Genomic DNA, 288,358 nt, shown 5'->3' with positions numbered 1-288,358 from the left:
CTCTGATGATTTCAGAATGATGCCTAGGTATAGGTTAGCTTGGCAGACTAATCACTTAGTTTTATGTTGTAGTAGTCACTTTACTGAAATCCTAATTGGAGATGCCCTGAGCCGGCGCAACTCCGCATCTTTATTGTCTCTAGTCAGTCTCTGTCTACCCCTCTGTGGGGGGGGGGGGGGGGAGAGGGGAAGAGATATAGGTCGGGGGTAAGTCTGAGTGGTAATGGATCCCTTGTCAGGTCTTGTCAACGTCGTTTAGGTGCCTGGTGGAGTGGGAAGGCATCCCTGTCCATATAACTCAAGTGAAGGCGGGTGGTTTCGTCGTCTGTATACAGTATGTTACATCCGTAACCTTAGCTTGGTCAGATGGCCATATAGTGGGGGGACTGTTGTTTGGGCATGGTAGAAAGAGGGCAGTTGGGGGGGAGAGAGTGTCGGCAACAGCAGGGAGGAAACCAGGGGGAGGGTCCGCCCGCGACACCCCGGCCCACAGCCCAACAACCCGAGTCTACCCACACTCCCGTCTATTCAGCCCCACGTCTCCGGGAACCCGCCGGTACACGGGCCATGTAATCGATCCAGGGAGCCCACAGCCGGGCGCACTTTTCCGCCGTCCCCTGTAGGTCAGCTGTGAGGCTCTCCATACTGTATATTTCTTCTACTGCTTCCATCCAGTTAGCAATGGTGGGGGTTGTTGTGGATTTCCAACGGGCTGGGATGAGGCTCTTGGCAGCGTTTAGGAAGTGTCGCGTAAGAGATCTCTTGTAGGCTCCTAGGGGCATCGTGGAGTGGTGGAGTAGCATCGGTAGGGGTTGTAGTGGTATGTCGGAGTCAAGGATCTCGCGTAGTTTCTCGTGGACTTGTCGCCAGAATGCCGCGATGGGCGGGCATGACCACCAGATGTGTAGGTCCGTGCCATCGTCCGCTCCGCATCTCCAGCACCTAGCTGATGGTAGCAACCCCATCTGGAAAAGCTTATTGGGGGTCCGATACCAGTTCGTCATGAGCTTGTAATTGGTTTCTTGAAGTTTCGCACTGGTCGTACTCTGATGGGCGAGGACGTGTATTTTTTCCCATTCCATTTCGGAGAGGGTAGTTCCCGTGACTTGTTCCCATTTAGATTGGTATCTCGCAGGGGGGAGCCTGGTAGCTTGCAATATCATGGAATACAGCGTGGAAATGCCTCGCGGCAGATGTCGATTCTCCGTACAGAGGGTCTCAAAGCTCGACTTTTTCCTGAGTAGTAGTTGTTTTCCCTGGAGGGAGCTGTGGTAGTGTTGGATCTGATGGTATCGGAAACGGGCTAGCCCCGTTGGAGGTGTTGAGGAGGTTATTGTCTCTAAGGGTTTCAGATGTGTGTCTGCACACCAGTCGCCAAGCCATGGGGCGTTTGGGTTACCCAGGCCGACGATATCCCCGGGGGCCAAGCCTCCGGCAATCTCAGGATTATAGATCACTGGGGTCAGCGGATTGGGGTTGGTGGTGAGGTCGAGCTTGTACCGTAGTGTCGCCCAGATCTGTAGGGTAGCTCCAATGAGTGGGTGAGACCTGATTTCTTTAGTCTGTGCGGGTTTTGGCAACCAGGTAATCCAGGGCAGGCGTTCCTTGGAAGCAGCCCGCTCTAGACCAACCCATTGTGTATCTGTGTCCAGCACGTGCCATTCTATCACCCTGAGGAGGTGAGCTGCCTGGTAGTATGTTTGTATCGAGGGAAGTGCCACCCCACCCTGGCGTTTTGTTCTAATCAGGTGCGTGTGTCGGAGTCTGGCTACTCCCGAGGCCCAGACGAAGCGATTAATGGCCATGGACATCTCGTTGAAGAAGGTTTTGGGGATTTTGATGGGGATCGTCTGAAACAAGTACAGGAGGCGCGGTAGGAGGTTCATCTTCACCGCGTTTATCCTCCCGAACCATGAAATACAGGATCCCCCCCATCTTTTCATGTCCGCGGCCAGTGTCCGTAGGAGGGGAAGGAAGTTTTCCGTGAACATCTTTGCTAGGTCTCTCATCAGCCAGATGCCGAGGTATTTAATGCGTTGCGTGCACCAACGAAATGGGAAGTTTGCCTTCAGATGGGTTGTTAGGCCGGGGGGGAGCTCCAAGGGCAGAGCCTCGGATTTCTCCGTATTCAGGCGTAAGTTGGAGAGCGCTCCATACGTTTGAAAGGACCGTAGCAGATTGGGGAGCGAGACTATCGGATTGCCGATAAAGAAGAGCAAGTCATCCGCATAAGCGGCCACTTTGTGTTCCGATTTGGCTACCTTTATTCCCGTGATACCCCCATCCTGTCTGACCGCCGCCAGAAAGGGCTCTAGCGTGAGGGCAAACAGAAGGGGGGACAGGGGGCACCCCTGTCGCGTGCCGTTGCTGATTGGAAAAGCGGGGGATAGTGCTCCGTTAATCCTCAGACGGGCCTTCGGTGATGTATATAGGGCTGCTATCCATGTTCGGATGTTGGGGCCGAAACCCATAGCCTGGAGGGTTTCTTCCATGAATTGCCAGTCGACTCTGTCAAAAGCCTTCTCGGCGTCGGTGGAGAGCAGGAGGCCCCCTCGGGAGGTGGTTTTAGCGGAATGGATAATATTGAGGGCTCTGGTCGTATTATCTTTCGCCTCACGTCCTGGGATGAAACCTGTTTGGTCCGGGTGCACCAGATCTGGTGCTACCTCCCCCACACGGCGGGCCAGGATCTTCGTGAAAAGCTTAAGGTCCGCATTAAGGAGGGAGATAGGTCGATAGCTGGCGCAGGATGTGGGGTCCTTACCCTCTTTGGGGACCACCGCTACTGTGGCCATCAATGTATCCTCCGGGAACCTCCCGCCGTCCAGCAACGAATTAAGGCTTGTCAATAGTTCGGGCATGAGCAGCTCTTCAAATGTCCGCAGATACCTCACCGGGAAGCCGTCGGGACCCGGAGCCTTGTTTGCTTTTGCCGCCTTAAGGGCTCCTTTTAGCTCCTCCAGGGTGATGGGGGCGTCCAGGTCCTCTGCTTGGGTCTGCGTGAGTTTCTGGGTGAGATGTTGTTCCAGGTATTCTCGAATGTCGGCACGTCTCCGAAGTTTTGCCTCTGCTCCTACCTCCTTCGGTAGGTTGTACAGTTTCGCATAGAACTCTCCAAATTCTTCCATGATGGCTTGTGGCCTCCGTTCGGGAGGCGAATTAGCCTTTTGCAGGAGAGTAATGCGGGACTGTCTCCTTTTCTTGCGGAGCATGTGGGCCAACAGGCGACCGCATTTGTTCGAGTTCTCATAGAAGAATCTCCGGGATTTGCGGAGTGTGTGCGTCAGGTTCCGGGACAAGAGGGAGCGTAGTTCCCTCCTCGCCTCTAGCAGGGGTCGGAGATTGTCTTCGGTCGGATCAGCTCTGTGTACTATTTCCAGCTGCGCTGTATGTTTGTGTAAGTCCTTCAGTGCGTGATTTTGGTTCCGTTTGCGTCTTGTGCAGGTCTTAATAAAGTGGCCGCGGAGGACACATTTGTGGGCTTCCCATCTAACTTGTGGAGAGGTGTCCGTAGCCAGGTTCTCCAGGAAGTAGCGTCGGATGACTTCTCTCGCGTCTGTGCACACAACTGAGTCCCCAAGCACCTGTTCATTTAGTCTCCATTGTCTGTCACTCGGTTTAAACAAAGGTGAACGCAACGTGGCTAGTACCGGGGCATGGTCTGACCAGATGGTCGTCTGGATGTCGCAGGTCAGAAGGAGGTGCAGGTATTCCTGAGCGATCAGGATATAGTCTAGGCGGCTGTGACCGTGGTGGACCTGTGAGTAAAACGAGTAGTCCCTGTCTTCCGGGTGGAGCACTCTCCAAGCGTCAGCCAAGCCCGAATCTCGCAGGGCCTTCCCGACTGTCCGAACACAGAGACCGGAGTGCGAGCTGCACCCTCTAGAGGTGTCGAGACGAGGGTCTAGTGGGACATTAGTGTCCCCAGCTACAATGAGTAGTCCATCCCGGAACCGGTCCAGGAATTGGAGGGTCCTTGATAGAAATCGGTGTTGTCCCGAGTTCGGGGCGTAAATCGCGGCCAGCGTATACTTCTTATCGGCAATTGTACCCTTTAGGAATAAGTAGCGCCCGTTCGGATCTATTTTCGTATATATCATCTCATTTTAAATAAATGCATGCATATTGTATTTTTCACTAAATATTATTTTTAATATTCTGTCCCACAATTCCCCCTACCATTTATGCACATGTATATACACGTGTAATTTTGAGATGGACTATTGGCTGTTGGTTGGTGGAGTTTAGAACTAGAGTAGCTGGAAGACGGCTTCTCTACCACAGAGAATAGCGTTTGGCATTAATAATAATAATGTAGATTTATTAGTGCCGAAATATTTTGAAATTACAGGCGTAGTTTCAGCCTCACCTTGCCTGTTGGGCCTGTGTCTTTTTTGCGATCGCCTATGGCAGCAATGACTGCAAAGTACTGGATGACACGTTTAGTGTTCACAGTCTTCCCAGCACCAGATTCTCCACTGCAGACAGACAGATACAAAGAATGAGAGAGGGATATAAATGTAGGAAAGTAAATAAATACAGATTGGTTTGTGTTACATACGTGATAAGGATAGACTGATTCTCCCGATCTGAAGAAAAATAAGAAAGGAATTAATTGTAGCATCAGTCTACACAACATATGAAATAACACACAGCGCATAAGTCATAGTTACCATGTGTCAGAATATTCTATGTGTGTTACAAATGGTTACTACGTTAATTATGTTTATAACATGTATACTAGACATATGCATTCAGTTTTAGAAGGAATCGCAAAAATGACAGAATTGACCAAATGTCGTTCAGACAACACTCATTTCATTAATTAAACGAAGGTGTGAAATTCATCCAGAGTGCATCAAACCTTAGTTCAGGTGAGCACATTTTCTGTCAAATCCTGTGACCACATATACGAATCAATCATCACGCAGTGAGCTTGATTGAGTATTTTATTAGCCAATCAAACTCCTGCAAAATTAGACCAATGTTCAACTTGCACCGAGGACTGCCTGACCGGCACTTGTTTCCTGTTACTACTGGAGCACAGAGTGTGACAGTGTGAGCTGCGCAGCAGTTGAGAGCTGAGTTAGTTTGGTGGATTACAGTCTGTTAAACACAGGTCTGCACACACCAGTTAAGTCATAAGACTTGCTTTTCCCACATAAATCTCACATTTGCTGTGCTGTTACTACTGCATGGGATATTTGCAGCGCTGTATCTAGCGTGAGGCGGCACTATCAGGTGGGTGGCAAAAAAAGCTCCCCCCCCCCCCCCCCCAAACGTCCTGGAAAATACCTTGCCAGCCTCTTGTCCTGGGGGGCCCAAGAGCTGGCTGGCTGGCCAAGCACAAAACCAGAATAGACGACTGGATATATGCAAATTAGTTCAACAAAGAATCACCTTTTTTGCCTCATTATTCCATTTTAAACATGGATTCCTTGGAGTTTGCGTTTGCTCTAAACAACAGCTCTGAAACACAACTCAGGAAGAGGAGCAAAGTCAGTGAACCACTCATGGACAACTGTTTTATTGTTAATGCAACTCATCAGCATGAGGTTGCTTACTGGCTTGCTATTGAGGCTTGGCGTTACTTGCCGAGCACAAACCACAAAAGTTATGGTGGGGGAAAAATGATTGAAAACCCACCTGAAGTCAGTGGATAGTCAATACATTGTTAAACACAGATCTCGTTAGATAGTTTCTGGAGCTGGTGACAGTACAGAGTAGTCAGACAGAGAAACCACTTAACCACTGAAGATTTTGTCTTGATTCTTAACAAATTTTTTGTAGTTTCCTCTGCCGGTCTTTTATAGAATGCTACTATTTGAATAATATAGAGCACTGCGACTTTAGCAGCACATGCAGCCAACAACTCCCAGCCTGCAGAGACAGCCTACAGATCAGGTAAGTGAGGGATAGGGGGGGGACAGCCTACAGATCAGGTAAGTGAGAGATGGGGGGCAGCCTACAGATCAGGTAAGTGAGGGATGGGGGGCAGCCTACAGATCAGGTAAGTGAGGGATGGGGGGCAGCCTACAGATCAGGTAAGTGATGGATGGGGGGCAGCCTACAGATCAGTGAGGCATGGGGGGCAGCCTCTAAATCAGGTAAGTGAGATATGGGGGTGCAGCCTACAGATCAGGTAAGTGAGGGATGGGGGGCAGCCTACAGATCAGGTAAGTGAGGGATGGGGGGCGGGAGGGAAAGCCTGCAGATCAGGTAAGTGACGGATGGGGGGGCAGCTTACAGATTAGGTAAGTGAGGCATGGGGGGCAGCCTACAGATCAGGTAAATTAGAGATGGGGGGGATCCACCTAAAGATCAAGTAAGTGAGGGATGGGGGATCCACCTACAGATCATGTAAGTGAGGGATGGGGTGGCAGCCTACAGATCGGGTAAGTGAGGGATTGGGGAGACAGCCTACAGGAAGGGACAGCAAGGAGCAGGAAGGTAAAGTAAGAGAAGGAGCAGAAATGAGCAGGAAGGGATATCAAGGAACAGAAATGAGCGGGAAGGGGCAGCAAGGAGTAGGAAGGATCAGCAATGAGCTGGAAGGTAAAGCAGCACAATTGTAAAGTAGAAGGAGCAAAAAGGGTTCAGCAAGGAGCTGAAAGGGCAGCAAGGAGCAGGAAGGGACAGAAGGAGCACAAAGGTAAAGTAGAAGAAGGAGCAGAAAGGAGAAAGAAACAAAAATGAGGAGGAAGGGACATCAAGGAGCAGAAAAGAGAAGGAACAGAAATGAGCAGGAAGGGATATCAAGGAGCTGAAAGGGTCAGCAATGAGCTGGAAAGAGCACAAACGTAAAGTAGAAGAAGTAACAGAAAGGAGCAGCAAGGAGCAGGAAGGGTCTGCAAGGAGAGGGAAGGGTCTGCAAGGAGCAGAAAGGGACTAAAGGAGCACAAAGGTAAAGTAGGAGAAGGGGCAGCAAGGAGCGCAAAGGTAAAGTAGGAGAAGGAAAATAAAGGAATAGAAATGAGCAGGAAGCGTTAGCAAGAAGTAGAAATAGTCTTCAAGGAGCAGAAAGGGGCAGCAGGAAAAGACAGAAGGAACAGAAAGGATTATAAATGAGCAGGAAGGGTTAGCAAGAAGCAGAAAGGGTCTGCAGGGAGCAGAAAGGGGCAGCAGGAGCAGGAAAAGACAGAAGGAGCACAAAGGTGAAGGAATAGAAAGAATCAGAAGGAGCACAAAGGTAAAGTAGGAGAAGGAGCACAAGGGAACAGAAATGAGCAGCAAGGAGCAGGAAGAAGCAGCAAGAAAAAGGAAGGGGCATCAAGGAGTAGAAAGGAGCAAGAAGGGTCTGCAAGGAGCAGGAAGGAGCAGCAAGAAGCAGGAAGGGTCAGCAAGGAGCTGGAAGGTAAAGTAGAAGGAGCAGAAAGGGTCAGCAAGGAGGAGGAAGGGACAGAAAGAGTACAAACGTAAAGTAGGAGAAGGAGCAGAAAGGAGAAGGAACAGAAATGAGCATGAAGGGACATCAAGGAGCAGAAAGGAGAAGGAACAAAAATGAGCAGGAAGGGACATCAATGAGCAGAAAGGGTCAGTAATGAGCTGGAAGGGGCAGAAGGAACACAAACGTAAAGTAAGAGAAGGAGCAGAAATGAGCAAGAAGGGTCACGTACAGTAGGAAGGGGCAGCTAGGAGCAGGAAGGCAAGGAGAAGGAAGCGCCTGCAAGGAGCAGAAAGGGACAGAAGGAGCACAAAGGTAAAGTAGGAGAAAGAGCAGAAAGGGGCAGCAAGGAGCTAGAAGGGGCAGCAAGTAGCACAAAGGTAAAGTAGGAGAAGGAGCAGAAAGGAGTAGAAATGAGCAGGAAGGGTCAGCAGAGGGGGCAGCAGGAGCAGGAAAAGACAGAAGGAGCACAAAGGTGAAGGAGCAGAAAGAATCAGAAGGAGCACAAAGGTAAAGTAGGAGAAGGAGCAGAAAGAAACAGGAAGGGACAGCAAGGAGCTGGAAGGGGCAGAAGAGCACAATGATAAAGGAGGAGAAGGTGCAGAACAGGGCAGCAAGGAGCTGGAAAGGGAAGCAATGAGCAGGAAGGAACAGAAGGAGCACAAAGGTAAAGTAGGAGAAGGAGCAGAAAGGAAAAGGAACAGAAATGAGCAGGAAAGTACGTCACGGAGTAGAAAGGAGAAGGAACAGAAATGAGCAGGAAGGGACATCAAGTAGCAGAAAAGGTCAGCCATGAGCTGGAAAGGGCAGAAGGAGCACAAAGGTAAAGTAGGATAAGGAGTAGAAATGAGCAGGAAGGGTCAACAAGGAGCAGGAAGGGTCTGCAAGAAGCAGGAACGGGCAGCAAGAAGTAGGAAGAGGCTATATGGAACAGGAAGGGTCTGCAATGAGAAGGAAGGGTCTGCAAGGGGCAGAAGGAGTACAAAGGTAAAGGAGCAGAAAGAATCAGCAGGAGTACAAAGGTAAAGTAGACGAAGGAGCAGAAAAGGGTATCAAGGAGCTGGAAGGGGCAAAACGAGCGCAAAGGTAAAGTAGGCGAAGGAACAGGAAGGTACAGAAAGGGGCAGCAAGGAGCACAAAGCTAAAGTAGGAGAAGGAGCAGAAAGGTAAAGGAGCAGACGGAACCAAGGATGAGAGAAGACAGTGTCAAAAGAAAAAGAAGACTGTGTCAAATGAAGGAGAAGATAAGGAGATTGGAGCAGGAAGGACAAGTGAAGTGGTCCCTCCACTTCATTCTGGACACCACATCATAATGCTTTGGTACCTGGGCCTGGCAGGGAAACTTTGGACCTTCTCATCTCCCCAGGTAAAAATATCAGTGTTAATGTGTTCACTTTTATTTACCGAGTGTGAGGAAGCACAGAGTGCTGCTGGGTAGGGGTGCTGCTGATTGGCTAGAGCGGTCAGCTGGCACTCTAAGCCAATCAGTAGCTCCCCATTCATAAAAAAGTTAAACATTTTTATGAACTGGGAACTAACGATTGGTTTAGAGCATCAGCTGACCACTCTAGCCAATCTGCGGCACCCATGCCTGACGTCAATCTGTACTTCCTGACACTCCGTTTCAGAAGCCGAATACCACTGAGGGACCTGGAGATCTGGAGGTGGAGGCAGCTTTTGGGGTTAAACCATTTCTGAGCAGTCTAATCCCTTAAAGGAAAGAGCACCCAGGGGCCTCCTGGCATTATAGCATTTTTATTAAGATGAAGTTATAGTGTCAGGAATACAAATACTACAAAGTATTCCTGACACCATAGTTGTGAAAATGCTATTCACGCTGGATTTATGTGATAAAATTGAAAATTGGTTACTAATCTTACATGCCTCTTTTTAAAAATTTGTCTGTGATGGAAATAAAACAAGAGTAAAAATGTAGCCAGGATAAGACAAGATGGAGGTTTGAGTTGCCCAGAAATCCATCAATTTTATCAGGCCAGTAGACTGTTTCATATAATTATAATTTCATATAGTTATCACAGAAAACATTCCTAGAAAAGGAAAAATGGTATTCAATAGAGAAAGACAGCACAGGGGTAGAGAATGTATCCTCTCTATTCTGGATTTTAGATCTCAATAAAAATGTTATAGCTGAGGCAAGATCCAAATCACATATAATTGGAGATCTAGCAGATTGGTGGGATAGATTTGGAAAAAAAAGTCGGACTAATGAATAGAATAATAGATGCACTACCAATCTTAGTGATTAATGATATGCTAGATAATATTAAGATCAACTCTTGGAAGAGCAAGGGAACAAATAAAATCATAGATATAATTAAATTTAGGATTATAGCGAACAAAAAAGAGAAAGCCTGGAAAAAGCACTCAAAAAAAGGGGGTAACCCTAGGGGAACTACCAAGGTAGTGAAAAATAGGAAAGAAGGAGTGAGTGCCCTAAATAGTTAATACATCACCTTTAATAGTATACTTAAAATGAATGTGGAGATGGCCACAAGAAAATGGTATAAAAACTGACACTGATATTGATCTTGTAGGAAACATATATCTGAGAAGGTAGATAGTCATTGGCATGTAAAGGTTAATGAGCTTCCCATCTAGTGTCTGTGAAGTATTCCGACGTTTAAAGGTAAAGCCAGTATCTGTGGACCACTAAAACGTCAAAGAATAGAAAGCTTCCCTAATAGGATGAATAGAGAGGACCTGTTCAAACGTTTTCAGTGTCCTCAATACAGAAATTCTGTGCAAAAAAATAATAATTTTGCACATTGAAGAGACATATGTGTTGGTGTATGCTAAAGCCTCCTGGATAAAGGCAGCAATACTGTATCCACAGATACTGGATACTTTAAACGTCGGAATACTTCACAGACACTAGATGGGAAGCTCATTAACCTTTACATGCCAATGACTATCTACCTTCTCAGATATATGTTTCCTACAAGATCAATATCAGTGTCAGTTTTTATACCATTTTCTTGTGGCCATCTCCACATTCATTTTAAGTATACTATTAAAGGTTATGTATTTAGGATTATAAAATCAAGCCCTTTCAACAAATGAGTGAGAAATTCTACATGCCACCCAATGATATCTTTAACTACCTTAGAATTAAAGGGTTTGTCTCAGCGCATATGATTAAGAATAGAGAGTGTAAAATAGATGGGATTATTCAATTTGTCGAACTAAAAATCTGTAAAAATATGCTGTCTAAATCTGTTAAAATCTTATATACGTTAAGACATAATAAACTTTCTGGAGCAATTGAAAAGTGGGGAAAAAAATCTTTATTTAAACACATCCACTGCTTTAATTTGACAGATTTACAGTTTAAACTTTTTAATAGATGGTACTTGACACTGAATCTTCTAAATAAAACATACCCAAATACATCGAATAGATATTGGCGGTGCAACATTGATAAGGGCACCTTATTACACACATGGTGGTACTGCCAACCGATATATATTTATTGGAAAGATATAATTACATTAATTGATTATATGACAGGAAATAAATTAACAATGGATCCGGGAATAATTTTATTAAATTTAATTGAGTCAAAAATGAAGATAAATTATTCAATGTTAATTTTACACAAATTACTGATAGCACGGAATTGGAAAAATGTAAAAATCCCATCTACCCGAGAAGTGATAGCACAAGTAATATGGCAAGCAAAAATGGAAAGAGGCATCATAGTGAGCTTAGAAAATCGCTACACGCAAATAGCATATTGGGATACTTGGATAGATAAATTAGAATTTTTAGAAAAAAATTTATCATGGAGGGTCTCTCATCCAGGTAAATGGAATGTAACAAGGAGGGGGGCAGAGAGATGAATAGTATGTTATGTAATGAGGTGGCAAGGGTTTTTTCCATACACCCGCCTTCCATGTCCAACAAAAAAAAAGCAATTAAATAAAGAGGAAATGGATGGGTCAAACGTGCGTAAATAAAAAAAAAATAAAAAATGATGATGACGATAGTAGTTCAATCAAAGAGACGAAAGGGTTCTCTCTCTCTCTCCAAATAAAGATAGGGAAAACTCAGATAAGAAAGTGAGATTTAAAGGGTTATTATAGTGATAATTAGGATAGGGATAGGGTATGGGGCGGGAGGGAAGAAACAGGGGAACATACGATGAATTAAAGGTTAAACCCATGAAGTTTTAATATAGTTAAGAAAAGAAGTATTGTATTAATGATGATAGAGAGATCTCAAAGTTGCTTATTTTATGTAACCATTTTAATAACTATACATTGGTAAGGTATCTAGCTGAAATACAAATAATAATAATAAGAAGAAGAATTGTGTAGAGAGGATGTGCCTGCATGGGGGGTAAACCATCAACCATTATCCCTGACTTTTTTACTGTGACACAATGTAATCTTGCAGAGTCTGCTTTACCTTTAGAATTATGCCTTGTATATAAACAATAGGAAAACATGGTTAGGGTCCCTGGCATCTTTGGCAAAACAAGGGACAACATAGACCTGGCAAGAAATGGAGGGTCCAGTAGTCGAAGATAAAACGGCTGAGAGTTAAAAAATGTCTTACTAAATGTAGCATATAAAAATTTCACATAAAAAAATCAAAACTTGCTAAAAAAAAAAACCATATCCTGACATGGTTAAAAAGCCTTATGGGTTTCCTGGTACTCCCAAACTTGCTCATGAATATGCTGCCTATTTTTTACTTTGAATATTTTGGTCTAAGATTTGAAATTCACTTTGAATACTCAGCAGTTTTCTCGTTAGTGAATAACTGCAGTGTTATTAAACCTCAATGTATGATGGAAATTCTTCTTACAAATTATATATTTAGATGTCAATATATGTCAATATAACAATTACAGTTTTAAGTTCTTGTTACCTTTGAGACGGAGACGGTAATGTTACCTTTGAGACGGTGTGTAGCCCAGGAATGAGAATTACCCCCATAATGGCATACCATTTGAAAAAGTAGACAAGCCAAGGTATTGAAAGTGGGGTATGTCCAGTCTTTCTTAGTAGCCACTTAGTCACAAACACTGGCCAAATATTCGTTTTTTTGCTTTTTTCACACAAAAACAAATATGAACGCTAACTTTGGCCAGTGTTTGTGACTAAGTGGCTACTAAAAAAGACTAAACATACCCCACTTTCAATACCTTGGCTTGTCTACTTTTTCAAATGGTATGCCATTATGGGGGTAATTCTCATTCCTGGGCTACCACACCGTCTCAAAGGTAACATTACTAATCTGGCAAATTTCAATTTGAAAATGGAACGTTCTATATTTGACCCTGTAACTTTCCAAAACACCATAAAACCTGTTAATGGGGGGTACTGTTGTACTCGTGAGACATCGCTGATTACAAATATGTGCATTTTTTTGCAGTAAAACCTAACAGTATTAAAAATTTCAGTTTTTGTTTACGTTTTGTTTTCATCAGAATGTGTACTATTGACTCCGTCCTGAAGGGGTTAAATGGGCTTCTTGCAGAAGAGGGATGTAAAACTGGCCCTTTATGACAGGTAGTGCACATTTAGAATATGTAGCGCACATAGCATATGACTGTCAGTGCACATAAATAGTCTGTAATCTACATGCATACATGTAATATCATCCATGTCGGTTGCATAATATAGGGGGATATGTAATGATAACCATGCTTTGTGTGTTATGGGTTAGAAAGTGCTGAGTGAATTCAAGCTATGTAACATGGAGTACAAATAGCCTGTACCCACAGGACTAATGGACATACCTGTCAGCATGTTCTGATATGCACTGTCAGAGATGGAGAAGATATGAGGTGGAGCTTCACTCCTCTTCTTCCCACGATAAGCAGCCACAACCTCTGCATTATACACAGGGAGCCACTTGTAAGGGTTCACGGTGACACAGAACAGGCCTGAGTATGTCTAGGGGAATAAGAATAGCGTAGAGGTCAAATAGACCATAATATGTATCGGTGAACAGAGAGCATTCAAATAAGTACTGGCTACAGCCCTAGGCTGCTCAGGGGAGGGACTTAATTAATTTCTTGTTGAAACTGGCCCTGATATAAAGGACATAAAATGTCAGCTTATGGGTTGTCTGTAACACATCTACATCATGACTAGATATCATACATTGAATATAGATTATAGCACATGAGAACTAAATTGTACATGATTATTTTTATTGAATGATGTTATGGGCAAATGCAACTATTACAAATTTTAGAATGCAAAGTTGTATTTTTTTAAACTGTGTACTTTGTCTTTATGATATTACAAACTGACAAGGAGTTTTTAAGATTAAAGTAAATTCTTGCAATATTATCAAAATAGAATAACATACCCTCTTGAACATTTCTCAGTCATTATAATATGGAGCAGTGTCCCTGTAACCAAATCTCTCCTCTGTGTGCTAACATTTAAAATGTACACATATTTATATCTTAGATGTTCAGTTGAGGACCTCCCTTAACTTGGCAAAGATACAAGGCCATAACTAAAACGTAAGGGTGCACACGTCATGGGAAGAGTTAATTAGGGGAGATTGGTTGTAAAGGCTGGAAGATATTTAAAGGGTTAAAACCACGCTTCTGATACAGACTGCATTAAATCCAATGATGCAACCTTAGGAATCATGGATAATGCATAATGAGTTCAGTGATAGGGAGCTTGCAGTTCAGCTTTACAATTTTCCCCAAAAATGGAATATACCCCAACACTTCTTTAATCATTTAAAAATATTTCCTTTAACACAAAGGGCTGTGTTCATATACCTGCAATTAAAAAAAAAATTTAATACATGGATGACCCACTTTATTGTTTAGCTGAAACCTCTATCTGAGCGGTTATATTTTAACATTACTTTATCTTGGGGTCTGTACTGGGTATATGTTGACTATACATATTTATAGTTGTGAGCACGCAGTTAATCTATTTGGCATAGGGGAATCTTTATGTATTTACAGTAATATCTGTTCCCTTTTCTTAAACATTTTCCAAATACCAAACAATTGTAAAATACGTGTAATTAGTAGACAGAATAATGTTTAAAATTAGATATTATATTTGTAGAATATATCAGGAAGAATTCCTCAATAACAAAGTAGATGTATAGCTTGACAAATACTCCATAATAGGCTTACAGGAGAAATGCCAAGAAATTGGTATTCACTGTAGTATTTGTACAAACATACACAGACTATAAATAGTTGGTTTTGTAGGACATTGACCTATCAGTCCTTTAGAATTGATTTCTTAATTAATCATGTAATTACCTTCGTCTGACTAGTAAAAGTATTATTTTTTTCTTTATCTAGTTACCTTTAAATAATTATTTTATAATTTGTATAATACTATTTGGCACAGGAAATCTTTATTTATTTACAGTAATATATGTTCCCTTTTCTTACACATTTTCTACATACCAAACAATTGTAAAATGTGTGTTATTAGTAGGCTGAATAATGTTTAAAATTAGATACTGTGTTCAGGAAGGATCCCTCGATAATAAAGTAGATATATAGTTTGTCAAAGACTCCATAATTGGCTTACAGATGAAATGCCAAGTAATTGGTATCCATTGCAGGATTTGTACGGGTGGCTGAGAGAAGGGACACATTTATAGAGCAGTATTGTCAAATCCCCAGTAGTATTAAAAGATGATGTGTAGGGGATCGGTAGGGTTGCGTGGACAATTAAAGTTGTAGAATGTGCTTTTTATGTTCAGGGGAATGAATGTAATTGAGATGGTGTCTCAAGAAGCAACTCACATAGATCATCCAGGCTGCATAGCGCTCTTTGAGGTTATACAGTACAGCTGGCTCGTTCAGGAAAGTCAACATCGCCATGTCTTCAATTTTATCAAACTTGGGCGGGTTCTGCTGCATCACCGAACTGTCTTTCACTGTGACTGTCTAGGAATGCAAACACATGTAGGAAAGGAATGGAACATTGTGTTTAGGACAAATGTCTCATAAATACCATAAATATGGTGGGAATGAGCTCACCTTGCCATTCTCAGTCTCCGCTGTAATCTTTTCCCCTTCCTTAGATACCACTTTGGCTTTCACATACTCATCCTTTTCATCTGGAACAAATATGTCTTTCTTCAAATCAAAGTGTCGTGTCTGAGCTTCTAGACGCTCTTTATCTGACTTTCTCAGAAACGGAGCAGCCGCACCAAACTCTGCCATCACTGCATCACCCATCTTGGCCTGTAAGAGGAAAGGATGCACTGAACCTACTGCTCACATACAGTTTGCTTAAGTGTTTTGTACAGTGTTATTATTACCATTTATTTCTTGTTACAAGACATCATTTGATGCAGATAAGCCTGTACAGCAGATTGTGAGACCTTGTCATCAAGGCATGATTTAATGGCTATAGAAATTCTGGTGAGCTGATATTATGAATTAGATTAGAGGTTGGAGGTGATCCCCTACAGCTATTCTACGTCTATACATTTTTCTCCTTTCAAGCCTATTTATCTATCTGTCTATATTCAGATATATTGTGGACAATATTGGAGATCAGATGTGTGTGTCAGCTTTGAGAGTAAATTACATTGTTCTTATCCACTAATGAGATACATTATTCTTATTAATTTTTTTAACTTTTGCACTTTTTTCTTGCAATTACCATTTATATATCCGCCAAGTTTTTAGTACAGGCAGGGCGGTTATACAGGAACACGCTCATTTTACAGCTTCAAGATTTATTATGTACTGTCCGTGGCTAATACATTTTTAACATACATTTATAAGTAAGATTCTTTATTTTTCAAAGGGACACTATAGTCTTAGTCCCCAAAAACAATTGTAGTCTAAGTATGTTTTGGAGTATAGAGTTTGCCACTGCAGTCTCACTGCTCAATTTTCTGCCATTTAGGAGTTAAATCATTTTGTTAATGCAGCCTTAGTCACATCTCTTTGCATGTGACTTGCACAGCCTTCCTAAACACTTCCTGTAAAGAGTCATCTAAAGTTTATACTTCCTTTATTGCAAATTCTGTTTAATTTAGAATTTTTTATCTCTTGCTCTGTTAATAGTCTTCTAGACCCTGCAGGAGCCTCCTGTATGTGATAAAAGGGATTCTCTAGTGCCAGGAAAACAAAGCCGTTTTCCTGGCGCTAAAGAATCCTACAGTGCCCACCTCCCTCTCGCCACCCATCCCATGGTGCTGAATGGGTTAAAACCCCTTCAATCACTTACCTGAATCCAAGACTGATGTCCCTCGGTGCTGGGTCAGGCTCCGCCCACACTCCTCGCCCACGGATAGCAGCTGGTGCAAGAGACCTAATGCGCATGCGTGGCAATGGCCTCGCTCACATTAGGATTTCCCCATAGAAAAGCATTATTTAATGCTTTCCTATGGGGATTCTGGTGACGCTGAATTCCTCATGCATAGCGTGAGGACGTCCAGCGTCATTTAGACGACTAAAAGTCATCTAAGCACCCGGAAGTCCCTCTAGTGGCAGCCACTAGAGGAAGAGTTAAGCCTAGCAGGTGATTAGTGCAGTTTCTCAGAAACTGCAATAATTACCACTGTAGGGTTAAGTGACTTGGGACATTGCACCCAGACCACTTCAATGAGCTGATGTGGTCTGCGTGCCTACAATATCCCTTTAAAGTTCAGAGTGCAGATCAGGAGATAAAAACTGAAAATGAAACACTTTTTTTCATGCAGGCTGGGTCAGTCACAGCCAGGGGAGGTGTGGCTAGGTGGTTTTAACACTATAGGGTCAGGAATACATATTTGTGTTCCTTACCCTATAGCAGGCATAGGCAGCCTTCGGCACTCCAGATGTTTTGGACTAAACCTTCCATGATGCTTTGCCAGCATTATGGGTTTAAGAGTATTATTGGGGGATGTAGTTCACAACATCTGGAGTGCTGAAAGTTGCCTATCCCTGCCCTATGTTCATTTAAACGCATAAGAACTATTTAAGAGATTTTTTTTTCTTTCCTTATGTAATATACTCACAAATACTGTAGTATGGTTTCACTTTAGGAGCCAAGGTATCATTTTAAAGGAAAACTTTAGGTTAACATATGCATATAATTTTATTTAATTCTTTATTTAACAAGTACAATAAAATACATTGCATAGATACAGGAAAGGACCGTAGGCACTTGCAGACATTCTGAATTTAGTGAAAATGAGAAGATAAAGAGAACAGAAAAAAACACACACCTATTATGTACAGCACAACACCTAATGGAGTAAAAGGTGACCAGGACTTTTGATATGTCAGCCAATGCATGAGACAGGTTTTCCATAATCTTAACTTTATCCTAGGGATGAAGGTGACCCTGGATTGTAACCAACATGACAAGAAAGCCCTTGCCACTAACATTATTTTGTTAAAGTAGTTTTGGAGGTGGCGAGGGAAACCAACAATGGGCCTGGAGAACAAGAAGGACCGTGTGTTCAGGTAAACGGATCTGTGAAGACACATACTGGATACTGTACTCACAAACTAACCCATGTGCTTTGAAGCCAGGCCTGCCCTTCCAAGATATGCAGAATAAATAACGGTTCAGGCACTCCGGGATAACAGAAATAACAGCTTTATTGGAGCAAAAGCAGCAAGGTTTTGACCGCTTGATGAAGACCTGATATGGTCAAAACTTTTGCCACAATAAAGCTGCCTGAACCGTTATTTATTCTGCATATAAATCATCTGTGAAAACACATGAGACAATAAATGCTGAACACTGCGCCAAAATTAGATTACCGCATATGTGAAAATATTCCCTTGGAGCTTCAGGATGCCAATAGTGTTACGGTGTAGCACCTCATTAATATCTTGAACAATTGCTCCTTTAAATAAACATAGATGGAAATTCCTCTGGCAGCTTCTCAAATACCTTCCTAAACAAACTACCTGAGGCTCATTTAGGTGTTGCTCCCAATGTCTATAATAGGTCACCCCATTTTACAGAGTTGGAGCAGTGTGCTGTATAGCAAAGTAATAAGATCATTCTGAACAGTGCCCTCATCACATGACATAAGGACTCATAAAATGTCATTTCAGTCCCAGCTGCAACAGCTACCTTTTCTTGACCTGCAAAGATCCTGAAAATAAGCTAAAATAAAAATTAATGTCTAAAATGAGCTTTGGAGGAGAGATGGGTCAACTAATTAAGCTCCAAAAAGGGAACTAAAGAATCACCCTGGTATAAATGATAAAACCTCTGATAACCAGTATTCTCTAGTCTACCTAAATCTATAGAAACTATAACCGGGGGGAAATATGTGTTGTGGGGGAAAGGAGTCACAGGAGATTGAATTAGAAGCCTTATATGACCATGTGTCAGTACACCACCCTAGCATTTCTGTCCCTCCAATTACCACAAATAAAGGCATCAATAGCACACTGCAATTTATCCAAGTCCCTTCTCAGAATAAAAGTTTGGAGGGCCTGGAAGAGGAAAAGAATATAAGGTAGTATGTTCATTTTAACAGAGTGTATCCAAACAATCCATGAGATCGGTCTGGAATTCCATTAATCCAAATCCCCCTTGATAACCCAAGATAGGGTGTAAAAATGTACAGGCCCCAATTGGGATAATTTTGTCGCCAATCAATCGGGTAAGGGAATCAGTCTCAATACAAATCAACTGCACACCTTTGCACAAAAGCCATTGGTGCCTAAAAGTTGGGTGGTGATGCCCTTCAGTCACAGCAATTAAGTAAAATTTATACAGCAATTACTTTATTTTTACATTGTGTGCATTTTGTCTTTTCTTTCCTTTTTTCATGAAATAGTTTGTACTCAGTCTTTATGACAATGCTTGTATTGCTAATGAATAGATGAACTATATGTATATGACTTTCTATTATGAATTGTTCATTTTAGTGTATATAGAGTAAATCAGAATTGTATTTTGTGTAATTAAATAAAGATATTTTTTTTAATAAATTTGACAATAAGATGTGTATTTGATTTGTATTAAGATATCTGTATTGTACCGCATATGGAAGTTGGTCTGCAACCTTTAGCACCCTATTTCTTTATATACATGCAAATGGATGCCTCTGCATATATTAACTAAAGGAATCAGTCTCAATCTAAAAGCCAAACTAGAAGTTAATCTACATTATGTTCACAGTTGAGAGTTTAACCCCTTAAGGACACATGACATCTGTGACATGTCATGATTCCCTTTTATTCCAGAAGTTTGGTCCTTAAGGGGTTAAAGGGCAAATTACTCAATTTATTCCATATACATTTTATAGTTTGAACCGGACCCAAAGTAGCATAGTAGATTGCATAGAGGACGGAGGCTAAGGTGTCCACCAACAACACAAATACATCATCAGCTTAGGCCCGAAGCTTCATAACTAGAGTGCTGAATAGACAGACCCTAAAAAGAGGGGTGGTTCCGAAGTCTCTGCACTAGTATGCATAAAGATAATGCATTTTTAAATAGTTTCGGAATCCAAACCGCCTTCCATATATTAGCCACAAATCTGACTTTTGCAGCAAATGCTGATTTTTCCATTCTCAGCCCAGCAGGAAACTCCTGTTCATGATTTGCAGTATCCAATCAAATGATTATCATAGAGCAGTGCAATTAGGTATGGTACTTAGAGCAAACATGTCATAAAATAAAGATAGCTGGGCACACAGTTTGTATTACTGTATTGAAGCGCCAGTCATTTAGAACACGTAAATAAATGTCTTGTGGTTCTATCTCTCAGTGGTATTCATTAAGGGAATTAACCTAACCAAAACATAGCTCATAAGTGAGAATAGCCGGGAATTCAAAGTGAATTAATAGTGAATTTCAAAATGTAAGCCAAAATAGTCAAATTAGAAAATTTTGCTTTCAATTTGGCTATTGCAGCCTTAAAATTTGAAATTCTCTCTCTTTGAACTCTCAGCAATAACCCTGTTTGAAAATGTTCCCAGTTGCATTCATTTTACCTTAAATCATAAATTCTGAACAATTTCACTTTTAACGAGTAACCTGCTAATCTTATACTGCACCTTTAACTGAAACAGAGATAATTACAGAGAAACAAATTAAACATGTAATATTGTCCACATGCTATAGGGAAGTACATTAATAATGCTTCCCCATAATGTATGTAGAATTCAGATGCTGCTAATAGGAAATTAATCCATTAAGTAGTGGTTAATAGCCCTGGAGTATGGTTAACTAATTTCAATGTCACAGCATGTGAATTCTATATACTGCCAAGCAGCACCATTCATGTACCTCCCAACAGCATGTGGAACTCACACACTGTCCAGAAAAACATGTTTAGTACAGTTTGGTGCACACGCTGTACAGTGTATGAGCAATGCGATTCCAGCATACAAAACCCAAATATTGTCTGAATTAGTAGCCTATAGACATAAATTGCAGCACATTACTCACCTCTGGGAGCTGTCAGTCACTGTGCAGCAGATTCTGGAGATGGCAGGGTGTGTGACTTGTTATTTTTTGTGCGTACACAAATACACACATATATATATACATATATATATACACGCACCTGTCTTCTCCCCCATCCAGATTTGGAGCCATTGTTTGAAAGCTACACCCACCAGAAACAAAACCACTGAAAACAATTGAGGGTCTCACGTCATTGTGTTGGAATCATGTTGGAGGGCTGTGGGTGACATGTGAGATGGAGACCCATAACAAGTGTGACATACCACCAAGGACATTTGTGATCCCTCTGTGACGGGGAGATTTAATTAACCCTTTCATTGCAAAATACACAATGAAAAGTGATTGGCATTTCCCTGTCCACTGCAATCGTTAACCCTCTCTGGTTTTTGTAAAATTATTTTGTTGTCGTAAAGTTACCAAGGAGATATGAGTCTTTTTCCAGTTGAACACTTCCAATATGCAGGTGAATCTGTTTCAAGCAGTCATCACCTATTACTGCTCCCCTTTCACCCTTATCTATGTGAGTTATCCATTATTAGTGCAATATTTTAATTTGGTTTAATTTAGTGAGCAAGTACATTATATAAACTTAACAGGTTTGTGGACTTCTATTCCTAACTGATGCATAGGAATTAACATTTTTTTATTTATGTATCTTTATTTTGTGTCATATGAAGAAAGTCACATATGAAGACATGTATTATAGGTATAAGTTATTTGACATCCAGGTTACTACCATGATATAAATATAAAAACAAAGTAATGTCGTACAACATATACAGATCCCACGTGCATCAGTGAGTTTGGGCGCCCATGACCCTGACACAGGCTTGACGATTGTCCTTCCTTGCACCACATTTGGTAGGTACGCTCCACTGCAAACCTAGAACACCCCACAAGACTTGCCGTTTTGTAGATACTCTGAACACATCATCTTTCCATCAATACTGTATATGGCTCATGTCAAAATCACTTGGATAATTTTGCTTGCCATTGTTACTGCTTCTAACACATGAAATGCAAGAACTGACTGTTCACATGCTACCTAATACATCTCACCTTTTGACAGGTGCCATTGTAATGATATAGTCAATGTTATTAATTTCACCTGTCAGTGGTTTAAATGTTGTGTCTAATATCATTATCAACATGTTAACGACTGCAGATGAACAGTTAATGATGTACAAGTGATTACAACTCCACCGTGAAAAATGGACTGTATCTGTCACAATCCTGCCCAAGCAGAGTTTGTAACACTTCAAGTACTGGAAAAGTATCTGAAAATGTTTCTAACACACAATAATACTACATTGCTAGCATTTGAGCCGCATGAACACAACAGACACCTCTCCTGACTAGATTACTTGTACAAGCAAATGTAACTTATGTTTCCTTGTTAATTTATTAAACTAATTAACAGACAAACAAGCATTGTAAGTAACATATAGGTTTCAAAATGAGTAATATAACAAATACATATTTGTGCACGATACCTGAAATACATGCACATTTATTTATTTATAAAATATTTTACCAGGATGCATACATTGAGATTTCTCTGGTTTCCAAGTATGTCCCACGTCCACAAAACATTGCATTGTTACTATATATAGGGTAATAGGGTACAATAAAATACAAAAACAATATTAATACACAACATATATACAGAAGTTAACATAGAACAGGTAAGAAATATATAACCAACCATAACTGGTACATTAAAGAAATTGACACAGTGGCCGCCATTCGAAAATTAAACACGTGGCGGCGGCCATTTTAATTTAGTCGAACGCGGTCAGCGGTGCGTGCCCTTGAATCTATGGAACTAAATCGGTTACACCTTTGCATGAACACCGCTGACCGTTACCTTCAGGAACTTCGACGCTTCGACTGTAATCGAAGTGCGTTCGACAATTCGAACGCACTGTTAGACTGGGCTATTTTCACAAACGGTCCTGTTCGTGCATTCGAATGGGACTTAGACATTTTTCTGTGTGGAATTGACCGACCGCACAGCCCAAATTTATGGAACTCTTTTGGGCATGAAAATGTGCTTGCGGTTGGTCAAATAAGACTTTCCTTTAACTTTTTTTTTCTTTAAATTCTTTATTTTTGTAGTGCATAAGCAGATAACATGTTGTTGCAAGGTACCCCAAAGGCATTCCTCCAACGCTTGAAAGACATCTGAAACATATAGGTACATGCAAAGTCAAGCACAATTTTTATATTTAGAGATAGTTTAGGTAATACGATTAACTAGATGGAAATAAAATAGATTAAATAGATTAAGCAATGTTTAACGTTGTGTCCATTGGCCGTCGTGTTATACATATTGACGAACACAGACAGTATAAACTCCGCCAGTGGAAACGCTCTATCGCTGTCTTACAAAGGATAACATCAGGGGGTGGTCAGAGAAGGCTTATTTCGAGCTGTTAACGGCTTTGGATAGCCCGCTGAGATACTTAAGTGTACCTCTGGCCATGGGGGCAGGGGAACAGAAACATGCTAACTGCAACGTGTCTGAAATGGCCACAGGTCTGATTACATACAGTAAAATCTCATTGGTGCTAGTAGAGTAAGTGGTAAAAGGTTATAGCCTGCTATCCGTCTGTTAGAGCCCTCAAGTGCTATGTATCGATAAAGTTCTAAACAGATAAACATGTCTAAGTTCTAGGCTGCTTTCCTTACTAAGCACATTTTATATATATCATGAAAATCACAAACTATGCGGCATCGGAAGCTTTCAATAAACTTGCTAGACTAAACATTCAAGTGGCATTGTTAGGTACACGTAAGCTTATGGTATGGCATGTCTAAATGCAAGCGTGAGACAATGCGGCATGGGAGAGATAGTACAGGTGAATAACATACAGCAGATGTATTATAAAGACATGCTTCCTTATATGCTGTAGAATAAATTGCTCTGCAGGTAAAAGCTTGCTTAGTAAGCCAGACTATATGCTTTAAATTATATCAGACGAGCTGTAGCGTTAACTGCAGGTGAGAGTCCCAGTGTACATGCATGTGAGGCTGATGTATCAATCTTCTGGCCTTCCTGCACCTCGTGGCAGCGGACTAGTGCCCGGGTGATATGGTATGTTCAACCTATGCCCTGCTTGTGTAGGAGCGTTGCGGATGGATAGGATCGCTTGCCTGCTTGGTAGGAGCGGACATATGTGGGTCTTCCCTCCTTTAACTTTTTAACCCCTGAACCGATTGCCCTGATTTTTGAGTATGCGTTTATTTCCAGCATCCTGATTATGGAAATGTATGTTTTATGTGAATGGCAGGTATATTTTAGAAGTTATTAATATTTTGTAAAAACTGTATTCCTCTGCCTGTGATAATTATATTACCCATTGTGTTCATATCCCAGGCAGATGGGAGGATTTTGTGTGGGAGTGTCTGTGTGTATTGTACGGATTGATTGGTTGTTCTGTAAAATCCTGTGGGCTGTACTATGTTTGTGGATTGGGAATAAAAGAGGCTGTATGTGCCAGTACAGTCAGATTCTGCTTGACCCTCAAAACGAAGTGTCGTCTCGTTCTTGGGAGGAATTGGATTGTATGCTGACTGCCAGGAGTGTAAACCTTTTGTATGGTTTTTCCTGTTCGGCTATTTCCAATGTTCATGTGTTTTCTGTTCGGCAGTTGGAGACAGTGGCGTACACTTGACCCATGGGGCCCCGGTGCGAAAATTAATCCGTGGGCCCCCCTAACCTCCCCGCGCTTACTCTGGCGAGCCAGGGCCGCAACACATTGCGGCGGGTACCTGGTCGCAGGGGTTGCAGGGCTGCGAACCCTGCGACCGCGGTATGGACGCCAGTGCATGCTGATGCACACACACTTAAAGGACCACTACAGACACCCAGATCACATCAGCTCAATGAAGTGGTCTGGGTGTCAGGTCCCTCTAGTTTTAAACCTGCAGATGAAAACATAGCAGTTTTCACTGAGGGTTAATCCAGCCTCTAGTGGCTGTCTCACTGACAGCCACTAGAGGCGCTTCCGCGATTCTAAGACACTGAACGTCCATAGAAAAGCATTTAGTAATGCTTTCCTATGGGCGGTTTGAATGCGTGCGCGGCTCTTGCCTCGCATGCGCATTCGGAGCTGAGAGGCGGAGGGATCCCCTGCGCCAAGGGAGTCCGGCGCTGGAGAAAGGTAAGTGCTGAAGACACACACACACTCTCACGAACAGACGCATACACACTAGCTAACAGACACACACATTTACTGACTGAGACACACTCAGCGACAGACATACATACACACTCACTTACAAAACATACACTCTCACTGACAAACACACACTCACTAACAGACATCAAACAGACTCACTAACACACACACACAAACACACTCAGTAACAGACACACACAGTAACACACTCACTGACACTCACTAGCAGACACACACTCACTCACTGACACTAGCAGACACACACACACTAACACACACACACAAACACACTCAGTAACAGACACACACAGTAACACACTCACTGACACTCACTAGCAGACACAAACACTAACACACACACTCACACTAACACTAATACACACACACTAACACTAACACACACGTTTTTGTTTTTTTTATTTAATCCCCCCAGCCTCCTTACCTTTTGGAGTGCTGAGGGGATTCCCTGGGGTCCAGTGGTGCTGCTGGGCTCCTGGGGGGGCCGGTCACCCGGCGGGCAGTCAGGCTGGCGTGCGCGCGAGGGAGCACTCTCCCCTGAGTGCTTCCTCTTCAGCTCCCTTGCGCGCCGCGTACTGATACCGGCGCCGGAAGATGATGTCATCTTCCGGCTCTGGTATCAGTGCGGTGCGCGAGGGAGCTGAAAAGGAAGCACTTAGGGGAGAGTGCGCCGTCGCGCGCCCGCAGGGCCAGCCTCGGGGGGCCCGGAGGTGGCCGGCTCTAGGGCCCCCCAGGAGAAGAGGCTGGCCCAGTGGCTACATACCGGGTTGCAGGGGCGGCCGGGCCCCCTGGTGGGCCGGGCCCGGTCGCAGCCGCGACCCCTGCGACCCTGGTATGTACGCTACTGGTTGGAGAGTTTGTGTAGTTTGCAGTTCGGGAGATTGGTGCTTACAGTAGCTTCCTGGGCATCTGAAAGGGGAATATCACCTAAATGGTTTTTAACCTCTGGTGAGCAAAACGGTCCGTTACAATGACCAATGTATATCTTCAAAACATCTCCATACTGTAAAAACCAAAGAAAAAAGTTACCTCCGCTCTTTCCACATCCCTATGTATTTTTAAACAAATGGATGTTTTTAGTTACCTCCAATGGCCATGAGAGGTATGCCCACCTGCCACGTCAAGGCAGACCTCTTAGGTGGGTCCATAATTAATGTAAATAAAGTTGTTATGGTGCCAGGAAGCCCCCAGACACACTCTTACCTGACAGAGTTAAGCCATTCTCACAAAGTTTAACCTCAAAGTTGCCTCCAGTACTGATCTCACGTCAGTTTCAAGAAGTACAGAGTGCCGCCAGGCAGGGGTGCTGCTGATTGGCTGAGAACAGGCAGCTGACACTCTCAGCCAATCAGTGACTCCCAACTCACAAATCTTGCTGGAAAAAGGTACGTTTCTTTTCAGTGTAAATACTGGCATTGGGTAAAAGTGAAGACAAATCTAGTTGCAAAATTCACGATATGTTGCAGAGGGTTGGATGCTCATTGATGGATGTAAGCTATTTTTAAGATAGAAGTAATGTATGCTATGTAAGATAGAAGTAATGAGATACAAAGAATAACTAAAAGTGAGGTAGGAAGAAGGTGGCATACACCAAAATGACACCATAGCGGTGGGCTTACAGGAGAAGGGTTAAGGGATGCCAAATTATGTTAAGGAAGACTGAAAGGAAACAATAATAAAACAAACATGAGGGTGGGGTACCTCTTGTCTCACAATTGTATGCAAGGTTTTCAGAATGTAGCAAACATGCATTGCCATTTTTCCTTTTATGTTTCTAATTCGTTGGTTTAAAAAAAAATCACAATTGTTTGTGTGTTTAGAGGGTACTGAAATAATGACTTCATATACATTTTAGAAACCCAAGACAATCATAAAAAGAATAAAACCTAGCATAGTATGTGTAGAAATTGTGCAGGAGTTTGAATCATAAAATAAATCAAACTTATATCCCAAACAGTGATCAAATTATGCTTTTGGTAGATGTCTCAAGAGCAATGTTGGATACCACCAGATGTCTGTTGCAACCTTTCAAATGGACAAAGAGGGACACATCCATTTTAGGAGTATGACTGGGGGTGTGGCTGTTATGAGAGATTTTAGGCGACTTACTAATAACAATGTATTAAATTAAAATTTAAATGTAAATTAGAAGAACAACGCATGTTATTAACGCAGAGTAGTTTCTAAATTCACATTACTGTGAGTATTATTGTGTTTGTAGAGTTCTGTTATACTCTCAGACACACCAACAATACGAAGCAAAGGATAGAAAGATGGACAGAAGTAGGGACTGTCCCTCTAAAAAAAAAGGGGCAGTTAGGGGGTATTGCAGGGTTGCAAAGAGCAATAGCTGATCCTTAAATAGTAGCTGAATAAAACTGTCTTTGAACAGCTGATTACCTATAACAGGTATCACAATTAAGCATCTTTGAAAGAGAACGTCAAAAGCAATTACATCCTCTTCAGCATATACTAATGTTATTTTTCAACACCAATCAGGCAAGAAATTCAAGGTATATATCTGTGCACTAGAAATAAGATGAGACGAGTGGCAACTGTCACCATATATCAAGCAACTAGTGACACATCAGAGGGAGTGGGTGAAGAGGTTAATAGATAGGGTAAGGGTCTCTATAAATACCAATGTATCATTACCCTTTATCTTCATATCACAGCTTTATAAGGCAGTGCAGGTCTGCAGAGGTCACCTCTGCTTTATAATCCAGCAATTGTTGTCAGCTGCCCCCCTTCTGCTGGCTGAGATGGAGAAGAAAAAGTAGAGGGGGGTCTGGATAGAAGCCAATCCTGGGAGAGAAGTGCCACTTACTGTTCTACATCAGCTGTACATGAGTTTGAAACCTCATTACTCTGGCTAATAGAATTCACTGATTTGAAACTGATTTTAAATGTATTGTAGTTCAATGACAATGAAAATGACAAATTACAGAATTCACAGGATTCACCAGCCTAGGCTTATTATGATGTCAAAAGCCTAAATTACACCAGTGCTGTCGCAAAGGTTTAGTGTTCAAAGTCCAGTGGTAATGCTACTGATTTGCACAACGCTGGATAAATATAAATAAGTGGCATATTCTCTAAAACCAAACTAGTAGTAAAGCCTCTTGCTGCATTCAACTCACACAGTTTAGCTTTCTAGCAAGCTCAGACAGCTAGCCTTCTTGTAAAACTGAGCCGGGTCAGGTGCTTAATTTGGGATTTCAGATCAGAGACTCCGGTTGTCACTAATAGCTCACCAGAATAAAGATTGATGGACAATATTGTAAATAAATAAGCTATACACCCCATGTTATAAAGTAATCTTACACTCACTTAATTGTGCTCTCTCCAAATATACTCAATAGCGGAGAATTTAAGTTGAAACAAGTTGTTTTTTTAAATAATATTATTAGGATTTATAAAGTAACAATATTTTCGGCATGGTCATACAGTGTGCTCATGATAAGGCAACACAAGAAATTATCCAGGCACTCATGGTGTTCAAGCCGCTGCCAGTTGTAATAGAACAAAAAAGGAGGTCTTTATCAAGCTTTATCAAGACCTGTAGGCAGGTTGAAACGTTACTGCTCCTTTTTTGTGCTATTAACACTGCCTGCGGCTTGAACACCTTGAGTGCCTGGAGAATTTCTTGTGTTACCTTATCGTTGTGGGATTGCTGGTCCTGCTCCCAGGGCCGTCTTTAATATTGATTGGACCCTGGGCAAAGCATTTGCCTGGGCCCCCTGGTACCCTCTCCCCAGGTGTGCAATCCCGTCCTCCACCCCAACGCAGTGGCAGTCCTAATGTAGAGAGGTGCAAGAATTTTTTTGAGCCTCCCTATCGCACGGGTGATTAAAAGGTAGTTCCCCATCTGTCGTGCAACTCCAGCAATGCATTGACAGCTGGGCTCTACCATTTACCCATGTTTGAAGGTTTGTATTTAGCACTAAGCTGTTTTTATGTGTTTGAATGTAAACAGGTTTTTGTATGGAATGTATGTGGTGTTGGCGTACTTGCATGCATGTATTTATGTGTAGTGTTGGTTTTTGAATGCAGGGGTGTGTTTACATATAATTTTGGTGTGTGTTTGTACGTACTGTTGGAGTTTGAATGCAGGGGTGTATTTGTATGTAGTGTTTGTATATGTGCATACATCTCCGCATTCACACACATAGATATTTATACACACACACACACACACACACACTGAAAAACATGCAGACACACCGATATACACACTGGCACACATGTAAATATACAGACACATATACACACATGCAGATACAGACACACACACAGATACACCGAAACACACAAAGACAGCATACAGATACACACTGATACACATACAGACACACAGATATACAGACACATATAGACAGACAAACTGACACATACATACTGACATATGGATACCGACACATACACTGACAGACATGCTGACACACACACAGACACATACTGAGACATACTGACATACATTCACAGACACACACACAGACCTACTGACAGACACACAGACATACACACAGACAGACATAGTGGCACACACACACAGACATACTAATACCCAGGCAGACATACTGGCACACTGACACACACACAGACCTACTGACAGACACACACACACAGACCTATTGACAGGCACACAGACAAACTGACACACATACACATACCTACTGACACACACAGACCTATTGACAGACACACACACAGACCTATTGACAGACACACACACAGACCTATTGACAGACACACACACAGACCTAGTGACAGACAGAAACACAGACCTAGTGACAACAGAAACACAGACCTAGTGACAGACAGAAACACAGACCTAGTGACAGACAAAAACACACACCTAGTGACAGACAAGACACACACACACAGACTGACACACACACACCTATTGACAGACACAAACACAGACCTAGTGACAGACAGACTGACACACACACACACACACTGACACACACAGTCCTACTGACAGACATAAACACACACATACTGATGGGCAAACTGTAAATACACATGGGCAAACTGTAAAGCCCCCCTCCAGTTTCCTACCTTCCCTGGGGTTCAGTGTGCTGCCTTGGGTGGTTGGGAGTTGGGGACTGGCTCTCTTTGCTCAGTCCCCCTCCTCGCTGCCTCCTGGCTCAGCATCCCTCCCGCGCGGGTCATCATCTCTGAGGGAGGAAGTGACTCCCGGACGTCACTTCCTCCCAGGCTGCCGTAAAGCAGGAGGCCCGGTCGTGCTGTTAAACGGCCACAGCATCCGACCGGGCCCGTGCTGAAAAGTGCTCACCGGGTGGCCCTAAGTGTATTGGCCACCCGGTGAGCACCCTTAGAGTATGGGCCCCGGTGCAGCCGCAATACAAGCACCGCGGGCCCATGGGTAGGGAGGGAATTTTTCTTATGCAGGCTATGGGCGGCGGGGCCACGGGGCAGCTGCTTTGGGCCCCCCAGGAGTAACTGGGCCCGGGGCAGCTGCCCCGTTTGCCCCGCGTTAAAGACGGCCCTGCCTGCTCCGGAGCACCCGGTGGCTGCTGAGTTTAAGTGTGGCTCCTTTTGTTATTTTTGCAATACAGTGTACTCATGAGACATAGAAATAAAAAACAGTTACAAGTTTGAGAAGAACAAGAAGTAGTAAGGCCTCTCCTCAAACAAAATTTTCACAATATCTGACACTGTTTAATGTGCTTTCAGTTGCTGTTTAGTATTTGTGTTCTTATATTTTATTGCATGATAAATTATTTATTTCTGTTTGGTATGTTTGTTTGTAGAGGCAGTGATGTGAGTATAAACAGGCGGCAGATGAAGATGTTTAGCAGAGCATAGGGGTCTGGATGGGACATACTTATTTTTTTTTAGTGAGGTTAGGTAGATAAGTGCAGTATTAGGAAAAGATTAAGAAGTGTCTGGAACGTTGGCCAACTGGCATCATGTTTTCGATGTGGCAGACATTCTGACACCGGACACTTTTTTGACTCTGAACCTGCTCCATTTGTGCGTCATTCTGCACCTGGTAATGATGCAGATAGATACATGGGTCTTTTATAGGCATCAAGGGTGGCAGGGGAAGGGAGTTAAAAAAAAACAGCCACCCCTCACCTCGTTACACATTTGTGGTTCAGAACTCCTAGGAGTGTTCTCAGTACTATGGTTTGCATTCATTTTGTGTTTCCTTTGTTTGACCCGGCTTTTGATTTGACCATTCTCTGTCTATTGTCTAACTTGTGGCCTATTATTCCACCAACTTCTGGAATCCATAGTTTTGTTTCACCTAAAATAGGTGTTTCACGTTAAGTCCAGCCATTCTAAGGTATGCTTGCATATCTTGCTATCACTTTGTCTTAATCTGAAGTTAAGGCTATAATTTTGCGTATCAGATTTATCCTGTAAGAACTAGAATTTTAAATATGCTAATTGTTATAGGAAGCAGGAATGGCGTAACCATTAGGTAAAAAAGGCATTCTAACTAACTGTGCGGGGTGCAGCGGGGCCAGAGCACTTAGCCACCCACTAATACAGACATCTCTCCTGCTGGGTGCTCTGTTCCTTAGTGTTGACAATCAGCTGATCAGTGCGTGGAGTTCCTATAACCCAAGCACGCGAGCATAACTCAATGTTGGGACGTTACTTGGTATATCGACTGCTTCTTACCTGTGGACCCTGGAAAGCCTTCAAAGGAAGCAGGAAGAAGAATAGAGAGACAAAAGAGCTTGTCTGAAATGGAAAGCTAGACTAGAATGAAAATATGGGATATTAAGAAGAACATAGAGGACTGACAGGCCAATGGGTTGGTGGCCACAAATTGATAACCGCCTCCATGATGCCAGTTCATGGTTTTAAGGGCATCTACAGTCATATATTGCTTGTTGGCCCATAACTCAATTCTCATTGCAGTCAGGGGCTGGCAGAACGTTACATGGTAGCCCGGCTGTCCCTGCCTGTGACCACTGCAAGCCTCCAAAGGGAGTAGAAAGCAGCTGGTGCTCAGACAGCATTTGTACTTGTTGCCCAGGCTGGGACACAGCCTGAGGACATCCTCTATGTAGAGGTGGACTGTCCTCATGGTCCTCCCTCTCTCCTCAGCGGTTTCGTTGCTGGCCGTTGTAACTCTGCCCTTTTTTTTTTTGTAAATATGATTTTTATTTCTGTATTTTGGGAAGAAAGGTAAGTATCTTGTAGACTCGCAGGTCTGTGGTTTTATATTCAACATATATAGTTCAAACATAAGGCGGGCGCACAGGCCCAACAGGAGTGTCGGACTCGTAGGTCCCAGATATCAACAGTAATGTAAAACCTATGTGGGTGTACCCCCCGACTCCCCTCCCAGGTCGTTCCCAGTAATCTCGTGTTCCCTTGCCATATGAAGTTGAGTAACCTCCCTTAGCTAGACTGTTATCCCTTCAGGCAGGGCATGATCTCTCCAATTGGCCATCTCTAAAGTGTCTAATGCGCATCCCACTAACGCCCCCCAGGTGTTCAGGTTGGGGTGATTGTGTTGTCAGTGTGCGCGGGAGGGATAGGCACTGTTCGGTCGATATGCGCTCGTGTAGGATCATGTCCGTTGAGGACCTCGGTTATCAACAGACCATAGCAATGGAGTCCTGCTTTGGAGAGAAATATGAGCATTGGGGAGTGTGTTCCCAATGCCTGTAAACCTGCGTGACAGCTAGGCGGTGTCACTCGCATTAATCTACGAGAGGAGGGGGGAGGGGAGGTAAGGAAAGTATAAGGAAGGAGGAGGAGGGTCTGTCCGTCGTCCCTGTGGCCATCCAGCCGCTGTATTTCCCTGTCATTAGTTATGTAGCAACGTCAGGAAGTCCTGTTTCGTCGTGGTCAATATCCAGTGGGTCCAGATATCTAAGTACGTCTGATGCTGCTTTTCAGTTGCTAACATGGCGAGCTCTTCCACTACTCTTAGTTCCTCCATGTGGGTGAACCATTTGAGTATTTAGGGGGTCTCGTTTTTTTCCAGTATTGTGGTATAGTTTGCTTAGCCATGTTTAGAATTCGAATTGTAAGTGACTTTTTGTATCTAGAAGTCGGTGTGGTCGTGTGGTGGAGCAGCATTGCTGCAGGTTCTAGTGGTGGTGGGTTGTCAGAGAAGCGGGAGGCTATTTTATGGATCGTCCTCCAGAATGGTTGGACGAGTTCGCATTCCCACCAAATGTGTAAAGGCGTGCCCGTTGCATTGGCGCACCTCCAGCATCGGCTGGACCCATGTGCATGTGTGTATTGAGTCGTGTCTGGGGTGCAATACCATTGTGTAAGTATCTTATATGCTGTCTCCTGACTCTTGTTAAATATGGAGCAGTGGTGGGTGACATCACATATCTTTTCCCATTCAACCGTACTAAATGTGTGATTAAGGGCCTCCTCCCATTTCCCCATAAAACGTGGCGTGGCCATGGGTGTGAGCGTTTGTAGGAAGGAGTAAACGTGCGAGATGCCGTGTGGTAGCGGGTCAGGGTCTGCACATAGTTGCTCAAAAGCCGTGAGTCCCCTAGTGAGGGCTCCTGTGCGTGGTAGGGTCTTTGTATAGCTCGCTAGCTGTGCGTAGCGGAAGTGGGTTGCGAATGGTTGGGCAGGGCCCCCACATAAGTCAGCCAAGGACCTCAGCCCCTGACCGGAGCACACATGTCTCAGCCTTGGCAGTGGGCATTGCACCAGGGCCCGCAGTGCCCTAGGGTCCTTGCCTGGTGGGAAGCCTGGATTGTGTGTGAGGGGAAGCAGTGGGGACGGGTATGTGGAGAGTGCGTGTCTACCGGCATTACCTCGCCATACCTTCAGCGTCGCTTTCGTGTATGTGGAGTAATGCGTTTCCCTTCCGTCTGTCCCTCCAGGGAGCCATGGGATGAGGGCAGCAGGGAGCCCAGCCACCCCCTCCTCCGCCTGTTTCCACAATTTGCTGACCCCAGTCTTGGATCACTCCGCTACACGTTGCAGGTGGCATGCCTTGTAGTATAGTCGGAAGTCGGGTAGGGCTAGGCCCCCTTTGTTCTTGGGTTGGGTGAGTAGTGCGTATTTCAGTCTGGGTCTCCTCCCATCCCAAACAAAAGCCCCCAAAGCCTGTCTAAGTGTAGTGAAGAATGAGGGTGGGATCGTGATGGGTAGGGCCTGGAAGAGGTAAAGTAGTCTCGGTAGAAAGTTCATTTTTATTACTTGGATTCTACCCAACCAGGAGATGTGCGGGAGGGCCCACTCCCTCATGTCTGTTCGGAACTTAGTTAGTATCGGGCGAAATTCGCTGTAAAAAGCTCAGATTCCTTAACTGTCAGCCAAGTGCCGAGGTATCGGATTTTGTCCGTGGCCCATTGGAACACAAAACTCCGACGGAGCTGTGCCGTTCTCCTTGTGGGTACGCTGACGTTTAGGACATAGGACTTTGAGAAGTTAATCTTGTATCCCGATATCCCACCAAAGGCCTGGAACTCCTGCACTAGATTGGGGGTGGGTTATAAAGAATAGTAGGTCATCCGCATACGCGGCAAGTTTATGTTGTGTGTCTCCTATGTGTACCCCCTTGATGTCCGGGTGGTGTCGGATTGTGGTGAGTAGGGGTTCCAGGGCCAGGACGAACAGCAATGGAGACAGGGGACACCCCTGTCTCGTACCGTTGTAAATTGGGAAAGCCTCTGTGGGCGCCCCGTTAACCAGGACATGTGCCGTCGGTTGAGTGTATAGGGCCTTAATCCATCCCTGCAGGTATGGTCCCACACCCATATGTGTCAGCGTCTGGAACATATATGCCCAGCAGACCCTGTCAAAGGCCTTCTCCGCGTCCGTGGACAGCAGGAGAAGGCCCGTGTCGTCCCCTGACTTTCTGTGCATAATCGTGAGTGCCCTGATGGTGTCGTCCCTGGCTTCCCGGCCCATCACAAACCACACCTGGTCCGCATGGACCAGAGAGGGCATGTGTACCTGGAGCCGGGTCGCCAGGACCTTCGCCAGCAGTTTGATATTGTTATTTATGAGAGAGATGGGCCGGTAGCTCCCGCAGTGTTCCCGATCCTTGCCCTCTTTCGGAATTATGGTGATGTGGGTCATAAGTGCCTGTGTAGGCAATTCGTGTCCCTCCCTGATGGCGTTGAACATGTCTAGGAGTGGGGGGTACAGGATCTCGGCATAGCTTTTATAGTATTTGATGGGTAGGCCATCTGGACCTGGGCTCCTACCTGGTTTCGCGGATTTAATTGCGAGCGCGAGTTCCCCCATGGATATGGGTTGGTCTAGTTGGATGGCCGTGTCGGCTGCCAGGGAGGGGAGCCTATGGGTCTTTAAATAGTTATCTATTGCGGTCTGGAGTGATCGTGACTGCGCGTCGGTGTGTGGGCGTGGGAGGGAATACAGTTCCGCGTAGTATGTGCGAATGATTTCCTGAATCTTGGCCGGGTGTCTGTGTAGGACCACTGCCTTGTCTCGGATCCTGTCTATGTACGTGTCGTCTTTTGGCTAGCATGCGCGCTAGAAGCTTCCCGCTTTTGTTCCCATGTATGGCAAAGAAGGCTCTGTTTCGTAATGCGTCCCTCTGATGAGTGGAGTGAAGGATAGTGGTCAATTCCCTTCGCAGGCTGAGGAGTGTGGCCTGGTGCGTGGGGAGTTGGTGTTGTTTGTTAAGTGTGTCTGCTTGTGCTATGTCCAACAGCAATGTGGCCATACGGGCCTCTCTCTGTTTCTTCAGGAGCGCACTTTTTTGGATGAAATGCCCCCTTATGACACTCTTGTGTGCCTCCCAGCGTATGGTGGGGGAAGTATGTTCGCAGGTGTTGTTCGTAAAGTACTCCTGCAGTGTCTTCCCTATGTCTGAGGTGACCGTTAGTAAGCAGTGATTCATTTAACCTCCACTTGGAGATCTTGGGTCTATGGAGGGGGGAGTGTAATTTGATGGTCACTGGGGCATGGTCCGACCACGTCACGGTGCCCTGTTCGGCCTGTAAGACTAGCAATATGTGGTGGCTGGGGACTAATAGGTAATCTATGCGGGTGTAGGAGTTATGGGGGTGGGAGTAGAAGGTGAAATCCTTTTCATCGGGGTGAAAAGCTCTCCAACAGTCCACTAATTTTGTTCTGGTCAGGAGAGCTTTAATGGCCTTAAGATATTGTGGGGGAATGTGTGAGTGGCCCGAGGAGGAGTCCCATTTGGGGTCTAACGCTACATTTAGGTCTCCACCTACTATCAATATGCCTTCCTGGAAGCCCGCAAGCGCGCGGAGCGTCTTGGCTAGGAACTTATATTGCCCGCGGTTTGGGGCGTAAAGATTGGCTAGGGTGTATGTCGTGCCCGCGATCGTCCCTTTGAGGAACAGGAAGCGGCCCTCCAGATCTGTTAAGACCCCTGTTTCCGTGAATGGGAGGTGTCTATGTAGGAGTATTGCCGTGCCCCCTGACTTACTCCCCTGAAAGTCGCTATAGTATCCCCTCGGGTAGTGTTCATTTGTCAGTGTGGGTCGCGAGCCTGCTCAAAAGTGGGTCTCTTGTAGAAACACTATGGATCCCTTTTTTCTGGCGTGTTGAGTCCCCTAGCGTTCAGTGTGAATATTGTGAGTGGGGCCGGTATTAGAGACATACTGGATATGAGTCTTTTACTCAAAGGCGATGCAGTCACTTCCGTCCGGTAGTCAGGTATAGAGAGTATGGGATGGGGAAACTTGGGGAAAACCAGGAAGGTCTGAGGGGAAGAAGGGAAAGGACGTACCCTCTGGGTCTAGAGACCGGGTACGAATGAGTAACGCCTTATACGGCGGATTATGGATATGAGCGTTGGAGGGCAGTGAGTTCCCCCCTCTCCCGTGGGTAGGGGGGGAGCACCGCGCACCTAGGTCTAAACGCTCTAGCCAATAGGGTAGCAAAGGAGTCCAAGAAGCCCCAAGTAGGCAGAACCCAGCGGGCCCAGGAAGCTCCCAGAAAGATCGTCACGTTCCTCTACGAGCCCCCGGAGTTCCGCCCAGTCAGGACATCCCATCTCCCCATCTCGTGGCTCACTAAAAAGGGGGAATGTAGCCTATGGTGAACCTCTATGAGCTAATGATTGCAGGGTCTTTGTCATGACCGCGGCCAGTGGGCCGTCTGGCCCACCGGTGTGATGTGGCGTCCCTCGCCTAAGTGTGTTTCGCCCGCCACCCCCCTGGTGTCTGGGTTTTCCCTAATTACCTAGGGTCGGGAGAAATACCTAACTTTGTGTAGTGAGAGCCTCGTCATGGTCCCCTCGGAGGCCGTGGATGTCCCCCCCTCCCCCCCCCTGGCTCCATGGTATGCACTACCCCAGCCTGGCCCTATCCCCTACCTGCTAGTCGGCACCTGCCCTATACATGTAGACGTATGTCTGGATGGTCCCACAATGACCTATCTCAGGGCCCTCATGTAGCTCTCTGTATCTAGGTATGGGTGGAGTCAGGAAAGCTGGGAGAGCTGCGCCAGACTGTGAAAACCGGCAACCCTGCGAGTACTCTGCACCCGCATGGGGGGCCCATGGTATAGCTGCGTGGGCCGCACCTCCCCTCACATTGTTCTAATGTGGTGGGCTCCCTTGACCCCTTTAAATGGTATGGTGGTAGTAGCCTTATGTCGTCCCAGCGTATCCCTACACAATATGCCTGAGGGTTGAAGATTTCGGAGTGTCTACAGGGGTGAGCTGGGTGTACCCCCCTGGCCCCTCGTATAAGGAAGGAACAAGTCCAGAGCCTGAAAGTGTCCATCCCCTTCCCTCCGTGCCTTGCTCAAGCAGGGAGCGCCCCCCCCTAGCTCGGCCCTCTGTCCATGGGTAGTGGGGAAGCATGGCAGTCCCGTGCCCCCCCCATTCCCCGGAGCTATACGTGCGGTATGGATGTGGAGAGAGGAAGGTCGCCACCAGGCTCGGGAGTGAAAGTCCACGGCCCCTCCGGTTCCACACGAACCCAGGGTTTGGAGGTGGAAGTTCGGTTGCAGGTCCCAAGGTTGGAGTAGAAAGGTTCCGAGTGGGGTCTAGTGGTCGAGGCGTTGTGGTTGAAGAGAAAAAATGAAGGGTGGATAAAAACAGACAAATCCTCCCGTTCACGGCATGGCGTACGTCATCAGAGTCCCAGGGAGCGGCAGGGCAGGCGGCTTAATTAATTTGGTGTCCCCGCTGGTCGTATCGTCTGCGTGCGGGGAGCCCGCAGTCGTTGGGGTTTGGGGCCTGTGCCTTGAGGCCTAGGACCTTCTGTATAAAATCTTAGCGGGTTCGGACAGATAAGCTTCTCCGGCAACAGATGCAGCTCCCGTTGGATTGTCTCTAAGTCTTCTGCTCCCGTGACCATGAAAGGGCCTGAGGGTGTCGCTATTTGAAGGCCTGTGGGGAAACACCAGCGGTACCTTATGTTGGCGGTCTGCAGCTGCCTGGTGAGAGGCTTCAGGGCCCGTCGGTACGCCAGAGTGGCAGGGGACAGATCTGGGTATAGCTGGATTTCTGACCCTTCTAACAGCACCTTTTCCGTGGCACGTGCTTTGCGTAGGATCTCCTCCTTAAGCTGGAAACTCTCCATGCAGCAGATGATGTCTCTGGGAGGTCCCCCCGGGGGTCCTTGGGGTCTCAGGACCCTGTGGGCTCTGACTTAAAAGTCTCTCAGGACTTATGCCATTGCCCTGTTGTGGTTCAAGTTTTGTTCCCTATAGCTCATTATTGTATTTATCTATTTCTGGTTCTGACTTTGACTGTTGTATTTTTGCTTTTCTTGATTTCTGGCTTCCTTGACCTCGGCTTATCTCTGACTATTCTCTGTACTTGCAACGTTAGCCCGGCCACTCTACGGTCCGGTATACATGACCATTTTTATTCTATTTTGTTCTGCGTGTTGTGTCTCTTTGTATTCCTGACAATTAGAAACAAAGGACATCTCCTCCTCTAGGCACAGCACTCAGGTATGGCCAGTCTGGAATATAAGGGGTCTGAGTGTGTATATGTCAATGAAACTGTGTGTGTATGGATGTACAACTAGACTGTGTGTGTGTTTTGGGAAGGGTGTCTCTTTCTTCCCTCAAGAGTCTTTTCTTCTAAAATGTATCCCAGTCTGTCTCTGTGTCTTACATATTTTAACATTCTATCTCTACTTTCCCTAAATGTCTCCCAGGTCCAACTCCTTTTCCTAAATGCTCCCCATTGTCCATCTCTGTTCCTTAAATGTCTCATCAGTCTATATCTTTTCCCTAAATGTCTTCCTGTGTTCCAGGTCCATATATGGAGCAGTGATTTGAAAACTCTATTAAAACGCATGTCAAAATAGCTGTGTTGAGATGGAGGCTTTGTCCAACTCTTCTGTTCTGGTCTAAATGTTGCAAGTAATGTTCAGTTCACTGTTTAATGAATAGACAAGGAAGAGTGAGAAAATAAAAGAGACACTGACAGGGTTATTCACTAAAGTGAAAATTGTTGTGAATTCAAAATTAATTTCAAATTTAAGTTCAAAGCAGCCAAACTTTGCATTGCTGAGTTTGCATTTGTTTCCAGTTCTGCTATTTTGACTTTAAATGAAAAATTCACTTTGAATTCCCAACAATTCTCACTTTATTGAATAATCTGCCCCGCCACTTGTGACAATATGAACATAGAGACAACATGAACACAGAGACATCAAGCTTGGAGAGAAAAACAGAGGAAGAAGACAAACGCTGATGAGAGAGAGAATACAAAGATTGCTAAGAGAGAGGAATGAACACTATAGAGGATAGGGACAGCTGACCAAACCAAATTACATATTGAAAACTAAACTGTAAAATTGAGGCCACAATAGCTGGTTTAGGATAATGCCGCCAAGAAGTGGGAGGTGTGGGAGGTTCGAGATGAAAAGAAGATGACTCTTGCTATAGTATTCTTTATGGATTTAATGGGTCAATATGAGAATATGTAAGATCAGACTGCCCCATGTTGAAGTAGATGGAAGGTTATAGTGGCATGGATGAACATCATATCTGCATCCAGTAATAGGTAGTGATGGATGTCAGAGATGCAAAGACAGCAAGCCAGTGGGGTAGAATTGTTAGTAGCACCATTGACCCCGCAGAAAGACTGACATTAAGGTGTTTGAAAGATCAAATATGAAAATATCTGTTTTAAAGAGATTGAGTTCATGAAACTAAGATGTCATCCTGTCAGAAATGCCAAAGAAGCAGTTGGAGATAATTCAAGAGGGACAGAGAAAGATCAAGAGAAGACATGTAGATATGATCTGACGGGATAAAGGCAACACTGGCAAACAAAGGCACTGATTAGTTTACAAAGAGAGTCATTATGAATTGAGAACTGAAGAGGACCAAGAACAGAACCCTGGAGAGCACTGAGAGGAATAGGTTGAAGAGGAGTTGATACACTAAAAAAGGAGTCACTAAAAAAGCACTTGGAGGTTGAGGTTTTGAAGGATGATTAGAAATGATTGATGGTTGAATGTGCTGATAGCTGAAGGATTAAGGAGAATTAGCACAGAGAAATTACCCTTGGATTTTGGAGCAATTAGGTCATTGGTTACTTTAGTCAGAGCTGTCTAAACATAATGAGCTCAAAAGCAGACTGAGTTGGGTAAAGCAGGGAGTTAGATACAAGGAAGTTAGTCAGTCTGGTATGCACAACACTCTCAAAAAGTCTTAGAGGTACATGGTAGTAGAGGGATAGTGCCATAGTTGAATGGGGAGTTAGAATTGACAAAGATTCCAACAATCTTCTCAGTGAAGTAAGATGCGAAGTTTGAAGAAGTTAATGATTTCGCAGCAAGCTCATTGGGAAATAAGTACATCTACAAGAAGATGTACCAGGTTTGGTAGAACATTTCTATATGCTTTTAACCATTTCAGGTTCCAAAGTTCTCATTATGAGTATCCATATGGCATTATATATAAAATTATTGATTATGTCAACCATTTCAACTATAATTATTCCAATTATACAACTGGAGATTTATTTACTCATCTTAAAGTTTAGTGTACCAATGTCAGGTGAAAGTGCTCAATAAACTTGCTTTCATTTAGTATCTTTGATTTTCTGACATGGGGCACACTTGAGTTCATATTGTATTTAATAGGAGTTGAATTTAGCATTTCAGTTCAGTAGCAAAAATATTTTATACAAATGCAGTATATCTGCCATTACTGTTGTTTGCTAATATCTTTGGCTTATGATACATTGATCAGCCACAACATTAAAAACACTGACAGGCGAAGTGAATAACATTGATTATATTGTTACAATGGCACCTGTCAAGGGGTGGAATATATTAGGCAGCAAGTGAACATCAGTTCTTAAATTTCATCTGTTGGAAGCAGTAAAAATTGGCACGCAAAAATATTTGAGTGATTTTGACAAGGGCCAAAAAGTTATGGCTAGATAACTGGGGCAGAGCATCTGCAAAACAGTCTTGCGGGTGTTCCTGGTACACAGTGGTTAGTACCTACCAAAAGTGGTGCAAGGAAGGACAACCGGTGAACCAGTGTCAGGGTGCCTAAGGTTTATCAACTACTTAAGGACTGCAGACGTACTAGGTACGTCCAACAAAAACAGTCCTTAAGGACCATGGATGTACCTGGTACGTCCACGGTATTCCTTAGTACATTTCCCCGCCTGCGATCGGTGTTGCTCCCGGTCTGGGGGGACTGCCTGACAGCCCAGACAGTCCCCTCTCAGCAAATTAGGCCTCCACGGGCCATGTGATCGCTCTGAAAGAAGGGTCACATGGTCGCAATAGGTGTCCATAGTGCTGCCTGCAGGGGGACTGCCTGAACTGATAGGCAGTCTCCCTGCATCTGTAAAATAAAAATATTTATTTTTTATTAAATCAAAAAATAATAATAATATATATATGTATGAAATATATATACATATATTATATCTATATATAATATGTATATATATATATATATATATATATATCTTATATATAATGTCATACTAAGTGTATTTTCTTATTAATATATACATATATTAATATAGAAATACACTTAGAGTAAAATTACACACGTATATATATAATAACGATATTTATTGTATACATATATTATTATGAAAAATAAATAATAATTAAAAATACATTTTAAAAAGTTAAAATAATAATGGGGGCGTGGCCTGGAACCCGAGAGTAACGGCTGCATGTCAGAGTAGCTCCGTGCTACCACGGCCATGTCAACAGCGGAACGAGCACCCCGAGAGAAAAAATAGTAACCGGAGCCATGTCCCAACCGAAGGGCAGAAGACAGACTGAAAGGAGCGACAAACATACCTTCTTTGCGGCCCGGAATACCCACGCGAAATCCGCGGCAATGCCAGAGGACCCCCAAGATGGCGCCCGCGAGGATGAAATGCAAGGTGTAAACACCATAGATACCCCAGCAACACCGGGCATAATACAAAAAATGCTAGATGAAATGCACCACAAACTGCAACTCACTCTCCAAACATCCCTGAATGAAATCAAAGCAGAAATAAGGGATCTGGGATCACGCACTTCCACACTGGAAGACAAAATGGCGGACCATGCTGAGGCATACAATGTCATGAGAGCTGAGGTAGACGACATGCATGACAAAATGGCGACCTTTGAAAATAAGCTAGCTGATATGGAAGACCGCTCCAGACGCAACAATCTAAGATTGAGAGGGGTGGCGGAATCAGTGAGTACAGCGGATCTGCATGCATACCTACAAGGTCTGTTCAAACACCTCGCCCCAGACCTCCACCAGGACATGTTGCTGCTAGACCGATACCATAGAGTCCCTAAACCAAGATTCCTCACGTCGGACGCACCACGCGACACCCTGGTGAGACTCCATTATTATCACGTCAAGGAAGAGTTAATGAGAGCAAGCAGACAACGCCTGAACCTCCCGGCGCCATATCAGGGAGTAACAATATATGCAGACATATCAGCGGCGACACTGAAGAAAAGGAAAACCTTTGCCCCCATCACAGAACAATTGAGACAACACAAGAAGCCATACAGGTGGGGTTTTCCGGTCAAACTGCTGGTCACGCACGAAGGCAGGATCACAGCCATCACGACGCCGGAGGCCGGCATACAAGCCCTGAGAGACTGGGGCCTGCCAACACCTCAGACGCATCCTAAAGTGGCAAAAACCGCAGAACTCAACCCACAGTGGAAGAAAGCTGCAAGGAACAGATAAGTAGCGCAACAAAAGCCACAAGACTGTGGCAAGCTCCACGCAGAGACACTGGGACTAACAGTACAATGGGGGGGGCGCCCTCAATGGGGGACCAGGTCAGCCAAGCCATAGAAATGACCCTTAGTTCAATCAGCACCGACCCAAATTGACTCAAGACCCCAGGGGCGCTCACCCGAAAAACCCTAGACACACGGTCAAACACAGTATATATATTGTGAAAAGAGGGGTGAATAACGAACGAACATTAAATATCCAGGCCAATTGACCGCTACAGACAGGCATGGAAGCATGAAGCTTCCTACCCCGAAGCGCCTATGAAGGGCGCAAGGCCAAAAACATGGCACACTGTTTAGTTTCTAATGTTTTAGTTCAAATGTTTACCTTCCATGTTCCAAACCGTTTATACCACACGCAAGGCATTCTCCACCACTTCACTTGGTATACCCACACACTTAGGGGGCTACAGCCCAAACAGGACACAAAAAAGTGAACAACCACCCGGTTCGAACAAGCTGGGAAGGGTGGCTCTCCCACTGGTAGACGCAGCGACACTACAACCGCTTGTAATCCAAAGATTAACCCCCCATGAGAATATACTCCCACAACACTAAGGGCCTGAACCACCCAGCAAAGCGGAGCCTGCTTCGCAAAGACATAAAACAGCTACACCCTGAAGTAGTGTGTCTTCAAGAAACACATTTTAAAACTAAGGCATATTCACCCATATTTCTGCAGGACTACCCCCATCAATACCACGCCACACACTCCAGCAAATCGAAGGGCACCTCCATACTTATCAGTAAAGATGTGGCATTTACACCCACGCACGTAGAGGTAGACACCGAGGGACGGTATGTCATAGTAGTGGGGACCTTCAATGACGTTATGTACACCATCACAAATATCTATGCCCCCAACAGGGAACAAAGAAACTTTCTCCACAAGGTACTTAAGAAAATATCCACCATACAACAAGGTATAGGGGTAATATGTGGAGACCTAAATCATGTCCTAGATCCAATGGTAGACACCACGATACCGCACACGGTCACCAGAATGAGACCGCTCAAAAGACAAGGAAGGGCAATGCAAAAGCTACTCCACGACCATCACTACTATGATGTGTGGAGAGCTTTGCACGTAGGCGAGAGGGGTTACACCTTCCTATCCACAGTCCACAATACCTACTCACGAATAGACGGAATACTCATAACGGGCCAACATCTGGCGCAGGTTAAAGAATGTTTAATAGAACAGATCACTTGGTCAGACCATGCCCCAGTAGTAGCAACATTGACAGACAAATATGACTCCACTCACAGAAGCCCCTGGAGAATGAATACCTCCCTACTCACAAACACAGCCTTCACGAAAGACATAGAAACAGAGTGAAACCACTACTTCACGGAGAACAAAACAGGAGACACCTCACACAACACGATCTGGCAAGCACACAAATCGGTAATCAGGGGGCTACTGATAAAACAGGCGTCGTTCTTAAAACGGCAGACACAAAAGCAAATGCGTGAATGGCAGAAGGAGCTACAAAACCTAAACTCACAAAACCAACAATCCCCATCCCAAGATCTAAAGAGACGTATTATGGCCATTACACAAAACATACACAAACAAGCCCTGGAACAAACGGGCCAATACCTCCATAGACTGAAAGCAACACATTACTCACAGGGAAACAGAGCAGGTAAACTGTTAGCGCAACACCTACAAACAAAACAAGCACAACAAAAAATTACCTACCTAACCTCGACTGAGGGGCACAAAGTCACAGCGCCCAAAGACATAAGCAACGTCTTTGCTCAATACTATACCACGCTTTACAACCTGGCGACAGACACAAAAACGCCACAACCGAACCCACGAGACATACAGACATATCTAGACGCAATTCCCCTACCCATGTTCACAACACAAAAACAACAGGAACTCACAGCCACCATCACAGACAAAGAAGTGGCAGCGGCTATAAAACTCCTACCGACGGGTAAAGCACCGGGCCCAGATGGCTTTGCCAACTGCTACTACAAATAATTCGCTAATATTCTAACACCACATTTGACTAACGCATTCAATGAAGCCACCAGACTGCAGCGATTGCCCAAAGAGGCCCTAGTGGCCCATATCATAACACTCCCAAAACCAGGCAAAGCTCCCACCTGCCCGCAAAACTTCCGCCCCATATCCCTGTTAAACACAGACGCCAAACTCTACGCAAAAATGTACGCACTACGCCTTGGGAATATGCTCCCCCACGCAGTGGCGTACACACACTCCATGGGGCCCCGGTGCGAAACTGATCTGTGGGCCCCCCCTACCCTGACCCACTCCCCCCTGACTGTGCCCCCCCCCGACACATACATACAGACACAAACACATACACACACCCCCGACAGACACATACATACATACACACATGCAGACACATACATACAGAGACACACACGCAGACACATACATACAGAGACACACACAGACACATACAGAGACACACACAGATACACACATACAGAGACACATACACACAATCATACACACACACAGAGACACAAACATACATACACAGACATACGTACAGATACACACACACACACACAAAGACACAGACATACATACACACAGAGACACAGACAGACACACACATACAAAGACATACATACAGATACACACACACAGACATACATACGGATACACACACACAGAGACAGACACACATACATACAGAGACACAGACACATACACACATACAGAGACACAGACACACACATACATACACACATACAGAGACACAGACAGACATACACACATACAGAGACACAGACAGACATACACACATACAGAGACACAGACACACACATACATACACACATACAGAGACACAGACACAGACATACACACATACAGAGACACAGACACACACACACACATACAGAGACACAGACACACACACATACAGAGACACAGACACACACACATACAGAGACACAGACACACAGACACAAAGACATACAGAGACACAAATACACAAAATGTTTCCTACCATGTGTGACTTTCCCTGGGGTCCAGTGGTGGCTCAGCCTGATGGGAGTCAGAGTTCCCACTCTGACTCCCTCCTCCTTTCGGTTTCCTCCCGCACGGGCTCTCAGTATGCTAGGAGGAGTGACGTGCGGTCACTTCCTCCCAGCCGTGATGATGTAATCACAGGGGGCCCGGTCGTGCTCTTGAAGTGCCCATTGCAGACCGAGCCCCCTTACAATCCATGTCCATCGGGTGGCCCTGACATCATGGGCCACCCGATGAACCCCTTAACATGCGGCCCCGGCGGTTTGCCGCACGGGCCGGGGCCGCAAAGAGTGGCAGCTGCTACCCGGTCGCGGGGGTCCGCAGGGCGGCCGGGCCCCCTGGAGTGCCGGGCCCGGTCGCAGCTGCGACCCCTGCGACCGCGGTACGTACGCCACTGCCCCCACGTCATACACACAGACCAAGTGGGGTTCATAAAGAACAGGCAGGGGGGGAGACAACTCCAGGAAGGTGTTAAACATCATCCACAGTGTCCACCGCATGAAGGTGGGAGGAGTAATGGTGTCATTGGACGCCGAAAAGGCCTTCGACCGGCTGGGATGGGAATTCCTTGAGAAGGTCCTCCTAAAATTTGGGACACCGGGGGGTTTCCTCTCAGCGGTCAGGGCCTTATACAACGCACCAACAGCGCGGGTCGTCAATGCGGGATTTGTCTCAGACCCCTTTACCATCTCAAATGGCTCCCGCCAGGGATGCCCACTATCGCCGTTGCTCTATGTCATGGCTTTGGAACCACTGGCGGCAGCCATTAGACAAAACTCCTCAATACATGGGGTGAAAATAGGGGATAGGGAATACAAGGCAAGCCTATTTGCAGATGACATCCTTCTAACCCTGACACAACCGCACATATCACTTCCTAACCTGATGGCCACAATTGCAGAAAAGGACGACACTCCTACTATAAACTAAACATCACAAAAACACAAGCTATGGGATTGGGGACACCGAGGGAAACAATCAGCAGACTTAAAGACGCCTTCCCCTTCGACTGGCGGACAGACCACTTGACATACCTAGGAATACGCATCCCACCTCACACAGAACAGCTCCTAGACCTGAACTACAACAGACTGAAAAAAGAAACTGCAACCACGCTAGAGTCTTGGGAGGGGAAATACCTATCCTGGGTGGGCAGGGTGGCAGCAATCAAGATGATGCTGCTCCCCAAATTCCAGTATCTCCTGTGCACCCTTCCTATCATACTCCCGAACGTATACCTATCCTCCTTCCAAAAATTACTAGTCCGCTATGTATGGGCCAATCAACGGCGAAGGGTAGCCACCAGGCTCTTGCAAAGACCAATCACAAAAGGGGGACTAGGATTGCCAAGCATACACACATACTACAAAGCAGCCCAATTAGCAACAATCAAAGGGGCGACGACAGGGGGAGAGTTACCACAATGGACCCAGATAGAGGCCCACTGGATAGGTGGCCCAACACTTGGGGAACTATTTTGGATTCCACAGCAGCTCCGACCCCGGACCATGAAGCCCCTACAGACCACACAACAGACACTCAGAGCCTGGGATGACCTCCGAACGAAGAGCGGGGAAGGGGAAGCCATAGACGGGGATGCCCAAATATCTTGCCTAGCAATAGTGATCCCGACATTTGACTCCAAAAAATGGGCAAAGGCGGGGTGCACCAAGATCAAACATCTATACCAGGCAAATAAGCTGATACCTTTCATGGACTTACAATCTAGATATGACATCCCCACCAAAGCTATGTTCCAACACATGCAAATAAGATCACTGCTTACAGGGGTAAACCTACAAAATAGGTCAGCACTACAAGAGCAAACAATAGAACAACTATGCCTATCAAATAAGCCCCCCCAAAAAACACTCTCAACCATATACAACGCACTCATAGACGATAAGACAGAAGCAGACATGGCATTCCAAGCAGCATGGCACAAAGACCTGGGGTACGTCCTAGACAAAGACCAATGGCGCAGGGCTCTCAAAATACATAAAGGTAACACACGATGCATGACACACCTCGAAACGATTAGGAAGCTGCAATATAGGTGGTACATGGTGCCAGAGAAAATGGCCAGGCTATACCCGAACCACCCCAACGTGTGCTGGAGATGTGGGGTGATCGGGGGGTCCATGAAACATATGTGGTGGTCCTGCACACAGCTCAAGACCTACTGGACAATGGTGGGAGACATAGCAACAGACCTACTAGATAGACCATGGCCACTGACCATAGAACAGAGCATATTATTCATGATACCACAGACACTAACCAAAACAGACGAATGCCTGTTATTCCACCTGCTGATTTCAGCGATCACACTCCTAGCCAGAGCGTGGAGATCGACTCTGGTACCAACAAGAGAAGCCCTAACAACACAAATTTCCACAAATTGGAAGTACGAGATAATGGCAAATAAACACATAAGACCATTGAAACACACAGGTCAAGCGGGTGAGAGATGGAGTGCATAAACAGACAAGGGCACATAAGTGCAACAACCCCAAGAAGGTGAATAGGGGTGGAGGAAGGGGGCCAAATGAAGGAAGCCCAACAAACATCGTACTATGAACACCAAAGCACAATAGGAAGCAAGCCACAAAGGAACAATGGGAAACCCAGGGATAGCAAGACACAGTAGGCTGATACAACACAGGCATGAGGCCAATGAGACACATTGGTAACCCGTTGACAAAGGGTTAAAATCATCTACACAACCCAAACTAATCTCTATAATGTCCCCTTGCACAGCACACGCCGAGTGGCGAATCACATGCGTGGTAAACTACCAACAAACTGTATATCATGGAATGGATGACTGTTTTTTTTTCCCCTCCCCCCTTTTTCTTTCTGTATCCCAAAGTTCATACATCTTAAAAAGACAAAATAATAAAAATTGTCAAATTGAAAAAAAAAAGTAAAAATAATAAAAACATTTAAAAAAAAATTATATATATGTATATATGTAATTTTATTCTAAATGTATTTTGATCTGAGTATATATATATATATATATATATATATATATATATTTATATCAAAATACACTTAGAATGAAATTATATATATATCTATGTATATGTAAATAAATAAAAATAATACGAAATATATATATATTCCATATACATAATTATATAAATAATGTAACAAATATACACGTAGACTTCAAATATATAAATATGTGTATATATTTAAATTCTATGTGCATATTTATCTGTTATTTTTATATAATTAGGTAATTTTATTGATTGCAATTTGAGGGACCTGCCTGACAACCCAGGCCGAAAGTCCAGGGAATTTAATTTGCTAGCACTATATTTTACCCTTTAACTTTCCAAGACACCATAAGACCTGTACATGGTGGGTACTGTTTTACTCGGGAGACTTCACTGAACACAAATATTAGTGTTTCAAAACAGTAAAACATGGGGGCGGGGCCGGGCCGCCGAGCCGACTGGAAGCCATCTGCACTGGCTCCAGTTCCAAACCCATGGAAATCACATAAAACGGTGGTACCGACCGACCCAAAGCCTGATATGCTAACACCATTAAACAGAGCATATCCCCAGCTTTAATCCGATACCTGGAAGGCACCCACTGCACACCAGATGAGCTAAAACATCTACCCTCGGCCTACTAGCAAAACAGTAAAACATGGGGGCGGGGCCGGGCCGGGCCGCCGAGCCGACTGGAAGCCATCTGCACTGGCTCCAGTTCCAAACCCATGGAAATCACATAAAACGGTGGTACCGACCGACCCAAAGCCTGATATGCTAACACCATTCAACAGAGCATATCCCCAGCTTTAATCCGATACCTGGAAGGCACCCACTGCACACCAGATGAGCTAAAACATCTACCCTCGGCCTACTAGCCGCCATAAGCCTGAACACACGCGGCCGCCGAGATTACTCTTAATGCCAAGACGGGAAACAGTCTCACGGAGGAAACCTGGACACGAGGAGCCCTACCGCGGCTCGGGGCACGGCTCCGCTCCCTCCCCTCGGCCGGTGGGGGTTATCCCGGCCACATGGCGGCAGAACAGCCTGTCGGAAGAGTGGACTATATTGCTATGGGGACAGTCACAGCGGATACCTTACAAAAGGCTGCTTAGAACCCCGTTAACTGCGCTCCAGACCGCGAAAACTACTCACTTATTGTGAGGACCCGGCATGGGCAGTACACGTGGCCTTCGGTGCTGCCGGCCTCCGGATGGATTCCCCGGCAACCAGCCCGCAAGAGGGGTAGGCGCCCTGGCCTCCGGGTCTTGGGGGTCCCCAGAGACACTTGTCCTTGATGCCGTGAGCCCTGTGGACCAGGTGGTGGCGGACGGTCCGGCGGCCGTGACTGACGTACACCATCCCCAAGAGTGTGGCCGGCGCCGGGAGAGACAGGGGGGGCAAACACTCCACAGAGGCTTGAGAGGCGATGGGGAGGTGCAGGAGGCAGACGGTCCATAGACTCTAGGCGTGGGGGTCATGTGGACGGGTCCTGCCTCTGAGTGCCCACAGAGCCATGGAGAGTCCTGCTGACGGGCTGAGGCCTGCCTGGGGGAGACGGATGGAGACCCGGCGGGCTGAGGGACATATAGCTGCTGTGCCAGAGACCAACGTTTTCCCAGCGAGCCACAGAATGGACTATCTGCTTCAGCACACCAGGGACGCAGGGTGAAGGTTGCAGTAGCCTCTATCCCTGCTGCCACCCGGTCAGCAGAGCTGAACTAAAGGGGTATTTACCTTATAGTTGCCCTATGCTCAGCGGCTTAAATATTTAGCTTAAAATGTTTTATATGCTTAATAAACCACACAATACTACACATACCTATGTCACACAGGACTGACAAGTCTAACATTGTCTCCGCACTCAAACGCAGGTGATAAAATACTCGCATACCTGTTATAATCATACTTCTAGAAAAAAGCCATCACCAGCTACTTGTCTGTTTAACATGCTTGTACCAGCCTAACTCTACCACCATGACACACAGGCCCAGCATAAATATGCAATGTATGTTCTACTTTGTCATTTACCTTTCCTAAACTAGATACTAGCATTGCCTGTTAGGTCCTTTTTGCATTAACGTTGCCAACTTAAGCTATATTTTTTGATGTTAGGCTATAATTTTTGATGTTAAGCTATAGTTTTAAGTTATAATTTCTGATGTTACTATGTCTAAAACCCAGTTACCTCACCATAACGGGAACAACCAAGCGTTAACTCTAAGGCACTAATCTTACGCTCCCACATATCCTAAGCCATTGCTGTAGTCTAACTATATCCTTCATTATCAACAATGTGCCTATAACCCACTGCTCTATCGCACCAGTATAGCACTGTTCCTCATGGCACGTAATTATTAAAATCCTACTCGATATTACGCGTATGTCTAATCAGCTTTAATGTTATCCTGTTAAACTTGTATGAAACTCCAAATTACCAAAAAAATTTATTTATGTACCACATTTATGTTAATCACTCTATGAAAACCGCGCTTGTGAGGGCTGATGTGGCTGTACAAGCAATGTTGTAACCTCCTATGCACAACAAAAATACAAAAAAAAAAACAGTAAAACATATCACAGCGATGATATTTTCAGCAAAAGAGACATTTTTTTGCATTTTTCACACACAAACGACACTTTCACTGATGGCACAAAGTGGCACACAGGTACACACACCTTGACACACTGGTACACACACATTGACACACAGTGTGTATCTGTGTGTGTGTGTTTGTATGTATCTGTGTGTCAAAGTGTGTGTCTGTGTTTGTATGTGCCGGTATGTCTGTGTATCAAGGTGTGTGTATCTGTGTTTGTACGTGCCAGTGTGTGTGTATCTGTGTGTCAGTGTGTATGAATCTGACACACAGATGCACACACTGGCACACACACACACACACACTGGCACTGGCACATAGTGGTACACAGATACACACACTGGCACACACACACTGACACACAGATACACACACTCAGATACACACAGATACACACACACACAGATACACTGAAAGATACGCACACAGGCACATACACACACACACACACACACTGCTACATATACACACACACTGGCACATACACACACACACTGAAAGATACACACAGTGACACTCAGATACACACACTGGCGCATACACTCAGATACATACTAACACAGGTAAACACAGTGACACATACACACAGATACACAATGGCACATACACACACTTAGATACACACAGTGACAGAAACACTGACACACAGATACAAACACTCAGATTTACACACTCAGATACACACAGTGACACATATACAGAGTGACACAAAGATTTCACACAGATATACACACACACACACTATCAAATACACACACGCCATTTTTTATATTTGCAGTCACCCTCCTGTTAGCATACCTGTTGTCTGCAGGAGGGTGACTTGCTGGCTGAGGCTGGTGTGTATGGGGGAGCTGCTCACTGCCGGCTGCTGCCTCTCTCCCTCCAGCGCAGCGTTTTCTATATGAAGCTTGGAGGAAACGACCTTCTGTCCGTTACTTCCTCCCAGCATCCCATACTACGGGGATCCTTTCGCGCAATGAATCGGCCGCGACGCTGACTGGTTCCCTTTGCAGCAATGCCCATCGGGTGGCCCTTAGGGCCACCCAAAGGGCAAATCAGTGTGGAAACCCAATTTTGTTCTCTAAGGTTCCGCGGAACACCAATTGGGAAACGCTGGGTTAGAGAAATGTCATAGAATGTTTGTGTTTGGAGGCATCAAAACTACTTTAGCTTAATGAAGAAACATAGCGTATAACTGTGTGGGGACTGGTATTAATGTGTAATCACAATTGGACACTCACAAATTATTGGAGTTAAAACAGCCTTGAAAGGTATCTCTTTCTTCAGTATCCAATGTGTTGTCCCTCCTCACATATTCATCGACGAATGGATGTATATATCTCAGAAGAAAAAATATATACAGAAATTGTAGTGCACTTCCAGAGTTTAAGTAAAAAAAAGTTTTAATAACTTACATTTAGGTAAAAAATAAACAGCATGTCACCATAAGACGTCCTACGCGTTTCGTCCTTGGACTGGACTTCCTCAGGGACTTGGTGAGATAAGGTGCAATCACAAATATTAACAGCAATAAAAATATCCCTCCCGCAGTCCTTTTATACATCCCCATTTAGTGTACACTAAATGGGGATGTATAAAAGGACTGCGGGAGGGATATTTTTATTGCTGTTAATATTTGTGATTGCACCTTATCTCACCAAGTCCCTGAGGAAGTCCAGTCCAAGGACGAAACGCGTAGGACGTCTTATGGTGACATGCTGTTTATTTTTTACCTAAATGTAAGTTATTAAAACTTTTTTTACTTAAACTCTGGAAGTGCACTACAATTTCTGTATATATTTTTTCTTCTGAGATATATACATCCATTCGTCGATGAATATGTGAGGAGGGACAACACATTGGATACTGAAGAAAGAGATACCTTTCAAGGCTGTTTTAACTCCAATAATTTGTGAGTGTCCAATTGTGATTACACATTAATACCAGTCCTCACACAGTTATACGCTATGTTTCTTTATTTTGCTTGTGTTTAGCAGATTTTCCCCTATCCTATTTGCATATATCTATTGAAGACAAGAGGAAGTCTTCGGGGATTCATCCAGGACACTTCACCCAAAATTCAGGGGAAGTCCCGGTTTGCTCCAAATTTATACATTTCTCACTGGGGTTGTGTTTCACATATATTGTTGTTTTTGTTTAGCTTAATGAAGCAATTTTGGTGTATAGAATTAAATTGAAATGTAATTACACACAGGAGTCTCCTGTAGGGTTTAGCAGGCTATTAACAGAGCAGGAAATTAGAAATTCTAAATTAAGCAAAATGTGCAATAAAGGAAGTTTAAACATTAGATCTCTCTTCAGGAAGTGTTTAGGAAGGTTGTGTAAGTGACATGCAGAGGAGATGTAACTAGGGCTGTATAAAAAAAAAAAACTGATTTAACTTCTAAACAGCAGAGAAATGACCAGTGAGACTGCAGGGGTATGATCTATACACCAAAACGGATACATTAAGTTAAAGGTGTACTTGTGACTATTGTGTCCCTTTAAAGAGACACTGCTCCTATTCCGTATGTTTAAGAAGCTATTTAAGCTAAATTACAAATAAACAAGTTTGAGACACTTTTTTTTTTATTTTTATTTTTTGCAGTGCAAAGAAATAACACAACATACACGAGGTACCCCAACGGCATTCCTCACACTGGTTTTCAACATTTATAACAGTGGGGTTTCGAGGTTACGTGCACTTGTTTTTTTTTATAGTTAATGATAGAGATGATGAATATAGATCAACATATGAGACTTAGACATGCAATCAATAAACAGGCTTTACAATGCTGTGGCTAACATGTTATCAGGTTAGAGATGCGTTAATGATTATCATAGAGTGTTGTAGATTGAGAGCGTGACAAGTTGCTTAAGTTACAGGATTTACAGGAGCCTTCCCCCCTATGTGCAGCCCAGGCCCCAAGAGTATTCCCACACAGTCCAGGCTTACCCAGACCCCTATTTGCATGGCCTTTAGCATGGTAGTGGTGAGTTCAGCATGGTTGTTAATAGGGGGTATGAATGCTCTCCCTGTGTATGATCTCTCTTCTGCTCGATCTTCCTCTGAAGGCTGCAGGAGTGCATGGGTGTCACGCTGGTCGGCAGGGTACATGGCTTTGCTTGGTGAGGGACCGGATAGCTGTGTCCGTCTGCTCATTGCCGCTGGGACCGGGGGTCCCCCTTGCTGGAAGGTTGGGCAGTGGTTTGGTTGCTGTGGGGGGTTTGCTGCATCGGGGGTTCTGTTCCACTGTGCGTTGGTGGTCCCTGGCTGTGCCGCCACTTCAGGTTCACCTCCCTCGCCCGCCATATTAGTAGCTGGGGCCCCACCAGACCCGGGCGCTGTAGGTCACGGGGACGGTCTCCTGGGACCGGGATGACCCCCGCCGGTCCAAAGGGAGGGTAACGGGGCCCTTACCACGTGGCGTTGGAGCTCCGGAGGGAAACCACAGGGCAGGATAGCAAGGCGGCGGCCGTCCACCTTACTCACCGCCCGGGTAGGCCTCATGTGCTGCTTAGCCCTTTCAGGGTTTGTTACTCTTGTTTTCATAGAGGCTTCAGCACTGGCACCACTTCGCCCGCAGGACAGTTGCTTCCAGACTGCGGATGGGTGAGTTTGAGGCTTTTCATAGCCATTAACATCGGTGGTCCGCAGGAGCTCGTCTTGGATGTGATCTCTCGGCATTGCGATCCGGCCCCGCCCCCCCACTTTTTTTTACAGTAACTTTTTTGTTAATGTGAGGAGTTATTTAATTCATTTACAAAATAAAGCACCATAATCACTAAATTCCACTATAGAGGTTATGGTGCCAGGTGCATCTTCCAGAGTAATTTATCAAATTGTTTTAGAATTGATTGACAACTTACCCAAATCCCAGGATGACAAAAAAGCTGGATGTTTTCAATGAGATAAGCCTGGGAGATCCTTACTGATTGTATGTGACTGCTCAGGTGACACCTTTAGCAAAGGAGCATGGCCCTGCATGGCCCTGCTTAGCTAAGTGGAGATAACCGGATTCACCTGGACTGGGTGGGTTAAGCGAGACCCAAGTAAGTTACTCTGGGCAGGCTCCAGAGCACTGCCTGCACCATAACCACTGTAGTGGACTGTAGTAATTTGGTGCGTTGAGAGTTTCTTTAATATATATATACTTTGAGCAGATTAGGTTCCAATTTGATTTTGAATAGGTTAATAATATCCTGCCAGCTACCTTTTAATAAAAGAAGAGTGGTATACCTTCCTCACCCAAGCCTCTGATGGCATCATATCCTCCATAGATACGGGTAAAATGCCAAGCCAGTTATTAATGCATCACTGATTAAATCCTTCAAAAAGCAGCATGAAAGCTACTGTGATAATATTCACACCTCTTTTCTGCATCTCACCCTCGGGTAGGTGACATTGCTTGGAACAAAATATATCTCAAACTGTTTTATTATCATTGTGACTATTTCCGGGGATCAATTTAAAACACTCATGTTCATACTTCAGTCAGTTCACTTGGTATACGTTCATACAACTCTGACTGTTAATGAATAGACATTTTCTGTGTACATGTGATGTGATGCTTGGTGTTGGCACATTACTGGCCTGGAATGCAGAACTGACTTTGGGCCTAAGTTAGTGCTTTAGTCTAATCGCTGTGATTACATTGTATCCAGTCCCTCTAATAAAGCATTGCTGCTCTCTGGAGAGAGATAATGGAGACCAGTTATCCCATGGAATTCAGATAGAAATGTTTCACTTACTGGAAACACAACCATATACATCTCCCCATCAGCCTGTGAAGTGGAAAGACGGGAGTTTAATATACACTATATTTTGGTGGGGGGAAATGTGACATGAGGTATGCGTGATCACATTGTTCAGATATGGTTCCAGGTATTGGCCTATAGTGTACCCGCATATCACTCGATTTTGCAAGGATGATGTGAGCCGATTTATCCTATTTTTTCCTTTGTTTTCAGTGCATCCTGATGGAAGCTGGATTGGTAATGTAAATATAAATATTATATTGACAACATTGTGGCTCAAACCTAATGTGATTGTTATTTTGGTAAGTAAGAAATTATTTTATTTACACAAAAACCTATGGAAGACACATATGTAAATGGGAAATAACCTGATAATAAGGTGCATGTTACATAATGTTAGACAGAACAAGAATATTTGTTTGTGTGTGGCATAAGGGAACAAGGAGTCCCACCGTTTCCAGAACAGTGGATCAGTATGGTGTGGTAGCAGTCTGTGCAATAATGTTGCATTGTAGGCAGCATGTTTAGTGTATGATACATTTAGTGTATGATACATTGAGAGGAACATTGACAGTGAGCTAGGCATGAAAGTGCATACACTGTAAACTACAGGGTGTACAGGGTGCATCTATTTGGGATGGTGGTACTGGGATGGTGGTACTGGATGGAACCATTCTTGGGTAGATGGTGGTACTGGAGGGAGCCATTCTTGGGTAAATGGTGGTACTGGAGGGAGCCATTCTTGGGTAAATGGTGGTACTGGAGGGAGCCATTCTTGGGTAAATGGTGGTACTGGAGGGAGCCATTTTTGTGAGATGGTGGTACTGGATGCAGCAATTCTTGGGGATGTGGTGGTACTGGAGGGAGCCATTCTTAAGTAGATGGTGGTACTGGATGGAGCCATTATTGGGTAGATGGTGGTACTAAATGCAGCTTATTTTGGGAAGGTGGTGGTACTGGATGTGGTGGCACTAGATGCAGCCATTCTTTGGGGAAGTGGTGCTACAGACTGAAGCCATAAATGGTGGGTTTGTGGTACAAAGAGCAAGATGTAGCCATGCATGGTGAGTTGGTGACACGACACAGCCATGCTTGGTGAGTTTTGGTAGAAAATGTAGCATGCAGATTGATTTTGTATTACAGGATAGAGCCTGTATGGAGAATTTGTGTAAAGGAAGCAATATGTATGGTAAAATTGTGATATACAAACAGTTTGTACAGTCATTGTGACAAAGAGAAAAGACTTAAGGGAGTGTGTAATATAGAAACAAATAATATCAGGGTGTGCTAATGCTGCCCATATTTAATAGAAGGACTATATAGGCATCATGTATCCACCCTGTCTATACTGTTTTTCCTTACTAATGTTACTCAGATATAATATATGATGGAGCCAACACTTTGGGGATTATTCACTAAAGTCTAAATTGTAGCAAATTTTAAAATGAATTGCGAAATTTACACAAGCTGTGACTATGGAGATTTGGAGATTTGTTTTTCCAAGTCCGTATTATTATTATTATTATTATTATTATTATAATAATTTTTTTATAATTCTTTATTTTTGCAATGCATATGTATTGTTAAACATTATGAATTTTTTGTCGTTATAAGGCATTATAAACAGAAAGAAAAATGAAGGTATTATATGACAGAGTACAAGCATTAATTTTTTTGTAATTAGCAATCTATGCCCTTTGCAAACTCGGAGGGGAGTGTGAGAGTTTTAAATCGTTGCCATTCTGAGTGGCCTAGTGTTGGGAGCGTTATATGCGAGAGTTATCAAGTTATTAGAATAGCATAGTATCGCATAATATAGCATAATCCTACCAGTGCAGTCATGTGGGCAAATCTACATGCACAACTGGCTACACTATGAGATGTTTTGCATCCTATTGTCGGGTGCATGCTGAATGTAAACTGTGTGTTTCTGGTGAAGGAGTCAAGTAACCAGCTATGTCTGTGTCGGCATTACCCCTAACCTACGGGGTCTTGGGGGAGGGGGGAGAGATTACTTCTCACAAATGGAATAATCTTTTGCGGTTATTGTATCTCCTATCTAGGCCCTTCTGTGGTAAAGCGGAACCTAGCTCTGTGACATATCAACCATCGAAAACAACATTCAAATGGTTAAACTCAGGGCAAAACATGTAAGCTTTGTAATAAGCAGGAACCGGTGCTTGGTTCTCGGGTTCCTTGAGGTGGCAGGAGTAGTAGGGTATGTCCGAGATAGTAAGGTATTTGTCATTGTGGAGCCTCCAGTTCCCGGGACAAAGGGTGCAACTGTGGCTAGGTCCCAGGTCCCAGTTGATGTCTGTGCCTTTAGGCTCAGGTTTGGCATCGGCAGTCCCAGGGCCTCATAGAAGCCTCGTGCTTTGGCGAGTGAGCGGAGTGTATGGATAATTCCATTTTGAGATAAAACGAGGGAGCCGGGGGTCCCCCACCGGTAAGGCACACCAGCAGAGCATAGGTGGGTGGTGACGGGGCCAATGGATCTGCGCCACTGTAAGGTTGCTCTGGTTAGGTCCTGGAAGAAGCACAGATGAGAATCCTCAAAGGGTAATAGTGTTTTGTCTTGTAGTGCTGAAATGAGGGTGATCTTGTCTGCCATTGAGGTGCAGCGTACGATCACATCCCATGCTGAAGAGGGTCTGGCTGTGTTAGTGAGTCTGTAAATACCCTCTAGGGTAATCTTCCTTGCCACCTATGGTGGTAGAATGGAGGCTAGTAACCTCCGAATATAGTGAGGTAGCTCGTCAGCCACAATTTTGGCCGGGTTTCCACGGATCTTTAGGTTGTTGCGGCATTGCTGGTCTTCAATGGATGTCAGTCTCAGGGTGTGTTGGTGAACGTGGACTTGTTGGACTGAGCCACTGAGGTTGTTCACTGTACGTTTATTATGTCCTCTTCTGAGGCCTTGATTTGGTCTGTGTTGGCCTGAATCTCTGTCCTGAGGAGTGCCAGATCTGCCGCCATCATTTTGTGTAGGTCAGAGAGGGAGATTTTGAGGTCTCCCTTCGTTGTAAGAGCTGAGCTATCTGTGTGCTGCAGGCTCAGGTTTGCTCAGGTTGAGGGGCTGTCAGGGCCTCCTCGTCAGTGCTCTCCCCTGTGGGGTAGTCCCTGTTGCAGGATGTTGAACCTCCACTGGTTTTGTTTTGGATGTGGTAGGTTTCTGGAGTATTGCTCCGATATCTCTGTCGCCCCATTGCCGGGGTAGGAGGCTGTGATGCTGGCTGGTATTGGTTTGTTTCTGTTGGACTACTTTCTCCAAGGAAGTCGTAAAGGAGTGCCTCAAAACCTTGTGGCGTTTGGGTGTAACAGGCCCCAGTTCTGCGTTTAGACTTGGTTTCCTACGGTGTGTGCAGGAAAGGCATCGGTCGATGCAGCTTGGTGTCCAGGTAACAATACCCGGATTTTTGAGGCTGGATGGTGAGTCAGAAAGGAGATATTTGGCAGATTTGGAGAGTTTGGTGAGGAGTTGTTTTAAATGGCGTCCGTTCAGGATTGTGCGTTGACCCCCCCAAGTCCGTATTACTGCCTTCATTTTACCATGTGTCTCATATTTGGTTCAATTCAGAGTTTAGTGAATAGACCCTGATGCGTAATGAAAGATGAATGGCAAGATATGGCAGCAAAAGTGCTACATTCCCATCTTACTGTTTAAGGGCATGATGAAGATAAAAGGAATGAGTTTCTAAATGTGGATACATCCTCTCTGTTCTCATATCACTGACACGTTATGCCTTTAGTGGGCAGACAAAGCTACAAATAAACATCTCTGGACAGTGATACTAGGAAGCTCTGCTGTCTGTGTTATAATGTAAGCAAGATGAGGTGAATAGAAGCAAGAGAGGGCAAAATGGGAATGTGGGAGAACATAGGGAGAGCGGAGCATTGAGTGGGAGAATTGTGTGTAGGAGAGAGCAGTACAACTCAGTGGGAGTGGAGCCCAGGAAATATATCAGTGAGTTGAAGAGCACCATGCTAGTAGGGGAGAAGTGAGTGGCACAACAAGTAAATAGAGAAAGAGCACCAGGAATGTGCAATGGGAGTAAAAAAGAGAACTGGAACATATATCAGTAGTCAGTGAAAAAACATAGAATGCAAAGTTTGTGAGCAAGAGGAAAAGCCAAGGGGTGTGAGCGTGCAATGTTAGTAGAGCTGTGGGGAGTGAGAATGTGAAGGAAGGAGACAGTTATATTTAATAGCAGGCAGATAAGTGCTGAAATAAAGAGAATTAAACATTATCATCATATAAGTGAGACAAAGACTGGGAGGAGTGTCAGTAACAGCAGCTGTGTTCCAGAACAGTGCGTAATCCCTGGCTCAGTTTTGGGTGATCTGGGGTTTAATGAAAGCATCCCTGTTATTCCATGGTTGGAACTTGAGGGGGAAGGGGGAAGTTCTGTTTGTGGAGCTTGGGGAATCTACATTTTTAAATTGGTCTTTTAAATAAGCACTTTAACTCTTCAGCTGTGAGCATTTAGAATTTTTAAAACCGATCATATCATATACAAGTTACACTCTGCTTAAAATACAAATTCCTTGTAACTGCCTCCACGTACTATATATGTATAAATATAGTATTGCATTGTGCAAATGTTTTCGGCAGGTATTGAAAAATCCTGTAAAGAAAGAATACTTAAAAAAACAAACAAACAAAAAAAAAAAAGAAATCTTAACTTCTTATCAATTAAAAAAATGCACGCAAAAGTGAAAAGTGAGTGAACAAAAGAAAAATCAATATGTGGTGTGACTACTCATCTACAAAAAGTAATTATTCTAGGTTCACTTGCATACAGTTTTGTAAGGAACTCAGCAGATTGGTTGTTCCAAACATGTTGGAGAACTAACCACAATTCTGTGGATTTAGGCTACCTCTGTTTCTGTATGTTCATTTAATCCCAGGCAGATTCAATGATATTGTGATAAAGGCTCTGTGAGGGCCACACCAACACTTCAATGACACTTTGTTCTTCTTTAAACTCTGACAGTATGTTTGGGGTTATTGTCATACTGCAGAATAATTTTGGGGCCTATAAGATGCCTCTTTGCTGGTATTGCATGATGGGTAATATTCTGCCTGTACTTCTCAGCATTAAGGAGACCATTAATTCTAATCAAATCCCAACTCAATTTGCAGAAATGGTCAGTATGTTGACACATATAGACCTCAATTTTAAATTGGGGGAGCGGGACATTCACACGCACATAGAGGCACACTCAGCCTCCCCCTATAAAACGTAAGACATTTTGTGTATTTGGGGAGGTTTGGGGTGAAAGATATAAGGATTTCAGGTTTTTGTAATGCACACTGCACTGTAGTGAGATATAGACTGACTTCTTGCTACTCTCTGTTTGGGGGCTGGCTTTCCTTTTCCAGCCCTCGTTTTTACAAATATTCCAGTCCCTTTACCTAACTTTATATGTAAGCCATATTGCTGCCACCTATATGCTATTTGTTTTCCCGGGCCAGTGCCAATCACACGATTTTTGGTACCTTCTCCCTTTGCTTTTTTTTCTTCCCTTTACTGGCCATAGACTTCATTTTTTGGATTTTAAATTACAGATGAGAATTGTGAACCCTTTCTCTTTTTGCTTTCTACTTTTATGAATAAATATGATTAGTATTTATATTAATTACTTGATGGTCACGTAACGATGACATAAAAATTTTCAAATTTGTATTCTGCGATATAAACAGTGAAGGGCCTTTTGCAGTAAAGCCTATAAAATAGAGTAAACATGTTAGTTTGTTACTTTGTTTTATTTTTCTGTTTTATAAGCAGTTTTCAATCAAAAACAGTATATTTATATTACCCTTGGATCTTCATGCTTTTATCCCTTTTATCCTAATGTTTGGACATCATTTTCCTTAGTTGGGAACATACCAACAATTGGTATTATTCCACTCCACGCTATTCATTAAGAGCAATCAATAGGCTCTAATAAATGTGAGTGTGCACTTATATATAATCACTCCATCCAGCATATCTGAATTACTAGACTATCTTGATGTTACTTTTTGTTTCTTTTTTATAGGTCTGGACTAGCCCCCATTGGACTCAGATAGTAAGTATATAGCCACAGACGAGGTAATTAAATTCATCTTCCTCCTTAACATGGGTGGATGGCCTGTACCCAACTAGTTAGCAGGTTACTATAATGTTAGGAATACATGCTTGTATGTCTAACGCTATAGTGTTAGTTTGATTAGGTGTGTGAAAGAGAGATGTGTGTGCCTTTGTGCGTTTTGGTAATGGAAGTTATGCCTGACTTCTAACTTTGGGCCCTAGCTTCTGAATTATTAGAGGGTCAAGTCCTGAATTTATGTGTTAATTGGAGCAGAATTAAAACAATGCCCACATATCCCATACATAGATAAACTGCATCTGCATAGAGGAATAGTGGTCAGAAACTGAAGTATGCACAAGAGGATTTATCACAAACTTACAACCTCAAATATAAACACAATATTCAATCAGTACCCCTGTGACCCAGTCTAACACTGTGCATTTTATATGATGTTCCCACATCCTTGGATGACAATAAACTAAAAAAAAGAATGGTTGCAATAATTGGTATGTCTGCTACATATATCACCTGTTCATGCTGATAGGGAGAACACAAAAATAATATTTTATATGTCGCCCATCTGCATGTAAAAGTTATTTGTCCAGGAAAACATGTTGGGTTTGTTTGAAGCTATCTTCCTCTTTGTAAATGTATATACCCTGAAATACAAGTCAACCATTCCTGCTTTTCTACCAAGTCTCCCTATGAGTTCCTAGCTAATGGGTCGCTGGCCTTATTTTTTTTATCACTAGTAGCCGCTGGATGATCGCTGTTTAGCAGACATTCCTCCACTCTCACCATAGCGTGTGGGGACACGTAGCGGTTGCAAACCTCCCTATTACTAGTGTGAGAGTGATTTTCACTCCCATAGGTTTTTTTTTTTTTTAATTTATTTTCCTTTTTAATGACTAACAGGTTTATTTATTAAAAAAAAGGCTGAGAAATGTGCTTCCAATGCACATTTGACAGAGCATATTGCTGTTGCAGCCGATCTGTTCATTTGGGTTCGGCTTCTAGAATTTAAACTGTTAAAATGAAATTCTAGTGAAATTAGATAAAAAATATCGTCCAAACCCAGTTGATCACTTTTGATTTGGTTTTACTGATAATATAGAATCGAGGCCTTGGAAAAAAAGAAAGATATAATACGGCAAACAAAATATTACTGTTCTGTAAAAACTCATCTTAGTAACAGAAAGGATAACAGAAAAGTCACACAGCAGCTATGGCATCTAGGTCAAACGCATACCAGCTTACCATTTCACACAAAGCTTCATGTCAGCTCACAAATACTAAAAGAAAAAATATGCTGTACGGAGAAAGTATAAAAACAGAATAGTTAATTTTTCACAGGTTACTGGATAATCCTGACAGAGAGCTTATCAGACAGTGGAAAATGAATATTTATTTTGTACTGAAAGGTTAAAAACCATTCCTGATTACCTATGTGTAGTGATGTTATAAAGACACCTGGCGCTATACCTTGCCGAGTCCAGCAGAGGGCGCTGGTGTGACATTATGGCGTGTTTGTTCCATGAAACATTCAGAAAGCACAAGCAGGCATTTTCCTGGGCTGTGAATGAACATGGCTAAATTACAGTTTTTCTGTAACATGCGATATGCGCGAATATGACGAGTTCCGTCACCATCGTTATGAATCCCTCATGAAAAAATATTTCGCCCTAATTAAACATGGATACCGATTCTTCAAGCATACTACGCTCTGATTGGATAGTATCCGTCAGAGCCCTTGTTATTGGCAGAGCGAGAGCAGCTGCTTTCTGATTGGTGGGTTGCGGGGAACTGTTCCTGGAAGTTCCGTTTGCCGGCTGGAGGAGTTTATTGATTGGCTGCCACGTGGGACACGCCCACTGCATGCTTCCCAGCCGGAGAGCAACATGGCGGCTCCCGAGGTGAGAGCGGGGCTGGGAGCCATGTGCTGCTAGCAGACCGTGTTTACATTAATATACAATGTGATGGTGGGAATGTCCGCATATATCAATATAACATGGCGTCTGTTGTTCTAGGTTACGGTGTCCGAGGACCTCCCAGCCGCACAGAGTCTGCTGTCCAACCTCCAGGAGCAGGTAGTGAGCCCAGCAGGACATGCTCCATTACAGTGAATGGTCATACAGCCAGCCTCCTCCATTCAACACCGCAAATACTGTCGGCATAATATGCAATGATCCTAGCTGTGTGAACACCCTATAGACCAGGGGTGCCCAAAAGGTAGATCCCCCAAATGTTGTAAAACTACAGCTTCCATGGTGCTCTCCATGCAAATAGAATGACAAAGCATCATGTAAAGTTTAAAGACATCTGGGGATCTACCGTTTGGGCACCCCTGCTATAGCTCAATGAGAGAACGTGGTTTGGGTGCTGATGTTTATTATTATTTATCAATAATTTATCGCTAATATCATAGTGATGCTGATTGTAGTGTCCCTTTAAGTAGCCTTGTAAGTGTAAATCTATATGTTTGTGCTGTTCCTTATTCTCTATTTTGTAGTCTACATCTTATTTACACACTTTGTAATGTGTGCTACCCTGTATATATGCTATTTACCCAACCACTTTACGAGTCCCTTGCTATATATTTCCTCACCAGACTGTATACTGTGTTTTCTCAAAAATAAGACTTACCCTGAAAATAAGCCCTAGCTTATTTTCGGGGGATGTCCCTGATATTAAGACCTAGTCGTTCGCTTATCTATGTTCGGGGATAGCTTTGCAGGATTCCATTCACGAGTAAGCTTATCTATGTTTGGGAAAGTTTCCCCGATTTAGGATACGCAAGATTACATTCGCGAGTAAACTAATCTATGTTTGGGGAAGTTTCACCGAACATGGATTTGCGGTATTCTACTAGCGAGTAAGCTAATCTATGTTCGAGAAAGTTTTCCCGGACATAGATTTGCAGGATCCCATGCACTAGTGAACTGATCTATGTTTGGGTGAATTCCCCCGAACATAGATCTGCTTTCTATCACACGTTTCCCCCCGAAATAAGCCCTAGTGTCCTTTTTTTTTTTTTTCAGGGGAAAAATTAATATAAGATCCGATCTTATTTTCGGAGAAAGACGGTTCCCTGTTACACTGTACATTTTGTTCCTAACCTACAGCTGTTTGAACCTACAACATCCTGTTTTTCCCCTAAGTCTGAGCTCCCAGCATTGCAGAGACTAAGCATTCAGCTGCTGCTACTGTTCTAAGTTTGTCGCAGCTCCACAAATGTTAATTTACCTAATGCTTAGTCATTTGAAAGTGTTTTTGTCTTTGCAGGTTACAGCAGTTACAGCCCACGTACAGAACCTAACGCAGAAAATCCGAAATGGCATTTATCCCACAGAAAAAGTAAGACTTGCTTAATGTTGTATGCAGTGTTTTGTAACTGGGCTATTTTGAGCACAGGGATGCTACTCCACTATATGTATTGTTTTTCCCTAGGGTTTAAGCTTCTTGGAGTTGAAGGATCAGCTCCTGCTGATGTATATGCAGGATTTAACCCAGCTCATTCTGGAGAAGACATGTGGAAGACACATAAATGGAAATCCAGGGATCATGAGGCTGGTGGAGATGCGCACAGTAAGAAAAAATTCAATTTGGCTTTGGGAAAAGCATGTTTCTATGAGGAAATAGTTTGAACATGTGTCAACAAAAAAGTACATCTTAAGGATGAAATTAGTGGGGGTTTTAACTACTGGCATGCATTACAGGAGAATATAGTATTGAGATCCAGTTTGAATTAAATCTGCAGCAAAGCCTCGACGATAAAATGCCAAATATTTATTGCAAGCCATATGATAATTTTGTATTTTAAATGTTAAAGGGAAACTATAGTCACCAGAACAACTACATCTTATTGCATTTGCTCTGGCGAGTAATTGGCAATCTTAGCCATGGAAAAGGATTGTGATTGGCTCAGTTTATAACTTCTAATGATGTCAGCCAAGCAAGCAGATCAGGGGCATCTGCAATAAACGTAAGATTTACTATATTTGGGGTGGGGCAGGGGGCTATATGGTGTTTGTAACACTACAAGGTTAGGAATACATATTTTTGTTCCTGACCCTGTAGTGTTCCTTTAATAGAATTATAAGAATTTTTTAGGTTAGTGTTTGAGCATTAAACCTAAATCTTATTGAATGTTCATGTAAATAAATCCAATTCTGTATTTGTGAGGGTCACTTACAATGTGACGAATAATATCGGAGTGGGTCATTTATAAGAGAATGCTAAAGATTCTGTTTATGCCCGGGTTGGTTGAGGTGTAAAGTAAGATTATTCTGCTTAAAGGGTTACTCTAACCTATTATTTTTTTACTGGCTTATAGCGCATGCATGTGCTATGAATCAGGGAGGGGGATGATAAAAAAAAAACAACTAATTGTAGTAATTGTCACAGAATGGAATCCTGGTGATTCCCCTTTCAAGCGTGCTGCCTGCAAGGGAGAAGCAATTTGTGCACAGAATTCATATTTGGCAGGCTCAATGAGAGTTATGGGCTGCATAAATCATGTGTGCCAGGAGTGCAACAAGCACCCGATACAACATATGCAGATTGCTCTGAATCTGCAGGGCTCCAATCTTACATGCTGCACATACAGATTCCTACCACCATGACAATTTCTAAACATGAAGTGGTCATGGTAGTTGGAGTAACCATTTAAAGAACAGGCCACTTCATCTTAATAAAGTGGCCTGCGTGAAATGATCCTGCCATTTTTTTAAATCATTCAAGGTAATGAACTGCTTTTTTTTCCCCAGAAAAATGGCAATACTTTGAAGGGTTAAACACTCCTCCAGTGGCTGTTTAGCTGATAGTCAATGCAGGCACTTCCTCTGCAACGACTGAGTAATACTCCTTCACGTGATGTTGCAGCCCCCATAGGAGGCATTGATTCAATGATTTTCTTTTTTTGGAAGGAAAAAAACCTAATAAATGTGCTTCCAATGCACACTTGATGGAGGATTAAAAAAAATATTTGAGCAGCTGGCCCTTTTTTATTTATTTTTTTTACCTTTCTTCTTCTTAATTATTTTTTTGGGAGGTGGGGGGACCTCTATAACTTGGGACAGAGATACAAGTGTTAGGAATACAGTTTTGTATTTCTGAATTTTTAATTATTTTAATTTTCATTATTTTCATGTTGTGCCTCTTGATTGTCAGCAGTCTTGTGAATCTGATGATGGCTGAAACACCACTTATATTATAAGGCTGCTAGTCAAATCACTCACAGACACATTAGAATCAGGGTGCATGTGTAGCCAAGAACAGGCTGGGATAGTATTGTGAAATAACAGGATAATTGGGAAGACCAAAGAGCTTCTTCTGATGCAGTTTTAGCGCATCAACTGATGCTCTTAGCCAGCAACCAGTCAAAAGCTTCTGCATTGAAGCCGATGACTTGGATGAAAGAAGAGGGCTAAACCATATGTAAACAGTTTAACCCCTTAAGGACACAGCTTCAAAATCTTGTCTTGCACTTAAGGACCGTAATTTTCACATCACATTCAACTGCAATTTGCATTTTACTATTTTATTGCACAAACACATTATATACCGTTTTTTTTAAAGGACAAAAAGACTTTAAATTGATGTACCATACATATATAAATCTTTATTATAAAACAAAAATGCCAAAAAATAACTATTGTTTTTGTGTTTATTTTTACAGTTTTTGCAATAATAATGTGTGCATATTTGGTGCAGGTTAAGGAAAGTAATTACAAATAATTAATTTAGTTATGATTTACAGAATATATAATGTGTCTAGGATTTTACGTTTTTTATTTTTTTTGGTAGTTACAGGTCACAAAACACAAGGAGTAAAATAAAGTTAACGTGGAGCAATTTTAGATTTTGGTACACAAAAGTATATATTTATATAAAGTAGACATCACAGGCTATTTAAGGTTATTTTGACACTTTTTACATAGCCATTTCACTGCCAATCTCTGCTAAATATTGGAGTAAAATTTTTTTTTTTGACACACAAACTTATAACAGAACTTTTTCATGTGTATTTCATAAAGTTGGTGTGTGTTATTCCTGTACAAAACCTTATTTTGCGCAAGCCCCGGGGACTGCCCGCTACATCAAAGAAAATCTGAACGTCCATTTTATACAATGTCTAGGGCCTCAACATAAGGGAACAACGCTCCCGACTCCTACGAGATCTGAAACGATACCACGCATCCGTAGCGTTCATCCAAGAGACGCACTTTCAGGAGAACCGTACACCATCCCTAAGAGACCGCAACTACCCACAAGGATTCTTCAGCAACAACCCACTGCGCCGCACACTGGGCGTAGGTATCCTGTTCTCCAGGGGGATCCCATTCGTCGAATCAGATACACTTCGCTGCCCTCATGGCAGATACATCTTTGCGAAGGGGACCATACACGACCAGACATACACCTTCGCGAATATCTATGCACCAAATGCTAACCAATACAGATTCCTCCGGGCGACACTAACCACCTTGATGGGCTTCATGGAAGGCACAATGATTATAGGCGGAGATTTCAACTTACCGCTCCATCACCAAGACACTTCGGCAAACCCCGCTCAACAGACACCCAACAGACACGCGCGGAGGGTACAGCTCCTACACCACCACCACCAACTTACGGATTGCTGGAGAGTGCTGAACCCCACCGCAAGGGACTACACATTCTATTCCATGACTCACGCCACTTACACCAGGCTAGATTACTTCCTCCTGCCATACCACCATCTACCCCTCCTCATGGAATCAGAAATTCTGCCCATATCATGGTCAGACCACAACCCCATTCGTATAAGACTCAAGTCACCCCTGTTTCGACCCTGCCAGGTATCTTGGCGCCTCAATGAATCGATCCTTGCAGACCCAACCCTGGTCACAACAACAAAACAAACTATCCAGGACTACTTTCTCACCAACGAAACCGAAGACCCGACACCCCTGATGTGCTGGCAGGCACACAAAGCAGTGCTCCGTAGACATTTTATTGCGCACTGCTCGACGCGGAAAAAGGCACACAACAAATAAGTACAAGACCTCAACAAGGAAATAGCGGAACTGGAATACTGTCACAAACGGACGATGGACTCTTCCACGTACCGCAACCTACTTCTCAAGCGCACCCAGCTCACCGAACACCTGAACCGAGCAATCCAACGCTCCTTCCAACAATTCCAACATCTGGTATATGAACACGGAAACAAATGCAGCAGACTCCTAGCAAACCTACTGAAACAGCGCAGGAATCACCTATATATTCCCAAGATTAAAAACACTGACCAGCAAATGTGCCATCTCCCGAACCAGATCGCAGCGGCGTTCACCCAATACTATGAAGACCTCTACAATTTACAAGGTGACGCACAGGCCAACGGGGCACCCCGCAGGACCGAGGCCATCCGTGCATATCTCGATGCAGCCGGACTGAAACAATTAACCACCCCAAACCGGGACGAATTGGAGGCCCCCATAACAGTAGAAGAACTGGCATACGCAATCAGAAAAGCAAAGACGGGGAAAGCACCAGGGCCAGATGGACTACCGCTACAATACTATAAAACCTTCCTACCAGACCTTCTGCCGAAACTACACTCAGCTCTGAACTCAATTCTAGATGGCGCTACCCCCTCAACCCCATTCACGGCAGCAAACATTACCCTCCTCCGGAAAGAGGGTAAAGACCCAACATCCTGCGCAAGCTACCGCCCGATATCGGTCCTGGATGTGGACGTCAAACTCTTGGCGAGCGTGCTGGCCAACCGTTTGGCACCACTACTCCCAGACCTGGTCCACCCAGATCAGACTGGGTTCATCCCTGGAAGAGAGGTCCGAGACAACACCATACGGGCACTGAACCTGATCTCCATAGCGGCGCTATCCGACCAACAGACCCTGATCCTCTCCACGGACGCCGAAAAGGCTTTTGACAGGGTGGACTGGGAATTCCCCTTCGAAACCCTCCGGGGACTGGGCATCGGCACCAAATACATACAATAGGTAGAGGCGCTCTACAGTGCACTGACGGCTAGACTCCGCATCAACGGAGCCCTCACAGACCCGTTCCACATCCACAACGGAACACGCCAAGGGTGCCCCTTATCCCACCTTGCTCTTTGCACTAACCCTGGAGCCATTCCTTAACACCATCAGAGGCAACGAGGCGATCCGTGGACTCAGTATAGGCCGATCACACCACAAAGTCCTGGCATATGCAGATGACCTGATTTTCATTGTACAACAACCGTCCACGACGCTACACACAATCATGACTGAATTCGAAACATACGGCAACGTCTCCAACTTACGCATCAACTACAGCAAATCAGAAATCTTAAACCTTAATGTTAGACACACCCAGACGCCGCTTTCCCTTCTGCTGGTGCGCCACCAAGATGAGATACCTAGGGGTATGGCTCACACCGAACCCAGCGGATCTCTACCACCACAACTACCTACCACTTCTCAAAACTGCGCAGGCCGAAATTCAGGCCTGGAACACCTACTACATATCGTGGCTAGGCCGCGTCAACGCGGTGAAGATGACCCTACTCCCTAAATTCCTCTTCGTCTTCCAGACGATACCAGTCGCAGTGCCGAAGAGATTTTTCACATCCATCCAAGCGGCAGTCCGTCACTTCATCTGGAAGGGCAAGTCCCCCGAATAGCCCACTCCCAGTTGACACTCCCTAAACTCAAAGGGGGACTGGCTCTTCCCGGCTTCAGGAAGTATTACATTGCGACCCACCTCACCCGAATCATCGGCTGGTCGACAGCACCAAGAGACAAGCTATGGGTTCAACTTGAAGCGGATAGCTCCGGTTGTGACCTTCGAGCCCTACCGTGGATCACCCCAGAAGCGAGCCAACGCACCCCGCACGCGAACCCATTTGTGAAAGTCACCCTCCGCATCTGGCACCAAAACGGCCCCAAATACTACCTCACTACAAAACCCGAGCCCTCTACTTCCACTCAGGAGAAACCCAGATTTCCCGGCGGGAGACATGGGACCCACCCTGAGATTGAGGACCGACACCACAATACCCTGAATGATAGACGTACTCACACACCCTTGCTCTATAAAGCCAATTGCAGACCTGTTTCCGGACCAAAGGCACACCTTCCTCCACACCATAGCAAGGGAACAACTACAGATATATGCACGCTCGATTCCCTAACAACCGAGCCTTACGCAGGATTGTACAGAGTTTGAGTCCCTGTGCCAGTCGGAGGCACCCCCCCTGAGAGCGATCTCCCAGATCTACACCACACTGACGACTGGACGATACCTTCTGGCACCACCATGCATTAGGCGCTGGGAAGACGACTTAGACGTAACACTCACGGACGCAGACTGGGATAAGATCATTACACTCACCCAGAAGACCCCAGGGTCGGCGAGGCTCCAAGAAAATTCGTATAAAGTCTTTACGAGATGGTACATCACCCCAGCAAACCTACATGCTAGAGACAGCACGAAACCAAACACGTGCTGGCGATGCGGAAAGGAGCCAGGATCATTCCTCCACCTATGGTGGGACTGCTCCATCATCCGCCCGTTCTGGGAAGCGGTGGGCCGAGTGCTTAACGAAACCACAGACGAAAACATCCCAGTGGCGCCGGCACCTTTTCTACTACACCATACAACCACACCCACACCAGCATACAAACGATCAGTGATACCAAGGCTCCTCAATGCAGCGAAAGCAACAGTCCCAATCTTCTGGAGGCAACCATGCACCCCCTCACTCAAGCGCTGGGTGGAGGAGGTGGAAGACACCCGGAGATTTGAGGACCTGAAGGCAACGACTGCAAACGCCAAAGAGAAACCTCTTAAGAGATGGTTCTACTGGCTAAGACACATCGCCTCGGATGACTTTGTGACGCTCTTGAATGCATCTGAACGCTGAGAGGAACACATGGGCAGCGTGCGGGGGAAGACCACCTGGGGCACCGGCGGAGTAGAGCTCCCCGGAACAGGGATGGGACACAAAGAGTGACCGGATGACTATGATACCCACCTGCCGCCTCTCCTCTCTTCTCTCCCCCCCCCCCCTTTTTTTTCCCTCTTCTTCATCTTCTACCCCTCTTCCGCCCCACACAAGTACCAGACTCACACCTTACACGACCACAACCCCTAGAGGGCGACACACATGCACGCAGACATACGAACATAAACCATACCCGACCAAAGCACAACTCCATACACTACTTACTAGCACACCAAGACTCAGAACAGTAATTGTGAACAAGTGACACCGCCAACACCAAAACAAATATCGTCTATTTCAGTATTTACAGTAGAATTTTGAGAGATGGATTTGATGGGCCTATGTTTCAATTTGGGGGCATTATAGCGGTTTGACTGTTCAAAGAAATCCTATAAAGGCCTACCATTTGTAAAAGTAGACACCCCAGGGTATTTCAAATGGCATATTTTAAACCTTGGCGCAGGATAATTTTTTTGCTAGTTTGAACCACGTCTAGTAGCAATTAGCATATTTTCTGTCTTTTTGACACACACTTGGAGATGTTACTGTATATTTTGAAATCCTTGTGTATGCTACAGCAGTATAACGCCTAATATTTTGCTCAGCTATGTCGTCTTAGTACAACAATACCCCCATGTGTACCTTTTTCATGGATATGTGGATGTTGAAGGGGTACCTTGGCGACCAAGCCATATCAGTTGTTTTTTTATTTATTTTTTATTTTATTTTTACTTTGAATTTTGACGCTGGGTCCATGTGCAATTTTAGAGCATCTTAGTAGGTTGATAATTCAAACAACCCCACAAAGGCCTATTAATCACTGTATTAACCTGCATCAAACTCTGAGGCACTGTCTGTCAACTCTATCTGCTGATAGAATTCAGAATCCTCCTCGGCACTGAACTTCCTAAGCATTTTTAACTTTTTATACAAGAACTTTAAATGTTATAAATGAATTTTAATTTTTTTTTCTATTTTAAATTTTATTTTATTTTTTAAATCTTTTCACCTCTAACGTAACACTAAACTCCCCAATTTCCCATGAATTTCCATGCACTCTAACTAAATAAAATTAGAAAAATAAAAAAATAATCAGTCAGAGGTCAGAATTGCAGCAGCCTTCTTGGCCCTAAACGTTGTGAGCAACTTTAAAACGGAAGAACTAAATAATAAATATATAAGATATACAATTTGCAACTTATTCGCCTTGGGTGTGAAAAACTTTAAAACAGCTACCAATACAAATGCCGGGATTAGAGGGGCAATCAGGGCAGTAAAAGCTGGTTTCCGTCCTTATGCCCCTCTGGTAGCACCACCTGCACCTTTTCTGGGGTATCTTCTTTTTGGGGGTTGGTGGTATGCAGAAACAAGTTACCTGTCTCAACCTTTATGCCGCTAGGCCCGACCGATGGTTCCCCACTGTGGGGCACTCCGTGAGCAGCCCAGAAATCAGCTGAAACTGAAAATCCAGAAATGTGAATTTAATTTCAGCATTTGCCTTTTTGTATAGAATAAAGGCATTTTGTGTTGCCATTTGCATTAGGTAAATGCCAAGCTTTTTGTACCATGCCCTGGTCTTCCTCAGTATTAAATATGGCTGCAGCAGTTGGTCGGACAGGTAAACTCCCCCCATATGCTTGTTGTACTGCCTAATGCAGACTGGCACCCGCCTAGTTTCTTGTCTGCCGCAAACTGCGACTCTTCGAGTGTGCTCAGTATGCATGGATGTTGGCATGAACACCTTTTGGGAAACCGACACATGTTTTTCGGATCGTGCCGCAGGCCTCAGTTTCAAAGCAATAAAGCATCCTAAGAAGAGGGATGCTGTTTTAGTAGTTCTCAATATATAAATACCCCTTGTTTCGCAATGGGATAATTAGATCCCATACAATTTTCCCACTAGTCCCAATGATATCCGGGCAACATGGGGGATCCAAGTGGCTGTCATTACCTTCGTAAACACGGAAGGTGTAAACATAGCCACTGGCACTTTCACAAGTTTATATAACTTTATCCCATACCGGGATATATTGCTTAAACCCCAGTCTGCCCTTGTATTTCATCAAAGACTCCTCTACACAAATATTTTCTGTGGAATGTAAACTGAGCCAAATTGTCTGTTGAAGTGGGAAATTAGGGGGCGAATCTTATAGAGGTTATCGTACTGAGGATTATCTCTTGGGGGGGCCACTTTGAATTGTTGCTGAAGTGTAAAAAGCAAAGTATCGCTTCGTATCTGGACCTATTCATGGTCTGGGAGTAAATAGGGGTGCTGTATACAGGATTTTTGGACCAGTACATCCTGATGCTGGGCTTTTTAATAATTGCCATTAGCATAGTTGGTGCCCAATTTTTTTTTTTTCAATTCTGGCACACTGATGGGGTACCAACTCCCTTTCCTAGCGATGAGACTCTGATCATTAAGTATCAGGTACTGCGCAGCATATATGTTGGTCTCGGTGACGATATCCCCTAAAATATCACCCCCAAAGTATAGCTGCATGAAATCCAGTGCACTGTAGTTAGCCAAGTCCAACTGAATTCCAGGATTACCATTAAACTCTGGGATGTCAGGCGTAAAATCATTAGGGGGTTCCCAGTCACCAGCGCCATGAGCCATGTCAGTTGTGGACTCTGCCAGATACTGCGGGGCCCTCTGTTGTAAGCGTCATCACCACTCTCAGAGGCAGTGTCTGTGGCGTCAGTCAGCTGCTAAAATATAGGCCTCCTCAGCACCTTCTAGACATTGTGAAGCTGTAAATTGAACTTAGTTTTTCTGACTTTTTTAAAAACTTATTTTTTTCCCCGTGTTTTTTTTTTTTAATATACTTTTCCAAACTTTTAGTCCCTAACTAGCCTAACACTCCATTTCCCACTAAGGTCCACCCACTCCAGCTAACTAAAGAATCAACATCAAATTAATAAAATAACAAATTAAATATAATTAACCCCTTAGGGTAAAAAAAAAAATCAAAATTAACTCTTGAGGGTAAAAATAAATTAGATCAGTTAATACTGTGATCAGTATACTGATCACTGCAGGCAGTGAAGGGTTAAAACTATTTTAAAAGTAATAAAATGCAGTTTAAACTAAAATGGCACGCAATGTTGCACCGATTTTTGTCTTTCTCCACTTCTCTACACACACACACACACACACACACACACACACACACACACACGTGGAGGGAGGAGGATCAGAAATCCCAGCAGCACTGTGATCGCTGTGACTGGCTGTCACAGCGATCACATGTGCTGGGACAGTGCTATTGGCGGTTGCTGGCCTGCCTGTAACACCGAGGCACCCAGCAACAGCATTAACCCTGCGATTGGTGAGATCTAGAGTTAACGTTGGTAAATGATGGAAGTTTTCCCTCAAGGGTCCTTAACGCAAGGACAATTTCCGTCTTTGGTCGCGAAGGGGTTAAAGAGACACTATAAGCATCAACATATCTTTTGTTTAATGTTATAGTTTTGGTGTATGGACAATGCCCCTGCAGCCTTACTGCTCAATTCTCTATCATTCAGGTGTTAAATCACTTTTTTTTTTTCTCCCTGCCCTAGCCACACCTCCCCTGCCTGTGACTCACACAGTCTACATGAGAAAATGATTTAATTTTCAATCGTATATAATGGTAATCAGAAAATTGAAGTTAAACAGGCTGCACATTAAAGGGATGTTATTGATTAATACTAATCTATACTGGGCATGAATTTTCATTATCATAGCAGAATAAACACTGTTATTGCCCTTTTCTTTTGTATGTTTGTGGTAGGAAGGGTTATAACCTTATCTCATTCTTATTTTTCAGGGGAATGTTTCAGATCTTTAGGATTTTCTGGGCAGATAACCTATGTGTAACTTTTGTCCCTGTTCATGCTAAGCATTGTGCTGACAGGGACATGCTGACGTTGAGTTGATTGACATAGAATAAAGTCAATAATAATTACATGATTCATACTCTGCATCTTCTCATTACACAAGCGGGTATCTTCTTGAGTGACATTTGTTTTAATCAATATTACAAATGGACATATCAATAGTCAAAATATACAGTACTCAAAGGAATACAAAGCTGTTACTAGATACTACATTGTTTACATTGCAGGGTTAAATAAACCTCTAATGGTGGTCATCCTGACAGGCACTCGAGGTGCTTCCTCCTTCAGAACGGAGTGAAACTCTGTCTTGGAATCATAGTTTCAATCTGTTGCTTCTTCAAGAAGCTATGAACTGAAGGAGATTGCAGGTTATGCCAGCTTGGATGCTGAAAGAACCAAATGGGAAAGCTGGAGGCTGCAGTGGAGGAGTCCCGACTCTAGAAATGAGGAGAGTAAACTTTTTATTTTAATTTTATTTTTTTTATTTTTTTAGTCAAGTTCAGCACAAAATACATTAACAAGTGAGCAAGAGAAGTCAAGGTATAACAAAGCATAAGTCAATAAAGAATTATGACCTCGTTTGAGATAGGTAATTAAACAATATCATGGCATGTAATAATGACTCAATTGGTAAGTATAATAAACATGCTTAGACAAAATACTTTAATAGAGAGAGATTTGTGAGTAACTATGAAAGTAGGCTGAGCTAATTGACAGTATATTCAAGTAATAGGCGAAAACATGTCAGATTTGCAAGAGGAGAAAGGTAAAACCACAGAAACCTCCCTCATTCTCATAATATGGCACTACACATAGTAAAAATAAAATAAGAAGCAATGCATTGGTAACAAAGGGCATATAATTAGCATAAGGTGAGCAGGTTAAACACTCAAGCTGGTAAGTTCAGTGTCACCCTATGCCCATGGTTGGAAGTGCCAGATGGTCACTGTAAAATGTGGCAAGTCAGGAGTGAGAGAGGGCCAAACTCCAGTCCCAGAGCGGAGTAGTGGCCGGCATCTCCGAGCCACAGGCTCGCGCACTCAAAGAGTTGGAGACCTTTTCTGACTGGAGAGGGCCGAAGTACCTAATGGTCTATCGCCGCTAGTGGCTGATGCAATGACAGGTACTCAAGAGGAGCAGACACATCTGAGAAGCGTCAGACCATCACTGGTCCACAGTATCAGCTGTTTTACAGAGTATATAGTAGGTTAGTTTAGGAGCTTGTTATTCATGCTCCTAATCTATTGTCCTGAAATAACGATTATTTCCAGTTTGGAAAAGGGAGCACCCGGGCAAAGAGGAGAAATAAAAACTTTTTGTGTAATTTTTCCTCTTTTCTGTTTGCGCTCTCTATGCTGACTATAAGGTGCAAAAGGCAGAGCTTTATGACAGGAAGCTAATATGGAGGTGTCCAAAATGTGCCTTGCAATAAGTTACTTAGAATGCCGATATGGGAAAAGTGGATAATAAAAACACTTGTATGTTGTATGAGACATTTGCTTCCACATTGGACAGATGACTTATAGTCCTGATGATATCTTTTTAGGTTTTGGAGAAGATGCGCCCTATTGACCAGAAACTAAAATACCAAATAGATAAATTGGTAAGAGCGGCTGTGACCGGGAGCCTTGGGGAGAATGATCCTCTACGTTTCAAACCCAATCCCCAGAATCTCATGAGTAAGGTAAGTGTGAGAAATACTCTAATTGGATGCTAGAGTGAGGTGTTCCGTGAATACATGTATCTACTGAAATATAACACATCATGTTAGTTATGTTATATCATGTTAGTTATCATGTTATAAGTTACTCATCAATGCAAGCCATAACATTCCCAGCATAGGTCAATTGCCAATGGCTAGTGGAAAATTGAGCCTTGATATATAGAGTTTGGCATTGTTCAAGTACGGATGACTTATGCAACACCTATAAAGTGCTAATGTTTTTTTTAAGGAAACTGTACTATAGGCATACACATATTAACCCCTTAAGACCGCAGGACGTACTATGCCGTCCTTATTTTGGTGGCTCTAAAAGCCGCAGGACGGCATAGTACGTCCTGCGATCTTATGTACTTACCCGGTCGCCGGCGATCCCACACCGGCGATCGCGGTATGGGGGACTTACCCGGGAGCCCAGGGAGTCCCCCTGCGTCCTCTTCAGCCGCCCAGGGCCATGTGATCGCGAGGTCCTTGCGAGGACCCCGCGATCACATGGACGGCATAGCCGTCCAAGGCATTGCCAGCAGGGGGAGTGCCTGTAATGACAGGTACTCCCCCTGCTGTCTGAAATACAAATAAAAAATGTTAAAACAGTGTAAAAATACATTATATATACTTAGATCATATATATATTTATTATATATATGATCTAAGTATATATATATACACACATATACACACATACACATAAATATGCATACACTGTCTACGTGTATTTTAATATTAATATATACATAATTATATATATATATATATTAATATCAAAATACACGTACAATGATATTGATTAAATATATATATAATTTTCATTATATATATATTTATATATAATAAAAAATAAATAAATATATAAATACGTTAAAAAATAAATAAAAAAATAATAAAAAAATAATGAAAAAAATAGCTAAAAAATATATAAACATGCGTAATTTCGTTCTAACTGTATTTTAAAATTAATATATATATATATTGATATCAAAATACATGTAGAACGAAATAATATATATATCTATATACATAAGTATATACGTATATATCACTATGTATATACCTATATATAAATAAAAATAATTAAAAAAAATTATATACATATATATACACACATATATATATATATATATATATATATATATATATACACACATATATATATATATATATATATATATATATATATATATATATATATATAATAATTCTACGCATATATTTATGTAATAATTTTACATAATTAGGTCATTTTATTAATTACAATTTGCAGGACCTGCCTGCCAACCCAGGCCAAAAGTTCAGGGAATTACATTGTCTAGCACTATATTTAACTCTGTAACTTTCCAAGACACCATGAAACCTGTACATGGGGGGTACTGTTTTACTCGGAAGACTTCGCTGAACACAAATATTAGTGTTTCAAAACAGTATAATATATTACAACGACGATATCGTCAGTGACAGTGACATTTTTTGCATTTTTCACACACAAATGGCACTTACACCGACGATATAATTGTTGTGATACGTTTTACTGTTTTGAAACACTAATATTTGTGTTCAGCGAAGTCTCCTGAGTATAACAGTACCCCTCATGTACAGGTTTTATGGTGTTTTCAAAAGTTACAGAGTCAAATATAAGGTTTGCGTTTCAGTTTTTTCACATTAAAATTCGCCAGGTTGCCTTTGAGACCGTATGGTAGCCCAGGAATGAAAATTATCCCCATGATGGCATACCATTTGCAATAGTAGACAACCCAGGGTATTGCAAATAGGGTATGTTCAGTTTTTTTAGTAGCCACTTAGTCACAAACACTGGCCAAAATTTGCGTTCAAATTAGTTTTTTGCATTTTCAAATATTAACACTAACTTTGGCCAGTGTTTGTGACCAAGTGGCTACTAAAAAAGACTGGACATACTCAATTTGCAATACCTTAGGTTGTCTACTTTTGCAAATGGTATGCCATCATGGGGGTAATTCTTATTTCTGGGCTACCATATGGCCTCAAAGGCAACGTAACCAATCTGGCGAATTTCAATGTAAAAAAACTGAAATATGTAACACGCTATATTTGACCCTGTAACTTCCCAAAACACCATAAAACCTGTACATAGGGGGTACTGTTTTACACGCGAGACATCGCTGAATACAAATATGTGTATTGTATTGCAGTAAAAGCAAACAGTATTATGACATTCACAGTTAGAATGTCACGTAGAACTAAAAAAATGTAAAAAATTCTTATTTTCTCCCATTTTTTAAATATTTTTTTCATATTAAATTATGTTCCATACCTAAATATTTGATGTTAAACGAAAGCCCCGTTTCCCCTGAATAAAATGATATATAATAATGGGGGGTGCATTTAATATGAAAGAGGTGAATTATGGTTGGACAGACATATAGCGCAAATGCCAGGTTTTGTTTACGTTTTTTTGGATCACAACTTGTACATTTGGCTGCGGTCTTAAGGGGTTAAAGTATCATATTATGCAGTGTGTTTACAGTTTCAATAACTGCTCCCTGTTCTCTGCAGCTTGAAGAGTTTGATGGAGAGTCAGATGGAGAAGGAGAAGCAAGTGGTGGAACTGCTAAGAAATCTCAGAGTAAAGGCAGAAAATACATCCCCCCTCGGCTGGCACCTGTGCACTATGGTATGTACTAAAACCACTGGGCGATGCTAAAGGGACACCCCCCCCCCAAAAAAAATATAAATATATATATATATATATATTTTTTTTTTTATATTAAAACCATGCATGTATTTTTTTTTTTTTTATTGGGAGTATATAAAAAGGCTTCTAAGCCTACCCAGATTTTCTTTGGCTGTCCATTCACAGACTCTCCAATGCAGCTCAATGAGACATCTTTGCAAAGCAGGTGCTCTGAGCAATTGGTGCCTCTTGAGTTTAGCTCAACTGAGCTAAGCAACCAAAATGTCAAGGGGGTGTAACTAGGTTAAATTATAAAATCCTCACTTTTGTAAAATGTAAAAAGAGTGCACACTCTTTACACATAACATATTTCAGTAAGCTAAAGTGCTTTAGGGGTCCAGATTGTTAATTTTTTAAGGGACACTATAGTCACCAGAAAAACAACCGTTTAATGTAACTGTAAAAGAATTGTGGTTTTAGACAGAACTTTACTTAAAGGGACACTATAGTCACCTGAACAACTACAGCTTAAAGGACCACTCTAGGCACCCAGACCACTTCAGCTTAATGAAGTGGTCTGGGTGCCAGGTCCAGCTAGGGTTAACTAATTGTTTTATAAACATAGCAGTTTCAGAGAAACTGCTATGTTTATCAATTAGTTAAGCCTTCCCCCTAATTCTCTAGTGGCTGTCTCACTGACAGCCGCTAGAGGCGCTTGCGTGATTCTCACTGTGAAAATCACAGTGAGAGCACGCAAGCGTCCATAGGAAAGCATTATGAATGCTTTCCTATGTGACCGGCTGAATGCGCGCGCAGCTCTTGCCGCGCGTGCGCATTCAGCCGACGGGGAGGAACGGAGGCGGAGAGGAGGAGGAGAGCTCCCCGCCCAGCGCTGGAAAAAGGTAAGTTTTTACCCCTTTCCCCTTTCCAGAGCCGGGCGGGAGGGGGTCCCTGAGGGTGGGGGCACCCTCAGGGCACTCTAGTGCCAGGAAAACAAGTATGCTTTCCTGGCACTAGAGTGGTCCTTTAATGTAGTTGTTCAGGTGAGATCTATAGCTCCCTGCAGGAAATCTAATGTAAACACTGTATTTTCAGAGAAAATACAGTGTTTACATTGATAGGAATACCTCCAGTGGCTGTCACTCAGACGGCCACCAGAGGGACTTCCAATCATGTAGGCCCTAAAAAGGCCATGTACACGTCAGACGTATTAAAATACGTCTGACGTGTTCAGGAGAGAAGGGACTGTGTGCGCGCCTTCATTCTCCTGCCTGTCAGCAGAGGAGAGGGGGCGGGCAAAGAACGCGAGCTGAGCGGTCAGTCAGCTTGCGCGCATGCGCGGTAGTGTGCTCAGGACTTCATAGGGCGGCATGAATGCCGCCCTATGAAGTATGTGCGCATGCGCACAAGGGAGCAATGACGCTTCCAAATGGAAGAGTCTGGCTGCTCCCTGCTCGCGCCCGCCTATTGTCATTTTGAGGAAATAGGGTGCGCGGCTTCACGAGGCTCCCGGCGCTGGAACCAGGTAAATTAAAACTGCTGACTGGAGAGTCCCTTTAATCTGTCTAACAATACTTTTTATACATCCAAGGGGAGTTCATAATAGATGGATACAAACAGCAAGGCAATTAAGGCATGGTTTCTAGTACTCCAATTCATTGTAGCCACTTTATCCAGATAGGAAATTACAATAACAGTTGAATCATGGAAACTAAAGAACTGTAAACTTGCCGTAACACCATCAACCTTTATCAGCTGCAGGACAGCATGTATATAGCTCTACCAGTCTCCCAGTTCAGCTCAATAAAAACAGAGGCCTTTTAAGATCATTTCATACTGGTTTATGTGTAATATTTCAGTAAATCTATTTCCAAGTTTCAGACTGTTACCAACGCCAGTCTAATTGATTGAGGAAGAGGCTTTGTGCACATGCTCGTTTGAGAGCTGCAAAAAGGCTGATTCTTTATAAAGACCGTTAGAAGCTACCTCTTTGTGAGACACAAACACTTGTTTCACTGTGTTTACAGTAACTAGAAGGTGAATGTGCAATTGCAGGTTGTGATTCACTCCCATTGCCAGAACGAGCACAGTTATGTGCGGGTGATTTTATTTCTGATTTGGTTCAAAATGCGAATATGTAGTGGTAATGGTGTCACAAAACACATTCTTTGATGAATCCCCACATGAAAAAGTTACAGGGTGTAAAAGTGTGGCTCCACTTCTTGGAGTCCTGTGCGACCTATCCAACACTGAAGCAGTGTGTCATTTAAAAACAGTCGTACTTGCAGGTGCCAATGTGGCGCTGCTCCATCTTGCTGGAAAATGACTTACCTCTTACATGAAATGTTGCTTCATCACTAAAAATCAAACTCGGTAAGAAGCCCCATGGTCTGTAACATTGCATCACTAAATTATTTCCATAGTCACCTGCATGAAGAGCCTGTACCAGTTGCAACCGGTATGGCATCATGATTAAACATCGCCTCAACACACGCCAGACAGCCTTATGAGAGATCACAAATTGTCGGCTGGCACAACTATTTGGGCTACGCTGAAAACTCTTGAATTCTTCTCATAATTTCCTCTTAAGTGCGTGGTCGCCTTTTGCTCGTTCCCTTACATAAACAGCACGTTTCTCACATTATCGGTTTTAATGATAAATATTGGCGGATTAATGCTAAAACGCACGCTGCACCGCAATTAAGGATTCAGTCAGGATTGATTCTTGCATAAAGGCATTGAATTCATTGCTTTCCTGTGATTTTCAATGTCCTCATGGATAGTTTCACTGGGTTTCAGTGCATTAATGACTTCTGGAATGTTTTCTGTTTTACATTATAGGGTTAAAGTTACAGGGCCACTGTACACAGACCACTTTATTGTAGTAATTCTGGTGATTTGCGTACCTTTAACCTTTTCAGTGTCACCTGTCCTGTGAGAGGATCAGGCAACTATCCATGTGTTATTAGTGCAACTTGTACTATAAAAATGTTTTAATTTATGGTAAGGGAAATTTGGTATTTTTGAACAGCTGAATGGACCCAAAATGTAGTCTTTATTTACATAACTGTGCAAGTCACAATAGTATTTTTTAGATTGTTTACATATGCACTGCTAAATATAGTTAAAGGAACACTATACCAACATTTCTTCTCAGATGATACAGAGGCAGAGAAGGAACGTAGACTTCTAGAGCGTGCAAAGAAACGAGCTTTAAGCAGCTCTGTTATTCGGGAATTGAAGGAACAGTATACTGATGCTCCAGAAGAGATACGAGAAGGGAAAGCATATCATATGATGCGGCATGAGAGAGAGGAGCAACACAGGTAAAAAAAATAGTAATAATAATAATTTAATAAATAAAAGGGCAACTTCTACAGAATCCTGATGCAACTCCTGTGTTTTTCTCCACACAGAACCCGATATGAGGAGTCCATGATGGTGCGTTTGAATATGACGCGCCAAGAAAAGGCACGAAAAAAGAAAGTGCTCTCGATGACATCACAGCTTGGTTCTCTTACTCACTTCACGGACATTAGTGCCCTAACTGGGGGGGAAGGGAGAAATGAGGTAAGTAGGAGTGTTGAAAAAGATTGGTTGTACTAGGAAAGATGATGGATCGCAGAGGCTTAATTTGCAAAGTGCAACATTGGATGTAATGGTAGAGTGTCAATAGTGGAATGAATTGTGTGATTTATCAAACATTTACAAGCATTAAACTTTGATTTCCTTTTTAGGACATGTTACCTTCTGCTAAGAAATCGAAGAGAAGCTCCAAAAAAGGAAAAAAGAAGAGAGGTATGTTTTTTTTATTTGTTTAATAGTTTTACTAGATTGTCTTTTTATTCTCATTGCTCTGCTGTAGTCTCATTACACAGGTTTAGGTAATCTCACTATTCTCTATTTCTCACCAGGTTTCAGGAAGCGATAACCTTTATCTACATCACAGCGCAGTGTCCAGTGATGGCAGTGTCGTGTCACAGATCCCTCCAGGCCTTAATATTTTTCTGAAACATCAGTTTTTATATTTAGCCAGTTTGTGTGTTGCCTGGAACAAACCTTTTATTCTTGTTGAGGGCACATGGAGGTAAATGGAACACATCTTCATGGGATTTAATTTGAACTTTAAGTGGTTTCCTCAACATTAACTATGCACCTAGTTTGCAATAAAATATTTTTCAATTGTATATAAAATAGACCTGTTTCCAGTCTTTGTGTGTGTTGTGGGGAGTACACAATCTCAATGGGAATAATCAAGTAGGTGGAGAGAAAAAAAGTGAGATCCACATAACATCAAGCCTTTAGAGAATTTATTTGATAATGTTCTGTCATGGAATTAAAGAACTGCCTGTCATATACAGAGAAAATTAAGACTAATGTAAAGGCAGTAAATATTAGGTTTATTCAGGTGTTTAGAAAGCTATTAGCAAGACATAGACCACTTAAAATTGGATTTTACTCTGTTGTAGCTTGGCCCTGGGAGCATGCATGAGGAGAATGGGAACAAGATAAGAAAGCTAAATTAGTACATATAGACAATTAAGGAGACTATCATTTTTATTAGTTTTGTTTGGAGACCTCGGTTTTGTCCACTGTAATAATAGCAAGCCTAGTGGATAGCTGTTCTCTTTAAAAATAAATAAAATACAAGTTTAAACTTATCCCAAATCCCAGACTTTCAGGTCAGATATTGGTGCTTGCATCCCTTCTGAGCGGCTGCTAGCACTGGCTGTGCCTCCTAGGGTACAACAATCTTGTTGGGCTATTAGGAGGAGCTGATGAGATCGAAGGTATTGAGCGTGGAGAAGGCAGCGGATTTCAGACAACTTAAACACTGATCAGCGCTAAGTGAAAGTCAATATGCACAAGCGGGAAATCAATGCAGGGCAGAGAGAAACTGAGGGAGGCCGTGAAAGGCAGAGTCGGAGGGGGAGGGAGATAAAATGAGTGAGAAACCTGCAGTGACAATGAAAGTGGATAGGAGTGTAAATAAGTATGTAGAGCAATTCTGTCTGTTTAACAGCACTTTGCTAATTTGTCTATTCATCGACTGGCTTCTGTCTCACATGGTTTTGCAGTATGTTATGCAAAGTACTGGTCATATAATAACCTGGTACGACTAGAGGACATTTTCAATAACACCCTGTATTTTGAAAAGGAACAGAACAGTCAACAAGGTTAATATGTAATATGCACACACTTTATTTATATTAAAAGATCAGTGGTTTTTATTCATGGCATATAGTAGCTTGAAGATGGAACTTAACAATTGGTAAACTATCAGGGTTACTTACCCCCACCTAATCTAATAGACAGCCACTAGAGGAGGACTTAACCCTGTAAGATAACTATTGCAGTTTATAAAAACTGCAATGGTTACACTTGCAGGGTTAAGGGTGGTGGGAGTTGGCACCCAGACCAGCAGAAGTGGTCTGGGTTCCTGGAGTGTCCCTTTAAGGCCACAGTAGATAAACTGAATGCAGCACTCACTTAAATTTTTTAATTCCGCTATTTTGACCTTAAATTTGAAATTCACTAAGAATTCTTACTTTTGTTAATAACCTTGTTCATGTAAAGGTCTCTGCAGGACAGTGTGGCTCATAGAACATGGACCTCAAGCAGTTTCCTGTAATGTTCTTCTCGATTCCTTTTCAGGAAGGTTGACATTTTTCCTGGCACTGGAGAAATGCTGAATACACCTGTAACAGAAGAATATAACAGTCATTTAACACTACTTAATAAAAATATAATAAACCATAAATGTTTAGCTAATAGAAATACAGTTAAAAAAGCAGAAGCCATTCACATGTAAGGGTTTATTCGTTAAACATTGAAATAATAGTGAACTGAAAAAGAATTGCAAAATTTTAAGGAACACTCCACGAACAAATAAATTAAAGGAATACTACAGACACCAACATTTTTTTAGTTTAATGACGCATTTATGGTGTATAAATCATGTCCCTGCAGTCTCACTGCTCAATTCTTTGTCATTTAGGAGTTAAAGGGTCACTACAGTGCCAGGAAAACAAACTGTTTTCCTGGCACTGCAGGTACCCTCTCCCTCCCACCACCCATCCCATGTTGCTGAAGGGGTGAAAACCCCTTCAGTGACTTACCTGAGACCCTCGGTGGTGATTTCGGGTCCGCCCATGCTCCTCCTCCGCCGACTTCATCTGGCAGGGGAGACCGATCGTGCATGTGCGGCCGCCGGCAGAGACCAAAACCATTGAAAATGCTTTCCTATGGGGAATTGAGCGACGCTGGAGGTCCTCACACAGCGTGAGGATGTCCACTAATGTTCTAGCACAGGCCTGTGCCAGGAAGTGCCCTCTAGTGGAGGAGTTAACCCTGAAATGTAATTATTGCAGTTTATAAAAACTGCAATATTTTCAGTTGCAGGGTTAAGGGTTGTGGGAGTTGGCACCCAGACCACTGCAATGGGCAGAAGTGGTCTGGGTGCCTGGAGTGTCCCTTTAAATCACTTTGTTTATGCGGCCTTAGTCACACCTCCCTGTATATGTAACTTACACAGCAGTCCTAAACACTTGCTGTAAATAGACCTCTAATGTTTACATTTACTTTTATTGTATAGTCTTTTTGTTTAACCCCTTAAGGACCAAACTTCTGGAATAAAAGGGAATCATGACATGTCACACGTCATGTGTCCTTAAGGGGTTAATCTTCTGCTATGTTAATAGCCTTGTAGACACTTCATGAGCCCCTTGCGTGTGAATAAAGTTAAATTTACAGAGCAGGAGATGCAAGTTAGTCAGACTGAAAATAAGCCATTTTTATTATTTCATGCAGGTTGTGTGAGTCCACGCCAGGGTAAGTGTGGCAAAGACTAAATAAAAAAAAAAAGTGATTTAACAGCTAAATAGGAAGGGGGCCATGATCTATACGCCAAAACAGCTTTATTAAGCTAGTTATTTTGATGCCTGTAGCATCCCTTTGAAGGGAAACTATAGTGCCAGCTGGTAGGGGGAGACCAAATGCGTGTGTGCTGCTATGGGTGCAATCACATTAGTACTTCCCCTATAGGAAAGCATTCTAATTATTTTCCTATGGGGTTTTCGGGTGCATAGCGTGAGGACATCCAGCTTCAGTTAGGTGATGAAAAGTTGCCTAAGGAACCAGAAGTCCCTTTAGTGGCTCACTGGTAGACAACCACAATAGGTGGAGTTAACCACAAAAGGTAATTATTGCGGTTTCTTAAACTTCAATAATTACCTTTTACGGGGTAAGGGGCCTGGAACACTGCATCCAGACCACTTTAGTGTGCTGAAGTGGTCTGAATGCCTAGAGCAGGGATAGGCAACCTCCGGCACTCCAGATGTGGACTACATCCCCCATAATGCTGACAAAGCATAATGGGATGTGTAGTCCACAACATCTGGAGTGCTGAAGATTGCCTATGTCTGGCCTAGAGTGTCTCTTTAATATTTAGTTAAAATATACCTTTACTTTCAGCAAGCTGCAGGGATGTAGTGTTTCTCTAAAGGAATACTACAAATAATAAAAGTATTTAACCAGGAAAGGTACATTCAAATTACTCTGGTTTTCAAGTACATCCTGGGGTTGTTACTATTGCCCAATTTAATGGTACTCAAACATTTTAGCTTGCTGCATTGCTTTGTGTCTGGGGTCTGTCATATTTGTGACGGTTTATAAAAGCGTGTTAATTTTAATACTGATAAGACTTTGCAACAGGATGTGATCTATTTGGACTTTGCCAAGGCATTTGATACAGTTCCACACAGAAGATTAGTGTTCAAACTCAAGGAAATCGGTCTAGATGAAAATGCTTGTTCTTGGGTAGAACATTGGCTTAAAAACAAAGTACAAAGAGTTGTCCTTAATGGTAAATTTTCAAGCTGGACAGAGGTGGCAAGTGGTGTCCCTCAGGGGTCTGTTCTGGGACCCCTTCTATTTAACATGTTTATAAATGATCTTGAAGACCGCATTGAAAGTCATGTTTCAGTGTTTGCAGATGACACAAAACTTTGTCAAATAATACAATGTGAGCAAGATATTACTTTGCTGCAGAGGGATTTAGATAGACTGGAGGACTGGGCACTCAAATGGCAGATGAAATTTAATGTTGAAAAATGCAAAGTTATGCACTTCGGCGTAAAGAATACACAAGCAACGTATACCCTTAATGGAAGCGAATTAGGGATAACACACGAAAAGATCTTGGGAATTGTTATAGACAACAAACTATGCAACAATGTGCAATGTCCAAGGCCAGTAGGGTATTGTCATGCATGAAAAAGGGCATTCATTCTCGGGACGAAAATATCATTTTGCCTCTTTATAAATCACTGGTAAGACCACACATTGAATATGCTGTGCAATTTTGGGCACCTGTTCTAAAGAAGGATATTATGGCACTAGAAAAAGTGCAGAGGCGGGCTACAAAATGAATAAAAGGAATGGAACATATCAGCTATGAAGAAAGGTTAACAAATTTAAACCTATTTAGTTTAGAAAAACGTCGCCTGAGAGGGGATATGATAACATTATACAAATATATTCGAGGCCAATACAAACCATTGTGTGGAAATCTATTCACAAACCGGACTTTACATAGGACACGAGGTCATGCGTTTAGACTAGAAGAAAGAAGATTTCGTCTAAGGCAAAGGAAAGGTTTTTTTTACTGTAAGAACAATCAGGATGTGGAATTATCTGCCTGAAGAAGTGGTTTTATCAGAGTCCATACATATGTTCAAACAGCTACTAGATGCATACTTGCAAAAACAGAATATTCAAGGATATAATCTTTCAATGTAGGGTAATAACTGCTTGATCCAAGGATAAATCTGACTGCCATTCTGGGGTCAAGAAGGAATTTTTTCCTAGCTTGTTGCAAAATTGGAAGTGCTTCAAACTTTTTTTTTTTTTGCCTTCTTTTGGATCAACAGCAAAAAACATATGTGAGGAAGGCTGAACTTGATGGACGCAAGTCTCTTTTCAGCTATGTAACTATGTAACTTTACCAAAATGTCTCAATGGCTGTCGCAGCCAGGGAGGTTTTCTACCACTATCGCTGGCTCCACAGAGCTAAAGAAAGTGGCAGGTATGCTGGGTAAGAGCGTGCCTGCCTCTCACCCACCCTCCTTGTCAACCAGCTATACTACAGCATATTGAGAAGCATAGGAAAGCAGTGATTGTGTTAATGCAAGGCTCCAGCACAGAGGCATCTCGGTTTGTCCCGGGAAAGAGGTTACGGCTTGCAGATAACAGGCCTGCAAAATAGTGTGTTTTATATCGGACAAAGTATGGTCACTAAGCCCTATCATACTTGCCTAGTTTCTTGCAGATGTCATCCACTTTCACCAATGCACTTTGCACCTCTTCTTTTGTCTGTACCAGAACCTCCACTTCTCCAACTGCAAAGCCAAAATCTGTCATGTCCAGATCCACTACCACGTTGTGGTTACTGTTATCATCTAGAGGTAACAGGAATTTACGCCTTGTCGTCACAAATCTTGCAAACTCTTCAAGTTGCAGAGATTCCAAGTTGTGGGGACATGGGACTCCTAACTCTTCGCTTACCCGGCAGATAATTTCAGCTTCATTATTTAATTCCTGATATTGGGTAGAGGTGCCATTCAATCCACGGGCACCCCGAACTAAAGGGTGCTTCAGCTCCCACGAGTCTGCTCTCTTGCGCAGCCACATGTCTGCTAGAGTCAAACGTAGATCAGGACTGTCATAGTATGAGTCTTGGAACTTCATTTCATCTTGCAGCACAGCTCCCAGAGTAAGCAATTGGTCCTCCACCTCTGGGCCTGGGACAAATTTACGTTCCACCTCAATTGGGCCGCTTGGATGAGACATCGTTCACGGTTTTGCTAACCAAAAAAATTAAAAATTGAAATTAGTATGATTAATACAGCAAGATACAATAAGAAAGCAGGTCTGGGGGTTTTATGCAAAATGTACTATATTTTGGAAATTGAAAGTATATTTAATCTTCAAAGGAGTGTGATCATAAGACAATCTGATACTAATATAACCGTATTCTTGGCAGAGAAGTAAACATAATGCACCATTGCAGTGATTAACCCTTCTGACAGTGAGAGATAGAGCTCTAAAAAAATAAATATTCAGAAATGTTAACAGACAAAGATTAAAAAATAAAATAAAAAAGCTTATATATCCGCATGTAAAACTATATATAGTGCCTCACTTGTGCTCGGTGAGCTGGCTTACCCTCCAATGGCTGCTGTGTAGTGAGACTTGCAGGGCTATAAGTTACCCGGTGGCTGCACGCAGTGACTCCCTAGGCCAGGCACCTGCAGTGGCAGCACGTCTTCCTTACCGGGGGAAACAAGGGCGGGAACCAAGCGTTCCTGTGTCCGGCCATAGTTACTATTATTATTACAGCAGGTGTCGGTGCGAACACAGCGGTGAGTACGCAGCACTCTCCATTAAAGCTGCATATATTTATCTGTATACTATGTCTCCGAGAGACTAGTGGGCTACACAGCCCCACCGGTCACAGCAGGCAATGGATGGAGGACGAGAGGATTCTGGGATTTGTAGTGCACGCAGCCTGGTTCTGACTACAGCTAAAGTATGAAGGGAAAAACCTTGGCTGAGGGTTTAAACATTAGGCCGGGATAGCATTAAAATAGAATGTTTACTTCGTCTTAGAATCTCCAAGTATGTCATTAGGAATCCCTTGTTAGAATAGTTTATACTATAATGGAATAATGCTGTGGTGGTAAATCTGTAAAAAAAAAAAAATATTTTCAGGAACACTTTCAACATTCAGATAAGCTGGTTATGGGGTAGATGACCATGGCCTCGATTTAATTCGCTTGAAACAGCATCAGAAATTATAGCATTTTATCAGGAAAAAAACAAACTTTTAAAACATTTTTATCTTCAGAAGTTATCTGTTAAAGTCTATGAGACTTTTCCTACATAAAGCAGTTGAAAAGTTTTTTTTCTTTATGTAACTGAATGGAATAATTTCTGATACCGATTCAAATTAATTAAAAAAGGTTTTTTTTACTGTAAGAACAATCAGGATGTGGAATTATCTGCCTGAAGAAGTGGTTTTATCAGAGTCCATACATATGTTCAAACAGCTACTAGATGCATACTTGCAAAAACAGAATATTCAAGGATATAATCTTTCAATGTAGGGTAATAACTGCTTGATCCAAGGATAAATCTGACTGCCATTCTGGGGTCAAGAAGGAATTTTTTCCTAGCTTGTTGCAAAATTGGAAGTGCTTCAAACTTTTTTTTTTTTTGCCTTCTTTTGGATCAACAGCAAAAAACATATGTGAGGAAGGCTGAACTTGATGGACGCAAGTCTCTTTTCAGCTATGTAACTATGTAACTTTACCAAAATGTCTCAATGGCTGTCGCAGCCAGGGAGGTTTTCTACCACTATCGCTGGCTCCACAGAGCTAAAGAAAGTGGCAGGTATGCTGGGTAAGAGCGTGCCTGCCTCTCACCCACCCTCCTTGTCAACCAGCTATACTACAGCATATTGAGAAGCATAGGAAAGCAGTGATTGTGTTAATGCAAGGCTCCAGCACAGAGGCATCTCGGTTTGTCCCGGGAAAGAGGTTACGGCTTGCAGATAACAGGCCTGCAAAATAGTGTGTTTTATATCGGACAAAGTATGGTCACTAAGCCCTATCATACTTGCCTAGTTTCTTGCAGATGTCATCCACTTTCACCAATGCACTTTGCACCTCTTCTTTTGTCTGTACCAGAACCTCCACTTCTCCAACTGCAAAGCCAAAATCTGTCATGTCCAGATCCACTACCACGTTGTGGTTACTGTTATCATCTAGAGGTAACAGGAATTTACGCCTTGTCGTCACAAATCTTGCAAACTCTTCAAGTTGCAGAGATTCCAAGTTGTGGGGACATGGGACTCCTAACTCTTCGCTTACCCGGCAGATAATTTCAGCTTCATTATTTAATTCCTGATATTGGGTAGAGGTGCCATTCAATCCACGGGCACCCCGAACTAAAGGGTGCTTCAGCTCCCACGAGTCTGCTCTCTTGCGCAGCCACATGTCTGCTAGAGTCAAACGTAGATCAGGACTGTCATAGTATGAGTCTTGGAACTTCATTTCATCTTGCAGCACAGCTCCCAGAGTAAGCAATTGGTCCTCCACCTCTGGGCCTGGGACAAATTTACGTTCCACCTCAATTGGGCCGCTTGGATGAGACATCGTTCACGGTTTTGCTAACCAAAAAAATTAAAAATTGAAATTAGTATGATTAATACAGCAAGATACAATAAGAAAGCAGGTCTGGGGGTTTTATGCAAAATGTACTATATTTTGGAAATTGAAAGTATATTTAATCTTCAAAGGAGTGTGATCATAAGACAATCTGATACTAATATAACCGTATTCTTGGCAGAGAAGTAAACATAATGCACCATTGCAGTGATTAACCCTTCTGACAGTGAGAGATAGAGCTCTAAAAAAATAAATATTCAGAAATGTTAACAGACAAAGATTAAAAAATAAAATAAAAAAGCTTATATATCCGCATGTAAAACTATATATAGTGCCTCACTTGTGCTCGGTGAGCTGGCTTACCCTCCAATGGCTGCTGTGTAGTGAGACTTGCAGGGCTATAAGTTACCCGGTGGCTGCACGCAGTGACTCCCTAGGCCAGGCACCTGCAGTGGCAGCACGTCTTCCTTACCGGGGGAAACAAGGGCGGGAACCAAGCGTTCCTGTGTCCGGCCATAGTTACTATTATTATTACAGCAGGTGTCGGTGCGAACACAGCGGTGAGTACGCAGCACTCTCCATTAAAGCTGCATATATTTATCTGTATACTATGTCTCCGAGAGACTAGTGGGCTACACAGCCCCACCGGTCACAGCAGGCAATGGATGGAGGACGAGAGGATTCTGGGATTTGTAGTGCACGCAGCCTGGTTCTGACTACAGCTAAAGTATGAAGGGAAAAACCTTGGCTGAGGGTTTAAACATTAGGCCGGGATAGCATTAAAATAGAATGTTTACTTCGTCTTAGAATCTCCAAGTATGTCATTAGGAATCCCTTGTTAGAATAGTTTATACTATAATGGAATAATGCTGTGGTGGTAAATCTGTAAAAAAAAAAAAATATTTTCAGGAACACTTTCAACATTCAGATAAGCTGGTTATGGGGTAGATGACCATGGCCTCGATTTAATTCGCTTGAAACAGCATCAGAAATTATAGCATTTTATCAGGAAAAAAACAAACTTTTAAAACATTTTTATCTTCAGAAGTTATCTGTTAAAGTCTATGAGACTTTTCCTACATAAAGCAGTTGAAAAGTTTTTTTTCTTTATGTAACTGAATGGAATAATTTCTGATACCGATTCAAATTAATTAAATTGAGTGACTCTATCGAAAACCGTATCCACTTTCCATCAATGCTAATATTTTTCTTTACCCTCTATCTTTTTCTTTGCCTCTCAATATTTTTTTGTTCGCTCCATTACTCTCTTCCTCACAACATCCCTCTGTCTCTCTCCTGTGTCAGTGTTCCTCTGTTGCACTGTCTTGGTAATACTCCAGCCCTCTCTCTTGCTGCCTCCATGTCATATTCCTCTCTGTCTCAATTGTTTTATTGCCCCCTCTGCCATTCTCTCCTTGTGCTGTGCCAATCAACATCTCCTCATAGAGCTGCATTAAAGCATAAGGAACGTTCAGCGCCTGGTTGCAGCAGTGATCCAGGAAGCACCTCTGGTGGCCGTTTGAGTGACTGTAACTAGAGATGTTTCTTGGCAGCAATGTAAACACTTCCTTTAGTCTGAAAAGGCAGTGTTTACATTAAAATGGCTGCAGGGACATTTTACAGACACCAGAACAACTAACCTAATAGGTAAATGGTAGCAAAAGGGGATTTGATCACCCCGTCTAAGAAGATAGGTCCACCCATTAGCCACTCAGGTAAAGTCACAGCAAACTCCGTTTTCAGCATTAGTGGTGAGATACCAGTGTGAGCAGATTGATGTGGAAACAGCATGTCTATCTGTAGCCACAAAGTATTACTCTTCTATTACACAGAGTTCCGCCATCTGGATGAACCATAATTGCATGGGGGACCAATTGGTTGCTTCCATAAGTGGGAGATAATCTGCTTAGCAGCATTTCATATTCTTAGGAATTTTACTATAACATGGTGTGGGCACTGTGGTGTGATGCAATAGCAGAGGGGCTGGCTTGAATGGTGGTGGGAGAGTCTGAGAACTTCTTTAAAATATTGTATTGACACTATAATCACCAGAACCACTACAGATTAACATAGTTGTTCTGGTGTCTATAGCCTGTCCCTGCAGCCTTTTTAATGTAAACACAACCTTTTCTGAGAAAAGGCAGTGTTTACATTGCCACTAGAGAGTCCTGTGTCAGTGCTGCACAGTGTGCAACACCTATGTTCAACGTCTCCACGCTCTCAGTGGAGGCGCTGGATGTTAACTATAGAAAACATGGGCAATATCCTCCCAATGCTTTCCTATGAGAAAGCATTGACTTGGCTGAGATCATAAAGATTGATGATCTCAGCCATGGAGGCTGTACCAGCCGCAGTGAAACCAGCACGACGTGGGAAAAAAGGTGAGTAAAATCACCTCTCTCATTTGATCGAAGGGGGGCAGATACATAAACACACACACAGAAACTTACTTTGACAGACACACAATGGCAGACACACTTACAAACTGACATATTTATTTTAACTTATGTCCACCCAGACTCCCTACCTTTGAGAGAGCTGAGTAGATCTTTCCCTGGGGTCCAGTGTGGCTGCTCTCTAATCTTCTCAGCTCCCCCGTGTGCTCTCTGTAGTGATTCTAGGGCCGCAGTGATGTCATTTTCCGTCTCCCAGCATTATTAAACCGCGCAAGGGGGCAGAGAGGTGCTGCAGGAAGATCACTGCTCCTTCGCATGCTGCCTTAGCTGTCCGCCTCCATGCTCCCCACGGGTGGTCGTCTGCAGTACTGCGCCTGCATTTCCCTTTAACTAAAGGGCTGACAAATCATTGACCCCAGGGCAAAATTTCTAGTTGCCATGACAACCTGGTGCCTGGAACTTGTCAAGCTCTAGTCTCACCATATTTGAATTAAGGTTACATGCTGCATGTGAGCAGCACCAGCAGAGTCCATTCTGGAAGGGGTCTTACCTGTGGAGGTATTGAGAAGTTCAGTACTAGTGGTGGGTCAAGTCACAGTTTTGTGTCTTTAAGTCTCAATAAATGTCTCCCAATGACCCATAAAGCATTGTGTTGTGGTGGGGGCTGAGATTGGATCAAGTAGTAAAGGTAGGATATCCCATTTTCTATGGGGTTTAGGTCCATACATGAAAATTCACAAAAAAAAACAGGCACTCACTTGAATATAGACGTCCAGAAGCTGTGTTTCAATGTTTAGTAATCCACCGGGCTAAAAGATTTGGAGCCAGGACTATGGTCAGTAGTAGTAGCAAAATAGAATTCCTCAAAAAGACTCCTCTGATCCAGCACAAGTAACCAAATAACATGGTCCAAATTCCTATAAAACCCACTTCATTTTAGATCCAAATCAGTTTATTGTAGAGCCAGCAAAATACAAAAACAATGGAAACTGCGCCTCAGTGTGACCAAAAAAACCCTAGCCACCTCACAAAAAGACTCTACGGTAACGCATACGCTGAGGGTATGGGACAAAATTAGGGGAGCACCCCAAGTGTCTCCAACGCCAAGCCCACTGACCCAAATACAACACAACCCCAAAATAGGAGGGGGAATACCACCACAGACCTGGGACTTCATAGACAGAGGAGACCACATTCCTATACATAAGGCGCTACACAACGCGGAAATGAAACCACTGCGAGAAATGACAGAGGGCCACCCACCGACGAGCCTACAAACGTTTCATTACGCACAACTTAAACACTTCTACCAGACACTCCCGAATAGAGAAGCAATTCACAGAGACCTAACATGGTTCGAAGGCCTCTGCGACAACACAACGTCCCTAGATAAAGCCATTTCCCTTCTCTACCAGCACCTACTAGTCGGACATCTCGATACCAAAAACACATATAGACGTTAATGGGAACACATGCTCGACAACACCTTCACTGACTCCCAATGGGAAAAAATACTGATCCTACACCACAAATGCTCGTCAAGCTCCAAATATCAGGAGACCAATTACAAACTACTAGCAATGTGGTACAAAACACCGTATAGCCTGCACAGAATCTTCCCGGCAACACCCAACACATGGAGGTGCGGCTTCGATCGAGGAACACTGACGCACATATGGTGGGACTGCCCCCAGATCACACCATTCTGGGATGCGATTCGACAAATAACCAAAGAGATACTGGGAGACACGGGGGAATTCAATAAAGATCTGGCCTTGCTACACTCCACATCACTCCCTATCGGTGCATACCGAAGATCCATTCTTAGACACTTCCTAAATGCCGCCAAAGCCCTAATCCCACAACATTGGAAATCGACCGCGACCCCCACAACGGCACAGTGGATGGACAAGGTGGACAAAATATATACTGCAGAACTGGTACAGGCGTCCCTATTGGGAACTGAGGAGAAACACATGGACAGGTGGAGGCCATGGCTGGCTTACGTGGCAGGGCGAACGGCGGGGGCGGGGAGCGCTGCGCGGACGTGAGGGAGAGGCTGGAGCGTCTACCTGACGGGCGGGCTTCTATCCGCCCACGTTGGACACACACCCGCAAGAGGGGTGTAACCGAGCAATTGCCCGTGGGAGGGCCCGAGGCCAAAACATTATTATTGTATATATATATTTTTTTCTTTTTCTTTTCTCTCTCCTCTTCTCTCGCCACCCACCTCCCTTCCGCCACCCGCTCCAACCCGTCCTCTCACCATACTGGCCACATACTACAAATCTCTTATAGTCTACCACATTAGATACGAATCCCATAATACATCCAACGCTACACGAACCACCAACTAATGCTTGCTCTAACAGCCCAACTCTGGACGGGCACAAAACGACTACTACCCAGATGAACCCTACCAACAGATAAGAGACCAACAACGCTTCTTTTCCGCACTAGAAAGCTGCAAACATATAACGCATGTTTTATTTTAAGATGTAAACAGTTTCATGGGACCTGCGTGTCCCCTTTTCTCAACAATATGACTCGTTCCGTCATACTTTCTATTATGCTTAATATTAAAAGCTTTGTTAATAAAATCATTCATAAAATGCATCGTACTATCTGTTCTGTAAGTATGTCTTGTCGAGATCTGGTTATGCTGGTAAAGGTTATTTGCTTGTCACAATAGGCTACATCGTAGTATACAAGTCGCTGCCGTACGGAGCATTTAGTAGGGTGTTAGGGGAACATGCTGGACCCTATGTGTGCGAAACAGAGTAATACAGTGTGCTTGCAAAACAGTATAGTAATAGTATATTTAAAGCAAAATAAGCAATCCTGTAACTAGCTACAGTATAGCTGTTCAAGATTATGAGTGACCTAGTTGGCTAATATAGCAAGAATCAAGTAAGGGGCAGTGGCTGATTATTATTAGCAGGATTGCTGTAGTTTTAGCTCGGGTAGCTTGTAGATTAATCCACTGGGGCCCCTACACTAATCTGGGCTTAAACAATATTAACTTGGCATGGTTCGAGATGAGGTTGGTGCTTCTAGGTTGCCGGGGTCTGTAACCAGTCATCTGTGTCAAGGTTGCAGAGCTGAGTGAGGGCACAATGTCCACTTTGCTGGCCATCACCCGCGGGGAAAGGAGGGACAGTCACCCAATACCTGCATGGGACAAGTTTTGCAGTTGGTGGCCGTGTCTGATGGAGGAATCTCTGGCAGCGGCACCCCACCATTCCCAGCTCCCGGAGTACTCCTGCACACCTGTTGTGTCCGTCCCGCTGTAGAGCGCTTCCAGTGCCCAGGGTCCCCCACGCTGTAATTGTCTCCAAGGTGGGATAGTTTGCTGCTTAGGAGTAGGGTGGTGTACTGCTGGTCTGGGTCTATGGTGCTTACGTTTCCACCGGGTCGCCCTCCTTCTCCTCCCTGCTATCTTTGTTGCGCCCCAGCCCCCTCCCGGGGTTGCGAGTTGTCGCACGGTTACGCTTGGTTGCTTTGCCGGTGTGGCCTCTTCGAGAGCGTCCCTATGATGAGAGATCTTGGCCCAGAAGTCGGTCAACAGGCGATCAAGCCGTTCGGCGAGAGAGGGCAGCGGCGTGTTGGCTGCAAAGTTGCACGTGGCGTCCGCCATGGCATGAATTGCGATGCAAGTATGGCAATGTTGGTGCCTTGTCGCTGGGGTACGGGCAGCATTTGCCGGGATGTCTCTCACTGGTTGGGGGGGTGGGGGGAGGTATACTGGGGAGACCTCCCGTTGGTTAGGCTGCAGTTGGCCAGAGGATCGGCCGCCTCCTCTGTGCCGTCTGAGTAGGCCTCTTGTAGGCCTCAAGTCTATCCCCGTGTTGGAGCCGTTGATTTTGGTCAGTGTTTTTGGTGCTTCTTGCCCCTGTGGTAGCCCTCGGTCTCGGGGGTTAGTGATCAGGTGGTTTTTGGGGCTATTTGCTGCTATTTTGGCTGGATAAGGGCAAATTGTCACAGAGCTCTTGTGGTGTGCTACCGCCCAGCGTGGCTGCCAGGCTCCGCCCCCCACCTCACTCGTTTTGTGTAGAATAGCCAGATAAGAGTAGTCTGTTTGAGGATTTTTATATTGGATCCATACAGGTCTTTTCAAAGGGTCTCTCATATTAAAGGTATGAACCAATGTTTTTAATCTTTCCAGTTTAATTTCTTTCAGGAATTGTACGGTAGGATTGGAGAAAAGCAGATGTGTTTCCTATATTCAAAAAGGGTTAAAAATATTTGCCTGGAAATTATAGACCTGAGAGCATTATTTTTGTGGCTGGGAAAGTATTTGAAGGGTTATTAAGGGATACTATTCAAGAATTCATTGTTATTAGCAATAATTATGTCAAACTATCTTAAATGCGTTCTACGAAGTAAGTAGAATCATAGATCAGCGTGTTGCAGTGAATGGGCTCTACTAACATTTTTCAAAGGTGTTCGATATGGTTCCACACAATAGGAAAACAAGAAATTTATGCAGTTATTCGAGGACAACTCATTAAGCTATGCACACACAGAGAGAAGGAGCAACGTAGACGTATTTCTGAACTGACCCAGCAGATCTTGGAGCTGGAAGGAAGTCACAAGTCCACCCTGTCTGATAACTCCTATAAAGCCCTACTGGAGGCTCATAGAGTTTTGAGAGAAATTTTGTACCAGTAGCTGAAAAATACTGTCCACAAGTCACATGGCTTTTTCTACGAGTATTCCAACAAATGTGGCCGCCTATTAGCTAAGACACTCCAAAAAAAGCGGCGCATGTGCCATATTTAAAAAAAATAAAAATACTAAGGACGATGCTGCCACACAATTACTACAGCAGACTATACAGCCTGCCCTCGAGGGATACTCCAGACGCTGCACACTACAGGGCCACTCAAATCTCTGAATATCTGCAACTGCACGTCATCAAAACTTTGAGTCAAGAATTGGCTGAAGATTTGGAGGAACTTCAAGCAGCGCTGAAACTATCCAAACTTAATAAAGCACTGGGATCAGATGGCCTGCTAGTGCGATATCCCAAGGAGTTCGGGGTTGTGCTTCTCCCCAGACTCCTAAACGGTATTAATTCCCTATTGGACGGAGGTGTAATTCTAAGTGACTTCTTATTAAAGACTATTACAGTTACTGTTACAGACGGTAAGGATCCCTCCAGCTGTGCCTGTATTAGCTACAGGCCAATATCGCTACTGAATATGGATCAGAAGCTCTTTATGAAGATCCTAGCAACGCGCTAGTGGATCCAGACCAGGTTGGATTCATCCCCGGAAGGGAAGCGAGGGATAACCCCATCCGTGCACTGAACATTATCCATGTAGCCCTACACTCGAGTCAAAAGATCCTTCTCCTCTCCACTGACACGGAGAAAGCCTTCAACCGTGTAAATTGGCAATATATGCCGGCAACACTGGCTGCCATGGGTTTTGGTCCACACATGCTGTTGTGGATATATTCGCTGTATAAACAAATGGGGCTCTTTCATCACCTTTTTAAATTCGAAATGGGACAAGACAGGGACGCCTGCTTTCCCCCCTTCTAATTGCACTCTCCCTAGAACCATTTCTGGGGGCGGTCAGGTGGGACGGGAAAATAGATGGGTTTACCCTGAAAGGGTCTACACATAAGGTAGCCACCTACACGGATGATATGCTATTTTTTATCAGCAACCCCCTGGTCTCCCTCCCGAATTTTTTGAGGGCTTTCACAGAATATGGTCTGATTTCCAACCTGAAACTGAACACAGAGAAATCGGAGTCATCAGCCATCTCTATTGGGGAAGCAGCTATCACTCACCTACGTACTCATTTTGCGTTCACATGGTGCACTACCAAACTCAAATATCTGGGTATTTGGCTCACTGCGGACTTGACCCAGCTGTACACCCATAAATTTGCCCCACTATTGCACACGCTGAAGACTGATATGGCCCGTTGGTCCAGCCTTTGTGTCTTGTAGTTTAGCAGAATGAATGCCATTAAGAGGAATCTCCTCCCCCGCCTGCTATACTTATTTCAAACGATCTTGATAACTTTGCCGACAACCTTCTTCTGATTCATGGATACGACCATCTCTATGGCAGTCTTGGGCGCCTAGGATCAGGAGAGCACTACTGCACCTGCCGATGGCATATTTTACTGGTAGTGGAATTGTACGTACCTAAGACTTCCAAGATTTGGATTCACCTGCAGGGCCGGTGCAAGGATTTTTGCCGCCCTAGGCAAAAGTAAAGTTTGCCGCCCTCCCCCCCCATGTGACATCACAATGCCCCACCCATATGATCTGCCATGTTAACTAACGCCAGTGCTGCAGTGCCGCCGTGTTTACATTAAAAGGCCTGCAGGGACAGGCTATAGACACCAGAACCACTACATTAAGCTGCAGTGGTTCTGGGGACTATAGTGTTTCTTTAATGTGAGGTAAATTAGAGATTAGTGCCACGAATAATATGCTAGATTGCCTACTTACAACCAGATGAGGATGATGATGGGCTCTAGCTGCAGTCTGGCACCACTGGTCTGGTGTGGAACAGGATCTCTGGAGGCTGTTTGTAACTGTGGTCACAAAAATCAATGTTCTGGGAGAACGGGAAGCAGCTCCCTTTTTTGGGGGCCCTTTACACAGCTCAGGGTCCACCTTCATGTTCCACCAATGATTTTGTTCACAGGGGGTGGAGTGTGTAGGGGATGTCCTGATGTGTGTAAGGAATGCATTGTGTGAATCTGTGTTTGTATGTGTAAGGGCTACAAGGTGTGTTTCTGTGTATGTATGGGATGCAGTGTGTGCGTCTGTAAGGGGTGCATTGAGTGTGTGTAAGGAATGCATTGTGTGTTTCTGTGTGTGTAAGGGTTGCATGATTGTGTGTGTGTGTGTGATGGATGTCAATCTCTTTCTCCCCCTCCCTCCCTTGTCACTCTCTTTCTCCCCCTCCCTCCCTTGTCACTCTCTTCCCCCCCCTCCCTCATTTGTCACTCTCTTCCCCCCCTCCCTTGTCACTCTCTTCCCCCCCCTCCCTCCCTTGTCACTCTTTCTCCCCCTCCCTCCCTTGTCACTCTCTTTCTCCCCCCTCCCTCCCTTGTCACTCTTTCCCCCCCTCCCTCCCTTGTCACTCTCTTTCCCCCATCCCTCCCTTGTCACTCTCTTTCCCCCATCCCTCCCTTGTCACTCTCTTCCCTTCCCCCCCTCTTGTCACTCTCTTCCCCCATCCCTCCCTTGTCACTCTCTTCCCCCCTCCCTTGTCACTCTCTTCCCCCCCCTTGTCACTCTCTTCCCCCCTCCATCCCTTGTCACTCTCTTTCCCCCCATCCCCCCCTTGTCACTCTCTTCCCCCCTCCATCCCTTGTCACTCTCTTTCCCCCCATCCCTCCCTTGTCACTCTCTTTCCCCCCCATCCCTCCCTTGTCACTCTCTTTCCCCCCCATCCCTCCCTTGTCACTCTTTCCCCCCCATCCCTCCCTTGTCACTCTTTCCCCCATCCCTCCCTTGTCACTCTTTCCCCCATCCCTCCCTTGTCACTCTCTTTCCCCCATCCCTCCCTTGTCACTCTTTCCCCCATCCCTCCCTTGTCACTCTCTTTCCCCCATCCCTCCCTTGTCACTCTCTTTCCCCCATCCCTCCCTTGTCACTCTCTTTCCCCCATCCCTCCCTTGTCACTCTCTCTCCCTTGTCACTCTCTTTCTCCCCCATCCCTCCCTTGTCACTCTCTTTCTCCCCCATCCCTCCCTTGTCACTCTCTTTCTCTCCCATGTCACTCTCTTTCTCCCCCCTCCCTCCCATGTCACTCTCTTTCTCCCCCTCCCTCCCCACTCTTTCTCCCCCCTCCCTCCCTCCCCACTCCCCACTCTCTTTCTCCCCCTCCCTCCCTCCCCACTCCCCACTCTCTTTCTCCCCCTCCCTCCCTCCCCACTCTTTCTCCCCCTCCCTTTCTCCCCACTCTTTCTCCCCCTCCCTCCCCACTCTTTCTCCCCCTCCCTCCCCACTCTTTCTCCCCCTCCCTTTCTCCCCCTCCCTCCCTCCCCACTCTTTCTCCCCCTCCCTCCCTCCCCACTCTCTTTCTCCCCCTCCCTCCCTCCCCACTCTCTTTCTCCCCCTCCCTCCCTCCCCACTCTCTTTCTCCCCCTCCCTCCCTCCCCACTCTTTCTCCCCCTCCCTCCCTCCCCACTCTCTTTCTCCCCCTCCCTCCCTCCCCACTCTCTTTCTCCCCCTCCCTCCCTCCCCACTCTCTTACTCCCCCTCCCTCCCTCCCCACTCTCTTTCTCCCCCTCCCTCCCTCCCCACTCTCTTTCTCCCCCTCCCTCCCTCCCCACTCTCTTTCTCCCCCTCCCTCCCCACTCTCTTTCTCCCCCTCCCTCCCCACTCTCTTTCTCCCCCTCCCTCCCTCCCCACTCTCTTTCTCCCCCTCCCCACTCTCTCCCCCCTCCCCACTCTCTCCCCCCTCCCCACTCTCTCCCCCCTCCCCACTCTCTTTCTCCCCCTCCCCACTCTCTTTCTCCCCCTCCCCACTCTCTTTCTCCCCCTCCCCACTCTCTTTCTCCCCCTCCCCACTCTCTTTCTCCCCCTCCCCACTCTCTCCCCCCTCCCCACTCTCTTTCTCCCCCTCCCCACTCTCTCCCCCCTCCCCACTCTCTCCCCCCACCTCTATTGTAGCGTGGCCGAGCTCTGTATGGTCCGCGGGTATAGGGAGCTTTTGTTTCCTGTACCCGGCCGGACTAACAGGAAGTGCACACTCAGTGTGCACTTCCTGTTAGTCCGGCCGGGTACAGGAGACAGATGCTCCCTGTACCCGCGGACCATTCAGGGCTCGGCCACGCTACAGTGATGGAGTGACAGGAGGGAGCGCTGAGCGCTTCCCTCCTGTCAGCCCCTCTCCTCATGCTGCGCCCGGGCGGTGCGCCCTCATGGACGCACCAGCCCGGGCAAAGCTGCAGCTGCCTGAGGCTCTCTGCAGAGCGCTCGGGCGGCTGCAGCATGAGGGGGGCCGGCGCTCCTGCCGGTGCCCCTTCCCAAGGGGCGCCCTAGACGGCTGCCTAGTCCGCCTAACAGGTAGCGCCGGCCCTGTTCACCTGGAGAGGTCTCAGGTAGAGGGGACGCTTCCAGCTGCAGTGTGGTTGCATGGCCCACTGAGAGGTACACAGACCCAGAGCCACCCATTCATAGGGGCGACCCTGAAGGTGTGGAACTTGGTTAGGACGAAGCTTATGCTATCCACATCACCAGGTCCATTAACCCCGGTTGTATATAACCCTGAGATCGCTGGTGGCCTTACACCTAGAGACATTAGCGTCTTTGGTGAATCAGACTGGACATACATGTGCCAGTGGTGCACCTCGTATGCAATAATGATGCTCCCGGATTTACTGTCAAACAAGGTTCCAACGGGTCTGGACAGATTTCGCTACTTCCAAGTTAAATCTTACTACACTTCCCAATTTGGACGACACCTATTTCACAGGAATCTAACGGAATTTGAGGAATTGTGCAGGCCGTGGGTAAACCTATATAGGGAAATCTTGGTTCTGTACACGCTTCAGTCATCTGACCTGCCCGAACCTGCAAAACATAAGCGCGATGGGAAAGAGCAACTGGTGTCAGATTCTCAATGGACGAAAATCCACATACTGACACACCAGATGTCCATGTGCTCCAAACAACAAGAACTCAACTACAAATTATTGACAGAGTGGTACAGACCACCATGGAGATGGATTCCGTGGATATACTTCCTGTCATGAAAATCTAACCCATAGCGGCACTCTGGCGACAGTCATAGTATGCCCCTCGGCAAGATGTATGGGCAGGTAACATCACACCTCATCGACCCGGGTGAGTGTGTGGGGTGCACTCCCTCCATCCATGGTGGGGCGGGGGGTCTCCACCCCCCCCCCCCCCAACTTTTTTTTTTCTCCCTCCTCTTCTTTCTCCTCCCTCCTTCACTCTTTCATATCCACCCATCCCCAATCTTTTTTATTCCTGCTAGAATTATGAATCCATTTGCATGTGTTGGAAACATGGTAGCTCATCCAGCACCAGTCTCAATTGAATAACGATTGATCAATGAGTACGAGAGGCATAACTGGTCCGGGTGACTTACATACAACGGTAGAAACAGGCATGTTTCCCCCAACCTCACCTGGGCTCGCTGTCAACTTAGTACAGTTGCTAGATATCTCCTAATATGTTGTGGATCTCGACCTAGCTACCTAATGTTGAATGTATGTATTAGCTAACAGAACACTTGTATCTTGTTCTCATCTACTCTGGTACTATACTGTATGTCTCTTATTTCTGTATAAAATACAAAACCTTAAATAAAGATTGTCAAAAGAAAATAAATTGATGCAGATGAAAATTCTTGTCCTTGGGTAGAACATTGACTTAAACATAAAGTACAGAGAGTTGTAACTGATCCATTTTCAAGCTGGACAAAAGTGGTAAGTGGTGTCCCTCAGGTCTGTGCTGAGACCACTTCTATCCAACATATGTGTAAATGATCTTGAAATAGACATTGAAAGCCATGTTTCAGTGTTTGCAGATGGCACAGGGCTAGGTAAAGGTAAAACAATGTGAGCAGGATATTATTTTGCTGCAGATGGATTTAGATAGATTAGGGGACTGGGCAGCCAAATGGCATTTGAAATTTAATGCAGATAAATGCAAAGTTATACATTTTGGCAACACAAATGACAAGGATTTGGGATTTTTTAAAGACAACAAACAAAGGACAATGTGCAGTGTCAGTCAACAGTTGCTAGGACCAGTAAGGTATTGTCATGTATAAAAGGGAGCATTTATTCTCGAGATGAAAATATAATTGTTTCTCTTTATAAATCAATGGTAAGAACACACCTTAAATATGCCATCCAATTTTGGGCATCTGTTCTATATTATACAAGTAGAATAAGTGCTGAGGCGGGTTACAAAATGAATATGAAGAATGGAAGGTTTTAGTTGTGAAGAAAGGTTAACAAATTGAAAACTGTTTAGTTTAGAAAAATGGGGCTTCAGAGGGGATATGTTAACATTATATAAACCATTGTCTTGAAATCTATTCATAAATTGGACTATACACAGGGCATAAGGCTACCTAGTTAGACCAAATGAAAATGTCCTGTACAGTAAGAACAATAAGGATGTAGAATTTTCAGCTTGACGAGGTGGTTTTATCAGTCTATACAGATGTTTAAACAGCAACTGGATAAAGTCTTGCAAAAACATAATATGCTAGTATAATTTTCTTCTTGATCCAAGGAGAAATCAGACTGTTATTTTGGGACTGAGAAGGATTTTTTTCTTAGTTTGCTGCAAAATTGGAAAGTGCTTTAAACTGGGGTGTTTTGCCTTCTTTTAGATAAATAGCAGACACCGATGTGAGAAAAGCTGATTTTAATGGACACAAGTCTTTTTGATCAGTCTCTGGAACTGTGTCACACTCCCCATTGTCACCAACCCCCTCTGTCACCCTCTCTCTATTTGACATACTTGTCCTTATTACCCTTACTATCTCCCTCTGTTTGTCATACTCTCTTTTGTATCTGTGTCATATTCCACCCCTCTGCATATTACACTCTTCCTGTAGCCATGTCGCATTCTGCCCATACCAGTAAACGTGTTATTGTCTCCTTCTTCTTGTCATACTACCCCCTTACCATATCCCTATCACTCTATATGACACAAAGTCTTGGTTGTTATTTTTCGCCCCTTTGTCAGTCTTTCACTCTACATGTCTCTACATGTCACTCTTTCACGTGTGTCACACTATCCCTGTCTCCATGTTATACTATTCTTTCTCTCTCTCATAATCTCAGGAGAAGGCAAGCTTCGGCACTCCAGATGTCATGGACTACATTTCCCCTGATGCTTTGCCAGCATTATGGTTGTAAAAGCTTTATGGGAGATGTAGTCCACAACATCTGGAGTGCCAAAGGTTGCCTACACCTGGCATAGCATACGTTCCTGTTCAGAGTGCAAAAATTCCTGCAGTTATAAGACCGTCACATGGATCCTTGACTGTGCAATTTTACTTCTTATTTTGCCATCTAAAACTTATTCTGCTTGGGTCTGCAGAATTTGCATGCTTGATGAGTGCACTTTAAGCACATCTTTCCCCTTCTCCCAGCCCTGAAGGGAACCCATTCAATGTATTTCTCAAAATCTGAGCAGGCTAATTGCAAAGCACAGTAGCATATTTTAGTATATATGATGTTATTTATGATATATATATATATATGTATATATATATATATATATACCATAAATTTAGGAAATTGGAGTAGACTAATCCATATTCTCTCTCTCTTTTATTTTTTTATTTTTTTTTTGCAGTGACCTGCCTGTATACAGACTTCCCCAAATGCTGTCAAGGTATATCCATCACATGGGCGAGTAATGCATGCTGACCAAACATTACCAAATACCCTAGAACTAGTCCGTAATGGTAAGTTGCTTATGTCAGACTATCTATTCCTGAGTCGGCAAATTTATAATTACTCTTGGCTACACGTATGATAATGGAACTTTCTCGGGAGTGATCCTGCCTGAATTTAAAATACTGTAGCCTGGAGCAAAAAAAAAATGAACATATATTTGTATAAAATGTGGTATGTGATTTGAGTCATATTTCAGTGCTGTTCTTTACAAGACCACTGTAGCTATAGTTGGTCCCGCATGAAAAATTTAAGAAATGTATTAAAATTAAATAAATATTAACCTAATGTCTTTATTAAACTTGCAACATTTTGAGACTCAATTTAATTGTAGAACCTCACACTGAATAAAAATATGTAGAAAGGAGTATACCTTACATTAGTAATCTTGTACAGCTTCATCTAGAGCCAGATCGTCTGTTAGCAGGCCAATCTACATTAGATGGAAAGTTGACATATGTCTAAACCTGTGCCTAATAATCTAGAATTTGGTACCAAAGTTTGCTAGCTTTGATGTTAACTCAGGACTTGTAACAAGTCCCGATCATCCGCATTCAACAGGTCACTTTACAGCATTGTCTAGCACAGTGTTTCTAGATAATTTCTTTATTATTAAGAAAAGCTCCTACCTTAGTCCATTTCTGTATATTGTAAAGTAACATGACAGAATGCTCTCAGGGCAAAATCAGTGAAGACAGAGAATTAATCTAATGAACTTTGGCCATTTTAATGCAGATTATTAAGAAGAGGCTCTGATAGTGCTAGGTTTATGTCTAATGTGGCGTGACCTGACTGCAAGACTATCAAGACCGGCTGGAACAAAAAGCTGAGTCCTACCTAATGTAGTGTGACCCCCTACTGCAGATTATCAGGACAGGCTCAGATATTGCTGAATTTATAGTTGATGTGATAGAATGTAATAGAATTTTCTAACTGAAGAATTTTTAGGACAGGCACAGATATAATGGTCATAGTGGCAGGAGTCTGCATGTGCTGTGTTTTTGCTTGAGACTCTGCACATCCAGAGATATGTTAACTATTGTGCCAGGGACTTGCACCCCTAGCACACGTGACTTTGGCAGTCAAGAACTCAGTTCCAGACTGCCTAATGTTAACTCTGGATAGAAAATACATCCATCGTCGGTGCGAACTGCACACGGATATTTGTCTCCTCTCTCTCCTTCAGTTAAGCCCTTCCACCTTCCTATACCCTTTGTTATTTTTTTAAATTTTATTTTACTTTTTACCTCCCTCCCCTTGATGGCTCATAGCACATACGTTCGCTCTGAACTAGTAAAATGGTCCAATCCAAGACTTCCTTATGAGAAGCCTTTGATAGGACCTCATGATGACTGCCATGCTTTCAAACAGGGGAGTCCCCAGTGCAGAATTTCAGCTACATCTTATTAATTATTTTATGGTTTAGGGGACAGGGGCTACAAAATAATGTCCCATATGGTATTATATAAGGAAAATCATACAGCTAATCATGTCAGACTTAGAGCTGGGTTTGTATCTAATGTAATATCATTTTTGGATAATAAATTATCAGGACAGGTTCAAACAGTGGTGGGTTTATGTCAAATTTAAAGGGACATGCTAGGCACCAAAACCTTCATCTAACTGTAGTGTTTTTGGTGCATAAATGCTCTCCCTTGTATCTGATAATGTAAAATATGTTCCAGAGAAATTACATTTTTTACATTTGCCAGAGAACACGTCTCCATCAGACTGACAGTACTAGAGGTACTTCCTCATAAAGGCCTTTGAAAACTGAAGGTCTTTACGTTCTGTGTACCTACTCCTAGCATGATTATACTGAATACTGTAAATGCTCATAGAGAACCATTTAATTTAATGCTTCTCTGTAAGAACCAGTGGATTGACGAAAAGTCAGCATGGATAATGACTTCACCCGAAACGAAAGTGAGTGATCCTCCTCTGGATTAAGGTTGTATGACTTTTTGTTTAATTTATAAAGTATGGAAAAGGGCTGAATCTAAATAAATCAAGGCACAATACAACATTAAAGATAAATATATACATATTTTTACCATTAGAGTGTTAATTTAAAGATACATTCCAATTACCATTACCATTTTAGAACAGTTTGATATCTTACCTGGTGTCTGCCAGGAACTGCTTTCTTTTCTCCATCTGTTAGAGACGATGGCTCCTGCTAGGATCTTCTGTTAGCTCTCCTGAGCTAAGCCCAGCAGTGCAGGCAGGGCTAGCCTAATGTCTGATTGCTCTCAGCAACTGAACTAAGCTTTGCACAAGCGGGCTTAGCTCAAGTACAGAGCTTCTGAGGTGGGGAGAAGCACCCAGTAGACTCAAGATGAAGCAGTCTGACAACTTACACTGGGGGGAAGGAGCATACAAGCTCTACTGACATCATATCTACTACAGCCAGTGCCTGGAGTATACCTTTAATGTGAACTGGTTGCTGATTTTCAAGGCTAAAACAGTACTTGCTTTATATCTAATGTATTTGATTTACTGACAGACATTCTTTACAAACCTATACTGTGGTGGGTTTATATGTAATGTAATGTAATCTGTTTTAGTGCAAATTGCCAGGACAGGCTTATACTCCATAGGGTTTACATCTAATGTGACTACTTTAGTTCATCTTATAAGAACAGGCTCAGAGAATTCTACATTGTTGCCCAACATGTATTGATTGTCTGACTGCAGATTATCTGGAAGTGTTGAATTTATATATGTAATGCACCTGATCTGTATTACACAGAAAGCTATTATTATCTAAGAACTGCCCCGAAAGCCTAGATTTGGGGCGGGTGTGGGTGGGGGTCACATTACATCAGATTACAATAAATTTGACATATGTGACAATGTATTAGTCTGTTTTTGTAATATAGATTATTGGTGATGTGAACTCAGACTAAAAATGCTACGTAATCAGTAATTACATTCACTTTCTGAAGCAGGGCTGTCCAGCCAGTCTTACAAGTGATCCAGGTCCTCAGAGAGTCTTAGGATTTATTTAACCTGTAATTAATCAATTAAGGCTTACTGCTGCACAAGGCAAAGTTAGTTGATTAACTACACATTAGTTAAAGGGAATCCTAAAATTATGTCAGTACCAGTAGGTCTTAGAAGGCTGATTGTGCTTTCCAATCATAAATGTGCAAACCCCCTCCCCCCACACACTTTTTTTATTGTCCTTTTTAGCATCTCTCCTGAAAGGTATATGCTGTATGTCTATGTTCAATCTGGTTTATGTTTTTCTGTGTTTCTTTCCACATATCCATTTGAGAGGTGAAGGATCTGTTTCTGTCTTGACACCTCAGCTGTCCTTTAAATTGTCCCTCTGTCACCTCCCCCTCTATGCACCCCTTCATGTCCAAAGCTGAGGAGCTGTCTCTTCACACAGCGTCTCTCCCTGGCAGCTTCTCTTTGCACCTGCTCAGTCTCCCAGCACTGTGCTGTGTGTGAGTGTGTGAGTGTGTGTGTGTGTGTCTGTGCGTATTGATTATTCCATTGTGCTGGGGAGAGAGAGGGGAACTGTCTGTGAATGGATCTGGGAGAGCGAGAGGGGGAGAGGGAGAGGTGTCTCGGAGACTGTAAATCAATAGGAAAAGCCCTGTCCACACAGAGAAAGTACCTCACACCACAAAGACATTGATTTATTTTTTCCTAGTCTTCATCTTCCTTCTGTAAAGGGGGGAGCAAGAAAGCCCGAGAGAGGGAGAGAGAGAGAGAGAGGGAGAGACCGCCTCCTCAGCATCCCTCAGACACAGCTTTATCCTCTCGCACCAGCTAAGCTGTAAGTAGCATTGATTTTACAATCTATTCCTGTTTTTTTTCCTCTCTCTCTCTCTTTTCGTCTCTCTCCGTCTCTCTCCCTCTTTCTCTCATTCTGTGGCTTGTAGGTCAGAAGGCGATTGATTGAGAGGAGTAGATAGATCTATATAAATTGATACTTACAGTATTGAAGAATTCCACCCGTATACAATTATATATACCACTATATATATTTGTTTAAAATATGTGTGCATATAATGCATTCAATTCATATATACATACATGAATGCATGTTAATTTAAATTCACCTGTACATTGTGTGTATAACTAACAATGTATGTGTATATTTAAGTATTTATAAAATTGTAAATGCATAGAAATATTTTTTGGCAAACAAATCAAATTAAATGTGAATGATCATATGTAGAATGTAGGAAAATCCTGTTGTATACATATTAATAGATCATTTACATAGAAATGTTATTTTTCACACGTACAAAAATGTATTTGTATTAAATCTCTTCTGAATATTTATAACCGTACCTTTGTGCCAATACGTACATACACGCATATACGTGCACAAACACAACCATATATACTGTCTTATATGTGAGAATATCTTTGTACACAAGGTATCATATTTAAAAATAACACAAAGCAATACTGCATATAAAAGGGGTGTGAGCAATGGGGTTTGTATATATGTCCATCTATTAATTCATATACAGATTTAGATAGATTTAGCAATGTGTGACAGATATATGTTCATGCAGAGAGTACACACTGGTCACATTTTAATCCCTTTTCTCAGCTACATGTAGGTAAACCTGGGACAGAGTAAGGACGGACATGCATATGAGTAAAAGATGCTTATTAGAGAAAGAGCGACTGTGGCCTGATAGTCCTTGACACCTGTCTTGTATGTGTTATGACATCACTATGTATGGTCTGTGATTGACACATGCCCCTCTTGGAGGCTGAGTCCAACGAGATTGACAGATTCAAAGAGAGTAGTGCAGTCATAGACAGAGGCACAAGAATACGGGAAAGGTGGAAGGGGAAAAAAAAAAAATACGTAGACCCAGAGGGGAGCTGTATGCAAGATTAACACAGAAAAAGGGTACTGAGCAAATATGCCGACTGATTAACTATGTAGATAGAATTGATGAGACTTACAAATTGAGTAGTACTGACACTACTGACACTGAGCTTACATGTACGGCAATTGACGGAGGGTGTTAGGGGAGGAGCAAATATACAAAAAGACAGAGTAATGCTGAGAGAGAGAGCAAGCAGATACCTAGAAAGAGGAGGAGCATATATACATAGAGTAAGAAGTATGCCAATAGAGTTAGAGGTAGAGACCGAGAAGAAAATCTAAGCGACATATTGCAATGTATACATGTAAAGCAGGGCAGTATACACTTGAGGTTCATGTTAGAGAGGAATGCATATTCTAACAAAAAAGGTACAAGCAGATAAAGAGGAAATTAAGTTAAAAAATATATATACAGCGATCCATCAGGAGAACTATATATATATATATATATATATATATATATATATATATAATACATACAGGTGCCACTACGGACACCAGGTTTAATAAACCTTTATATAGCCTCTTGATTGGGCGATGTGCATGAGGTTATAAGGAAAGGAGCATGTAGTGTGATTTACAGACAAGCGCTGTTCATATACTGCTACTTAGATAAATGAACGTGGCTCACACTGCACGGAGGTAAGCGGGCTCTTTATTATATGAAATCTCACTCAGGAAAGATAAATGTGAACAATGTGAAATATGGAGAGCTGTTTTAATGATGAATACATTTGCACCTTGATATATTGAGAGATGGTTATTAGAAAGGAAGCACATTTAGGATGAAATATACAGATACACAGACAAGCTGGCAACCTGCTGTGCTGTATCGGTTTCTAAAAATTATATTGCATAAACTCATCAAACACAATGGTAGTTTTTATCTAGAATAAGCGTGACACAATTATTTTGTACTATTTTGACGTAAAGAGTAAGTTAATACTTAAAAGAAGAGACTATACTTTTATTATAGAATCCCGCTTGCAATATTCAATGTTAACATAGAATTAGTTGTACATGTACAGTGGATATTCTCCTTTGTGCATTTGTGTATAGAAAGGCATATTTTTCTCCATAGTTATGGCAGAGAGACTGACATTTAGAGAATGGGCAGATGTATATAGAAACTAATATTGAAAATGAGTAATTGACACTACTAAAGCTAAAATGAAGTTAGATATTTAGGGGTTACACAGAGAAAATCAAACACACATACAAGGAATGATTGTGTTTACATTTATTTAGGGAGACAATTGGATCTATTGAGATATGTGTTGTTTTTTTTTAATAAGTATAGATCCAATTTATCTGAGGCCTAGTGTACAATTCACAAATGTACAGAACAATTATTCAGACATAGGTGAGGTTTTCAGGAAGTGAAAGCAGGGGTGCCATTTAAAGTGAGATATTTAGTGAGGCCCAGTGGCTCTGACAGTAAGATGAGATCCACACTCGGAATCAGCAGGTCACATACAATTGATCTCTACAGGTACTGAAAGACAGAACAACTTAATTTGAAGCCCTTACTTGGCAGGCATATGGACATAGAATGAAATAAGCTCTGTATAGCAGCAGGACTATACTATACAAACTATACTTATTGGGAGATGGACACCGGAATCGGATCCATGCTGAGAAGCTGAAGGAGTCAAATTAATATAGCGAAAGATGAGATAACATGGAAACTAAGGAACGTTAAGAGAGATGAGGCCTATACAGAGAGAGACTGATACATGTAATCCATAGTGTGTGGCAGTGGTAATGCAGGTATTTGTGATCGACAGAGAAGATAAGACCTTCACAGACTTACAAAAGGAAAAGGACATTTTAGATCTACACTGATAGGTAGAAGGACAACCATAAAAATCTATGTTATGTGCTACAATTACACAGAGATGAGAAGGTCATAAATGGAACCCTTAGCAGAAAACATTCTATCCACATTTCGACACAGATAGAGTAGGGCTACAGTGATAGTGGGACCAAAACGCAAAAAGATTAAATCTCCCTAGAAAGACCCACAGGGACATAATGAGATCTCTGCAGCGATATAGGGGAATGTGATGAGAAGAGAGTTATACACAGGTAATCAGGAACAGTGGGAGATGAAATCTGTACAGAAAGACAGACCGCATAGAGATAGAGGGCCGTTCAGGAATGTAGAGGGTGTCTGAGATATTAGATGAAAGAGAGAAAGCAACATTAGATGTACAATATATGCTCAGTGAGAGAGATTAGATCTGTGCAGAGATGCTGATTGACAGTGTAATGAGATCTTTACAGAGTGGCAGAGACAAGAAATCTGTATATAATGGCTGGGACAGCAGTATGAAACATACACAGAGAAACAGTGGGACGCAGAGCGATAGGATCTTCAGCAAGAGGCAAATGAACACGTAGAGTAAGAAGAGATTTATACAGCGTGATTAGCTCTATACACAGCAGCAAAGAGATATAAAGCAAGATCTAGATCCACAGAGATGAAGTTGGACAGAACAGGATAAGATCTATAGGGAGATATTGAGATACAAGATCGATATAGAGGCAGAGTGACACAGAGAGCTACTTAGACATATCTGTAGCAAAAAGACTCAAAGAGGTGAGTTCTATGGAGAAAGACAGAGATACACTGAAGGATGGTCTATGGATAGAGCGACAAAGGGACACAAAAAGATGAGGTTGAATCAGAGAGACAGATGGACCAAGAGAGAATTGACATCTATTTAGAGAGGCAATAGGACTGAGAAAGAGGTTTATCAAAGAGTCAGTGGGAAACAAAAGCATTATCAGATATTACTTACAAAAGGTTTAACAGAACATAAAATGTGTTCTGCACATTTATCAATTAATCTCTTTGGAAGTAATTATGTTTCTGTCTTTGATAAATTTGACACTGTAATTCTGCAATAGTTATGTTACAAAGTGATTTTATGAATAACCCCAATTTACTATTCCTACAGGATCATGGGTGTACTGTTTACAATGTAACATAAGCAATAGACACAGATCCTAACATTGGTTAGTTTTAAAGACTAACCTAAGGATTAAATACTAGGGATGGGACTCTAAATGTGTTATGTGCTTAAGTTTTACAACTTGCCCTACAATGGATACATCCAAATACACATCAATGCAAACTAGATATGTATTCATATATATTCAATGAGGGCTTATGTGTTTTTCTAGCTACAGTAACTATCCTTATACAGTACAATAAGTTTATGGGTGCATTTATAAGACATGCACTGATAGACAAATCCTCTGGCTTATTACTTACACAATCCCTGTTCTATATTGATCTATTATTGGGTTTCTATTTGAAAGCTTCCGCTTTAACCAGAATCTAGCAAAATATATATATTAGGACACAGCAACAGAATATCAAAGAATCCACAATGTTTGTTATAATTAAATCAGTTTACATAAAACAATCTGGAATTCAAACAATACACATTACAATACAATAATCCCCAACAATGCAACATAAACTTAAAAGACCTCTATACTTCTATTTACAAATATAACTCATGCATGATCATATGTAGCTACCTTTCTTTGAGATCTCCAGTGGTCTGATGTTTTCTTCTATCTGTCCCTTCAGAACTGTCTATCCCACATGACTCCCTAGATATAATACTGACAGCCACTAGCTGTAACATGGGACCATCATGATCGGCTGGTTCTTGTGATTGCGGTTTCCTTCCTGTCCTCTGGCTACACAAGACACACCTAACATGCCTCTGGGGTCTTTCTTATGTGTACCTGAATACAGTTAGAGATTGTTATCCTTAAATAATACACCCTGGGGTCTCAGCAAGATTACTATCATCAAGCCTGTCCTTAGGTTGTGTGGTCAACACTACAGGTAAAACCTGCTATCTTGACATACCGTTGTTCATGGCTGCCCATCCAATACACACAAATCTGTATCTCAAATAGTGCACATTCCACCCTACAGCAATCATGCACAGTGGTGTACCTACCACGTTCGCAGGGGTTGCAGCCGCGGCCGAGCCCCTCACTGCAGGGGGCCCGTCCGCAGCCACGACCCCTGCGACCATGGGCCGCCTAGATACCGCCCCCATGCTCCTCCTGTCATAGGGGGGCCCAAGAGGTGGCCCACTGGCCACCTAATGGACCCTCCTCGGCGGGCCGCAGAGTTCCTGTCAGACGCGGCGAGGGAGCTCTGATCTCCCTGATCTGCTCCCTTGCGCTCTGTTTACTGATGCAGGCATCAGTAGACAGCCCGCGAAGGAGCAAAGCAGAGAGAACACAGCTCCCTCGCCGCGTCTGAAAGGAACTCTGCTGCCCACCGCACTGAAGCCCCACTGGACAGATCCACGCCAGCTCTCCAGGTAGGGAGCCTGGGTGGACATTTTATATGAATAATCTGTGTGTGTCTGTGAGTGTATGTGTGTGGCTGAATGTGCTGAATGTGTGTGTGTGTGTGTGTGGCTGAGTGTAAGTGTGTGTGTGTGTGTGTCTCTACATGTCTTTGTTTGTGTATCTATGTGTGTCTGTATATATGTCTGTATGTATGAGTGTGTGTGTGTGTCTGTATGTATGTCTGCATGTATATCTGATTGTCTGCATGTGTGGGGGGAGGGATGTGTGGGGTGGGAGATAGATGTATGGGGGGCCCTAGGGCAATTTTCGCACCGGGGCCCTGTGGTTTCTAGTTATGCCTCTGATCATGTGTACTCCTATTCTCATACATTTTGATATGATCTTAATTCCCATTTATAAAACATAAAGCCAAGTGTTTATAAAAAATGTACCTATCGACAGTTACATCAGGAACAGAAGATACACAGAAAGAGAATATTACTTTGTAATTTTACAGATATTTGGAGGGGGTGGGGCATACACAGAGAAAAACCTCAGACACATGAAAACAGAGCGTCCGAGTCACACACTTTATACGCGTATAGATCTCATTTATATGTATCCCCCTGAGTGATTAGCAATGCATGTAGAGGTTATACCTAGAAAGTGTCAAGGGGATACAATGAGAATTTAGATTGAAATAGGGAGGCAAAGGGACACAAAAAAGATGCAGTTTATACAAGGAGAGAGAGATTAAACCTTTAAAAAGAGAAATATGCATTCTAGAGAGAGATATGGGATATATACAGAGAAGAAAATTACGGAGAGAGATCAAAGACAGACAACATAGACATTTCAGATAGGACGAGGGGCACAAAGCGATGGGATTTATACCAAAATACACAGCATAAAAAAAGATACACATAAAGAGATGGACAGTGAAGAAAATGCCTCTGTATTTTGAAACACACACAGAAATCAAATATAAAGCCTTGGCACCAAGGAAATGTATTCAAAACGTGTTTGCAGTGTTCATAGGGTGACCTCTGCTTAGGTATAGTGAACTAAAACCTTTACCTTTTTAAATGGTCCTCAAACAGGAAAGACAGGGATGTTTAGTAAAGATTCATTGTAAGTGAAAACCTCCTAATGATGAGATCAATACAAATTACAGAAACAGACTACTATGCTATTCAGGTTAAATCACACAGTTTCAAGTCGCTGAGGTCCAATATAATCTTCTTTTGTTGGACCAGATTATTTTTATTATTATTGCCATTTATATAGCGCCAACAGATTCCGTAGCGCTTTACAATATTATGAGAGGGGGATTTAACTATAAATAGGACAATTACAAATAAACTTACAGGAACAATAGGTTGAAGAGGACCCTGCTCAATCGAGCTTACATTCTATAGGAGGTGGGGTGTAAAACACATTAGGACAGGAATTTACAATCAAATAAGGTGGGCTGCCCTTTAGGAGAGGGCAAGAGACAGGTATGTGAGGTAGGGGCTAGTCTTGGAGGCCATAAGCTTTCCTAAAGAGATGGGTTTTAAGGCACTTCTTAAAAGATGCAAGACTAGGGGAGAGTCTGATGGCGGTAGGCAGGCTATTCCATAGGAAGGGAGCCGCCCGCGAGAAGTCCTGCAAGCGCGAGTTGGCCGTACGGGTGCGGACAACGGACAGGAGGTGGTCACGGGCAGAGCGGAGAGACCGAGAAGGGACATACCTATGGATCTGTGAGGAGATATAAGAGGGGCTAGAGTTGTTCAGTGCTTTATAGGTGTGAGTTAGTACCTTGAATCGACTCCTATAGCATACAGGAAGCCAATGTAAGGACTGGCAGAGGGGTGAGGTGTGAGAGAAACGACTAGAGAGGAAAATCAGTCTAGCAGCAGCGTTCATTACGGACTGTAGGGGTGCAGTACGGCTTTTGGGAAGACCAATCAGGAGAGGGTTACAGTAATCCATGCGGGAAATTACTAGAGCATGGACAAGCTCCTTGGTAGTATCTGGTGCAAGAAAGGGGCGGATGCGGGCTATGTTTTTAAAATGGAATCTACAGGATTTGGCAACATGCTGGATGTGATTGGCAACAGATTGACATACTCTTGCATTTTCATTGCATGGCTGGTCTTTGTTCCATAAACTCTTTTGTAAATAATCTGCTGGATCAAAGAGACATGGGTTTATCTGTTCAAGATGAATATGGATAACGATTTAGAAGATCTATACAGATAGGCACAGTGATGTTGTTTACACAGAGAGCTAAAGGGACATAGATCTTTAATGTATTGGAAGTAATATGTGGAAAAGTAGAGAATATAGAGAGACCGGTAGTAAGATCGTGAATGCCAGCTTTTTGACATTAATATACGTACCTGTGTATGGCACAAAACCATTCATTATCCTGAAGATGCCATCCCTATGATGAAATGTGAGTAGCATTTCAGTGGATGCAGCTTCAAGATTAAAGGCAAGATGTGTGGAGACAAATTCAGGGGAATTGCAGAGGAAACGTTTCAATCTGCAAGGAACCTAAGAATAGGGCAGATCCTCTCTTAATTGGGCAGTGGGCAAAGTTACACAGGAGTGCTTAAAAACAAGGACAAGAATGTCTAGTCGAGCCAAGGATTATTGATGTAGTTACTACATCTGAAGACACATGAATAAGGGTGAAGATTTCATGGTCCCCACCTTCGGATCAGTTCCAATATAACAAAAAATTATTAAGAAGAATCCACAACAAATTATGAGCTGTGACTTTGGTTTGGTCGAAATGTAGCTGTATCCACATTTAGTGAAAAAGGTTTCCAAATCACAGAACATACTGCGTTCTCTTCTTTATTCAGTTGAAAATATTTGGCAAGACATGAACCTGGTAGATCAGAATGGGCTTAAACTACATTATTTAGATGTCCACCTCTTTGACACCAAATAGCTCTCAGCGGAAATTGCTATCTAAGGGCTTCTAACAAGAGGAATACAAATTTATGCAAGCAACAAATTAAAATGTTTCCACTTTCAAAGTGTTAAGTATGTTTAATAGGGTGAATAAAACAGAAAGTCCCAATTAAATCATTTCTGATACCACATTGTAACTCATCAAAATGTGAAAAAGTCAAAAGGTTATGAATACTAATAAAAAAAAAAAAACACTGTACAGTAGATTTTATGTCTATAAAGAAAATATGACCTCTGTAGTGACAAGCAGGTGTTACATGTGGAGCCACCATGAGAGACATGGATATTGCCAAGATATAAAAATTGGTTAAAGAGACTAAGTAGAAAATAAGAGATATACTACAGAAGTGGAGAGAGCCATGTATAGTGCAGACAAAGATGTTGAGTGAGTATTGTACATTTGAAGGCACAGAAATAATTGATAGTTAAAGGAACTAATACATTCAGTATCTCACAAAAGTGAGTACACCCATCACATTTTTGTAAATATTTTATTATATGTTTTTATGTGACAGCACTGAAGAAATTACACTATGCTACAATGTAAAGTAGTAAGTGTACAGTCTGTATAACAGTGTAAATTTGCTGTCCCCTCAAAATAACTCAACATACAGCCATTAATCTCTAAACAGTTGGCAACAAAAGTGAGTACACCCCTAAGTAGAAATGTCCAAATTGGGCCCAAAATGTAAATATTTTGTGTGGCCACCATGATATTCCAGCACTTCCTTAAACCTCACCAAAGCTTCACAGGTTGCCACTGGAGTCCTCTTCCACTCACTCCTAAATGACGACATCACGGAGCTGGTCGATGTTGGAGACCTTGCGCTCCCCCATCTTCCATTTGAGGATGCCCCACAGATGCTCAATAGGGTTTAGGTCTGGAGACATGCTTGGCCAGTCCATCACCTTTACCTTTAGCTTCTTTAGCAAGGCAGTGGTTGTCTTGGAGGTGTGTTTGTGGTCGTTATCATGTTGGAATACTGCCCTGCAGCCCAGTCTCCGAAGGGAGGGAATCATGCTCTGCTTCAGTATGTCATAGTACATGTTGGCATTCATGGTTCCCTCAATGAACTGTAGCTCCCCAGGGCCAGCAGCACTCATGCAGGCCCAGACCATGACACTCCCACCACCATGCTTGACTGTAGCAAGACACGCTTGTCTTTGTACTCCTTACCTGGTTGCCGCCACACACGCTTGACACCATCTGCTTATCTTGGTCTCATCGGACCACAAGACATGGTTCCAGTAATCCATGTCCTTAGTCTGCTTTTCTTCAGCAAACTGTTTGCGGGCTTTCTTGTGCATCATCTTTAGAAGAGACTTCCTTCTGGGACGACAGCGATACAGACCAATTTGATGCAGTGTGCGGCGTGTGGTCTGAGCACTGACAGACTGACCCCCCACCCATTTCAACCTCTGCAGCAATGCTGGCAGCATTCAAACGTCTATTTCCCAAAGACAACCTCTGGATATGACGTCGAGCACGTGCACTCTACTTCTTTGGTCGACCATGGCGAGGCCTGTTCTGAGTGGAACCTGTCCTGTGAAACCGCTGTATGGTCTTGCCCATTGTGCTGCAGCTTAGTTTTAGGGTCTTGGCAATCTTCTTATAACCTAGGCCATCTTTATGTAGAGCAACAATTCTTTTTTTCAGATCCTCAGAGTTCTTTGCCATGAGGTGCCATGTTGAACTTCCAGTGACCAGTATGAGAGCGTGTGAGAGCGATAACACCAAATTTAACACACCTGCTCCCCATTCACACCTGAGACCTTGTAACACTAGCGAGTCACATGACACCGGGGAGGGAAAATGGCTAATTGGGCCCAATTTGGACATTTCCACTTAGGGGTGTACTCACTTTTTGTTGCCAACGGCTTAGACATTAATGACTGTGTGTTGAGTTATTCTGTTATACAGGCTCTACACTTACTACTTTACATTGTAGCAGAGTGTAATTTCTTCAGTGTTGTCACATGAAAAGATATAATAAAATATTTACAAAAATGTAAGGGGTGTACTCACTTTTGTGAGATACTGTACATTGAAATGTGCAGATAAATGTAATAGGGGAGCGGCCAGTTATCACATAGTGCCAGCAGGGCTGATATAATAGTGAGAGTAGCAATTATTACATTAAGGAGAAGGGCTGATATATCATGTAGTAGATCAGAGATAACAGAAAGCGAAAAGAACACATGACCAAATAAAGAGAAGAAATGGTATTAGAGACATTAGAGTCTAATCTCATGAGCTGGTAATTGATGGAAGACTATCAGCTTTTTCCTGAGTAACCTGCAGTGGTATTGACTAAATGTGATGGCAACCAAGTTCAACTTTAAATTAATGTTGCATTGAAAGAAATGGTTTTGAATCTGTCAATGTTTATTTTTGTGATGTCTGTTTGTGACTGGTGCAAGATGTGTAGCCGATCTGCAGTTTGAGAAGCAGACCATTCATATCTAATCATATACCTGTTCTTTATCTTAGCAATAAATTACCATTATCAGCCGTAGCATTAACAAAATATTTGCAAGACAGACACATCTACACAAGTGCCCACACACAAAAATATAGGTGCAGCAGAGAGCTGGTTTTAAGAATAGATTCAGGGATTAAAAAGATAGATATTTCTGTTTTGAAGAGAAGCATATATTGATATGAGAAAGTACAGTTTATGTAATAGGGAGATGCATACATTAAAAAGAGAGTAGATCCATATGCTAAGAAAGATGAGAAGGGCCTATGTTGTACATATTGAGTTAAAGTAGAAATCATAGTGAATTAAAATATTTAAATTATTGCTTGCTGAGAAAGCGTAGAGAGCAGATATTACTAAATAATTAGAATTACCAATGATTGGAAGGAGCAAGAGTAAACCGTGTGTGGTAAAATCACAGTGAATGAGAAGATAAGACTAGACAGTGAATATTACATACACATATAGTGTATGTATAAAATAACCCTCACACATACAATACGTCCAAATACACATATATATATATATATATACACACACGCACTACAGCACCCCTCACACTGCACCACTACACACATTACGCTCCAGATACACGCTAGATCCCTTACCCTATATGCACTCTTAATCCTCTACACACACAATCTTCTATACACACTCTGGGTCCTTTACACACTAGATCTCCTACACACACACTGCACCACCTACACACACACACACACACACACAACATTCCTTGTAAGCAAACACCTACAACATTCTCTAAACACACCCTCTCTACAACATCTACACACACTACAGCCCCTATACACACACTCTCTACAGCCCCTAGCCACACATATTACACCACAAACACAATTGAAATTGACCTATACACAATACCACACCACACTCTACACACACGCAATCCCACAAGCAGGCTCCAAACACATGCACCATACACTTTCCTGGAGACACACTTATGGAGACACCAGAGACAATTTAAAAGCAAACAGCGCAAGCATGTTATTAAATTTGCGCTGCGCAGAACAAATACAGGGCTTTTTTCTAATGCTAGAGCTCTTCAGCGGGGCTCTGCGCATTAAACCAACATGCTCACTTTGAGAGGGGGCGTGCTTGTCATTAGTGATGACAAAACACACCCTCTCTGGCCCCTCCCCCTTCTTAGGGGGCCGCTCTGATTGAAAAATGCCCGGCCTAGTTTTTTTCGGAGTACGGGCCTGACGAGTAGCAGGTATACTCTGAAAAGCATGTATTACTAGGAGATAGGGGTAGATATTAAATAACAGTATAAGAGTTCTCAACTTATCAGAAAGCCAAGACAATCAATAGGGAGAAAGAGTAACCAATATTTTTAAAAGGTACAGAAACAGGCATTACCCAGAAAGCACAAGACAGACATTTCCAACAGAATAGGAAGATCAGGACTTAGATGTTGTCTGAGGAGAGCAAAGTACAGTTGTCCAGAGAGAGAGAAAGACACATGTATTCCTGTCAATGAGAGCAGTGGATATTTAAGTTCATAATGTAAGAAAGTGGATAAATGATGTGAGGCAGGTAAAAACTGAGAACTAGAACGGCCTATTTATCTTCTATGTAGAGCCTCCAAGAGGTTTCCATTGCTTTGCATTAGCTACAGTTTGAGACCTTTATAACAAAGTGTCCCTTTTTCTAGTTATTGTCCCTTCTGAACCATTAAGATTCCCATTCTGGGAGCATCACTGGTCGAATGCACATCTCCTAAAATTGTTTTCCACAAATACATCTCATGAAGTAAATCATGAGACTTTGATTAATGCCAACCACTAGCATATTAATGTAAAATAGTTACACACAACACAGTAATGTAGGACAGTACTGAATAATACCAAGAAATAGAGAGATACCAATTAAAATGCAGTGAGTGAAGCAGATCTTTTCATCGCCCTATGATGTATCTGCAGAGAATTGCTATTCAAGTGCATGTACGCTCAGGCATTCCTTCCGTAGCACTATATGCATGCTTGCACCCATGTTTATGGCAACATATGGATTAAATCAATTCACATTGTATATTCTTGCTGTGCCACAATAGTAAAATAGTCATGCAGTGTAGATAAAAAAAAAAAAATGAAAATAGTGTAACTAGTTTGCTATAGGTGTGAGCAAACATCTCCCATGTGAGAGATCCATTTTAATATTAATATATATTTGTTGTAAGGTAAGTTTTATAAATGCTTATACATTGTTCTGCTTGTTAAATTCATTACTTGTGAGTGGTTGTTGGAGTGGGTACAAACACTCAGCACCTCGATAGATTCAAAATGTAAAGGTGATTCTCTATCATTGTGACAGTGTAATGCCAATGCCATCACATCTATTTATCTAATCTTAATTATGCTATTAATTATGAAACAAGGTTTGGTTTTGTATCCACCTTTTCATTGTGTTTTGTGATATTTAATATTTATAGGAAAATTACGTTTGACCTGCATGCTATCTGCTGTTCCTAACACTGCAAGCTTTAAACATACGCTTTACATACTCTGCTTTCATTTAATCTCTCCTCTTTCATCTTATACATTCCTCCCTTCTTTTCATCTCTCGCTTCCATCATGTACAACCCTTCGTTCTCACCATTCTAAATTTAGTCCCTCCTTTTATATAATTGCTCCCATTTTATCCCTGTTTGCATATAGCATTTTTCTGTTATAGATGTTATATATTTATCTCTTAAAGATGTATGCTTACCATTTTATTTATATAAAAACACATATATAGTTATTGGCTAGTAAGGACTGTACTTGAAAACAGTGAGGACAGTGGCAAGTACCCATGCACAAGAGCACTCTACGACAGAAATACCCCCTATGTAATATATTCAAAATGTCTAAACTTTATTAGTGCAAAAGACACACATTAAACTGACCGTTCCAATTGTTCCTTCTGTACCTAAAAGAGATCCATATGCATTTTGTGCTTGTGCACTTTGTATTGGTAAGGCTAGTGCGAAGCACTTGGAGGTATCTTCTTTCATGATAATCCATCACTACTAATTATTATTTCTGACTTCTTATATGTATTGGGTAGACAGAGCCATAGTAACATCAAAGAAAACCCACAATATTTGTGACTGACAGAGTCAGAGCTTCATGTAGGTATCCACATAATCAATGGATTTTGTTGGCAAAATCATAAGCAACTACATACTTGAAGATACTTTTGTATGATTCTAATACACATCACACATGGAAATCATGTGAAAAAATATAATTATCAGAATTCATCAGGAAAAGTAACTGATGTCACATGAGTTGAATATTTGAAGAATTAAGAATGTATTTTTGTTTGCCTTTATTTATAGGCAGAGTAGCAGCATTATAAGTAGCCTCCATAATGCTCATGAAAGAACACAAATGGATAATAATGAAACATAATCATTATGCAAGAAGCAAAACAGTATGATTATTATAAAGGAGGCATTTAACAGCAAATACCTCCAGTAGTATAATTTTGACACAAACGATAGGTTGAGGACCCTGCTCAAACTGACTTACAATTTAGAACAGGTGGGGTATAAAAATACAATAGGAAGGGCAGCATGGAGTATAGTAACCAGGTGACTTGGTGGGAAATTAGCAGATTTTTAACGTGAGAGTGAAGTTTAGAAATAACCCAGCGCTATGGAATTTGCTTGCGCTATATAAATAATAATATATATTTATTTATTTTTTATTCTTTATTTTTTAAACAGCTGTAGTACAATACAGAAGGCATTCACAGTTTTTTGGTATGTGTGGTATACATGACAGTGTGACAAGTCTTTGTACTATTGTGTTTGTTGTAAGATGTCTACTTTCCGTTACCTGGGCTGTTGGTTTTAAAAATTATGAGAGGTGGATAAAGGTTTGAGGAATGACCGTAGTCATCCAACTTTTAGTCTTATAGTAAATTTATTAAAAATATATAATCTATAAATCTCAGGTTTGGTTCCTTTCTTTGAAATCTGTAAAAATGGAGATACAATACAAAGTATATACAATTGACCCCAAACCTAGTGTTATTGACCCATGTTGTGATTTAAGTAGAAGCTCTGCTACTTTTTCAGCGGTTTGTTGCACTGACACTATTTAGATCCTATGTACACTTTCATTAGGCTAAGCATTATTACACTCACTGCTTAAACACACTAAGACTTTGAGTCTATGTATAAATGTCTGGGGCCAAGCAGAAGATTAGTAGAGGAACCAGGCATACAAAGAAAGACACTAAGATGTGTATACTAGGAGTACTTACCTGCTGCCCAATGGCATGCCAATGATCTTCTCTGCTTCTTCTGCTTTGGCAGTATGACATGCATTTAGACACCCAGGCATAATAAACTGCATGTCTTTGCTGCTTTTTAGGCATTAATGACAAATGTCCGGTGGTGTTCAATTACATTACGGCGACTCTGCTCCTTGCATCATCATTACTATAGCAACATCCTTTGTACTGTGTAGTGAATTGAATCATGCATGGGGTGGACCCAACCACCATTCTTCACTGCCTATCCTGTGACCAAATTTCTTTAATGCACACCATTGACCTATAGAATGGACTAGGTCATGATTCTTCTCTGCCCACCTTTCACTCAAGCACGGGTCTGGCTTATGCACCCTGCGTTCTCCATTGGCATCTCCTTAATATTTGTCCCAGTGCTTCCATGCACTATGTAGGTGTTCATCTCACTTCAGTCCTCTCAATAAGAGATGTTCTGCTAAGGTGAAAGACAAACCTCAACTAAGTCTTGGGGAGCAGCTTACATAGAAATGGAGGAAGTGGGCATGTTATGACTTGCCGATAAAATGACAACAAACACTACTTCCCTGTTAAAATTGTGTTTTATGTTTGTCTGTTTTGCAGTGGATGTTTCAGCCATTTGTTTGGCAAAGTCTGATGAGTTTAAGCTTCTTTATACACTCTTTTATTCTCCGCACCATCTTGTTTTACTTTCGAAGCACATTCAAATATTGGCATGCACATCCTCTCTGAAAAATATGACGGGTATAGGAATGATGGAAGCTTTGCCTTTATTTTATTTCCCCAACTTAGTTACTCTTATTTGCAGCTGCTACTAAAAGCATGTTCAGTTTGATTTATGACTAACTAAATCTCCATAGTCATATTCACAGTGACTGTACTGAGTAGGACTCAGGGATAGGCAACCTTCGGCACTCCAGATGTTTTGGACTACATCCCCCATAATGTGCTTACACCCGTAATGCTGGCAAAGCATCATGGGAAGTGTAGTCCAAAACATCTGGAGTAGGTTCCAAGATAATTATTACCTTTCTTCCTTCCTTTAGCTGCTTATACACCAACACAAATACATTGGGACCCTCAAAATTGTTACACACACTACACGAAGTATGTAAGATGAAGTTATCTTCATGAATCACACGGTTAAGAGCAATATAAACATGCAAAGCCAGAATTACCAGCCCAGAGTAGCACCACAGTAAATGTATGAAACTACACTCAAAGCAAGCACAAACCCTACGGAAATGTGACTTTGCCGATGAGCTTCAGACATCTGTAATCTCATGTATTACTCCACTACATTAACCACAGGGACCATGGCGGCTAATTCTAGTCACCATAACAGCCTGCTGGAGTGGTAGCAAAAGTCATTGCTAAGCAATTGTGCTTGTCATTTCATGCAGCACAGTTGAATTTTGTTTTACAGTTATATAAATCTTCATGCCATCTGGAAATCAAATTGGTGTGGCTAACATCATCAGTGTGCTCATTTCTGTATTTGGTCTTTACCTTTTTTAGCCCAAGCTGGTAAAACAAACTATTTTCTAAGGTCTGGTCAGACAAACCTATATAAAAAAAATAAAAAATAAAAAAATAAAAATAAAATTATATATATATATATATATATATATATATATATATATATATGACCTGTGTTCTATATCATTTTTCCCCTTACCAAACACCAGTATTCCTTCACAATTACCTATGTTTCCTTTTCTGACAGGCCATATTACTCAAATCTGAGTCCATCTGGTTTTATAGCTTTTATGCTGTTAATTGTTTACAGATTTTTCTTTAAAAAAAAAAATAGAAATTATACACAAAGGTTCCCACAATATGGAAGCTATATATCCGCATAAAGTGTATTTTTAAAATATTGTCTCTCGTACTAACAGTTAAAATTGCATTTGTAGCCAACTTTAGAGGCATTTGAACCAAACCAAGTCAACACAAATGACACTGTCAACATTGATTTCCAAACAACCTCTGTACTTGCAGAAAAATGCAAAAGATATGTTTTCCTTTGTCATATTATTCTTTATATGTGAAATGTTTTAGTCTTTCATATTATTATGATTATCCCCCAGTTTATTAGTTTACCATTATTTTCCGTATAAGTTTGAATTTATTTAGAAATAAAAAGACAATAGTTTTGCGATAAATTGCTTTAAAATGATTTTTATCTGATCCTTGGGTCTTTTTCCAAATGTTCATTCACATACTTATAAAGTATATGTTCTTCTCTAGAGGATAATACATCATCTGTAACTAGTGTCTGATCTGCAATATTAGCAGTGCAAATTACAATGATTATGACCTCTTGAGGGAAACTTCTGTAGCGCCAAACCTAAAATATCCACACAACAAATTTTGTACCTTATTTCTATATGCATCCTTATATCACCCTTCAGAATCATGGTAGGAATTGATTGCAGTGGGAAGGAGCCACCTGCAACATCCATGTCCTGCAATTTCTTAAACCTTTCTTGACAAAAATAGCAAATCCATTTGTATTGTGACAGTCCTGGCAAGTCATCTGTCATAAAGGAAATAAAAACACACCTTCATTGCACTTCACTTTTTTTTTTTATAAAGGATTTTTGTTGCATTAGCTACACAATTGTTCCAATTCCTTATTCTCCATCTCTTGACTCAAGGCTCATCTATCTCATTTTTGTCCTAAACATTTGACTGAGACATCCCTCATAAATGTCATTAATGACTTGCTGACAGCAAAGCTTAAGCGCCTCATCTACCTACTTCCCTCTGCTCTTGTCTTCATTCAGAGCATTTGATAATCTTCTCTTACCTACTTCTGAGTCTTTATTTATATAGTTTTAATCTAGTTCCATTAACTACACTATCTCTTCCTCATTTTCTTCTCTCCTTCCACTACCCCTTCATGTTTGATACTACACAACTCCGTTTTGGGTCATCTCTTCTCATCCATGTATTGCATTTTCTCATGGTTACATTTTCTATTCTGCGGGCTTCAGTACATTTTTGTGATAATGACCCTCAAATCTCTCTCTCTCTACTGTGCCATATTGCCACTTTGAAAAATCCCACCCTGGAAGTCTTAATACCATCTTAAACATAGCATCTTTAACATTGATCTGCTGTCCTCTTCTACGCATTAGGCTGGCTAGGCGTGTGTATAGTGTGGAGATTAAAGAGAGGCAGAAGGATAGTGAGCAACATTTGTAATTAATGGACTTTTTATCATTGGCTCCAACTAATACCCTCCATGGAATATTTATTTTATTATTTCCCAAGCAGTTGTATACTGTAGGCCTAAACTGCAAAACTATGTGCTTCCCTATCCTCACATTTATATGAAAAGATGATAGAAGTGTTTTGTTCCCTGGTTGGCACAATTGGCTTGACCTGTGAAACAGTGCCAATGCTTTGGATAGTCTCAACATGGTAAAATCAAGGAATTTCATTTCCTGGCAATGCTCTCTTCTGATCCAGATTTTCAAGAATGAATCATAGTGTCTATGAACAGTCTGTGGCTTGTGAGCCCAAATGCTCTGAATATCATATTTTTTCAAGAAGTCATCCGGTTGCTGTTTAAATATCTGGGCAGACTCTAATAAAACCACCTCTTCAGGACGATATTTCCACATCCTTGTTTCCCTTGCCTTAGACTTAAAATTCTTTCTTCCAACCTAGTTTCCTTTCTATAGTCCTGTTTATGAATCAATGTCCAGACAATTATTTGTATTTGGCCCGAATATATTTGTATAATGCTATCATATCCCCTCAGTGCAGTTTTTCTAAACTAAATACATTTAAATGTTTGCCAATCTTCATAACTAAAATCTTTCATTCCCCTTATTAAAGGAACACTATAGGGTCAGGAACACAAACATGCATTCCTGACCCTATAGTGTTAAAAACACAATCTAGCCATCCTGACCCCCCATTGCCTACCTAAATATAGTACAATCTTACTTGTATTCAAGTCTGCAACTGCTGCCTCTGTGCATGCATGACCTGTCTGCATGCCTGACATCATCAGAAGTGATTATGTTAGCTAATCACAATGTTTTCCCATAAGATTGGCTGAGACTGCCAAGGAGGCAGATCAGGGACAGAGGCAGCTCAAGTCAAACACAGCCCTGGCCAATCAGCATCTCTTCATAGAGATACATTGAATCATTGCATCTCTATAAGGAAAATTCAGTGTCTGCTTGCAGAGGGTGGAGATACTGAATGGCAGTGACACTGGTCCAGAAAGCACCTCTAGTAGCCATCTGAGGAGTGGCCAGTGGAATTATCCCTAGCCTAGGCTGTAATATAAACACTGCATTTTCTCTGAGAAGACAGTGTTTACTGCAAAAAGCAGTAGAAGGGAATGATTCTACTCACCAGAACAAATACAATAAGCTGTAGTTGTTCTGGTGGCTATAGTATCCCTCTAATTTTGTAGCCCACCTCTGCACTTTTTCCAGTGCCATAATGTCTTTTTTTTAGAACAGGCACTGAAGATTGTACTGCATAATCAAGTTGTGGTCTCACCACTGATTTAAAAAGAGGCAATATTTTCATCCTAAGAATATATGCCCCTTTTTATGCATGACAATACCTTACTGGTCCAAATGTGATTGGCTTTGCAACATTGTTGCCTTGCTTATTGTCTATAACTATACCCAAATCCTTCTAATGTGTTATTGTCCCTAACTGTCATTGACTACCATTTAGGGTGTAAGTTGTCCATCTGCAACAAATTAATATCCTGCTCACATTGTATTACTTTACCTAGTCATGTGTCATCTGTCTGTTATATAGTATGTTGTTAATATAAATATACTGTTATCGATAAAGGACTTCACCCAGTATATTGAGTAATCACTTAAAATAACGAACATCTTTTAAACGAAAATGGGCTTTTACATTTTTTATTTTTTTATTAATAATAAAATGTTATAATGTAGCTTCTATCTGTATTATATTGTAATGTATAATTTTATGTCTTGCTCTTTGAGCGAAACCATCTTTAATTCCTGTTTGGTATGAAACCATACTTGAAAACGAGAGATATCTCAACGTATCCTTTCTGGTAAAAAATGTATACATTTTTCCTATCCAGGCAAACACTATGCAGGTAATCAAGATCTAGTGTATGGGACCTTAAAGTTTGGCTTGGTCTTAGCAGATAAGCAGTGCTTCTGACCATAAGTCAGAGCAAGTTCCACAGAGCAAGAGTTATTAAATATATGTGCTACAAAGAGATATTAACTATTTGGTATTTATTTCAAAATAATACACAATAAAACTAACATGACACGTAATATTTTTTTTCAAGTAATAATAAAAATTGGTGACAGCAGTAAATGATGTAGGCTCCTCACTTAGTGTTTTCTAAAGCTGGGACAGAAATGCAAACATAATTATATTTATGTTTTCTTGATGCTGCCAAAACGTTATGTGAAATGTATAGTACACAAACAGCAGTGAGGTAGTCCAGAGTCATAGTGAAGATATTAATTGACTAATACTAAACACAGTTTGGTATTAGTGTTGACCACAAACAGCTGGTGGTGGTCAATCCCAGATTATAGGTGGAAAGGGATAGCATTGAGCACTTCGACCTTACAATGTTACACTTGTAACATGGTCAAGCAGGTAGAGGATCTAGATGTCAATCTGCCTGGTCTGTCAGGGCTGCTCCAGGCTTTGACCAACAATGTGAGTGAGGGGTAGGCCTGGGGATAGAATTGAATGTCATATCAAACCCTCTCTCCACTCAACTTGCATGCTGCTTGCTAAGAAACCTGGAGCATCCTTAACAGATCAGACAGAGGAGCAGTTGGATAACATAAATATGAGGGAGTGAAGGGATAAGGGGGAGACACAAGAGGGTTAAAAAAGAGACATAAACATAGATGGATGGGTATGGAGAGACATATAAAGGGGAGAGGCTGTTAAGAGAGAATAGGTAATTGGGGTATGAAGAGACATGCAGAGGAGTAAGGATAGGCCCAAAATTGAGTGAGGGCGTAATGAGGGGCACAAAGTGGGTGATGGGTAACAAGAGATGCACAAGAGAATAACAGGGGTCAGGAAAGACTTAAAAGGGGTAAGAGACATGGGTTGGAATGACAATTTAATAAAAACATTTCTGGTAAGAGACAGACTCTTTTGCCTTAAGAGCCAAATTGCCTAGTTATGACTAACTGAACAGCCAGAGTTAAAATTTAGTATTATTTCCTTTAATTAAAAAGCAAGTGTTTACAAACAGTCAAATGTGGCTTTTTGATGGCTATTCATGAATTATTTATAGACGGGCAAAGATCTACAGAGGGAATATAGAAAGTTTAATGCATAAATGTATTGATCGTATAGAAAGTATAGAAATGTTATAGTAAGAAGACCAAATCTAAAGAAAGAGCCTATAGATAGAAAGGAGAAAATACAAAGGGAAATGTGTGGAAACACATAGAGAGGGAGATTTAATATAAATAGTGTAATATAAGGCGCTATAAAGAGTGCATCTAACACTATTATGAATAAGTATTTGGACTTTTGCATGATGTGGGACGTGCAGCTTATTTCCTATTGTGACAGGTCTATGACCCAAGATATCCAGAATGTATTCTCCTCCTCTGTTTTGAATTGAGGGAATGGAGAACAATGTTTGTTCAATTATGGGTTCTCTTCCAGATGCATCCAGTGCATCAATTTGACTAAAGCTCTAGTAATAACAAGCATTTTCCTGTCTAGATGATGAAGGTTCAAAGATATGGCTAACAATTTTTTGGGTTATCAAAAGGATATAACTAGTTAAAATTGTTTTGTGCTTGCTTGGTCTGATATTGTTCAAGTGTGTGTTTAAAAATATACAACCCATAAAATAAAAAAAATAGCAACATATTAAAAATTAGAGTGGGGTTACATTTTTTTAAATTCTTTATAAACATTTACGCTGTTCAGTGCTTTACACATCAGGCATTGCAATATCATTTTAATCTTTGTACCCTCCTATGTATGTGCAGAAGGCTTTCCTCCATGCAAAGTGGCCTGTACAACCTCTGGTATTTGTAAATTAACAATTTGACTCATTATACTTACAGACTGCTTGAACATGTTTTTTTGTGTGAAAAGTTAAGCGTGCACCTAGATCTGTCCAAACTAGTGCAAGTTGAGTGCTTGCTGATAGAATTTCCGTGGCTCTTTGCAATTAGAGAGAAAGTTTAAATTTGTATGTTGGTAAAAAGAATTGCATGTTTTGTATGTGTTTGCAAGACACATAATATTTTCCAATTTTTGTCCAGTATTCCTTTCTGTATAGATACCCCTCAGACTCTGTCTGCAATGAATATTTAGTCCTATTTAAAGTGTATCTCCCACCTGGAACAAATGTTAAATTAATCACCATGGCACTAAGCTAGCATTTTTAAATGGTTCAGCAGTTTTTCAGATATTTTTGTCATCCTCTTTTAAATTGGCTTATCATAGTCTCCTTTATAAATGTTTGTAGCATTTTTGTAACTGATGCAAAGAAAAGGAAATATGATGTTTAGTAAGGTACCCAAAATATCTATAATGAGTTTCACAGCAAGTAGGCTGAAATTTATTATTAAAATATATTAAAAAAAACTGGTAATATATTTTCAAAAAAACATAAAAAATTAAAAAAAAAAAAAAAAATATATATATATATATATATATATATATATATATATATATATTCTGCTGATTTATGTATTTATTACCCATGGAGGGATTACATAAATGTAACTACTTACTTGCTTATAGGACCAGAATTATTAATGATAAATAAGCTATAAAATTCCTCACACTTCTTGGTCCCCTCAGTCAATCCCACAGCCTTACAAAGCAAACAAAATAAAGAAGGGCAAATCTAATGCTGCCATTGGTAAGAAGAAAGTACAAATGCAATTTCCCTTTTTACATGGCTAATCAAAAATCGGTAACATGCATACAAATCATATTAAGATGGAAAGATCAAATAATAATACAGAGTAAATGTAAGTGACAAACTAGTAAACTTTAACCATCACTTCAAGGTCATTGCATCTGAACTTGTTAAGAGCACCCAAGGCATCTCCTGCCAGTACTTCCCAATTGGCTCTAATCTATGCAAAGAAAGCCCTATGTATGAGCAGAGAAGCTTTGTCATAAGGAGGCTCTGGTTACGGGAGAGGTATCTCACACTTAGTAGTGGGTGTCTGCTGATTCGCTTTATCCTGATCTCTGAGGTCTATCGCAGTTGTTGGAAGAAAATAATTTTTGGCTTAACTTGGTCTCCAGACAGTTCACCTGATGTAAATTATTCCACTAGGCCCCCTTATATATAAAATGATCTGGCCGGAATGACCTTTATATGAATGTAAAAGAACTCTGGAAAATGTCTCAAAGGTCCAAAGTTCATGGAATATCATACATGGCTTCTCATTGGAAAGTCTACATTTCTTACAACAATGTATTTTAGGACAGGAATCCTTCTTCAAACATAGTATTAGAAGTATATCTCAGTACAGGAGGCAGGTCTCAAGGAAAAAATATAGATTTAAATATAAGGTCTACATTTTTGTAAGAAAGGATAGAAGGTCCATTTTATGTTGCTCACTATGGATAAAGACTGTTTTTGTAGCTTCAGGTTGATAAATAAGGTTTCCCAGTCCAGGCCCTATGCAGCAATCCCAGTATTTTGGAAAAGAATGATGTAGCGTTTGAGTCCCAGGTTTCATGAGCCCAGGGGATGAATGCTGTCCATATTTTATATGGTGAGAATATGGAAATCTTCCTGGCTTTGAATAATGTGTTAACCACTCATCCTCATAACTCTTCGTCTTCCAAGGTTTTTTTAATCTCCAAGACAACCGACATAGTTTTGCATTAATAAGTGCATTACTGGTCCATGGAAGAGGAGAATAATGGCACAAAATATATCTCGAGGGGCTTCCTGTAGCATCCACAGGAAAAGAGGAACTAATTCTTCTACCTCTGCCATTACTGCTATTACTGTTACTTCTGGAACCTGTACTTCCATATTTTCTTCAGCACAAAGACAAGCAGTGGAAGATACTATAATGTTTGTTTGTTAATAAGCCACACTGAATATGCAAGACAAAGGCTTTTCTTGCATTTCTTCGTATCTCTTGTTTGATGAGTCATTGTCAAATTATGCAATATCCTACAGAGATATACCTTCTTTATTGTGAAGGCCCTTACTATAAAAGCATTTGAACTTGACCTTCTGCTGATACTTGAACATGTTCGCACATTATTTGATATACCTGGCTAGTTGCCCCCTCCTTATTCTTTGCACCATTTATTCTGAAATATATATGTGTTTCTCCATTGCTTGTGTTTTTAAACATTGGCTCTTGTAGAGTATTCTGAACACTTCAAATCTACTTATGTTTTTTATTTTTTGGTACTTTTTCGAAAAGGCTTCTGGTATGTGGTATAGTCATATGCACTACTTAAAACGCTTGGATATTACATATTCACAAGCTTTAGACGCTTTAGCACTATTGTGAATTGCAAAACAATATTTCGGCTTTTGTTTTGCAGTATGTGCTTTATTCCTCAGTATATCATATAAATATAAAATAAATAGCTAAATCATAGAACATGTTCAGCAAATAATAAATGTTATAGACTCCTCTAAATTCATGTGGCATCAGCCAAAATTATGCTTTTATGCAAATATAACTTTGGTTGATTATCTATTAAAATTGAGTATTTATCGAGTGTCATAACATTAAGCATCATTTAAATGAATATCATATGCTTATTTACAGTGTGTGTAAAAAAAATAAAATAAAATACGGTACTTGACCAACATTTTTATTTTCAGCACTATAGCACCTTTTAGAAGCTACAAATAAATTTAATAAAATTAGGCAATGAACCAAGTCATTTTAGAACAAAAAAAGCACACAAGCAGGGGAGCATATTATAGTAATGCTTTAGGAACAACAAATGTAACTGTATGGGTTCTTGCAATTAGCTATAAATCCAAGCAATATGCATCCATTGTGTTGTGCACCACCATTATACCCTCCCACATAGCGTTATATTGAGTACTAATTACTAACTCCCACTTAACTTCATGTATCTGGACTGTGTATTGAATATTTATTGTAAAATGGCATCTGAGCTTAATATGCCTACTCTGAGATGTTCAATTCATGATGGCCACTTCTACCAAAAAAAAAATACCAAAACATAAATTCTTGCATGGGTTAGATGAGAGAAACGGAACAAGAGCATGGTCAGCAGTCATAATCTCCTCCTTAAAATCCCAGTTCTAAATGCCTGTCTTACATACAACCTAGCATTTTCATTCATTGAAATAAACTCCATGAATAACATTTGCACAAGTGAATAGAAGATGCTGCTAGCTTTCATTTACTAGGCGTGTGTTATTTATGGACTTACTTCAATAGATGAAGATGCTGGATCACGACTGCAACCAGCATAATACTTTTCAATGCTTATCATATGCACACACGGCCACTAAATCTTCATAGGAATACATTACAGACAAATGTACTGGGGGGGTGGTATATATTTAAAACATCACAGAAATTTTAAAAAAAAATTGGAAATTTCATTGTAAATGGTGTGCATCTCATAAGCAGCAGAGAAATTTCACAACTTCACCATAGCTTCGTTAATTGAACCTTTCTCATTTAGCAGAGCCAAATAGATTAATGTGGTCCAGTACAGCCTAATTTTGAAAACCCATAGAAATATTTTGGCCAAAAATGGGGAAAGGAATTCCCTCAATTATATTGTTTCAGACAGGGAGGTTAAACTTAAGATTGGGAAGGAGCTTCAGTTTGTAGTGTACATAAAGACTGTTTTGATATTTCACTGAACATCCAACCTAGCTAAACATTATTATAAGATAACGTATGAACTACTTTGGCTTGTGTCATTTCTCTGACGCTTGACAAAAAAGACAGAGCTAAGGAAAAGGTTCTGTCTATGGAGGATCTTGTGGGATCCTCCATGGACCTCTATGTTGTACTCCTGTGTATGCATGAAAGCACAGCACTGACATCGGGTCCTGGCAGATGAAACGCCAGGAGCTTAAGACGGCCATCAGGAAAACGGCAGCGGCCGCAAGGGACAGGTTCACTTTAACTCACCTTTCACTGCACCACACAGCCACCTCAATTCAAGCAGCAAAGTCACCATCTGGGGACATTACATAATATACAAGTAAACAAAAAGTTGTAGCGCTACATATAAGTGTAAGCCAATAAATAAAGATACTTGACCTAATATGGTACAGTGGTGCTAGTAGATATCGACAGCATTGCCTAAAAAAGAAATAAAACTCCAATAGTATAAAACCAATATAAAAAATGAGAAATAGAAACACTGTGCAGAACCACTCACATTTTCCTGAGCTATAAACCTAGCTCAGGAATGAAACGCCAATAGGTCTGTTTAGCACATTACATAATATGCTAACATCCCAAAAGGTAACAGAGCCGCTTTAACCCCCTTGCAATAAAATTCTGCACCCAGAGCAGTACCCATACCTGGTACTCTGTAATTATCTCAAAATATAGTGCATTAAAGTACACTGTCACAATTTATATAATTGGAGGTACTATTTCTCTCTCAGTATTAGAAGGGACTTGGGGCTAACAATAACATTGTGCTAAAATAGAAATCTGCTGTCTCTAATGAATTTATTAGGAAGAAGGTGGCATTTCCACTTAAAGGGGCACTATAGTTTCAAGAACACAAATGTATATTCCTGACACTATAGCTCTAAAACCACTGTTGAGTAGTCGGCCCTCCTTACCTCTTGTTAGAAAGGTAATTGACTCGCCTATTTCCAGTGTCCTGTGGGGCTCATTGTGACTGAATAGGCAGTGTTACATTAAAAAACGTGCAAGGACAAGCTATACTCACCAGAACAACTACATTAGGCTGTAGTTCTGGTGACTATAGTTTCCCTTTAAGTTTGTAGGGTTCGCACTGTAATGTAGACCAGGTGACTTTGAGACCTTCTTATCCGCTATTGCTGTTAGGGCTCCATTGCTTACATTATACTGCCTTGTTATGTCTCTTTCTATGCTCCAAGAAGCGCCCTGGTCTCTGAAAGGTGTCGGCTAAGCGGTTCTCAGCATGTGTGCTGCTCTTCAAAGCACCGGGAGCGATCACAGATGATACAGCTCGCAGACCGGCCTAGTCAGAGGTGGCCGCCAATTCTTCTTGGTGGTCCACTTTACCAGACACGCGCACTCCGGTTGACATTACTTTTAGGGAAAAGGGGGTGTGACCTATTGGGATAGTGCCTGACATGAGGGAGTCTGCCTTCCTCCCTCATACATATTTGCCAATTGCCCAATCCGAGCTCAATTAATTGTGTTTCCCTAGTTCTACACCAGTGTTCTTTGCTTGTTATGTGACTTTTCTGCCTGACTCTCCGCTTATGAACCTGTACTGACCTTTTGCTATTCTGACTACGTCTCTGCTGTGCCAATACTAATACTTCACGTTGGTCTTGTATTTGCTTCCTAATACTGCATTCTGAGTTTCTACTACAATTTCTTAACTATTGCTGTGTAACCCATCCATCTCATTGCACAAGGGAAGCGTTTCCCAATAGGTGTTCCGCGGAACCCTAGGGTTCCGCAAGAACACAAATGGGGTTCTGCCAAAATGTCGGGAAACAAAATGGCTGCCGCGATAATTTAGGCAGGCGGCGAGGGAGCTGAGCAGTGGGGATGTCCATGATGTTGATATACTATGTCAAAGGGTTCCACAGGAAAAAATAATTGGGAACCCCTGCACTAGGGAATAAAGGCTAAAGTAAAAATGTATGTAATGTGAGTCTCTGCTAAACTGTTAGTTTAATTTTATGGTAGGGGGATTTGTTCACCATACCTAATTTTTTGATTCTTTTCTTTGGTGTTAGCCTGCACTGATAGATAGATAGATAGATAGATAGATAGATCACTGTGTCTGGGTAGAAAATACAATATAATGAGCTATTTTTTGCCGTGCATTAGTAGTAGCACCTACAGGCAGAGTCATTAAATCTGGCAAGTGGAAAAAGAAAAACATTCTTATTGGAGGTCTTGTATTTATCATATCATTTTTGTAGTTTGCAAGGCCTTATGCCATCATAACCTTTTAAACTTATTGTTTATATACACACACACACACACACACATACATATATTTCATCTTCCCCTTTAAAAAAAAAGTAGGTGGGCACAATATAATAGATCTGTGCATTAAATATATTCTGCATTACTATGTTATATGAAAGAAGTATAGAAAATGACTAATGCTTGAAAGCTAATGATGTGAGAGTAAAACAATCCAGAAAGGAGGATGTTGGAATCAGTAATGAGACTGGACCAGTGATAGAGCATGATATAACTAGGCATAAATAAAAGACAGCGATATGCACTTACAATGCTTTGCTGGGTCACGTTTCTGTATAGTTACACAGAACCAGAATTTCTCTACATGCAATGAATCAATATTGTGATAATACTCATATGGGAGCTTAAATATTTCCTAGAATTTATTATGGAAAAGGTCAAACCTAATATTTTAAAACCTTGTGATGGCAGATAAAAATTGTCCTATCTGAATTTTATCATTTTACTTTAATATTATTAGAAACATACATGCAATTTCTACAGTGATTTCGAATTTCTCTTCTGTATTATCCTTTACTATTTCCGGTATCTTGGGATACTAATGAAGGGTTAACTTGTGCAAGCAGTGAATTATATTATCCACATAAGCCCAATTCAATGTAAATGCACAGCAGCTGTCTTCTTAGCCTTTCATACATTGTCTTATCTGGCTATCATATATGTACACACAAACACCTCTAAAACACCATTTAAACAAGGCACAATTCATGTATATGCACAGTAAGGCAATTTCTATTTTTTTTTTTTTTTTTTTACACTGAACAAAAATATACTTTAACATTCTTATCTACATACTAAGAAATCTGTGAGTGCTTTGTTTATATTAACAATTTTTCATGGATCTACAAAATATTCAGCAGCAGTGTGCAATGATTATATGTGATACTCAGTTTAGAAAATCATTAGTTCAGCTGAACCAATGGCAGAAGGTTTCACCAGGTGATGATACACCACTCTGATGAAAAACTGATTGCAACATAAAATTAGGTTCTGGCCAGCAATGTGCTGCTAAGATATTCAGCCAGTAATCACAATTCACACAATGGTAGAGGAAGGGTTACTGCTCACCCCTCACTCTTTATGTCCTGTAACGCAAAAATCTGTATTTGCCTAACATAATCCTACATTGAAACCTAAGAGATGAATCAGCCCACATATTTTTCAATCTCATACTCATGGCAAAATTATTTCTGTATCACAAAGCAGTTACTGATATCTTTTCTTTTTATCCCTCTCTCATCTTCTCTCTGTTCTCTTTGTCTCTCTGCGATCTTCTGCATTCTCTCCGCCCCCAACCATCTCTCGATTCTCTCTCACTCTGCTTTTGTCTTCCTTGGCCTCCTTCCTTTTGCCTCAAGTCTCTCTCTTTTTCATATGGCTTTCTATCTCCCCATCCATCCCACCCAGTCTCTCTGATTTTTCCTGTCTGATTTCCTTCTCGTACACTTCCAATTTTTCTATTGCGCCTGTCATCTTGCGTTTGTGACTAGCGATCCTATCTCCTGTACCTTTATTACAGCAGTCATTCTGATTTTAATTATTTTGCTCTCACACATATTTTGCTGCAAGAAAAAACACGAATACGCTACAAGATTTCCAATTTCCACAAGGTTTCCATCAGGATTATGTCATTTTAATTATGTTAACCAGTTGTTCCATTTTACATTGTTTTTATGATGGCAGTCAACAAGTTCATCTATGGATGCTACTCAGAGTTCAACCACTCTCTTGATTGGAAGTGGTTAATTATTTCTCTGTAGCACAGGATAGTCAGTGCTGTTCAGACTTCTGCATCAATGAATGGGTTAACTAGTAAAAAGCTGTTACACATCTGTTGGTGACTATAAATGGGGTTAATTTGTGCTCTGCTGTTCCATCTGGCAAGGTAGTCTGCCTCTCTCGGTACGGGGTTAATTAACTCTCTGCAGGTCTTAGGTACAGAATTATTCTTTTTTTTGTTGTTGTTTTTTTTTGTGTGCAAATTTTGAAGGCTTTTATAGGACGCAGTATGCTTGTGCAAGAACATACAAATAGTCGTAGATATAAATATACTGCATACACAATGAAATAAGAATTGTAACATTTCATGAAATACAATGTGTGCACAGTGTGATAATAAACCATGGATAGCACCTTGTTCTAAATTGACACGTGTAATAAAAGGCATTTATACACTGGTTGGGAACAATGCACAGAGACGATGATACTCTCCCTGCTTGTAGCTGCCATACTATGCCTGTATATATCAGGAGATCATATTTTTGTCTAGAGACAGTGTGTCGACACCTCACTCTCTTAACACACCGTTAGAAAGTAATTGCATTGATTTTTCCATCCTTCTTCACCTCCCCCTCTCTGCTGTCTTTCTGGACATCCTTGTGCTTCTCCCCAGATATAATCCAACAATCGCCTTTCCCTTCTCTCTTCTGTCTCTCTTTCTATCCTGATGCTTTGAAATTGTATTTTTTGTATTTTACCTACACTCTTCTGTTTCTGTTTCAACTGTCTCAGCACATTCATTGCTGTCTCATTTTATTGCCTTCGGATATTGTGTGTTGTCTCTGCAATCCCTTTGCTATCACCTACAGACCTTCTGATGTCCCTCTTGATATCATTACTTTTTGGTGTTTTGTCTTTGTTCTCCCCCTGGGTGTTCTACAGATCTCTTCTGTCTTTCCTTTTGTCTTCATTTTTGTTCCTCCTGGCTAGCCTCTTTCATGTCTATACTGTGTTTCTTGCATCTATACTGCACATCAACACATCCTCATGGGGCTTATACACGCTAGACGTGCCATGATTAGTCTGTGATGCATTCTGAGATGTATGTTCTGCTTTACAGAACAGATTATACGTTGGCTAAACAATAATTAGACCATATTAACAGAAGAATAGAATCTTTCATCTTTAGCCCTAGTGGTCAGTAGCTCTGCATTCATATACGGTCTTCATTTTAGATGTCCATGAAAGATAGAAGGAAGAAATGTCATCTTCTGCTCCATATATATAATGGGGGATGGTTCTGAACATAATTACCAATGACAAGGCAGTCCTAGTATACTGCAACAATGCATAACTGATATACTTCCCACTTCTCATCTATAGTGTACGCCACAAATATGTCCAGCCAGTAGTATATACCAGTATACTGCCATTTAATAAATGAAAAGCTGCTGTGTAAATGTTTCATTTCATCTGGATCACGTGAACAATGTCTTATCAGTCCTGTGAGAGTGGGTACTATTATTATATAGTAACCAGTCTAGTAAAATGGAAGATATAAACATACAATTGGCTGCTTTGAATGTTTTAAGTTTTGTTGACATGCCTGTTTTGAGGGTTTCTGTTTCTATTTTTGGATCCAAACTGTGTGGGCCACAAATAGTTTGCACTTGGATTTTACTTTACAAGCTGAATATCACCGTGCCAGATAGTAATGCTCTTTGATGGGCTGGTTAGGAAATGAATAGCTTCATTTGGGCTGATCTTCATTGCGTTAGTTGGTAGTAATGTTAATTAGCATGGTGCTGGAGGAGCGTTAACTGTTAACTATTATTGTTTTGGGTTTTACTGTGAAGGCTGGACTATTTCTTGTTTGTTGTGTTGTCACATTTTTCACATCTATGCTGGTTGGTTGTGGGCTTGTTGGTAAGTACGTTTTTTTTCTAGTATTGATTAGTGACTGCTGTGCTTATTGGATGGTTTTATTGGCTTGTTATCAGAGCATTGTCTTGTTTTAGCTGTATTGGCAGGCTATCCCCATGATAGCAGATTATTGATGTATTATGTAGTTTCTGCCTTGTTAGGTAATTATAGCTTTAATGGATGGTTTACATTGTCCTAACTGATTATGGTTGTTTTTGTTGGCTCTGTCTGTATCGGCATGCTTTTCCAGTGATAAATGTTTATTGTGGTGATTTCTGTGTTGGCTGATTATCACCAAGCTGCCTGTTTTGCTTGCTGAATCATGTGAAAAACAAAACAGTAATGACCTGTTAGAGCCACATTAACAAATTGATAACATAAATGAATTGTCTGATTGCATTGGTTATTCACGGCCCACTTTTTGTAATATGAGTTGTTTCTGGATATCCCACTGGTGGTTATGGGCTACCATTGTTTTTCCATATTGTCAGACTATCACTGACTTCTGTATAGGCACATAGGTCTATAAAAGTTGTTATTTGATTTATAGGTTTAATTAAACAGGAGAAGTCCTAAGACTTGGAGAACTATTAAGAGCAAATGAGAAGGTATCTATCAGATTGTGGAACAAACATGGAATCCTGGGGGATGCAGGTTAGTATTGATGTAGAAATATCATTTTGAAGAGTCATGTCTCCTATTTTATCTAAAACGAAGGGCAATTCTAGAGCATCTTGAGGCCTTATGTAGTGTTTTTGGCCTTCATGTCAGTAGTAAGTGCCATTCATTGTTTAGTGTTTGGTTTTACCTTAATGAGTATTGCATTTGAGGACCAAGTTGCCTATAGGGAACATTAAGTATATGCATTGGTTGTTGATAATATAATTCACCACTATGTAGTATGATTAAGAATTAGAATTTACACAGCACTTTATGGGCAGTTGTAAATTTATATATTTCTACCTGTGATTATGTGAACTGCTATGCTCTATAGGGGGAGGGGGAGAGGTTTGAGCAATTCTGTATAATAATCATTTGAGATAGATATGACATAGCAGCATAGCACTTTTACCAAGTGTGTTATCCTGTGTCATCAGTGCTAATGTCATGGTTGCTTGAAATTTCAGTGTGGGATTGTGGTAGTTGCAGTCATTCCTTAACATGGTGTTGGTTAATTATAAATATATTGGTTTGAATTTTTTTGTAGTGACAGAGCATGGATGAATAAATGTATGTATCTTTTTTGTAGGCCATTAATGATTGCATTGTAAAATATTATGTTAATGGAGTCCAGCTTACAGTTTGCTTATTGCTGTACCTATTTATCATTGACGCATTATCTAGTTGTCAGAGAATGGCTTTCCTATCACTGTGTGGGCTGCTTTTGTCTGTATACAGTACTTATAATGTGTATGTTGGTTTAGTGTGTTAACACTGTATTGCCTGGAAAACAGCATGCTGTCTTTTTCTTATCATATAGGTCTTGCGTCAGTGCTTGGTTCTCACCAAGATGTCTGACACTGCTTATATTGTTTTGTTTACATTATATTACCCTGTCAGTACTGTGCATGCTGTATGGTATGATAACATAAATATATCTCTTTGGTTTTGTCTGTGTAATCTGAGTACCGTCCAGCCAGAATTATTATCACTGTGCAGGTAAGCTGCTTTTGCAAGGCTTGCTCTTGGGTTATAGGCCAAGTGCACTTTCTAAGCAATTAGGGAGGCTTTCAATAGTGACAAGAGTTGTAAATTGCAATACTCCTGAATGTGATTGGCTACAGTCACACTTCTCTGAGGATGGCAGCTTAGCCTGGCACTGTGATTGTGCAGGGATGAATTGTGATTTAAGCTGCAATAAGTGGAGCCCTACTCTCTTTTCCATCCTTCGAGTATAGCACCCCCTTTCTTGCACCATTACTTCACCCACACCCTCCTCCACCCCCTCGCTCCCAAGCTTTAGAATGAAATGCTTTAGTTAATAATTTCCATACTCATTAACATGCTAATGTGCTCAGGCTCACAGCTCTTTAATCACCTCAACATCAGACTCTGTGGGGAGCAGAGTTATAAGGACTCCAGGGAGGGGGGAGGAGAGAGACCAGCAGAGCACAAGTTAACCCATTATTTACATCAGATCAAAACGGAGCACTAACAAATCATTTTAATGGGATAGAGACCAGGCTGGAAACCGTTAACAAATTCCGGATATTAAAGACTAGCAGGACACTAACATAACATTTCACTGATCGAACAGCAGAGCACCAGTTAATCTCATAATTACCAGGAACACGTAGCCTAGCTATTAACCCTAAATCTATTCAGTGACAGAGAGAGAGAGAATTAGTTAGACCAGCATAGTAATGATTAATAATTCTAAATCGTGCAGTACTTAACACCTTACTTACCATAGAAGTATATTGAAAAATAAAAATAAGTACTTTATGCCAAGACTTCCTGGGTCCTGTTTTGCCACTTTCCTGTATGACAGACACACAGAATGTTAATTATTGCATTCCTCTTGCTAAAATATTATTTGATTGTTTTTTTCTCTTACAATATGTTTTTTTTTTCTTTTTTTGTTAGGGCCACGTCTGAGATGACTCTTGCATATTCAATGTACAGCCATGGATGCTGGTGAATGCTTCCTCGCCTCTTCCGGGCAGGATGAGAGGAGCCCCTGGCCTCTGGACCTCAATTTATCCCTTTGCCCGTCAGCCACCAAAGATACCCGACTCCTGCCCCCCTCTCCCTCTCCTGATTCCTCTTCCTCTGCTTCCACCACTGGAGGGGGCTACAGTGCTGTTAGCCCATCATCCTCTGTCCTGCAACCATCCCTACTGGCATCTCTCAGCCCTCTTAACCCCACCTATCTGCCAAAGCTCCTACCTCCTACAGAGTCAAACTGTAAAGAGGAAAAGGAAGATGAGGGCGAGGCATTTCTGGGGCATGTCCTTTTCTCCAGCGACGGATCTGTCTACCTCCTGAAAGGAGAGGGGGAAGAGGAGGGAGCTCTTCCTTCCTCAGACTCACCACGGGACTCCCCTAATAGCACAGTGTTGCCCCATCCTCCACTCACCTCGTTCCGTCTCACCGCCACCTACCAAGGCTTTCGCTCTAACCAAATATCCCGACATACCTCAGCCAAGGCAGCCGACCTTACCCACACGGTGCCTGGCACCTCGCCCAGTAACCAAGACCAACCCAAAGAAAAAGAGGCGGGGGGGAGAAGAGGGGAAGAAGGTAAAAAACACATATCAATTGGGGAGTCCCATAGGACACAGAGAGTGGATGGCGTGTGGATTTGTCTCCCATGCCAGCTAACCTTTCAAAATGGAGGCAGCCTAGGTAGGCATGCCTTACATTTTCATGAGCTGGACCATCCTTATCAAGATAAGCTGGCAGGGGGAGAGACTTCGGGTATTGTACACAGCTCTAGCGGGCAACTCTTCCTTAGCCTATTAGAACCAAAAAAAAGCCACAACGTGTTAGAACCTGGCCAGGAGCCAGAGAATGTGGTACAGAATATTACGCTTTTAGATGTGATTCAAACTCTGCCAGAACAACCAGGAACATCAAATGATGTAACTTCCAAAAAGAATTGCAAGGACACCAAAAGTCAAGACACTTGTAATCCAGAAAGTAAATCTCAACTCTCCCAGGGCCTGGTGCCCAATACACCCTTAAAATCTAACAGTTGTGAGTCCACTGGAACACACCACTCAACTGAAGCCAAAGATTCAATACCCCACATAAATGAAAAAATTGATGGAACCACATGGTGCCCAAGAGTAAAAGAGGCACAGGGTGAAGGTGGTGAAGAAGAGGAAGAGGATGAAGGAGAGTGTCCTCTCCCAACCTCTCAGCCTTCCGACATCACTGAACAGCTACTCACAAACCAAAGCTTTTACGCTCAAATGATGACCAGTAGCTTTCCACAGATTGGATCGCTACATGGCATTGACAAGCGAGGAGACCAAACCGAGGCAGACCGAGGGCCACAAGCCCATGATGACTGTGCCCCAACCTCAGGCCCTCAACCATTCCAAAGTCTTTCTCTACAGGGCCAATTATCACTTCTCCATTCCCGCAACTCCTGCAAAACACTGAAATGCCCTAAATGCAACTGGCATTACAAATACCAACAGACATTGGATGTGCATATGAAGGAAAAGCACCCAGAGAGCCACAGTCACTGTTCCTATTGCCATAGCGGCCAGCAGCATCCACGCTTAGCCAGGGGTGAGAGCTACAACTGTGGCTATAAACCATATCGCTGTGAAGCCTGCAATTATTCTACCACAACTAAGGGGAACCTCACCATACACATGCAGTCTGACAAACACCTGGCAAACTTGCAGGGCTACCAAGGGTCAGGGACCAGTTCCAACTCATCTGCTCCTCCTATGACAGCACCATCAGTCAATATTGGACAGGTAGAGGGTGATCAGACTTCACCGCCTGATCGGCACATCAAGCAGAAGGCATCATGGCACTGCAAGGTTTGCAACTATGAAACCAACATCTCCAGAAACCTCCGCATTCACATGACCAGTGAGAAGCACATGCAGAATGTCCTGTTGCTCCACCAGGGGTTGGGAATGGGGCAGGACACCTTTTCCTTTTATGGAGGTCCAATTGCGCCTGAACAAAACCTAGAGCACCCATTGCTTTTTAACCCCATGACCTTCAACCCATCTGGAAGCCAAGGTGAGGATAGATACTGCTAAAGGAGTGGGCTGAAAAACTTCCAAGTTACATTATGTATGGAATAGATCTAGGTTAATAGATCTAGGTTATGGGCAGAGGAAATTAACTTCCATTACATGAGTTTCTTGAATAGCTTTAATATGAAAATGGAAATAGATTTTTGTTTTATAGTGCATAGCAATATTTTTTGGGATGTAGGAATCACCTAGTTGTCTGGACAAAAACTTGATATTCTGCGTAGAACAACAAAATTGAAATGTTAGTAATATTATGGTGATATCTACAGGATTCTAACTTATTTGCCTTTTACCATAACTAATTCTAATTTTTCTTTTTAAACTCTTGCTTTTTGTTACAGCATGCAACCTTCTCACTCAAGATACCTCTTCAGGTTCCCAGGTAACAAATCTGGGATCCTCCAGCACTTCATTGTCCACGCCTACACCACTCCAGGACTCCGCATTGTCTGTGCTGGAAGAGGAGCCATCCTCTGGTGTTTTCCGTTGCCTGGTGTGCCGCTGTTTTACCACAGATAGTCTGGAGGGACTGATCTCTCATGCCAGTAGAGGCCGTTCTCTTCCTGAGAGGGAATGGAGGGAGGTGAGAGGAGACTTGCATTGCTGCCGACTCTGCTCCTACAGCACCCAACTAAAAGCCAACTTCCAACTACACCTCAAGACTGACAAACATGCTCAGAAGTACCAGCTGGCTGCCCACATGCGAGAAGGGGGAGCAGCACTGGCCGCTGCCCAAGCTTCGGCAGCAGAGCTACCAATCAGTGGCTACAGCCAAGCATCATCATTTCCCCCACTGCATATTCGATGTAACCTGTGTGGATTTGAGAGCAACAGTAGAGAAAAGATGCAACTGCATGTGCAGGGAGGGAGCCATGAAGAGACTTTGCGAGTTTATAAGGTAATAAAAGAGACCTTAGTTGGGAGAGACAATGGGTAATAGCAATGACCAACATTACATTGTGATGTTGTTTATATATGTTCAGATTTCCTTATTTCAAGAAAGGGTACATATACTTCAAATATGGAACTGTAGTAATCTTTTTTATGTGAAGTTGATAATTTATTTTATCGTTTAATACTGATTGCTACAATTCAGGCAGGTAGTGGTTCTGAATGATGCACACTCTTGCTTGTTGACCCTCTGATTGTCTTTTGAATGAGTTAGAGGTCCAATACCCGGCTGTACGGTTGAAGCCATGTTTTGAAGATACATTTTTATAGTACATTAGAGGCCAGCTACCGACATTCTGGTCACATAGTGGTCGCCTTTCAGTCTGCTGTAGTTGCTGCAGTACACACTGTATATGTTTCGTTCTGGGTGAAGCTCTGCATAAGACGCTGGTAATGTTAAGAAATTCCCTACTTCAGCACATGCGTATCTTCATGGAAATACTATTAAACTAACCAGGATCAGATATAATTTATTAAATAAAGGTGTTTTTTTTTTATTTTTTTTTATTTTTTTTTATATATAGAATTTTACACCCCTATTTGGCATCTACTTTGTGTCATTACCACTAAGTTATCTTTTTCATGTTATCTTCTGTACATGTCTTTTTGTAGTTCTTGCAGTCCATTGAAGGTGGTGCTGGAAGTGATACATGCTTCCGCTGTGCCCCATGTGAAAGCAGTGTTGGTTCTCGCCTCGCCATGATGTCACATCTGCGCTCAGCAAATCACCATCAGAACCTTGCACAGTGGAGGCTGACTCATGGAGAAGTCATGCTAGAGGGAATTATCAGTATCTGCAGAAACCCCCCAAAGGAGCCTGGTAATTTCCTCCAAATAATTTACATTTAGTTATCCCTGAATTATTTTAACTAGTTTAAACCTGTAATCTCTCAAATCTCACCATACTATTGTATCATTAATGTCTCCACACTGTCTATATTCAATAACATGTAGTAACAGGAACTGCACTCATGTTTTATCCAGAATCTTTTTGTTAATAAAGGTTGCTCTGGATGGAAGGGGTTGCACAAATTACCCAAATTCCCCAAAGGAGTCTTAGTAAAATGTTAGAAAAGTCTAGGCACTTAGAGTTCAGTGTTAAGGCAGGCTTTTAATGGAACATAGAAGCACATGACAATGTTTCAGTCACACGATGTGACCGTTGTCAAGTTAAAGGTCACATTATGTTATCAAAACGTTGTCATGTGATTCCATTAAAGCCTGCCTTGTTACTGACCTTCAAGTGCCTGGACTTTTATAACGTTCCACACGATCTGTAGTTAGGAAAAATTATTTATTTATAAAATATTTTACCGGGGAGGATACATCAAGATTTCTCTCATTTTCAAGAATGTCCAGGACGAATGCTAACACGTCAAACAGCATTTTATTATATAGCATTATAACATGGTGTGATTCCAAACCACTCTATAGTAGGTGAAGACCCTAAGGTAGGAGCTCTACACAAGAGTCCTCATTATATCCTACAATGACCATAAACAAAAACACTACACATAATAACCAGGGCATCCTTACTGCAAGTAGTCGTAATAAACACTGAACCACTGATATCTATATATATATCCCATTTTAAAGCCTCCTTCCTTTTTTTTGCATTAGGATTTTTTCCCATTATATCTCTCTTGCACTCTATCTCACTTGCTACCCCTCCTTCCTCTCTGGCTTCCTGCCCATCTCCTGATCAATATTTTATGATTTTGGCGGCTGTTGAATGGTGTTAAAGAACTTTAACACTTTAATTAGCTGAAACGGGAATAAATTCCCCACAACTGTCAATTTTCAGTATAATCGTTTATCTGGTGACACTGTGCCTGTCCCCTCACGCAGTACTCCGTCTCCCTGACTGCCTTCGTCATTCATGCTGCTTGTTCTTACTGTTTCTCTGAATATCTGTCCTTTGTCAGGCCCTGTGAGTGTGATTCTAAATGGTTATCCTAGTGTCTAGCTGACCTTGAAATTGCTTCTAGTACCTGCAAATGCCTGGCTGTCTGCATGTGCAGTTTGTGTTAAACTGTGTAGTTCATGCATATAATAAAGACGTGTGATCTGGCAATAGCAGGTCCTTGATGCATGCATGCATGCTTGCATGCCATCTTGCATACCTTTTATTTCTTTGTGCTTGTAGGAATGCAAGTGTTGATATGTTGGCGTAGCCATTTTCTGAAAATATGTTTTTCTGACAGTATCTTAGTCCAATTCATCAAGCTAGTCCAACAGTAAACAAGGGGATAATATATTTGTTGTATCACAACTTGTTGCTTAGTATCAAAAATCAATATAAAACAGTTCTGTCCCAAAAAAAATGTTTTTACTGGCTTTTATTTGACTAGTATATAATTGATTAGTGCTGTTAAATGTCAATGTATTGTTGAGTATAACAGCCCTATATAATATGGTTGTGATATATGTGTTTACATGTTGACAATTCTTGCTAATCCGTAAGGACAAACCATCTTGGTCCCATTTTTCTGATGGTGACCATTGTCTGTCCACGGTCTCTTCCTCGCCCTGTTAGACTATTCTACTACCTCTAAATTTGAAGAAATCCCTAAATTACACTAACATATTACGGTAACTAATTAATACATTTATCTCCCTATTGCAGTTCATTACTATTTTACCTTTTATGTAATTACACCACCAAACCTTTACACCAAGAACTTGTGTGAACTGAGCCTTCATCAACTCATATTCCTTAATGCCACCTTGTTTTGACTACCCAATTTGCAGCATTGCTGAATATGCTAATCCTTTGAAACAAAATAAATAATATTAATAATAATAATTAGTTGTATCTAGTCATAAGATATTGGTATTTACACTTCAGAGCATTTTGTCAAGTAACAGGAGCCTAGTGTATTGGAGCACAAAAGCCCTTGGACGCTGTTATATTTCCATGCAAGTCACACATTATTAAAAAGAAAAGTGTGTTTATGCATGTTTTAAATGTATGGTATGTTACAGTTACATCTTTTTAATCTTAGTATAATCATTTAGTTATAAAGCTCTGAAAAATTCCACAGGGACAGCTGTACTAAAGGAACACTAAAGGGTCAGAAACACAAACATGTATTCCTGACCCTATAGTGTTTAACCCACCATTTAGGTGGCTTGCCGCCCCCTTTGCCCTCCTATAAAAGTTTAAAACTCACCTTGTTTCCAGCACCACTGGGAAAAGCATTGGATTGGCTAAAAATCGGCACAGGGCGGGGCCAAATGCCATTTTAGCCAATCAGGACCTCCTCATAGAGATGCATTGAATCAATGCATCTCTATGAGGAAAATTCAGCATCTCCATGCAGAGCGTGGGGATGCTGAACGTCAGGGCTGCTTTTTCGGCAGCACTGACCCAGGAAGCACCTCTAGTGGCCATCTAAGGAGTGGCCACTTGGAGGTGTCCCTAGAGGCAATGTAAACACTGCCTTTTCTCTGAAAAGGAAAGGTTTACATTAAAAAAGCCTGAAGGGAACTATTATACTCACCAAAACAACTACATTAAGCTGTTGTTGTTCTGGTGACTATAGTGTTCCTTTTAAGTAAAGGGTATTGCAAAAATAAATATACATGTTTTTTGATTTCAGCTAAAGTACAAACGTCCCCAGAATCCGTTTCAAACCAAGAAGCTGATGAGGAGAGCACTGATGTAGCTCAAGGTGAGACTGAATAATTTGGTTCTACAGTTACATATAATGCTTTGTCCATTGTCCATAGACCTTGTTACTAGTTTCTATAGTGTTATATGACTCATTCCGTATTCTATAAGAACTGTTTTCTCTTGGTGACTCCATTCATGGTCAAATTATTTATTTCACATTCACTATTGATGTATAGCGAGTTTGTGGTATGTAAGAACAATCCCTTTGGAATATACTAGTGTATATGTATATATACAAAAATAATGCCCCTTTACCTAGATTCCTGTCGCTAATATCCACAGTTTTTCCATTTAACATCATGGTCATTTTTTGTGTCTTCTGTTAACTGTGCTCCTGCCTTTCTAACATGTGTCCAGTATGTAGAACCAATATGTCTTTGCTGTGTCTGTGCTAGTTGTATGTTATACCTCTCCTGACCCCCAATTTCCTGATTTAGCTTCTACACAGGAAGAGACCTCCAGATCTGAGTGTGACAACACTACTGAAGGGACTACGGTACGTGCAAACCTATTCCACATTGGCGCTATCAAGACTTAACTATCATATTGACTGGATCACAAGTTGTGGGAATTTAGATATCTTAAACACGGGCAGATTGTATAACTTTTACAATCTTTAACAAAACAGTTTAAATTGCATTTGTTAACTAGCCACTAAATAGTTATTTAAAATCAATACTTATCAGCAATATTTTCTTAAAAATATTAAAAACAATTCTTAAAACATTGTTCCTATATGTATTTTCTTGGTGGTTTCTGGCTGTACCTTATTCAATTGAATTTTGTAGCAGTTATAGATAGTTTAGGGTGGGCTCAGCAAGAATATGCCTAATAAAAAAAACTATTTTAGTTTGATTGTCCATATTAATAGATACATTATTTGATATAAAATATACCAAAAAAAGGCATTAAATGTGTCCAGTACTGGAAACTTAATATCCATGATGTGTGCCCAGGTGTTTAAAAAGAAGTGAACAATATCACAACCATCTTTAGGCTTGCTTTGAAATGTTGTAGTTAAGAAACCATACCTGTAGCAACATTATAACACGTGGTATAATCTTATCGAGAATTGCTGTAGATAGATAAAGCATGATTGGTAAAAATGTCTCATGGATAATTTATAAACAAAGGCCATCAAAGTGCTGTGAAGAAACTGCCAGTACTCATTAACTAAAGCACCTTAGCAAGTGATATGTTCATATTGGTATAAAAGTACTATATGTTGGTCGGTGTCTCTGTAATAGCTGTCTTCAGCTGTTAACATTAACTAACTTAGAATAAAAACTGAGTTCCAGCAGTTACAATTTCTTCTAGAAAATGTCAAATTTCCATTTTAATTTAAGTTACAACCACTCACTAGTCCCAGCATGTCCTGTTTCCAGCTCCTGTCACATGTTTCGCATTAAACAGGAGCTGCAGGAAGTGAGACATATTTCCCAGGGAGGGGGGTGGACAGCTGAGGGTTAAACATGGGCCCAAGTCTGTAACACCCAGCAGGGGAGGAGATAGGAGGGGATTTGTTTACCAGCTAGGCCGAAAGAAGGAAAGAACTAGAAAAAGGGGGAAAGAATTTAAAAACTAAAAAAAAAAAAAGAACTAGGGAAAAAAGGGGAAACCAGATGAAAGGATTTTACAGGACTGTGAAGCAGGAGAAAGTGCTGAATAAGAGACACAGGAGAGAGAAGGGAGGGGGGGGGATTGATCAAAAGAAACAGAAAAGGTGGTGAATGAGGATCTGGACAGTGGAAGAGGTGTGTGAGGGCATTAAAGTAAAGCTTAGGTGAGGACTAGGCACAAGAAAACGATTACAGGTTAAAAACAGAGAGACAAGGGATCAATAGATTGAGAGAGGGGAAGAGATTTAAAGGTGGCAGAGCAATTGTAGAACTGATTAAGAAAAGAGGGGAGGGCCTGGGGAGAGGCTAAAGTGAGGTTCACATAGATGGTGGATAGTGAGAGGTTCGACAGCCTGGACATGGAAGATGAGTATTGTGTGTACAGAACGGTAAGTGCCCTGAACTAAGTACAGGCTGGGTAACAGAGAAAGGGCATGGGGCAGATACACAGAAACTTTTCAACAATCGCAGACATGCACAAACATAACTCATGTGACATAGCATGAACAGACATAATAATCTCACTCACATACATAGCAAACACATATATGCAAATTAGCAAAATTCCCCTGCTATTCAGAATTGTATAGTACCCACAGTAAAATCCCTTATTTAGCCTTTATCCAAAACAGTCACAAGTACCGAATTAGCTGTAGCTAGACTCACAAACTCTGCGCAGTCTTGTATATTTATAACCCCTTTTAAATAAACACTTACACAGGCCCCACCCCAATGACAGATACAGAAGCTGCACTCCAAAGAAACACACTGAATAACTTCACTCAGTGTAACAGCGTTGGGCTGTTGTACTGCAACTTTTGACCTTACAGAACAGTTGTTAGTATTTCATGCAGTAGATTCCCTAGACAACATCATTAGAATAGTCACGTTTATATTTAACACAGTGCATTATTCCAGTTACAGGAAAACAGTTTAGTGACTGTGGATTGCCTTAAATTTAACGGGTAACACATATGCATATGTATATATATATGCAGATTGTCATCACAACATAGTGCTTTTAGATAGCAAGAAATAGAACCACACACAGATCCACATTCACACATTAGCAGTATGCCCTCCTGCCTGTATGCTTGATGCTTTCCTCTCCAGTTACATACATGCATGCAGTAAGATGCACATTTAATGTTGATCGTCCCTATAAACTCACAGAAAAATTATTTATCTTTCTATACATGCAGATTACCATCCTCCACAATCTACAGGATGCCTACCTCCAAAATGCCGTATTCACCAATAAAAAAAAAACATTTACAATCCACCCCTCACATTTACAATACACTAGTAGACTGTCCACTTCTACAATCACACTCACATCTATGTAATGCCTTCCTCTTAATGAGCACACACAACACGTCTTCCTATCCAATCACACACATTATGTCACAGACATATAAAATGTTTCACAGCCACACATATAGCTACACTTACATTCATGCACATATGTACATAACACTATGCTACCAACTTATGTGCACAAACAATGCCCTCCTATTTAGCAGCAGTCACACACACTATCCTTGTCTACATTTGCACACAATTATTACACAGTGACCATCTCTCTAATTTAACACACAATGTGCCAATACCCAGTTACATCATGTCTTTCTTCTCAATCACATACAGAACATTAACCTCTTTAACCACAGACTTAGATTAGACTCTTGTATAGTCATAAATAACCCCTTACACGCAAATCATATATGTTTATGCAAAGCATAAACACATACATGATACTATGTTTCCCAAACACACATATATAGAATGTTTTATTTAACAGCCCCACTCACTCAGTGTCCTTTTTCCAAATCATGAATGCAATGACCTTTTCCCAATTATACACACCTACAATTTCCTTCTCTCCAGTTACAGTCACATACATGGTGCCCTTAACTTCAATCATACAAGTTATACCACCTGCCTAAGAAAATACCAACAATATGCCAACAATCATACCACCTGCCTAAGCAAATACCAACAATATGCATACTTCCTAAATCTCACACACATAGAATGTACTCCTATAATTAAACAGAACATTTTCTCACAAATGTACATACAGAATTCGTATCTCCTCAATAACACATAGGGGCAATACAGAAAATCCAATTAATATGTATTTTCCTACTGTAATTTGAAACAATATTCATTCATATTATAAACACTTCTAAAAGCTGCATACATTCAGGCCAGTTCCAGCAATTGCATGTGAATATAAACAAATCTTAAAAACATAGAGAGAAACACGTTATGCAGACACAGACCCCAAAAGGTACTGAAACAGTCACAAACACATTAGATAAATTTACAGTTTTAAGAAGTATACCCTGGGACTACTGATCTTTACTGAAATTACACCAACAAGAAACGCATACCTCAAATCCTCACAGATTGTAAGCTCATTTGAGCAGGGCCTTCTTTCATTTTCTATAATTGTAAATCTCTGCAGCATATGTTGGTGCTATATAATAACAATATGTATATATAATTCCTTGTGTCCAGCACACGCAGTTTTTCCTTGCCTTGGCACTAAGAAACTCTAGCCTCAACATACAAATCGTGATAGAGCACATTGAACATGCATTGAAAAGGAGATGGATAATTATCAAGCAACTCCACCCTGACATGTTTCTGTAAAAGAACTTGTCCAAAGATTATGGTCACAGAAACAACCAGGTGTTACCTTAAAGGAACACTATAGTCACCTAAATTACTTTAGCTAAATAAAGAAGTTGTAGTGTATAGATCCTTCCCCTGCAATTTCACTGCTCAATTCACTGTCATTTAGGAGTTAAAACACTTTGTTTCTGTTTATGCAGCCCTAGCCACACCTCCCTTGGCTATGATTGACAGAGCCTGCATGAAAAAAAAATAAAAAATGGTTTCACTTTCAAACAGATGTAATTTACCTTAAATAATTGTATCTCAATCTCTAAATTGAACTTTAATCACATACAGGAGGCTCTTGCAGGGTCTAACAAGCTATTAACATAGCAGGGGATAAGAAAATCTTAATTAAACAGAACTTGCAATAAAGAAAGCCTAAATAGGGCTCTCTTTACAGGAAGTGTTTATGGAAGGCTGTGCAAGTCACATGCAGGGAGGTGTGACTAGGGTTCAAAAAAAGGGATTTAACTCCTAAATGGCAGAGGATTGAGCAGTGAGGCTGCAGGGGCATGTTCTATACACCAACACTGCTTCATTAAGCTAAAGTTGTTCAGGTGACTATAGTGTCCCTTTAATGTTCTAATCACGTAGGCATAGCATTTCCTCCCATCACTCACCTACAGACTGTCTACATAAACTAGAGTAAGGGGTGGTAATCTCTCTCTCATTTGCCATGGAGAGTTGAATACAAATATATGAATGGAGGAATTAATGTACAATAAAACGCACACATATAGATATAAATAGCGCAAAATGTATCCTTCATGTTCTTTTCATCCATCAGCCACTCTTTATTTAACCCCTTAAGGACACATGACATGTGTGACATGTCATGATTCCTTTTTATTCCAGAAGTTTGGTCCTTAAGGGGTTAAGGATATGTTTGAACCTCTAGCATGGTATGCTTTGTTCAATCAAAATATGAGTTATGGAATTTTTCGTTACCAAAACAAAACAGGAATTTTGATCAACATAGGCTTGTGAGTTAAATCATGCCCTGATGTGAAGAGAATTCTGGGCAAAGTTTTGTTCTTGGTCATGAGGTCACTAAAAACTTCAGTCTCCATAGATTAGTGGTTAGGTGGATAGCATACTCCATCCAACTAAAATCACTCCCAATAATAAGACATATAATTCAAAGAACACAGGACTAATGGCTATGGTTATACAGACGTCTCTTGTATTGCCTGATGCCAATGTTCAGGTGTCCATTGTAAGAAGAACACTACTAAAGGGTGGTATACATGGGATGTTACTGCGGAGACTGCTTATTCAGAAAGAACACTACTGCGTGTCTCACATTTTTTTTTCCAAAGACCACCTGGGTATCCCAGATGCCTGTTGGAAACATGTACTCTGTACAGGTGAGGTGATAGTGGAACTTTTCAATGCTAGTGAGTATCATTTGGTTAGTGAAAACTTAACATGTTTTCAAACAAAAGAACTTCACGCCACCAGTGAAGCAAGGTAGAGGTATTGTAATTTGGTATGGCTATATTGTCTTCGCACCAACGCAGCTTGCAAGGAAACAGGGAATACTGAATTACTAGAGCATGATATGGTATCCAGCTGTGAGCTGTATCGTAACATTCAGATATTGCCTAGAAATATTAATGACTGATTCCATAGGTACAAAAACAAGGTTTGGTTGACATCACTGCTGCTAAACAAAGGTACCACTAGTTACTAAATCTGAAGGACCACATATTTTTGTTTTCTGAAAAGACAGTGACTGTGCTACATATAGATATTAAAGTCTGATTTTATAAATGTTGCCAGATTATTCATAATTTATATAAATTATTTTGACAACACACTGAAAGTACATGTTAAAACTCCCATATTGAAGTTATTTTAAGAACCACATATCAGTAGATATCACCATACCTACAGCATATATACCAACATTCACCAACATGTACTTTCAAAGACCGGTGTTTTCTTCTAAGACCATTTGTTTCCTTAAAAGTCTGCAACTTAATTCCCTAGAATTATTTGACTTTACACCACCCTATCCACATAACATTTGTTTTTCATTTACTCATCATGAAGTTATACACACACGTTATTCATGTATTGTGTACATGGAAATATTGAAGCAACAAAAGGTGGGAGACCTATTGTAATTTAATGCGTAAGCAAAACATTATTTATACTGTATGTACAATATGCAGTCTTTCCTGTAAATAAAAAGAAAACACACTAAGCCCTTGTGTAAATATTAGGAGCAAGCAAGACAAACTGTGATAAAATGTTAAACTGGATACATATTTATAGCTCATAAAAAGGAGACTTTGTCACTATTTTGGTACTTGATCAGAGCACATAGCTCCACCTTTACAAACATGATTTATCACTATTTTTTTCCTGTGTAGCTACAGTTTCATTTAAAAGCATGGCTAAACTTCCTATTTTTGTCAAACCACAACTCCCATGGTTCATCAAAGCATTATTGGAATTATACTGTATTATTGTACAGCTTTGCTGAATATATTTGTTTTGTAACTAAACACATAATATTAAATCCTCTCCAACAATAACATGCCATCAAAAATCTGAGTTTGTACTGTCGTTATAGACAAATAACTGCACATACACAATTACTATATACAGAGACCTATTTAAATCATTCGTATTATCAAAGAATATAAAACATGTCAATGAACTCTTATTAACGTCACTCATACCACATACAGAGATGCTTAATAAAATGTACAATGCACTAAAGAGTGATAGGAGTCCCTGTGATACCAGCAACTAACAGACTGATATAGGGTAAAGAAAGACCTTTTGTATAACTCAATTATCAGAAGTAGCCATCTAGACCTGTAACAATGTATCTGATAACGGCTTGCATTATTTAGGAAAAGTCTCCGATGCCTACAACAGTATGTGACAGCCTAAAGAGATTCAGGGAACACCTAAATTATCTATATAGCGCAGAGATTGTTACTAAAGATATCTTGGCCTGACATACCTTCGATGACACCCGTCACTAAATGCTGAAAACAACAGTCCTGCTATCAGTAAGATTCCCTGAACTTTGTGAAAGCTGAGAACTTGACAAAAAGTGAAATAAAAAATGAAAAGGAAACTGCTTCAGTAGCTATACCAAAAAAAAAAAAAAAACTATTATAATCACAAATATATAGCTCTGGTTGGCAACATAGAGCAAATACTTTGGCAATAGCTGAGCCCATGACTTCTGAAGAGCCTGACTGGCGAAACGCGTGCGTCAGGGTCTCAGCTATTTCCAAATTGCTTGCACCATGTTGCCAACAGGAGCTGTGTATTTGTGATGATAGAGCATTTTATTTTTGGCATAGCTACTGAAGCAGTTTCCTTCTCTTTTATTTTAATTTCATTTTTTTTGTATAGTAGGCAAGTGTTCTATTCTAAGCTTTCACATTACTTGAAATAGTTCAGGGAATCTTACTGGTAGCAGGACTGTTGTTTTCAGTATTTAGTGATAGGTGCAGTTAGGGCAAGATATCTTTAGTAACAACATATTTATTTACAGAAGGACTGCCCTACCAATATGCAAACTAGGCAGCTAACTAGGGCGCACCGGCCCAGGGGGCACAGTCTCCGGGTGACCAGCTGAAGGGGAGCGCACTGCACGTTGCTTCCCTCCTGCCGGTCACTCCATGCAGCATGGCCGAATGGACTGCGGTAGAAGATATTCTGTATCATATGTGCTGGATCTTGTGATATATATATATATATATATATATATACACACACATACACACACGTTAAAAGTATTACACTTGAAACTACTATACCCCTCTATGTATCTTTTTATCCCCCACCAGTCTGTCTAACTTTTTGTCCCCCCACAGTCTCTCTGTGTTTTGTTTTGTTTTTGTATCTTGTGTATTGTATAAATTGACCCCAGCAGCACCCCATTTATGCCCCCTGGTTTCCTATATATTTAAGGTGTCATATACTGTAAGCATCTGAATCTTTTCATGTTAAACTTTTGTCAGGAATGGCTATCCTCCTAACTAATGTAAACAGTTATCAAATATACTGTTACAGGTCTAGATGATTACTACTGATAATTGTGTTGTACAAAGTGGCTTTCTTCTACTATAGACTAGATCAGTCTGTGCTAGGATTACAGTGACTCCTATCACTCTAGTGAATTGGACATTTTATTAATCGCTGTTTGTTTATGGTATTTTATATTGCACTAATAAAAAAATAAAATATATATATATATATATTTCTTGGTTCTTTCACTCTCAGGGGTTATCTTCCTTCCTCTTGTCCTAGAATTACAATTAGTTTGCCCCCACCTTTTGGTTTATTTTCCAATTTGACATATATAAACATTTTATATTCCTATAGAGAACGTGGCCCATAACAAAGCAGCACATGGTAAAATAATCCAATTTAAATCACACCAACATTCAAATTAATTATTCAGGAGCTCTTAATAACCGTGTGTAACATATTCATCCTCACCTTGTGGTATCTGCAGTAATTGCCTCCCTGACAATAACGGAAGTGCCGCTCAGCGGCCATGCGTCATTATATCTGACTCCTGCAACATGTTGGTGGACGCCGGCCGCTGCGGATCCACACCATTTTAAAGGGCCACGTCCGCCCACGGTAATGACTACGTCAACATGCGTGTGATGTCAGGCAGGAGACGCGCACGCACGTTCTGGGGTCAAAGGCAATCAGATCTGTACGAGGCTTATTTAAACACATTTTTACTTATTGCCCTGTCGTGGTTTCCCATAGTAAGTTATCCGAGAGAGTGTTCCTGAGCGTTTATTTCTGGTTATTGACTTTGGCTTTGTTTTGACTTCCCTGTATTCTGGTGTCCTTGACTTTCGGCTTTCCCTCATCATTGTGTCTTCTTCTGTGTCCCTGACCTCAGCAAGTATACTGACTATTCTCTGGTACGTTAAGTCCTGCCATTCTAAGGCCTGGTAAGACGTTTAGTCCCAGGTGTGATACAATTCTGCGTGCTGGATCAACTAGTATCCTGACACCGTGAACATTAATCTTTACTACTTACCTTCATATATTTTTTCAAATAAAAAACCATATAAAACACCCTAAAAAGTAACCAAATACCACATAGATACCAGGTCTAGCCCATTAATCACAAACATGCAGAACTAGACTCTGCTAACCACACACATAATAGGACTAGCCTGCTAACCACACACATAATAGGACTAGCCCGCTAACCACACACATAACAGGACTAGCCCATTAACCATAACAGGACTCGCTCACTAACTACACATATAAAATGACTAGCCCATTAATCACAATCATGCAGAACTAGATTCTTAACCACACACATAATAGGACTAGCCCATTATCCGAACAAATACAGGACTAGTCCCTTAACCACACATATAACAGGACTAGCCTATTAACCATGCAAGTATTGGGATACCCATTAACCATACACATATATGAATAGCCCACTTACCACAATCATACACATTAGACTCTTACCCGTACAAATACAGAACTAGCCCATTACCCGTACAAATATAGACTAGCCCATTACCCGTACAAATACAGGACTAGCCCATTAACCATAATACTGGACTAGACTCTTAACCACACACACATCAGGGTTGGCCCTTTAACTGTACACATAACAGGACTAACCATTTAACTACACACATAACAGGATTAACCCTTTAACCACACACATGCAGGAAAAGCCCATTTCCTGCAGTTCCTTACCTACACACAATTTACACAGAAAACGGTATATCTTTTTCAGTTATATAGATACAAACCCCTTTAAATACATACAAAACATGACAACCCATTACATTACACACACAAGTCTAGCCCCTTAATCGCCTCCACATAGATCACCACCTCCCTTGATCACACAGATGGAGATCCAGCAACTTTCTTTTTACTTAAATAAAGACAAGCCACCTTAATTCTACGCATACAGAGCCAGCCACCTTAAAGGATCACTCTGGGGTCACGAACACAAACCTGTATTCCTGACCCTATAGTGTTAAAACCACCATCTAGCCCCCCTGGGCCCTTCATGTCTCCATAAATATAGTAAAAATCGTACTGTATTCAAGCCTGAAGCTGGCTCTGCCCTGTCTGCTGACATCATCAGAAGTGGTAGCCTGATCCAATCACAGTGCTTCTCCATAGGATTGGCTGAGACTGACAAGGAGGCAGATCAGGGGCAGAGCCAGCATGTTTTAAACACAGCCCTGGCCAATCAGCATCTCCTCATAGAGGTGAATTGAATCAATGAATCTCTATAAAGAAAGTTCAGTGTCTGCATGCAGAGGGAGGAGATACTGAATGTTTGGATGCATTTTAGGCAGCCATGACACAGGAAGGATCTCTAACAGCCATCTGAGCAGTGGCCAGTGAAGTTATCACTAGGCTGTAATGTAAACACTGCATTTTCTCTGAAAATACATTGTTTACAGTAAAAAGCCTGAAGGTAATGATTCTACTCATCAGAACAAATTCAATAAGCTGTAGTTGTTCTGGTGACTATAGTGTCCCTTTAATAATCTACATGCATCCTTAATTACACAGATAAGAATCCAACACTTTACCAGAACCCCTAATAACCCACATACAGACTCTTAATTACACACATACCGAGCAACCCCATTAATTAAACATTTAAAGAAATATATTCACTTACATAAAGAGCTAGCCACTTAATTAAACACATATAGAACCTGCACTGTTAATTACACGTATACAGAAAATTAGTGTGCGTAACGGGTGTGCTAGTATGACCATGCACACCTTAATGCTCTTCCAGACTTTATTCCCTGTGTCCCATTTCACTTCATATCAGGCCACTTTGAAATGTAACAGAGATCATGAAAAGTTCCCACAGGACTAGTTACTACAACAATAAAAATGTGAAAAATGTTGAGACTTATTTTTAAATTTTACAATAACAATAGTTGATATTTGTAAATGTTCACGTAAAAAAAAAAGTTTAAATTCTGTATGCTCCACACAAAATTAGCCAGTTTAATCACACACAAATAGATAAATCTTTTAACTAGACAGACATTAGGATTTAGACAACTAGACATTTGGATCTTCATATTCACAGGATAACAGAACCAGCCCATTAATCATACACACAGAGATTTAGACCCCTAATCACCTTCCTGCAATTACTCCCCCCTGTAATTCCTAGAGAACCATCATCTTAATCAAACACACAGACACACAGAGTGGTCCAGCCTTATTATTCGCTGTCCTCTGTCCCCTGTCTCTTCCCTATACACCCCTCTGGGGCCAGCGACCACTTACTACAGGGCTCCAAACACCGGAACCGCATGTTTTGAGTTATTTTTAGTTTAATACTGAATTAAAATAATTAAAATCCTTGGTGGATGGCGAGAAAATCTCACACAGGTTAACCATGCTATGTCATTACCAGGCAAGTTAGCTAACAACTGTACAACTGTATGACATGATACATGGCTTTTGCACAAGCCACTGTGATGTATGATGCAAAGCTCTATCCGCCAAGTCGGAAAAATAAAAAATTATTAAAAAAAAAATCTAATCACTGTACTGACATTCTACCATTTGTTCACATGTCAATATGAAACTATCAATATTGCATCTTTTAAAGGATACTAAAGACATCAAAATAACATTAGTTCAATGAAGCAGTGTGGGTGTATAGACCATGTCCCTGCAGTCTCACTGCTCAAATCTCTGCCATGTAGGAGTTAAATCATTTGTGTTTCTGTTTATGCAGCCCTAGGCACACTTCCCCAGGCTGTGACTCACATAGCCTGCATTAAAAAAAAGTGATTATTTTCAATCAGGTGTTAACTTGCTTTAGAAGTTTGTATCTCCTTCTCTGTAAATTGAACTTTAATCACACACAGAAAGCTCCTGCACTGTCTAGAACATTATTTGCAGAGCAGGAGATAAGAAATTCTAGATTTAACATTAAAAATACCTCAACTATCTAGGTTCCTTTTCAGAATGTGCTTAGGAAGACTGTGAGTCAGATGCAGGGAGGTGTGACTAGAGCTGCATAAACAAAGTGATTTTACTCCCACATGGCAGAGAATTGAGCAGTAACACTCCAGGGCATAATCTATACACCAAAACTGCTTCATTAATCTAAACTTTGTTTGGTGCCTATAGTATCCCTTGAACTATAAATGCACGTAAAAAAGTAGCCAGAGTTGTAATGTATTCCTAAATAAAATACACAAAATACATACTTTATCTCTGTCACATTCTCATGTTTGCTTCTGACTTTTCTACTCTACCTTTTTCACCACTTCATCCTCACCATCTTCGTCACAAAAAAAACTTTTATTACCCCTCTACTTTTACTTGGTCATCTTAATTATGCATATCTGTAATTGATGCTCTTATTTTTTCCCCATATTGTGATAATTAGTTTTTTTCCCCCTTGCTGTAGGTGTTTTGCTGCCCTTTCTGTGCTTATGTCAGCCCATCAGAAGAACATGTTCGCAGTCATACAGTGTCCCAGCATGCACTGCAACCTACATTCCGTTGTCCATTGTGCCAAGAGAAGCTCACAGGAACTGCTAACCTTAGGAGTCACCTGGGACATGGACATAATGTGGTGTCTGAATGTGTTGAAAAATTACTGCAGGTGGTGAGTATTCAGAGAGAGAGATATATAAAGAGAGATATTTTGTGTGTGTGTGTATTTGTCAACAAGGAATATCATCCGTCAGCACAAATATACCCAGGAGTTCGGTTAACCCAATTAAGGCATTTAGGGTGAGCAGGGATTTAGTAAGCGTCAACAAAAATGGTGCTTACATATTTTTTTGCAGTCAGGCAGAAATTATTTTTATATAGGATTTAGTAACTTTAGATTTAGGTGCATGACTGGTTACTGAAGGATAAAATAATTTCAGTTAAAAGTAACTGTATGCAGGGAAACTGTGAGAGGGTGTATATGTTACATACTTAATATTGTTTATTAAATATTAACAAATGTGCCCTTCCTTTTAATATTAGGACCCTACATGAAAGGCTATTGGAACACAAACATATAGAGAAAGCACAATGTGCAGCTATGTTGATGAGAACAACTAGTGAAAACCCAATACATTTATTGAAGAGCACCAAATAACAAATGTTTTGGGACCCCTGTCCCTTTATCAGTCTTCAATGCCCTCATTAGCCATAAGGCTAATCGGTGGGCGTTTAGACATTTAGGTCAAGGAGACGGAGATGTCCTGGTCCCTTCATAATGGGAGTATGACAGGATATGTGGACCCACTTTTACATATTACTGTTCCAACACATAGGAGAGAGGATGGGTAAAAGGTCTAGAAACATAATGCAACTTCTGCCCATTTAACTCCACTTTTCACTGGTGACGCTATACATGGGACCTTCCTGGCCACACATATTTTTAAGGGGGTGGTACATTTCTAGGCTTCCACCATCCATTTATTTGCGTTTTTTTTTTTTTTCCCTCTGTGAATTAATATCCTTATTGGAACAGAACCGAGTAATCCCATACTTCCCATCTCAAATTTGAGAGGTATGTAGTCAGAAAAAGAGGAGACATATAGGAGAGCCGGTGACTTTCCTGACATATCTGGAAAAGTTTGGCAGTATAAGTAATTAATAAAACCTGAGCTCTTGCTGATTCCACATAAATAAACTTGTTTTGTTTATATTTTCATTACACTCCAAGAACACACCTCTGCAAAATATGTCATAACTAAAGTTATATAAATTTTTTAAAATATTCAAAAAAAATTTCATTTGACTTTGTATTGTCACATCCCAACTACGTAACATTAAATGAACAACTAATTGGTAAATGTGGTATGAGGTACATGGCTAATAAATCACAAATAAACAATTATGTATTTTTCTTAATCTTCTCAGTAGTGAAAGTCCTAACACCAGTTTTATATGCTTGCAGCTCTAAAGTAGCTTTACGCTTTCATGACCAAGGCAAAATTATTTGCCATTGTGATTGTCTCAGTGCCGATAAGACATATATGTTCCACAGGAGTGGAAAAGGATATCTGGATGGAATAGTTTTGTCCTTTAAATCATATGTTCTTCATTCATCTGTCCTGTATGCCACTGTATATATTCATTTGACTATGTATATCTTTTAGGCACAAAAAGTGGACATAAGTTTTCGAACTAGAATTATTCCTCTGAGAATCAGAGACGAACCAGAACACCCAGTTTTAGAGACCCGACCTACCTGTAAGTCCTTGTGTTTGTGTTCACCACAGTACATCTACTTAATGCTCCATATCACCTTTTATTGTATTATTTTTACTGTGCCATATGTATATTTCTCTGAGTATCATCACATCCTATTAAAGATATTATATTGAAATAGTTTGATTTTATTGCTTATGTTTCTACCCAGGTGAAGCCACCAATTTAGTCAACGAGGTTTCCCCTCCTCAATCCCCATGTGATGATTCCTCAAATCCAGCAGATATATCTGAACCTGTTCTTGAACCGGAGAAAACACCAGACGAAACTTCATGTCCCTTCTGTAGACAGACTCCTGAAGATCTAAGGACACACTTGGAAAAAGATCATCCTGAGCTTAACCCATCAGACATCCAGCAAGCATGTGAAGCTCGGCACCGTGAGACTGAGGGAGGGGAGGCAGAAGATAGGAAGTGTTCTCAAGAAAATACACCTGTTCACTCCCAACAAGCCACATACCGTAAAACCACCAACTTTGCAATGGACAAATTCATGGACCCCTCAAGACCTCACAAATGTGTAGTGTGCAAAGAATCTTTCACCCAAAAAAATATTCTTCTAGTACATTATAATTCTGTATCTCACCTGCACAAAGTACGTAAAGCTTCCTTAGATCCCTCTCTTTCAGCCCGCCAAGAGCCAGGAGCAGGGACCTCAGGACATGGGATACAAACAGGGCAAGACAAGCCGTATAAGTGTACTGTGTGCCATGTGTCATATAACCAAAGCTCTACCCTAGAAATTCACATGCGTTCTGTTCTCCATCAAACTCGCTCCAGGGGGACAAAACAAGATATAAGTAGGGTTCCTCAAGAAAAACCTCAAAGAGAAGGTTTTTGCAGGAGTGAGAATACTAGTGACCCAAGGGCAGAGACAGCAGGGGAGCTACAGAATGTTGAAGCTTCAAAAAAAAGAATTCCACAAATAAGTTCCTGTTTGGGGGTTCCTATTCTGCCTGCTAATGTTGCTTCTTCCACTGTACAGCTTGCAATAGATTTGCCTCATCCACCCCCCCTTGTTCAACCTCCACCACTCTTTGCTCCCTCACTCCTTCCTTCATTTCCATTAATTCCAGAGGCCCTTCTGAAGCTACAACGTCAACAGCAGCAGCTTCTGCTTCCATTCTACCTGCAAGAACTAAAAGTTAGTGGAGACGGAGGAAATGCTCCTCTTTTGTCTTTTAGTGGTGCCCAGCTGCCACAACCAACTAAAGATGAGGGAGGTCAACCCAGTGTCACACCTAAGCCAGCAAATGATAAGGAAGAACGAGTTCCAGATGAACAAGATGCAGCCACGGCTGAGACTGATGCCTCACAGAATCCAGAGTCAAGAACAGAGGCTGCAACCAAAGCTGGAGACCTTACTGGGTCTGCAGCAAGAGCTCTTCTAGAAAATTTTGGTTTTGAGCTGGTCACACAGTACAATGAGGGTAGACAACCATCCACTTGCCAACCTCAGATTCAGCCAAGGCCTCCTGCACCACCACCTGATGTTCCTCCTGCACCTACATCCGCAGACAAACTTCAATGTGGTACCTGCGGCAAACATTTTTCCAATAGGTTAATTCTTAAAACACACGAAGAGCACATGCACCAACGTCTTCTACCCTTTGAGGCATTGAGCCGATATGCTGCTCACTATCGCCGAAACTATGACAGCCACTACCCAACTGGTTTGAGCACAGAAACAGGAGAGTCTTCTCTTGCCCCACTGGACTTCTCCATCACATCAAAAGGCTCTCAAGAAGCTGAAGAACAAGATGCTACCTGTGAAATGGGATTCACTGTGGAACAGCTAAGCTTCCTACATAGTCTCCTTGATCTGCCGAATCATTCAATAGAAGAGCAGATTCTTTGGGCAGCTGATAAGAGTGGACTCTCTCCAGCAGCTGTCCAACAGTGGTATAAACAAAGAGAGAAAGTATTTCTAGAGGGACAAGAAGATGAAGGCGAGGAGACATCAAGAGGTGATCGGCTGGGAAATCGACGTTTCTCACGGACAAAGTTTTCTGATTTCCAGACCCAAGCCCTTAACAGTTTTTTTGAAGCAAGCGCTTACCCACGAGATAGTGAGGTGGAACATCTTTCAGGACTGTTAGGTCTACCTGGACGGGTAATAGTGGTCTGGTTTCAAAATGCTCGCCAGAAAGCACGAAAGCAAGCTGCAGAAACAGGAACCACTCCTACATCTCCTCTACACTCAAACCCATCAGGGGAACGCCCTGCCTCCAACAGTAAAGTGCCCCCTTGCCGGAAATGTGGAGTCATCTTGCCCTGCATATTTCAACTCATCCGTCATCTTAAAGGTTGTTACAATGAACAGAATGATGAATTGACAGAAGAGGAAATGAAGGAAGAGGAGACAAACAAAATCCCCAAAGCAGAAGGGTCACAGCCAGATCAGATAACAACCTCCGAGTTAATTTCAGGAAACACTCAAGATGAAGAACAAGATGAGGTACTTGAGGAGGATGAGATTGAGCCGCCAGACACAACAGCACCAGAAACTAAGGAAACCACAGAAACAGAATCACCCACAGGAAATGACGATACAATACAGCAAACATCAGAGCAAAATGAGCAGCCTATAGAGCAGAATGAAACATTTGTTCCTGACAAACCACTGGACCAGAGTCCAAACAAGTCGGCTTCAAACAGTGGTCAACCTATGCCTCCTTTGATGGATTTATCACTGTTTATCCCCTTGGGACATGGCGATGTGAGCTGCCAAAGGAAAAGAAAGCATGAGGAAGAAAGCCTCTCACCTACAGGTAGTGAAGGTGGTGATGAACCCCCCAGGGATAAACGCCTGAGGACAACTATATTGCCTGAACAACTTGATATTTTGCACCGTTGGTACCTTCAGGATTCCAATCCCACACGCAGCACTCTAGAACGTATCTCTCTTGAAGTAGGCCTGAAGAAGAGAGTTGTTCAAGTATGGTTTCAAAACACTAGGGCTCGTGAGCGCAAGGGACAATACAGAGGAGTAGCTCCTGCTTCTGCTACCCGACAACAGGATGATGCAGTCCCAGAAGGGTCCAAAAGGGATGTTCCCACTAGTTACTACTACAGTGTTGGTACAAATCAAGTTGCACCTCCATTACCAACTAAGACAGCACATAGTACATCTTCATTACTTTCAAAAACTCCATCTTCTTCTGGCCAGGCTCCAAATACAATCACTAATAAATCTCTTGTCAATACAACTCAAGCTCTCACAGGCTTACTGAATGCCAATCAAGTGTTGCCAAGTCTGGTAACTCAACCCCAAGCTATTCCAGGCCTTGCCACCACAACCCAAGCTTTAACTAACCTTGTCAGTACCCCACAGGCCTTATCTAGCTTTGTAAACCCAACACAGGCATTTCCAAGCCTGGTTAATCCTGCACAGGTTCTTTCCAGCATTGTCAATACCAATCAAGCTTCTTCAAGTTTGCTATTGGCATCTTTCACAGCTAAAGCTCCAGCACCACCTATTCTATTGTCCACTGCCCCAGAAGTTAAACCAAATACCTCTTCTGGTCTTCTTGTCTCCTCAGTAGAAAAGATTCCTGAACATGAGAAAATATCAGCTCTTCCAACACCCTCTAAAAACACAGCAGACCCCCAAATCTATCACCAGCCCTCCGATGCCCAAATTTGTGAAAATCAAAGTGGAAACAACCCAAAAATACCAGAGGACAGAGGAAGCTCTAAAACGGTAGAAGCTCAAATGCATAGCCCACTTGGTGGAGATATCAGTGATGATTCTGGTTCAGACCTTGGTCCCACAAGCCCTGGTAAGAGTGGAATAAATTCTGAAGGAATGTTGGGATCCTCTGGAGCTAGAAGATACCGCACTCAAATGAGTAGTCTGCAGTTAAGGATCCTGAAAGCATGTTACTCTGAGTATCGCACACCAAGTATGCAAGAGTGTGACTGCCTTGGTGGGGAGATTGGCCTGCAAAAGAGGGTGGTTCAGGTTTGGTTTCAAAATGCAAGGGCCAAGGAGAAGAAAGCCAGGCTCCAGGGTCTTGGGGGAACATCCTCTACTGGTGAAGGTCCTCAGCCTACAGAATGCACTCATTGCAATGTAAAGTATGGACCAACTACCCCGTGCCGTGCCCATATTTTTTCTCGGCAACATATTGCAAGACTCAGAATGTCCATCCAACAGCAGCTTAAAGAAGAAAGTCGATATCGGGATACTCAGCCAACTGGGGGAGCAGCTTCTGGATCAGAAAACAAACAGGCATCACAGCTACCAAGTTTCCCAGCTCCAAACACAGTAACACCTCAAATTCAGAGGCTCACCCCATTATTGATGCCAGGACAGGGCATTCCTACACCTATTGGTGGACTGGCAACTTTCAATGCAGGTACACAATGGGTGAAAAGAGGGAAGGAGTTCTACCACGGAACAAAATTAGTCAATTCTTATAAGAAAAAATTGGAGGGGAGAGAGAGGTTGGGTGTAATGGGTAGAGATGGAAGGTAACATGAATGATACACACTTTGCACTTGACACACATGGACAAGAATATATCATATTTAATAGAAAAGTACTCTAGAGTGCAATATGCATTTAAAAGAAAGGATTAGAGTAGGAGGTTTTAACAAAAGAAAAAACACATTGCAAACATAGTAAAGTAAATATAATTTTGAGCAAAGACAGAATAAAATGTCATTACTGTAGATGAAAGAGGGACAGGTGCAGATAACACTTTAAAGAGGTATATTTTTATTATTATCAGATAATGTGCCCTTATCAAGTAACATGTTTTGCAAAACTCAGGAAAGCATACTAGTGGAGTAACACCAATACGATCAGAGTTAGCTGGGGAGTGTCAAGATGAGAAGAGAAAGAGAGAGATAGCTGGGGAGAAAGTGAGCTGGGGAGAAAGAGGTTGGCCATATTGACAATATCAAATGAGAACTATGGACCATTTATTAATATTCAGAATTAAAATGCCACCTGGATGCCAGAATCCATGTGAAAATAAGGGATGTGAGGTTTTGTAATTGCAGAAAATTATCAAACTGGTAGTGAAATGGGAGCAGTAGGGAGTAAAATTGATACATTAATGAGAACAGTGGAGTAACAGAAAAAAGAGAGCTGGGAAATAAGTCGAATGGGCTGGAAATAACAAAGAGAAATGGATGGGCTGGGTTGTTACATATAAGGAAACTGCAAGAACCAATGGGTGAAAGGAATAGTGAGGCCCTGTGGAAATATAGAAACAAAAAATAAATATTTGAGAATGGCATGTAACTAGAGATGTAACTATGACAGTAAAATGCAAAGTAAATAGTACAGGGGCAGGTCAAATAATTCCATCTTCATTTCATTACAAGAACAGGGGCATTGGAATAAAAAGAAATTATGGTAAAAGGGAAGAAGCATAGGTGTGATATGTAAATATGGAGGGATATAGAAGAAATACAGTTACAGGAATTAATGCAGTTGGACAATGAATGAACAATGGGAAAATAATGGTGTCTTATTACATGAAAAAGTCCAAATCCAAGGCATCAAGAAATTTGATACATGTGTGGAATGGATGGAAGAGGATTTGGAAGAAGTACTAGTAAAATAGGACGGGTTAAAAATAGTTAATATTGGAAAGACCTGGAAAAGAGGTGTGTGTGACCAAATGATGTCTGAGAGATGCACAGGAAACATTTAGCATGTTAGAGGTATCTTGGAGGACAGGGCAGTAGGTTGGATGTAAATGTCACGTAGGAGTATGGCTAACATAATTATAAAAGATATGTTTGAGATTGTCATAGCTGGGAGTAAACATGATAAACTATTTTATATAAGGATTGGTAGAACACTTTCGGCAACAGGGAAGCACTTTGTTGGGTTTTGCACATGGGAAAAGTGAAAGTAATAGTAGAAGAAAACAGTGCACTTGAAACATATTATGCAAAGAGAATATCATACGATATAAATAAGGTTAACATAAAACTAATATCTGGCAAGATTGACAGACAATTTGAACTCCTCACGCTAAAAACAGTTTACATGGGAATAGCTATTGAACAAAATGGGAAGAGCTATAGTACCCAGGATACTGGATGGACAATGAGTGGTGGACATGACTTTTTGGTAAAAAGTTAAAGGCTGAGAAAAATGCAGAGCAAAATGACCAGGCAAATTGAACTGATAGTAAGGGGTGGGATATTTAATATAAAACATTCTTCAGATAACCTGGACAAGTGTAAAAGCTGGGTATAATATAAAGGACTTGGGATACAGTTAAAGATAATTGGTGGTAACTGGCTGGATGACCCTCAAGAAAAATGATTGGTTATCATATGTGAAAAAGAAATCACAGATGGGGATATTTAGCAAAGCACATTGGTTACCATGGTGGTTACTCTTTATTTAGCCTCTTGTCCCAGAATAGCACCTTTTTTGAAAGAAGGAGGATCTGAAGTTGTAGCAGTAAGAGATAATAGTAGTAGTAGTGTGGGATAAGTAAAGGCTATTGATACCATACACAAAAGAGGAAAAATAATTGTTGTGTAAATATAGGGAAGGAGAACTGGAAGAAGAACCAATTCCTGTGTAAAGGTGAAGCATATGTGAGGGCAATGTTGATGGCATATGTTCAAGAGAGACTATAGGGGAAAGAGTCAGTTTGACATTGAAACAAAGATAAAAGATTGGTGTTAAACGTAACCTAGGAAAATGAGAAGAGCGGGAGTATTTTACATAAAATGTGTGTGAGTGTGTGTGTATGTGTGTATGTATATATATATATATAGAGAGAGAGAGAGAGAATGAATGTGTGTTTGTGTGTGTAAAAATATCTATGTAACTGTGTAACTAAATCTACAATTAGCATTACTACAGCAAACATAAAGATAATGAGAGTCCTACTGTGACACTGTATAACATTTCAAACTTTAAGCACCTTCAATGCATTCCACGTCATAAAGATAGAACTAGAAACAAGTGCAAAATTACCGTGTAAAGGAAGAGAATGGAAATGCAAAATGAATGGTAAATTGACTGACTTTGTAACATAGCATAAGAAAACAGACTGGCAGCGTGGGAATAGGAAAGATTTGGGCTAAAATAGTGTACAAGAAAAAATGTGTGAGATCAGGTACAAAAGACGTTAGTGGAAAATAAGAAAGATTAAGTGGAAACTTAGTGGAAATTATGATAATGGGATAGTGGAATTAGGCTGTCGATAACAAGGAAATTAATTGGTTATCACATAACTGAGAGCTGGGGCAAGGTGAGGTGTTCTGGAGGATTTTGTTGTGAGGCATTAGGTAGTCTGAATGTTCTTCAGAGTTGCAGGTATTGGTTTTTCTTCTGTTTAAAATCTACTGCCTTCACATGAAAAAAAACACTTTAGTCTAACTATATCTGCTTACTGACCCATATCTTTAATTCAAAGTATGTTAATACATTTATGACTTTTGCTTGCTCTCAGTTACATAATATCTTTAAACCTATATTTTCTTTTCACTTTAACACTCCAAAACTGTTCTAACCCCTTTTCTTGTCCTGTCTTCTCTTATTCCAGGCCCTCCTCCTAGCCTCCTCGGAATGGCTTCTTCTGTATCTCCAGCTCTCCTTCCCCGTACAGCTCCACCTGCCCCCTCTGCTTCCCACTCCTCTAATGATGCCTCTGTGGACTCTTCACAGGCCACGCTGACCCCTGAGGCCTCTGGTACCTCCGCTCTCAAAACTGCCCCTCTAATGGGGGCCCCTTTTATGCCTTTCCCACTAGCCCCAGCTGCCACCCCGCTATTCACACCCCAAATACAGGGCCCATATTTCCAGCAACTCTATGGTTTAAAGAAGCGCTTGTTCCCCATTAACCCGGTCATACCACACACACTGCTAGGGCTACTCCCTACCCCTCTAAAACCAACAGCTGAGACCGCACCACCCAGAAAACTAGAGTGTCCACAGACCAAAGCAACAAATGAGTGCAATGTTGGGCAGGAGGAAATGCTAATGGTAGAGGAGGAAACAGTGGAGAAAGATGATGACTTAGATGATGATGACATCCCAATGGTGGATGTAGCAATGAGGTATCAGTGCCAGCGTTGCAAGGCATCATATGAGGAAGAAGCAGAGGCTGAAGCTCACCAACGTGCAGTCTGCTACACTGGGCCACCACCTCACCCACCTCCACTAAGGATGAGGGTCTGTACCTACCACTGCCTGTCCTGCCAAGTCTTGCTTCAGGGCTCTGCAGCTCGCAGCCAACATCTAAGGTCACAGCAGCACCGTGTACACAACATGTGTGGTGATGGAGCATCCTCTGCAATACCTCAACTCAGGCCAAAGAGTGCTGCTACCTCTGTGCTCATGGCTTTATAGAGATGCCCATGGGCAGTCTCACATTATAGAAATGCTTTTCAAACTGTCTTCTTCTTTACTGGCCCTTTGCTTGTTTAAGTTTTCCTTTACTCTTTCTATGTTATTTTCCTTCACTTTTAATTAATTTCCTTTCTGTTGTTTTTCTGTTGCCTTTGTGTTATTCTCTGTCTAGATGTATCTGTCTGTTACAGATGACGCATTCCTTCAATTAAGAATGCTTCCTCGATCATCTTCTACTGGAGTGCCATTGTACCTGTTGACTTGACTGCCTCTCTCTGTCTCTCTTCTGTCTTTCTGCTATGTCCCTCCAGTGGTAAAAGAAATACAACTTAACACAGGCCAAAAAGAAAAAACAAACAAACAAAACCTAAAACCTCTACAGAGAAATACTGAGAACCCAAAGTTTTTCTGCATTTCCTGAAACTGGTGCCAAAACGAGAGTGACCTCTCTCTGTTCTTGCGTCCTGCACCCTCATATCCTGATGTAGGGAAGAGGAACAAAAAAAAAATTATAAACTGGGTAACAGAGGGAGGAATAAACTGAAAATAACCAAAAGTTCCAAGACATAAGGAGCAAAACTCAGAGGCAGCACCTGCTTTCCTCTTACACATGCGTGTATACGTGTGTGTACAAAAGATTATGGGGATTTTATTTCAAAGGGGAGATATTGCACCCCTCCACCAATGACTGTAAAACTTAGGGGGTGAAGATTACACCCCAAAAACTCTCTCTGTGATGCTTTAACTATTTGTGGAGGGGATGAGGGAAGGGCTTTATCTTTTGTTTGGGGAGGGTTGAGGGATAGGGGCATTTTTCACTCCCTTGCCTCTTGTATAGCTCTCCCCATACCTCATTCCCAAAGTTTTAAGATTGGGGTATTTGGGGTGGGGGCTGGAAGGGTTAAGCCAACTAACAATAACATTTAAAAGAAAAAAAAAGACTTTTGAATCCAAAGTTCGTGACAAAGAAAACTCGAGAAAATGTTGACACCAAAAAAAAAAAAAAAAAAGGATCGAAGGAAATGATGTGTTAAAAAAGGACAATTATTTGTATTGTGTAAAAAAAGTCAAATGGAAAAAGCTGGGTCACTTTGCAGTACATAATGCAGAGCAGCAAGTAATCTGTACATGTGTTTACCATCACCAAATGTGTTTAGTGTGGGCCTCAAGTTGTGGAACAATCTAGCAATGCTCTTTAAGGATTCTCTACACCTTCATAACCTGTCTAATTTAACGTTTCCAATTCACCTCAATTTTCTGTCCATTTACTTTCTCTGACCTGACTACCGAGTATGCCATCGTCTGTGCTTTGGAAATTCTTCCTTTTTTTGTTTCCTACCTCTTCATATCCTTCTGAAGTTGTTATTCCATTCCATATCCTTTCTTCTATCAGTCTTCTATTCTCTGCACCTCATAACTTATTTACTATTACCTACTGATGCATCACTGCACCTGGCTACTTTGGGTGTATGTCAATGATATTGGTACCATCCCTTGAATATATATATACATACATACATGCATATACACACACACACACAAAGACAATTACACTCTACACTTTACATGGCCAACTCTGAAGAGCTTTGAAATGACAAGGTTCAGCTTATTTTCAGTTATGCTCTATTTCTAAAACTATAGTTATCGCGTTGCAAAAAACACAAACCAAAACAGGATACTAATCATGCATTGCAGGTAAAACTATCACATTTGCTTGTTACCCACATCAGGTCTACAGAGTTCACTACAATTCTCCACTTACAATATACTGGCCAGCTCTCTATATATATATATATTTTGGGACAAAACAATTGTGGCTATTTATTCTGTTAGCAGTGTGATTTGGTAGTATTCTTCAAGAACAATTCAAATGCAAAGGTAAATTCTTAGAACATGTAGAGGAACCAACAGACCACAGAGGTGGTTTTGTCTAGCTTTCAAGTTTTGAACTTACAGATATAGAAAATATATTCCGTTATTATAAGATAGGTCCTAATACATTCATGTTGACACCAAATTGACTTCCTAGAGGTCATAGGATAACTCCTCAAATATTCTTGCCTATACAAAATAACAAAATGGCACTTAATCATAGTCAAATATAAGTTAAAAAAAGGCCAAAGCCAAACAACTAATCATTTTTCTTGGAGAGTGTGATATCCTTTCTGGGTACCATCCCAGATGACTGCTCTCATCATACAACAGAAACACCAGTTCTCTTACTTTATCTTTGCAAATCAGTTCCATGACGTGTTCACTATTAACCAATATCTCATCTCTTTCTAATATCCCCTCTACCTCCTGCTAACATTCACCTATTTGAAGGGTATAGCTCTGTGGGGATACACAGATTGTGGCACATACAGATTGGGCCTAGGACTCTGGTTGAACATTCAGGTAAAACCTGCAAGTGTCTCTCACCAAAAATCACAAGAACTGCTATAACCAAACTAGAGAGGACAGCACTGACAGAGGAAATCTGATCCAACCAGAGCCAGTCCGCTAACTGATTTAAAGAGGTGTATATGACCCACTCTTTACCTGCATCTTTTAACCTGTATAGTGACCAGCTGCTCACCCACCATGGATTGTCGCATGCAAAGAGTTCAAGGAGTTTTTCAGAGTGATGTATAAATGGTTAAAAAAAAAAAAAACTATAAAAACGAAGATAAAATGTTATCATGGTGTCTGTGTATTCTATGAAAATGTTTGTAGACTCAGTCTAACCTGCCCACTGCTGGGTTATGGACAAAAAAAATGGAGTGCAAACCGCATTTCCTCTCAAGAGGCTCACAATGATATCATGTGTATTATTTTTGTGTTAATCTGTCTCACCGTTCTCTGGAGGCCTTCTGCATCCTCCCTTTGCAGTCTCGCTGGTGGCCATTCTTGGTGATTTTCTGAAGTTCTCTTCTTTAACATGAACGCCTCCCTTCTTGGCTCAAACATGGTGACAGGCCGTTATGCAGTATGGCACACCTGGCACGTTCACTCAATAACAAAGGCACATATACGATCACACGCGACAGATGCACCACTGACAGATATTCAGTGATCATAAGAAAAATTGGTATGGGTAAGAACGATAGAGGGTATTGCTGTGCCAATCTCTTCTATATATATCATTTTTTTTTAGTGCCATGTCTCATGTTACATACCCTTCCTCGCTTTTTCTCTCACTTTCATTCATTCTCTGTACGGCACAATACAAAAGTACCAGGTGCCAGCTCTGAGGGGCCGCGTCTGTGCCAGCTTCTCCGCCAGCATTGTATCTCTGCCAACTCCCGCTATCTGCCTCTTTATGCCCATCTCTCTGTCTGTGCATATCTCTCACGCTGACATGCTTTTCGTCTGTATCTCTCAGCCCCACTCTCTCTCTCTGCCAGTCTCTCTGCCCGGGTACGCGCACACAGGGCACACACAAACAGATGCAAATACATGAACACGCACACAGATGGTCAGTGCCCACAGCTGCCAGCTCACACCTCAGGGAGCTGAAGCGGGTGGGTGTTGGTGGGGGTGAAATATATATACGGTGGGATATTAGTGGGAGGGTAGAAAAAGATGCTGATTTTTCGATGGCGGATGCATCTGCTACTCTGTGCGCAATCTCCCTCCTCCGTCACTGCGCTGTCTCTCACACTGTTGTCTCTTGCAGTCTGTCATCTTGAAGGGGGCAGGTACAGGCTGGCTCAGTGCCACTCACATGAACCCCCCCCGTACATCACCGCTGACTGCTCCCCCTTCCACACAAATCCAGACACCCCTCTCATCATCATCACCACACAGCATTAATTAGCTGAGAGAATTCATTATACTCACAAATCCTAATTAACACAAACAGCCTAAGGGGAATTGCCGGATGTATGCATGGCAGAAAAAGTGTTAACCATGGCTGTGCAGATTTCTCTATGTAGCACTCAGGGGATGTATTCCATCAATAAAAAACACTCATGATCCCAATTTTGAGTGCCTTAGTACAGGAGGACTGGCTGAATTCTAGGCAAGAGTAGAGGATCTTGAGGAAAGGTAACACAGCACCACCTGCAGGAGAAATAGTGGGACTGATTTGTATTAAATTCCAGGGAAAGGAGCATGAAGTAGATATTTGGCTGTTTTTTTTTTTTCAAACTCTGCTAGCATTGCAAGCTACTTTTATTTTTATTTAGAATGCATACAATATTAATCACAATGTTGATTTATGTGTGTTTGCAGTAACTTCACTCGGCTGAAAGAAACATAAAGTCATTATGAAAAGATGTATTTTTATTACAGATTGCTTCAGCCACTGAACAAACAAATAACACAACCAGAGTCTGACCACATCTGCAATGAGACTTCTCAAAAACACTGCCCTTATGTTGCCATGTTGAATCCCCATAACGTACTTGGGAGTGTGACTTTCATTTCACCTGCACTATTGCTGGCAATGTGATCCAGTCTGTGGATTTGATATTGTACAGAAAATAATATATCACTGCTCACACAATGTTTTAAATCCCTGCTTTTCTCCCTTCTTGCACAGAGTTCATTTCCTTGTCATATAGGAGTAACTCTTTCTCTTCATGTTACAGCCAAGTTTTATCCAGTATGCAGTTAGATCATTGCCAGGTTCCTACAGGGAAATTGCCAATTTCACAAATTTCTTGAGCAGAATTTCCGCTGTGCGAGAAAGAAAAACGAAGACGCATCTTTAGCGGGACCTGAGGAGAGGAGAAACAAAAAATGAATAAATGAATGAAAGAAAAGTCATTCAGCATGTGAATTCATCATCTTCCTGCCATTTAATCAGTGCATACCTTTTGAGGATTTAGGACCCGGATACACTGTGTGACAGCTCCTATACCAGATGCTTTGACGATGGAACCACTGGGAGCCTGAAGCTGGAGCTGAACACTCTGTAAAAAAGGAAACAGATTCACGTCACAAAGGATATATCTAGATCCATACACACATAAAACCCAATCATGCGCATCAGGGAGGAGACATATTCTCCAACTCAGCTAGTCAGCTCAGATATTTTAGCCTCAATGTTGGCATTCGGATTTCAAATAACAGCAATTTGGAGTTAAGTGAAACATTGTTTTTCTTCATCAATAATATCTCAGGACACACTGCTGGGTAAACCCTAGATCATTGACAAAAGGTGGTCCCATATTGATTTATCTTTTTTTTAATAATATAATATAATATTTAAGGGTTATTTGGGAGAACTGTGCAAGTCACTCAAATCTATGCACAGAAGAGGTTTGCGGAAAACACACAGAGGTGCAAGCATGCCCAAAAGTGGCATCTCATTAACTGGCAAAATGAATGAGAACTAGAGAAATAAGTTTTCTTCTAGAAGTTTTCTTTTAGTTTCCATTCCCTTGCAAAAGCACACCTGCATCACCCACTAGATAGCCCAATGCCCAGTGCACCCCTGTTGTGTCAAACACGGTCCCACTAAATTGTCAACACCATGTATTGAAAACACGCTCCTCAATCCACTGCGTTTGTTGATTGCGGACCAGCCACAAGTCAGGTGGCCGCCTAAAGTATGTTAAAGTAGTATCACATCACATCCAGATAAGGCCAAGGTTCCATGGTGAATATTGTGCGGACATCAGTGACAGGCAGCTGCAACACACATCACCTGCCACTGCTCCCACAGCTGTATTACCAATAACAGGTGGGGGTGGCAATGTAGCACCATTTTTAAGGATTATTTACTAAAAAGCTTAAAGAATTTAGGTTCACCAGTGTCTGGGATTAGGTAATATACCAATTATACTGACCTTGGGTACAGCAGCCTGCATCTGGAAGTCAGTCATGTCACTGTCAGAAGAATTAGTGGCGCAGGAAGTGATGACTAGAAGTGCAGGATTAGTGGGCGGACGTAGAAAAGAGAACTCTACATTAAGCCCATGATTATTATACACAACCAAGGGAGGTAATGCTGCAAGACAGAGTGAATATGTGAGTATCCAAGTATGTCATATGGTATTCCGGAACTATGAACCCTTGTGTCAAAACCGTGTTGCTTTATTGTTGCCAAGTCTATGAATAATAACACAAAGCTGATTATTTTCCAATTTCAACTGCAGAGCAATACAAACCAACAAACCAATTTTCAGGAAATATGTTACTGCTCTATATAAATTGTGGAAAAGTGTGATGCTGAGTTAGGGTCAAGAAGAGTAATTTGTCTGGCCTAGGACTGTTCACAAGGGCATTTCTAAGTCTGCTGTGTGCTGTTGCTGACAACTGATGAGTGCTTGGCAGGCCTGTAATTAATACAGGTTCTCAACTAGGAACCCATTGTAAAGTACTACAGGGTTTGTTATTGCTTTATTAAGAAAATAATGACTTCAGTGTAGCTCCATCCCTCTACACATTTCTGCTAAAACAACTGATGCTGACCTCTGACTCCTGATTTCTTATACCCCTGCAGTAATATGTATGAGTCCTATTATTGGATATGTTGTGCAGATATAAATTCTCTTCATACCTGGAACTGGGGTATCATCCAACAGGTCCAAGAGGCTGCCACCATTATGAAGATTCTGGGTAACATTCAGGTCAGCAGCAGGAACTGGTGTAATTACATTCACAGGGCTCTCTTCAAGCAGCCCCAAGAGATCTGTGACCTGCAAGTTAATACGGTCAGCACCTCACTTATAAATCCCACTCACTTTCTAACTTCCATATACTCTCACCTGGCTTAATGTCTGCACTGAGGAGGGTTGACTTTGGGGTAAGCTCTCTACAGGTGTTCGTCTTTCCTCTGCCAGAATATCTCCTCCTTCAGATTTCTCTTCCACAGGCATCTTCTCCAAGATGGCTGCCCTGAATAAGTAATAAAGACAGGAAACGTTAAAAGAGACACAGACCCTTCAAATCCTAATGGAAGCATTTGTCAATTTTCTCTCTTAGGTATGAGGGATGTAAAACCAAATTAAATGCTACATGCGGAATCACACTGATCTGAACTGATGTATGTGAGCTTAGTCTTGCACATTTGAGGAAACCTGAGAATTATCTCTGGATTTTGCAATTTGGAAGAATATTGCCAGCGTGGTGAATGACCCATATTATCAAAAAGCACGGAAGTAAAAAATTTAACAAAGTACTTATTGTGCTCTTGACACCATTTGAACGGAGGTTTTTGAGGTGACATAACATATGTCTATAAGTTTGTCATGTGTTTTGGAGGTCAGAGTAAATGTTTAATGTTAAAAGCACACTATGCTATATACTACTAATCAGCTGGGCAAGAAATACTTGCAGGAAGGTAGGGAGAACACCACTGGGGAAGGACTGTGTACTGGGAAGGCAGTGCAGAGAGAATGGGTAGGGTAGATGTTGATTGAAAGATTTTAATATGAAGCAGTGGGAAGTAATAGAGATGTAATGATTCGGAGTGACGGCAGAGGAGACTGAAGGTGAAGGACTAGCATGGGAGGTGAATAGAGAGGACTAACACAGAGAGAATAGCTAGAAATGAGCCCAATAAATGGGAACTGAGAGAGGGAGGGAGCATGGGTGAACTGACATGAAGGAAGGGGGGGGGGGCTTTATTGGACAGTGAACGCTTATATAAAAAGCAAAATAGAAAAGCTATTAAAAGAGAGGAGTGGACTGATAGAGAAGATCATTTTCCAGCGGTCTACACGTGCAAATGCAGACTTTCATTTAGTATACAAATCCTTGTATGTTTACTGGCAGCAATAGAGAATGTATGTGTTTTGTTAAAAAAACTAAACAATAGACTTTTTTTTTTTTTAAACAAAACACAAATGTTCTCATGCTGCAGGAGTGCTGCTGTCACTGTATATAATTTATTAGCTTTGCTTTGAGCTGTATGTCTCTAGGTGTATTACAACTATTTTGATTTCTCAAAGATGTAAGTTAAAAGCCATTTTGTTTAATACATGTATATAATTAGTATTTTATCTAATGGAATCCCAATGAGTATATATGTATTGTGTCTGTGATACAGTAATCGGGTGTGGGTAGAAATGTACAGGAAGAGTGATACACTGCAGATACAGTGATGTCCTCAATGAGGTGCGCATCAAAAGCACTGCCAGGGAATGACTACAATGTGGTTATCAGACTCTTTGGGTTTGTGATAGCAGTTACTGGTCTTGGCGGTTCTGTTTGACAGACTGCTCTAAGAATTAAAAAGGGCCTTAGGGTGAACTTATTTTCAAAATTCCCAAGCATCTTCATATTGATGTTTTTCAATCTATTAAAGGCCAGCAAAGGGAGATGTAATTATTATTTTCAACTGACCTATCACATTATGCATCACGTAATATCACACATCCAGCACATGGTGAAGTAAGAGATTTAAGGATGTAGCTTCTCCCCTGTCCTTTTTTTTTATGCTGCTGACTGATGGGTGAATTTACATCAATGATGCTGCTTGCTAATTATCCTGGTTAATTGTGCGAAGGATAATTTTGTCCCTTGTGAAATCCTAGGACCCCCTGGGCTGCTGACAGCCGTATTTTCCAGTCAGGCCACAAAGGATAATTATTTTGGGCAGCCGAGATTCAGCAGGGTGGGGGTGGGCAGAGCACATGCATTTACAATCACAGACAAAGACGGAGTATAAATGTAGCTACCCAATTGGAGGCTCGAAAACTCTATTGTGATGATTTCCAAACATATATCCCATTTACCACCTCTCTAAAATAAAATAAAGCCCCTCCTGTTTAAAAGCAATCTATTACATGATTGACTAAAACATCTGAAATCACTTATTATTTGTGTTAACGTTTATCCTTTTCATTTAAAATAATATTAAAGGGACACTCTTGGCACCATAAAAACTTAATCGGAATGAAGTTGTTATGATTTGACAAGGTCTCCAGGCGCTGGCTTACTTCAAGAGGTTAAAAAAAACATTAATAAATGGTTTAACCCCAAAATCTGGCGCCCAGCTTCTTCCTTTGCAGTCCGGAATTTGAATCAGGAAGCCTTGAACTGGGAGCCATTGATTGGTCTAAGAGGTCAGGATGGTTTGCATGTGTGGTTTTTGTATTTGAGATTCATTTTGTATCAAACTGGAGGCTTCAGATCCGTGTGTTCTCATGAGTTCAGCATATAATTTTGGTACACTACCTGCAACCAAGGATGCAGATTTGAGATATCTGTAGTACGCGGAATCAGACACCCAGCAGTGAACACCTTATCTATTGATCGCGGCTTGAATTTGTGAGTAGTGTCTGTTGTGACTTTATCCCTATTTTTCTGGTAAACCGTTCATTAACAGTTTAACCCCTTTGCAGTATGCTGGTGCCCAAGGATCTTGTTGCAGCAAAATAACTTAAGTTCGATGAGGTTGTTATGGTGCCTGGTGTGTTCCTTTAATGATTTAGCAATTGAGGTCACAATTTAGTTCAGTCCAGGCACAGCCAGGGCATACATGCATTGGAGGAGGAGAAACTGAAGCACCGTTTCCATTTCTCCTCTCTTTGTGCTTAATGCCAGGTACCAAGGACAAAGCTTATAATAATGAGTGACAGGGCGCCAACTGCAGATAAAAAGGCTTGGAATTCTACACCTCAAATACATATTATGGGAGATCTATAGACTGGATAAGTAAACATAATATTCAGAGTCGTAGGATATGACAGTTCCATATAACTATGGTTTAATAGTCATGCATCATGGAAGCAATTATTCTAATCCTGGCCCACTGTATGCAATTCCCATCAGTTTTCAGAATTAAAAGGGATGTCTAGTCAACCTTAATCTACAGCCCATCATACTTCATCTATATGTCACCTATTTTCACATAATATAATGGAGCTTGCTCCATTTCCCCAATTATCATTCTTATTAATGTTCGCATCTCTAACATATTACACAGCACTGCACAATTATTATCTCCAGATGCATACCTCATGTGGTCGTATTTCTTGAACAGAGCATTGTACTCCACTGCTCTCTGCTGTAACTCCACGTCATGACAGCTGCCGTATATAGAAACCACACGGCGTATACGGCTGGGAGAAAGAAGGGAATGATGAGAACAAATACACAATGCAATACAAATGGCAACACATAAAGCGTCAGAAAACTACATTTAAAAACTATTCTGTTGCTCTCCCAGTTGGGCTTGGATTCAGCCGTCTTATACGGACTGGTGTGAAATAAGCTTTGTTGGTTCAAGATTCTGACACTAGTTTCACATGTAAACTACTAAACTGTAACAAATAAAAAACTGTTTTTGTTATTGCTATAATTTACAAGGTTCTGTGAGTGAACCTCATCTAGAATTATGACCATTTAATCAAGATTAAGCGGAATAATGACCCATTATATGCACACAGCTAAAACAATGCTCCTACAGTTGTTGTCTGATGTGGCTTGTACAGAAGGTTACATTTTTTCCAGTGTAGGAGGATGAATGAGATTCACTAGAACAATGAATGATAAGTTCAGGGATAAAAAGCAGAGACAGTAGATCGCCTAGGACCGCAGGCTGTGCGCACTGAACTATAGTATAAGGACTAGAATCCACAGGAATGTCTTATTCAGAAGACCATTTTTTAGTTTGTTGACAGCAAACTACTTTGTACACCTAGTCACTTATTTTACATTTTAATGTCAAAATAGCTGAACTGAAAACATAGTTGAGTTGGATAATTTTTCCCATTTTAGCTATTGTGGCCTAAACTTTGAGATTCACACTTTAGTAATTAACCATGTGTATTATGAAATAACCTTCCAAAAGTAAGTTCTACACCATACTCTGTTAAATACATAAGGGAAAACAAGACTGGCTGCTTACTCCACATTTTGTTTGAAGCGGGTGCTCAGTTTCATGATGGCCGTCAGCGTATAGGCCCGTGTGCTTGGTGTGGAGATGTGAGACTGTAGTATTCCTTCCAGGACATCTAGAACCTCATCTTCTGTTACCTGGCGACATCAAGCACTCAATGGTATTGTCACTGTAATTTATATGCAGACCTGCAGATCTTTGTTCCCTTCTGCTTATTAACAATGGCATGAGAAAAGATTGTGCATACTGTAATTGTGCTGTAATGGTAAATTTTATGCCTTCAACCACATCTTACCTGTAAAGGCTCTTCCTCCTCACAGGATCCAAGCAGCAGTAATTCACCATATTCCCCAATGCACCAGGAGGCCACTTGAACCAATGGCTGCTGCAAAGTGCAAATAAGACTGGATGAGACTGCTGACCCTGATTGTGACCCTGACACATTACGTTAATGAGCTTGTCACTCAAAACACATGGCAACACCATAATTCTAGATCAGATCTCCCGCTAAGGATTCTCCCTACTTCGCCTTGCTTTCCCTATCCAGTGTTCTCCTAAGCTCAGCTTCCATATCTCTGTATCACTCCCCCAGATTTCTTTCCGCACCTCCTTCTTTTCTCTCCCCGCTGTCATTTAGTCTTTGTGTGCCTCTCAGCTCGGGGATCTCACCTGCCCAATGTCTTCCCTCACAGCTTTGTAAAGCTTTTGCACAATGTATGCATGCAGCTCAGAGGCTCCTCTGATCAGGTGAATTAGGTGAGATACAGCATCATCACGAACGCTCTCCCCAGCCTGACAAAAAAAAAAAAAAATAGAGAGAAACCATAATTAATCAGGGTAAGCAGGGTCATGAATCTTCACAATGATCAGTTTTAAGGCTAATAAAAAAAAAAAAGCAACATTTCACAATATGGTTTTGGCACATATAATGCATGGTGCCAGAAAATCAACCTCCTAGACTACATGTTATTTACATGTCTCGAGTACTTGCAAATCTTAATACTTAATAATTATTATTATGAAACATTTACGCAGAATTGAAAAAAATAAAAATAATTTAAAAATGCATGCTACACAAATATTCTGAGAAACCAAATCAGAGCTTAAACTTTGATGTTGGATTACCATAGTATTGGAAGGTGTTAAAAAACTAATATTTGTTTAGTATTTAGGGAGTCTATATGCCTAAATGTTTGCATCAAAACTATACCAGACAGCGTGCCCCACACAAGTGGAAGGCACACATATTATTACACCTAAAATACATGAAGTAAAATGTTAGTTTTAGAAAGGATGCAGAACGTGTCACTTTGCTGTTAAGTATGTATATATTAGTGGGTTCCTTCAGTAAACTGTCATCATTAGCAGGTATTGCCACTATTCGGTGTTTCAATTGCCAGATTTCACCTGATCTGCTATCAGCTTGCACATGCAGGCATATTTTCTAGCAACAATAATGGAACAGTATGAGTTGAGTGCAAGTTTCTCTCTGATCAGCTGCAAGGGAAGCTTGAAGAGAACATCTACTGCAACACATACCAGTAAAGGTTATTTTTAGCATTAACATGTACATTTAAAAAAAAAAATATATACACCTGGTGCACAGATTAGAAATCATACAACTTTTATTTATTTTTTTAACTTGCTCTTTCTATTTTTCTTAATCACATGTTAGAACTAATGTTTAATTTACAGATACGGTCATGTTACTATGCAGTTGGCTGTTTATGTACAATGCAGCCATTGTCTGTCACATCAAGCTTCATGTAGCTTGTGCTTTGTTTGATCTCTCCCGCATGCAGCCATTTAGAATGAGCTGCATTACATATAGCAAACACTAGGTGTCACTGTGATTTCACAGCCAATCACACAACATGAAGTACTCACTGTGATCAGTGTCTCCATTATAGTATCTATGTGCCAACGCTTGGAGGGGGAGAACCTGAAGGAGGGTGGAGAGAAATCACATTAATGTACGCCCTTGATTGCAAACACTGGGCATCACTGCACACACAGTGCTCTTAAACAGCATTACTGTTAGTCTGTCAAAAGTATTACCTTGCTACCATTATACAATCAGTGCCATTACTCACCATTATCATGCAACTAGTGCTTTTGGTCATGCTCATTGGACCCTCAGGGCGTTTACTCATTATCTTTGTCTAACCATTGATTTTACTCACTCACTACTATTCAGTATTTTTATTTACTATCATTGTACATCCAGTGCTTTTACTCATTGTCGTAAATCCAGTGCTTTAACTTACTATTATAGTACATCCAGTGCTTTAACTCATGGTTATTGTACATCCAGTGCTTTAACTTACTATCATTGTAAATCCAGTGCTTTAACTTACTATCATTGTAAATCCAGTGCTTTAACTTACTATCATTGTACATCCAGTGCTTTAACTCATGGTTATTGTAAATCCAGTGCTTTAACTTACTATCATTGTACATCCAGTGCTTTACTCACTATCATTGTACATCCAGTGCTTTACTCACTATCATTGTACATCCAGTGCTTTAACTTACTATCATTGTAAATCCAGTGCTTTAACTTACTATCATTGTACATCCAGTGCTTTAACTTACTATCATTGTAAATCCAGTGCTTTAACTTACTATCATTGTACATCCAGTGCTTTACTCACCATCATTGTACATCCAGTGCTTTACTCACCATCATTGTACATCCAGTGCTTTACTCACTATCATTGTACATCCAGTGCTTTACTCACTATCATTGTAAATCCAGTGCTTTAACTTACTATCATTGTAAATCCAGTGCTTTAACTTACTATCATTGTACATCCAGTGATTTAACTCATGGTTATTGTAAATCCAGTACTTTAACTTACTATCATTGTACATCCAGTGCTTTACTCACTTTCATTGTACATCCAGTGCTTTACTCACTTTCATTGTACATCCAGTGCTTTAACTCATGGTTATTGTAAATCCAGTGCTTTAACTTACTATCATTGTACACCCAGTGCTTTACTCACTATCATTGTACATCCAGTGCTTTAACTTACTATCATTGTAAATCCAGTGCTTTAACTTACTATCATTGTACATCCAGTGCTTTTACTCATTGTCGTAAATCCAGTGCTTTAACTCACTATCATTGTACATCCAGTGCTTTAACTCATGGTTATTGTAAATCCAGTGCTTTAACTTACTATCATTGTACATCCAGTGCTTTAACTTACTATCATTGTAAATACCGTGCTTTAACTTACTATCATTGTACATCCAGTGCTTTAACTTACTATCATTGTACATCCAGTGCTTTAACTTACTATCATTGTACATCCAGTGCTTTAACTTACTATCATTGTACACCCAGTGCTTTAACTTACTATCCTTGTACACCCAGTGCTTTACTCACCATCATTGTACATCCAGTGCTTTAACTTACTATCATTGTACATCCAGTGCTTTAACTTACTATCATTGTACATCCAGTGCTTTAACTTACTATCATTGTACATCCAGTGCTTTACTCACTATCATTGTACATCCAGTGCTTTAACTTACTATCATTGTACACCCAGTGCTTTAACTTACTATACTTGTACACCCAGTGCTTTAACTTACTATCATTGTACATCCAGTGCTTTAACTTACTATCATTGTACATCCAGTGCTTCACTCACTATCATTGTACATCCAGTGCTTTAACTTACTATCATTGTACATCCAGTGCTTTAACTTACTATCATTGTACATCCAGTGCTTTAACTTACTATCATTGTACATCCAGTGCTTTAACTTACTATCATTGTACATCCAGTGCTTTAACTTACTATCATTGTACACCCAGTGCTTTAACTTACTATCCTTGTACACCCAGTGCTTTACTCACCATCATTGTACATCCAGTGCTTTAACTTACTATCATTGTACATCCAGTGCTTTAACTTACTATCATTGTACACCCAGTGCTTTAACTTACTATCCTTGTACACCCAGTGCTTTACTCACCATCATTGTACATCCAGTGCTTTAACTTACTATCATTGTACATCCAGTGCTTTAACTTACTATCATTGTAAATCCAGTGCTTCACTCACTATCATTGTACATCCAGTGCTTTAACTTACTATCATTGTACACCCAGTGCTTTAACTTACTATACTTGTACACCCAGTGCTTTACTCACTATCATTGTACATCCAGTGCTTTAACTTACTATCATTGTACACCCAGTGCTTTAACTTACTATCATTGTACATCCAGTGCTTTAACTTACTATCATTGTACATCCAGTGCTTTAACTTACTATCATTGTACACCCAGTGCTTTAACTTACTATCATTGTACATCCAGTGCTTTAACTTACTATCATTGTACATCCAGTGCTTTAACTTACTATCATTGTACATCCAGTGCTTTAACTTACTATCATTGTACATCCAGTGCTTTACTCACTATCATTGTACACCCAGTGCTTTAACTTACTATCATTGTACATCCAGTGCTTTAACTTACTATCATTGTACATCCAGTGCTTTAACTCATGGTTATTGTACATCCAGTGCTTTAACTTACTATCATTGTACATCCAGTGCTTTAACTTACTATCATTGTACACCCAGTGCTTTAACTTACTATACTTGTACACCCAGTGCTTTAACTTACTATCATTGTACATCCAGTGCTTTAACTTACTATCATTGTACATCCAGTGCTTTAACTTACTATCATTGTACATCCAGTGCTTTAACTCATTATCATTGTACACCCAGTGCTTTAACTTACGATCATTGTACATCCAGTGCTTTACTCACTATCATTGTACATCCAGTGCTTTAACTTACTATCATTGTACACCCAGTGCTTTACTCACTAGCATTGTACATCCAGTGCTTTAACTTACTATCATTGTACACCCAGTGCTTTACTCACTAGCATTGTACATCCAGTGCTTTAACTTACCATCATTGTACACCCAGTGCTTTTACTTACTATCATTGTACATCCAGTGCTTTAACTTACTATCATTGTACACCCAGTGCTTTAACTTACGATCATTGTACATCCAGTGCTTTACTCACTATCATTGTACATCCAGTGCTTTAACTTACTATCATTGTACACCCAGTGCTTTACTTACTAGCATTGTACATCCAGTGCTTTAACTTACTATCATTGTACACCCAGTGCTTTACTCACTAGCATTGTACATCCAGTGCTTTAACTTACCATCATTGTACACCCAGTGCTTTTACTTACTATCATTGTACATCCAGTGCTTTAACTCACTATCATTGTACACCCAGTGCCTTACTCACTAAAATTGTACACCCAGTGCTTTACCTTACTATCATTGTACATCCAGTGCTTTAACTTACTATCATTGTACATCCGGTGCTTTTACTCATTGTCATTGTACACCCAGTGCTTTACTCACTATCATTGTACATCCAGTGCTTTAACTTACTATCATTGTACATCCAGTGCTTTAACTTACTATCATTGTAAATCCAGTGCTTTACTCACTATCATTGTACATCCAGTGGTTTAACTAACCATCATTGTACATCCAGTGCTTTCATTCATAGTCATTGTACTCACAGTGTATTAACTCACCAACATTGCTATTGCTCACGGTCACTGTACACCTAATACTGTAACTCACCATCATTGTACACCCAAGTGATTTAACTCCCTAGCATTGCACACTCTGACACTGTGCGATTACCCTTAGGAATACATTGTTTTTACATAAAGTCATTAAAAAATGTGATTGGTATATTATTTTGTCTTACAATTATCCCTACAATATTAATCATGCCAAATCCTATTAAAGTTGTATTGGTGCATGGAGTGTCCACTTAACCCCTTAAGGACACATGACATGTGTGACATGTCACGATTCCCTTTTATTCCAGAAGTTTGGTCCTTAAGAGGTTAAGTGTGCTTCAGTACTAACATCTTAAGCCTGCCTCACTGCTCACTCACATTTTAAGTCTGCTTTACTATTCAGTGGCCTCTTACCTCCATGTCACTGCATTCTCAGAGCCTTACCCTGTGTACAGATATCGTAGTCCAATGTCTAATCTTCAACTTGTGTCCCCGCACACAGAAATGTTAACCCTGTATTTATGGGAACTTATTGCTACTAAATGGGTACAACAAACATGAACAATAATGTAGAAAGCTAGGTAGTATTTCAAAGCATCTCAAAAATACATAGGAATTGCAGTATGCTGTGCAGTTGGAAAGTTTCGGCACTACTGTGGTCCACTGGACGCAGAAGAACATTGCGCAACCACTCAAAAGGACTGTAACCGGTTCAATTGTGACACTTTTTAGGATTCATTTTTAATTTGCAATGTGTTAATTAATATTTTAAAAACATTCAGGGCTCAACCAACTACAAGAATACCCAGTATTCTCTTAAACGTCTTCTGTTGTGTTTTGTGTAGTAACAAATAAAGTTATCTTGTGATGGCGAGACACAAGTAAAAATTTAAACATTGCATTACAAGTCCCATGTCACTGTGCTCAGACAAATCTACTAGTCCTCACCTCTCAGCACTCAGGAATATTCCAGAGGCACATTGTTCTCTCAGCTCTGGCTGACATGTTTGCAGAAACCTTTGGAGTTCCTTCATCATAACCCGGATGTTGGCTTCATTCACTAGTGCGAAGCATAACTCCAGCGCCTTCCTAAGAGTAGCAAAGAAACTTGTAGTAAAGTTTCCGTCCTAGAAAACTTATGGAGCATGCATAGCACAGTGGTCATTGGCACAGTTCAATCAAGCCAGCAAAATACATAACAGCTGGGTATCCTCACCTGTTCACAGATGTGTCAGTCTGTCTGAGACATTCCACAATGGTCGCTCGATGTCTCTGCACCGCTGCATTGTCTGTCTGGACCAATCGCTGGAGAGACGTGAGCGCAACGTATCTAGGAGACAGAGACAACTGTCTGAGTCCTACAAATGAGATGAACTCATACAACCTTTACAGCAAATTGGAAAATACATGAATGCACAATTACAGGTTTAAAGTGTTTTTACCTGATGTTTTTATCGTTACTTAAGAGAAACCGTCCAAGGATGTTAACAGCAAGAACCTGGGAGATGAACAAAAAAAAGTTGTTGATCAGAAAATGCTAGGTGTGCATTATTACAGAGATAGAAAATGTAACTAATTTGGGTCAATGCTTAAGACACTGTGAATGTTTTAACATTATTTAAACCATTCCCCTTTTAAATTCACTTTCTATCTCGTACTCTTGTTGCACATTCTCTAACATATAGGAGCTTTCTGAAATCACTCAAAGGAAACATAGGCAAGTCTAATGACATTTACACATATGCATACTTGGCTCTGTCAGCAGGTTTGTAGAGTGCTCACTTATAGTTAAGTAATTAAGTATTACCAAGAGCTAGGTCATTTTGATCAACTTTTTAATATAAGATAGATATTTCTGGCCTGGACATGTGTGAGATTTATCTACCCAGACATGAATTAGGAATGTATTTAGTTTGGAGTGAAAATATCCAGTGGGGTGATCAATGATAATTAGCAACGCAATACTGATTTGAAGAATATGCTCTAGTCTAAGTTTAATGTATGTGATCTCCTATGAGAGAGATTAAACATCACGAGTCAGTATAAAATGGTTTAATGACAGTGACTAAGGTAGTGAATGTCCTCTTGCTTTCTAGTCCTCAGCTCCTTTGTACTCACACGCAGACCACTTGCAGATTTGGTGTCCACAATAGTCAAAACGGTCTCATACAATACAGCATTCCCAGCATTAGACTGTGTTTCAGTGCAGGTGGAGACCTGAGAGACAAAAACAGAATTTGAATGCACAAATAGTTGCCTAATTCCCCTATACTGTACACGATACATGACCTCAATAGCACTCTCCCCAATCATGCTATAACTCTTGTTTCACCTGGGCCAGCAGGTCACCCATAGCATCGCAGATACTCTCATCATTCTGTCCTAGAATTCTCATCAACCGCAAGAGGCGCACCTGAGAAAAACAGGAAAAGAGGGGATAAGAAAAACCAAGTATGGGGCGATATGGGGACAGCACAAGGGTCAAACAGACAACATGTACATTAATTAGATTGTGCCAGAAACTGAATAAAAAGCAGTATAGAAGTGTACGAAGACAGGAGCTCAATAGTGTTAAAGTGAGATTTTAAAAAAAAATTATCCGGTACAAACAAATTACATGGAATCGAAAAGATGGCCTTTTCGTGACTGACTGGCCTGACAGGTCATTGGTCATGAAGAGGTTCAAATTGGTAGTTGCAAAATAAAAAAATCACTACAACTATGGTTGATGTGATTATTTAGTTCTAAATATATGGTTCCTCCTACAGCATGGTCACAATATATGGAGACCTAAATAAACAAACTACTCATAAAAAAAATAGAAATGTAATTTATCTTGCCCCACACACCTGATAGCGTCACACTATCTTGTGGTATTTGTACAATTATCAGAACAGTTTGTTGAATATTGCCAGCAATCTTAAATTGATTCTGCCCCCTACCAGTTCTGCTCGGGGCTACTTCATATGCCTAACACACTTCCTGTGAAAATACTTTCTTGACTCTCAAACCTTACAATACTTCTATGAAGCAGTGGAGTCATACATTGATTAAATAATATTTTAATACCCGCCCCCGAGGTCCCCTTGCTTATTCTTCCCTTCATGTTTATTCCGACTTTTTTTTTTGTTTCTACATGTATTGTTTTTTGTTGTTGTTTTTTTTAAATTGGATCATTGCATGTATGATCTGAAATAACCTTAAATAAAACCTTAATATATATATATATATATATATATATATATATATATATATCTCAAATCCTTCATGTACTTTATTAGACCTAGTTATATAAATGTAAATATCTATCCGCAGCTGTACTTCAAGTTGCCTGTATAACACGTTTTGACATTTTTATTGGGCTTTATAAAACTTGTGCAATGACGAGGAAAGAAAAAGGTAAAAGTAACTATTTTAAGTCAAATAAGAACATTGTGAGGACAAGGGACAGCTACTGCCTAGACTTACACAGACATGGATTGTGGTGTATTGGTTACCTGGAGGAAGGGGTCAGTAACACCAGAAACTGCATGTTCAGGAGAATATTCAGACATGATCTGCCTTAGCTTTTGTAGAAGAAGGGGGAAGAGCTGCAGGGAGAACACAATATATAAACACAATTAACATAGGTTTGTTTTTACAAAATCTGATCAGTAGCAACTTTAAGTGAAATATCCTTGAACATGTCCTTCTAACTTATAACCCTGTCAACCATGGCAAGTGCTTCTACAGAAACATGCCATAACACATTTTAATCAGCAGAACTCTTCTCCCCAAACGTTAATTAATGCTTGTTTTTTTAATTTATTCTGCAATATGGCTTTAGATGTATAAAAATGCATTATATATGAGGTAAATATGGCACAAAAGACAATGTCAGATACCTCATGGTATATCATAACTGGTCCCTCTTAATACATATATATATATATGGATATGTGCTATTGCAGGGACAATAATATTTTTATTAATTAACATTAAGCAGACTCAAATCACATGGGAAAATGAAAGTACACCTTCTTTGGATTCTATGGTTTTACATATAAGGACATAATCATCTGTTCCTTAGCAGGTCTTAAAATTAGGTAAATACAACCTTAGATGAACAACAACATATGAAATATCACACCTAGTCGTGATTTATTCAACAAAAATAAAGCCAACATGGAGAAGCCATGTGTGAAAAACTAAGTACACCTTATGATTCAATAGCTTGTAAAACCACATTTACCAGCAATATTAGTCAATTTAGCTGTCGGACAGAGGGATCACATTTGACTCTAGAATACTTTGGTATGCAGAGGAGTTTTAGGTTGACTCAATGACTGCAAGATTCCCAGGTCCTGTGGCTACAAAATAAGCGAGGTATATGTGCTGTGCAGTGTTTAGTCATTTATGTTAAAGAACTCTTCTTTATGGTCTGCATTACAAGGTTATAAAGATTTATTTCTAGAAAAAGGTGTGTCGGCACCTGGTAAAACCTTTTTCTATAAATAACATCCCAACCCATGCCACAACGAAGGCATGTTCTGCTGTAATTCTTGTAATCATTGGTATATAATCAGCTGTAATGATGTTTGTAATTACATTATACAGAAAAATAAAACTGTGTGTAAATGGTGCAGTGAAAGTGTTGCCCAGTAACAACATACAGGATCGTGTTTCAAGACATGGGAAAGCATGCAGCTGCTAACATTGTTAATTGGGGGAAAAAGGTAAACCACATCTAGATGGTATCCTGAATGCGGCATAACAGTAGCAAATTAAAATTTCACTGCATTATCCAACAACCAGTCTGATAGACACCTGCCTATACAAGGTTATTCTGTAAGCAGTGATAGATTCCAACCTCAATTTCTATTAATTCTACATGCATTGATTATCTTCTACAGTATTCCACTGTTCACGGATTACATATGTGCCAAGATTACACCCAGGTCTTCCACCAGGCTATGGTTTTCTTACACGCCACACCTCTCCTTACACAAATGTCCTCTATTTGGGGCTTAATTAAAATTTGTGTTCCCCCCTACAAAGCACTCCACAAGAAAACTGCAAATTACACCTCAACATCTCCAATTAGTACATACAAGCAATCTCAGCCTCTACTCAACCCTACAACATATGTCTGTTCCCAATTCCAGGCCTGCCCCATTCTTAAGGAATGCCTTACTTCTACACATCAGACTTTTTTTTTTTATAACCTCCAGTGTTTTAAAAACTATCAGGAAAACTCATTAAATTCCCAAGTAATGTATCTCTCTATCACTTGAGTTTCATCTCACACAATAACAATTCCTCCTACCAACAATTTTCTTAATTTTACAGCTACCAATTATAAATTGATTTTGAATATTGTGTAAAGATAGTTACATTTCTATTATGGATACTATACTTTTCTATAAATTATTAACCACATCTTCTATATGGTATGGAAGTGGTTCTTAACCCCTGTGTCTGCTCTAGATTATGCCCTCAATAAAAGGAATATATTACATTTATTAGGCCCCAGGAAATAGGCAGCATTAAAATTGTTTGCTGTACAAGCCCTGCTTCCCAACTTCAACGAACACCTATTAAGATACAGGGAAAGGTCAACATATTTTGTTACATATCACAACTAAAAAAATGGATCACTGAGGGGGGCGGGACTTCCGGTCCAACTGAGCAGTCGCATGCTGTGAGAGCTCCGTGATTGGATCGGCCTAAAAAGCGACATAAAAAGCGACAAACAGCCTACACAACTCCACAAAAGATACTAGAGGTAAGGGGAACACCCCCCCCCCCACCCCAACATGGCACCTCCAAAAGCCCAACGATCAATGGATTTTTTCCGACAAGGGAACAAAGACCGGCTTCGTTCTGACCAAGATGGCGGCGGCTCCCACTCACCAACGCACACATCTGAGGCAGGATCTGACAATGAGTCAAGACAATCCTCTACAGGTGACCTCTCTGTGTCGGAGAAGAAACTAGCTGCCATGCTCCATGAGCTGCGTACTTCTATGAGAACAGACTTTCAGACATGCACAAAGACCTCCTGGAAGTGGGGACACGTGTAAATGTATTGGAGGAACAGACAAACACGCAATAGTGGAAAAATTGCAGCAACTGGAAAAAGACAACAGGCGCCTGACGGAAAAAATGGCGGACCTGGAGGACCGTTCCCGCCGCAACAACATCCGCGTGCGAGGAGTGCCGGAAAAGATAACACAGGAAGAACTGCCATCCTACCTGCTGCAACTCTTTCAGGCAATTCAACCTGCCCTGGCACCAGCAGACCTACGCCTTGATCGGGCGCACAGAGTACCAAAACCCAGCAACCTCGCTCAAGATGTCCCGAGGGACATAGTGACTAGATTGCATTATTACAGCGCGAAGGAAGCTATACTTACAGCGCAAAGGAAGGCCTCCGAGATGCCACCCACCTATGAGGAGATATCCCTGTATGCTGACCTATCTCCGACAACGATGTCCAGGAGACGGGACTTCATTAACGTCACAAAGTGCCTCAGAAATCACAAAGTGCCCTACAGATGGGGCTTTCACACAAAACTCTTGATTTGGCGAAATGGATCTCTGACCAAAGTTGAAGACCCGACCCAGGCAATGGAGAAACTCAAATCCTGGGGATTGTTCCCCGTCGAAAACGCACCCACACCTCCGGCCCCACTGCGGAAAGTGGCCACGAGCTGGACAAAAGCCTAGCCAATGGCGCCGCCAAGGAGTTGAAGCTACCGCTATTGCCTACTCAGGCGGGTCCCAGCTGAATCTCCAAGGCCTGCGAAATCCCAAAGGCCAACATCCACGCTATGGAACTGTGGTAACAAAAGGTTTTTTCACCTGCACGTGAGTACAATTCTGCCCTCGCCCTATCAAGCTCAGCTACCTTGACACTATTTTTCTTGCCACTCCATACTTCGGACTTATTGCCCCACTCGAGAGCCAGGAACTTGGTCCGAAGGAGAGACTTGTATGGACTTAAAATGGCAATGGTCGAAGGGTCTCTCCGCCCATGATCCACACCCTGATATGCCCTATAGGGACAGGATGAGGCGCACAAACTGGCCTAGACCTATAACTCAGTCCTTGTTGCCACTGGCCTTTACAAATTCTCCCAGTGGGCCCCTGCGAGGGTCACCCCTCCTTTATTTCTCATCCCTTACATGTGGTTGGGCTATGACAGGCGTATAGGCCCCACCGACTGTTGGCGAACCCCCCCACCCGAAGTTCTCTTGGGACACCACCCGCCGCTGTAGCCCCCTCTCAGAGCAGTGCGCGCTCGGTGGTGGGGTCCTCCACATAATGCTTTTTAGCTATTTGCTCTGTATATACTTTGTTTATGTTATCTATTTTTGTTATAACCGTTATAAGTTGTGTTATATCCCGTGCCCCAGTCCTACCCTTGAGATGCTCCCTTCCTACCACAGGATAAGTAATAAGGTGTTCACTAAAGACCTCACTAAGCCTTATTGCGCAAAATCCGCGGGGACACCCACACTCACCCAAATGTGCCTACGTGGCGCCCTACCCCCACTGCAATGAACCCCCCTAACAAATTTCTCTTAGTATCCCTGAATGCCCATGGCCTAAATACCCCACAAAAACACAGGCTGGCCATGTCCCAACTAAGGACCCTGCATGCCTCAGTTGCATGTATACAGGAAACCCACTTTTCAACTACGAACCCCCCAAAGTTTTCGTCCTCCTCCTATCCGTTAGCGTATCACGCCCTAGCACCTAACAAGACAAGAGTAGTCAGCACACTGTTCCACTCAGATTGGCATTTCCAATGTGAAAGGGAATACAAAAGCCCTGACGGTAGGCTCCTGATTCTGGTGGGCCTCCTCAATGACGCACAGGTGACTATAGCGAATTTATACGCCCCCAACGCCAACCAGTATGACTTCCTACGGAAGGCACTGAGACGGATTGACAAACTAAAAAAGGGACAGACGATGATCTGCGGAGACTTTAACTGTGTGCTAGACCCTGACCTAGATAGGTCAGGGGCCCCAGGCTCCCACCCAAGATCCACACCCCTGGGAGACAAACTGACGACACTCCTCCATCTCCATTATCTACATGACACCTGGCGGGCACTTTACCCAGCCTCTAGGGACTATACCTTTTACTCCAGGGTCCATGACCAGTACTACCGCATCGACATGTGTTTGGTCGATACTAAAACCCTGGATACCCTGGCGGAGGTCACTATTGCCCCGATAACTTGGTCGGCCCACGCCCCCCCCTCATATCATCATTCACTACACTACATCCAGTCCGAGGGCAGGGCCAGTGGAGACTCATAGACAATCCCGAGAGGGCCTCTGAGATCAGGAGATCCCTAACACACTACTTCGTGGACAATCATTACACTGACACAAACATTACCACAATGTGGCTAGCCATAAGGCACTCATACAAATAGGGGCGAAACTGAAGCGCCAACTCTCTGAGAAAAGTGACTCCTTACTGAAGGATTTAAAACTAGCCGAAACACGGCACAAAGCCTCACCCACTGAACCCCATAGACGTGAGGTCCAAAAACTTAGGACCAAGTTAGAAACACTACAAATGCAACAAGTCGAGCGGCCATTAGGAAGATGAAAACGACTTACTACAGGCAGGGGAACAGGGCGGGTAAACTGCTGGCCTCTCAGCTTAAGGCTAGAACCTCCCAGGTAAAAATCCCCTATGTCAAGGATGGTCATGGAACCAAAGTTATGAACCCTAAAGCGATTGTAGACGAATTTGCTGCATTTTACGCAAAATTATACAACCTCTCCGGGGATCCCACCCAGCACCAGCCCACTCCTCAGAACATCAGCACCTTCCTGGAGGGGATACACCTTCCCCAGCTCTTCACCGAACAGGCCACAGCACTGACAAATCCGATTCTACCCACCAAGATAACTAGGGCATTACGTGACACCCCGAGACACAAGGCCCCAGGCCCGGATGGCTCCTCCACTCACTACTATAAAGGTGTTTAAGGACCTATTAATCCCCCATCTCACTGCACTATTCAACCACATCTTAGACACGGGCAAAATACCCCCGGAAATGTTAGAAGTCACAATTGTCACACTTCCCAAACCGGGCAAATCCACAGACTTATGCGCGAACTACCGCCCGATTTCGCTTCTCAATGCGGACACCAAGCTATTCGCCAAGTTCCTAGCGAATAGAATCCGCCCTCTACTATGTCAACTTGTCTCACCTGAGCAGTCGGGCTTTGTTCCCGGACGCCAGGTAGAGGACAACACCAGACGAGCCCTGGACATAATGGAACTCATGAACTCTGACCGCTTACAGGGCCTTATGATAGCACTAGATGCGGAGAAAGCCTTCGACAGGCTCCACTGGGGCTATATGTTGGAGGTCCTCCGCAGGCTTAACTTCCCACCCGAATTCCTGACCGGACTCCGATCCCTGTACTCTTCCCCTCAAGCTACAGTCATGAGTTCCGGATTCATCTCTAGATGCTTTGCTCTGACGAACGGCACACAACAGGGCTGCCCACTTTCGCCCCTCATTTTTATTCTTGCACTGGAGCCCCTAATCCGCAAAATCAAGGCAAACCCTAACATCGCGGGTGTCCCCTCCACAACTGGCCAACAAAAACTGGCAGTGTTTGCAGATGACATTCTCCTCTTGCTCACCAACCCCTCAGACTCCCTCCCCACTCTATTGCACCTATTACAAGACTATGGCCGGGTCTCTTACTATAGGAACAATGTGGCAAAGACTCAGGTGTTGTCCATGAACCTGCCCAGATCCCACCTCGAGTCTCTAAAAACACTTTACCCCTTCGAATGGAGGAAGGATACCCTCTCCTATTTAGGCACACATTTAACGCCCTCAAAAAGCAAGCTCATAAAGCATAATCATGGGAAATTAATGGTGGAAATAGAGCGACGGTTGGAGAGCTGGGGCAACAAAAACACATCTTGGCTAGGACGTATTAATGCCATCAAAATGGTCATCCTCCCACAGATTCTATTCCTTTTCAGAGCTCTACCGATTAGCCTTCCTAGGTACACCCTTCGGGCATTCCAAAGCCTCCTAAATGCACACATATGGAAAAGAAAACCACCAAGGGTATCTCTAGCGAACATTAGCATGATCATGGGGGGGATGTGGAGTGGGAGTACCCCACATAACTAAATACTACTTAGCGACAAACCTTTCCCAGATGGCACGCCTCCTGACTTCCTCAGACTACCCAATGTGGTATCACCTGTAGTGCGCATTCAGCGCACCTCTTTCTCTCGGTGACCTACTGTGGATCCCAGCCAAGGCCCAACCCCGCCATCCCAAAACCCTCACAACAACGAGAGGATCACTTCAGTTGTGGCTAAGATGGGCCCCAAAAATGACCAGGCCCTCGCCCCGCTGACCAGTCTCCAGCGCCACACTCACGACCTCCCCTTGCAGGGATGGACAGACAAAGGGGTGACCAGAATATGACATCTCCTGGGAATCGAGGGGCTGCTACCGTTCCCCGACCTCCAGAAGAAATACCTTCTTCCTAACAACGAAATCTTTACATACATTCGCATAAAACATATAGTAGGAGACGTCAAAAAAATAACCACACTCACACAGCTCCACAACCAATTTGACATGCTATGCCTGGGCCAAAAAACAAACAAAAAACCATTATCCCTATGTTACCACCGCCTGCTAGACTTAGACAGACCGACAAAACAATCCTATATGTTACAATGGGAAAGAGAGCTGAATAGTACCTTTGAGCCGCACAGGTGGGTGAAGGCCATGACACTAGTAAAAAAGGCTACACACTGTATAGACCATGTAGAAGCAGCCTACAAGTTGTGGCTAAGGTGGTACTATACGCCCCAAAGGTTGGCCCAAATATACCCGGGCACCCAGGCAACGTGCTGGCGATGCAACCAACAGGAAGGCACTCTAAGCCACATATTCTGGTACTGCCCTGCACTCAGCCAATACTGGCAACAAATCCAAGACCTGATAAAATCCAAGGTAGGGATAACCCTGCCACCTACCCCTGAATATTACCTGCTCCATATGCTACCGCACGGTATTACGGCTCACGAAGCATCACTGATCACCCACATCACACTAGCTGCAAAGCAACGCATAGCTGCCCTATGGAAATCCACCCTAGCACCAGATATACAGTCGGTAATTGCCAAAGTGAGTCTCACTCAACAGCATGAGAAAATGTCACACACGATCAGCGGTACCCTACTGAAATATAACCGCACTTGGTCCAAATGGTAGGATGGTTGTGACATCGAGGTGACGAAAACCAATCTCTGAAGTATGTGCAAAGTAGAGCATCTCAATCCTCCCCCCCCCCTTCCTAGTTCAATGTCCTCTTCCACCTCCTACCACCCCCCCCCCCCCCCTCTGAAAAAAGCAAGGGTCATAGCCACGTTGGCAAGCCTCGAAAAACCTGAGAAGACTGGTAGAGGACACAACCTTACAACGTGTGTCTCACCACAGAGGCTCAATGGCAGACAAACACCTGACTGCTCCGAGGTTCTAGAGAACAAAGGCTCAGAGCTAAATCCCAGCACTTACCATGCACACCCGGGAACCCTCTTCCACAATATCCTTACACACACGCATTACTCCCTATGTCTACCGGGCGCTGGGCTCTAGCATCTCTGCCGCCTCCCACAGCAGTTCCGAAATGAACAGCCTTTGGTAGCAATGTGTATACGACATCCTGCAGTACCGTTTGAATGCCTATGTAAATGGTTATTAGTTATTCTTCAAAATCTGTCACTGTACCTGCTTTCTTATGGCTCCAACGTACTGTATTTTACTGTGTGATACTATGATGTTAAACCCCTAATAAAAATGATACATTTAAAAAAAAATAAAAAAAAATGGATCACTGAGATGGTTTTTGCTTCAATAAACAATGTGTAAAATTTGTCAAATATAGTTAAGAAGAAAATCACTATAAGGTCCCGTAGCCAAAACCCCCATCAGCCATTATTGCCCCTGCTCAGCAGATTTACCATCACCAGCATGTTTTGTGAACACATTTCATAGCTCTATTAAATGTGTTGGTAATTTATATAAAAATTATAGAAATAATTATTGAAGACACAGCTTACAGAGAGATTAATCTATTGCAGCTGGTCTACTTTTAAAGGACTATATCTCACTAATTCAATCATTCCCAGAAATATACGAGGAAACGGATAATGAATAGGGTAGATCCAATAATTCACATAACTAAGTGCAAACCATTGAAAAAAACCCCATGCATTGCCTACCTCAAAGCTGCAAAGTAGGGGGTAACCCAGAGAAAATACACAGAAAAGGAGACCCTTGAAACAAGGGGATCCTGAGAAGCAACTTTGGACACGGAAAAGGCACTTGAATGCCCGGTAACAGGAAAGAGAGAGAGAGTAATAGGAGAGTGAGCAGGTGAGAGATAATGAATCATAACCTGTACCCCCAACTTGCTTGATATATCATACTAGTACAAAATAATAGTAAAACTAGATAAATAGCCCCGCACGAGGGCTATAGAGGAGTAACAAACAAGAGAACCCCCCAAAATATCTCTCCAATAGCTGCCTAGTATAATATGTGGATACAACCACCTTTACTAAGGCAAACACACTAAATGCCTGCTACCGTTGGCAAACCAAAAAGGCACCTAATAAAAAACTATAAAGTGCTACCTAAAAGTGTGAGACAAACATAGGAAAAATAAAGTAAAGGAAACGCTCAGCGACGACCTTTTTGAGAGCGCACTTGACCCCCTGGACCCTACTCACTTGGGATTCCCGGAACTCCTTCGACTGCCCTACTGGAGTGAGCGACCAGAATCAGGTGAGCGGTCCCCCTCCGCCCTCTAGCGGACGGGGGGGTTCCAGCCCCCCTTCGCTCTTTTCCGATACCGCTGGTTATAGCGATTTTGTACAGACTTACCGACTGTGACTCTTGACTCCTGACTTTTTCCCTCCCCGCCTGACCCAAGCCTTCCTGTGCCCCCCCCTTTCCCTATCCCACCCTCCCGCTTGTCCGCCGGACGGACAAGCCTACGCTGATACACGACTGCTAGAAGAGCCCCGGTCATGTCCATTGCCCCGGCCCCCATCACGATACTATCCCTGAACGCCAGAGGCCTTAATCAACCCGAGAAACGGTCGGGAGCGGTGAGGGAATTTCTCTCCCGTAAAGCATCGATTGTGTTTGTACAAGAAACGCATTTCAGGGAGGGGTCACGTCCCACACTGACGAACCACCACTACCCCATAGGATACTTTAGCGATTTTCAGGGGGGAAAGTCCAGAGGAACTGCGATCCTCATTCATAGACGCATCCCGTTCACAGTAAAAGACGTACAAACCGACCCGGAGGGTCGATATACCTTTTTAAAGGGGGAGATAGCGGGCACGCTTTACACCTTCGCTAACGTTTATGCCCCTAACCGCAGACAATACCGTTTCCTGGCCCGGACACTTCGCTCACTGCGGCACTTCGCAGAAGGGGTTTTGGTCCTAGGGGGCGACCTAAACGTAGCTTTAGACCCCAAATGGGACTCCTCCTCCGGACGCTCACCCGTCCCTACCCAACACATCGCGGCAATCAGGGCCTTACTGACGAGGGAGAGACTAGTGGACTGCTGGAGAGCACTACACCCTGACGAAAGGGACTATACCTTCTACTCTCACCCGCACAATTCCTACACTCGCATTGACTGCCTTTTCCTTTCACAATACCACCTCCCACTGGCTCTCCGGGCTGACCAAGGCACCGCAACGTGGTCGGACCATGCACCGGTGTCGGTCACCCTGGAGTCTCCCCTTTTCAGACCTAAGGTCTCTAAGTGGAGGCTGAACGAAGCCCTACTTGCCATACCAGAACTGACTGCAGACATAGACACCACACTCCGGGACTACTTTACACACAATGGCGACCAGACGTCCCCCACCATACGATGGGAAGCACACAAAAGTGTTATCAGGGGGCATTTCATACAAAAGGGCGCTCTCCTGAAACGACAGAGGGAGGCACGCATGACTACACTATTGGCAGACATACACCGCCTAGATACCCTCAACAAACGCCTCCAACTCCCTACACACCAAGCCACGCTGTTAGGTCTGAGGAGGGAACTGACCACACTCATACAGTCCCAACACCATAGGGCAGTCCTACGACACAAGGCATTCTTTCATGTAAACGGTAACAAGAGTGGGAAGCTCCTAGCACGCATGCTCAACAAAAGAAGGCGGGACACATACATAGACCGCATTCGGGACAAGGACGGGAACCTCCACAGACACTCCACCAAGATACAGGAGATCATCCGATCATATTATGCAGACTTATACTCCCTACCACGACCGCACACGGACACGCACACTCTCAGACTCCGCGACTCTATAGATGAGTACCTCTCGGCCCATACACTCCCCGCCCTAGCGACAGACGTATCAAACCGACTAGAAGAACCCATTACCACGGAGGAACTTGCGCTAGCGATTAAAAGCTCCAAATCAGGGAGAAGCCCGGGCCCCGACGGGCTACCACTAAAATATTACAGGACATACGCTGACGTACTTTACTCCCCATTGACAGACATGTTCAATGCGATCAGAGAGGGACACGAACTCCCCGGACAGGCTCTAATGGCGCACATTACTATCATCCCCAAAGAAGGGAAGGATCGAGAGCACTGTGGCGGCTACCGACCCATATCCCTCATCAATACAGACATTAAACTCCTGGCAAAAGTCCTGGCGACTAGACTCCAGACGCACGTTCCCGATCTGGTCCACGCAGACCAGGTTGGGTTTGTGCTGGGTCGAGAGGCTAGGGACAATACTATCAGGGCCCTGACACTAATGCATAGGAACACCGAGACGAACACGGGCCTTCTCCTACTCTCCACAGACGCGGAGAAGGCCTTTGATAGGGTCAATTGGGAATACATGTTCCGGACATTAACACACCTGGGAATGGGACCACACCTTCTGGGCTGGATTAAAGCCCTGTACTCCAAACCGTCAGCACACGTACTGGTCAACGGGGCCCTAACAGACCCGTTCCCTATATATAACGGTACGCGTCAGGGATGTCCCCTCTCCCCGTTACTTTTCGTCCTAGTGTTGGAGCCATTCCTGAACACCATCAGACATCACCCCGACATTACCGGCATTCACACAGGAGACACGCACCACAAAATTGCCGCCTACGCGGATGACCTACTGTTTTTCCTCACACATCCAGAGGTCTCCCTGCCCAACCTAGTGCAGGCCTTCCACACATTCGGACTCCTCTCGGGATTGAAAATTAACTTCTCGAAATCATATGTCTTAAACATTAGTGTACCCACACCTGCGCAGGAGCTACAAATTCCAATGGGCCTCGGACAAGATACGCTACCTGGGTACTTGGCTGACAGTGAGCGCAACCAACCTGTACGCGACAAACTTCACCCCATTACTGACCCAATTTCGGAAAGAGATGAGGGAATGGGCCTTCCCCCACATATCCTGGTTGGGTAGGGTGCAAGTGGTGAAGATGAATTTTTTGCCACGACTGCTCTACCTCTTCCAGGCCTTGCCTATCCTGATCCCAACATCTTTCTTCACGACACTCCGGGGAGCACTGGGGTCCTATGTGTGGAACGGGAGGAGACCCAGACTGAAATACTCACTGCTCACACGGCCCAAAGACAAAGGAGGACTAGCCCTCCCAGACTTTCTGCTATACTACAAAGCGTGTCACCTACAACGAGTAGTGGAATGGTCCAAACTAGGGGTACACAAGCTGTGGAAGTCCTTAGAGGGACACGCAGCGGGTGTCCCCGCCGCCTTACTCCCATGGCTCCCAGCGGGAGGTTCTGGGAGGGAAGCCCGTTACACACCCTACACAAGAGCGACTCTGACGGTATGGAGGAGTATAGGGCGTCATGCTCTTAGTACGTACCCCTCCCCCTTACTGCCTCTCACCCATAATCCGGACTTCCAACCAGGCCTTGACCCGAAGGCCTTGCAAACTTTAGTAGACGACCCCCTACCCCGACTGAGACATGTCTGTTCCAACCGGGGACTGAAAGACCTGACAGAGTTACGTGGGGTGACCCCTCAGCCCTTCCTGACGCGTTTTCGCTATGCACAGGTACGCAACTACATAAAACTCCTCCCACAGGGACAGGCTTTGGGCAGAGATCTCACAACCTTTGAGAGACTATGCTCAGCCCCTGACCCACTACCACATGGAATTTCACACCTCTACTCCCTTCTCCAAATGCAAACTCCAGTAGAGACACCTAACTTTATGGGGAAATGGGAGGAATCCCTAAATAAGACGTTTAGCGCCCTTGAATGGGAGAAGATCTGCAATACTGTTCACCACTGCTCAACATTTAGCAAGAGTCAGGAGACTGCTTATAAACTGCTCACGAGATGGTACCACACACCAGCTACTGCGCACCACATAAACTCTCAAGACTCCCGCCTATGCTGGAGGTGTGAGAAGGAGATAGGCACACTCTTACACATTTGGTGGAACTGCGAACTGATCCAACCGTTCTGGCACACTATCCACCAAGTCATAGCCCGCTTCTCAGATAACCCCCCACCTCTTGAACCAGCAGCTATGCTGCTCCACCACACACCCACCCCCACGTCCAAATATAAAAAGACACTCACAATCCGGATCATTAATGTAGCAAAACAATTAATCCCACAGTTTTGGAAGAAAAAAACGGCCCCGCCCTTATCCCAGTGGTTTGCCCAAATGGAGGACCTCAGAGCAGTCGAGGAACTTATCATGTACGCGGCTGGCCCGCAAAAACAACAGCAGACTTACCTAGACATATGGACGCAGTGGATACTGACGACAACGAAACCGGAATTCCAGTCCATACTAACGGACTACACGACCGATGCCCCAAGACTAACAAAAGCAGAGACAGTAGACTAACCCTATCCCCCCTTCCCTACCTGGACCCTGCCCCCCTTTTCCCTGACTCCCTTACTTCGCACCGACTAGAGAGACGGAAACCCGTAACCAAGAGCAAGCAGACACTTTAGGCTGCATGAACACGAGCATTGGGCACTGACGACTAACGTACACAACTATGCCCATCGGCCTAACCGACCTACACACCTGAAGACCTGGTCGGTAGCCGAACTCGCAATGCCCATTACGATCCTATATGCCACCAGACCTAACTCATGATAGCTACGGATCTGGCCAGACGAATATTGCTTGCAGACTTCTGAAGTACACCTGTGAGCTCTGAGCTTCATAGGGCCTGCGCGCCCACAAGAATATGTTATTGTTCTTTGTTTACTGATAATATGGTTATGTGAAGTATGACACAGAAGTTTTGATCACTGACGAGGACCTGCGAGTCCACTACTCCATGGGGCCTGCGCGCCCACAAGTTTATATTTGTGCTTTACTGTTTTTCTATGGTTGGACTCACGTTGAGTCCTAAATATTGCTAATAACTGTACGTGGAGACTTGCACGTCTCGGAATGAACCACATAACTTTGAAATAAAAATCATATTTACAAAAAAAAAAAAACTATGCAATGCAGCTTGTCTTAATAGCTTCTCAACCGTAACCCAGTTAAAATGCCTGCCTACACACAACTCACAGGAATAAAAAATTAAAATTATAGATAAAATTAAGCTTATATTTATTAGTATCTCTAACAAATGCTGAATACAGTCACAGACTACTGAACACATTCACACACTGACTGCTGAATACATACACACCGACTGCTGAACACACACATACACACACACACACACACACAAACTGTTAAATACACAAACTGCTGAATACACACACACACACAGACTGCTGAGTACACACACAGACTGCCGAGTACACACACAGACTGCTGAGTACACACACACAGTGCGCTGAATACACACACACAGTGTGCTGAATACACACACACAAACATACACACAGACTACTGAATACGCACACACACACAGTCCGCTAAATACACACACACACACACACACAGACTGCTGAATATACATACAGAAAAACTGCTGAATACACACACACACAGAATAATGAGTACACACAGACTGATGAATACATACACACAGGCTGCTGAATACATACACACAAACACATAGACTGCTGAATACACACACACATACTGCAATCAGGGGTGCAGTGTATGTGTTTGTGTGTTCGGGTGCTGAGTGTGTGTGTGAGGGATGCTGTGTGCGTGGGGGGGTGCTGTGCGTGAGAAGTGCTGTGTCTGTGTGAGGAGTGCTGTGTGTGTGGTGTGGTACTATGTGTGTGAGGGGGTGCTGTGTGTGTAAGGAGTGCAGTGTATGTGTGTGTTGCAGAGTTTGAGGGGTGCAGGCAGCAAATGTTTTTTTAAATAATCCTATACATTAATACAATTTTCATGCCCCCCTACCTTTTTCTAGCCTTTGGTAAAGGAGGGGGGACACAGCCAGCCCTGGTGGACCAGTGGTGGTAAGTTCTATGTACCCTGCAGACTCTCCTGTCCTCCAGCGCACAGAATGCAGTGTGGAGCATTGCCATGGTAACGCATGCCTACGCTCCACACGGCCTACTCGCGGGAGGCGCGATATGCTTCACAGATCCCTCCACCTGCCCTCTCTCCCCGATCGAAGGGCTCTTGGATCTCCAATCTCTCACCGGCCCGAGAGAGCCCATGGCCATAAAACAGGGCTGGCAGGGGAGATCAAATTATTTCCTCTGTCGGCCTGGGCACGCTGGGCAGCGCGGTGGGGCCCACATGCAACTGCCCTGCTTCCCTTATATCTCCATTTGTTGTATACATCTACTGTGGTTAACATTCTGCAATGAAGAAAGTTTTGTTGCCGCTAAAAAGGCATAGAGGCCCACACGTTTAGAGCCTGTCCTCTTAAAAAGGCTCTTTAAAACGTGAGTGTATTACCAGTTACTGCATTATCACATTTTGTATTATTACAATATCACAGCATATTTTTACTTTATTTCCTTTTTTCCCCACATATGGTGTAATGACCCCACAATTTAAAGGGGTAAATAAGTTGATTTCTGAGTGCTTCACTCACTAATTGTGTGTTTAAAGGTGGTATGTCACCTAAACACCAAGTTCTATATTTGTATATTATATTTGTTTTGTGGGTTTTTGGATAGTACCCATAGTGTGTATTAAGCTGCTGATCACATAATGTATTTTACTATTAAGCGCCTATTTTGTTCGCACATTTAAACATAGAATGTGACGGCAGATAAGAGCCATTTGGCCAATCTAGTCTGCACAATTTTAAAATACTTTCATTAGTCCCTTGCCTTATCTTATAGTTAGGATAGCCTTATGCCTATCTTACGCATGCTTGAACTCCCTCACTGTGTTAACCTCTACCACTTCAGCATGGAATTCCATGCGTCCACAACGTTCTCAGTAAAGTAATAAGTCCTGATATTATTATTTTTTTTTTTTTTTTGTCAATCTGTATTTTATTGAGGCATAATAGATGGGGTACAGAATAAAGAGTGAGGGAAGGTTGCAGTTCAAATACAGTGCAGGGATCAATAACAATGGCATCTAACATTCCCATAGCATCAATACCTCTTTTTTTTTTAATATAATGATTTAGGGTCGCAGTTGTAAACAGGTTTAGGCTATATGCAATTGGAGTCGCTTAACGTTAACTAGTTGGATGAGAAGCATGCCACGTATGTCATAATACGCCAGATTTTAGCATACCGTATATACTCGAGTATAAGCCGAGTTTTTCAGCCCATTTTTTGGGCTGAAAAACCCCAACTCGGCTTATACTCGAGTCAGAGTCTGTATTATGGCAATTTGCATTGCCATAATACAGACAGGGGGTAGAGGGGTGCTGGCAGAGCTGTAACTTACCTTTCCTGCAGCTCCTCCGCGCCGTCCGTTCAGCACCTCGGTCAGCTCCCAGTGTAAATCTCGCGAGAGCCGCGGCTCTCGCGAGACTTACACTGGGAGCTGACAGAGGGAGCTGCACAGACCGCGCGGAGGAGGAGAGAGCTGACAGGAGCTGCAGGAAAGGTAAGTTACAGCTCTGCCAGCACCCCTCTACCCCCCACTGAACTACCAATGCTGGACCACCAGGGAAGGAGAGCCCCCCTCCCTGCCATATATCAAGCAGGGAGGGGGGACGAAAAAAAAAAATATAAATAAAATAAGAAATAAAATAATAAAAAAAAATTAATAATAAAAAAAAAAAGGGGTATAAGGACCACTATGGGAGGGGGGGGGGGTATAAGGACCACTATGGGAGGGAGGGGGTGGGTTAAGGACCACTATGGGAGGGAGGGGGAAGTAAGGACCACTAGGGGAGGGGAGGGTAAGGACCACTAGGGGAGGGGAAGGTAAGGACCACTAGGGGAGGGGTGAGTCAGGACCACTGGGGGGGGGGGAGTGAAGGAACACGGGGGTGGGGAGGTAAGGACCACTGAGGGAGGAGGAGGGGAAGTCAGGACATATGGGGGGGGGGGAGGGGGCGGCAAAAAATGTTTTGCCTACGGCGGCAAATATCCTTGCACCGGCCCTGCACACACTGCATTCACACACTGCATTCATGCACACACACTCTGCATTCATGCACACACACACTGCATTCATGCACACACACACTGCACTCATACACACACTGCACTCATACACACACACTGCATTCATTATACACACACTGTAAATAAATATTCAATTAATATATTTTTTTTAGGATCTAATTTTATTTAGAAATTTACCAGTAGCTGCTGCATTTCCCACCCTAGTCTTATACTCGAGTCAATAAGTTTTCCCAGTTTTTTGGGATAAAATTAGGGGCCTCGGCTTATATTCGGGTCGGCTTATACTCGAGTATATACGGTACTTAAAACAAGATTAACTGAACAGTTTTTAAAGTAGATAAGCTCCAGGCTAGAGTTAGATTGTTCTGATATTATTTTTAAACCTTTGCCCCTCTAATTTAAGACTATGTCCTCTTGTTGTGGTGGTTTTTCTTCTTAGATATAGTCTCCTCCTTCACCGTGTCGATTCCCTTTATGTAATTAAATGTTTCTATCATATCCCCCCTGTCTCGTCATGTTAAGTTTCTTTAACCTTTCCTGTAAGTTTTATCCTGTAATCCATGAACCAGTTTAGTAGCAAATCAAGTAGCAAACAAAAAAAATACAGCATGTCTGTGTGGTAACGCAGCAGTTCCAAATGTGTAAAATGTATTTTCTCCTTACTTTCTCTGAATTCTCTCCAAAGTATCAAATATCCTTCTGAAGATACGATCTCCAGTACTGGGTACAATGCTCCAAGTGAGGCCTCACCAGTGTTCTTTAAAATGGCATGAGCACCCTCTTTATACTGCTAATACCTCTCCCTATACAACCAAGCATTCTGCTAGCATTTCCTGCTGCTCTATTACATTGTCTGCCTACCTTTAAGTCATCTGAAATAATCACCCCTTAATCCCTTTCCTCAGATGTTGAGGTTAGGACTCTATCAAATATTATGTACTCTGCCCTTGGGTTTTTACGTCTTGCACTTATCCACATTAAATTTTTCGAGTTTACCTAAATCATTAGCCATTTGGCTTATCCCTCATGGAACATCAACCCTTTTACATATCTTAGTATCATCAGCAAAAAGACATACCTTACCATCAAGACCTTCTGCAATCACTGATAAATTGTTTTGTAATAAATCACTAATAAATTAATTGTTTTGTTAACCGTTCAGGAATATAATCTGTAACTTCTAAATACGTGATTGCATATTGTCTAAAGCACTTTGAGTCCAATCTCTATATAAGTTATTATTATCATCATCATTTGAAGAAATGATTTAGATGAAAATTGAATCCAATATAAAGTAGGGCACATAGTGTCAAAATACACAAAAATATAATGAAGGATAAACAAATTGCTAATAAAAATCCTTTTGCGTGGGTATATAAGAGGACAGAGGAGACCTTGATTTAACGCAGGTAATAAATATTGTAAAATAAGGAAAACTCAGGGCTGATGAACACATTTACAGAGAATATGGATTCCCAACAAACCTACAAGGACATAAATGGTGATGAATATGTGTAGGTATTTTGTATTATAGCGGTAACCTTTTCCTAGAACCGAACACAAAATACCTATATTAAGGTTACTCTCTACCCCCCCCCCCCCCCCCCAACATACACCATAATTAAATATAACCTAATCTACACATTGTACCAACCATGTGTGGGCTTATATGTTATGCTTAAATAAAATGTTCGATATGTTTTGACATATCTATTTAAGGACTTTCATTGAGCTCAGTGCAGGGTCGGACAAGGAATGAAAAGCAACCGTGGAACAAAATTCTATACCAATCCAATAACGTGTCTCACAGGCATAGTGTGTAGATATAGGTCAGAAAATAATAACTTAAAATTGAAAACTAAAAACTATTACTTTAACGTGAAATAAAGCACTCGTAGGGCTACAAAGTAAACAAAAAAAAAAATTTAGTTTTAGCAGACGTACATTTGCATATCATCAATGTTTCAGTTCAACTACCTTGACATATTAAGAAACGTTTGGTAATGAGACTGAAATGGTGAATGTATGCTGCTCACTTTGGCTGAGATCATCAAACATAGGAAAGCATTGGGAGGGGAAGGTGGAGTGGCTGGCGTGCTCTGCACACTGTAGCGCAGTCAAATGCTGTATGCGCATATCTGGTGCGCACAAATACTTTGCTCTCTTGCGATCCCCGACCGGTCGCATGAGCATGCGATCGGCCGCGGCCTGCGTGAGGGCAGACAGGAAAGACAATCTTTCCTGTCTTACTCGCAGTTGCAGCACAAAGCGGCCTCTGGGCAGACGGCCTACCGGAATTTTTTCCAGTATCCCGGTAGGCCAGTCCGGCCCTGGCTCTGTGTAGGTAGTCAGGTCAGAGAGAGAGAGTGTGAGTATATTAAGTATATTAAATAGATCACCATGTACCATTGCCTTCTAGAAAGTCAGAACTATAACATAGAATGCATATCATGGTAAGAAGTAATACAGAAATCCATACAATGCAGCACACTCACTTTTAAGGCATGTGTACACAACCTGTATAAATCTGTCAGGGAGTATTACCGGTACACTTACTGGGATGCAAGAACTAGAATTTACTGTTTGGAAACTAGCAATATGGATATTACCACAAGGACAATATGACTGGCTAGAATACAGAATCATCATAAGGCTCATCAAGTAGCAAAAAACAAATACAGGATGTCTGTGTGGTAACGCAGCAGTTCCAAATATTTTGTAAATGTTCTTACACCATAGTTCTACACTAATCTCTTAAATGAGCACTCCATTGATTTTTGATTATAGTAGATACACCCTTAAAGAAAATATGCATGCATTATCTGCATACTTTCTTTGGGGGTGTATAAAAACAACACAGACCTGTGATCTGAAATCTTTGCAAGACCTCCCCTCTTTCTAAGGCACAGACCAATGAGCAGCTTTTCTGTTAGCGCAGTGGCAATCAGACAGCCAGGGATGTGTTACTGCCCCTCCAATAATAAAAGCACTGATTTCTATTTAAAGGGACACTACAGTCACCAGAACAACTACAGCTTATTGAATTTGTTCTGGTGAGTAGAATCATTACCTTCAGGCGTTTTGCTGTAAAAACTGTCTTTTCAGAGAAAATGCAGTGTTTACATTACAGCCTAGTGATAACTTCACTGGCCACTCCTCAGATGGCTGTTAGAGATCCTTCCTGTGTCATGGCTGCCTAAAATGCATCCAAACATTCAGTGTCTCCGCCCTCTGCATGCAGACACTAAACTTTCCTCATAGATATTCATTTATTCAATTCATCTCTATGAGGAGATGCTCATTGGCCAGGGCTGTGTTTGAATTGTGCTGGCTCTGCCCCTGATCTGCCTCCTTGTCAGTCTCAGCCAATCCTATAGGGAAGCATTGTGACTTGATCAGGCCACCACTTCTGCTGTTGTCAGCAGACAGCATACAGAGCTACAGCTTCAGGCTTGAATACAGTAAGATGTTGCTATATTTATGGAGGCATGAGTGGCACGGGGGTGGGGGAGGGGGTTAACACTATAGGGTCAGGAATACATGTTTGTGTTCCTGACCCTATAGTGATCATTTAAATTGGCATTTTTATAAACGGTCATATATTTAACAGACTCCAGTCATACAAAGCACTTCGATAAGCTAATAATGCTTAGCATGTCTATGTGCCTGGAGTGTTCGTTTAGTATATGAACACACTCACAAAATGCCAGTTCATTTCTTTACTAAGTGAATTTCACCACAACATAAATATATTGTATGTGGACAATGGAACACAGAATCACTGAACCATTTGGACATTTTTGCAACCCTTTTAGAAATCTATTCATAAACAGGACTATACATAGGACACAAAGTCACATTTAGCCTTTACAGTAAGGAAAATAAGGATGTGGAATTTCAAGCCTGTAGAGGTGGTTTTATCAAAGTCTGTACAGATGTTTAAACAGCAACTGGATGAATACCTGCAAAACCACAATACTCAGGGATATAATTTTTAGTTTGTGGGGTAATAGCTTTTTGATCCATAGCGGACTGACATTTTTTCTTAGTTTAGTTACAAAATAGGAAAGCACTTGAAACTGGGGTTTTTGTCTTCTTTTGGATCAAAAGTAAAAACCGATGTGAGAAAGGCTCAACTTAATAGACGCATGTCACTTTTCAGCCTATGTAACCCTTCTTCTATCCCCAAAATAAAATCAATCATTCTCTTTTCCAGTGATTTGCAACTCTGACCTCAAGGGACATCAAATGTCCAGGGTTTTGGACTTTCTCAATTCTATTTCCATGGATCACTGGTGTGTCTTAAAGACTGGGTTGGGAGTCGCTGTTCTGTGCCATTGACTACAATTATAAATATAAGAAAATGTATGTATTAATCAGCATTTACCTTACGGATGCGTTTGCTGGCCTCTGGGTGCCTCTGACATATTTCTGTGACCAGGAGAACAGCTCCATACAGCACACCTGAAATTAAACCCCATTCCCTCACAGTTAGTCAACAGTGGAAAACACAGCTTCCCTGTTACCGGTTATATCTACCTTTACCTTACAATCTTCCCTCTCATCTTTCCTACCTTTCTGAAAAGGCATCGTTGTAAAATTTTGTACACTCCCATCCCTGCCCCACTTTGTCTATTTTCTCTACTATGCTCTCGCAAAAACAAATTCAACCCTCCTTTATATCCACCACTCTCACCATGTCTCTTTTCTCCCAGTAGCTCCTCACTCACAGGAATGAACATTTCTACCAGCTCTGGAACTTTACGAACTATGTGAACAGCACATAGTACAGCCTGCGGGAAAGTGTTGAGTGAGTTTACGTTTGGAAAGGTAGTACACATCAGAGCAAACCAAAAATAACCAAAGTAAAAATCTGGAAACTTCTTGTAATGAGCAATGAGCAAATAGTAAACACATAAATACCTTCAATATTTGCAGTAAATCCACTCAAATATAGAATGCTCAATAATTGTCCAGACAAATGCTATATAAACAGACACAGTATCCCACCTGCTTGTTTTCTAAGTTTTGATGTATTCCTCCTTCAATAAATTATACCCAACCCTGCCCTTTCCTATGTCCCATATTTTCATTGCCTTTTTCTTGACGTGGCTACTTGAGGTCCGCAGGAGCCGTTCCACCTCCCCAGCCAAGTCACGACACATCTCAGTGGATCCCAGACAGGCCAGAGTGCAAAGAGCCAAGCCTTGAATAAGGGGAGAATTGTGCTCTAGATCCCTGGAGGGAAAGAAATAAAGTTGTGGGTAAGTGGTAAACCTTGAAGAGAGGAGTCAAAGAGTCAGGCATAAGAAAGATAAATCACAGTTAAACTTCTTCCTCACCTTTTCATACTGTTAGTTATTAATAGATGGGCATCCTGCCTCTCATCCAATAACATCATCGCTCCAAGGTATCCAATGCGTTTGTCCGTATATCTGGGTGAAGCTATCAGCTTCAAGCATTCCATCTGGAATTGATGGATCATTGAAAAGTAATTATAATGATTATCTTATAATTATCAATGTATTTATACTGTGTGAATATGGATGCGCACAATACTCTCAGACAAAGTTATAATATAATTAATTCTTCCATCTTTACCTGTGTTGTTGGCTTTCTACACACACTTCTATATGCTACGTGTTTGAGTAGACTCACTTTAGATTGCAAGCTCACAGACAGGGCTTTCAAAGCTTACCTCTATGGGTTTGCTTATTTCTGTCAAATTGCAATATACGCAATATACAGGTGATACTCGAAAAATTCGAATATTGTGCAAAAGTTAATTTATTTCAGTAATGCAACGTAAAAGGGGAAACGAATATATGAGATAGACGCATTACATGCAAAGCAAGATAGATCTCAGTAAATTAGAATATTGTGAAAAGATGCAATATTCTAGACTCACAGTGTCCCACTCTAATCAGTTGAGTAAAGCCATAACACCTGCAAAGGCTTTCTGAGCCTTTAAATGGTCTATCAGTCTGGTTCAGTAGGAATCACAATCATGGGCAAGACTGCTGACCTGACAGTTGTGCAGAAAACCATCATTGACACCCTCCATAAGGAGGGAAAGCCTCAAAAGGTAATTGCAAAGGAAGTTGGATGTTCCCAAAGTGCTGTATCAAAGCACATGAATAGAAAGTTATGTGGAAGGGAAAATTGTGGAAGAAAAAGGTGCACAAGCAGCAGGGATGACCGCAGCCTTGTCAGATCCTTTCACAAGGAGTGGACTGAGGCTGGAGTCAGTGCATCAAGAGCCACCCCACACAGACGGATTCTGGACATGGGCTTCAGATGTCATATTCCTCTTCTCAAGCCGCTCCTGAACAACAAACAAAGTCAGAAACATCTTATTTGGGCTAAAGAAAAACAGACCTGGTCTGTTACTCAGTGGTCCAAAGTCCTCTTTTCTGATGAGAGTAACTTTTGCATCTCATTTGGAAACCAAGGACCCAGAGTCTGGAGGAAGAATGGAGAGGCAAACACTTCAAGATGCTTGAAGTCCAGTGCGAAGTTTCCACAGTCTGTGTTGATTTGGGGAGCCATGTCATCTGTTGGTGTTGGTCCACTGTGCTTCATTAAGTCCAGGGTCAACGTAGCCGTCTACCAGGAGATTTTGGAGCACTTCATGCTTCCTTCCGCAGATGAGATTTATGGGGATGCTGACTTCATTTTCCACACTGCCAAAAGCACCAAAGCCTGGTTCAATGGTCGTGGGATTACTGTGCTTGATTGACCAGCAAACTCGCCTGACCTGAACCCCATAGAGAATCTATGGGGCATTGCCAAGAGAAAGATGAGAGACATGAGACCGAACAATGCAGAAGAGCTGAAGGCCTTTTGAATCCAGGATTGAAGCATCCTGGTCTTTCATAACACCTATGCAGTGCCACAGGCCGATAGGTTCCATGCCACGCCGCACTGAGGAAGTAATTGCTGCAAAAGGGGCCCAAACCAAGTACTGAGTCCATATGCATGCCTATACTTTTCAGAGGTCCGATATTGTTCTATGTACACTCCTTGTTTTATTGATTGCATGTAATATTCTAATTTACGGAGATTGTGGATTTGGGGTTTTCATGAGCTGTAAGCCATAATCATTGCACTTATGACAAATCATATTGAATTATCTTGCTTTGCATGTAATGCAACTATCTCATATATTCGTTTCCCCTTTTACGTTGCATTACTGAAATAAACGAACTTTTGCACGATATTCTAATTTTTCGAGTATCACCTGTTTATCTTAATAAAGATTTCAGAATTTACAGGTTGTAAAAGAGAAGAGATTAAATTTAATATAAATTTAAATGTAACAATAGAAAAGCTTCTTGTTTTACATCAAGGATTGTATATGGTTTTCCAGCAGATGCGGTTGTGGCTGATGTAATGATCACGAAAAAATGCCTAGGGTAAGAAAGCTTATAACAAGTATATGAACAGGCCGGACATACCAACACCCCAATATAAAATACAAGTTATAGACTAAAGTAAATAAATTGCTTGTGTGTATTGCAAATCATGCAGGGTTTGTGGATTTTGCATTGAGCATTCAGCAAACCAGGAAGTCATGGTTGCTCAGTTGCATAGTTTTTTTACCAACTATTGCATGCACTAAATCGATCAAGATATTATTGCAGCAAAATGTGAAATTCTGCAGGTTGGGCTTATCTAGCTCATATAAAAATATAAAAAAGGCAAAATAAATTAAAGTAATGGGAACTAATGAAAGTATTTAGAAAATTGGGCAGACTAGATGGGCCCAATGGTTCTTATTTTTGTTTCTAATAAACAAAGTATCTAATGATAGCCTAAACTACCTCTAATTTGAAACCAACATTCATGGGCCCATGGAACTGTGTGTGTAGCCTGCTCTTAAAATGAACCTATATTTCTCACTTACTAGAATTTGCCTTTCCTCATGTATGGCACCTATCTAATTACAGGCTTTATATAGATGCATTAGACTTACCCCACCCTCCATTTAACTCCATCATAACATGAAATAAAGACAAAGACAAATCAAGGGATCTGCCTAACTCATTGTTGTGAGGGGGTTAAGAACCACACACAGGGTCCCCTCTTGCAGTAAGTGAATCAGCATACTCCTCATAACACAGAGTGACTCAGTACTCTGTGCACACACAGAGCAGTGTACACACACACACACACACACACACACACGTAAATCTGTAAAATCACGCAACCTTACTACTAGCCACCAGACACACTATTTGCTTTAATACACAACTAGATGTAGCTGTCTCTTTTGTCTCACATTCAAATCAGATCTGAAAGTGCCCTTTTCTCGTGCTTACACATTAGACCAAAAGGTGTCACATACACACCCTCTTTCTCACTCTAACACACAAGCAGTGGCCCGACTCTCACGTGTGCAGGGCAGTTCACTCATTGGTCTGCTTCAATTACAGAGCAACCAAGAGACCTTTATAATATGCTTTCTCACACACACACACACACTTCATCAACATAGCATCTGTCACTCACACTTAAATGTCCAGCACGCTCCTCACACACCACACGCATGCTTAACTGGCCAATACTGTCCTCACATTCTTAGCAACCAAGCATTCCTCTGCATTCAGGCTTAGCAGTCCAACTACCCCCCACTCACATCCAGCAGCACAGCACCCCTTAACACATACTAAGCAGCCCATCACTGCCCTGACATGCTTAGTAGTCCAAAATTAACTCTGACACACACGTCACAGCCCAGCTCCCATCCTTACTTAAACAACTCAGCAACCCTGTCACTCACAAATAGCAGTCCTGCACTCTACCTCACACATTTAGCAGCTGCCCTGCCCTCCCCCTCAGACCTGCTTAGCAGCCCAACACTTCCCTCATACCTGTGTAGCAGCCCTGCCCACCCCCTCACAAGTGCAGTGCAGTATTTCATTAGTTTCTGTCCACTGAAATATCAAAGGGGAAAAAAAACCTGCAAATTTTCAACAGTGACTATGAACAAGTCATGTCTATCCCACACATACCTGTCCAAAGTGTGCAGGATACCCAAGCATATGCATGTAGAGAAGTTTGGCGACACTTCGTCCACGATACAAAGTGTCCTCATCCCGGAAAGAAGAGCGGATGTCAGCGCACTCTCTCTGGATCACCTCTCGCTCTTCATTCTGTGTTTTAACACTCCGGATTGCTCGGATCAGCTCGTGAACCTTTAGAGGAGGGCCCATTGTGCTGGCAGGTGCACAGTCAGGATCCTTCAGGACAGACAGAAACAAGACAAACACAGACACAATTATAATCACACAGAGACAAGTTCAGATCTCTAAGAAAACACCTTTCCCTTTCATGTACCTGTTTGTCTCTCTCTCGGTGTCTGCTTCTGCCGGTCTCTCTCTTCCTTCTGAGTTTCAATTACCTTCCTGATTCTCACCTGGATCACTTTCTGACAGCTCCTCACTTCCTGAAAAATAGTGATACACCTGAGTCTCTACTGTAATGATTACTCAACCCAGTCTAAAGCAGGACATGCAAGGCAGTGATCAAGGCCTCAGGCAGCCGGCAGCATGTATGTTTTCTTCAGACATTATCGGTGAAAATTTATAATTTTTAACCTGCCTAACAAACGGTCAGAGATAAGAGTACTTTTCAGAAAAGTGACCTGTTGTGTCCTGGAGGAAAATAAATGAAATAGCATTGCCTGGTTTTTGAATATTGAGTCTCTTTTCTAATTTACTTGCTTACTAACCGTGCAAACTGGTTGAAAGAGTAACTGTACCCATGGCGATGTACTGATCCTAAAACTGACAAGTAATGTATGTGCACACATTTGCAGTTAGACATGGATTTAACCCTGCAATGAAAACATGTTTTACATTGCAGGTTTAAAAGGATAGGACCACAGCACACAAACCACGTCATTGAGATAAAATAAAATCCTGTACCCTGTATGCAATGACCTATGTGAGTAAACAATTGGCCATCTGCTTTCTTACATTGTCACATCTATCTGTCATGTGCGATGGCATCTAAATTAAACTGTGTACATCCTAAACATGGGGATAAGGGACTTGAATAAGGGGAGAAGGAAAAGATGGGGGGCGGGGGGAGCGTGATCTGGGGTTCCTGCTTCATGTTTTGGTGTCCAGTCAGGGGTATATGCTCTTTTTAGTTTGGATCGAGTGTGCTATGTCTGTTGAGTCAGGCCTAGAGCTCCTGTTATGGGTGCCCCGCAATGCGTGAGCCAACAATGCTATAATAACTCATGCTGCTGCACTTTCCCTTTTATCCTAAGGGCCATTTGTTCATATATTATCTAATCTCTTTGAGATCTCCTCCAGGGAGGGGATCACCTTGCACAGAGGAGTAAAATGTGTAATCCCTAGTTCCAGGATAAAGGCAACGCCATGTGTCATATAGGTCATGTTCAAATAACAGTCGAGCTAAGTGTTGTCCCAACGCCAGCGATGCCCGCTTGGGCCTTTTGCTCTGCGTGTGTTGTATGTCTAAGTGGGGATCTGTTGTGCAGTTAAAATTACCACAGAGAATCACATGGCCCTGCTTATATTTTGCAACCTTCAGTAGTGCAGAGCTTAGGAAGGATGTTTGGTCCTAGTTAGAGGCGCATAGGGAAGCAATCGTTAGCACAATACCGTTCAGGGTGCCTGCTAGGATAAGCAAGCGGCCATCCAGACTAGCATGTTGCCTGCTTGGGGTGAATACCCAATCGTTATGAAAGTATATGGAGACCCCTTTTGATTTGGTTCGGGAATATGCATGATATGCTTGGGAGTAGTTCTGTACTGTGAATCTCGGTGGATTGCGTTTGCAAAGGTGCGTCTCTTGCAGACATGCTATGACCGCCTCGGAAGTGCGAATTACCTGGGCTGCCAGCCTCCGTTTGTGGGGACTATTAAAGCCTTTCACATTAAAGGGAGAAAATAACCATAGAGTTAGGTGGCCCCATTAACTAGTTTATTTAGATGTGCGCTATATCGGTTGCGTCTCAGAGGTTTTGCCTGGGTACTATATGTGCAGAGGCTACCCTGCAGCTGTGTGTGGGCGATCTGGAGCATCCCCCCCTCCCTTGTGGGCCATGATATCCAAGAGTGATTTTTGGTGCTATCATTTTGAGCATACATAAAGAACACCAAAATCATGGAAGACATAAACATAAGAAACAAAGTATATACAACATTCCCTATTTCTAAAGGGTATTTAGTGCGGTTGAGTCAACCACCGCGCCTAGTACCCGGGAGGCAGTCTCAACTGGGGGAGGAGGATTAACCTGCGTGGTGCGGCCTCGTACCCCGACCCTTTAAACATACTAGGTAAATTATAACTAACAGTATACAGAAAGCCTTAAGTGCGCTTAACAAGTGCGAGAAACAACCCACCCTCATGGGTATGTATATATGTATATATAATTATTTTTTGTTCCCCATTTGTGCCCTCTACCCCACTCGTTTGTTATCTGGGTTGTGATAGGGGTGTGTGCCCTAAGAGAGACATGGTCTTGTGTGCCAAATACATTACACATCTTGTGCAATCGTCCTCAGCGTCAGCTTCCCTCTACGGTCGGGCACCCCGACAATTCCTGCATTCGTGCAGTGGGTTATATAAGGTTAGTTCATTTATGCTTCATTGGCGATCCCGCCATTTACTAGAGAGTCTCCTTTGCGGTTTCGGAGCTTGCATCAGCTGATCAGGCGAGCGGAATAGACCCCGTTCCCAGAGAAGACGTAGGCCATCCTCCGACTCTTCTATTATGTACTTTTTATTGCTCTTCCAAATGATGATCTTTGAGGGTATCCCCAGCAGTATTGTACGTCATTGTTACGGAGGGTCTTCATGACCGAGATAAATTCCCTTTTGCAACTCGTGTGAGCTGATAGATCTGCGAATAGTTGCACCTCTTGGTATGGTTCTGGTAGTTTCGTAAGTTTACGTGTTGCCGCCAACAAAGTGTCAACAGCAGTGAATAGCCCTTTCCCCTCCCAGTAACTAGACGACACATAGTTCTGGGAGTACAACTTAGTTTAATGAGCAAAACTCTGCTTTTGATGCTCAGACCCCAGCAGGGGGGGGGTCTTCAAACAATACAATCCAGCCTCTGGGCCTGGGATGATGGAGTTAAAGATCGGTAAACTAATTATCTCCCAGGTACAGAGACCGAAACACAAAAACTAAAGTACCCTAAAACCATCATAAAAACATAATAACACCACATGTCCTACATCCCCAAACAGCCTTAACCTGGGCGCCCAAGTCCAAATATCCCTCAGATCCATGCAGTGTAGGGGAAAAGCCACCGGGGCAAGTTCTGACCGGCTGCACAAGTGTTCCTAGCCCAGAATAGTTCAAGAGTGTTTGGTGATTTTGCCAGTCAACTTTCGGGAGCTCCTGCTTCTGAAATATGGGGTGTTCCACCTGGCTCGCAGGAAGCGTTTGTACCCCTTAGTCTCAGGCGCCTTTCACTCCAAAAAGCGCTCTCCTGGCTGGAAAAGTGGTTCGAAACCCTGGACCAAGTTGTCCAGGAACCGCAAGGTCACCTAGCTGAAAACAGTTTCATAACATTCGCAGCTAAGTATCACGCAGTCCTAATGCCGAAATTAGTTCCATAGCAGTACCGCTGAGCGCTGAGGACCATTCGAGGATTTTTTCATGTGAACAGCAGCCAGGTAGCTAGCAATAGGTTCCATTCGTGAGAAGGGAAAGTACCAAACCAGGGGTACCGAGGGAAAGCTGCTAATGACGGCTGGACAGGGTAACTCAAGAACGGGGTCTCCGACCTATACCATAGTCTGTGGGCAGGAGGCCAGCTTCCACACTCATCCAGGAGTTCGTGCCAAACATTCTTGGGAAGGAGCATTTGTCACAGGTGTTATCTAACATATTTCACAGGATTGTAGGCTTTATTGTGTAAAAGTAAGATCAAATACAAAAATGAAACTCTGCATCCTGCTACTAAGAATCTCGTTATATGTTTTAAAATTATGCTAGCTTTAGTGTACCTATAATCTTAATTTTATTAATGACAGAAGGCGAGTATTTTCTTAAGTCTCTCTTTACTAGAACTCAACAGCAGCACAGAAAAACAACCAATCAGAAAAAAGTTGGGTACTATAAAACTCCCCTCCCCATACATCATTTCCTCTTTCAAGCTGCGACAAACATAACAAAGGGCAGAAACATAATGGGGAAGAAACGAAATCCTAGATCCAATGAATAAAACAATGTCCACCATCCGAGAAGAACTGTCAAACCAGATAGCGTTGATGGATTGTAACTGAAACGAGAGAAAAACACACACATACGAAAAGGTTGGTTAGCCAATGAAATGTACTCTGAACAAGACATGACTTTGGAAACGGACTCAAGAACAAGTGACAGGTAGCAGAGACAACAAGCAGAGTTGCATACGTACCTGATGAACCCAAACTATAAAAATTTAACAAGAGAGGGATAAGAATGGGTGGGAAATACTCGCCTCCTGTCATTAATAAACTTAAGATTATAGGTACACTAAAGCTAGCATAATCTACAATTTTATAACATGACAGGAGGCTTCGTATTTGCTGTTTTAACGCTCGGTCAACAAATCCAACGATGTTTGTTTCGCTGGTACCCGTTCCGGGAGATAACTAGAGCAATCCCAAATGGACCTTCGAACTGCGAGAAGTGATAGTAGATGGGTCGATGAAGATGCCAGCTGTCGATGTACCCCAAATACGAGAAACTCCATCCGCTGATCGATCCACTGTACGCGGGGATGCAACCTGTTTCCTTGCAGACGCCCATGAACTGCAAAGCTGACCTATTAGCTATTTCCCCGTAGGTGTAAAGTACCGAAGGTCATCCGTGGATTCAGGATCGCGAGAAAAACTGCCACCAAGTCTCGAGTGGGAGATGGCTCCTTCGATCGTGCCAGAATCACCAGGTGATGCGGTCTCGTAGGCAAAATTCCAACCTCGGGTAATGCGTCTGAAGCTACCACCAATTCTGTAACTGAACCGAATAGGGTCTTATCGTTTCACATTAACTACCCGGTGAGTGGTCTCGTCCCATAATGAATCTATTATGCAGGCAAGAGCGTTTCCCGTACTCCAAATGGACTGCATAACCAGCAACTGTGGTAGAACAAAGTACTCACAAGGGACGTCCAATCAGAGTCCCAACACTGAACTTGTGTAGCGAAACGGTGATCGACTACTCCTGGAATCCTGTATATACCCAAAAGGAGGGAAACGAAACTAGAGGTTGATATTTCCATCCAAACATCTCCGCGTCAGGGAGTGATAAGTGGTCTGGATCCAAGGGTAATAGGGCCCTGCATAGACAAAGAAGAGTCCTCACGTGCTGTATTCGCGTGGTGGACCTCAAAGGCTGGAGAAAAACCGAGTCGGCCCTTGTGAGCGGGTCTGGAGCAGGACTTCCGTCCATGAGACTGGTGACTGATTAGGGAGAGAGTGAATAATCCGATTAATCGTCTGTACGATCCTGTTCCATGCCCGACCGGTCAAAGTTTGTGGAGGAACTCATGGTCAGCACGCCACATTCAAGACAGGGTATAATATAGTGAGACCTTGGGTCCCTGTATCCCTGACTGTCCGGGCACGTATCTTAAAGAGTAGGCCCTAAGCCAAGGGACCCAGGAATGTGAATTCGATAACCGAAGTCAAGGTATCCCTATAGAGGAATACCTCCGTTCTTAGCCTGGAGTCTCGCGAACTCATAGTGTTCTCTAATATGCAGGTAAGACGTAAAGTCCCTTCACTAAGGACAGGTGACTCCAGAGAACAGATGTAGCGAACAAACAAGGGCCTAGCTTCAACCGTCCGAAGCAGGACCAGTCCAGTTTGAGAACGTCGGCAGTCATCTCTGAGCCTGCTACAGAACCTGAGCACCTGAGCATTACTCCAGCTGTAGGTTGCGTCCCGTCTGTGAAGGAATCGGGGCACACAGGGTTCCCCCACAGAGTGCCAGTAGGTCTCCTTGACGGTAGTTGAATAGGTGAGTTAGCGGAAACCCAAACCATTAAGGTTCCCGTGAGGGATTAGTGTATAGAAGGAGGGCCATAACCAAATCCTGTTCTCCAGATGTTCTCAGAGGAGTAAAAGGTAGTCCTTTCATCTATCCCAAGATTGTTAACGACCAGGGAACCCAAAGTTGACCGAAGATTCCTTTCTTTCTATGCGATCTATGTGGACCCGGGTTGTGGGCCTTCCCCAGTCTTGTCATCCGAGTAATGCAGTGCGCGTTTGCTCTACGAAGGCCTCAGGATCTCATGTCACCTTGCAGGACTATATAGTTGATGGGATATTTTGGGATATTGCTAGTGTACCTAGTGTACACTAGCAATATCCCAAAATATCCCATCAACTATATAGTCCTGCAATTTGGTTATCAGCTGGGAGATAACCCTGGGAGGCCGTGTACCTATCAGTTAAGTTAAAGTTTTTTTGTGTTTTTTATCACTTTTCCACGGGTGTCCGTGTTGTTTGTTATTCTCATGTCACCTTGACATGGGGACAAAAACAGTCTGAGCTGTAGGTACGCAATGATCTGTATAACCTAAAACGAGTGTGATTGCTTGTTTGATATAGCATAGATTATGCCAAACCTGCACTCTCGTAATAACTGAGGCTCATCCGTTAGCCGTTCTGTCTCCAGGAGTACATCTACTAGGGAGGTATAGGGTCACCAACAAGATGGGCCAAACCTGGGAGCTGTACCCAAGATGGTCAGTTCAAACAGCCCCTACACTGTCCCATAAAGTCTCAGGGGAGCGTGTAAATAATGTGGGGAATCTCCCCCAGTAGTACCTGAGTGAGTGTTTCTCGCGTGGGATACAGTGGCACGGGCCCAGTAGAGGAGGTGCCATTATAGGAGGTGAAATAGAGAAATCCAGTCTAACATGTATACCCTGCACGATCAGGTAGCCCTCTATAACGAAATCAGTAGCACGGACGTTAAATTGAATAGAGGGGTTCTCTCCCCTTACCCAGTCGTTATGAAGCATTGTCTCTCTTGCATACCGGTGATGTACTATACCCCTGTACAAGAGCTGAAGCATCAGCAGTAAACCCAGTATGTGGTATGTACTTCCATATTGAACTGAATGTAAGAGGGACGCCCCTCTATGCAGACATCGTTGTCCTGTACAGGTATAAGCCTGTGTGATGAACAAGATAATAATATAATCGCACTCTGTGTCAGCATCAGGCTGATAGCAGGAGCGGGCCGTACCCGATAACAAAATTAGTGTCTACATCCATGTCCGGCTCCTTGTAGGAGAGTGGGTCACTCTCAAAGCATGTCCTCTGTATCCATCTCGGTATCGGACTAAGGTTGAGGGAGCGCCGCGCCCTCTAATAACGAAGAAGTGTCCGGTTCAGTATATGAGAGAGATTCGCTCTCTACTCGTGTAAATAAATAACAGTCTCGGGCCGAGGTGATGGAGGGCCGCACCCTCTTGCAATCCAAACTATAGTCCATATCAGACTCAGGTTGACCAATGCGGGGTTCACCTTTAATAATATCGACGTAGGACTGAGATTCCGAGGAGGGTCCCTCTCCGACCACGAGACCTCTCTCTGAATCACTCACCTGAGAGGTGGAAACAACTGGGTATAAACCAGATGGTAGATGGAGTAGTATACAACCTTGGGCCTGAAATGTAACGGACAGGAAAGGCAAAGTGTAGGGAAAAATCAGCAGAGATAGTCAAGAGCTAGCGTGACCTAGATAAAAACCACCTTGAAATAAAAAGACATAGGACTAGCAGGTAAGGGAGTAGTAGGTAAAACCCAATGAAATCCTGTCTTCTGACGAGGGTGTCTGAGCACTGTAGACTGTATGTGTTTCCTCGCGAAACTCATCCCGGAGATATGCCTCTGCCGGGTTGGTGAACCGTGGCTATCCGCTCAGGGCGTTTCGCAGGGCCTTGCCATACAGCATGCAAGGTTCAGGGCCTTCACCCTAGGTGTATGCGTCTGGTCTTGTCTGGTGAGTCAGTGCCTGAGTCTACTTGCGCGCCCGGAGTCCCTCCATGCCTCTATATTGAGATAGTAGTGGAAGGCTTGTGACATTGCTTTTGCAACAGAGGCAGTCTCAGCCGCCTTAATCATGGCCTCTAGACTCTCCCGCAACGGGTGTCCACAGCAGATGGTGTCTCAACCATAGAAGCAGAATGACAGGTGTCGCCCCAGTTAGTGCGGTAGCCCTGTTATATGAACAAACACACCTCAGTGTCTATAGTTAATAGAGTGGGGACACCCCAGCAAAATTTCCCAAGTCCTGCGGCCAGAGGGGGTTTGGGCCCAGGCAAAACCCAGCCCATCGAAGAGACACAGAACGAGCAAGCCATTCAAAGGGGCACAGACAGAGCAGGCCAATCAAGGGGGCACAGACAGAGCAGGCCAATCAAAGGGGCACAGACAGAGCAGGCCAATCACAGGGCACAGACAGAGCAGGCCAATCACGGGTGGTGTATTAAGTGAGTAATAAGGGATCCCTGTGTTTGGTCAGGGTCCCATGATAATCTGTAAGTCCTCAGGGTATCCTGTGACACAAGACCCCAGACACCAATCCCTATAGGCAGCGTAATGCTGTGTGAATAAGTCTTAACAGGAACTAGTTGTTCCTTAATGCCCAGCAGGAAAAATAGTTGTAGTCCAGCTTGCTCCAGTGGTTTTAGTGTTCCTTCAATCAAGAGATATAGAGTGATTCAGTCCTTAAACAGTGGGTGGACTATGCCCATGCACAGATGGTCATGTTAGAGATACCTTTATTATTAATTATTATTATTATTATAATAGTATACAACATAATCCTACCACCTGAAGGCTAATTTACCAGTGGCATATAAAAAGAAAATGTGTATCAATTGCCACTCATGAATCCCCTTATTCTAAAGATGATAGTGTTGTTGCTTCGAGGGGAGCTTGGGACGGTTGCGGCTGTTAGTGCCCCTAACCAAGGGGGCTGCAGGGGGGGGGGGGGAGTTGCGGCGGGTGTAGAGCCCTACCCCTGCATCCCTATCTCACGGAGCGTTGCCCCTCCGTTCAAAGCCTCGTAGGGAGGGTCAGTATATCCCTAGCTCTGCACATGGGGGGTATGTAGGCTGCGGTAGCCTTATCCAGCCAGCTGGAGAACAGAAACCAAAGAAAACTGTTTAAACTTAGGTAAAACTGTGTGTTATGAGTACAGTCCCTTGTTGCCTGCTGCTCGTTGGGGTCCGAGCTTAGTCATGTCCCGGTGCTTGTGGTCGGGCAGTTTCGTGGGGTGAAGGGCGCTACTGTGGTCAGGTCCCAAGTGGATGTTCCTCTCCGATCTCTTGACGCCTCGCCAAGGGCAGACAGTCCCAGTGCCCGCAGCAGTGTAGGTGCAGCTTCGGCCGCGGTGATCACGTGGCTAGATCCGTTGTGGGTCACTGTGAGGGCTCGTGGAGTGGTCCAATGGTATGTAACTCCTGCGGTTCTCAGTTGGCTCGTGGTTGGGTGGAGCGTTTTGCGCCATTGCAGGGTGGACCTCGACAGGTCTTGGTAGAAGGACAGGTCAGCACCCTCAAATGTGTATGGTGTTTGGTTTCGTAAAGCTGAGAGGAGTGCTTTTTTGTCTCGAGCCAGGGCACAGCGAACTATGATATCACTCACGGCACTTGCTGGGGCCCTAGGTGATTTTGGTAGGCGGAACATGCCATCAAAAGCAAGCTTTTTGGCGTGTGTTGGCTGTAATAAGGAGGCTGTTAGTCGTTGCAGGTAGTGGGGCATTTCGTCCATGGTGACGGACTCGGGTACCCCTCTTATCTTCAGGTTATTACACCTGGAATGGTCCTCCAGCGTAGCAAGTTGCGTGGAAAATGCTTTATGCTATTTTTTAAGGATTGATTTATACGATTTGTGTATGGATTATTTTATGATTTATTTTATAACTAATACATTAAAGATGTTTGGATTTTTCTAAGAAGCAGTCCTATTTTTCTTATTCATTCTCCTATTTATTAGCACACAGTTGGTTTTGTACTGTGTCGCTTTCTCATTTCCCTTACGTTTTATTTTATTTTTATGTGATTTTTTACTATTTGGCTTTTATATTTATTGTTTTTCAGTAAATTATATTATTGCCATAGAGGCTCCATAGCTATGTATTCCCATATATAACTTAGTGAGCTTATCTCATGCTACATTCTGTGGACTGATTTATTATTTTGGACTTCTTATTTGTGGGACGGTCTTTTTTTATTAATTATTCTTTTAAGTGGACATTTCTTGGACAATACATCTATTATTTTATTCCATTTTTTTTTTTTTTTGGTATACATACATACACACACACACACACACACACACATACATATATATATATATATATATATATATATATATATTGGAGTTGGATCTAATTTATTATCTATTGCATATTGATTTTTACTATTGTGTCATATTATATCTCCTGGAATCCCCTCATCTTATTTATATGAGTGTGGTTTGTATATCCCACTTCATGGAGCATGGCAGGGTCTGCTTTTAAAGCCTTCACAAGAGCAGCAATAACGTTTCTGCATAAATAGAGAAAATATATTCTTAGAAAATTCTTTAAAAAAACTGGCAAAAGTACATTAATGTACTAGGGACTAGAGTATATTAACCAGGGGCAGGGCCTAACAGCCGAACTGATCGGACGCATCCTGAGAGAGCGGTGTGTGTGTGTCCCGTTGGAGAATGGGGTCTCCTCCAAAATGGCGGACACAAAACGCTTCTCTGACCGGCCTGGACCAAATGTTGGCAGACTTCTGGGCCATGTTCCAGCACCGATTGCACCCCATCACACAACAGGCAACTACACCTTCTGTGAATTTGGAATCAGCGGTTCCTACTACGCACACAGGGAGGCCTACCCACACGAAGAGATGGGTGCACATTTATACACGGAAATCAGTGAAGTCCCCACGCTAAAACTATCCTAATCTCAGAGGGATACGGCTTCATACCAATCTGCCAATCAAAGTTACCCACTGTAGCCTGTGAGTCTCTTCCAACAACCCTGTTGGTTTTGACAGATATTCACAACTGTACCTATGGTCACTGGCATCTTAATATTGTACGGAACCGTGTTCTGCCTTTGGAGGGAATTAGTTGCTTATAGATCCCTATTCAGCACTGTATTTCTAAGACCCCGCGGCCTGATCTAGTTTTTACTTGATCACACAACAGTAGCCAAGTTACTCAGAATTGCTTACACTTCACATTGTAACCCAAAATCTCCAATATTCGTCATGATACGGAGTAGGATTTTCAAAGCTATTTTAAATAAAAACAAACATGCAAGACCCTGTCAGCTTTTCTTAACGGAATTACAAATTTTAGGCCAAAGTAGCTAAACAGTAAAGATAGTCAAATTTTTCCAATCTGATTATTTTGCCCTATAATTTGCAATTCTTCACAATTTCCTGTTTAATGAATATACCGGTTAGTGTCCTGTACCTTTCCAGGTTTTAGTTCTTAACTTGACATTACATCATATAAACAAAGTGAATTGTAATCTGTCACGAAGAAACCATTGGAAGTGCACTTTTCTGATAGAAGGTTATTATGACCTATAGTGAAAAACAAATTATAACTAAAAACTAACAACTGGGTCACTGCACCCATTATATTTGCTGGTCAAGACTAGTGATCATCTAGCTCTCCCTCGGGTTATAATATCAGCTCAGTACAGAAAAAACTACTCATATTAATAACTTGGATTGTAATTGTCATTGTAGTTCTGCTTCTCTGTAAGGTACTCTTTTTTTTTTTTTTTTAACGTGGTTACATTTTGTGGGGGGAAAAAAAAAATATAATAACCATCCCATTACTTTGCTTAGGCTTATCCTAAACTTTGCACAATTTAGGACATTATAGCTTGTTACCTGTAAATCACTGTTATTTATAAGAGGATACTTGCTATTATGCAGCACAGAACCTGCAGAGATTTTCAAGCAAGAGGTAGGTTTTCACCTCTGACGTTTGTTTGGTAAACTATTCACAGTCCCCTTGAGCATATATATATGTTGACTACAATTAATGTACCAATCAATTCACTGAATTTATAATATTAACCCATTTGTTGACTGAACTCTTGTCTGCTTAACCCCTTAAAGGATCACTATAGTGCCAGGAATATAAAAATGTATTCCTGACACTATAGTGTTTAAAGGGACACTATAGTCACCAAAACAACTTTAGCTGAATGAAGCAGTTTTGGTGTATAGATCATGCCCCTGCAGTCTGAATGCTCAATTATCTGCCATTTAGGAGTTAAATCACTTTGTTTATGAACCATAGTCACACCTCCCTGTATTGACTGCACAGCCTTCCTAAACGCTTCCTGTAAAGAGTCATCTAAAGTTTATCCTTCCTTTATTGCAAGTTCTGTTTAATTTAGATTTTCGTATCCTCTGCTATGTTAATAGTCTCCTAAACCCTGCAAGAGACTCCTGTGTGTGATTAAAGTTACAGTTACAGAGAAAGAGAAAATTGTTTAAGGTAATTGACATCTGATTGAAAGTGAAACCAGTTTTGGTTTTTTTCATGCAGGCTCTGTCAATCAGAGTCAAGGGAGGTGTGACAAGGAATGCATAAACAGAAACAAAGTGATTTAACTCCTAAATGGAAGTGAGTTGAGCAGTAAAACCTGAGAAACATGATCTATACACTAAAACTGCTTCATTAAGCTAAAGTTGTTTAGGTGACTATAGTGTCCCTTTAACTATTTAGGTGACCAGCCCCCACCACTCACTGCATTCACTATACACACACTACACAAACACACTCTGCATTCATTATATACACACACACACTACACAAACACAAACACACACTACACAAACACACACAGCTCCCCTGTCTAAACACACTGCATCCACTACATGTGGCATGTATATTTTGTGCCTTTACCTTTAGAAATAGTTTTTTATTTTTTCAAAATGGTAAATGTACAGAATGTCGGTAAGTTATCGGCTATCGGCCTGAAAGTTCACAGATTATCGGCTCTAAAAGACATTTTAAATGTAAACACTGCCTATTCAGAGAAAAGGCAGTGTTTACACATCTACCCAGGGACACCTCAAGTGGCAGTCACTCAGACGGCCAGTAGAGGTGCTTCCTGGGTCAGTGCTGCACAATGTATATATACACACATGATTAAGGTCTAAGGACAAAACGTTGTATCTTTTGATTTTCAATAAAATACCTCTACCTTCACCATACAATGTAACGCCTGTGGACTTCTACTTTTATGCTATTCCGGGTGGACAACAGACCATCCTGCACAGGGATCCAAAGTACTTTTTACGTTTGCAGTACTCCTGGGAGGTTATTCACTAAAATCTGAACAGTAGTAAACTGAAATCTGAATAGCAAATATTACGCTAAAACAGTTGAACTGGAAAAATTATTTAATACTATTGTAGACATTGTTGCCTTAATTTTGGAATTCAGATAACGGTAACATTTTCTACAATTTTAAGTATAGTGAAAAAACTTTGACCATTGCTTATTCACTAAAAATAACCAGATTCCAGCCAGATTGGCATTGGTGTTTAACATTAAAGTGGTTCTGTCACTTTTCAGTATTTCATAAAGGTATAATCTTTATAAAATACTGATCCAGACTGCATTGGAATTTCATTGAACGATATAATAATAAAAAGTAGTGAAAAGGCAGTATTTACATTAAAAGGCGTGCAGGGATATGCTATAGACACCTTCCTTCTCAATTAGCGTACTTTATTCTCTAATCTGGTCCCACTTGGATACATTGATTAGGGTATCTCTCGATGAGTAGTTGGATGGGTAGAGAAAAAGTTTAGATAGACCAATCCAATCCAAAATTAAAGCTCATTTTGAATTCACAGATTGAAGACTACCAGCATCATGTAAAACCCCATAGGAAAGCATTATACAGGTTTTCATAAGCGGGGAAAACTAATGTGAGTGCAGCACTCGCCACGCATGCGCATTAGGTTAATCCTGCCAGCTGGTGTCGGTGGTGGATGAGCAGAGGTAGAGCCTGTAGCAGCGTCAAGGGACACTGAGGGGTTTTTAACCCCTTCTGCGCCACGGGAGGAGAGGGGGAGGGTTTGACCACTTAATTATCAGAGTTATTTACTAAAGTGAGAATTAACTGTGAATGTCAAACTGAAAGTATAGCTAACGTAAAGGGACACTATAGACCCCAAGATCATTTCATGTCATTGGAGTGGTCTGGGCAGCAATGCTTTCCTATGGGGAGGGTTTGATGCACATGGGCATTAGAGCCCTGCCGATACTAGGGACATCGGCACTGTAATCTGGTAAGTACAGTAAGGGTTTATTAACCGTTACAGTACGGGGGACGAGGCAAGGGAGCTATTGTGCTAGGAAGACAACTTTGTATTCCCAGCACTATAGTGTCCGTTTACACTTACTCAATTTTGGCTACTTTGACTTTGAATTCTCACTTTATTGATTAACCATGTAACTGTGGAAAAGTTCATGTTAAAGTTTAATTCAGAACAGACTACTTCTCCATACAAAATGCGCTCATTAGAAATTGAAACTGATATGTTTTGCACTGATAGCAAATACTAATAAACTCACCTCACAGTAGTAGGTTTCCCATACAAATAGACTCTAAGAAGCACTGTGAGCAAATGCAGAAGTAACCTGGAATAATAATAATTCCCATGGTGGAATAAATGGTGCAAAACAAGGGCTTAATTTTATACGGTAAAAGATGTCTTTTTTAGACCATTTTATATAAATCCAAACAAACACATTACAGAACAAAAATAAAATACATTGTTTCCCCATCAGTTTGATACACCTCCCAATTGTTTAAATGTCGCCTCCACATTTGCAATGTGTGCCCTGGCTGGTCCTGGCATGAACTGAATTATGGCAAGTTGACATACAACATTTGCTAAACATTGTTTTGAAAGAAAACTGAGTATCACATGGGAATGGAATTCCGGAGAGGTGATACTTCCCCTTTAATTATTTTTTCCCCAAGTTTGGCTATTTTGACCGTATGTTGTTTCCAGCTCACAGCTTAGTGGATACACTCCAATTAAGTGTCAATGGTGGCTGGATAGACAGATAGATGTATTTAGCACAGAGCCTGTCCATACCTACCTGCTCATAGTGTTCCCGAACTCACCCTCTTCAATCACATGTCAGGCCCCCGTCCTTCACGTACTCCCTACGCTGTGCTGCTGCTTGATGTTTTTGTACCCACACACTGTACCCACCATCTCTCCCCTCTCCTTATTTCCTCCACTTCCTCTGCCTTTACTTCCCCAGTGCAGTGCGCCGACTGGCCAGCAGGGGGAGTGAGATCAGTGGGTCCCAGCCGTGCAGTGCAGGCCTGTCTATCCCAGTGCTGAGCCCGCTGTCTGCACGGGGAGCTCCGGGTTGTTTCTGGACAGGTTTGTGAACAGTCTCCGCACTAATACATACCTTGCGGGACATGTAACATGTGAGTCTGTAAGATAGCCAGGCACTGGCTGCACACTGACACAGGGCTGGGAATGGGAGCAAGGTGAAGGCAGACTAACTCCTAGAACTCCCAGCCAGCATCCTGGGCTCACTCACACTGTATGGCTGCTCGCCCCATAAACACAGGCTAGTTGCTTCTCTCTATTACATGGTCACACACTGGGAAAGCCATTGAATATAATAACATTCAGTGTTCCATGTCCACTAGTTTAACCCCTTAAGGACACATGACATGTGTGACATGTCATGATTCCCTTTTATTCCAGAAGTTTGGTCCTTAAGGGGTTAATGATGAGTGTGTGTCTGTCACTGAGAGTATATATGTTTTTGTCAGTGATTGTGTATGCGTGTTTCAGTGTGTGCATGAGTGTCTGTTAGTGAATGTGTATGTCTGTCATTGTGTGTCTTTCAGTGAATGTGTGTATATATGTCTGTCAGTGTGTATTAGGGATCAACCGATTATAGGTTTTGCCGATATTATCGGCAGATATTCATATTTTTGGTTAATATCGGTATCTGCCGATAATCACCGCTAATACCGATAATGAGGAGGGCCGGCGAGCCCATAAGGTGGGGGGGGGGAGAAGGAAAGAACACTAAGGGACGGGGGAGAAAGAAAGACTACTAAGGGACGGGGGGAGAAGGAGAGAACACTGGGACAGGGGAGGGGAGGGGGAAGAAGGAAAGAACACTATGGGACGGGGGGGGAGAAGGAAAGAACACTATGGGACGGGGGGGGGAGAAGGAAAGAACACTATGGGACGGGGGGGAGAAGGAAAGAACACTATGGGACGGGGGGGGGGAGAAGGAAAGAACACTATGGGACGGGGGGGGGGAGAAGGAAAGAACACTATGGGACGGGGGGGGGGAGAAGGAAAGAACACTATGGGACGGGGGGGGAGAAGGAAAGAACACTATGGGACGAGGGGGGGGTGAAGGAAAGAATACTATAGGGGAGGGGTGGGAGAACACTAGGGGGAGAGAGAGAGAAACATTGAGGGAGGGCACTAAGGTACAGGGGAGGAAAGGGAAAAGAAACACTGGGGTAGAGGGGGGACCATTAAAAGAGAAGTGAGAGGAACATTAAAGGAACACTATAGTCACCTAAATTACTTTAGCTAAATAAAGCAGTTTTAGTGTATATATATATATGTATGTATATATATATATATATATATATATATATATATATATATAATTCACTGTCATTTAGGAGTTAAAACACTTTGTTTCTGTTTATTCAGCCCTAGCCACACCTCCCCTGGCTATGATTGACAGAGCCTGCATGAAAAAAAAATGGTTTCACTTTCAAACAGATGTACTTTACCTTAAATAATTGTATTTCAATATCTAAATTGAACTTTAATCACATACAGGAGGCTCTTGCATGGTCTAGCAAGCTATTAACATAGCAGGGGATAAGAAAATCTTAATTAAACAGAACTTGCAATAAAGAAGGCCTAAATAGGGCTCTCTTTACAGGAAGTGTTTATGGAGGCTGTGCAAGTCACATGCAGGGAGGTGTCACTAGGGTTCATAAACAAAGGGATTTAACTCCTAAATGGCAGAGGATTGAGCAGTGAGGCTGCAGGGGCATGTTCTATACACCAAAACTGCTTCATTAAGCTAAAGTTGTTCAGGTGACTATAGTGTCCCTTTAAGGTGAATGGGGGGGGGGCACTAAGAGACAGGTGAGGGGGGGAGTTCCTACTGCACATATTTACACACACACTGCATCTACTATACAGACACATTGCATCCACTACACAAACACACTGCATTTACTAATCAAATACTCACTGCATCCACTACACACAAACACAAATATTCTTGAAAACATAAAACAAATCTGACTGGCATGTATATTTTGTGCATTTACCACTTAATAAAAAAAGGATTTGCAATAATTTTTTTTAAAAATAATAATCATGTTCAAACACAAAAAGAGAAAACAGTGGAACACTTATTGTTCTATTACCCAGTCACCAAGATTCTTATAGGCAAACAAAAATCCTTTATAAGATACGGTACTTAATCACTTAACTTTATAGTATTCCACCTTGGTAACTTTCTTTCTTTACACCTTTAACATAAAGTAAAATACATATAGTGTAAAACCTTTTGAACATATATATAATGCACTGAATAATGGAACACGCACATATTACAGAGCTATATAGACCTAGCTCTGGTGTGGAAAGCCTGTGGGTCCGTTATGGGCGACCCCTCCCCTCTTCCGTGGGGTAGATTTCCAAAGTGAGGAGTTTTTCTCAAAAAAGCAGGAAATAAGCAATATAGTATAATTCTGTTTCTTATTCTATACAAGAATTACTAATAAAGTATACTCACAAACAGAGCCTGTGACCTGGCTCAGTAACCGAACTCTGTGTAGTTACGGACTACACTCCCTTCTTTGCAACGGCAGGAATCACAGAATAATGTTAAAAATTTATACTTTATTAAAATATACTATAAAAAGTATTTTCTAGTCAGAGAAACGCGTATCTGACTATATAGTCTATATATACATTGGTATTTGGCATTTTTGATTGGTTTTTATAGTATAAAAATGTCCCCCCTCTCCTGCTATGCTATCCAGCTGGTAGACAGCCACTAGAGGTGGAGTTAAAGGACCACTCTAGGCACCCAGACCACTTCAGCTTAATGAAGTGGTCTGGGTGCCAGGTCCAGCTAGGGTTAACCCATTTTTTTTTTATAAACATAGCAGTTTCAGAGAAACTCTATTGTTTGCCTACATTTGCCAGTGGGGATCTAGCACCGACGGCGAGCTGTGATGGGTGGTTTCTGTCTGGGTACTGGGAGGAAGTGATCAGACATCACTCCATCCCAGAGCAACCATGCATGTGGAGAGACTGGGTTAGGGGTCTGTGCCATCACCGAATTCCAGTTCTGTTCCGGTGCCCAACTGCTATGTCATTTGTTGGCGCTATATAAATATAATAATAATAAATGGACCAAGCAGCATTACAGTGAACCTTGCGTAACCCAAAGCATGGCTGGTCCCCAATGATTATGTGCCCTTCCCACTTAAAAGAGGCCCTGCTGCTCTGGAAGCTTCTGGTTACAGGCAGCATGTCCTTCTTCCCCCCTCCTTGCAGAAGAGAGTAGCTCCCATGCGGTGAGATGAAGCCTTATAGAGGGCGGGGAGGAGCTTAAATTGACATTTCCTGCCCCCTCCCTCACTTGCTTCCTGATGTATTAATGTATGAAGGAGATTGCCAGGATCAAGATTCAAGATGTCAGCCATGGAGGTGGGACCAGCCGTTGCTAGACAGGTGCAGCGATGGAGAAAAGGTATGTTTAAATGCCATTTAACCCCATTCTGAAGGGTGCTGGGGACATAAACTGCTACTCCAAAACTATGTTTGTATTCCTAACACTATAGTCTTCTAGCAGAAATAGAATTTAGAGAATTTTCCAGGTCGGGTATTTTGACCTTAAAGGGACACTATAGTCACCAGAACAACAACAACAACTAATGTAGTTGTTATGGTGTCTATAGCTGCAGGCATTTTATACAAACATTGCCTTTTCAGAGAAAAGACAGTGTTTATATTACTGCCTAGGGACACCTCTAGTGACCACCCGTCAGAGAGCCACTATAGGTGCTTCCTGGGTCAGTACTTCAGAGTGTGGAGACATGAAACTTTCCCCATAAAGATGCATTGATTCAATGCATCTCTATGAGGATATACTGATTGGCCAGGATGGTGTTTGGCTCCGCCCTAGTCTACCTCCTTGGCTGAGATCATCAGAATTGACGATCTAAGCCAATCCAATGCTTTTCCAATTCTGATGATGTCAGCCAAAGAGGTGAATCGGGGGGTGCTGGAAATAAGGTGAGTTTTTACTATATTTAGGGGGGCTAGGGACTAAATAGTGTTTTTAACGATATAGTGTCAGGAAAACACTTTTGTGTTCCTGACCCTTTAAAGTTAAAATTCACTTTGAATTCTAACTTTAGTGAATACTGCTCTGTGTGCATGAAGTAATATTATGTTAATTCCCACCTATTGTAGACATTTGACCTTAATGGTGACCATTCATACAATGTGCTATTACCATTAGCACATTTTTTGTGTGTTCACAGTTAACAATCATAAACATCACATGAAGAATAAGGCAAAGGTTAAAGGACATTCTACAGGTATGAATGTGATTGTTTAGTGCCCATGTGATTAAAAGATTGATATGTACTTTGAACCTGTATGTACCACCCCTTCTCTTTCTATAGCAGGTTTACAGATCAGAGTCCTCATGCATCGTCTGCCTTTGCTGCGAAGCCTTCTCTCTTTACCGTCTCCTGTTACAGGATCCTGCAGGATGCAGAGTTTAGGAAGCCAACAGCCCCTCAAGAGACTGCAAGGGAAAGTGGCATTGGTGACAGCCTCAACAGAAGGGTAACCTCTGTCTTTTCTGTGACTTCCTATGTTGTTGATTTAAATTTTGTCACATGAATTAAAGTGTCACAAACATGCTTTTATTACCTTTAAACCTTGTCTTGCAAGCATAGATGATTAGAGTTTTAGTCAAACCATTAACTATACATTGTCTGTACACATAAGGTGCCCTGCTATAATGTCTACCTCATGTATACAGTTAGTTCACGTTTCCATTGCATACAACGTTTCAAGGATATTCCCTTAGAGTTGTTATATTAACAATGTTAATAGTATACTTGCCATTTTTATTTAAACTTGAAGTGTACAATTTAGCCATCTGGCAGTATTTGCATTAACTTGCTTAATGTTAGTCGTAAGCATTGCCTGCCACGATCATTTCTAGATGTAGTTGTAGAGGCTAATCCATATGTAACACCCTTGCTTAACCTAAACTCTTTCCTCAAGTACAGTATGCATGTTTACATATACCACTCTCTTCTAGGATTGGCCTGGCAGTAGTCCGGAAACTAGCTGAGGATGGGGCCAGTGTGATGTTGAGCAGTCGTAGACAGCAAAACGTGGATAGAGCTGTCAAAGAGCTTCAGCAGCAAGGACTGGATGTGGAGGGAACAGTGTGCCACGTGGGGAAAAAGGAGGATAGGGAGAGGTTGGTAGAGACGGTGAGCTTTTAATATTCACATGGTTAGGCAGGAGAAAGAGGCATATTGGTGGATATGGAAAAAAAAAAAAAAAAAGGAAGACTAGCAAAGAATATAGTAATAAAAGATCAGTGGACACGGCGAAAGAGTAAGGAAGAAAAGGAAAAGATATGTGGCAGTGACCATCTCTGAATCTGCTCGCAAAATTAATAACATGTCAATATAATATCAGTACACTGATACCAAGTTCTGCTCGCATACTTGCTGTGGATCACATATATCCAACTGATAAGACACATTTTTGTAATCTGAGACTTACATCTGACTCCTCGGTCAACGGCTACTGATAGAGAGTTTGTGAATACAGTATTGCAGTTATTCTTAGGATAAACATTAACCCCAAAGTATAGTTTTTAATGATTTCCATTGGTGTTTTTTTTATTTATTTTTATAACATATCCCTGTTGAAGGAATGGGAACATGTTCATAAAAAAGAGACACTAGTGGGAATATAAACATTCACTGAAGTGGGAATTGTTGGGGATTCAAAGTGAATTTCAAATTTAAAGCAAAAATAGCCAAACTGGAAAAATTCTCCAAGTCTGCTTTGCTACCAGTTCTGCTTTGTTAGCCTTTATTTGAAATTCACTTTAAAGTCCCACAAATCCTCATTGTTATGAATAACCATGTGATGAGAATAAGGATATCTGACAATGAATAAAACAAATCACTATTTCAAATTTCTTTTTTGCCAACTTTCTAATGGCACCTAAAATAACTGTATCATCAACAGTGTCTATTGCTTTATAACGTTTATATTTCTTGTATGACAAACTATTAAAATGAAATTAAATTTTTAGTCGGACTGAAACGTTGACCATCTATAGCACTACAAGCACTTTATGCAAGTGTTTTTTTAAAGATGAAGATGTTTTTAAAGGAGACCGTGAGTGCAGATTACCTTTGGAATTTGTATATATATATATATATATATATATATATATAAATCCACCAAGGAAGGCTGCTCTCCGGGTTTAAAACAAAAATTTATTGATACAATTTAAAAATAACAACCAACGTTTCGGTCCCCGCTCGGGACCTTCTTCAGGGTCAAAAATACAACAGGTGTCCTGTTGTATTTTTGACCCTGAAGAAGGTCCCAAGTGGGGACCGAAACATTGGTCGTTATTTTTAAATTGTATCAATAAATTTTTGTTTTTAACCCAGAGAGCAGCCTTCCTTGGTGGATTTCTGTCTATTGGAGCCTTGGTGATGCGCCCGGTATTGTCACTTTTTGAGCGTGAGTGCAGGGGATTATTGCATTTTTATATATATATATATATATATATATATATATATATATATATATATACACTGGACAAAATTATAAACGCGACACTTTTGTTTTTGCCCCCATTTTCATGAGCTGAACTCAGAGATCTAAGAATTTTTCTATGTACCCAAAAGGCCTATTTCTCTTAAATATTGTTCATAAATCTGTGTTAGTGAGCACTTCTCTTTTGCCGAGACAATCCATCCACCTTACAGGTGTGGCATATCAAAATGCTGATTAAACAGCATGATTATTGCAAAGGTGTGCCTTAGGCTGGCCACAGTAAAAGGCCATGCTAAAATGTGCAGTTTTATCACACAGCGCAATGTCACAGATGTCGCAAGTTTTGAGGGAGTGTGCAATTGGCATGCTGACTGCAGGAATGTCCACCAGAGCTGTTGCCCATGAATTGAATGTTCATTTCTCTACCATAAGCCGTCTCCAAAGGCGTTTCAGAGAATTTGTCAGTACATCCAATCGGCCTCACAACCGCAGACCACTTGTAACCACACCAGCCCAGGAGCCCCACACCCAGCATCTTCACCTCCAAGATCGTCTAAAACCAGCCACCCAGACAGCTGCTGCAACATTTGGTTTGCATAACCAAAGAATTTCTGCACAAACCGTCTCAGGGAAGCTCATCTGCATGCTCGTCGTCCTCATCGGGGTCTCAACCTGACTGCAGTTTGTCGTCGTAACCGACTTGCATGGACAAATGCTCACATTCTATAGCGTCTGGCACTTTGGAGAGGTGTTCTCTTCACGGATGAAACCCGTTTCCACTGTACAGGGCAGATGGCAGACAGCGTGTATGGCGTCGTGTCGGTGAGCGGTATGCTGATGTCAACGTTGTGGATCGAGTGGCCCATGGTGGCGGTGGGGTTGTGGTATGGGCAGGCGTTTGTTGGGGCCAATGAACACAGGTGCATTTTATTGATGGCATTTTGAATGCACAGAGATACCGTGACGAGATCCTGAGGCCCATTGTTGTGCCGTTCATCCACGACAATCACCTCATGTTGCAGCCTGATATTGCACGGCCCCATGTTGCAAGGATCTGTACACAATTCCTGCAAGCTGAAAACATCCCAGTTCTTACATGGCCAGCATACTCACCAGACATGTCACCCATGCAGCATGTTTGGGATGCTCTGGATCGGCATATACGACAGTGCGTTCCAGGTCCTGCCAATATCCAGCAACTTCGCACAGCCATTGAAGAGGAGTGGACCAACATTCCACAGGCCACAATCAACAACCTGATCAACTCTATGCGAAGGAGATGTGTTGCACTGCATGAAGCAAATGGTGGTTACACCAGATACTGACTGGTTTTTGAACCCCCCTGGGTCCCCTAATACAGTAAAACTGCACATTTTAGAGTGGCCTTTTATTGTGGTCAGCCTAAGGCACACCTGTGCAATAATCATGCTGTCTAATCAGCATCTTGATATGCCACACCTGTGAGGTGGATGGATTATCTCAGCAAAGGAGAAGTGCTCACGAACAGATTTGTGAACAATATTTGAGAGAAATAGGCCTATTGTGTACATAGAAAAAGTCTTAGATCTTTCAGTTCAGCTCATGAAAAATGGGAAATATAATCACAGAAACCGAACTCACTCCCAGCGGCCACCGGTGCTCTGGAACAGGACCAGCACTCCCAACACGTTAAGGCAGCAAGAAAGATTCCCAGGCACTCAAAGTGTGAAAGCCGCAGGCAGATTTATTGAAACAAAAAAGTGTTGCATTTATAATTTTGTTCAGTATATATATATATATATATATATATAACAGAATAATTATTTACATTAGTATGTGGCTGATGGTGAATTATACATGTGATAAGACACATAAGAAACAGTTTTAGGGTAGTTGCAATGGTCTGTATTTATGAAGAATATTCATCTTGATTGCTGCATGCTATTGTTCTGTCTCAAGACACATCACATATGTCTAACGTGGAAGGTCTCAATTGGACAGACATGACATGTAGCTAGAATCTCTCATCCCTCCCACCACCCAATTGGTCCTAAATCCCTATGTCCCTCTTTCCTATCTTAATGTCTCTCTCTTTTTTTTTTTTTTGAAACTCCATATTGTTGGTGTGTGTGTAATAGTGCTCCACGACAATAATACTCCCAGTAAAGTGTCCTTCTTTGTCCATGCAAAATTTTGGGAGGAAGCTCATAACCTCTTTCATGCCTGTAATTTGTAGGTGAAACATGAAGGTTACAATTAGTGGTTTGTGTTCTAGGCGGTGCAGCGGTATGGAGGGATCGATATCCTGGTCTCAAATGCTGCTGTGAATCCTTTCGCAGGAAACATACTGGACTCTACTGAGGAGGTGTGGGACAAGGTGAGTGTTTCTGTGATTAGATTTTCCCAACATATGACAAATAAGCAAGATTCAAGACTACTTTACAAACTGGTAATTTTGTATGTGTGTTATCAAAAGGATACAGAACAATAGCACATAGAGCTAGAAACAATATAAATGGCATGAGGGGTATACAGGGCATTTAACTTGGTGTCCACAGGCATTTGTCCAATTTGTGTGTCTTGGTTTCTGTCTTTGTTTAACATTTTGATTCTATCTGGATAAATTCTACAACGTTCTCCAGTATATTTGTTCTTTATATGGTGGCACTTTTAGGAACACTGTAATTATTATCTTGGTTAATTATTCGCATTTCAGATACTTGCATTTAGCATAGTATGTGACTGCATATCATATATTTCCTTGGAAGTGTGTCATGAGTAGTCTGATTTCATCCTCCACCTACAAACTCACCTACACCACCTGAAAAGTAGTGTTGTAGACTGTATGTGTCCATGCAGGGGCCTCATTTAGCAAGGTTGATTCTTCTTTACCCTTTTTGGATAACTCAATAACCATCATGGTACATGGAAATGCTATTAAATAATAGCAGTCTAACATATGATAAGAATTGTAACTACATGGATTGCTGACACACACATTGTCCTTTCCTCCCCAGATTCTGGATGTAAATGTTAAAGCTACATTTTTGTTGGTGAAGCTTGTGGTACCAAAAATGCAGGAAAGAGGGTAAGAATTTGGGTATAACACAGGAAGTACATGTGTATCATGGATTTTTATTTGGCCTTTTTGGGGGGCTGTAGAATATAAGATTTAAAAGAAAGAAGACTTCTGACAGTAAGTATATATTTTTTTATTTTGCATTTAATGCTCCCCCTTACTATTATTCAGATGAAGGGGGGTAGGTAGGGCTCATTGTCTGCCCATTTGCTAGTTTTCAAATATTTAGTAGATATGAGTTTAAAACTTCCCTTATAGTAATATGGGTGTCTTATTAACCCACTGTGACAACCTTCCGGTAGGTTTGCTTGGAGAGGAACGGCAAACCCTTGCAGAGACAACCTTGCCAGGTGCCTAAGAGTGATACAGGAACCTGAGAGATCTATGAGGGCACGTGTGCCTTTATTTACAGAGGCAATGAAGCCAGAAAGGAGCAGACAGAAAGTGGTGTCAGGCAGTCCAATGGCAAGGGCTCGCTGCAAAGGAGCAAAGTCAAGAGTTAAACCGAAGGTCAGAAGCCAGGAAATCCATGAATAGGCAGCAGGATGCAAGAGGTCAAAGGTCGGATACAAGAAGCACGGCCAGGGTCAATGCCAAGGAACCAGGACCAGGAGACTGGGGCAAACACCAGAACAACCAAGCTTGGGTATTTATATGGAGAGCTGATCACATGACTGGAGCCCTCACTATTTATAAAGGAGGAGCCGGCATCTGGCACCATCTTGGTTACACAAAGACTCCCGCTCCCCCAGCAGTCCCGAGCAGCTACACACAGTGGCCGCCATCTTGCCATGGCAACTCCATCATGGAGCTGGCACAGACGAAGAATGCCAGACGGAGGGCAGCACTGCCGGAGTGTCAGCCCATGAGAACCCACTCGCAGGATGCCTCAGGCACGCTGGAGCAGGTCAGTGCAGGGGAAAAACGTGGACACCCCCATAGGCCTTTACATTTATTTACTTGTAATGTGGCGGCAAGCAAGTTCTTGCTAGCTGTTACATTATTAACCAGTGGGAGAATAGTACTTGAAATTATCCTGCATAAAGCAGGTAAACAATATCTTACGGACGTGCATCCTACTGAATGGATTTGGTCCTGAATTTTGTTAAAACCGGTGCTTTGGGAATCATCCGAATACTATGTAAAGGATTGCGTTGATTTTATTCCAGATCAAAATGCAGCCGGGCAATTGCTGCAAATTCAGTCGGATCGGATTTGGCTTTGACCATCGGATTTGACCATCTGATAGAAATAGCAGAATTTTACTCTACTATTTCACGGAAGCACCTCTAGTGACTGTCATATTGACCGCCACTAGAGGCAGGTTAATTCTGCAGTTAAAATATTGCTGTTCCTGCAGCACTGCAATGTTTTCAGCTGTAAGGTTATAACAGAGGGCACATGGCACCCTTCAAAATGAACTGATCTTGGTGCCTATAGTGGTCCTTTAAAGAAGTCTTCATGATCAGTCCCTGTTAAATGGAACATAGACTAATTGTAGACAGATTTAAAAATAAGCCAAAAAATACAATACATGTGGGATTCAGCTGGTATACCTAAAAAACAATGAATAAAAAAGAACATAGCATAATACAGTTTGTGGAAATATAATATTCCCTGCTAAAGGTTGCACTCACGAGAATTAGAAGTAATATACGCTCCAATGGTGCCTCCCCTGATGTCTTGGGGGGCTTATATCTCCCTCTTAGGATCAGGTGTCACCCAGAATTAGGAACCATGCAGGACTCCGACAGGTAGATACGTTGAAAAGAGGTCTATTGATAATATATAAAAAGCAATAAAAAGGAAATCTGGTCTTATGCGCTTTGTCCCACTTATGGGACTTCCTCAGAGACCAATATTCTATAAAACAGTTATAACAATAATGCTCCCAAAAAAGCAATCTTAATTTATAAATAAACAATCTCACAAGATGAGGTTTTTAGAATTTATGTTTGGTGGAATCAGTATTTGCTTTATTTAGACAGGCACGTGTCTAATAATAAGGAGATACCTTACTAATCACCATAGATAACTTATTTCCCCCGATTGTTGATTGGTGCTAATATATATATATATATATCTGTTAAGTAAAATATTATTAGTGATGAATTAGGCAACAAGTCTTATAACATACAGTACAATACTTAACAGTCAATATTATTTAAGGTAAGAAAATGGATGAATAAATCTACTAGCAAATCAAATACTTTACATAAGGCGGCTAATCTAAAAAAAAAAAAAAAAACACAATTTCAATATAGAGTTTTCATGTTAAACTCTATGGCACTTGGTAAAGGGAAACAGTTCTTTGTATCATGGATATATGGCATTGTACCCTGAGTGGTACCTCCGCTGTAGATTCTCTCAGGTCCCATAGTGAAGCAGTGATTATAACTCTGGTGTACCCAAACAACAGCCAAGACTTGATGAAGGGTACAAAATGACCTGTTTTATTAGGGCCAAGTGACCTGTTCTATACACAGACCCCCAGTATGGGGTCTTCATTCACTACAACAGTATAACCCGCCCAGGGGTCTCTGTATGGGAGATAAGTGAGTTTGCTTTGGCTTAAACTAATTATCTCCCAGGCACTAGAGGTACAAAATATTACACAAAACACATAAAATATCACTGGGAAACCCTACAAGTATTATTTCCCCGGATCTGAGCGCCCAAGTTGTCCAAATAGCGCCCATGTATTCTAGGCGAATCCCCACTGGGATGGGGGGAGTTTTGACTGACTGTGAATGTGAGGAAGTAAATGTGTATTTCAAATTTTAGACCTTGTTTAGACCAACAATGCTTTCATTTCACCTATTGTGGCCCAAAATTTGAAATTCACTTTGAATTATCAACAATTCACATTTGTTAATGGAATCAGCTACTTAAAGGGACACTGTAGCCACCCAGACCACTTCAGCTCTTTGAAGTGGTCTGGGTACAGTTTTATAAACTGCAATAATTACCTGCTAGTGTAAACTGCTCCTCTAGGGGCTGTCTACCAGACAGCGACTAGAAGGACTTCCGGGCTTGAAGGCGACTTTTGGTCGCCTCAATGATGCTGGACGTCCTCACACTATGCACAATGCTTTCCTATAGGGATTTGAATAATGCTTTCCTATAGGGATTTAAATGATGCCTTCCTACGGGGAGATACTAATGCAAGCATGGCCATTGCTGATGTCAACGGAGGGAGTGAAGACGGACCTGAGTCAGCGCTGCTGGACCCAGGTAAGTTGCAGAAGGTGTTATTAACCCCTTCTGCACCACAGGGGATGGCCGGGGGCTTGACACATGGGGAAGCTACAGTGCCAGGAAAACGAGTTTGTTTCCTAGCACTATAGTTTCCCTTTAACAAAAATCAAGGGTTCCCAACTGCACCTTTTTTGAGATCTGGAAATCCTATTGTATTAACCAAGATAGTAATTTAATATTTAGTGTTTATGAAATGTACTGTTAATTGGAATGACAACAGTATCTGATTAAAGCAGGATTCCAACTGACTCACATAAACTCCATGTTAAGTTAATTGCATAGACCTCTGCTACATGTACTGCCAATACAGGTACTGGATTACTGGCTAGATGTCCTACATGTTCACCCACACTTTTGCTGCAATGTCTAGGATAGGATATACAGCTATATTGGGTGTTTGTTTTTGTTTAGTAACCCCTCTTGCTTTGTTTCTCATTCTCATGTACTGCCATGACTCAGGTTTATGGGAGTTCAAACAGCTAATGCTCAGTCCATAATACACTGCTTTTAAGAAAATGCTGAGCAGCTCTAAAAGAGCAAAACAAGTATTTACTGCTTTCTGGTATGGTGAGAGCTCATTTGATCATGAGCTCTCACTTAAACATTATCTTATATACAGTCAGGTCCATAAATATTGGGACATCGACACAATTCTAATCTTTTTGGCTCTATACACCACCACAATGGATTTGAAATGATATGAACAAGATGTGCTTTAACTGCAGACTTTCAGCTTTAATTTGAGGGTATTTACATCCAAATCAGGTGAACGGTGTAGGAATTACAACAGTTTGTATATGTGCCTCCCACTTTTCAAGGGACCAAAAGTAATGGGACAATTGACTGCTCAACTGTTCCATGGCCAGGTGTGTGTTATTCCCTCATTTTCCCATTTACAAGGAGCAGATAAAAGGTCCAGAGTTAATTTCAAGTGTGCTATTTCCATTTGGAATATGTTGCTGTCAACTCTCAATATGAGATCCAAAGAGCTGTCACTATCAGTGAAGCAAGCCATCATTAGGCTGAAAAAACAAAACAAACCCATCAGAGAGATAGCAAAAACATAAGGTGTGGCCAAATCAACTGTTTGGAACATCCTTAAAAAGAAAGAACGCACCGGTGAGCTCAGGAACACCAAAAGACCCGGAAGACCATGGAAAACAACTGTGGTGGATGACCGAAGAATTCTTTCCCTGGTGAAAAAAACACCCTTCACAACAGTTGGCCAGATCAAGAACACTCTCCAGGAGGTAGGTGTATGTGTGTCAAAGTCAACAATCAAGAGAAGACTTCACCAGAGTGAATACAGAGGGTTCACCACAAGATGTAAACAATTGGTGAGCCTCAAAAACAGGAAGGCAAGATTAGAGTTTGCCAAACAACATCTAAAAAAAAGCCTTCACATTTCCTGAACAACATTCTATGGACAGATGAGACCAAGATCAACTTGTACCAGAGTGATGGGAAGAGAAGAGTATGGAGAAGGAAAGGAACTGCTCCTGATCCAAAGCATACCACATCATCAGTGAAGCATGGTGGTGGTAGTGTCATGGCGTGGGCATTTATGGATGCCAATGGAACTGGTTCTCTTGTATTTATTGATGATGTGACTGCTGACAAAAGCAGCAGGATGAATTCTGAATGTTTCGGGCAATATTATCTGCTCATATTCAGCCAAATGCTTCAGAACTCATTGTATGGCAGATGGACAATGACCCAAAGCAACCAAAGAGTTTTTTTAAGGGAAAGAAGTGGAATGTTATGCAATGGCCAAGTCAATCACCTGACCTGAATCCGATTGAGCATGCATTTCACTTGATGAAGACAAAACTGAAGGGAAAATGCCCCAGGAACAAGCAGGAACTGAAGACAGTTGCAGTAGAGGCCTGGCAGAGCATCACCAGGGATGAAACCCAGCGTCTGGTGATGTCTATGCGTTCGAGACTTCAGGCTGTAATTGACTGCAAAGGATTTGCAACCATGTATTAAAAAGTGAAAGTTTGATTTATGACTGTTAATCTGTCCCATTACTTTTGGTCCCTTAAAAAGTGGGAGGCACATATACAAACTGTTGTAATTCCTACACCGTTCACCTGATTTGGCTATAAATATCCTCAAATTAAAGCTAAAAGTCTTCAGTTAAAGCACATCTTGTTTGTTTAATTTCAAACCCATTGTGGTGGTGTATAGAGCCAAAAAGATTAGAATTGTGTCGATGTCTTTGCTTGGTACCAAATGCTGCAGCCATGTTACTAACTAGTGCTTAAAAACAAAATCATTTTAATCTGTCGACAGTTTGCCTGTACTTTGGGGAATACACTGCAAAGCTGGTTTCCTGACTTACGGTATATACTGACCTAGTACACAGCTACTTGAAGGGTTTCTTTGTTCACTGCACTCTCAACTGCTACCCTTTATAATTAAATGTACTACAACTGATGTTACAAGGAGACCCTTTTCTCATGATGCTTGAACTATTTCCCTTTCAGTCAAAGCAGCTTGTTCGACTGAAATATTTAAAAATGGACTCATGACTCTAACCTATGCTCAGGCTTTTGAATATGCTGAACTTCTTAACTTATTTGAACTTCTGTTGTGTCCTAAAATTGCTGGTTCTTGCTTAATAAGTCATTGTGTATTTAGCAGGGATATGGAACAAATTGCAGTTTCCATCCTATACCCATTGATTATGGTGAAATGCAGAAAAAAAACTTTTGGATATTAAAATATCCAATTGTTCCCCCAAACCTCCACCCATGGATGGCAGGTGGGGGCTCTAATATTAATAAGGCGGGTCTAGTATTCTTCCCCAAGCTGTTATCTGTGGGCTACAACAGGGAACTATAATATGGTCTGGTTCCCATGGGTGGCTGGTGGGACTTAAATATTGGTAAGGGGAGTACCTTACGTCACCCACCCCTGGGTGGCTGCCGAGGGCTTAAATTAAAAGTACAAGAGGGGGAAGAGGCCATGTCATTGTCTATCAAACCAAAGTTTTTTCCTAATTCCTCTCACTCTCATATTAATAATGTGAGGGATCTATTGCCTCCCCCCCCCCCCCCCCCAATCTTGGCGGATCTAGACTCCTATATTGCTAGGAACCTTGTGTACTCTCCCCAATCCTTATCCATTGGGCTGCCAGTGGGGACTCTAATTTTAAATGGGGCGATGTAGTGTCTTCCACCCATAGACTACACCTGGAAAAAATACTTCTTACTTACCATCAGATGTCTTCTTTCAGCTAAATCTTTTTTTTCTTCAGCCTGAAAAAGGTCAACATGCAACTCAATAAATAATATTCCATATGAGCTCTGTGGTGCTGGAACAAGGCTAGGAACTATACAAGCTCAATCAGAGCACTCTGATTGGTGTTAACAGTCTGCCCACTAAAATGTTTACCGAATTTGGGCCTAACTGAATGACGAGTTGACTAGATGTTCGAAGAACTAAAAAGAAAAACACAAACTCACTAAAGTGAGAATTCAAAGTAAATTTCACATCTATGGCCAGAATAGCTAAACTGAAAGCTTAGCTGACTTAGAGAATCTTACCAGGTCGACTATTTTGACCTTATATTTGAAATACACTTTGAATTCTCACTTTAGTGAATAACTCTGTTAAACATGACTGCAAATTCTTTCCATGCACATCTATAAAGATTAGCCAGTCTTATGTTTGTCCTATTAGCACATACCATAGGGTATTTGCTGCATGTAATCCCATCACAGTACATTTGCACATGTAAATAAAATATTCTGGTGATACATAGTGGCATTGGACACCGCATTAGTGCTTACCTAGATCAGTGATATCATTTCCTCTTCCTTTGCAGGGGTGGAAGCATTGTGATTGTATCGTCTCTGGCTGGATACACCCCATTCCCTGTGAGATATTTTTCTCAATGCATGCCTTTCTCATCCCATCATCTTCCTCTAATTCTCACAGTCTCTGTGTTATCATAAGACTCTGGTTTTCTCCTCTGCCCATGCAGAAAACTGTACTTCACTTTTCCTCTCCTCTTTACCTACATTATGCTGCTTCTATTATCCATCACAAACTGACTCCTCAGGCTCTGTATATTTATAACTTCCCCTATAGTTCTCTTATCTTAATAAACTATAATCCACTTATCTGTGTATATTCTAAAGTTACCATTCGTCCTATTCCTTGCCTGTATAATATAGGTTTAACGTAATCTTCTAACTTTCAATGTCCATTCTTTTAGAGCCTTGGTCCATACAGTGTCAGCAAGACAGCATTGCTTGGTCTCACGAAGGCCCTGGCACCAGAACTTCTACCTCTGAACATTCGAGTGAACGGCCTGGCACCTGGACTCATCCGTACCAAGTTCAGCTCAGCTGTGAGTATGAAAGATTTTTGAGGAGTGTGATTGTATAGTTATGAGTGTGGAGACGTTCCCATATTATTTGGTGTTGAGGAGTGAGTTTATAGGAAATATAGTGTATGTTTGGTGTACTGTATGATTTGTATAGTTTTAGAGTACAGAAAGTGCAAGTTATTTGGGAATGGGATTTAAAGGTGTCATTCTTCCCACAGCTTTGGAAGGATGAATCCATGGCGCAAACGGTGAAGAGCGTGGTCGGCTTTAACAAGTAAGCACTGGAGTCTCTGCTGGAAGCACACAGCTTTGAGTGTTATCAAATTGTTAATGTTATGACTTTATTTTTATATGTGTGTATTATTTCATTCATATCATAACTATCTTGCAGAATAGTGGGTGATGATGTCAATTGCCTTTTATCTTACATGGATGATGCAGCTTGAAGAACACATAACTAGTTCTATACACATATAGGTGCTATACTCTATCAATTCTTCACGGATAACCAGAATTTACAGAGAAAAATCATAGTGCTGTATCACAATAGCATAGTGGTGTACTATTGACTAGTTTGATAGAGGTTTATTTCAAAACACCTGTAAAATCACTGTATGACCTGAGTCACTATACACCTGCTCCCTGCTCTTGTTTTGGGGCCTGCATGTCATTAAACTAATATTGCTGCAGAAATGGTTAAATAATATGAAAAAGGTTCATATTATTTTGATAGGGAGATAGACTAGATGTCTGGTATGTACTGCTTGTATGTGGCAAGGCTATTGGACACTGGCTGCCCAGAGCCAGGCTATACATGTCCCAGGTGTCAGGAAATACAAGTTCAACGTTCCTACTTTAATATAACCATAATGGAATGAGATAGATGCAGCATACTATTTTTTTTAATTTTTTTGTATAGTCACCCAGTCTTCTTCAGCTCATGGAAGGGATCTAGGTGCAGTGTCCCTGCGCTCTTAACCCTGGAATGTATATGTTTTTGAGAAATTGCAATGTTTTCATTGCAGGGTTAAGTCCACTTCTAGTGGTTGTCAGTATGAGACGCTTCCACTGCACTGACAGAGTAAAATCAGCCACTCTTCGCAGAAGCCCCATAGAAAATCATTGATTCAATGTTCAATGAGGACGAAGCAATAGATTGTGATTCCAGTGTACAGCAGTACATGGGTGGGCTTACATGTGTGTTTCGATTCATCATACAATAAAACTTTTATATATAATATAATACTTATATTTATTAATTTTCTTACATTTTGGTGAGCAAGAGAAGACAATACAATATAGGATATGTGCATAAAAATGTCATTTTAAAGAGCATACAACTAATAATTTGCAAAAAGATTGGCTCAATATTTTGAATTTCAGTCTACATTCCATCAATAATTGTGATATATTTTATTATGTTCCTGTTATAATAACGTATTCATGTCTATAGGGGAACATGTAATTTATACATCTATTAATCCACTTTCAGAACGTGAGTAAGATATATAAGGTGGGGTTTTGATGGGAGAAGATTCAGTATTTTATCCTGTGTTGTGTTTTGTTTTTTCTGGTTTGTTTTTTTAAACAGTTATTATTTTTTTCATTCATCAGGAATGCATACAGAAAAGATAAATAGGTAGGGTAAAGCAGGGCCGGTGCAAAGATTTTTGCCGCCCTAGGCAAATGTAAAGTTTGCCACCCCCCCATGTGACATCACAATGCCCCACCCATATGATCTGCCATGTTAACTAACGCCAGTGCTGCACACAGTGTGTGTTTACATTAAAAAGCCTGCAGGGACAGGCTATAGACACCAGAACCACTACATTAAGCTGCAGTGGTTCTGGGGACTATAGTGTTTCTTTAATGTGAGGTAAATTAGAGATTAGTGCCACGAATAATATGCTAGATTGCCTACTTACAACCAGATGAGGATGATGATGGGCTCTAGCTGCAGTCTGGCTCCACTGGTCTGGTGCTCTCTGGAGGCTGTTTGTAACTGTGGTCACAAAAATCAATGTTCTGGGAGAACGGGAAGCAGCTCCATTTTTTGGGGGCCCTTTACACACCTCAAGGTCTGGGTCCCAGGGTCCACCTTCATGTTCCACCAATGAGTTTGTTCACAGGGGGTGGAGTGTGTAGGGGATGTCCTGATATGTGTGTAAGGAATGCATTGTGTGAATCTGTGTTTGTATGTGTAAGGGCTGCAAGGTGTGTTTCTGTGTATGTACGGGATGCAGTGTGTCTGTGTCTGTAAGGGGTGCATTGAGTGTGTGTAAGGAATGCATTGTATGTTTCTGTGTGTCTAAGGGATGCATTGTGTGTAAGGGTTGCATTGCTTGTGTGTGTGTAATGCATTGTGTGTTTTTCTGTGTGGAAGGGGTGCTTGTCTTTGTGTGTAAGGGGTGCATTGTGTGTGTGATGTCAATCTCTCCCCCTTCCCTTGTCACTCTCTTCTCCCCCCTCTCCCTCCCTTGTCACTCTCTTCTCCCCCCTCCCTTGTCCCTCTCTTCTCCCCCCCTCCCTTGTCCCTCTCTTCTCCCCCCTCCCTTGTCCCTCTCTTCTCCCCCCTTGTCCCTCTCTTCTCCCCCCTCCCTTGTCACTGTCTTCTTCCCCCTTGTCACTGTCTTCTCCCCCCTTGTCACTGTCTTCTCCCCCCTTGTCACTCTCTTCTCCCCCCGATGTCACTCTCTTCTCCCCCCGATGTCACTCTCTTCTCCCCTCCCCACTATCATTCCCCCTCCCCTGTCACTCTCACCACCCTGTCAATTTCTTTCTCTCCCCTGTCAATTCCCCTCCCTGTCAATTTCTTTCTCTCCGTGTGCACTTCCTGTTAGTCTGGCTGGGTACAGGAGACCGATGCTCCCTGTACCCGCGGACCATACAGAGCTCGGCTACGCTACAGTGAGGGAGTGACAGGAGGGAGCGCTGAGCGCTTCCCTCCTGTCAGCCCTTCGCCCTCGACGCACCAGCCGGGCAAAGCTGCAGCCACCTGAGGCTCTCTACAGAGCGCTCGGGCAGCTGCAGCATTAGGGGGGGCGGCGCTCCTGGCGGCGTCCCTTCCCAAGGGTCGCCCTAGGCAGCTGCCTAGTCCGCCTAACAGGTAGCGCCGGCCCTGGGGTAAAGCATGATAGTTAAAAAAAATCGGATAAAAACGCATAAATGTGTATGCATCTCTAAAATTAATTACAACCCATTATAAAGCACTACGGAATTAGTTTGAGCTATATAAATATAATAATAATAATTACACCTTCTTGGGGTGAAATCAGTATCCCATGCGTTTCTAAAATCACAATGTGCATTTCACCACTGTTATGGAACGAGTCATACCTAAAAACAGAATTTAAGGAGGAGGGTGAACCAGAGCAAAAAATATAATAGTACTCCTTTCAGCTCTAACCAAAATGGCGTACCATGGTTTCCAACATGTTTTCAATAAAGTAGTTTTAGGAACACATGTTTGGGCACACCTTTGGTTTATTTGAAGAGGCAGTTTTATATTTAGGAATACAGAAAATGGACAACATTTCAGCACCTACTTGTGCCTTTGTCAATTAGACTCAGATCTATATGCCTATAAATTAGATAAGGCCAACACACTCAGTCTCAGGACGAGTAAGGATGTCAACATTTACCTCTTTAGATGTAGCACTGTATGACTTGAAGAAATAGTTGGGCAGGTGAATGGGTAGGGTCTCAAAAAGATAAAGCATTCTTGGAAGAAGCTTCATATTGATGATCCTCCCCCACCATGAAATGTGTTGTAAAGCCCAATCTTCCATATTCTGCCAAAATCTTCTGAAGCAGGGCAAGAATTGTGAGAGTAAACCTAGCTCAGATCCCTGGTTACTTACATCCTAAAATATTTGAGGGAGGCAACGGACCACTGAGGCGGGCTCAGGTCAGCAGATCAAGCTGGCAGGCAAATGTTCGAGATGGTTGATTTTGAGAAGTTAATACGTAGGTTGGAGATTTAACCATTTCAGTTAAATTTAAGAAATTAGGAACAGTTACGGAACAGCAGGTTACATAGAACAGCAGGTCATCAGGATATGCTGCACCTTATGCCACCTTATGCTCTTCCCACCCCACTTTGACCCCCCTTTTCCCTTCTGGATTGACCTGTATCGCATTGAGAAGGGGTTCGAGGGCAAGGACAAAAAGTGACAACAGGCAGTCTTGGCAAGTCCCATTATGTATCTCAAAGGAGTCAGTAAAGGCCCCATGGCCACACAACCCGGCAGTCAGGGAGACATAATGGCGAATTCATTGTTGCATAAACGGACTCAACCGTACATGGCAGAGTGTGGCAAACAGGAATGTCCATTTACCTTGATCTTCACAGCGTCTGTAGAAAACAGGAGATGGCCCCCAGATTCTGTTTTTTTGTTGATGAAGCAGAGTCTGGATAGTGTTTTCTCTCGTCCGCTCAGTGGTATGAAGCCTGTTTGGTCCTCGTGATTGAGAGATGCTTCAATCACATGGCCAGTATTTTTGAAAAAAGCGTTGTCACAGTTTATGAGGGAAATTGGATGGTAGCTTGATAAGTGCTCTTCGTCCTTGGTGATTATGGTTATGTTAACTGACAAAATTTGCCTTGAGATGGCAGTGTCCTCCCGAATTGCATTGAACACCGCGACAAAGTGTGGAAGTAAATTGTAGTATTTCAGTGTCAGCCCATCAATCCCTGGACTCTTGCCTGTTTGCGTAGTCTTAGCTCCTAGGGCCAGTTCTTCCTCAGTGTCTTCTAGAAGTTGTGCGTCTGTACGGGAAAATCTGCTTTGTGTTTATATCTAGAGGTTATCGCCAATTGTCACTGTCTGGGATTTCCTGTTTTGTGAGGGTTCTGTTGAAGTCCCACCTTGAATAGATTTTCCTGGAGGAAAACAATCAGTGCTCTCTTAGCTTTAAAGTCTTCCACTGCACGTGAACATTTTTCCGGGATATTAAGACCATTGGCCTTTATGGAAAGCACACTCAGGGGCATGGGTGTAAACATCATGGTGGAGTAGGTTGGACAACACCAGGCAACTCAATTACAAATGATGGGAAGGAGAAGTGTGAAACACCAAAACAAAACACCTGTCCGGCAACCAGGAGGTACGGGTGGCAGTGAAGGTGATTTGGGAGAAAGAACCAGCTGGTCACTTAAAACCTCTCCTCAGAACCAAGACACCAGAACCTCTGGGGACACCCGTCAGGATGCCGCAAGATTTGTCAATCCCAAACCAGTGAGTCTATAGGCTGCTTGAATATGGTCAATAAGTACTAAAAACAGAAACCAGTCACCCATACAGAATCAAAGATTAAGACAAAAATGAATGATGGTAGTTGAAATTCACAATTACATGTACTTGCCCAAGTGAATCTAAGAGGACTTACGCAATTTGACAGCCATAGCCCTTATAACATAATTTTGTACAGTTTGAAAATTTCTCTATCACAATTTAGAGACAGAATAAGCAGTGGCAGATGAACTATGTCGGATTAAAATTACAGATTGGTATTGGGCTGTGACATATGGCGCCGATGTACATCCTGTGCAGAAATGGTCTATCCAGACTTCTTGCAATTAGGAAACCATACATAAGGAAATGGGAAAAAGCAAAAGAGGTTGCAATCAATAAAAAAGCAAAAGGAGTGAAGCAGAAACTACTATAAAGCCTGGTATGACTGTTATCTGTGTTACTTAAACCATGTTCAGCACTAATATGTCCTCCAGAGTCATAAGCCATGTATTTTTGAGCTGACGTAGTGAATGACCCTGAGTGAAGGAGCAAGAAACGAAGGATCATGAGAATCTGGTTGTGGTCGTCTGTGTCCAGTATTCACCTGGTACTTTTTCACAATGTTCAAGTTTACTGGCAGCTTCCAGATAACCTATGAGTACAGTGTGAGCCTCTTAGTTCCTTGTTATCGATCATTGGTTGCAATGATGGTTACTGCAGTACGGCATAATGAAATGCTCTCCACTCAACTTACATTCAGAAATGGAAATAGTAATTGGACTTTTCTGTACAACTTGGTTCGGGAGTCTGTCTTCATCTTGCCACATGCTTTTGCGCTCTATAATAAAATAACAGCCAGCTTTTTTTTGGAAGATTCTACTTCAGACGAATGTGAGGAGATGAAGGCATCCCTTGGAAAAGCAAGCGGAGTACTCTTATATGGAAGAGGCAGGAATCAGATTATCAAAGCAAGGAATATGTTGCCATATACAACTTGACCACAGAAGATATCTCTACCAGTTGCAGAATCTACCATGTCAGCCTTTTGGTGGAAAGTCACTTGCGCATTCAACAGTCATGAACGAATACAGACCAAACCATGGGTTGGTGTAAACTCACTCTGTGCAGCAACCTGTCCACGTATCAATTGCTGATCTTATTATTCATTTATTTTGCAGAGAGCTGCAAGCAGATTACGAGCCACGGAAAAGAGCTGAGCAGCTCAAACAATGGAGGTAAGTGTGGGGTACAAATATTTAAAAATATGCAATGTGAAAAGAAAATCTGATTAAATCAGTTTAATTCATGTTGACTTAATTGTAGTAGGTAAGACAGAAAATCTATTTGATTTCATATGATTTTTAAAAAAAAATCAATACATAATCCATACAATTACAATTTTGAGTTGCTCTTAAATCTAGAAATCACTTAACCAGATGCACAATGTTCATCCTCTTTTCTTTTAAGAAGTTCCTCATCCTCACTTCTTCAAAGAAGCTTATAATTAAAGGGACACCTCTTGCGTGACTTTTACTACATTTTTGTAGTGCATTATTTACCCATTAAACATATTTGTTATGGAAAGCATTACAAAAGAATGCACATTAATACAGAAAAATATTAAAGGAATAAAAACATTTAGCTAAGATGTTCTCCCTTCGGCTGCAAGAACCAAGAAACATTTTGTCTTCTAGGAATGTCCAAATGAACCAGAAGATGGTTATTTCAGCAAATACTTTCTCATAAACCAAGAGAATCACTACAAATACAAAAAAGCTGGATTTCTGAGATGAAATGCCAGGAAGGCACATACTGCTTTTTTGATGCACAGTTCTAAAGTTCCAAGAGAGTGAATGGAATAGGAGACACACATGTTTTCCTACTGCAAAACCATCTTTTCTCAAAGCATCATGTGTTGAAAAGTAAAAGGCAAGTCCTGTCATGGACACTGAACTGGTGTGCCCAGTCCGTGGTGTATAACAAAATGTTATTCTGAAGAACCATCAAGAAATCCCAGACAAGATTGATGATTGCCAACCTCACTCTGCAGCTGTTGAAGAAGAAGAAAATATTGCTTGGAGTGTCCCTTTAATATAACGAGATCCCACAATAATTCTCCACTGTGACCAACTGCAGAGCTGATACAGTCTTTCTGTCTATATTTGTGACTAACGTTTCTCCTACCTTGCATTTAACCTATATTGTACACCCTCTGTGTTGATACCAGAGTTAACTCTTATGTATAAGTAAGATATTAACAATATAAGAATCATTATTACTGATTATTTCAACCAATGAAAGCCAGTGAAAGTATTGAAGTATTGATCTATCTGCTAAATGCCAATTAGTTACACAGTCTTTTGGAATATACTTCACATATGACATGAATTATACTAGCAAAGAGTGCAGGGGAGAGAGAGAGAGAGAGAGAGTGTGTTAGTTATGGTATTGAATAGTGAGTGCCTTACTGTAAGGACTTTTGTAATCTAATTTATATACATATATGCAGGAGCAACTGTTGTGCTTCTTTTATTGGCTTTACAAGCTTTGCCATTCACAACACAGAAAATATGTCACTTAATTAACTATTGCAGTGCATGGTACATTAAACTTTGCCCAATAATGTCTATAATAGTTAATAAGATATTTACAGCGTGCTTTGAAACCTGATTGCTATTCTTGAGCCAAGGAGATTTGATTGTAATGATAGTTAGAAATCCCACTTGACTCAATACTTAGAAACTTAGGTTTCTGAGTATATATGGTAATACCCAGGCTGATAGTGTTTTACTGCCCAGGCTGAATTTTAACTGGCCAATGGCTAGTGGTTTAGTGGAAATTGTGAATTTTATTGAACTATGTTTAAAACTGCAGGTCACTGCTGAATATAAGTGCAGGGAATCCCATGAATGACTATGTTATGCATCTGGAGACGTCCAGTCTTTCTGAGCTGTCATGTATATGGCATTTTTAGTTTTGTTTTTATAAATAAGTATGTAGTAAACAGATTGTTGTTGGTTATTAGTGTCACCTGTATTAATTCTTCACAGAAGAACTAGATACTAAAATTGGTAATGAATAAAATATGAAATAAGGTTATACAAAGTAAACAGTTATGGGAAGATGACAAGTAATTATTAAAAGAGCACTATATGGTCAGGAACACAAACATGTATTCCTGACACTATAGGGTTAAAACCACCATTTAGCCACCCTGGTCCCCTCATGCCTCCCTAAATATAGTAAAATCTTACTAGTATTCAAGTCTGGGGCTGCTTGCTTTGTCACGGTTTCCTTTTGACCTGCCCACTGGCTGCTGACATCAGCAGAAGTGGTAGCCTGATCCAATCACAATGCTTCCCCATAGGATTGACTGAGATTGACAAAGAGGCAGATCAGGGGCAGAGCCAGCATGATTCAAGCACAGACCTGGCCAATCAGCATCTCCCCATAGACATGCATTGAATCAATGCATTTCTAAGAGGAAAGTTCAGTGTCTGCATGCAGAGTGAGGAGACACTGAATATGTGGATGCATTTTAGGCAGCCATGACCCAGGAAGGATCTCTAACAGCCATCTGAGGAGTGGCCAGTGAAGTTATCACTAGGCTGTAATGTAAACACTGCATTGTCTCTGAAAAGACAGTGTTTACAGCAAAAAGCCTGAAGGTAATGATTCTACTCACCAGAACAAATTCAATAAGCTGTAGTTGTTCTGGTGACTATAGTGTCCCTTTAAATAAGAAGATATGAGAAAATCAAGAAGTAGATATGATAATAATATTAGTTTGGTTTGACATCAGCAATTATTGGCTCATTGATTTACAGATGTGTTAATTAGGATAATATAAGGTATTGAATACATAATGTGATTATTAAACAACATATTGAATAGGGTTATATGAGATAACCAATAAGTTTTGGGATCATGAAAAGGAAATATTGAATCAGATGTAAGTTTATTAGTAAATGATGGGAATTATGTGAAATATACAATAAAACTGATGAAATTGATCAAATCATTTTGTGGTGACTGAAATTAAGTGCAGACTGTTTATATTGAGGCAATATCTTTGGAAAGATGATTTGTTGACAATAAATATTAAGGTAGACATAAGATGATAATAGAGCCTCATTTCACAAAAAAAAATAAAAAACACAACCTGCAGCATTTAGTGGGGTGAATAAAGCAGTAAGTGTAAAACATACTTGCCTCCAGTGCACTTCTGTGTTCTGTGTGGCTTTATACAGTCATACAGTGCCTTCTGCTTCCTTGGCTTCAACAGAGAAATTCTGTATGAATGCATGCATGTTCTCAAAGAAGTGCCGTCTGCACACATGCCCAGTACTTTTGGCACTGCATATTTTTACTAATTTGCATTTTTTGCCTGGTGCTACTCAGCAAAGCATGTAAAGTAAAATAAATATAGTTTTGAAAAAATGTAATTTTGGACTGTATAGAGCAGGTGTTTGCAAGGTAAAACTCATACTGACATTGCTATTTCTGCCACAGGATTGGAGAGCCAGAAGAATGTGCTGGAGCAGTCTCTTTCCTCTGCTCTTCTGATGCTTCATATATCACCGGGGAAACCATTGTGGTAGCAGGAGGGACACCCAGTCGGCTATGAGCAATTCTCAATACGTTATACTTTTTTTCTAATTGTGATCATTTGCCTAAGAAATAAATTTCTGTAATAACATGCTTCTAAATGTATCAAAGCTTTATTGCTACTGTTGGGAATCCCATTATAAATGTTACATCATTTTGCATTAAAACCCTTACATCATAATTAGCCACGGGTAATCTAAATTGAGTTATATAGACTAAATAAAATTACTTTATATGCCAGCGTTTTCCCGTTCCGCCGTGATTTCATCGATCCAAAATGGCCGTGGCAATTTCCTAATCGGGTGTCCCATGCACTTTCATGGGTATTATTGCCAATCGAGGGCTGTTTGATAGGTAATATTGCTGTCAATACATTTTTGGGAATTTTTATTAAAGCTTGGAGCAGCTGTATACACTTTTAAATTTTGTAGTCTATACTCCCAAGACCAAGTAGTTTTGATCTGGTTTGGCTCTTTATATTTGTAGGTTTAGGCTCTGGTTTGGCTCTTCATGAGTAGATGTAGGTTTTCTTTAAAATTCTGTGTTGATTGAATCACCCTGTAAAAGTAGAGCAAGTGTGTTTCACTTTTAGATATTAGAGAGATCCCAAATTTCACAGGAGAAGGACTGTAGATTTTGAAAGCAATGGGAGAATCAGATAATTTTACAGAAATTTTGGCACTTTGATTTCATTTTCCAAAATGTTTAGATAATAACGATGTAAAAAATATGTGTGGCATTTTGAGATATTATAAAGATATCTGTAAACTTGGGAAACAGTGGGAGATGGAATGATTTTTGAAATCAGAGATTCCTGCCTAAATTTTGCCAGAGATCCAACATTTTCCCAGGAAGAGTTGCATAGACATGGGAAGAAATGGTAGATTTGGTTGATGGTAGAAGTAAAAAATAGACAAAAAGTAGCTTGCTCCAGAATGTTAAAGGGACACTATAGTCACCTGAACAACTTCAGCTTAATGAGGTTGTTCAGGTGAGTGCTACAGCTACCCGGAGCCTTTTTCTTGTAAGCACTGTATTTTCTGAGAAAATGCAGTGTTTACATTGGAAGCTTGGAACACCTCTTGTTGCAGTCAATCAGACGGCCACCAGAGGGACTTCCGAGTTCAGAGGCCCTAAAAAGGCCTCTCGTCCGATGCATTCTGGGTGAATGCATCAGACGGGCTATCAGCACACAAAGCACTGTGAACGCGCTTTGTGTGCTGATAGCCTGTCAGCACTGCTGTGGGCGTGGCTTCAGCTGACAGCTGAAGCCCGAACCCACAGGGACCTACTCTCCTTCCCCGGCCCCCACCGCTGTGCGGCGGGTGGGGGCCCTAAAATTATCAATAAGGGGGGGACCTATTGTCCCCCCCCGGCCCCCACCCCTGAGCGGTGGGTGGGGGCCCTAAAATTATCAATAAGGGGGGGACCTATTGTCCCCCCCCGGCCCCCACCCCTGAGCGGTGGGTGGGGGCCCTAAAATTATCTATAAGGGGGGGGACCTACTGTCCCCCCCCCCGGCCCCCACCCCTGTGCGGCGGATGGGGGCCCTAAAATTATCAATAAGGGGGGGACCTATTGTCCCCCCCCGGCCCCCACCCCTGAGCGGTGGGTGGGGGCCCTAAAATTATCAATAAGGGGGGGACCTATTGTCCCCCCCCGGCCCCCACCCCTGAGCGGTGGGTGGGGGCCCTAAAATTATCTATAAGGGGGGGGACCTACTGTCCCCCCCCCCCGGCCCCCACCCCTGTGCGGCGGATGGGGGCCCTAAAATTATCAATAAGGGGGGGGACCTACTGTCCCCCCCGGCCCCCACCCCTGTGCGGCGGGTGGGGGCCCTAAAATTATCAATAAGGGGGGGACCTATTGTCCCCCCCCGGCCCCCACCCCTGAGCGGTGGGTGGGGGCCCTAAAATTATCTATAAGGGGGGGGGACCTACTGTCCCCCCCCCCCGGCCCCCACCCCTGTGCGGCGGATGGGGGCCCTAAAATTATCAATAAGGGGGGGGACCTACTGTCCCCCCCGGCCCCCACCCCTGTGCGGCGGGTGGGGGCCCTAAAATTATCAATAAGGGGGGGACCTATTGTCCCCCCCCGGCCCCCACCCCTGAGCGGTGGGTGGGGGCCCTAAAATTATCGATAAGGCTGGGGGCCTACTGTCCCCCCCCGGCCCCCACCCCTGTGCGGCGGGTGGGGGCCCTAAAATTATCAATAAGGGGGGGACCTATTGTCCCCCCCCCCGGCCCCCACCCCTGAGCGGTGGGTGGGGGCCCTAAAATTATCGATAAGGGGGGGGACCTACTGTCCCCCCCCGGCCCCCACCCCTGTGCGGCGGGTGGGGGCCCTAAAATTATCAATAAGGGGGGGACCTACAGTCCCCCCCCGGCCCCCACCCCTGTGCGGCGGGTGGGGGCCCTAAAATGATCAATAAGGGGGGGACCTATTGTCCCCCCCCGGCCCCCACCCCTGAGCGGTGGGTGGGGGCCCTAAAATTATCAATAAGGGGGGACCTACTGTCCCCCCCGGCCCCCACCCCTGAGCGGTGGGTGGGGGCCCTAAATACAAAGGGGGGGGACCCTAGTTAACCCTCCCCCCCCCCCAAAAAAAAATTATCTCCCTACCTACCCCCCTCACCCTAAAAATAATGAGGGGGGAACATTAACTAAAAACCTGTAAAAAAAAGAGATAAAAAAAACTTACCATTCGATGTTTTCTTTCTTCTAAAATCTTCTTTCTTCAGCCCAAAAAAGGCCAAATAAAAATCCATAATAACCGACGCAATTAAAAAAAAAAAAAAAAACGAGCGCAAAAAAAATAATCCATCTTCACCCATGGAGGGCTCCGCGCAGACTGAGCTCCGCAGGGTGGGGAAGGCTTATAAAGCCTTGCCCCGCCCTGCAATTAGGCTAAGAACACTCTGATTGGTGGGTTTAAACCAATCAGAGTGCTCTTTGTCATTTTACAAGCGTGGGAAAGTTCTTTGGGATTTTCCCACGCTTGTAAAATGACACAGAGCACTGTGATTGGATGGATTTCAAGCCATCCAATCACAGTGCTCTGTGTCATTTTACAAGCGTGGGAAAGTTCTTTGGAATTTTCCCACGCTTGTAAAATGACACAGAGCACTGTGATTGGATGGCTTGAAACCCATCCAATCACAGTGCTCTGTGTCATTTTACAAGCGTGGGAAAATTCCAAAGAACTTTCCCACGCTTGTAAAATGACACAGAGCACTGTGATTGGATGGCTTGAAATCCATCCAATCACAGTGCTCTGTGTCATTTTACAAGCGTGGGAAAATTCCAAAGAACTTTCCCACGCTTGTAAAATGACAAAGAGCACTGTGATTGGATGGCTTGAAATCCATCCAATCACAGTGCTCTGTGTCATTTTACAAGCGTGGGAAAATTCCAAAGAACTTTCCCACGCTTGTAAAATGACAAAGAGCACTGTGATTGGATGGCTTGAAATCCATCCAATCACAGTGCTCTGTGTCATTTTACAAGCGTGGGAAAATTCCAAAGAACTTTCCCACGCTTGTAAAATGACAAAGAGCACTCTGATTGGTTCAAACCCACCAATCAGAGTGTTCTTAGCCTAATTGCAGGGCGGGGCAAGGCTTTATAAGCCTTCCCCCGCCCTGCGGAGCTCAGTCTGCGCGGAGCCCTCCATGGGTGAAGATGGATTATTTTTTTTTGCGCTCGTTTTTTTTTTTTTTTTTTTTTAATTGCGTCGGTTATTATGGATTTTTATTTGCCCTTTTTTGGGGCTGAAGAAAGAAGATTTTAGAAGAAAGAAAACATCGAATGGTAAGTTGATTTTATCTCATTTTTTCTTTTTTACAGGTTTTTAGTTAATGGTCCCCCCTCATTATTTTTAGGGTGAGGGGGGTAGGTAGGGAGATAATTTTTTTTTGGGGGGGGGGGGAGGGTTAACTAGGGTCCCCCCCCCCTTTGTATTTAGGGCCCCCACCCACCGCTCAGGGGTGGGGGCCGGGGGGGACAGTAGGTCCCCCCTTATTGATAATTTTAGGGCCCCCACCCACCGCTCAGGGGTGGGGGCCGGGGGGGGGACAATAGGTCCCCCCCTTATTGATCATTTTAGGGCCCCCACCCGCCGCACAGGGGTGGGGGCCGGGGGGGGACAGTAGGTCCCCCCCTTATTGATAATGTTAGGGCCCCCACCCGCCGCACAGGGGTGGGGGCCGGGGGGGACAGTAGGTCCCCCCCTCATTGATAATTTTAGGGCCCCCACCCGCCGCTCAGGGGTGGGGGCCAGGGGGGGCAGTAGGTCCCCCCCTTATCGATAATTTTAGGGCCCCCACCCACCGCTCAGGGGTGGGGGCCGGGGGGGGACAGTAGGTCCCCCCCTCATTGATAATTTTAGGGCCCCCACCCGCCGCACAGGGGTGGGGGCCGGGGGGGGGGACAGTAGGTCCCCCCCCTTATTGATAATTTTAGGGCCCCCACCCGCCGCTCAGGGGTGGGGGCCGGGGGGGGCAGTAGGTCCCCCCCTCATTGATAATTTTAGGGCCCCCACCCGCCGCTCAGGGGTGGGGGCCAGGGGGGGCAGTAGGTCCCCCCCTTATCGATAATTTTAGGGCCCCCACCCGCCGCTCAGGGGTGGGGGCCGGGGGGGGGACAGTAGGTCCCCCCCTCATTGATAATTTTAGGGCCCCCACCCGCCGCACAGGGGTGGGGGCCGGGGGGACGACAGTAGGTCCCCCCCTTATTGATAATTGTAGGGCCCCCACCCGCTGCTCAGGGGTGGGGGCCGGGGGGGGGACAGTAGGTCCCCCCCTTATTGATAATTGTAGGGCCCCCACCCGCCGCTCAGGGGTGGGGGCCGGGGGGGGGACAGTAGGCCCCCCCCTTATCGATAATTTTAGGGCCCCCACCCGCCGCACAGGGGTGGGGGCCGGGGGGGGGGGACAGTAGGTCCCCCCCCTTATTGATAATTTTAGGGCCCCCACCCGCCGCTCAGGGGTGGGGGCCGGGGGGGGCAGTAGGTCCCCCCCCTCATTGATAATTTTAGGGCCCCCACCCGCCGCACAGGGGTGGGGGCCGGGGGGGGGACAGTAGGTCCCCCCCCTTATTGATAATTTTAGAAAGCGAGCTGAGCTGTCAGTCAGACAGCTCAGCTCGCGAACGCGCATTCCGCGCACATGCGCGGTAAAGCGCTCAGGTTCTTCATAGGGCGGCATTCAATGCCGCTCTATGAAGAACGCGATTGGTCCAGCGCGAAGCCGTCCCATTGGGCCCCGCGATTTCGTCATTTTGACGAAAAAAGGGGCGCGGCCTAGCGGGGAGCTCGGCGCTGGAACGGAGGTAAGTTTTTAATATAAAAACACCGAAAAATTTTTTTTAAATTAATGAAAGTTCATATAAAAGCAAGAAGGAAGGCTGGGGGACCTGTCTTTCTTGCTTTTATATGGTGACTATAGAGTCCCTTTAATATTGTTGGCATTTTTGTGTCAAGACATTACCATTCTACATTATTTATAATGTATTTTTATTGGTTGGTAAATAGAAACCTTTACATACACCTGTAAAAACTAATGGAAAATGGGAACACAATTTTGGAACATGTAATGAACCTGCAAAGAACACGCATTAGAATAAGGCAGAGGAAAGCCAATGTCATAGAACATCTGCTGGGTAATAAACACTTCACGGGCTACTCCAAGGACCATGACCACGTCATTGATTTGAAGTAGTTATGGTGCCTAGACTCTGTATGTGTAGCATTTGACTAAAACACTGTACAGGCATAATGGACTTTTCTGCTGGAGGTGTTACTCCAACCTCTGAAAGCTAATAATGTCAATTCTGTGCATAACAGGCATCGATCAACAGCATGCATAGGGTCAAGCCCCCTCCCCCCATGCTGCCTCCAGTTCTCTCTCACCACATCATTCAGGACATCGCTCCCCATGCACTGAGTAGGAGTGACATCACCAGAGGAGGATCAGACTGCAGGGAGAACTTGGCCTCTGCATGGGATTGCAATTAAGTTCTTTCTTTACTTCTCCATGCCAACACTCTTTTTAATTGGAGTAACCCATTAGATAGGCAAAAGAAGTGTCCAGGCCAGTAACAGATTCCCTCATTACATGATTTTCATGTTATATCTTTATCTAGCCTATCTTCACAAGTATTAAACAGGAAAAGTATAAAACAATTTACAATCATCAAGAAAAGAGAGTGAACATGTTTGTCACAAAGCCTCTGGCTGTCTTTTTGATGAATATTGGGAAGCATGCTGGTACTCCTGCTTTAAGCACCAAAGAGGACAATTTGAAGACCAGGTTTGCTCAGTTTACAAAGATGCTCTAATGAATCATTGGATATCAGATGTGGGAATGCAACTTTGTTTTCCGTTGAATGTTTGCTGCCCATCAATATACTCTGATGTGAACATTTGTTTCTTGGTATAATGTAATATGAAGCTCTAGAAATTAAAAAGGGCCTTCTAAAGATATGATATTGCATGAGAAAACAAATCTCTTAAAATATGGAATGGCATAAAAAAAAAAAAAATATGGTGTGTTAAGAAACTTTTCACACATGTCCAAAAGATGGTGGGCTCATAGTATGGACTCATCTTCCAACACAGGAGATGATTGTATGTATCTGCTGCTTAAGTAAATCAGACTGATGTGTTGTAAATTACATTTAAAAAGATACATTAAGTGATTTAAAGGGACACTGTAGTCATCAAAACAACTTTAGATTAATGAAGCAATTTTGGTGCAAAATTTGTCAGCAATCTTCAGTACTTTTTGAGAGTGGAGTGTTCCTTTAAAATACCAATACTATAATTTATACATAGGATGGGAATGCCCAGAACGAGCACATTTCTGGCAAAAGGTTTATTTAGTCCTGTGCAGGAGAAGAAAACAAACAAACAAAACGTATACCTTAAGAACATGTATCATTAGCAGCACTATGTATCCAGACAATAGAAAGATAAAGTAGAACTCTCCTCTGTCGAAAAACTCATTTTCATAGTCAATATAGATAAATGCACTTCCATCTGGATTTTATTAATGATGTGTCATATCTCCCATTGACTTAACTTCCTCTCTACCATAAACACTTTACATGTTTATACCTATATCTCCTTTCCTGCATACCCTACCATTATCCATGTAAAGTGACTAGGACAATCCTTCTTCCTTTTCTCGCCTACTGTTTGTCATTAATCTTTATTTTCGTCTATACCCTGCATCAGATACATGCCCTTACTGAAAATCTTGGGGCTCTGTTATGTGTTTTATTTCATGAAACCTTGATAGCTTAGTTTGAGGTTATGAGCTACTACTTGTTATGAGCTTTCTTGATTGTTTGTCTGTTTGCTTTTCTTTTTTCTTTTTTAGGTGATATTAAGTGAAATCTCTATTACACATTCAGACAACAGTTCTAATTCTCTGTTAAGGGTTGTCGTTAACTGTCATGATTGATTTTTTGGTTTGTTTTTTTCCACTGTCTTTTATTGTGGATATGTTTTAATTTCCATAGTTTTGTAAATCTTGTTAAGTGTGTTAACTTTGTGCACTTAAAGTCTTTTCAATTTGAATCACACTTCTTTTCCTTATACAACCATAACCTCATTCAACACTGATGAAATCAAAGCAATTCATTCCGGTGCCTGCACATATAATATCCTGGTATGGTATTTTGAGTTACTGGCCATGAGAATGAACTGTATGGACAGATGTACAGTTTGTCTCTACCTATGCTGTTTCCAATTAACTTTGTGGATTTTATATGATGTGGGATTTTATGCACACCCTTGAGGACTGGAGCACAGATTTCAGGCTGAAAGTTCCCTCCTGTGTAAATCCTGGCCCTTGCGTAATATAAATTGTAATTTTTAGGATTTCCCTAGTTAACCGATAGTCACGCAATTAACGTGTGCTATTGAGCAACGCTCTGGAAATAACAGTGAAAATAAACAGTGTTTATATCTGTTGACGTGATGACGGAAACTCAAACCATGACAAAAAAAAACTAATCCATATGATCTTAGCTTTGCCATGTAAAAGTATACTGCATAATTGGATAGACCTCCCATCACTATCACTACTTCAAACCTATACTATTTATATGGACTGGGTGGAAACCTTGGACTTATATGGACTATTTACATAGGTGGAAACATTGTTAAATAAAAGCGCTTTACTTAAAAAAAAAGAAAAAAAAGAAGGAGTACAAATCTTCTATTGGAGGTTGCACTTAAAGTGGTAGTCCTATTTTATTATTATCTCTGAATGATATATTACATTTAATATAATAGGATAGCATTGCAGAAGCCTTTAAGAGCCAGACACAATAAAGCTGGAATTTAGCTATCTGGTGCTCAAGATCATATTAGTGATAATCATAGATTAGTGTTTATGGAACTTTTTCCTTTTTATTCTCTTTAGTTTTTTTTTTTTTTACACTATATTGGGATACCTCCACCTTTGTATTCATATATACGTACATTTCTTCTAGACTACGATATATTTCCAGGATACACAGCTAGCCACATTTGCTTTTTTGGCAATGTGAATGGCATTGTGTACTCTTTTTCTTTTGGGTTAAGCCCCTGGAGACCCCTGGAATCTCCTTTTGGTACTACTGCAGTTGGTTTCTTTCTGCCCCGGAACACCAATACAATTAACCAATATACATTAATGGCTATAAACTGATAAATTCTAGATGCTTATAATAACCCCTTCAGCCAGTGGTGTATCCTGGTTTTGTGCTGCCCTAGGCACAGGAGCACATGAAAACAGCATTTCGATTAAATAAGCTAATATACTGACCCCTACCGGTCTCTTGTCATACAGCATGCATTTACAGTGCCTTGCAAAAGTATTCACCTCATTGGCATTGTATTGTGAAGCAAACAACAAATAGGACAAAATAACAGAAAAAGTCAATGTGCATAACTATTCACCCCCCTAAAGTCAATACTGTGTAGAGCCACCTTTTGCGGCAATCACAGCTCCAAGTCGCATTGGATAAGTCTCTACGAGCTTGCCACATCTTACCACTGGGATTTTTGCCCATTCCTCCTTGCAAAACTGCTCCAGCTCCTTCAAGTTGGATGGTTTACGCTTGTGAACAGCAATCTTTAAGTCACAGGTCTTTTTCAGTCAAAGTGTCTGGTGCTTAACTGTACTTCACTATTTGTAAATTTCTATGTTCCTTTTAGATTTATTTTCAGCCATATCCTGGATATTTGTGTTTTTGGTTGACTATTTTTTTTCATGCTTGACTTTTGGGTCAAAAAGTAGCCCAAAAATATTTCACATTTTTATGCTGGTTGTTACTAAACATATCCAGATGCCCACAGTCATCCACTATCTAGATGACTTTTTTATGGTCGAAGAAAACACCTTTCGCCCAATAAGCCTCAGGGAAGCCATTAGCCTTTTTGACTACTTGGGGATCCCAGTATCCCCTAAGAAAACAGAAGCCCCAGACACTACCATCACCTTCCTAGGCATCCAACTAGATTCTGCTTCCATGCAAGCAAGTTTACCACAGGAAAAAAAAGGGAACATACTCACTTGCATCAATCACTATCTTCTTCTAGGTTCATGCAATCATAAAGAGTTACAATCCTTATTAGGTTCCTTAAATTTTGCTATGCACATAATTCCACAAGGCCGCGCCTTTATCTCCAGATTGTTTTGTCTTTTTCCACACTTTTTTGACGATAATTGACTGACCCTGGATGCTCAAGCCGCAGCAGACCTACTTATGTGGCGGAATTTCTTAACCACTTGGAATCGGAGGAACCCCATGTTCCTCCCGTAGTTGTCTGAGAATTCACCTACCATTTGGTCAGAAGTGGCGTCTACCACGGGTTTTACAGCAATTTATGGGAACAAATGGCTTTGGGGTAGCTGGCCTGCAGAAGTCCAGAATTTGGAATGTTTTTCCACTATCTCAGCACTTTTTTAGATACACCCCATTGTGGCGGCTGCTGTGGTTTGGGGTCATTTATGGTCTTGGTTGTCGGTTTGTTGTTATTCGGTTCATTGTTATTTATTTGTTTATAATCAGGCCACATGCCAGATTATAAACAAAGGCCGCTCATCATTTTGAACAATTATGAGATTTCTCAGGAAACTCACCTGGTTAGCAGCATGTCACCAATTTTTCTTAGTATGTTTTCATGTACCAGGTGTTTGTAATATTGCAGCTGACAATTTAATCTTGGTTTAAATTCCAGGCATTTTACCGAGCTCTACCTACAGCCACTCAAGCAGCCACAGCCGCCCCCTCGTTCCTGAATCTAATCATGGATTAGATATACTTTTGCAACATAGCCGGGAATTATTACAACTGGCACTCTCGGCCAACACTCGCAGAACATATAATAGAGCTTTTGTGTTATTCAAAAGATTCCTGTTGGAACACGACATTTCTCACCCTTTCATCATGACAATACTACTAGGTTTTGCCTCTTTTTGCCATCTCAAACTTAAATTATCCCACACCACCATTAAATTATATCTAACAGGCATTCAACATCATATGCTAACCCTATGGCCTAACAACCATAGCTTCATGTCATCCTACTAGATAAAAAAAAACCCCATACTTCAAGGCATTCAGAAATCCGTTACTACCAATTGTTACGCTACTAGGGGTGATTTGGATTGGAACTCAACTGCAGCTTGTAAACTCCCTAATTACAATAGTGAAGAGATGGAGAATCCTTAAGTATCAATACTGTAGCTTTAAGAAAAGAGAGAATCTCTGGTCACTTGATTCAACCAAAGTTTTAATAAGTGTTAAACTTAAATGAATTGCATTTAGGCAATAATCCAATAAGAAGAAGTGCAAGTAAACAACAACACAAAGTTCATTATTAAGTATTTCTTCAGAGATCCATTAGGTAACATTCTTTAAGTTCATGAGAAAAATCTTCAATAGGAACAATAATCAAGTGGCTAAGAATATTTGCAAAGCAAGAACAGTTCATAGTGAATAAGCATGATGGAGTTGTCCTTCGTGTAATTAGTAGATTGAAGCACTGAATGTATTTGCAAAGCAAGAAACAGTTCATAGTGAATAAGCATGATGGGAGTTGTCCTTAATGAGATTAGTAACTTGTATCAATGAAGATATGAGTAAGCAAGCATTAGTTCATTAATAAATGATTTTGTAGACAAATAGCTGAAAGATATACTTAAGGTTAATATGGGTAGTCCTCCAATAGTTCAGAGATATGGTCCACTTGTAAAGTAACAAAGTATCCGTTCTCCAGTAATCCTTTATGGCATGCAGCAATCCTTGCATTTGCTCAAAGGCTGGAACGGCTTGTCTGAGCTTGTGGAGAGGCAAGTCCGGTGGAAGTAGATCCCAGTAGCTGAGCCTGTGGAGCCCACGGTCTCGTGGAGCTCACACAATCAATCACCAAGCACCCTCCCTCTGGCCCAGTCTCCCTAAATACCATCAGAGCTGTGTCAGAGGGGGGCGGGGTCCAGCTCCTCACAGCTGAGTGCCGAACCCTTTTTCAATCCTTATCTGACCTTTTAGATGCAAGACCTTTTAATCTCCGTACAAACGAGGTAATTAAAACAGCCATGTACGTAGCATTCTATTGCTTTCTCAGGCCACAAGAATTTACTACTACCACCACAACTCATATATAACATTGCCTTAGACGATCTCACATACACAAACATACGTATCATTACCTACTTGCTCTACCACAATATAAAACAAGTCAACATGCTTTACCTGTAGAAATAGCGTACTACCCTACCCTCAATAAATGGTGCCCAGTAGCGGTTCTAGACTCCTATCTTCAGAACCCCAACTTACAACCATCACAGCCATTATTCTATTCTCCCTACACTGCTTAATCCTTACGACCTCTAAATTTATGCAATATGTCTGGTCTTTGATAACCCAGCTAGGCCGTAACTCACTAACTATTCTGGTCACTCCTTCAGGATAGGGGCGGCCTCCACAGCCTCCAGTGCCAACATACCAGTGCACATAATCAAAACACTGGGGCGGTGGAAATCTTCTGACTATACACGTTACATACCCAAACCAGTCCAAGAGATACGTAATGCCTTTAAGGAAATGTCTGGATAAGTTGTACGTTTTGTTGACTGTATTAACCCCTTAAGACCGGAGGGCGTACTATTACATCCTATTACTAGTGGCTCTAAATGCAGCCGGGTGTAATAGTATGCCCTCCGGTCTTTCCTTACTTACCCGGTCGCCGGTGGTCCAACGCCGGCGATCGCGGTTGGGGGGACTCCCAGGGAGCCCCCCCGCGGCAGATCTTCCTCCTCCGGTCCCCCCCGGCCATGTGAGAGTGAGGTCCTTGCGAGGACCTCACAATCACATGGCAGGGATAGCTGGCTTCTGTATTGCCAGCAGGGGGACTGCCTGTAATGACAGGTGGTCCCCCTGCTGGCTGAAAATAAAATAAAATAAATGTTAAAAGTGTAAAAAAATAATAATATATACTTAGTTCATATATATATGTATTATATATATATGATCTAAGTATATATATACACATTTACATACACACATGTACACTGTATAGGTGTATTTTACTATTAATATATATATAATTATATATATATATATTAATATCAAATTACACGTAGACTGATACTGATTAAATATATATATAATTATTGTTATATATATATTTATATATAATATAAAAAAATTAAATATGTAAATACGTTAAAAAATAAAATAAATAAAATAATTTAAAAAAATAATTAAAAAATATATAGATGTGTGTTATTTCGTTCTAACTGTATTGTGATATTAATATATATATTTATATAAAAAAACACGTAGATCGAAATAATATATATATCTATATACATAAATATATACGTATATATCACTATATATACCTATATATAAATAACAATATTTTAAAAAAATTCACATACGTATCTATATACATATATTAATTCTACATATATATTTATGTAATATGTTTACATAATTGGGTATCTTAATTAATTACAATTAGCGGGACCTGCCTGACAACCCATGCCGAAAGTAAAGGGAATTTAATTTGCTAGCACAATATTTAACCCTATAACTTTCCAAGACACCATAAAACCTGTACATGGGGTGTACTGTTCTACTCGGGGGACTTCGCTGAACACAAATATTAGTGTTTCAAAACAGTAAAATGTATTACAACGATGATATCGCCAGTAAAAGTGAAGTTTTTTTGCATTTTTCACGCACAAACAGCACTTACACGGACGATATTATTGCTGCGATACTTTTTACTGTTTTGAAACACAAATATTTGTGTTCAGCGAAGTCTCCCGAGTACAACATTACCCCTCATGTACAGGTTTTATGGTGTTTTCAAAAGTTACAGCGTCAAATATAAGGCGTGTGTTTCATTTTTTTCACATTAAAATTTGCCAGATTGGGTACGTTGCCTTTGAGACCCTATGGTAGCCCAAGAATGAAAATTACCCCTATGATGGCATACCATTTGCAATAGTAGACAACCCAAGGTATTGCAAACGAGGTATGTCCAGTCTTTATAGTAGCCACTTAGTCACAAACACTAGCCAAAATTGGCGTTTTTTGCATTTTTCACACACAAACAAATACTAACGCTAACTTTGGCCAGTGTTTGTGACCAAATGGCTACTAAAAAAGACTGGACATACCCCATTTGCAATACCTTGGGTTGTCTACTATTGCAAATGGTATGCCATTATGGGTGTAAATTTAATTCCTGGGCTACTATAAAGTCCCAAAGGCAACGTAACCAATCTGGCGAATTTCAATTTCAAATGTAACGTGCTATATTTGACCCCGTAACTTCCTAAAACACCATAAAACCTGTACATAGGGGGTACTGTTTTACACGTGAGACTTTGCTGAATACAAATAGGTGTATTTTATTGCAGTAAAAGCAAACAGTATTATGACGTTGACAGTTAAAATATCATGTAGAACTAAAAAAACAACAAAATTTCGTATTTTCTCCCATTTTTTCATATTAAATTATGTTTCATAGCTAAATATTTGATATTAAATGAAAGCCCTGTTTCCCCTGAATAAAATGATATATAATAAGGGGGGGTGCATTTAATATGAAAGAGGTGAATTACGGTTAGACAGACATATAGCGCAAATGCCAGGTTTTGTTTACATTTTGTTTTGTTCACAACGTGTACATTTGGCTCCGTCCTTAAGGGGTTAAACTTTTGATTTTTCATATTTTGCCCTCTTATATTTACAGGCCTAGCGCATCGTCGGTTCCGGCAAACCACAACCGACTTGCTCTTTCATACTATCTTACGCTTATACTTAGCCTTACTCCTTATATGGCTATGTGCCCCTAACACAAATATATATATACTTAGAGTATTTTGATAATATATCATTATATATGTTAATATAAAAATACATTTATTATGAATATATATATATATATATATATATTCATTCTATTTCATTTTGAAACTGTATATTTCCAAAACCCCATAAAACTTATACATGAGCAGTAGTGTTGTACTCTTGAGATATCGCTGAACACAAATATGAGTATTTTACAGCAGTACAACAAATAATGACGATGATATCATCAGTGAAAATAGTTTTTGTGTGAAAATTTTTTAAAAAGAAAAACACTAACTTTGGCCAGGGTTTGTGACTAAGTGGCTACTAAAAACGACTGGACATATCCTATCATTTTTAATACCATGTATTGTCTACTTTTGCAAATGATATGCCATTGATAGCGGTAATTTTCATTCCTGGGTTGCAATATGATCTCAAAGACAACATTGGCCCAGCAACCCTACCTGGCAAATTACAATTGTAACAGATGCTCTGTTAGTTGGATTTATAATTTTGTTGCTGTTCTGAACTCTTTGTTACAATAGCCTTTACCTAAACCGGCATACGAATTCAAACAAACAAACTATACCCAATTTGTTCTTATACCGAACATTTACCGAACGTTCGACCACCCAAGCCAGTTGTGTGCCGTCAATTGACTTATTTGACACTATGCCAAACCGCAACCTCAACGTTCTAAGTGGTTCACTAGGTGGCCGTCGATTCTTATGCACGAACACGTGGCTGCAGCCATCTTGTTTTGTCAAACGCGTCCAACGGGATTTGGTCGTCAAGTGTCTGGAACTATTTTTGGACACTCAATGACCCGAACACCGCTGAGACTTCCAGGACCACTTAAATTCGTGTTAAATCATCCGAAGAAGGCGGCATTCGGTAGAAATAACGAATTTCTACCGAATACGAATGAAGCAGCACACGACCATCACACGCATGAACGATTATGTGAAATATTGTTAGACATTTTACAATGTACGAAAGAGACCGGCCGCACCAGCAGAATTCATGGAACTATTCTGGGCAGGAGCCTCGTGTGCGGTTGGGCAGAAATGGGACTTCCATCTAATTTTCGAACCCCTGAACTGAATTGCCTGATTTTTTTTTAATTCTTTATTTTTCCGTGCATGAGTTTATCATAACAAACATTCATGTCGTGCCCCAACAGCAGTGGCATGTTTTAGAGGAAACAAAGCATGACAGTTGTGGCATTGAAAATGAGTGCACATTTTTTTTTTTTTATAAAATAGAGACATCAGAAAAAAGCAAGGTAATAGTCAGTGGTGCAGTAAATGATAAAACATAGGCTATACTGGCTGACCGTTTGAGTGTAAGTTTTAGAAATAGAACTAACTAGTGTTTTGCACGCTTGACATATTAGTTAGGAGATAGGCATAACAGCTGACTGAGTGTTATATATGATTCACGAACATGTGGCTACTAATAAGGACGAGTATAACTTTTAAGCTAGGGCTAGTTAGGTCATTGTATAGACATTAAGGGGACTAGGAAAACTATCACCCTGGTTGAGCGGATTTTCCCCGAGCTGCCTCAGAAGGAAGGAGTCGGCATCTTGGCTGACCCGAAACCATTCAGGTAGGGATTGTCCCGCATTTACCCGATACCTGCTCTGCTGTGTCTGTTTAGAAAAGGGCAAGCGTCCATCAGAGCAGGCATCAGAACATAGTGTGTCCGTGTTGTATTCTGCAGTCGTCGCTGGGTTTCCCCCGGATGCCACTTTGGTTTGTTGGGCTTGCCGCTTTCGGTTGTCCGCAGGCTGATGTCCGCCATGGTCTGGAGCCCGGTGTATCCCGCGTGAGTATGCTGCGTTCCTGATCGTCTTGCTGCAGGCTGGGTGGTATGTGAGTGCAGGGCCTGTCCCCTTGCAGAGGTGGCTCGCTCGGCGGTTGGCGTGGCTGCCCCAGGCGGGAATAGTAATTTCCCGGTGTTCATTCCCCTCAGTGCAGCCGTTGATTTCTGCTTACTTGTGTCGCCTGAGCAGCTCAGCGCTGGCTTCAGTGGCTGCGAGGTTAGGCACGATTTTTGCCGCCTCTCTGTGTGGTAGGATCGGGAGGTAAGAGCCGCCTTAGTAGCTGTGAGTGCGAGGAGGGAGCAGGTCTTCCCCTTGTCGTCTGCTCACATGGCGCCCGCCATTTTGGATGCAGCGGTCGGGCTCTCCGGCCTCGGTTGTGGTGTCACGGTCAGGGCCACAGGGTGAGGACCGGGATCACCCCCACCGGTCCATAGGGGGGGAACAGAGCCGGGTCCGCGCCGGGTCATACCCCTGGCTGGGTTCTGTGGTGCAGGATAGTGGGGCAGCGGCCGTCCGCCTCACTCACCGCTAGAGAAGGCCCCGGTTGGGGCAACGTAGTTTTCTCCCCCAGGGGACTGAAGCTCGATGATCTAGCCTCTCCACAGGTCCAGCAGTCCCTCAGCTCTAGGTTACTTCGCTGTCGGTCCGGTCTTGGGTGGTAAAACATGGTTTTAGAGATTATTCTTTAGTGAGTAGCAGGAGCTGCTCTGGCTTGCGACCGTCCAGCTCGGCGGTCCGGCTCCCCCCCCCCCCTGATTTTTTAACATGTTGTTCCCCTAGCTATGGGCTATCAGCAAAATGTATGTTTTATGGGGTTTGGATATGATTTTAGGGTATTTCTGAAAATGTATATAAACTGAATTTTTTTCATTTGGAGATAATTGAGTTAATACAGTAATTAACTCAATTGTCTCCTAAGCAGGGGGGAGGGATTGTGTGTAATGTATGGGAGTGACTTATTACATGACTCTATGTTTTTTGGTTGTTCACTGTTTTTCCCTGTGCCCAACAAGGTCCACTTGGGTGGTAACCTTGTGGGAAAACTTGCATAAAAGGCCAGCATGGCCCCATTAAAAATCAGTTCTGCTCAATAGTGATGTACCGAACTGTCCGCCGGCGAACAGTTCCCGGCGAAATTAGCGTGTTCGCGTTCGCCGCGGCGGGCGGACACATGCGCAGTTCGATCCGCCCCCTATTCGTCATCATTGGGCAAACTTTGACCCTGTGCCTCTCGGTCAGCAGACACATTACAGCCAATCAGCAGCACTCCCTCCCTTCCACACCCTCCAACCTCCCTCCCAGCATCCATTTTCGATTCATTCGGAAGATGCATGCTTAGTGAGAGGAGGGAAAGTTTAGCTGCTGCTGATTACATAGGGAAATTGATAGCTAGGCTAGGGTATTCAGTGTCCACTACAATCCTGAAGGACTCATCTGATCTCTGCTGTAAGGACAGCACCCCAAAAAGCCCTTTTTAGGGCTATAACATCAGGCTGCTTTTTTTTTTTTTCCTGTGTAATGTAATTGCAGGTGCCTGCCTGCCAGCTTCTGTGTGAGGTTCACATTGGATACTGTGCCTATTTGCCCAGTGCCACCACTCATATCTGTTTTAACAATAGGTTAAGCTTTACATTTAAAATAAATAATTTTTTTTCACTGTAATAGAAGAGCAGTTGCCTGCCTGCCAGCTTCTGTGTGAGGTTCACATTGGATACTGTGCCTATTTGCCCAGTGCCACCACTCATATCTGTTTTAACAATAGGTTAAGCTTTACATTTAAAATAAATATTTTTTTTTCACTGTAATAGAAGAGCAGTTAGTTGTCTGCAAGCGTCTGTGTTTCAGGCCTACTTCAGCGCGTGCTCTGCAGACCTGTGCCAGCGTGCTTTGACAGTTGCCAATCATATCTGGTGTCTCTATAGCGTGCTTTTACAACCAAAATTTTGTTTCCACTGTAATAGAAGAGCAGTTGCCTGCCTGCCAGCTTCTGTGTGAGGTTCACATTGGATACTGTGCCTATTTGCCTAGTGCCACCACTCATATCTGTTTTAACAATTGGTTAAGCTTTCGATTTAAAAGAAATAAAATTTTTTCACTGTAATAGAAGAGCAGTTAGTTGTCTGCAAGCGTCTGTGTTTCAGGCCTACTTCAGCGTGTGCTCTGCAGACCTGTGCCAGCGTGCTTTGACAGTTGCCAATCATATCTGGTGTCTCTTTAGCGTGCTTTTACAACCAAAATTTTGTTTCCACTGTAATAGAAGAGCAGTTGCCTGCCTGCCAGCTTCTGTGTGAGGTTCACATTGGATACTGTGCCTATTTGCCCAGTGCCACCACTCATATCTGTTTTAACAATTGGTTAAGCTTTAGATTTAAAATAAATATTTTTTTTTCACTGTAATAGAAGAGCAGTTAGTTGTCTGCAAGCGTCTGTGTTTCAGGCCTACTTCAGCGTGTGCTCTGCAGACCTGTGCCAGCGTTCTTTGACAGTTGCCACTCATATCTTGTGTCTCTATAGCGTGCTTTTACAACCAAAATTTGTTTTTCACTGTTATAGATTGAATAGCAGTTACTTGTCTTCAAGCGGCTCTGTCAGTCCTTCCTTCAGCGTGTGCTCTGCAGAACTGTTCCAGTGCACATTGCCAATCATATCTGGTCTCACAGTAGCTTGCACGCATAGTACCAGTAATCCCCAAAAAAATGACAGGCAGAGGCAGGCCACCCCGCAGGGGCCGTCGTGGTCGTGGTGCTGTGATTCCCTTTTGCCCTAGAATAATGCCCAGTTTTCAGAAGCCACGTACCCTGAACTTGAAAAGTTCTGAGGACTTAGTTGACTGGCTAACACAGGACACCCAATCTTGTACAGCCTCCGCTCGGAACCTTGACGCACCATCCTCCTCCAGCTTAGCTTCAGGCACCTCTCAAGATAGCACTCACCCGCCTGCCGCCACCGCCAAAACTAGCACCACAGCCGCTTTACTTGGTATGTCAGAGGAGTTATTCACACACCCGTTTGAAGAAATGAGTGATGCGCAACCATTATTGCTAGAGGATGTAGATAACAGGGATATGTCTCAGGCAGGCAGCATTAAACACATGGAGGTACGGTGTGATGATGATGATGTTGTACCCGCTGCTGCTTCCTTTTCTGAGTTGTCAGATACAAGCGAAGCGGTTGATGATGACGATGCGTCCATGGATGTCACGTGGGTGCCCGCTAGAAGATAATTAGAACAGGGTGAAAGTTCAGATGGGGAGACAGAGAGGAGGAGGAGGAGACCAGTTGGAAGCAGGGGGGGTCGGCGCAAGGAGCTAGTGGCACAGTCAGACAGCATGCATCGGCACCCGGGGTCAGCCCGACAGCACGCCAATCAACGCATGCTGTGTCCACCACCAGAATGCCGTCATTGCAGAGCTCAGCAGTGTGGCATTTTTTTGTGTGTCTGCCTCTGACAACAGCGATGCCATTTGCAACCTGTGCCAAAGGAAACTGAATCGTGGGAGGTCCAACACCCACCTAGGTACAACTGCTTTGCGTAGGCACATGATCTCACATCACAAACGCCTATGGGATCAACACATGAGTACAAGCAGCACGCCTACTCTAAGCCGCCATCCTCCTCCTGGTCCAGCATCTTCAGCCACGTCAACCACTGCTGTCCTTCTTGCCCCCTCTCAACCATCCGCCACTCCGTCTCCCGCCTTGAGCAGTTCCCGCTCATCTGCCCACAGTCATGTGTTTCTGTCAAAGACATGTTTGAGCGTAAGAAGCCAATGTCACCAAGTCACCCCCTTGCCCAGCGTCTGACAGCTGGCTTGTCCGAACTATTAGCCCGCCAGCTTTTACCATACAATCTGGTTGAGTCTGAGGCGTTCAAAAAATTTGTAGCTATTGGGACACCGCAGTGGAAGGTACCCGGCCGGAATTTCTTTTCACAAAAGGCAATCCCCAACTTGTACAAGATTGTGCAAAAGGAAGTCATGGCATGTCTGGCACACAGTGTTGGGGCAAGGGTCCATCTGACCACTGATACCTGGTCTGCAAAGCATGGTCAGGGCAGGTATATCACCTACACTGCGCATTGGGTAAACCTGCTGACGGCTGACAAGCAAGGAATGCGTGGCATTGCAGAGGAGTTGGTGACACCGCCACGAATTGCAGGCAGTCCTGCTGCCACCTCCTCTACTCCTCCTACTCCATCCTCTTCCATAACCTCCTCGACTGAGTCCTCTTGTGCCGCTGCATCTTGCTCCACATCAACGGCACCCCCCCAGCTCCCCAGGTACTATTCCACATTCCGGATACGGCAGTGTCACGCCGTCTTGGGTTTGACGTGCTTGAAAGCAGAGAGTCACACCGGACAAGCACTCCTGTCCGCCCTGAACGCACAGGTGGAAAAGTGGCTGACTCCGCAGCAACTGGATATCGGCAAAGTGGTGTGTGACAACGGAAAAAATTTGATAGCGGCATTGAAGTTGGGCAAGTTGACACATGTGCCGTGCATGGCACATGTGTGTAATCTGATCATACAACGCTTTGTGCATAAGTACACAGGCTTACAGGACGTCCTGAAGCAGGCCAGGAAGGTGTGTGGCCATTTCAGGCGTTCCTACACGGCCATGGCTCACTTTGCCGATATCCAGCGGCGAAACAACATGCCAGTGAGGCGCTTGATTTGCGACAGCCCTACACATTGGAATTCAACACTCCTAATGTTCGACCGCCTGCTCCAACAAGAAAAAGCTGTTAATGATAATGAATATTTGTATGACCGGGGTGCTAGGACAGCCTCTGGGGAGCTGGGAATTTTTTTGCCACCTTACTGGACGCTCATGCGCAATGCCTGTAGGCTCATGCGTCCTTTTGAGGAGGTGACAAACCTAGTCAGTCGCAGTTGTGTGTGTGCGTGTGTATGGCTGTCTGCCTGTGTGTGTGTGTGTGACAGGGTGAAGATTTCTTGCACATGGGTGTGACAGGGTGAAGATTTCTTGCACAGGGCGCCCAAAGGCCTAAGGCTGGCCCTGCGCATGGGTCAGTGGCTCTGCACCAGACTTCCCTCCAATTGATCAAAGCTAAAGGATTTCAAGTGGACTGATTACAATTACAGGGCCTCTAAAGAGTCCTGTATTGTTATTTGTCGTCACTACCTTCCCGCGTCGGGAAGATTTCTTGCACAGGGCGCCCAAAGGCCTAAGGCTGGCCCTGCACATGGGTCAGTGGCTCTGCACCAGACTTCCCTCCAATTGATCAAAGTTAAAGGATTTCAAGTGGACTGATTACAATTACAGGGCCTCTAAAGAGTCCTGTATTGTTATTTGTCGTCACTACCTTCCCGCGTCGGGAGTGGGTCATTTGCGCCCCTGCTGCCTTCCTTGCATGTGGTAGCTGTTTGTCAGGGATTTGTCAATCCATATCTGCCAAGTGACCCTATGACAGGGTGAAGATTTCTTGCACATGGGTGTGACAGGGTGAAGATTTCTTGCACAGGGCGCCCAAAGGCCTAAGGCTGGCCCTGCGCATGGGTCAGTGGCTCTGCACCAGACTTCCCTCCAATTGATCAAAGTTAAAGGATTTCAAGTGGACTGATTACAATTACAGGGCCTCTAAAGAGTCCTGTATTGTTATTTGTCGTCACTACCTTCCCGCGTCGGGAGTGGGTCATTTGCGCCCCTGCTGCCTTCCTTGCATGTGGTAGCTGTTTGTCAGGGATTTGTCAATCCATATCTGCCAAGTGACCCTATGTAGGGGGAACAGTCTCTATTCTGCTCTGTGTCAGTGTGTATCAGGGATCATTAGGATAGGTGTCAATCCATATCTGCCAAGTGACCCTATGTAGGGGGAACAGTCTCTATTCTGCTCTGTGTCAGTGTGTATCAGGGATCATTAGGATAGGTGTCAATCCATATCTGCCAAGTGACCCTATGTAGGAGGAACAGTCCCTATTCTGCTCTGTGTCACTGTGTATCAGGGATCATTAGGATAGGTGTCAATCCATATCTGCCAAGTGACCCTATGTAGGAGGAACAGTCCCTATTCTGCTCTGTGTCACTGTGTATCAGGGATCATTAGGATAGGTGTCAATCCATATCTGCCAAGTGACCCTATGTAGGGGGAACAGTCTCTATTCTGCTCTGTGTCAGTGTGTATCAGGGATCATTAGGATAGGTGTCAATCCATATCTGCCAAGTGACCCTATGTAGGAGGAACAGTCCCTATTCTGCTCTGTGTCACTGTGTATCAGGAATCATTAGGATAGGTGTCAATCCATATCTGCCAAGTGACCCTATGTAGGAGGAACAGTCCCTATTCTGCTCTGTGTCACTGTGTATCAGGGATCATTAGGATAGGTGTCAATCCATATCTGCCAAGTGACCCTATGTAGGGGGAACAGTCCCTATTCTGCTCTGTGTCAGTGTGTATCAGGGGTTTTGAGGACAGGTGTCAATCCATATCTGCCAAGTGACCCTATGTAGGGGGAACAGTCTCTATTCTGCTCTGTGTCAGTGTGTATCAGGGATCATTAGGATAGGTGTCAATCCATATCTGCCAAGTGACCCTATGTAGGGGGAACAGTCCCTATTCTGCTCTGTGTCAGTGTGTATCAGGGGTTTTGAGGACAGGTGTCAATCCATATCTGCCAAGTGACCCTATGTAGGGGGAACAGTCTCTATTCTGCTCTGTGTCAGTGTGTATCAGGGCTGGGCTTTGAGGACAGGTGTCAATGTTAGGTGATTTCTGCCCTTTATGGATTAAAAGCAGACTCTGCATCAACTGTGCAATTTTCCATGGGAGTTTTGCCATGGATCCCCCTCTGGCATGCCACAGTCCAGGTGTTAGTCCCCTTGAAACAACTTTTCCATCACTATTGTGGCCAGAAAGAGTCCCTGTTGTTTTTAAAATTCGCCTGCCCATTGAAGTCAATGGCGGTTCGCGCGGTTCGCGCGGTTCGCCGGTTCGCGAACATTTGCGGAAGTTCGCGTTCGCCATTCGCGAACCGAAAATTCCGGGTTCGCGACAATACTACTGCTCAACCCTCAACACATAGCCTTGTCTCGTGCTTGTAGGGAACCTGCTTCACAGCTAATCACTAGCTCTTGTAGGAGCTCTACTAGACCTTTAACTATCTGTTCAGCTAAGATGACATCTGGAGAATACTACAGCACAGTTCTCTACCAGGGAAAAGGACATCTCCAACGGCATACACCCCTCTGATACTCTGGGTGGCCGTTACAATGTCTAAAAACAGAAATGGGAAAGCTGTCTATTTGATTCTGTAACTTTGCAAAACACCATAAACTTTTTAGGGGTGGGGGAGCATTGGTGTACTTGTGATACATATATGTGTTTTATTGCAGTAAAAGTTAGCAGTATTATGAAATTCACTGTTAAAATGCCATGCAGAACAGCATTTGCTAATTTCTCACACTTTTTATATTTTATTCATATTAAGATAGGTTTCATATTTAATATTTGATGTGAAATGAAAGCCCTATTTATCCTGAACAAATTGATATATAACAAGTGTTGGGGCACTTAATACGAAAAAGGTACATTATGGTTGAATAGACATATAGTCAAATTCCTGGTTTTGTTTTTGGTCAGAACTTGTACAATTGCCGTCCTTAAGGGGTTAAGGCTGTTAGGCAAAATAATTACAACACCTGAAGAGAACTAACATGAGAATTGCTAATTTATGGCCAAAATAGCAGAACTAGCAGGGAGCAAAATTGCAGATTTTCATTTTTGTCTCTTTGTTTTCATTTTCCATTTAGACTATTATTGAATCGGATTTCCAATTATTCCCATTAATTCACAATCCCAGGTTAATAAATAAACTCCATTGTGTTCTTTTTTCCCCCTATTTGTAACCCTATCATATGTTTTTGTCTGTGTGTATGTG

At 42.2% G+C, this 288,358-nt stretch overlaps 7 protein-coding genes across 19 annotated transcripts in view; 3 read left to right on the top strand and 4 right to left on the bottom strand.

Moving 5' to 3' along the window:
• The window catches only part of MYH7 (myosin heavy chain 7), a 51,005-nt gene extending 30,154 nt beyond the window's left edge, over nucleotides 1-20,851 (bottom strand). The window contains exons 1-6 of the mRNA XM_063454888.1: nucleotides 20,776-20,851; nucleotides 15,393-15,599; nucleotides 15,156-15,299; nucleotides 13,152-13,308; nucleotides 4,562-4,589; nucleotides 4,370-4,478 (exon numbers count right to left, since the gene is read on the bottom strand). Of these exons, the coding sequence (XP_063310958.1) occupies nucleotides 4,370-4,478; nucleotides 4,562-4,589; nucleotides 13,152-13,308; nucleotides 15,156-15,299; nucleotides 15,393-15,593 (639 nt within the window). The 5' untranslated portion in view covers nucleotides 15,594-15,599; nucleotides 20,776-20,851. The remainder of the gene's footprint in view (nucleotides 1-4,369; nucleotides 4,479-4,561; nucleotides 4,590-13,151; nucleotides 13,309-15,155; nucleotides 15,300-15,392; nucleotides 15,600-20,775) is intronic.
• Nucleotides 1-85,077, top strand: part of NGDN (neuroguidin) — a 124,697-nt gene extending 39,620 nt beyond the window's left edge. The window contains exons 3-12 of one of the 2 annotated variants that reach the window (XM_063454889.1): nucleotides 56,776-56,864; nucleotides 64,665-64,724; nucleotides 65,920-65,991; nucleotides 66,085-66,222; nucleotides 78,063-78,200; nucleotides 80,766-80,883; nucleotides 84,041-84,209; nucleotides 84,300-84,453; nucleotides 84,621-84,681; nucleotides 84,798-85,077. In XM_063454889.1, the coding sequence (XP_063310959.1) occupies nucleotides 56,776-56,864; nucleotides 64,665-64,724; nucleotides 65,920-65,991; nucleotides 66,085-66,222; nucleotides 78,063-78,200; nucleotides 80,766-80,883; nucleotides 84,041-84,209; nucleotides 84,300-84,453; nucleotides 84,621-84,681; nucleotides 84,798-84,814 (1,016 nt within the window). In that variant the 3' untranslated portion in view covers nucleotides 84,815-85,077. Of the gene's footprint in view, nucleotides 1-56,775; nucleotides 56,865-64,300; nucleotides 64,551-64,664; nucleotides 64,725-65,919; nucleotides 65,992-66,084; nucleotides 66,223-78,062; nucleotides 78,201-80,765; nucleotides 80,884-84,040; nucleotides 84,210-84,299; nucleotides 84,454-84,620; nucleotides 84,682-84,797 lie in introns of those variants that run through there. The other variant, XM_063454890.1, reaches the window with a different exon arrangement.
• A 1,006-nt stretch (nucleotides 85,078-86,083) lies between these two features.
• On the bottom strand, nucleotides 86,084-91,507 carry LOC134612722 (thiamine-triphosphatase-like). 2 transcript variants are annotated; one of them, XM_063457146.1, is made up of 3 exons: nucleotides 91,085-91,507; nucleotides 90,198-90,746; nucleotides 86,084-86,582 (listed from the first exon to the last, which is right to left on the bottom strand). In XM_063457146.1, the coding sequence occupies exons 2-3, from the start codon at nucleotides 90,730-90,732 to the stop codon at nucleotides 86,482-86,484; spliced, it is 636 nt and encodes a 211-aa protein (XP_063313216.1). In that variant the 5' UTR covers nucleotides 90,733-90,746; nucleotides 91,085-91,507; the 3' UTR covers nucleotides 86,084-86,481. The 2 variants fall into 2 exon arrangements, with proteins under 2 accessions (XP_063313216.1, XP_063313215.1); XM_063457145.1 differs by having other exon boundaries at nucleotides 91,108-91,505.
• A 1,036-nt stretch (nucleotides 91,508-92,543) lies between these two features.
• LOC134612164 (thiamine-triphosphatase-like) lies at nucleotides 92,544-93,870 on the bottom strand. The gene is made up of 2 exons (XM_063456520.1): nucleotides 93,474-93,870; nucleotides 92,544-93,112 (listed from the first exon to the last, which is right to left on the bottom strand). The coding sequence occupies exon 2, from the start codon at nucleotides 93,096-93,098 to the stop codon at nucleotides 92,544-92,546; it is 555 nt and encodes a 184-aa protein (XP_063312590.1). The 5' UTR covers nucleotides 93,099-93,112; nucleotides 93,474-93,870.
• Nucleotides 93,871-107,862: 13,992 nt separating this feature from the next.
• On the top strand, nucleotides 107,863-178,597 carry ZFHX2 (zinc finger homeobox 2). 4 transcript variants are annotated; one of them, XM_063454884.1, is made up of 11 exons: nucleotides 107,863-107,945; nucleotides 144,229-144,332; nucleotides 146,265-148,388; nucleotides 148,747-149,303; nucleotides 149,969-150,176; nucleotides 152,959-153,030; nucleotides 153,470-153,528; nucleotides 165,777-165,977; nucleotides 167,473-167,566; nucleotides 167,736-171,944; nucleotides 175,113-178,597. In XM_063454884.1, the coding sequence occupies exons 3-11, from the start codon at nucleotides 146,306-146,308 to the stop codon at nucleotides 175,916-175,918; spliced, it is 8,289 nt and encodes a 2,762-aa protein (XP_063310954.1). In that variant the 5' UTR covers nucleotides 107,863-107,945; nucleotides 144,229-144,332; nucleotides 146,265-146,305; the 3' UTR covers nucleotides 175,919-178,597. The 4 variants fall into 4 exon arrangements, with proteins under 4 accessions (XP_063310954.1, XP_063310952.1, XP_063310953.1 ...); XM_063454882.1 differs by lacking the exon at nucleotides 144,229-144,332 and adding an exon at nucleotides 111,599-111,724; XM_063454883.1 differs by lacking the exon at nucleotides 107,863-107,945 and adding an exon at nucleotides 111,442-111,724.
• A 1,566-nt stretch (nucleotides 178,598-180,163) lies between these two features.
• Nucleotides 180,164-237,179, bottom strand: AP1G2 (adaptor related protein complex 1 subunit gamma 2). Of its 4 annotated transcripts, none has more exons than XM_063454871.1 (23): nucleotides 237,013-237,179; nucleotides 236,479-236,544; nucleotides 221,884-222,317; nucleotides 218,212-218,336; nucleotides 217,966-218,107; nucleotides 217,566-217,662; nucleotides 217,257-217,333; nucleotides 195,785-195,877; nucleotides 194,620-194,700; nucleotides 194,406-194,504; nucleotides 193,730-193,785; nucleotides 193,504-193,617; nucleotides 193,236-193,376; nucleotides 188,583-188,637; nucleotides 187,365-187,487; nucleotides 186,991-187,080; nucleotides 186,705-186,832; nucleotides 185,812-185,916; nucleotides 182,617-182,746; nucleotides 182,409-182,547; nucleotides 181,696-181,856; nucleotides 180,718-180,816; nucleotides 180,164-180,621 (listed from the first exon to the last, which is right to left on the bottom strand). In XM_063454871.1, the coding sequence occupies exons 3-23, from the start codon at nucleotides 222,082-222,084 to the stop codon at nucleotides 180,520-180,522; spliced, it is 2,358 nt and encodes a 785-aa protein (XP_063310941.1). In that variant the 5' UTR covers nucleotides 222,085-222,317; nucleotides 236,479-236,544; nucleotides 237,013-237,179; the 3' UTR covers nucleotides 180,164-180,519. The 4 variants fall into 4 exon arrangements, with proteins under 4 accessions (XP_063310941.1, XP_063310943.1, XP_063310942.1 ...); XM_063454873.1 differs by having other exon boundaries at nucleotides 221,884-222,313; XM_063454872.1 differs by lacking the exon at nucleotides 236,479-236,544.
• An 18-nt stretch (nucleotides 237,180-237,197) lies between these two features.
• On the top strand, nucleotides 237,198-264,454 carry LOC134611230 (dehydrogenase/reductase SDR family member 4-like). Of its 5 annotated transcripts, none has more exons than XM_063454880.1 (11): nucleotides 237,198-237,305; nucleotides 241,487-241,543; nucleotides 241,631-241,796; nucleotides 242,281-242,458; nucleotides 246,028-246,129; nucleotides 246,770-246,840; nucleotides 253,922-253,973; nucleotides 254,315-254,449; nucleotides 254,647-254,702; nucleotides 260,841-260,897; nucleotides 264,175-264,454. In XM_063454880.1, exons 2-11 carry the CDS (start codon nucleotides 241,507-241,509, stop codon nucleotides 264,287-264,289), a joined length of 969 nt encoding a protein of 322 aa, XP_063310950.1. In that variant the 5' UTR covers nucleotides 237,198-237,305; nucleotides 241,487-241,506; the 3' UTR covers nucleotides 264,290-264,454. The 5 variants fall into 5 exon arrangements, with proteins under 5 accessions (XP_063310950.1, XP_063310948.1, XP_063310947.1 ...); XM_063454875.1 differs by having other exon boundaries at nucleotides 237,296-237,305; nucleotides 241,634-241,796; XM_063454878.1 differs by lacking the exon at nucleotides 241,487-241,543 and having other exon boundaries at nucleotides 241,634-241,796.
• Nucleotides 264,455-288,358: the final 23,904 nt, after the last annotated feature.

The sequence above is a fragment of the Pelobates fuscus genome, chromosome 5, assembly GCF_036172605.1.
Source record: "Pelobates fuscus isolate aPelFus1 chromosome 5, aPelFus1.pri, whole genome shotgun sequence".
In the NCBI taxonomy this organism is placed as follows: domain Eukaryota; kingdom Metazoa; phylum Chordata; class Amphibia; order Anura; family Pelobatidae; genus Pelobates; species Pelobates fuscus.
This window is presented reverse-complemented; position numbering and strand designations above follow the sequence as displayed.

What these genes read in the sequence shown, in the direction of transcription:
- ZFHX2 (XM_063454884.1), top strand. Translation starts at nt 146,306, where the DNA reads ATGGATGCTGGTGAATGCTTCCTCGCCTCTTCCGGGCAGGATGAGAGG. An exon ending in AGACTTTGCGAGTTTATAAG is followed by an intron (nt 149,304 to 149,968) that starts GTAATAAAAGAG and finishes GTCTTTTTGTAG; the next exon opens with TTCTTGCAGTCCATTGAAGG. An exon ending in GAGCACTGATGTAGCTCAAG is followed by an intron (nt 153,031 to 153,469) that starts GTGAGACTGAAT and finishes TTCCTGATTTAG; the next exon opens with CTTCTACACAGGAAGAGACC.
- LOC134612722 (XM_063457146.1), bottom strand. Translation starts at nt 90,732, where the DNA reads ATGTCTCATCCAAGCGGCCCAATTGAGGTGGAACGTAAATTTGTCCCA. An exon ending in TGACATCTGCAAGAAACTAG is followed by an intron (nt 86,583 to 90,197) that starts GCAAGTATGATA and finishes CTTCTGTTACAG; the next exon opens with GTGTATTCAGCATTTCTCCA.
- AP1G2 (XM_063454871.1), bottom strand. Translation starts at nt 222,084, where the DNA reads ATGGGCCCTCCTCTAAAGGTTCACGAGCTGATCCGAGCAATCCGGAGT. An exon ending in ACTGACACATCTGTGAACAG is followed by an intron (nt 193,377 to 193,503) that starts GTGAGGATACCC and finishes TGCTACTCTTAG; the next exon opens with GAAGGCGCTGGAGTTATGCT. An exon ending in CAGTGCAGACATTAAGCCAG is followed by an intron (nt 182,548 to 182,616) that starts GTGAGAGTATAT and finishes ATTAACTTGCAG; the next exon opens with GTCACAGATCTCTTGGGGCT.
- LOC134611230 (XM_063454880.1), top strand. Translation starts at nt 241,507, where the DNA reads ATGAAGAATAAGGCAAAGGTTAAAGGACATTCTACAG. An exon ending in GGGAGAGGTTGGTAGAGACG is followed by an intron (nt 242,459 to 246,027) that starts GTGAGCTTTTAA and finishes TTTGTGTTCTAG; the next exon opens with GCGGTGCAGCGGTATGGAGG. An exon ending in GAGCAGCTCAAACAATGGAG is followed by an intron (nt 260,898 to 264,174) that starts GTAAGTGTGGGG and finishes TTTCTGCCACAG; the next exon opens with GATTGGAGAGCCAGAAGAAT.
- LOC134612164 (XM_063456520.1), bottom strand. Translation starts at nt 93,098, where the DNA reads ATGTCTCATCCAAGCGGCCCAATTGAGGTGGAACGTAAATTTGTCCCA.